General features: G+C 40.1%; 6 protein-coding genes across 17 annotated transcripts; 2 read left to right on the top strand and 4 right to left on the bottom strand.

The window, feature by feature from the left end:
* Window positions 1-14,078: 14,078 nt before the first annotated feature.
* On the bottom strand, window positions 14,079-15,193 carry LOC147144092 (hepcidin-like). 2 transcript variants are annotated; one of them, XM_086038874.1, is made up of 5 exons: window positions 15,036-15,190; window positions 14,842-14,900; window positions 14,601-14,755; window positions 14,443-14,511; window positions 14,079-14,367 (listed from the first exon to the last, which is right to left on the bottom strand). In XM_086038874.1, the coding sequence occupies exons 3-5, from the start codon at window positions 14,688-14,690 to the stop codon at window positions 14,260-14,262; spliced, it is 267 nt and encodes an 88-aa protein (XP_085895000.1). In that variant the 5' UTR covers window positions 14,691-14,755; window positions 14,842-14,900; window positions 15,036-15,190; the 3' UTR covers window positions 14,079-14,259. The 2 variants fall into 2 exon arrangements, with proteins under 2 accessions (XP_085895000.1, XP_085895001.1); XM_086038875.1 differs by having other exon boundaries at window positions 14,601-14,741; window positions 14,842-15,193.
* Window positions 15,194-17,254: 2,061 nt separating this feature from the next.
* LOC147144093 (hepcidin-like) lies at window positions 17,255-18,680 on the bottom strand. Its single transcript, XM_086038876.1, has 3 exons — window positions 18,146-18,680; window positions 17,984-18,061; window positions 17,255-17,879 (listed from the first exon to the last, which is right to left on the bottom strand). Exons 1-3 carry the CDS (start codon window positions 18,230-18,232, stop codon window positions 17,784-17,786), a joined length of 261 nt encoding a protein of 86 aa, XP_085895002.1. The 5' UTR covers window positions 18,233-18,680; the 3' UTR covers window positions 17,255-17,783.
* A 4,166-nt stretch (window positions 18,681-22,846) lies between these two features.
* Window positions 22,847-24,201, bottom strand: LOC147144094 (hepcidin-like). The gene is made up of 3 exons (XM_086039276.1): window positions 24,035-24,201; window positions 23,883-23,951; window positions 22,847-23,015 (listed from the first exon to the last, which is right to left on the bottom strand). The coding sequence occupies exons 1-3, from the start codon at window positions 24,119-24,121 to the stop codon at window positions 22,911-22,913; spliced, it is 261 nt and encodes an 86-aa protein (XP_085895402.1). The 5' UTR covers window positions 24,122-24,201; the 3' UTR covers window positions 22,847-22,910.
* A 2,425-nt stretch (window positions 24,202-26,626) lies between these two features.
* Window positions 26,627-27,285, bottom strand: LOC147144095 (hepcidin-like). The gene is made up of 3 exons (XM_086039277.1): window positions 27,138-27,285; window positions 26,993-27,061; window positions 26,627-26,917 (listed from the first exon to the last, which is right to left on the bottom strand). Exons 1-3 carry the CDS (start codon window positions 27,222-27,224, stop codon window positions 26,816-26,818), a joined length of 258 nt encoding a protein of 85 aa, XP_085895403.1. The 5' UTR covers window positions 27,225-27,285; the 3' UTR covers window positions 26,627-26,815.
* Window positions 27,286-44,710: 17,425 nt separating this feature from the next.
* Window positions 44,711-183,821, top strand: LOC147144096 (plectin-like). Of its 6 annotated transcripts, none has more exons than XM_086038252.1 (36): window positions 44,711-45,107; window positions 48,331-48,564; window positions 144,625-144,686; window positions 149,033-149,047; window positions 149,577-149,669; window positions 150,991-151,068; window positions 151,165-151,257; window positions 152,035-152,201; window positions 153,493-153,608; window positions 155,197-155,300; window positions 156,595-156,714; window positions 156,846-156,941; window positions 157,031-157,158; window positions 159,128-159,221; window positions 159,352-159,506; window positions 159,606-159,915; window positions 160,008-160,085; window positions 160,241-160,402; window positions 160,545-160,649; window positions 160,750-160,845; window positions 161,538-161,663; window positions 161,740-161,892; window positions 161,977-162,131; window positions 162,266-162,392; window positions 163,673-163,856; window positions 164,528-164,685; window positions 165,604-165,782; window positions 165,885-166,023; window positions 166,217-166,573; window positions 166,671-166,754; window positions 168,426-168,533; window positions 168,618-168,716; window positions 170,962-174,315; window positions 175,023-182,236; window positions 182,563-182,679; window positions 182,844-183,821. In XM_086038252.1, the coding sequence occupies exons 2-34, from the start codon at window positions 48,375-48,377 to the stop codon at window positions 181,176-181,178; spliced, it is 13,641 nt and encodes a 4,546-aa protein (XP_085894378.1). In that variant the 5' UTR covers window positions 44,711-45,107; window positions 48,331-48,374; the 3' UTR covers window positions 181,179-182,236; window positions 182,563-182,679; window positions 182,844-183,821. The 6 variants fall into 6 exon arrangements, with proteins under 6 accessions (XP_085894378.1, XP_085894373.1, XP_085894374.1 ...); XM_086038247.1 differs by lacking the exons at window positions 44,711-45,107; window positions 48,331-48,564 and adding exons at window positions 122,275-125,609; window positions 150,231-150,266 and having other exon boundaries at window positions 151,165-151,269; XM_086038248.1 differs by lacking the exons at window positions 44,711-45,107; window positions 48,331-48,564 and adding an exon at window positions 122,275-125,609 and having other exon boundaries at window positions 151,165-151,269.
* Window positions 183,822-187,497: 3,676 nt separating this feature from the next.
* On the top strand, window positions 187,498-231,141 carry macf1b (microtubule actin crosslinking factor 1b). 6 transcript variants are annotated; one of them, XM_086038260.1, is made up of 40 exons: window positions 187,498-187,650; window positions 188,865-188,976; window positions 202,801-202,857; window positions 202,955-203,125; window positions 203,918-204,084; window positions 204,168-204,327; window positions 204,408-204,492; window positions 205,025-205,269; window positions 205,788-205,907; window positions 206,016-206,123; window positions 206,203-206,421; window positions 211,377-211,580; window positions 211,865-212,096; window positions 212,887-213,113; window positions 213,198-213,320; window positions 213,399-213,500; window positions 213,620-213,721; window positions 214,064-214,228; window positions 216,203-216,358; window positions 216,607-216,804; window positions 220,401-220,529; window positions 220,611-220,781; window positions 220,867-221,022; window positions 222,235-222,441; window positions 222,761-222,880; window positions 222,952-223,121; window positions 223,202-223,361; window positions 223,743-223,937; window positions 225,279-225,404; window positions 225,621-225,764; window positions 225,895-226,083; window positions 226,204-226,318; window positions 226,427-226,617; window positions 226,751-226,913; window positions 227,336-227,490; window positions 227,583-227,657; window positions 227,766-227,883; window positions 228,937-229,082; window positions 229,232-229,352; window positions 229,495-231,141. In XM_086038260.1, exons 2-40 carry the CDS (start codon window positions 188,938-188,940, stop codon window positions 229,521-229,523), a joined length of 5,760 nt encoding a protein of 1,919 aa, XP_085894386.1. In that variant the 5' UTR covers window positions 187,498-187,650; window positions 188,865-188,937; the 3' UTR covers window positions 229,524-231,141. The 6 variants fall into 6 exon arrangements, with proteins under 6 accessions (XP_085894386.1, XP_085894381.1, XP_085894382.1 ...); XM_086038255.1 differs by lacking the exons at window positions 187,498-187,650; window positions 188,865-188,976 and adding exons at window positions 198,878-199,476; window positions 201,903-202,597; XM_086038256.1 differs by lacking the exons at window positions 187,498-187,650; window positions 188,865-188,976 and adding exons at window positions 198,878-199,476; window positions 201,903-202,597 and having other exon boundaries at window positions 226,427-226,593.
* The last annotated feature ends 4,450 nt before the right edge of the window (window positions 231,142-235,591 follow it).

Below are 235,591 nucleotides of genomic sequence, written 5' to 3' on the forward strand. Positions count from 1 at the left end.
CTTTGAATCACTTTTAAAGTGTTAATGCATTCTCACCATGATAAATGACACAGCAGCATATAGTGGTGCCTTGTATGTCTTGATACCTAAGTGACCTAATTTAGGAGATTTTCCCAAATCGTTTGGCCGTTTTTTTTTTCATTTTTGCTTTAACTTGTGAGCGCAAACTTTTTCAACGAGCACTTAGAAAAAAGGGTACTGTCATTTTTGTGATGTAACCTGTAGTATTCACAATTCAACCCCTTGTTACAAGTAAGCCTTGCTTTTGTATTGTTATATATAACTCCTAGAGCTGGGCACTTGACCCTTTTTTGCAGGGTCGCGACCCTCCACCCTTGACCTGAGTGCCCTTCCGGCCGCGCCCCTGCGGCCATATTCATAAACATTGTCGGCCGACGCCCCATTACGCCCCCCCCCCCCCCCCCCAAAAAAAGTGTCCGTGATTGACGCCGCCGCGGGACAGATGCTAACGGCAGAAGCTTTTTAAGGATTGTGGACACGCTTCAAAATGCGCCACTGGTACTTTACTACTTACCCAACTGCGTGTGCTTACTTCCATTGCGAGCCCCGGGGTTGGTTTTGTCTTATTGTGTAATTATTTGGGTCCAACAGGCGGCCAGAAGTCGCATTCAACAAGTTATTTATTTTCCACACTTCCCTTCGTTCACGGCCTTCAAAATAAATAAAAGCATACCAGCAAACCACTATACACAGCAGGTTTGCTACGGCGTATTTCCGGAAGTAGAAGACGCCAGAAGAAGTGCATGAACTCCACCTTGATTTGGCAGTGCCATACTTGAGTGCTGCGCGTAGCTTAATATACTCCCGGACAAAAGTTGTTTTGAAACAGTTAAGTTCCAAGTTTGGGGGCATCGCTTCAAAAAGACAGCGACAACAATTGATATTGTACTTGCTACAACCACAAAGGGACCGAGATGACTAGACTATGCATTTAATTTCATTGCCAAACTAGTTTGCTTAGTTTGCAGCAACAATGAGCTGCGTGCTTCATCCTCTCTCTCCTCTCCGTGTTGGAAACTGTATGTCATCGCAACATGTGACATAATGGACCGATCAGAGCAGTAACAATTCCTGATGGGTGCGTGGCATGTGTTGCAGACCTGTCGCCAACAGCATCATGTGCCGGTCACGTGAATCAATGCGGCAGTTGTCGCTCGCGCCGACGCGGGAGTATAAAGAAGCCTAAAAAGAAGCCTTTCACTGAGTAGGCTGAGATGAAATTTGGCTGCCTCACGACCACGTCAAACGCATGAGGGCCGATTAGTGGGACGGACTAAAATCCACTTCCGGCCATGCTTAGTCCAGCCATTTTTTTTTATTTGTCGCCCCCAATGCACCCGTGCGTGGCATGTGTTGCAGACCTGTCGCCAACAGCACCATGTGTCGGTCACGTGAATCAATGCGGCAGTTGTCGCTCGCGCCGACGCGGGAGTAGAAAGAAGCCTAAAAAGAAGCCTTTCACTGAGTAGGCTGAGATGAAATTTGGCTGACTCACGACCACGTCAAACGCATGTGGGCCGATTAGCGGGACAGACTAAAATCCACTTCCGGCCATGCTTAGTCCAGCCATTTTTTTTTCATTTGTCGCCCCCAATCCACCCGTCCCAAATATGGGCATCCGGCCGGGCCGGAGTGTCCGACCGGTCCGGCCCAGGGACGGACTGCCCAGCTCTGATAACTCCTAACCTTTACCACGAAAAATGGAGGTCATTTGAATACGTCCCCCTTAAACAGGCATTTAAACTTCAATTATCAAAAACAAAACACTTGTCTCCCCCGAGAAACAAGTTGTAGCGCACATCTTTGCCTGCACTTAATGAAATGACTGAGAATATTTATTGAACACCTTGGAAATAAAATATTTAATATCTCCAACTACTCACTGCGCATACCAGTGGTTGGGAAACACTGCCTTAAGCAAAGGAGATTTCAACAGAAATGGTGAAGAAACACAAGTATACAGATAATATAACAATACTATAACAATACTCACAGGGAAATATTCTTTATCCTCTACAAAGAACGACAAATATTACTGCTGAGGAGTTGTGACGTCTCATTTGTTTTCATGTATACCCCTATGTCTGTATTATACTGCCCCCAGTTCGCCAAGTAGGTGCACACACAATGCAACACAATGTCCACATCCAGGGGTGTCAAATTCATTTTTGTCGTGGGCCACATCGTAGTTAGTGTTTTCTTCAGAGGGCCGTTATAACTGTGAATTTAAATAAATGTATAATCGCCTCATATCACATATCCATCTACTTTCAACACCGCTTATCCTGTTCAGCAAATCAATAACAGATTTTGAAATCAGAGGCCTGCAAAATCTGTTTGTTCAAATTTTATTAGATTTATATGAAAAGGGGGATTGGTAGAAAAAATGCTTACAGAATATCAACGTTTTAAAAAGTGAAAACAATTTGCAATTTGGGTATTTTGGCAAGAAACATGAAGTCGATGCACATGATTTGCTTTGGCGGGCCACATAAATTATGTGGCGGGCCAGATCTGGAACCTGGCCCTTACAGCTCTAAGTGTTACGAAATGCGCTATATAAATACAATTGTATTGTATTGTATTGTATTGAGTTTGACACGTGTAATTGAATTGAAGCAGAAAGTATGGCAAATGCTATTTAATACTTTACTTTTTGGAATTAGTTTGTTTGTTTTTAATAAGGTATATATTATAGAGTGATATTTTTGGGCATTTACAAAATGTTTTGTTTTAGGGGACTGTAAAAAGATTAATGGCACTTCCATTCATTTCAATGGGAAAAGAAATGTGTCTTTTGTGTTACATCAAACAATTAAAGTTGTATCTCAAGGCACCACTGTAGGTGAAAATCTGCAACCTTCATGTTGATGGACAACAACCCTCCAATTGGTATCAAACAGCCCACATGGTGGCTTTCATGGAAACTTGGGTTACCCAATTTTTAATGTAGCTTTAGTAACTAAGGATTTGACTACCAGGACTATGACATCACTATAAAGTCATATAAAAGTAAAAAAAAAAATACCAAACAACATTTTTGCAGGCAAACATAATTTGTTCTGACTGTGAGTCATTTGACATTGGCTGTAAAAAAAAAAGAGAAAAAGAAAAGGAAGCATGCTTCATGGCCCAGCAGAAACTCTTGCTGGTGGAAAATTTTCATTTAGCTCTCTGCCAAGGTCCCCTCAAAAAAAGCAAAAATAAAGGAACTGAAAATTAAATGAGGCTATAAAAATATACTGAGTTTAATTATCGGTAAAATAGGAAAATGACTTGAGTTCTACTCCACTCTGTTTTTCTTTCTTTACAGTTTTGTTCCTCACTATCCATCCATTTTTTATACAGCTTGTCCTCATCAGGGTCACGGGTGAGCTGGAGCCTATCCCAGATGACTTTGGGCAAGAGGCGGGGTACACCAGTGCTCGCCTGTCAATCTCAGGTCACACAGACAAACGATCATTCACATGAATATGGACAATTTGGAGTGTTCAATTAACCTAATAGGCATGTCTTGGGAATTTGGAAGAAAGCCGTAGTACCCAGATAAAATCCATGCATGGGGATGACATGCAAACTGCACACAGGAAAGCCGAAGCCAAGATTTGAATCTCGATCGTTGTACTGTGGGGCAGATGTCCCAACCACTCAGAGCTCACTGTGCTGCCCTGAGCCTCAATATTACACTACACAATTACTAGATTTTTTTTCCCAAGTACTGCATCACACAAGCAAACAACAAATGTTGCAGAAAAAGAAGATTGTTTCACATGTAATAGTAACATTTAAAGACATCTGCTGCCTGTTTTAGGTTGATAAAAGCGATTCCCAGATGTCACATACTGGGCCACACTATAACTCCTCTAAAGTGGGTAAACCCTAAGGGCTTATGAAGAAAAATTGCACTGAAGTGGATGCGATAAACACAAGACCACCACTAAAGCACACATTACATATAGTTAACAGCAGAGCTGGGCATTCGCTCTATGTGACGGACCGGTCCGTCTATCCGTCACCGATGGATGCCCGTTTTGCTGACGGTTAACGAATGACGGGAAAAATATTAAAATAGATTAAGCATAGACGGAACCCCCTTTATTTAGTCCGCCATTCGTCTGCAGTCCGTCATTATTCCATTTTTCGCGGCAAGGCTTCGATGGCCACGGCGAGTGCGGGGAGGAAAATAATGAGTTATTGTTGCTTGGGGGAAAGATTTGAGTGAGGGACCAGGCTGGGAACAGGCTTCCAAAGCGCAGTGAGTCACTATTTCTGTTCAAATATCGTCCAGTGGGGGGGGTGTTTAAAGTGTAGTTGGACTCGCCGACGGACGGCCGTTTAAAATTAGGCAGAGCGACCTATAGACGGGTACTATTATCCACACACCCCCAGAATAAAAAGGCGAATGACGGACGATGGAAGGGTAACCCACGCTGCAGACGGATGGCGAATAACGGACGCTTAATTTTTGGAAAAATACCCAGCTCTGGTTAACAGTATGAAGAAAAATTAATGGGCTTCAAATAAGCAACTGACAAATGCATCCTTTATGAAAAGGATTACTTTACTGCCACTGTTGTACTTTGACATTGCTTTGCGCATTCATTAGAAATGGGACACTTGATAAGCGGGTTTGTAATCATCCACACATCAGAGGGAATAGTCCTCTCTTTGTAAACCACATCTGTGAACTGTGTGTGTTTGCGTGTGTGCGCGTGCGTGTGTGTTTGTGTTTCAGTGTTTGCTCTAAATGTGGTTAGTTGGCTGAGATTCAAACACTCTTTTAATCTGACTGGGAGAGTTTTCATTAGTTGTTGAGTCCTTTTATTAAAGTCTGGTTCAAAGGCCCAACAAGTGCAACCACTAGCAGGAAATAACCCAGTGGGCTCTGCAGTGATGGCAATCTATGCTTTACAACAAGTTACTAGTGGCGTCACGCTTCGAAGACAGTGAAGGCATACGAAAATGGGGAGCTGCACTCTACTTTGCCACGCTGTGTATCCTACAGTAAGGTTGAAGTTGGGGCACAAGTGACAACATGTGTTCCAATAGCAATTAAATTTGCACTGGATGTTACATGTTTTTATAATTTACTGTCATAATGAATCAACTCTTGGCCTTTGAGTTGAAGGAAATCTGGAATCACATTGGTCGGCCACGGGGTTTGGCCAAAACATATGTTGGAATACTAAAAAAAAAATAAAAAAATAAAAAATACCATAATGAATACAATTGCCACATCATTTTGTGTAAACGGTTCAATGTTTTTTTAATCACCCAACTCCAAAGTGTCATATAAGTCTACTCTGAATGTCCTAATATGGTATTACTAGCTGTAACTCCCAAAATAAAACAAATGTTTTTCAATAAAAATAAATTGTCCTTGACCGTTTTCTACTTTAGTGTAGTTTTTTTTGTTTATTTTGTATTTGTATTTGTATTTGTGTTTGGGTTTTCTTTCAAACTGAAAATGACGACAAAGGAAAAATGAAGAATGATTATGGAGTTGGAGTGGAAATACAGAATTCTCTCATGAAAAAAACACCCACGCCCCCATACATCGAGTCGCGTGATGCATACTGAAAACACGGAAACAACACAACTCAGCAAAACACAAAAGTCACCACTACGACACAAATAAACAAATTCGTTTACAGTATTACAATTTTTTTACGAAGTATTTTGAAGTAAATTTAGACAGTGAAATCTGATTTACACCGAAATTCGGTTACATCGCCAGCGTAGGAACGTAACTCTTTCATAAATGGAGGACTCCCTGTATTGACAAAATTGTGCAGCTAAAGTGATGGAAAATCATTCAAGAGTGCAGGTCTCAAACTCGCAGCCTGGGGTCATCTGCGATCCACAGGAAGATATTTTCTGGCCCTGTACTTGACATCATAATTGAATGTTTGTGTGCCCCTCATCTTCTTTGCTGTATCATTGCCCAGGGCGTTTGTGTGTTTTTTCTTTTTTTCATTTCACGTTTAAGCTTTAAGTAGATAATGAATGGATGGATGAAATGTAATTCATAAGTGACACCAAGTGTACGCAAAAGACATCGCGTCACCCAGTCCAAGTAGTGTCTTTTTCAAAACCTGCCATGAAGCGAAAGGTTGGCGATGAGAACAACCAATTTCAAGAAAAACAGTAGACAGAATGTTTTTTGTTGAGCAGAGTAGCACCCTGACATGTCCTGAATGCACAGAGAAAGTTGCGGTGCTCTAGAAATCAGATGTCAGTACTCCCCCAGACATGCTGAGGAACATGCAAAGTACCAGGGAGATAAGAGAGAGGACTTGGTCACCAATGTTGTTCACATTCTGAAGAACCGTTAATGTTCCGAACCGTTATTAATAGTGATGAAGAAGATTGGATTAGTTGTACTTTTTTTAAAATACCAAAGTACAGAGGCTATACGGGATGCAAAGTACTCATTAGCAAGTAAAATGAAATGAGACAGTCCTCAAAAATTCTGGGACAAAGTTTTATGGCCTAATGAGACCAAGATTACCCCTTACTGAAGTAAGGGAAAGCAAAAAGCTTCAGGAAAGAAATGATTTTCAACAGCGTACATCCTGCAGCCGCCACCCCTTCCTGCTCCGGTGCCACATGATCTGTGGCTGCCACCAGTCTCTATTCCGGAAGCGCACGTCCAGCGGCCGCTCCAGATCCTGCTCTGGCCGCGCAGGCCCTGTGGCTGCCCTCCAAGCCTGGTATGGTGGTGCAAGCCCTGCAGCCGCCAGTCTCTTTTCCGGTGGCGCACATCCTGTGACCGCCACCTGACCCTGCTTTTGCGGCGCAAGCCCTGCATCCGCCACACGAGACAACACCTGCGGCCATCCTTCCATCAAGTGTGGCCTCACGAATGGCTATTTGAAGACCTGTGTGCTCGCCGTTTGGGCCACCTGCAGGAATCGCCCTCCCTTTTCATGTCTCCCTCCTGTAGCCGGTCCCCTATATTGTCCCCTCAACCCTCCTTCCGAACGACCCAGGGGAACGTTCCTGGGTCTCAAGGTCCCTCATCCGTTCCCTCTTCTACCGGGAGTTCCCTCACAAGCCAGGTAGGGCACCAGGTGGTGGCCCTTGCGGCGAGGGTACTGTTGTGACTGATTGTGACTGTGTTTTGGGTTGGATCATTGATGTCAGTTGTGATAGTCCTTTATTCTGTCATCTTTATTTTGTCATATAGGATTGGGAATGGCCTGATGTCTCTTAATATTTAAGATAAACCTGCTCAATGGTTTGTTGTCAGAACATCAATCTGTCTTCCATGCCTTCTGCATCCAGCTCTGCTCTCTATGGTTACTTGATATTTTTATATTTTGTTTTCCGCATTCAACCTTGCTTTCTGTTGTCATGTCATCATGTCATGTCATGTCATCTTCCAAACCGCTTATCCTATATAGGGTCGCGGGAAGTTGCTGGAGCCTATCCCAGCCGTCAATGGGCGAAGGCAGACTACACCCCGAACTGGTCGCCAGCCAGTCACAGGGCACACATAGACACTGTCACTGAGCGGGAATCGATCCCACGCTGCCCGCACACAACTCAGGCGTGTGTACCACTACACTATCAGCGGACTGCTTTCTGTTGTTACATTGTATTTTTGTTTATGAAGACTTCCATGTCATGTCTGCTTCTGGGTCCAACTTCTGCTCCTCATGTGACAAAAGGATACAATTCAATTGTGAGACTTATTCACTAGGGTGGCAGAGTGGTTGACTGGTTAGCATGTCCGCCTCACAGTACAGAGGCCGTGGGTTTGAATATGGTCCCGGCCTCCCTGTGTGGAGTTTGCATGTTCTCCCCGTGCCTGTGTGGGTTTTCTCCGGGTACTCCAGTTTGCTCCCACATTCCAAAAACATGCATGGTAGATTAATTGGTCACTCTAAATTTCCCCTAAGTTTGATTATGAGTGTGAATATTTGTTTGTCTCTGTGCGCACTCCGATTGGCTGGCAACCAGTTCAGGGTGTCCCCCGCCAACTGCGCGAAGACAGCTGGGATAGGCTCCAGCACGACCGCAACCCTTGCGGGGATGGGCAGATTAGATAATGGATGGATGGACTTATTCTCTTTAATTTTTATCATATTTTTCTAACCCTAAGGACAAAGAATGATAAAATTACATATCTTCCTTTTTCTGAAAATAATACTTATGTATATTGTCGCCGTCCTGTGAAAAACACTTTTTTTCAATTTTTTAAAAATTTTCTTATTTTGACCTGTATGGTGTTTCCGCGTTACAGACATCGCATTAAAGTGCAAATTATTTTTTTTCCTCAAAAAAATGAAAAACGATTATGAAGTTGGTGTTCTTCACAGGACAGCGGCCATACGTAATATCCTGAATTGTGTTTTCACAATTTACATGACAACCAAGTTTCTCCACTCATGACAAGTCTGCTAGGTTGGCCGATTTTAGTACTACACGGAAGCACTGTCATGTGAAAGCCTGGCTGATTTTTGCATACATGGAAGCACTGCCATGTCAAAGTCAAAGATAAGCAGAGATGCAACGTTAGCATATTGTCGCTGTCCTGTGAAAAACACTCATGTCCAATTTTGGGGAAAAAAAAAGTTCATGTTAATGCAATGTCTGTAACGCGGAAACACCATTCACGAAAAAATAAGAAAATTGAACAAAAGGGACAGTGTTTTTCACAGGAGAGCGGCGATATATTAGCTGTCAATGTTATGGGTTTTATTTTCTGACAACTGCACCATACTCGAATGTTCAAAGAGCTGTTTACTCTCACTCCCTGGCACTGTTTTAAGTAGCAAAAATAATACCTAAATTATTTTATAGTACTTTTGCTCACCTAAACATGTATAGTTTTCTTACAAACTCAAAATATGCTAGATGTACCCTAAATACAGTATGAGGAGCTCTTGTCTTATTTTCTTCTCTTGATGCCAAACGGAAAACATTTTCAGTCAACAGCAGAAATCATGGACTTGGCCTCACACTTTTCCAATAATTTTGGAGCTTGGTAACAACAGGTGCATTGGGGACATGGATTTTTATAACCATCTATGTAGCAGCAGGCGTTTCTCACCAAACTGGTATAGTTTTATTCCCCAAGGGTGCAATACGTTCTTGGCCCATGTTGCTCTGAAATTTGGGTTCCAAATACAACACATTAGCCATTGTACTTGTTCCCATGAGGGAAATTGAGCCTCTATGTCCTTCCACACAGGATGTGACATGTGAGTGCTTTATGATCTGAGCTGAATCATGCACACATTAAAAAGCATTACGGGCTGGGCATATATTCCCTCATAGTGGTACTTTCAGAGCCATGGGCACACGTATTATATTGGGCTCCAAATCCAGCTGGTGTGGACAAATCCACAAGTTTTCTTTTTCCCCCTCCTGACTCTTTGGCAATCCCACTCCATTCATTCAATTTTATGTGTGCCGAGTAGCCGTGTTACTACCGGTTTCCAGGGAGAAATAATCGAAAACAGGTCTTATTAAAGTATATTAAGACCAGTTGAAGAGGATATAATTTGCTCACTAAGGGCCAGGAAAGGATGTATTTGCACCATGGCTGACACTTGTGGCTTCTTGAAGTGGGCATTGCATAGGTTCTCGGGGGGTTGTTTATTCAAGCCAAGTGTTGCATTTTGGGTAGGCAGATTTTAGTGGGTATGAGTACAGTGGGGGGCAAAGCGGGGGGCTCATTGTTTCGGAATGTTTGGCCTCCCACCATTCATTCTGAGCCAGTTTATGCAGAGCAACAAATCAGAAACAATGTTTGCCTTCACTTGGAGGGTGCGAGGAGGAAATAACCAACAAAGTACAAAACAGGAAGTATCTCAAGTGGGTGGAAGTAGAGCTTAGACGCCAGGGTATTGTCGCTAAATTTCTGGGATTGAATCTCTGGTTTTCCAGAAAAGTCATCATCCACAGCACAGCGTTTGTTGGTCAGTGTGTGGGTTGTATAAGTATGTTTAATCAACTCTGCTGTCGAGAAGTTTTGACCTCAGGTTAGTGGCATTGATTGTGTCTCTACGTAGGAGTGCATGGAGGCGGATGGCTCACAGCTTTTATTGCTGAGTGTGATCTGCGGTGGAGTCCCTGGTTCACACTAAGCTTTCGCCTGGTGCTGGTTTAGATGATTAACTGAACAAGAGTCATGACTCACATGTTGGTTAAGAGTCTGTTGCAAGTGTCGTCAAGGACAACACTAACCTAAATCAATTCCAACGGTCTATTTCAGGAAGTCAGCTATTGATTCATTACTGGTTGTCAGAAGAAAAACTGTAAACATGCTCACAATTCAAATTGAGGTGTTTGACAGATATCGTGTTGCAATAGGGTATGGTGTGTTTTGTATATTCTATTTGATATATGGTGATTTGTGGCACATATCACTGTGGATTATGTAATTTGTGGACGGTCCCTAACACAGACGATAAAAATACCGCGTCTATCACCGTTAATGCATAACTGCACCGCGATCTTTTGACAGTTTCCAAAATTTTCATACACATGCTACAGACGTAATGTAGTCGCAAATGTAGCTATGAAATAGAGTATGAGTGTGTAAGAACTGAATGTTAAGCGAATATCTATGTGCTGACTTGTGAATTCTCTCTCTCTCGCTCTCTCTCTCTCTCTCTCTCTCTCTCTCTCTCTCTGTCCAATGTTAATGACAGAGTAGACAAAATGACAACACCACACAAATAATCCCAAAATTGGCAAACTCGGAGCAACAGGCTGCTGCAGCGCTGATGTTTGTTACAGTTTTTGCCTTGGATTCGTTGTCAGTGACTTGGACTTGACTTGCACTCGTAGTCATCGGCTTGCGACTTAACTTGGACTTGGAACCTTAAGACTTACACTTGACTTGTGGGTCAAAGATTTGAGACTTAATTTGGATTTGGCCTTAGAGACTTGTGTCCATCTCTGGGGCTGTGTACTGTCTCGATGCGTTGAACCGACCAGTTGAACCAGTTTCTTCCAATGCTGGCAGCCTTGTGCCAGGTGCTCTGTGTCTTCCATGGCAATGCACTATGTTGTCTGAGGTCACTCGCGATATTGTTTGTCCAGAGTCCAAATATAGTTTGGCAGCCATAATAGGGTTGAATCACAGGTAGTACTCCATCCATCCAATATCTATACCCCTTATCCTCACAAGGTCGCGGGCGAGCTGGAGCCTATCCCAGCTGTCTTCGGGCAGTAGGCGGGGGACACCCTGAATTGGTTGCCAGCTATTGATTTTGCCAGCCAGTGTGTTTGTATGTCTAGTCAAATGGGCATCACATAATGAAAAACGACTGAAGGATCTCAGTCACCTCTGAGTGCTGCATGAACATTAGCAAATGCACTAGCTTCTCAATTTATGGAGCAAGTTTACTGGCGGCAACAATGAACAGGCCTCTAATTGCTGCCTGGCTGCGTTCTGTTCTGTGAGCGCCCATGTGGTTATGAGTCAGTGTGTGCATGTGCGCGCGAATGCGTGTGTGTGTCTGTGTTATGAAGAAGCTGAATAAAAACCTCTCCATTTACTATCACCTTGTGTGGTTTGGCAGACATTCTGTTCTTACGGGGGCGGAAAACGTGCATCCGTCTGGGCGCGAGTCATGGCTGGCACACTGCTCAGCCCCCCGCATGGATACATGAGTGTAGTATTAGTGAGTCTGTTAGGCTCCAGTCTAGTAGTCTTTGTATATAGACATCGTACAATAGTGTTCGTCTTTATGCATACATGGACTTCTGTGTCTGTGAGGGTAAATGAAATTACACAGGCTTAAATAGCAACCACAGTGTTGCCATTGTTCAGCTTGTCACTTGCAATATGTTGACCTTTCTCTATATTGCTTCACCATTCTTAACGCCATCAGTCCATCTGTGTTTGTGTGTTTCCAAACCAATTCTGGTTCAAATTAACCAGACCACTCATTTGACCTTTGTGGTCTTTATAATTGTTGTGAACAATCCAGTCATACTCAAAGTAGCACAAAGGAACTCATACCATTGTGGTTAGAAGTCATGTGCCCCAGTGCTCTATTGGATAACTAGCAGAGCTAGCTAGCTGGAAAGCAAATTTGCCTCGCACATTTAAGTTTTATTTCTTCAAGGTTAGTGGATTGTCACACTGCTGGCAGCCAGTGTTATGTGCCTATGTGTTGACTGCGTGCGTGCTTTCCAGAAAAGTTGAATGGGTATGATTTTTTTTAACCTCTGAAAGGCTTGATCCAGAAAGTGAAAGAAAATAAATAAGTGGGAGAAGGATATAAAGTTTATAACCTTTATGCTATCTTTTCTTAAAGAGCAGGCCCACAAGTTGAAACACGGCATTCTGTTTAATATTGTGTTTGTGGAATATGAGTTAAGCCACAAAATCCACCCATCTCAGGGGGAGGCCATTTTGTCATTTCTGTCGACTGAAAATGACATCAATTTTTTTCAACTACCCAGGGCTAAAAAAATATCCTCTTTCACGAAGAAGTCAACCCAAACATATTTTTTTTCAAGAATATGTTCTATGCAAGCCCACTAGTTGAAACAAGGCATTCTGATAAATATTGCGTTTGTAGAGTATGAGTTAAGCAGCAAAATCTAGCCATCTCAGTGGTCGGCCAATTTTGTCACTCTGTCGACTGAAAATGACAACACAACTGGTCAGGGCTCAGGTAACGACCACTCAAGGTTGACTGGTTTTCTGAAGCTGAGCCGTGATTGGTCGTTACCTGAGCCCTGACCAGTTGTGATGTCACAAAAACAAACCCCAAGAAATCCAGAAAGCATTTTCTGTTTTGATAGCACACGCTTTGGCATTGACATAAACGTGAGCTTCATTAAAATCGGCTGTGAAGTGAGCAAGTAATGCACATGCCTTTGGGCTGCTTCTTATGTCCGTTGAAGCGTAGCATTCGGCATGACGTCATTATTTCTTCTTCGTGAGTTTCCTTGTAGACTTCTTCTGTCAAACAGTCATGTACGTCATTACATGAGTGCCACCCAATGTTCAGACGGAGACACCACAGTTGAATTAAACGGAAACTAAAGTACAAGATGACTAACTTGTGTTGCCATAACTGTAGTTAAATGGTAGGTATTCCTAAATGTTACTTTAGGCACTGCTGTATTCAGTTTAATTCTTAGCACTTCACTGTATTCCTTGAAAATAAATTGTACAACCACATATTTTGAATGGGACTTTTTCTTGCCATTCGATATTTGTGTTTCATTGTATTTATTTACTTATTTATTTTAGTTTGTTTTATTGTGTATTCTATACAAATTTAATGCAATTTAAGGAAAAAAAAATCTATATTGGCATATATATGCCAAGAAAAAGGTTATTATTTTTTTAACAATATATTTACAGTTACCAGACCAGAAGCTAATAGCAAAAATCTGCGTAATAATGACGTCAAATTTTTTGAAGTTATATGTCATGATTTTACCAGCCGACACACTTGGGAATAGATTTTACTTCATGTGGCCCCTGGGCTAAAATGAGTTTGGCACCTCTGTTCTAAATTGTCCCGAGGTGTGACTGTTGAGTGTGACTAATTGTTTTTCTGTGTGTGCCCTGTGCTACTGCCCGATGACAGTTGGGATAGCCTCCAGCACGCCCGCGACCCTCGTGAGGATAAGTAACGGAAGTAACAGAAGCAAAGAGCCGACAAAGACTTAAAAGGAAGCAGGGAACAAATGTTAAAATTCGATTTCACTCTTCACCAAATAACTTTATGCAGGGAACTAACTGCGTATCTTTATGCAGTCAGTAAAAATCACAAGCTGTTTCGTAAATTAACTCTAACCTTAACAATGAAAAAAGCTAAATATATTTGTATAAGCTTGTAAATTATGTTTTGCCATTCATGGTGCGTGTCTCCATGGGGTCACTATTGTCGAGTGGCGTCAGATTGAAGTCGGCCAGTGAACTTGAAATCCTTTTTTTTCCCCCCGACTTCACAACTGAAATCAGCCATGTTGATCTGACAAATGTCTGTTCTTCCAGCATCCTTTTCCTAATATAATGATCAAGTTAATGTGTATTTGTGCATTTTTATTGTCCACTCGAACAACACTTTTTTTTTACACTGTTTATTGATTTTGATTGTAGTACAGAGACATTTTGGAAGTTTTTTTTTTTCGTCCTAAGAGTCACACCACTGAGCATGTAAACATATTCATCTCTACCAAATGCAATTCCAAACAGACAGAACAAAAATTAACAGATTAATATTGTGACTGATGTGACAATGCAGATGGTTCTTAGAATCTCCATTCGCAGCATAAGCCGCAGAAATTCATACGACCACAGCAGTTACAGCAAAAGCGGCAAGGTCCACTGTGGCGTTTCTGCCTGTTGTTGCCCGCCACCTGTTTGAACACCACAAGCCTTGAGCACTGTTTTGCATTATCACTCATCTTGCAAGATGAATCAAGATATTATACCTTCCATTGGTCCACCGGGATCTCTGCAGATGTTTCATCTCTTGCTTCCACCGTGTGCTGGTCAGGATCCTATAATTTAAATATCCAGTATAAAAGAATGTCTTTAAAAAGAGCTGAATCTATTTCTAACAAGAAATGTATTTGATTCATATCCTTACCCTATTATCAATAGATAAGGTGCAACCCTCCTGAATAAAAAGAAGGGCAAGCATGATGATCACCGCAACAGACAAACTGAAGGTCTTCATCGTCTTTCAGAGAGTATGTGGTGTTGGTCGGTTGAGTTCAGTTCTTTAGCTCTGTTGAGTCAATTCTGTCAAAAGTAGCAAAGACTGCTATATATATATATATATATGTAGTTACCAAGGTGACTCTTTCATCATGCCTGGCAGTGTTTACCTGCTTCTAGAATGGACTTGGTGATTGGAACAAGAGAGGGGATTTTTCTGGTTTCTGTTCTGTGTGTGACACAAATGTAAATCCAATTTTAGCTGCCGACCGACTGGCTCACTCTCAGTAGTATGGTATATAGAATACGTATGAATATCATGTGATCAAAAGGTTTTGTGTGTGTGATGCAGGGAGGGCCGTACTTAAGACAACATTTACTAACAAAAAAAAACGACATAAACAAAGTCCTGAAGAATCCAAAAAGTAACAAATCAAAGTAACAAAGAAACTCTAGGAAACAAAACATAATACTATGAGAACCAAAACATGACAGCAACAAGAACCCAACAGGGATTGAACAAAAACTAGGAACTTAAATACAGGCATACTGACAAGACAACGAGAAACACCTGGACGAGGCATTCAAGGTAAGAGGGAGCTGATTGGCTAATACCAGGTAGTGGAATGTACACAGGTGGACACAACAATCATTAATGAGTCAGACACAGAAATATTGAGAAAAGAAAAACCCCAAAAAATCCTTGTTGCACTAAATCATCGGGTCAAGGAGAACGTATTAAGTGCTTCTTTTCTGCAGATGAATTTGACATCACTTTTCCAAAGTGATATCATTGCGCGATGGCGAGTATTGCAGAAAAGTCACTATCCTTAACCGTAAAATATCTGATTGATAATAAAATGAAAGAATTCTATGAATGAAAGGATAGCGATGTGACGTTTTTCTATTCAAAAACACATTGCCCAATTGCCCATTCTCTAGCTAATTACAGAAAGATGTTTATAATTTTTACACATATTTCATTTTTCTTTGAACATATATTGTTTGGTTTCATTATCATTGTGAACAAAAACTACATTTGATATTTTTAACTTTATATTATTGGCTGAATGGCATATACACTAATTGAAAAGCACTCATTTGCATTTTTGAAATGAAGTCAAATAGTCCGTCCATCCATTGTATGCACTGAAGTCAAGGGTCAGTTGAATTTTACGTAACCTGAGAGATTCCAGACAACTTGCGCAAGAACAAAAACTCCAGCAAGGTGAGACAAGGTAAAAGAAAGTACCAGTATTTCTCATGTACCTTACTGATGTACAGTAAATGACAGAGTAATCATGCTCAGGTTCCTGCTTTCCTCCTCCTTGTACTTATTTGGGTTTTCTCTGAATACTCCAGCTCCCTTCCAAATTCCTAAGATATCCATGTTAGGTTAATTGAAGGCAAAATAGATTGTCCATAGGAAAAACAACAGTGAATCTGAATGACTGTTTGTCTATATGTGCCTGTTGATGATCACTCCAGGGTAAACGTTTTGGAACGATCAGTATTCCAAAGAATATACTGCATTTTCCAATTTTCATGTCATCAAACAACAGGGCTGTCATTGGTCATGGTTGCTTCCACACTTACCAAACTGCAATACTCACAATAAACCTTTATTTATAATATTTTCAATTATATAATCAATCATAGTTCCTTCTGAGCCTGATGAGTTATGCTCTTTAAGATGACTGAATGTGCAAAGTTTACTGGTAGTTATACTTTTAGTTTATACTCAGTGGGAACCTGATGACTCATGACTGTCAACATCGCTTTCAACATCAAGTTTGCAACACTCTCTAAACTACCCAGCAGTCTGATGTGTTCTTTGGAATTGGAATTTCCTAAAAAATGATTTTGATCTTCTTTACTTTCCACACCAAACAATGCAATCTTTAAAATCTCCTTCGTCTCCTGAGTCTTTTTTGTTTTTTGTATTTATTTGCACACTGACACCAAAACATGTTCAATATCATAGAAATAGATTGTGCAGGTGAGATCAGAAAACCCAGATAGGGTTTGTAAGATTAATGTTACGTCATCATACATCAGCATAACAAACTCAGTACATTGAGGGTATACAAGAAAAAAACATTTTAGGAATATCAACATAAATTAAATAAAAGGTGTGTATGTGACGACAGTCCTGGAAGAAGCCTTACAAAGTTCAAGCCAGGACACTACCTACATTGTGTAAACTTGCATGTTTGGGATAGTGAGCCTTTTTAACACATTTGGTGAAAGTTAATGTCTGTCTCCTAAATCCATTTTTTTTTTTTATCTCATCACCGCAAGACGTTTTGAAACATTTGTTAATAACCAATTCAACATCTGTAACTTCAGTCTTTAGTTTTAGTCTTTTTAATCTTTAGAGTTTCTTTAATTCAAAATGGTGCTTTCGGCCAGTGTTGGTATATTTCCTGTGATTGATTTTTTGTTTCTCTCAGTTTTATATCATTATAGCAATTGTTTTCTTACCAAAGACACATCTGTGTTTCATACTGGTTCTACCTCAAATCTAAATGTAGTCTGCATTCTGCAAGAGCAAAACCCAAATATGAAACAAAGCAACAAACATTAGCTTTAGATATTTTTTTTAATAATCAATGTGATAGGACCCTGAAGGAAAATATAACACACTCTTGAGTCACAAACTGGATTCTAATACTTTTGCTGAAGTGAAAAAAATTAGTGGGTTCAAACTACTGTAAAATATGTTGTTTTCTAAATTGTGCATCAACTATAGTGTGTAAATGGCTGGGAATAAAAGAGGAAATTATGATATTTTCAGTCTACTGCAGAAATGCAAGCTTCCAATACTCACGGAGGGGAGTTTATATGCACTAACTAATTATCTGTTTAGATTAATATACTACAGACATAGCAAAAGACCATTAGCACCATGAATATGCAGGTAATTAAATTCACACAATTCCCAAATACACTGTCCAAATTGGTGATTTAATACTTCAATACACTGAAACATCAATAAACCAAACACAAAGTGTCATCATTATCATGGCACATGTTATGCTTCTTTCACAAAAAGGAAATGGTTAAGTCAAAAGGATATGAATTACTGGCATATTTGTTGGCACAAGACTGCTCAGAACCTGCAACACACTCCACAGACACCACTGGTGCAGCATCCACAGCAGAAGCGACATTTAATGCGACGCTTATGCCTGTTGGTATACGGCATCTGTGTAACCAAATGGAACAGACATGATCAAGATGTTCACTCCAGCATCATCTAGTACTTAACAAATAAGTTGGACAAGAATCCATCCAAGTTAGTTTGCAGACCTTCAAGGATTCCGCAGTGGTCTGATTGAAAGCAGTGACAGGACTGTCTCTGTCCATCACCTCCTCCAGCTCTTGTGTCTGTTAATAAATGAAGCACATTCAAAGTTTGAATCTCACCATTGAAATTGTTGTGTTCAATAAGTCAGTCATGATGTTACTCACTCCACCGACTAGGCTGGCCGAGTTCTCCTGAAGACAAATGAAGGCCACCAAAATGGCCACTGCAAGGGCAACACTGAGAGTCTTCATCCTTGACTTTTTCAAATTTGGCAAATACAAATGGATTTCTCCTGATCCTGTTGATTGTGTCTGACTAGAGTGCCAAGTGTACTGCTATTTATACTAATTTTGGCCCCAGTTGCTACATAATGTATGTCTTAATGTACTGACCTCATATCCAAGAAGAGATTGCATCGTTCTCTGAAGGATGGTGGAAAGTACACTGGGAATTTCTCACCTGATGTCAGTAGAACATTCATTATTTTGCGTGTTTATGAGTTCCCGCCTCCCAAGTCATTCACTAATTGTAAATAGCTCAAAGTGACTGAAACTCAAGGCCAGTGTGATAACCATTGGCCACCAACCAAACCTATATAAAAAAAAACAATTTTGAAATTGAATGAACGCTCAGATTTTAATTTTTGGGTTGACGATTATTAATTAACAGAACCACTTCTGAACACCCTTTTTAAAATCCTTTGTTTATTAAAGTAACAAAAAAAACGCTCAGATCTCTTTACAGTATTTACGTCATCACACTCTTTGTCAACGGTATGTTGTTCGGGCCGACATATTTACGTCATCGGTGACGTCGACTATGTCGACTAGCTGGGACAACCCTAATCAACAGACTGCTGGCCTTTGTTTGTCTTCAAAAGAATTTTGCCATCCCAGTCATTGAAGTGAGAAAAACTCAGAATGACTCACAACTAACAGTTTAGATGCTTATATTCTTACTGTGAACATGCTCAAATCATGTCATGTCATCTTCCAAACCGCTTATCCTATATAGGGTCGCGGGGATTTGCTGGAGCCTATCCCAGCCGTTAATGAGCGAAGGCAGACTACACCCCGAACTGGTCGCCAGCCAGTCGCAGGGCACACATAGACACTGTCACTGAGCGGGAATCGATCCCACGCTGCCCGCACACAACTCAGGCGTGTGTACCACTACACTATCAGCGGACTTGCTCAAATCATTTCAATTCAATTCAAGAACAGAACTGGAGGCAGAATCTGAAGCATACAGTACCTTGCAATCAGTGCATGAATTCAATGATAATCCTTACTCTACACTCTATTTGCAGTCCTTTAAGTCTTAAGTGGAAACGGATCCAAACTGCACAACATCATATGAGTAGCTCATTATTTTACTGAATGATCATATATCTGATGGAAGGTACAGGGTATCGAGGTTTTGATGGAGTGAATTCAGGCTTTAAACAGTCCAACTGAGTCATTAATGGTGGTGGGCTGATCAGACCGTCGTCATCATTCTGTCATTCTTTCAGGCAGGACCATACCGTTGTCGGCGACAGCCAATTGGCGTTTCGAGCAAACGTATTACATCACACTTAGGCACAGCACAAGAGGTCACAGCCAAATAATGTCTATGTCAGGGGTGGCCAAGTCCGGTCCTCAAGAGCCACAATCCAGCCTGTTTTAGGTTTATCCCTTCGGCAACACACCTGTTTCAAATCATTTGAATGGAATTTCAAATCATTTGAATGGAATTTCAAATCATTTGAATGGAATTTCAAATCATTGTGGCCAAGTCCGCCCTCAAGAGCCACAATCCAGCCTGTTTTAGGTTTATCCCTACGGCAACACACCTGTTTCAAATCATTTGAATGGAATTTCAAATCATTTGAATGGAATTTCAAATCATTTGAATGGAATTTCAAATCATTTGAATGGAATTTCAAATCATTTGAAACAGGTGTGTTGCCATCGGGATAAACCTAAAACAGGCTGGATTATTGGTCTTGAGGACCGGACTTGGCCACCCCTGGTCTATATGAAGGACCAGTTGTATTCCGACAGTTGTGTAGAAACCAGAGCTGGGCATTTTATTAAAATGTCTCTCTGTTTATCGCCTTCAGCCGGGGTACCCTCCTCTCTCCTTTTATCCGCCTTTTTGTCTTGCCGGAACAAACAGTACAAATAGTAATCGCTGATAGCATCTCCCTTTCTCTCTCTCTCAACTCCAACTCAACTACTTGAGGCGAACATCCACCCCAGACTGTGTCTCAGACGGGAGTTGTCCAGTCTGCTGGGCGATGTTGGTCAGATGGTGTGCAATGGGGTGCGTCAGCCCTGTTCCTCAGAATCCATATGCTAACTTTCACTCACTTCCACCCAGTCACCCTTACTTTACACACTATGAAGACTCTGGAACAACTGCTGCTACACCACCTCCGACCTCAGGTATGCACTTGACCCACTGTAGTTGCAGAATCGATGATGCCGTTCTGGACCTGCTGCACATGTCCCACTCTTACCCAGATGAAGGGAGCGGACCAGGGAGAATAATTTACTTTGATCTCTTGAGTGTGTTCAACACCATCTAGTCTGTCTAAGAACCAAACTGACAAGAATTGGCGTGGCCTTAGACTTTGTTCCAATTTGTTCCTACAGGGAATTGATTTCAAGACTTTTCAAAGCTTTTCCATTTTCCCATGTTGACCAGGAGTTGAACATCACATAAATGGCATGCAACTGCCCTTATGAGTTCGAACCAAATCTACATGATTCGGTAAATTATTATGCTTTTAAATGTTACCGTAATTTATTTAGAGAATTGAGACGATTTACAGTCATAAAACCTACTTACCATGTGTTAACATTTGTTTTGTTTAAACTTTTTTTTTTTTTTTTTTATGCAAATTTTTTTTAGATTCATGGATTCAATGCCTTTTAAGACTTTTTAAGGATCAACAGGCAACCTGTGTTCTGGAGTCGGCCGGATCTTTGTTTCTTTCTTTCCAAGGAATCCACACTTTCTCCACATCACTCTACATCATGTTGCAGGGAGCTGGAGCCTATTTCAGCCGACTTATGGCAAAAGGTAGACCACACCCTGCACAGGTGGCCATTCAATCACATGACACATATACAGTAGAGTCAGACACATTCACACTGTCACTGAGTGAGAATGGCGTTCCAAAAAAGTTTAAAGTGCATGGCCACTTCCCAGAGTAGAAGAACCCCAATTTAACAGTTTCAGAACAAGTAGAGAACTTTGAGATGAAGTTCCACCCAAACTACTATCTTTTGTAATTGTAAATATGAACATGGCACTCACATAAAGTTTTCAAGGGATGATGTGAATTAAGTCAAGTGCTGAGTTCTCCTGCTATTTTGTTTTGGTTTGTGTTTCCATGGTGTGTTTCATTTGTATCATTACTCGCCCAAAACAAGTCAAGAGCAAGCACATAGCCATCAACCAGTCACTGATCCCATCTGTCCTTGTTTGCACTTCAATTTATGTGTCTGTCCTCTCTTTTCTACATCATTTTGGGTCCCTACCAACTTTATTTTTAACAAATGGCCACATGTATGACAGGCTAATTGCTACTAAAGCCACCGTATGAAATATTCCCAGTGATTATCCAGTAACTGGCCTCTCAGAAACAACATCCAAGCCCACAACTAGCCTCATGTTTCGATTATCTCCTCCAAACCCAGTTATCATGTTGTTTCTCTGTACAAATAGTGGCCATGCAGTTCAGGTCGTGTTTGTAAGCCCATCCCTTTTATACGAGGTGCAACACGAGAGAGAGCAATCGACACAATACGAGGAACTTCGACAACACGTGTAATGCAAAAATAGCATCCATTTGGAGACCATAGTAATTAGACCATTGAATGTGTTTTTGGTAAAGTAGGAAACAAAGCAGGGGCTATTATACAGTAGCACACTGGGAACTGTGAGATCTTCTTTTGTGCGCTGACCATTTAAAGGGGAAATCAACACAGTCATATTTTTTTTCAAGAATATGTTCCCAGCAGGCCCACTAGTTGAAACAGGGCATTCTGATAAATATTGCGTTTGTGGAATATGAGTTAAGCTGCAAAATCCACCCGTTTTTAGCCATCTCAGGGGGCGGCCATTTTGTCATTTCTGTCGACTGAAAATGACATCACAACTACCCAGGGCTCAGGTAATGACCAATCACGGCTCAGCTTCAGAGAACAGGTCAGCCGTGATTGATCGTTACCTGAGCCCTGGGTATTTGTGATGTAATTTTCAGTCGACAGAAATGACAAAACGGCCGCCCCCAGAGATGGCTAAAAAACGAGTGGATTAACTCTTATATTTATATTTAACGCAATATTTATCAGAATGCCTTGTTTCAACTAGTGGGCTTGCATAGAACATATTCTTGAAAATGTTTGGGTTGACTTCCCATTTAAAGAAAAACATTCTACAATGTCATTCAGATTTGATTTTATGTTTGACAATGTATTTCAGAAATTTAAAGATCAGTGAGATGAGGATGCACATTGACCTGGCCCTGCATGCATGTGGATTTTGCATGGTTTCTAATTGCTTGTGTAAGTTTTGTCCTGGTATTTTGGCTTCCTCTTACATTCCAAAAACATGTATTTCAGGTTAATTGAAGAATATAAATTGGCCAAATGTCGATGTGAGTTTAAATGGTTGTTTGTCTACATATACAGTATATAAAGTCAGCTGAGACTGGCTCCAGATCACCCACAACCCAAATAAGGGAGACCACTACAGTATTTTATTTAAATTAGTGGATGTAGAGTGGTATGAACAAATCTATAATATGCCAAGTGGTCAGTAATGAATAAAACAACACATTTCTCAGTGGTGAAAAATCATTGATGAAGAACTATTTCTATATCTTAGTTTATTGTGATTAACACAGACTGATGACAGAAATAAAAATTCCAGGAATCACCAGTCACAGCAGAGACCACACCATGTAGATGAGCGACCACAGCAGCCACAGCACCAGCGGCAAGCTCTCTCACTGCGTTTATGTCTGGCATCATAGTCCATCTGTGTGCAAAGTAACAGAAATGAGCATGGGGGTTCAACATCACTCACTCACCTGGATATCAACCTACTGTAACTTTCATTCTTCTGATTGCAACTGAAATGTTTTCAAAACTGTAACATCTCTCGCTCCTACCACATCTGGTTACCGTACTATTTGTGAAATGCAGATTTGGTAGGAATGTTCTGACAAAACCGCCCTATTGAAACAGATTCTTAAAATCATGTCTTTATTCCAGAAAATAGCCAGGCACGGCTCTCGAAAAGGATGCCTGCTACTGCAAATTTGAATGTCTTCATCTTTCGAGTTTGTTTAGTTTTAATTGTTAAGTAAGCAGCAAAGTTCTTAACATTTTCTCTTGTGTAGTGTGTGAAACAAATACTGGCATTAAGTGTTAAGTTAAGTGTTTCCTAATCAATGGCAGCTTCTCTCTGTTGTTACAATGGACTTTGCATTACCTCCTCTCTTTCTCCATCCATTTCTCAGCAGGAATGCTAAGTACAGCATCTTATGCTTTTTATTTTATTTTTATTTATTTATTTTATTTTCGTTTTTTAAACAAAGAATTTTGACGACTTTAACGGTGAAATTCGACATACGCGGAAATTCCTGTTACATAACCAGTGTAGGAACGGAACTCGTTCGTAAAATGAGGACTCCCGGTATATTTATCCATCCATTACCTATACTGCTTATCCTCACAAAGGTCATGGGAGTTGCTGGAGCCTATCCCAGGCAGTAGGCGGGTGACCCCAAATATATATATATATATATATATATATATATATATATATATATATATATATATATATATATATATATATAGCTTTGAATGATCACCCATCCAATCAAAATCCACTGTATTATACCTTCCAATGGTCAGCTGGGATGTCAGCAGCTGCTTCATCTCTTGCTTTCACCATATGCTGGTCAGGATCCTATGATTTAAATATTCATTATAAAAGGATGTCTTTAAAAAGAGCCGGATCTAACAAGCAATGTATTTAAATCATATCCTTACCCTATTATCAATAGAGAAGGTGCAACCTTCCTGAATCAAAAGGAAGACAAGCATGGTCACTGCAACAGACAAACTGAAAGTCTTCATCGTCTTCCAGAGAGTATGTGGTGTTAGTCGATTGAGTTTCTTCAGCTCTGTTGAGTTAATCCTGTCAAATGTAGCAAAGACTACAATATTTATATATATATATATATAGTTACTATGTGACTCTTTCATCATGCTTGACAATATTTACCTACTCCTGGAATGGACTTTGCGTCCCTCCCCAATTGGTGACTTGAACAAGAGAGGGGATTTTTCATGTTATCTGTGCTGTCTATGGCACAAAGGTAAATCCAATTCCAGCTGCCTCCTAACTGGCATGCTCCCATGAGTATCATGTGATCAAAAGGTCCCCCCCCCACACAAAAATGTGTACAGTATTAGGTTAGCTAAGTAAATTACATATTTGTCAACCCCGGGGCGCACTAAATTTGAAGAAAGTTGTAATTTGCCTTTACATATCTGTATATAATCTTACACATTACACTTTATTTACGAATGGCAGCTGTCACGTAAACGGAAATTAGCGATGTACAGCATGCATGTTTGAAAAGGCTTTTCCACCTTTACAAATTATGCCAAAAGTGTACAACTTGACAGGTATGAAATTGTCCATGGATGTGAATATGTCAGTATTGTCTCCAAAAGGAGAGCCGAGTAGGTACGAGCATTCCACCCAGCATGGCTAAGGTGGTAGAGTGGCTCCCAACCAAAAAGTTGTGGGTTCATTCCTCAGCCATCCTGTGTGGAGTTTCTCCCCGTGCCTGCGTGGGTTTTCTCCAGATACTCCGGTTTCCTCAACCGTGCGGCCCGCAGGCCGGATTAGGCTCGCAAACGGGTGTAATCTGACCACAATCATATTTGGTAAAGTATAAAAAAAAAAAAAATACTGCCTGACTGAATATATAATAAGTTGATCTTTCTGTAGACCTATTAGTCATAATGATTGAATTCTTTATTTTTCGGCAATGCTCAGATGAGGAGAGCAAGTTATACTAGGAATTGTCCTGGATGTCTCTATTTTACACACAATCTTAAGTCTCCATTTGTGTTAAAAAATAAAATAAAAATAAATGAATAAACATTGCAACATACCATGCATATTCGTGTATGTCACAAATACAAACCCCCCAAAAAATCCAGAATGCATTTTCTGTTTTAATAGCGTCTGTGAGCTGGGCTGCTACCTATGACAGTTGAAGCGTAGCATTCGACATGACGTTATTATTTCTTCTTCGTGAGTTTCCTTGTAGACTTCTTCTGTCTTCAGTGCCACCCAATGTTCAGACGGAGACACCACAGTTGAATTAAATGGTAACTAAAGTACAAGATGACGAACTTGTGTTGCTAAAACTGCAGTTAAATGGTAGGTATTCCTAAATGTTACTTGAGGCACTGCTGTATTCAGTTTGATTCTCAGCACTTTACTGTATTCCTTGAAAACAAGTTGCATAGTTTGATTGGGACTTTTTCCTGCCACTTGATATTTGTGTTTCATTGTATTTATTTATTGATTTATTTTAGTTCATTTTATTGTGTGTTCTATACAAATTTAATGCAATTTAAGGGAAAATGCTTTATTGGCATGTATAGTCCACCAAAAAGGCGGTTATTTTCTTAACAATATATTTACAGGCGATCTCCGCTATTCATGGGGAACAGTGACCAGGCAAAGTGCAAATAGTGAAAATCTGCATAATAATGACCCCAATTTTTTTTAAGTTCTCCATCACGATTTTACCAGGCAGCACACTTAGGAATAGATTTTACTCCATGTGGCCCCTGGGCTAAAATGAGTTTGACACCTCTGTTCTAAACTGCCCCTAGGTGTGATTGTGAGTGTGACTGTTTGTTTGTCTCTGTGTGCCCTGCGATTAGCTGGCAACCAGTTCTGGGTGTACCCCGCCTACTGCCCGATGACAGCTGGGATAGGCTTCAGCACACCCACGACCCTCGTAAGGATAAGTGTGTCAACTAATGGATGGAAGAACGGAAACAAAAAGGCAAACAAGGCATGTAAAATCAAAAATACTAAATTAATAGAAGTCCGAAAAACCTGACACAACATAGCAAACCAAAAAAACGGGAATGGACTCACAAATGAGGACTGATAGGAACGGCAACGGAAGCAAAGAGCCGACAAAGACTTAAAAGGAAGCAGGGAACAAATGTTAAAATTCGATTTCACTCTTCACTAAATGACTTTATGCAGGGAACTAACTGCGTATCTTTATGCAGTCAGTAAAAATCACAAGCTGTTTTGTAAATTAACTCTAACCTTAACAAGAAAAAAAGCTAAATATATTTGTATAATCTTGTAAATTATGTTTTGCCATTCATGGTCTGTGTCTCCATGGAGTCGCCATTCTCGAGTGGCGTCAGATTGAAGTCGGTCAGTGAACTTGAGATCCTTTTTTTCTAACTTAACAACTGAAATCAGCCATGTTGATCCGACAAATGTCTGTTCTTCCAGCATCCTTTTACTAATATAATGATTCAGTTAATGTGTCATTTGTGCATTTTCACTGTCTACTCGAACAACACTTTTTTTTTTACACTGTTTATTGGTTTTGATTGTGGTACAGAGACGTTTCAGAAGTTGGTTTTTTTTTGTCCTAAGAGTCACACCACTGAGCATGTAAACATATTCATCTCTACCAAATGCAATTCCAAACAGACAGAACAAAAATTAACAGATTAATATTGTGACTGATGTGACAATGCAGATGGTTCTTAGAATCACCATTCGCAGCAGAAGGCGCAGAAATGCGTACGACCACAGCAGTTACAGCAAAAGCGGCAACCTCCACTGTGGCGTTTCTGCCTGTTGTTGCCCGCCACCTGTTTGAACAACACACGCCTTGAGCACTATTTTGCATTATCACTCATCCTGAGAGATAAATCAAAATAGTATACCTTCAATTGGTCCGCTGGTACCTCAGCAGCTCTTTCATCTCTTGCTTCCACCATATGCTGGTCAAGATCCTATTTAAATATCCACTATAAGAGGATGTCTTTAAAAAGAGCTGTATCTAACAAGAAATTTAATGTATATCCTTACCCCATTATCAATAGATAAGGTGCAACCCTCCTGAATAAAAAGGAAGGCAAGCATGATCACTGCAACAGACAAACTGAAGGTCTTCATCGTCTTCCAGAGAGTATGTGGTGTGTTGGTCGATTGAGTTCAGTTCTTTAACGCTGTTGAGTTAATGTGTATATATATATATATATATATATATATATATATATATATATATATATATATATATATATATATATATATATATATATATATATATATATAGTTACCAAGGTGACTCTTTCATCATGCCTGGCAGTATTTACCAGTGGGTAGTCCGTCCCGGGGGCGGGACAGTCCAACCTTCTGGCCCGGCCGGATGCCCATTTTTGGGGCGGGGAGTGACACATTTGAAAAAAGGGACGGACTAAGCAAGGGCGGAGGTGAATTTTAGTCCGGCCCACATGCGTGTGACATGGTCGCGAGGCATCCTAAGTTCATGTCAACCTACTCAGCGATACAGGCAAAGGACCAAAATTGCATCCGAACATTTCAAACGCACCACTAGTTATCCAACTGCGCAGCTGACTTTAAGGACATAGAGTCGCATTGTAAGTTGTCCTGCTACACTCGAAGATTACCATCAACCTTCTTCACAACATGACAACGGCTTTACCTTTACACCGTAATGCGTATGTAAACATGGCAGGAACATTGTTTCATAAAGTAGAATGCATACATATCCAGAATTTTGCTCAGCACATTCATGGTGGAAGTGGGAAGAAATCTAAATTAAAAAGTAGTGTTTAGAATTGTGGGAGGCACAGTGATCGACTGGTTAGCATGTCTGCTTCATAGTTCAGAGGTTGCGGGTTCGATCCCGGCTCCGGCCTCCCTGTGTGGAGTTTGCATGTTCTCACCGTGCCTGCGTGGGTTTTCTCCGGGTACTCTGGTTTCCTCCCACATTACAAAAACATGCATGGTAAGCAGAGCTGGGCAGTCCGTCCCTGGGCTGGACCGGTCGGACCTTCCGGGCCGGCCGGATGCCCATTTTTGGGGCGGAGGGGTGGGGGGTGACAAATTAAAAAAAATGGCTGGACTAAGCATGGCCGGAAGTGGATTTTAGACCGGCCCACTAATCCGGATATACGCCGTAGCAAATCTACTGCGTAGTGGTTTGCTGGCATGCTTTTATTTTGAAGGCTGGAAAGTGTGAAGGAGGGGAGTGTGGAAAATAAGTACCGGTAACTTGTTGAATGCTGCAGACTTGTCGTCTGTTGGACCCAAATAATTATACAATACGACAAAAACAACCCCATGGCTCGCAATGGAAGTAAGTACATGCAGCTGGGTTGTTGTGTCTTTCACAACTTAATAACTTGGCGAGGTCTCGGAGCTCAGCTTCTTTTTATTGCGTAAATGGCATTCATTCACAGACGAGTTGAATCACTGATAATACTTGAAATTATATCACTCCACGCATGTCGCGGTGCATTGTGGAAATCACAGGGCGAATAACTACGCCTGGAAAAGTAGGTCCAGTAAGTGGCGCGTTTGAAGCGTGTCCGCAGCGGGTTTGAATAGTAAGTTAGCCATCTAATTGTCTTTAAATAAACCTCTTCCGTTACCATCTCTCCCGCGAGGGTATCGTGCACGTTTTTTTTTGGGGTGGGGGTGGGGGGGGAATTGGAGGTTGGAACGGGACGGGGGCCGACAATGTTTATGAATATTGCTGCCGGAAGGGTACCCAGGTCAAGGGTGGAGGGTCGCGGCCAGACGGGCAAAAAAGGGTCAAGTGCCCAGCTCTGATGGTAAGTTGATTGGACACTCTAAATTGCCCCTAGGTGTGATTGTTAGTGTGTGTGATTGTTTGTCTTTGTGTGCCCTGCAATTGGCTGGGCAACCAGTTCGGGGTGTCTCCCGCCTACTGCCCGAAGACTGCTGGGATAGGCTCCAGCACGCGCGCGACCCTTGTGAGGATAAGCGGTATGGATAATGGATGTTTAGAATTGTGGCAAATTCATATATTTTTGTGTCGTGGTGCTTTTTAGATATGAATTGAATGAATAAGCCATCAACGTCAGTCTGCAAAGTGGTGTCAGAGACAATCACTGATTGGCTATCAGCCAGAAAATGCAAATCAGTGCATGAGATAGATGAATATGTAAAATGTTATACAATTTATTTCTATTATATTAACTGTAAAATTAACAATTAATAATTGTTCTATTTGTTTCCAATATGTTGTAATGAGCTCGTTCCCATGAGTATGAGTATCATGTTTAGTATATATAGTATGATAGATAGAATGCGTATGCGTATCATGTGATCAAAAGGTTCTGCATTTAATTGAGGTGCCAATAAAACAATAGATTAGTTAACATGGACACAATAATCTTGAAACTACAATGTTTAAAGCAGCGATACATAGAGACTTTTCTAGCATATAGTCTTTGGCATAGGTTAACCGGAAACCCGCCTCCAATGTAATATCCATCCATCCATCTCCTATACCAGGAGTGTCCAACTCTGGTTCTCGAGGGCACCTATCCAGCGTGTTTTAGATGTCTCCCTGCTCCTATGCACCTGATTCAAATTACCATCTCATCAGCAAACTCTTGAGAAGCATAATAACGATCTTGATCATTTGAATCAGGTGTGTTGGATGAGGGAGACATCCAAAACATGCTGGATAGGGGCCCTCGAGAACCAGAGTTGGACACTCCTGGTATAGAAGATGGATGGATGGATATTACATTGGAGGCGGGTTTCCGATTAACCTATGCCAAAGACTATATGCTAGAAAAGTCTCTATGTATCAATGTCTATCCTAAATAGATCGCTACTTTAAATGGTGTAGTTTCAAGATTACTGTCTCCATGTTAACTAATCTATTACTTTATTGGCTCCTCAATTAAATGCAGAACCGACAATAAGTATTTGATCAGTGATTGGTGAGCTAAATTGTCGAGCTAATCTATCTATCTTAGGTTTACAGAGCTAACATTCCTCATACAAATGGAAGGAAACAGTCTGTAGATGTTGTTGTCTCTTATATTGGAGTTTCAAACCATGCATGTTGTTGTTGTCTTTTTCTTGGTTTCATCAAAATGATCATTTTTCACAGTTTTCACAAACCATCCCACCCCTAGTTACGTTACTTAGCTGTACTTAAATGTTCACGATCACATATTTTTTACTGATCCCAAACCAACGCGTGTATCGCAAGCGAGGTTTCAGATACAGAGAAGCGACGTGTAAAGCATGGCATAGAGTAAGCGAAGTGTGGTGTTGTTTTTCAACCTTCGATAAAGTTAGTGCAAGGGGCCAGTTGTGTGATAAACATGTTGCATACTGTGGCAACACAAGTAATTTATACAAACATAAAACGATAGCACATCCCGAAAGCCTGGGTGAGCTTGAAGAAAGACAGGCTGCAGCATAGAAAGACCAGTCTCTTGCACCATCTGTTGTCCGGCAAAATACCCTTTGAGAGTTTACAAAAAGACTATCCAGGTACAAACGGTTACCTTTTCCAGTGCAGTGATATGAACAATGCCTGTATCGTGTCTGTTCCTGAGTCCTTAAAAATTATGACCTCAATGTAATTTTAACATGTCTCACACACACATGTAAAAAGGATAATAATAGTTGACGCAAAATTTACAGTATGTCTTGAATATGCATGTATTTTAAGGCGTCTTAAAGCTTGAATAAGAGATTAAGAGGAATATATATATATATATATATATATATATATATATATATATATATATATATATATATATATATATATATATATATATATATATATATATATACACATATATATATATATATATATATATATATACCACAACCCAATGTCGGATAATTCGTCTTGCTCATGACTCTGTCCCCAAGTGCTCGAATCTTCTTGACACTCCATGTTTATTCCCGTTTGCTCTCGTCTCATTTTTGACTTTTTCAAGTAGATTTGGTTTCTAGTCGTAGTCTCGTTTTTTTTTTTTGTTTTTTTTATATGAATGAAGTTAGACGTTGTTTTGTATTCGCTATGTGAGGTGCAAACCATGTGTTTTGCCATTCTTTTGTGGCCAACGTCATCAACAAAATAATCCATTAATTCAAATCAACACTTCACATCAACAAATTACGCTGACTGGGCTGAATGAAATAAAACCCCTCTTTTTTCTTATTTTCTTGTTTCCCTGTCTAAAAAGGCAAACTGTTAAAATGTAGATTTCAAACTATAGACAAGATGACTTGTCAAGGCATGCAGTTCAAGTCGAGTCAGATATCAAAAACAAGTCAAGTCATTCCCAAGTTGTTGGCAAGCAAGTCACAAGTTCTAAAAATAGCAACTCGAGTCTGACTCGAGTCAAATCATATGACTTGAGTCCTCCATCTTTGCTATTGGCACTTCAATGTATGCGTCTGTTCTCTCTTCCCTGTCCTTTATGTATGAAATGACGATTGATGTATGACAGCCTAGTTGCTACCAAAGCCACAGAATAAAATATTCCCAGTACTTGTCTAGTATTTTTGTCTCCCAGAAATACCCAGGCCTACATGAGGCCGCATGTTTTGATTATCGCCTCCTAACCTTAGGATATTGTCTATTTGTACAGATAGTTGTAATGCAGACATCAAAAAATGCAAATTTAAATTTGCTTTCAATTGTTAGGGATTTAACATGGGCTGCCACAAGATATCATGACAAAACACTGGGAGCTTGGCCCAAAACGTGCAAGATAGAAATAGCATCCAATGGGAGGACAATAGTCCAATAAATATTTTCACTTGCAAATATAGGAAGCAGCACCTATAGCACACACGTTTGTCAGTGCCGTCTTCTGCACAGGGTCAAAGGCCAGAGGCAATGTGCTTCAGAGCAGTTACTGAGTTGGTTAAGTTGCAGGTGGCTGTGGTGTGGGAGTTTCCCCGCCAAAAAAACAAGAGAACTGAGGCCTTGGCCCAAAAACAGGAGCACATGTTGTCAATCACCCATCCAAAATGAACAATCCAATACAGTAAATAAAGAGGGACAGACTCTCCCGCAGGTGAGCTGAATCCTATCCCAGGAAGAGGCAGGGATTTTTTTTCTCTCTCTGGGCTAAAAAGGGTCTGTGAACACAATTTGTAAATATATTTTAGAATATCAAATAAAATGCTAGAGGGGCTTTACTGGGGCTATAAAGATTTGTGATGGGGCTATAGCCCCCACTAGGCCCGGTGCAGTGCCATCCCTGGGAATAAGCATCCTACACCCTGCACTAAGGATGCTATTGATCCGCAGGACACACATGAACAAAGAACCAATCACTCTCACATTCACGACTATCACCAATTTAGAGTCTTCAGTTGACATACCATGCCTTTTTTGGGTATGTAGGAGGAAGCCAAAGTTCAGGAGAAAACGCACACAAGCACAGTAACTCCATACAGGAGGGCCTGGGCAGAGATTAAAAGCCAAAACCTTTCAACTGTGAGGCAGATGTGCTAACCATGCACCACTGTGGTGTCCATACCACAGATATAATGTAATATTATTGAATCTCAATTTCCTTGGAAACTAAAGTGAAGCTAAGCTTTAGTCGGCTGAAATTCTCAATGCCCACCCTTTATTCCAGACTGGTGGTCAAAGTGATGCACACTTGAGATCACCGCTGATTTAGCCAGACAGTTTTACACCCAGTTCTTTTACCATGAACAAGCATTTACACGATGGGGGACAAATTATATATTTTGTCAAATGGAATTTGGGAATTGCCCTGCCGACCCAAAACAGTGTGGAGTCACAGTAAATTAGTGTTTGCTGCTCAGCGAAAAGTGTACATTTTGCCAGAGCACCGCTGGCTTCAGACCAATAGGGAACCCACTATACCGCACTGTGGAAGAGAGTGAGCCACAGGAGATACTGAACCAGTGGCGAAAGGAAGCCTACTGTCAGCGAGAGTCTGCAAAATCCAGACTTCACCCTCTGACAACTTGGAAATATCCATTTTAATAAGGTGGAAAAGTGGATTTGGCCAGACATCCTCATTCCTCCCATGGAAACTCATCTGTCCTGGTGTGAGGCGACACCCTCAGTGACTTTTAACTAAAGGGTTGAGTGTAGACTGCTGTGGACCAGTACGTCCCACAAAATGAATCTGCAATTTGGTCCTCCGGTTTCTTTGAAAATGACTTAACTTGAAGTACACTTGAGGGCTTCTTTGAAAACTCCAGGTTGTTTGCGAGCGCTATAAATCAGCTGTTTATCCCCTCATGTTTGTTTGAATTTTGTATGACAGGTCATTCCATGTTAAATCTCCTGTTTCTTCCCTTGGGACTAAATGTTAGAGTAAATCTGCAAACCATAATTGGAAGAGAACTATGGGAAGATTGTTGACAACACATTCATCCAATATGCTCATGTATTGAGGCCAGATCTTATCTGCAAGAGCACTGAACTATTGGCATACAATATCACCATGATGCTACTAAAACAAATACTGTTTTAAGGTTAAGCTGATTGGAAGGGGCACCTTACCTTCCAGCTGAGCACCCTGCAAATGGTCAATCAATATCTTTTGGAAACACGTGTTGTTTTACGTAACAGAGGTATTTCCTGAATTTCGTAATGTCGTCAAAAGTCAACAAATATGTTCTGAGAAACTGTAGCATTTAAGTCCGTTTTAAATCAAATGCTTAAAAACATGTATTTGGTGTGATTCTACTCTTTAATTTTGTTTTCCAAATTATTATTTAACCATGAATCACAAACGCTTTGGTCCAATATCGGTTAACTTGATTTTAAATGTTTTTTGAAGGATCCGTTTAAGGAAGCCACTGCCTTTTTTATGATTTGGATTATAATGGGGTCTTATTTGAAACACATGGATGCCGTAATATTCAGCAGCTGCGCCACTCTGCCTCTGGGGCATTCTTTGTTCGGCATGGAGGAGGGAAAAAAGGGGGAAAGGAAAAAGAACAACTTCCACATGCTAACATTTACACAGTGATTTCTTTTAATTGCACTCTACTTTTTAATTTACCCAGGACTAATGCTTTTAAAAGTGGGACTGGAGGTATTTTATTGAAGTCATGCCTAACGCCGGACCAAATGTTCCTGATTGCTGTGGCCTTTTAGCCTGGCTCTTTTCTACCTGACAACCGGTGTTATCCCCTTCGTTCACTTTGTCAAACATGCCATACTGTATTTGGAATCGGAATGGCAAATGGAAAGACGGACTAGTTGAACTTCCTCCAGGCCCCTTCTTCAAAGAATTCTGATAAATGTACGGTCCTCCTACTCTATCAGGGAAATGGCAATGTCAAAAGGTTTCAAAGTGGGGTTGAACTGGAAACACTGAAGGTAGAAGTTGCTTTTTAACGGGTCAGAAAAGAATGTTGAGCGGATCCTAATCCAAGCAGCCAGAGGGTCGGCGTAATATTTACTTAAACACTTCCAGTCATTATAAAGCAACTGTCAAAGCAATGAAAGTACATGCAGGGTTTAGCAGCTTAAAGATTTTAGGCCCTTGCGGCATCTAATGATGCAGACTGGGCAGACAAACAACTCAGTATTGATGTTTAATTAGAAGTGACTTTTTTTTCTTATCTCTCTGATCAAACACTAAACCGTATATCTTTATATAGACACATTCAAAAGAAACCAAACTGGGATTTATATTCAAAGTCAGGAGTCAAAATGTCATGTCATCTTCCAAACCGCTTATCCTATACAGGGTCGCGGGGAGTTGCTGGAGCCTATCCCAGCCGTCAATGGGCGAAGGCAGACAACACCCTGAACTGGTCACCAGCCAGTCGCAGGGCACACACAGACACTGTCACTGAGCGGGAATCGATCCCACGCTGCCCGCACACAACTCAGGCGTGTGTACCACTACACTATCAGTGGACGAGTCAAAATGTATGCATCTTAAATCTTCTGTTTAATCAAAGGATAGGATAGACACCTTTATGACTCCTGGTGAACAAATTCTATTCTAATTTTCCAACCAAGTTTGGGAATTGCAATTGAAAACTTTAGGAAGCATTTATTCCTAAATGCCATTGTTCTAAAGAACACTCATGTGGACAGTATACGCTTTGTATGTTCCATTTTGTTGACTTTGTTCACACAAGCTGAGGATCAAACAGTCTCAGAATTTCAACCAAATAGTCATATTCGAATGTCATCAAAATAATGAAATTTCTTCTTGGAAGTTATGGTCACGTTGTAGTTATATTCATGCTGGTTACAATCTGGAGAGAACAACAAAGCTACATTTTTATTTTACAGGTTTATCAATTATTTTCTTAGCCATATTGGTCAAGACCCAAATGCAACTATGATCGGTAAAATGCAGAGCAAAAATGTTGTGTGCTATATGTACCTGTCAATAAAGCTGATTCTTCTTCTTCTACAATAATAAATGCATTTCCAAGAAGACATGAGCTTGTACACTGTATGGCTGAAGTTACTTGTTCTTTGGAATTCATTGCCTTTGACTTTTAAGGAAAAGAAACGGGTACCTTATTGAAAACAATGCTAATGGTTCCATACAGAACATGTGATGAACATTAAAATGATTTACATCATTTTCACAACGCTGTAATCACAGCAACACCACACACCAAACAGTTTTGGATAAAATTAAACATTGTTGTGTTTAGTGGTGGGAGTCTTGGAATGTGGAGCCAAATAATAAAAATAAGTGGGTGGAGGCAAAGAAATTCTCATTTGAGAACTGAGGTCTAAAAATTGAACCAAAACAGTCTCTACAATTGTACACATGGGACACTTAAACAAGACAAAAAGAATGATCACAATGAATGAATAAAATGAACTGAGAGAGATACTTAGTTAGCTAGTTAGCATTTGCAAATAACGAATGTCACAGGTGTAAGAATACACGAGTTATGAGCAAGAACACTAAAATTCCTTTAGTAGCACCCTGGTGCAGTGTTGAGGTGCTTTGTTCAAGAGCACCTATTTCAATTCCTTCATTCACTCATCAAATGCAAGTTGATAGAATTAAAGGTTTCGTTTGGGCGTTCTGGTTCCCCCCCACATTCAAAAACACATAAGGTTAATTTCCAACCAGTTCAAATTACCAAAATACTGACACAAGATCTGGATTTGGTCCCTGGGTGATACACGGTTGCTGCCCACTGCTCTTTCAGGGCTACATGCAATGAATGACATTGTGTTGTACATGTGACAAATCCTTTACCCTCGCCTTTCTTTAATCTGGGCCCACACCACATGGCCAAGATGGTATAACAAATGAATAAGGACCATGTAGCATTCCAAACTTCGAAAACAATCCATTCCAGGATGCTAATGAAACTGTCGTCATCACAAAATCCTTATTTACTATATAGGAAATGTTTTTAGTGCATTTTCACTGTCGTCAAGTGTGTAATAAAAACTGTTAGAGCAAATAAGGGAGAGGGAGATTACATGTGTGTCCTGGAAGGTGGGAATTTTAACAGTACTTAATAAAAACAGCTGATTTTGCTGTGTACATTCCATTCATTAATTACTGATGTTGACCTGTGAAATATTTTGCATTTGTATGAACAGTGTCATAAAGTTCCCAGGACCAAACCAGCTAAAATAAATAAATAAATAAATAAATAAATAAATCGATTTTTAAAACTAATGTTATGGTCCATAACAGTAAAGACACATAGAAATAAATACAATAATCTCATGGTAGTCCGATGTAAATGTAATTTGAACAATAAGATTTCTTAAACATATATGGGAAAACTGAAACCACGATAATGGCTTAAATTTTGCCAGAACTTAGTTGATAGAACCCATTGATAAAGCTAAAGGTGGTGACCCACTGAAATACCCTTCTTGCATAACAGTAAAGACAAAAGTAAATAAAGGTAAAGCCATAAACATCTTAATGAAGGGCAACGCATGTACTGTATGTTATGTAACTCACATGGATCAGTTAATTTAATTTCAACGCTTTAAATAACTAATAACAATAATACATTTAATTTAAATGCACTTTAATTTAAATACACTTTACATTTGGGCGCCAAATCTCAAAGGGCACAGACCAGGTAACAATAAAAGTAATACAATCAAATAATATCTTAAAAAGTGGGGCGTGGGAGTGTAATCAATAAAAGAGTTAATAGTCAAAATTGCATAAAATCAGACAGGAAAAGCTTTTTTTTTTAAAAAGGAAGGTCTTAAAGGTGAAGTCAACCCAAACATATTTTTTTTCAAAAATATGTTGAATGCAAGCCCACTAGTTAATACAAGACATTCAGATTAATATTGTGTTTGTGGAATAAGAGTTAATCCACCCGTTTTTAGCCATCTCTGGGTGCGGCCATTTTGTCACTTCTGTCGACCAATTACATCACAACTGTTCAGGGCTCAGGGAACGACCAACCTTATTTATATTATTGCAGGTTAATCCCAGGGACCCTAAGCAAGGTTTTCATGGTAAATAGGCTTTTCTACCTTTGGTACTCAAAGCGCTTCGCACTGTACCTCATCTACCTACTGATGATGCAGCATCAGTAGCAGCTGGGGGTTCAGTATCTCGCTTCAGGATACTTCGACATGGTCACAATGGCCCTTAAAAACGTAAAAATTGCTGAGAAAAGCCCTAAAGGCCCCCTGAACCAACCCCCCCACAAGCCCCATGCATTAAAATGGATCTCTTCATCATTCAGAAACAGTAAAGTTAGAAATTAAAAATGAGATTAATGCGATGGAGAAAAAAAAACAACATTTATACATAATCACATATTGCAACCAATTTTCTTTATTTTAAAATGCTTGGGGGAAAAATGAACATGTCAAAGTTCTTAGAGTTTGGCCATAGGCTTTTGGTTCTATATAAACAAAATAGTGCTCGTTCCCTCAATATTGCTCTTTGAATTCCTCTCAATCGCTACAAGTATAACATGGAGTTAGTAGCAGTAGGAGGTTGCTAAACATCAGTGGCTGCTATTTTCTGATGAATCGCTGCTCTGAATAAGCGCAAACACCTGATTAGAGGGGTTAAATGAAAAAGTGAGTGTTTATGATCCCAGTTACCACCTTTGCTGTTGTGCCGACTTTAATTATGTCGTTTCACCCACTGCTCTTCAAAGACTCCAGTTACACCACATACACACACAGATTTCCAACAACTATTCAAATAGATAACAGCAACAAATAACTGATGTAAAACTCACACTTAGATGTCTCATCCAACAGGATGAGACACAACTCTGCATGCAATATTCATCAACACCACTAAAAGTTTCCTTTCAAGGGCATATGATGCTGTCTCACATAATCAAATAACCTGTGGTTTAAAAAAAAAATCATGTCACCATGATTGTCATCATTTTCGTTAATCACCATTCATTTTCAGTTTCACAAGAGCCCACAACATCAAACATAAGTATTTTGAGCGCTTCCCAAGTAATTGAAACAATATGAGGCGTATCTACGCTCACTGTTACTGAACCATCACAGCATTCTGGAGATATGATGATAAGGATGTGAAGTTGCTTTTTCCCCCACTCTTTTCACCCCACTGGTTCTGAAGCTTGCTCAATCCTAAAATGCAACAGCAGCACTCTCTTGTGGAGGCATATATTCACTGATCAGTGACTGGGAGTGACAAAGGCCCATAACCACTTGGTAAAGCTGAGATGAAGACTTGTGTTTTCCTGAAATGATTTTTGATTTTATTTCAAATAAACACTTCTTAAACTGAGTGCAGCAGAAATCTTTCTGACCACTCCAGGGATGGCTCCAGATTTTTTATTTCTCTTCCCGGGCTAAGGGAAGGCTTGACCGACACACAGGGGGCTTAAGTTGACAATTAATATCTACATTTTAGAATATCAAATATATATGTATATATTATATATATATCCCTTGATTTTTCTCTCCCATTATTTTCTTGAATTTTTATACCCTTAACATGAATAAGAGGATTGATTTTCTTAGGCAAATACTTTATTCGAGCAAAGTCAACCCAAACATATTATTTTTTTAAGAATATGCTCCATGCAAGCCCAATAGTTGAAACAAGGCATTCTGATAAATATTGCTTTTGCGGAATAAGAGTTAATCCACCTGTTTTTCGTCATCACTGGGGTCGGCCATTTTGTCACTTCTTTCAACTGAAAATGATATCACAGTTGCTCAGGGCTCACATAACAACCAATCACAGCTCACCTGTTTTCTGAAACCGAGCCATGATTGGTCGTTATTTGAGCCCTCAGCGCATCTGTGATGTCATTTTCAGTCGACAGAAGTAATAAAATGGCCGACCCTTGAGATGGTAAAAAATGGATGGATTTTACAACTTTTTTTAAACAATATATATATTACGTTTCAGCACAATGACAAAAACAAAACAAAAACCCTCTTATGTACTTGGCATCCTAATTACCAAAAGTTGCAACACATATACCCGAACATTCATATAAACAATTTACATACACACTTGTACAGTTTTCAATTTCCATGATTACAATGGATAGCCTATATGATGGAATAATAATAATAATAATGGTAATAATAATATTGATAATAACAACAACATAATCACAAATTGTACTTCATGTAAATCATAAATCATAAAAAAATGAACAAAAACTATACATACATACACACACATATATATATATATATATATATATATATATATATATATATATATATATATATATATATATATATATATATATATATATATATATATATGCAAGTTGTTTAACTTGAATGTATATATATATATATATATATTTATTTAGATATCGTATTTTCGGACTATAAGTCGCATAACATCAGCACTAACAAGCCATGAAAATTACTTCTATATCATTTCATATGTTATTGTAACCAACAAAGAAACGTAAAGAAACATAAGATACATCCTAAAAGCTATTGAAATGCATGAATAATTTAATTGGTTAAAGTCAACTGTTTTGTTCAACTAACAGGCCTTGCCAGTTGAGGAAGCCAGCTTATCCAAACAGCTAAACAATCACAAACTCCACTGACTCTAGGTGTGCAGCAAAGTTGCCTGTTTATATTGTGAAACTGCACAAGACACAGAAAATACTATCAATCTATGCATTACATACACATTGTATTTTCATCGACATGAACAAGATGAGCCTATGCCAACGATTAGCGATCACGATTAGCATTAGCAATAGCGATTAGTATGTTCAGTCAACAACACAGTACAATCAGCCACAATTCAGCTCCTATATAAATGTTGCATGGTCATTACCGGTATACACAATTGTCTAAGTTACTCACAGACGATGGTTGAATAAGAACGAACCACAAACAAGCAGTTGCCTGCCTCTGGGTGGGGTATTGCATCATGCAGCCACACACATAAGGAGGAGCACACTCAGCAGAGAGGAAAGGAAGATATAATTACGACCGAATAAATAGATACTTTTGGAGACTTGGGAACATTCTACATGGTATGTAGAATAAAAGACTTATTTAAGCGATCTACAATCATTTTGGTGAGTTTAAAGTTATCTTACCGTAATTTTCTTGTATGCCTCATGTAGCATCGTAGCTCAGTGGAAGTGATGTGTACTAAGCGCACAATTTCCTCCCAAAATGCGACTCACACTTCAGTGCAACTTATATATGTTTTTTTCCACCTTTATTATGCATTTTATGGCTGGTGCGACTTGTACTCCGGAGCTACTTATAGTCTGGAAAATACTATATATATATATATTAAAACAGACTTCATGGAGTCTCTCACAAACCCCGATGAACATCGACAGTGCTGGATGAAGACTGACCCCAAGAGGTCGACATGGGAACTGCAGCATTTTTGATCAATCAAAATTACCTTGAAATGAAACATAGTTGAATGTATGTTTGTGTATTGCTTACTTTGTGTACCCTGCTAACTTTGCATTGATGAATCTGCTTCTCTATGGTAATAATCATTTTCCTTGTCCAGTTTATGAGTGTAGATATAGGCTTGAACTCATATCTTTGACTCCTAAACTTTCGACGCATTCAGAATGAGATGTTTCCCAGCTGAAGTATGACAGTTGATGCCAGTTACAAATTGTGAAATGCACAAAGGTATTAAACAGGACAATTTAATAGACTCAAATCTAACTTTATTGTCATGAATTGAAGCTCACCTGAAACCTGAGCTGGAAGTGGGGGGTGGACACCTCAACTCCCTCCCCTTTTTCTTAAGGAAATAAAAAGATCTGGCCTTTGACTCTCTATCTCTGAACTTCGAGCTCTTTCTGAACTTCGAGCTTCCCAGAAAAGTTCTCTGAACTTCGAGCTCTCTGAACTTCACGCTCTCTAAAAAAAACAAGACCCCCCCCCTCTCAAAAGAAAATCTTTTGGCTGTATTTTTGCTGGCGCGTCGACGCACCCGAAAATCACCCGCGGTAGACCAGCACAAAGCTGAAAACTGGAATCCTCCAAAACTCCGTCGCCACACACGTGGTAGACGCGCCGAACTCCGGCGGGGCAGCAAGCGCTGAAGCAACACGCCAGTGTTGCCCCCTTTTTGGAGCCCGAAACCGCGCAGCGGCCAGACTCCATGAGAACCCAACCAAGCTTTGGTCCCACTCCCAGCAGCCTTCTTCTATTTTTCCACTTTTTGGTTGTTCTTCCATCTGCAAATGAATGAAGGTCCTTCCCCTCTTCGCTCATCAAGTGAGCTTCAGCAAACGTAAGTGATCACTCTGTAGCCACCAGGGCTTTTCAGTGGGTGCATACAAATTAGGTAGTGAACGCTAGCAAACTTTGTGCATTTCATAAGGTCATCCAGCTGGCTCTATTGTTGTCCTTACGCTCACCTATCAGACGTCCCCTTTTCCCTTACCTCCTATTTAATTTCGATATTTGTTTTCTTATTTTGCCTTCATTTATTTAGGCTTGCTATATTGTAGTGTTTTCTTGTCTATTCCACTAGAATAGTTCATAAACATTGTCCATATACAGAAGTTAAGCGTGAATTGTGTGATTTAATGAGGTTTTTCGTCAAATTCCCCTCTAAATCAAAATAAAACTTTGACGTGGTGCCCCCAGAGGAGGGCAGGAGTAATGCAGGCATTGCTCCCGGCCGCTACAAACTATTGACACTCTTACGAGTGACCTCCATTTTCGCTACATTTGTGCCAATTTAGTTACCAACTCTGATTAAATTAAATTATTTGTCTTTCATATTAATTCATAGTTAATTTGCCTTTATTTTAGACCCAAATATTTATGTATAACAAATCCGAGATTGTTTGTTTGATTGTACATATCAATTAATTGCTTGTGTTTGGTATGAAAAAATACATGGGAAGAGGATCTTGAAAAAATAATTACATATTAAATACCAATTACAATATTGAGGGGGAAAAAAATCACATTTAGACTATTTTTGTTTAACCATTCAGATCTTTTCTATCTTTCATTCAGCATATTATATTCTTATTTTCATGATATCCACGGTTACGCAGACATTCAAGTTAAACAACTTGCATGAGTTTGTGTTTAAGCATGTGTGAGTGGTGCAATACAGTAGCAGTGCTTATAGGGCCTGCATCCAAACAGCTGGTACACATCTGTTTCTGCGTCTACTGCTGCGGCCTGTGGCTCATGGAGCGAGGTGAACTGGCATGCGGTGTCTGGGTCTGCACCATTAATGGTGAGGTAGGATGCATGAATGCGGTTTATGGTGAGAGACTACTCCTATGGGTAAACTGTGTCAGGTTTTGCACTGGAGTTGCATGTGTGAACATGACTGTGCGTGTGGGTGTGCATCTTGAAAATGCTGCATGCCTGTGTGTCTGTGGGTTGGCGGTTTGTAATAATCAAATTGTTGAGCTACTTAAAGTTGTTAATAAGCCCTCCATCATGGCTCACATCACCAGCGTGGCACTTCCATTGGCTGCCCAAAGTCTTCCACTGCAGTATGTTCCAAAAGTGACTCATTGCAGAGTTTCCAGTCTTCCCATTTATCATTTGTGCCACTCCTATAATCAGGGGTCACCAACTCCGGCCCTCTGCAGAAGCGTGATAATGATTCTGATCATATGAATCAGGTGCGTTGAAGGAGGGAGACATCTAAAACATGCAGGATAGGAGTCCTCAAGGACCAGAGTCGGTGACCCCTGTAACGTAACATTAGCCACGGCCTTCCAGAGTTTCATCATTACTCATTTTTATTTTACAGCTACTACGGTAGCTTCTTCCAATTGATTTCAAAAGCCTGCTCTCAACCTTGTACTCATTTTTCAACTTTCTTGTGTGATGAAGACATGCTTGCACTGGAGGGCAGTGTTGGTCAAGTAACCTATTGTAGATTTTGCAGTCACTGTCTTCTGAAGTGAAGTTTAAGTACCTTGTAATTTGGACAATCAATACAGTGAAGTTAAATGGACGTCACTAGATTATGGAAAGGGGGTCAAACTCCAAGAGATTCACAGGATGCGAGCAGCCAGAGTGCACAAGCACAAAATTTCACTCAAAACTAACAAATAATATATAATTCTTTGAGCAAGAGGAAATGTACATTCTTTTTTTCTTAAAAATCTTCCCTGCCGCTTTGATATATTATTATCTATGTTGCGTGATTGAGGTAAATCTCTGGCGCCGACCGGAAATAACGTGCATGGAGGAAATCTCCTGAAAGTTTATTAAAAATAACATTCAAACCTGAATAAAAAAACAAAAGGGCTTTGGTAATTTTGAGTATAAAATTAATTCATTAATTATATCAATTCAATCCATCAATAACTTCTAAAAATAATATGTCAATGTGGTGCCAGCTTGATGAGCATCGATGTGTACCAGTCCAGTACATCCCCCCACCCCCACTCACACACACACACATATATATATATATATATATATATATATATATATATATATATATATATATATATATATATATATATATATATATATATATATATATATATATATATATATATATATAATATTTTAGTATAGGAGTCAAATTTTAAGTCAATTTTTGATATGTGTCACTTTAGATTTAGGCCTCTGGCACAAAATTAAATCAAGACGGCTTTATCACATTGACCTTCCCTATACCTGAACGCAGGTCACAGTGCTTCTCAATGATTTTACGTTACGCCACCCCCCCCCCACCCACACACACACAGGAAGACAAAAACATTCGGCGCCCCCGACTCTCCGCCGCCACTATAAGTAGTATAATTGGTCTCTAAAATTACTCATGAGCATTACATTGTGCCCTTATTAACATTGAATTAAAAATAAAAAAATATAGATCAAGTTACAACAAAGAATAACATTATGAACATGTTTTTGGTCAGTCACAGAAAAAAAATTCAGGTGCATGGTGCACCCTCCACTATTTGGGGGTCACACTGTAAGAATAACGGAGTCTTTTTTTTGCTGTAAAATGCCGAAGCAGGTAAGATTTCCACACAACGGTACTTAGCTTCAAATTCATTTTTAGGACTATAGGTCAACGAATGAATCCTGCAGCTATTCGCAGCAGCTGCGCGCGCACGCACGCACGCACACGTGTAGCGCCGCGCCTGGTCTCATGCACACAACCAACCAATGGAGTTCAATGCACTCGATCGGCGTATCAGTCCATGGCTTGCCGTGTCCCACGAGACTGTCTGCTTTCATTTCACCTCCGCAGTGGAGAAAGCGACACAGAGAATGTTACAGCTTTACTGTGCCAGTTACAATCAGAGGCATGGACGAATACGAAGCCTCGAATGTTTCTTGGCGTCGTAGGTTATTGTGTGATGAGGAAGGACGACAATGACATGAGTGGAGACAGCCCTCTTTTTGTCTTTCCAGTGTGCCACCGTATGGAGGAGGCGCTGGTTCACCGTGACTGGAACACATGCTGAGTGAAACGCACACTTTTGAGTTTTAAGGTTTCTGCGACGAGTGTCGCCCATAACCTGCGGATAATTTGGAAGGAAATGCGCCCATGGCTCTTTGGCAAACGTTGCTGAGCCAGCAGTAAAAGTAGCAAGGTAAGACGACGCATGACACGCCCTCGGTGGAATAATGCAAGGAGGGTGAAGGAATACATTGTGTTATTGATGACTGATCGGAAGAAAAATGTAAGTAGATGAGCCTCCTGAGCGTTATGCCGCGTATTGTTCGTGTGATGAGGACTCCGCAGGTGCACCATGTATAGTAGATGTAATATAATCCTTATCTCCCTCATTGGAAATTAGACATACTGTACTATTATTTTGTAGCAACAACCCAAAAACAGCAACAGCAGATACAGATGGTCAACATAAACTATAGTGGCAGATTAGCTTGACGTGTTGTACACCACTGTAAACAATACCCACTATTATAATGTTTGTTTGTGTAAATTAATAGGCGACCTCTCTCTGACAGTGTCATTTGTCAATGATTTTTTTTTTTTTTTGTACAACGGGTCTTATTGTATCTCATTAGACTCTTAAGTTATTATAATGTTGGCCAGACTGTGTATTTACTGCATTTAGCATGTAATACAGATCACACTCACACATGCATGTCCAATAAGAACATAAATTAACCAAAGTAGAGACCACTAAACCTTTGTATGGACATACCCACTAATGATGGATAGACTGATTTTTCTATCTTACTGGATGAAGGTGCCAGAATTCCACATCCATGCTGTTGATTACAATAGGATACTCTGCCATTTTCCCTTTGTGGTTTGCTGTTTTAATGTACAGTATTTCTATTCTTTCCTACTGAAACATAAGACCAGTAGAGAGAGAGCAGACTTTGTTCTTCCTACGCCCTCCCAACAATCTCCTGTTTCAAAGTCATTTCGAGCCTTTACACTTGTCATATCATATCCAAGATCAACTGGGCTTGTTCAGCAACTTTGTACACATGGTGGGATGTTGACACAGTAATTATACCATGCATCCTTGTTTTGAATGATACACACTGTTATGACATAATCTATCATTGATATTCTTGTTGAATTTAATAGAAGAACACTGTAAGACGTCACTGACAGTAGTAGTCACAATTATGAGTGGTTTGACCCTGTCATAGTATTATTTGATCGTGACATTGAAACATTAAAACTACAACAGGGTTGGCCCCTTCCTAAGGAGCAATATGAAATACTTTTGATAGTGCCCACCCAGCAAAAATTGGTTGAAAAGACGTAGAAAAGACGTCACTCGTGTCCGTTGAAAAAACGTCCGAACTTGGTTGAAAAGTGAAAGGTGAAAAGACGTCATTTAGATGTCATTGAAAAGACGTCTTTAATAAGACATCCTTTTTCAGTCTAAATTTGGTTGAAAAGTGACAAACAGATCCGGGCAGTCCGTCCTAGGGCCGGACCGGACACATTTGGGGAAAGAAAAGGGCTCGACAGCAGAAGTGGATTTTAGTCCGGCCCATTAATCGGCTCTCATGCGTGTGACATGGTCACAAGACAGCCAATCTAAACCTACTCGGTGATATGCACATGTTAACATGGCGAGGAGGTCATTGTTTGTTGTGCGGTGCTCAGTCGTGGTTTCATAAAGTATAATGCATGTGTTTAGAATTGTGGCAAATTCATATATTTTGTGTCATGGTCCTTTTTACATATGAATTGAATGTATAAAACACCAACGTCAGTCTGTGTCAGTGACAATCATTCTGATTGGCTGCCAGCCAGGAAGTCCATCCCCACTCAAAATGGTTCGCGGGAGTGACATATATTTTAAATATCTTTAATAAATGCCAATTTCAATAGCAAAAAAAATTACACTTTCGAGACGACAGTTTGTGAACATCATGCAGCATTAAAAGCAATGCAACTTTATTTATACAGCACATTTCACAACAGCTGCAACTGTAACAAAGAACTTTACAATAATACAACAACAAAGGCGGCTAAACACAACCCAAATTTAAACGACTATTTTTGGGCTAAATTTGGACCGTGTTGGAGGGGCTATAACACAACCCAGTTTTCAACGACTATTTTTGGAATAAATTCGGACACATTTGGATGGCCCAAACACAGCCCAATTTTCAACGACTATTTTTGGACTCATTTGGACCACATTGGACGGGCTAAACACAACACAATTATCAACAACTATTTTTGGACTAAATTTGGACCACATTGGACGGGCTATAACACAACCCAGTTTTCAACAACTATTTTTGGACTAAATTTGGACCACATTGGATGGGCTAAAACAATAGCCAATTTTCAATGACTATTTTTGGACCAAAGTTGGACCACAATGAAGGGGATAAACAAAACCCAATTATTAACAACTATTTTTGGATTAATTTGGGACCACATTGATCGGGCTAAACACTACCCAAATTTAAATGACTATTTTCGGGCTAAATTTGGACACATTTGAATGACCCAAACACAGCCCAATTTTCAACAACTATTTCTGGGCTAAATCAAGTCTAAGACGTACCGAATAGATTTAGCCCAAAATCCAACGTCCAGAAGACGTCTGGTGCTGGGTGGGTGGCTTGTTATCAGTTAGAAAGAAACCTAAACTCCTAAACACATTGAAAAGCACAACATTTGTTTAAGACCCATTTTATTCATGCTTACAGAAGGTTATGTTAATCCAAAGAAATACAATTTAAATTGAAAGACAGTGTTCTCTAAACTTAACCACCTAGGTCAAGATTGCATGTAGGACACTTTTTTTGTCTTCCAGTTATTTACTGTGTCATCAAACAATATTGAGAAATGCAAAACAGGATAAGTTAAGCCATGGTGCAAATAATGTTGCTTTTGTCACCTCAGACACTATTTATGCCTTGTGACACCCATTAACTGGTTAATATTTAACCCAAAGCCTCAGGCTAGGGACTGAGAAAAATGTATAACCATGCCCCTAATGAGACGCTCCAAACAGTAATAGTAAAAACAACAAAAAAGGCAACAACAATAACATCAGTTAGTTTTTGATAGGACAGTAATATACAATGGCCTTTATAATAATAATAAACAAAATCAAACTTAATAAAAAAGTTGTAACATAAGGATTATTTAAATATAATTTTCAGAATGTTTCTAAATTACACGCATACAGTTCCTTCTGTAATTTGATTGAGAGAAGCTGTGTTTATTTACACGGCAATATTTGATTTCATTTTGGTAATGTTTGTTACTGTGTTATCCTGCTGGACCTGTTACAAATAACGACATGTGTACTGTTTTGGACCTTGACGTGGGTCCGTGCTTCCTGCCTGTGCTTTATGCAGCAGTGTCAACTTTCCTTTCCTTTGATCGTTCCTGTTGGGTGGTGATGGCAACCTCAAAAGAGAGACACAGGGATCGTATCCTGCTGGAGGAGAGGAATAGAGAAGGGGGCAGTGCCCCCTGTCCAGGTGACACGCTCCCCTGGAACTTGTCCAAACATCAATGGGCCAAACGCTCCAAGTCAGCCCCGGGGGAAGTACTGGATCCAGCTGAGAGGGCCGTAATCCGCATCGCAGGTAAACTCACTTTAAAAACTCTGATGTCCGTAGACATAATTAGTCCTCACGGCTGCAGCAATCAATTACAACTACATGCCAGAAATGTTGCACCTGATTTTAGTGTGCGATATGTAAATATTATTTGAAGTAAACTCACAATGTAATTTAAATATCACTTTTTACTAGAATAGAGCACATAACTCTGCATCTGTATGTAAAGTGTGTTTCATGTTACTCGTGTGGGGGACTTGGTGAAATTTGAGTGTGATCAAGGGACAATACATACTGTAGTAGTGTACATAAGTGTTGAAGTTGTTGCAAATTTCAAATACAATACTATACAATGCAATTTTATTTATATAGCGCATTTCATAACAGCTAGAGCTGTAACAAAGCACTTTACAAACAAGACAATAAATAGAACAAAAACAATAAAAGGCTGTGATACATGTATTAATAAAGGTAGACATAAATAATATATAAATATAAATAAAATATAAATAATGAAGCCAATAAATTGACATTAAAACAATATATACAATTGACACCGGAAAAGAGCCAAAAATTTCAGGGGGGATTGAATTGTTTACAACTGTTTGAGTACCAGCCAAGATAGCATTTAGCTGCCAACACAACCAACCACCTTTGCCCACCGACGGAGCCAACCGGGGCACATCACGAGAATATTTAAGATGCAAATCAGGGATACTGCCACGATTGGCTGGGAAAAGCTATGTTTAATCCCACTACAAGGGCGCAAACGCCCCGTTAGGCCCAATTCTACGTGTGCAGTCTAGAAAAATACGAAAAGAAAGAAAACCCCACACATGCGCTCAGTTAGTTTATGCTTTGCGTTAGACTTGTGCTGTGCACGACAATAGGGCCCTAAATCTTTAAGTACATAAAGTGATATCGGTGGGTCGGGGGAAAAAAAGAGCATCAACCACTGACTAAAATCCACTTCTGCCACTCTCTTTTGAGAACCACACCAAATTATGTGCATCCCTGGTGATATTACATGACACTTTTGTCAAATGGTTTATGAAAAAAAACGTCATTCACTGCTAGAATAACTAGCTACACTCTCTAAAGATGCTTTCATAGTTTTCCTTATTGTAATGCTTGAATAAATCAGGAAGATTAGGGGATACATTGTGGTCATCAACAAGTAAATGTTCCCAGTTGTTTCTCTGTTGCAAATAAGGGTAGAAGAAAATAGAACTGTACCATTAAATTAATTCATCTCTCATCCATAAACAGCAGTTCTTAAACTGTAACGTGACAAGATAATTGGCAATTTATTTAAATTTGTGGGGGTAATTCCCTGCCTTCTAGGCCTACTCTGCTTTTTTTGCACTCCAATGTGCTGCTTTAAATGTCACGTTTCAAAGGAATAATTTACCTTGTGAGTTAGTGATACAAAAAAAGTAAGTATTGTTTAGACTTACAGCACAAGGTTCATTTTTCCCCAACAGACATACGCTCATAATAGGAAACACATTTTAACATTAGCACAGCAAGAATGTAAGAGACTGTATCAAAGTTTGAGGTGCAGTCTTTCTTGCACTGCACAAACAATATGCTTGGTCCGTGTCCAAACCAACTGCAGTGCTGGAAAAACATTACTTATTCATGTTAAGGGATAGAAGGGACATTTGTGTTACATACTGTTGAAGTGCGCATGTGTTAGATACATTTACATGGCAAGCGAGGATCTAAAAAAACAAACAAAACAAAAAAAAACAAGAAAGAAAATGAATTGAAAGTATATGTGCTATTTATCAGATTCGCTTATCTCATTGAAATGTGTAGTCAGCATGTAGACTTGACACAGCGTATCAACCCACAGAAAGGTTATCTGTTTTAGTTTAAAATAACTTACTTTAATCTCCACGATCCGGTACCCTAGCCAATGGCAAAACCCAGGATATTTTTTCCCTCTTTGGTCCCATTTTAAATCCATCCCTGTTATGTTGTACTAGCCTCATGGTAGCTTAATATTTTCTTAATATTCTCTTAATATTTTACTGTAAATAACAATGTGTTAAAGTAGGTTTAAGGTTTCTTTTTTTCTGTGTTGTTTGAAACTTTAAAGACTACATTTGTTCTACTACAACCTGTGTGCCACTAATGAAAGGTCTGGCACTTCTTGCCCAGGTACCAAATATTGCCACTATTATCCCTCATACCTCAGGCATGATACGATGAAGCATGTTTATTAAGTTTGTCGTTTTAGCACAGAGCAGTCTATTTCAATGGGGACTGGAGATCTAAATAGTGAATAAAAAGATCTCTGTGAATAAACATACATTGCTTAGGATAGAGAAAAAACACATTTGTCTAGAAGTCCATGACATTTATTCATCAATACAGACTTTCTGTTTTTTATTCATCTTCAAATGAAGAAGTTGCAATTTCCAGAATATCAAGCTCTGTGTTGAAGCTACTGTGATCTAGACAGCAGTGAACTATTTGACCAATAGGTGGCACTTTATGTCTAAGGGACACGGCTGAAAGCTTTCCTCCTAAAGACCACCACTTCCTCTGGAAAATGTGCCTCATTTTCCACACTCACTTCAAATAGCATTGAACACATAGAGTACTCATTGTATTGCTGGTGTTACAGTGCACTAAGACAATATGATTTATGGCTAGTGACGTAGTCAAGCAGACAGAATGTCTTTATTTCATCTGTTCTTTACAACCATGACATTTCCACTTCCCCTTTATTTCATCAACCCGTTTCTGAGATAGGCCATCAGAGAAATTGGTTGTAATAAATGAAATCTAGGGTGGGCACACATCCAAGTTGCAACACATAAATGGTTGCGGGGGAAAAAAAGTGCCATCTTATTTATTTATTTATTTCAACAGTGATCAGTAGTCATGGGGAATTCCTAAAGAGAATGGGATGGCTTGTTCCGTTTTTTGCATGTGTCTAGTGTCAATTGGGTGGTTTGATTAGAGACGAGCAATATAGTAGTACAAAGTATCCATCCATCCATCCATTATCTATACCGCTTATCCTCACAAGGGTCGGGGGCGTGCCGGAGCCTATCCCAGCTGTCTTCGGGCAGTAGGCCAAATTGGTTGCCAACCAATTGCAGAGACAAACATCCGCACTCACAATCACACCTAGGGACAATTTAGAGAGTCCAAGCAACTTACAGTGCATGTTTTTAGAATGTGGGAGGGAGCCGGAGTTCCCGGAGAAAACCCACGCAGGCACGGGGAGAACATGCAAACTCCACACAGGGAGGCCGGAGCCGGGATCGAACCCACGACCTCTGAACTGTGAGGCGGACGTGCTAACCAATCGACCACCATGCCTAGTACAAAGTATTTATGAAATATTCTGATCTGAACATTTTTTATTTACATCTGCCCCACAGGTCTGAGGTTGGTAGTTTGGCCTTCCTGTGTGACTTGCATGTTCTCCTCGCGCTTGCATGATTTTTCGTACATTTTTGTACTCCGGTACCCTCCCACATTCCAAAAACAAGCAATGCATGTTGCTGTTTGGTAATTGAATAGTGTATTTTGTCTTTTGATGCGAATTTGAAGTGTGAATGGTTGTTTGTCTATACAGTCTGTGCCCTGCGATTGGCTAGCGACCAGTTAAGTGTTTACAGCCACACCTTGTCTTAAGTCAACTGTGATTGGCTTCAGCTCACCCGTGACCCTAGTGGGGAACGGAATAAACTATACAGAAAATTGGATGGATGCATTTTTTTGGGGGGGGGGATATTTTTTTGACAGTGTTTTAAAATAATAACGTCTTGCAGGCAGCATACTACCATCCAATGATGTTGATGTATGACTTCCGCTATAGATGGGATAGTGTTGCCTAAAGATCAGGTTGACACATGTGTGTCTGTCTCAAGCTATCATGAAGCCCAAATGCTGGGTTTAAAAAAAAAAGTGCTATTGGATTATACACTCTACAGCAGACCAGGATATTATACTGCACAGTCCTTGACCGACTCTCACAAGGTTGTTATTTAGTTGAAATAAAACAGCTAGACTGGGTGCTTTAATTTAAAATGAGTGCTTTTATTTTGAAAGTGTCTTCCTGCATGCCGCCAAAGGAAGTAATGTAGGGATGTTTTGTGTGTTTGTATGTATGTGCATGTTCGTGGGGTCCATACATGAGCAAGAGGAGTGTGTCTGAAAACAGTAACATATGTCCTTATGTTAGCAAGATTCTTATTTCCTGCAAGGTGAAAGGAAGTGAGGAATTTCCCATGAGACTCTGAACTTGGAAAGGCTGTTCAATCAGTTCATGGTTGCTGCTCAAGATATCAGCACAGTTTGAAAATAAGGAAAAATGAATGACCTCTGAAGATATATTTTTGTATGTTGATTAAATACTGACCTGTTTTCAGGTCCTAGGTGAGGGACCAGACCCTATGATGATTGACAAAAATTGATCCAGTTTTCTTTGACTGGACACAGGTCACCAGGGCCCCCCTCTGGAGCCAGGCCTGGAAGTGGGGCTCGTTGACGAGCGCCTGGTGCCCGGCCGGGCTCAGCCCGAAAAGGCAGGATGGGTCACCTTTCCCATGGGCTCACCACCTGCGCGAGGGGCCAAAGGGGTCGGGTGCTCTGTGAGCTGGGCGGCGGCAAAAGGCGGGGACCTTAGCGGTTGGATCCGCGGGTACAGACACTAGCTCTTGGGACATGGGAATGTCACCTCTCTGGCAGGGGAGGAGCCCGAGCTGGTGTGTGAGGCTGAGAAGTTTGTTTGTTTGTTTGTTTTATTGAACATATACAGTAAACAGATAACAGAGAAAAAAACAATAGTAGGAGGATTTACGGTTTAAGAGAAAAACAAAACAAAAGAAAAAGAAAAAACGAAGTTTACATGCTTATTGCCCCTGTAAATTGGGGGTTCACCCCGGTGGACGAGAGAGTAGCTCCCTCCGCCTTAGGGTGACTGTTGTCTGTGCCTATGCTGCTGACCTCGACTTGGGACGTTGTGGGTCGGTGGGGAGAATACTTTGAAGACCTCCTCAATTCCACTGACACGCCTTCCATTGAGGAAGCAGAGCTTGGAGACTCCGAGGTGGGCTCTCCTATCTGTGGGGTTGAAGTAACCGAGGTGGTTAATAAGCTCCTCAGTGGCAAAGCCCCGGGGGTAGATAAGATCTGCCCGGAGTTCCTAAAGGCTCTGGATGTCGGGGGACAGTGCCTCTGGATTGGCAGTGGTCACCCTTTTTAAGAAGGGGGACCGGAGGGTGTGTTTCAGTTAGAGAGGAATCACACTCCTCAGCCTCCCTGGTAAGGGCTATTCAGGGGTGCTGAAGAGGAAGGTCCAAGTCAAAACTCGGATTCAGGAGGAGCAATGTGGTTTCCGTCCCAGCCGTGGAACGGTGCACCAGCTCTCCACCCTTGGCAGCTTCCTCGAAGGTGCATGGGGGTTCACCCAACCAATCTACATGTGTTTAGTCGACTTGAAACAGGCGTTCTACCGTGTCTGTCGGGGAGTTCTGTGGGGGGTTAGTATGGAGTATCGAGCCCCCCGATACGGGCTGTTCGGTCCCTGTATCACAGATGTCAGAGTTTGGTCAGCATTGCTGGCAGTTAGTCGGATTTGTTTCAAGTGAGGGTTGGACTCCGCCAAGGCTGTCCTTTGTTACAGATTCTGTTCATAACTTATGGACAGAATTTCTAGGTGCAGCCGAGGCGTTGAGGCGGTCCGTTTTGGTGACCTCAGTATTCTCTCCAACTCTCATTGAAGCGATTCGCAGGCGAGTGTGAAGCGGTTGGGATGAAAATCAGCACCTCCAAATCTGAGACAATAGTCCTCAGTCAGAAAAGGGTGGAGTGCCCTCTCCAGGTTGGGGATGAGATTCTGCCCCAAGTGGAGGAGTTCAAGTATCTTGGGGACCCTGTTCACGACTGAGGGCAGGATGGAACGGGCGATCTCGGTCTGGTGAAGAAGGAGCTGAGCCAAAAGGCGAAGCTCTCGAGTTACCGGTTGATCTACGTTTCTACCCTCACCTATGGTCATGAGCTGTGGGTCGTGACCGAAAGAACAAGATCACAGATACAAGTGGCCGAAATGGGTTCCCTCTGCAGGGTGTCTGGGTTATTCCTTAGGGATAGGGTGAGAAGCCCAGTCATCCGGGAGGGACACAGAGGAGCCGCTGCTCCTCTGCGTTGAGCCAGATGAGGTGGCTCGGGCATCTGATTAGGATGCCTCCTGGACGCCTCCCTGGTTGGATGTTCCGGGCATGTCCCACCAGCAGGAGTCCCCAAGGACGAACCAGGACACGCTGGAGAGACTATGTCCCCCGGCTGGTCTGGGAACGCCTTGGGATCCCTCCGGAAGAGCTGGAAGTCATGGTTGGGGAGAGGGAAGTATGTGCTTCCCTGCTGAAGCAGCTGCCTCCACGACCCGACCTCCGATAAGCGGCAGATAATGGATGGATGGATGGATGGATGGATGAATGGATTAAATACAGATATTGTAATGTGTAAATAGGTAATTGTGATATGACTGTTTATCATTTTGTTTAAAATTGTTATTTCCTAATTGTAACGGAATACTGTAATCCCCCAACATCAATACCATAAGCCTTACGAAACCACAAGATGCCCCTGTCTGAATAGGAGAGTCATACAGTAATTGGTGTCCAGGAAGTTGAAATGTTGAAATGCAAGATATGTTTGCAAAACATTTTGCTGTAATAAGAAATTTGTTTGCAAAAAAGCAGTGGTTGACAAAACAGGTCAATTACTTTACGCGAAGAAAAAAAAGGATTTTAATTTGCGAGCAAGTTGGGCTCAGTGTTGAGCCCTGAGTTTGATTTGACAATTCTGAGTAAATTTGGACTCTTTTGACATATTTAAAACATATAAACGTGGTGTATCACGCACATTTTGTTTTTGCAATAAAACATCTGAAAATAAACAATTGCACATAAAATTTGGGGATATGGAGTAGAAAAAAAAAGAAAATAACACAGAAAAAGTAAAGTGCATATAAACTTCAATATTTATTTACTCTTATAATTTTTAATAAGAATAAAAAAAAATGCAGGTTTTGCAAATCATTCTGTTTTTATTTGTTTCACACAATATCCCAACCTCTGGAATTGGGCTTTGTACAAGGATTACAGTAGATTGAATACTTACTGTATGCGCAGATACTGTACAACAGTGCACTGTAGCCCGACAAAGATGTCGGGCTACAGTGCACTGTTTGAGTTGGATAGTTTAACACCTTCCGGAAAGAAAACCTTCCTCAGCCTGGTGGTACTGCTTTGGATGGTAGCCTCCTACCCGAGGGAAGGTGATTGAAGAGGGTGGGTGTGGAGTGGGTTGCGTCCTTAATGCTGAGATCCCTCTTTCTGCATCTGCTACTAAAGATGCACTACACTATTCTGAGCATCCTTTGAAGAGCCTTTCAACAGCTGCTGTACCACACTGTGATGCCGGTGACTGCACACCTTCTTCAGTAGACAAGAAGTGTTTAGGCTCCAGGTGAGGTCCTCTGAATGGGATACCCCAAGGTACTTGTAGCTGGAGACTACTTGTACTGCTGCTCCTCCAATGTTCAGGTGGGCGAGGGCGTGTCTGTTCTCCCTGAAGTCCACCACCGACTCCTTGGTCTTCTTCACAATGATGCAATGGTTGTTATCTTTGCGCCAGTCCACCAGATTGTCTATCTCCTGTCTGTACTCAGACACCAATATAGTTATCCATCCATCCATTATCCAAACCGACTCGCGGGGATAATGGAGCCTATCCCAGCCGTCTTCATGCAGTAGGCGGCGTACACCCTGAACTGGTTGCCAGCCAATTGCAGTATAGCTATTATTATTATATTTATTAGACTATAAATAAACACCACAATATAGCAACATTGTTATCGGATTCCTTTGTTAAGGTTGTACACGATGCCTTTATTTTGTTAAGTACAGTGCTGATGTCCATTGTCATTTGTTACCTACTGTAGCTTTGCGGCCTAACGAGCCAGAAAAAAAAAACCTCAATTATGTGAGCAAAGTAAATTGCAAAACAGCAAAAATGCAGTTCTTGAATCTATTGTTCCGTCCTGAGCATGCTAAACTGTACTCTGTAATACCAAGAGCCATCCATAGTCAAGGCCTTTCCAAAATTTTAAAGGAGTAGAAGAATACTATCGACTCAAATTACACACAAAGCGGCAGTCAACGTTTGAACTGACAGTGCGTCATCCAGGAAAGAGTCCTGGTTGGTGCAAAGTTAGACTGTCAACAAGTGAGGCTGCAAGGATTTCCTTGCAACCCCACTGTAAGACTATAAAAGGCACACCCATGTAAATGTCTTTCACATAGTGCAGTGGTTCCCAAACTTTTTTTGCAGGTCCCCGCTTTTTGGTATGAACCCCTTGGAACCCCCTCAAATAACCTTTTTAGGAAATGAACTTTGCACATGGTGCTGTTCCACTAAAAGATTGTAGGTGGCAGTGATGCATTTTTAAAATAGAATGTCAAATACATTTGTAATTACATGTGTAATTACATGTGTAATTAGGAAGAATATGGAGAAAATTGGTCTTTAGTTCCAATCAAACAAAAAAGGGATTTACATTTTTTTAAAATGCAAACAAAACATGATTTGCAAACAAAAATAATGGATTTGTAATTTAAAAAAAGATTTGCAATCAAGACCAACATTTCCAAAACTTTAAAAAGTGTTGGTTTTGTGTACGAAAGAAAAGAAAAACACTCATATATATCACATATTCGGTTGCAAGTTTTAAAATTTTGATGGCAAGTTCCGAAATTTTGTTTGCAAGCTTTGAAGTTTTGTTTTCAAATCTACTTCAGTCTTCTCAGCAGGCCCTCCGCTGAACCAATGTTAGAACCCTTTTCATTGATTGGTCAACCAAAATTTAAAAACGTGCAACCAATAATTTTGAATATGCAAACAAGATGTATAATTTCATGAGAACAATGTTTTTTTTTTTTTTATTTGTGATGATACCAACACTTTTTAAAGTTTTGTTGGTATTGGTCATTTGCAAATCTTTTTTAATTTTGAAAAATGTTTAAATTTCAAATCCATTTTTTGTTTATACATTACTCTCCATTCATATGTTCATGTATTTTTCCAGTGCAAAGGGCTTCTTGCATAAAAATTACTAATCAAGGGCTACTGAAACCAACATTAAGTGCAATAACTCATTTTGTGATTTTTTTTAATTTGACAAAAATTAACTCACACAAAATTGTAATATTATTAAGTTGCTATGTTTGTCTTGCATGTCATTCTAAATCCGCAAAAAATAAATTATGAGGACTAATCTCGTAGTATACGTCCGTATAAGTACTTTGTACATACAAAAGCAGCAAAGCCATGTACTGTATATATACAGAATGTATGTATTTTTGTGGGGAAACCAAATCATTCTACAGAAAAGGCAGATAAACCTCCAATAAACCAATCTTAAGTGAAATCCACAATATAAAAGTACCCTATTTACCCTGTTTTTGTAACACTTATTTACTTTAAAGGACTTTAAACACACTTAAAAATACAAACACATTGACCCACATAATATACAGAATTGAGAGAGGACAAGAGCAATTGATGACGAAAACATTTTGCACAAGCCTTGGACTGATTCTTCTGCGTTCACTTCCCAGAAGTGTTGAACAGATGGACATCAAGCCAAACTCTGAGTCAGATGATTTAATGACTTCCTGAACTATCATCAACAAATGACAAAGACTGAAACTGTAAAGAGCACAAAATAATATACAGTAATATAATAAACCGAATATGAGAATGTAAAATATAAACAGGGATATAAACGTCTACTAAATAGCTTTGCATAACATCAACAGTCTAGCTCAGGGATGGGCAACTGGCGACCTTGCGGCCCTCGCCTACAGTCAGAGTGGCCCTTGATTAATTAGTGGAAATAAAAACGTTGACTGTTGCGAACCTTTGCAACATGAAATACCAGTGTTGACCACAGGTTGGCAGACATCGCTCCAGCGCCTCAAACGCAGAGGCTGTAATTGTAAAAAAGGCCTCCATATCACCGATCTTGACTGAAAAGGGCAGGATGCTTCCGAACCAGACATGGAAGTCGGACCAGAGCAAAAAATAACAGTTGGCCACTCAACCTCTCTTGGACTCTCTGCGATGTGAACTGTGCTAGGCTATTAAAACTTGCCTTTTTGTCATACATATGGTTATGAAGTACACAGTCCTGTGCGCCGCACCAGTAATGCAAATGTGAAATTGTGGCCCCCTCCGTCATTTAAGTTGTCCATCCCTGGCCCAGCTAAAGTAAATCATTTTTTTCCATTTCATGCCCTAAAGTGTACTTTATAAAAATGAACGAGTAGTGCGAGTACACGTTTAAAAGTAGAGGCGGACCGGCCTATAGACGGGTACTATTTTTTTTAATGACGGAATGATACCCTCGCTGTTGACTGATGACGGACACTCAATTTTTAGTAAAATGCCCAGCTCTGGACTTGTGTAATGTACACGTGTAATTACGTATTCAGTTATTCAAGTGAAAGAATTACTGTAGTTCATTCCACATTCATTGTGGCCAATGTGGCCAATGAATGTGGAATGAATTATTAACCTTATGAGGTTAATAATGAGGATTAGAATGTTTTTCTTTTTGCTCAGTTAAATGTTCCAACCACTGTTCTGGCTTGGCAGAGCTCCACATCACCTTATTCAGTTTATGGCAGTGTTCACTCAGAACCAATTAGTCAAAAGCATTAGTATGTTTGTGTAGTAGCATTTTTTGATACAGCTTTTGAATCTGAGCTATTGGTTGTGCCAGTGTACCTGATAATGTTTCTGCTAAGACTATACTGACAACTATGACATTCCAGTTGAGTTGAAGTGTTACCAGTAAGGGCAGTGCTTGAGCTCTGCTTCTACTACTGTGCAAGCACAAGCAGTGAGTGAGTGCCTGCCCTTCCAGTCAGTGTATCTTTAAAAGGAGGGGCTGGACATTTAGACTCGTTTTTGTGTGTGTGTGTGTGTGTGTTTGAGGTGTGGGGGGTGTGTGTGAAGCTTGGTCGCGGAATGAAGTTGGCAGCTGTGGAGGGTTCACACACTGTTGAGAGAGGTGATTGAGGACAGCATAGACTTTCTCACAAACTCCAAAAAGCTCTGACGCGAACTAATTCAAAGTAAGAGGAAAAAGTAGACTTGGAGGAGAAGGAGGGAAGAGGGTGAGCTTGCTGGCATGGCCGTGTATGAACCCGCCTACCTGCCTCCGGACGCTGAGGAGCAGGACTTCATCCAGGCTTATGAAAGCGTCAGAGAGAAGTATAAAGGTGAGAGCCTGTCCGACGGCATCTTATGCATGACTACATAATGTGATGGAAGACACATTTTAATGAGTTTGCGTGAGTCCTGATATATATTTGTAGACTTGCAGTGCAGCTATTGATTATTGATTAGTACATATGTTCTCTGTCACTCTTGTGTGTTGAGGGTTACAAAAGTCCACCATGTTTCACAGAAGTGCTACACGTTGATGTGTGGCTGTAGCAATAAGCCTGCACTGTTCACCTCTGATCGTGATGAGGCTATCAGATGGAAGATTAGGACTGAATGCTTTTCTGACTCTTTTCCTGCACAGACATGGCGTCATCTGAACCTGTTACAGAACCTACATTATTTTACGTTTTGTATTTTGTCACCCTCGGTGCACCCAAAGGCACCTGCTTTTGTATCCTTGACACTTTGGAAAACGATCCGTTAGTTTGCCTTGGAGAAGAGCGAAATAGTTACAGTACATGTGTATATACAATTTGGCCTTGATAGGTGAGGTAAATTCACTCCACCTACGCCAGCACAGTTTGACTTTTACCTCTTTTTGATGAAATACTCTGATGGGAAGGTTACAAAGAGTAGGCACATAAAATGGTTTGACTCAGTGGATGTTGAAGTCCTTGGTTTTGGTTTAGCTACTCTTTATACAAAATCAAGAGCGGGCAAGCACTTTGATAAAGATTGACCAGTTTGTTTAATCACTTTCAGTTTTTTTTTCTTGTTGTCTACATGATACTCATTTTTAATGGCAGCCTATTTTTGGTATTATTTGGTCTTGATTAATCTAGTTGAATCTAGGATGTCTTTTGTCATCAATAAATTTCACTCAAATTTGAACAAAATAGTATGCAGAGTGAGAGTATGTTGATTGACCATCAAAATGATAAGATCATTCATTTTTTCAATTAGTTGATGATTGTGGGCTACAGGAACTGACTCAACGACTTTCAAGAGGAGAGAGCAGGGGAAAGACATTTCTGCAATAAAAGTTGTTCCAAGCATTCATAGCTATTAACATGAATCAGTGTTCTGTTTGTTGTGCTGGTTCTTTACAAGGTTATGGGAAGCAGAAGCTCGCTCTGTGGCAGTTGTTTATGTTTCACACGTTCCACTCTGTTCACTGCTAGACACCATCAGTGTTGCATTAAGTTTCTGGATGCACTCCTTATTAAGGCACAATGATGACAAGTCACCTTTCATCTTTCACTTTGTGTTTCTTTCATCAGACTTCATCAAAGCCCTTCTGTTTTTCCAGCAGAAATCTGTGATTTTTTTTGGATGTTTCTTGAAAAGTCTTACCAGGACCACAGCCTTTTTAGGACATAAAAAGCAAAGTGAAACGTATAAATAAACTTGCTGCTAGCTGAAAATTTTATTTACTCACTGCAGCATTTACTCAAATGAAGGCTCTGACCTATTGATTAAATTTGGATGGTGCCTTTTTGAGACCGACTGTGGGAATGCCCAAATTATGTTAAGGCCTAGATAGACCAAAACGACGTTGGCCAATAGTGACAGACGCTTACCCCCTGTGGCGTCCGGCCGGCTGTCGGCACGCTGTAAAAATACACCTCAACGACAGACAGCGATACTAACCATTAAAGTACCTTGTGCGGACGTGTGAGATGTAATACCCTTCCATACCATCAGTGGCGGTAGTCACTATTTCTCATTGTTAGAAAAATCCAACCGGAAAGCTGTTGTACGGGGGCGGATTATAAAAACGTAAACAATGCATTCAGCTATATTCTTCGCTCACTATGAACTCCTACGCGAAGTTAATCATCATGTTCTTGACACAGTATTGCAAAATACTTACATTGTCAACCCTCGCTCTTGTACTTGTAAGAAGATTAAGGCAGCGAAGGCGTGCTCACTGTTTGTCCGCATTTGTCACTTCCCGTTGGTGCTCCGAGCACTGATTTGCTAGCTAACAGCCTATCACAGTGACCAAATGTCATGAGTGGCGACGCCGATTCAACATGCATAAACGCCTCCCAGACGCTTACTGACGAGTTATGACACTACGACGGTGGTCACTACACCAATCAGATGGCGCATTCAGACACCACGATGCTTCATGACCTCCGATGTTGGTTTGGTCTATTTAGGCCTTTATAGTCATAATTATTTATTGAATACATAATGATGGCCACCCTTTTAATCAAGTTGATTGCTTGATTATCATGTCTTCACGCAAAAGACACAAAACGGAGTCCTTTGTGTCACTCTCAAGTAGTTTGCAGCCTAAAAAAGTACAGTGTGCGGTCAACCATGGGGAGTTGAGCTATATCCCCGCCACAATTTTTACTCAACTTAATATGACATTGGTATCGAATCAGGAGCTCAGAACATTCAACAAGAGATTCTTTCCTCCCTTTACTATGATTATAATTATTGTTTTTTTTTTAATTAACAGTGAGCAGAGATGGAAAATCCAGAAGTAAATAAGTGTGTTTACCTGCCAGGTGAATAGAAGCACCTGTGCCTAAAGCCAAACTGTGGCAGGGTTTTTACTTTCTGGATCTGGATTTCCAATCTCTGACAGTGAACCGATTAATCAACATTTATTGGTCCCCTTAGTCGACCAAGGAAACAGTGAACACCCCGTCTAAAAATATCATCCAAGCTTTTTTATGATATAGTCATAGTGAGTGAGTATGTGACTTCTAATATTACTCGCTGGTCATCGCCTGCCCTAAATTGCAGTGGTATGGATGGAAGGGTCCTGGCTGTCCTCCCGCTGACTTCCTAGGCAACGTGTACTAGCAGCAGCTGAAGCCAATGTTCCATGGCCACCGAAGGGGGATTACCCTGTTCTGATGGGCGGATTGCTGATGGAGAACAACCATGGCTGGCATCCCTATTTTGCCAAAGCGGGTGTTCTAAATGGCCCTTTCCCTTGGTATGCAAGGCTTGAAATAATCCCAATATAGCTAGGGACATTTTCAATCATTCAATTAGCCTGTTATTTTTGGCAAGCTTGGGTGTTTACTGTAGTAATTTCATTTTCTTATTGGCTGTACATACTTATACAAATGACATTCCAGAAATATGATACATTTGAACTGCAAATCATCTACAGTGGATGTAAATTGTCTACACACCTGTTTAAAAGCCATTTTTTAAAATTAAAACATATCTGTTTTTGTGGAATATAAAAAATTAGACCAATCATAAATCATTTCAAAACATTGTTCATCATTAATGTGACCTATTACCCGTGCAACTTGATAACCTGAACAAAGTTGCCCTTAACTCCTTCACTGCCATTGACAAATTTACTCGTCTTTTCACAGTCCACCCATTCAATCCCAGGAACGTAGTTATATTCTTTTCAATTTTTTTTCAAATGTTAGGGTAAAAGAGGGTCTGAAAATGTCTGGCAGTGATGAGTTAAAAGTTCACATGTTGCCATGCTTTTTTTTGATAGTCTTTTCAAGCAGCACATGCCATATTCTTTTGACTCGCTTGCAACACCAAATGGGCATTAGTGGATGCGCTCTAGAGTGGTTCAGATCCTATTTAGCTGGCAGGACTTTTTCTGTTAGCCTAGGTTCCTCTGAGTCCCGCTCTGCCACTCTATCGTATGGTGTTCCACAGGGTTCTATTCTGGGGTCATTGCTGTTCTCATGGTATTTGTTGCCCCTGGGTTCTATCCTTAGAAAACACGGAATCTCCTTCCACTGCTACGTGGACGACTGTCAAATCTATATCCCGCTAAGCAAAAAAGAGGCTTTCTCCTTAAGACCACTTCTGTCCTGCCTAGAGGACTTAAAAGACTGGATGTCACTAAATTTCCGAAATTTCAGTGAAAAGAAAACATCAGGAATGACCTCCCATTGGTTGTTAGGCAAGCCCCCTCTTTGTCCATTTTTAAAACCCAGTTGAAGACACATTTCTTTTCTCTGGCTTTTGATCAGAGGTGAATTTTTCGGCTCTTTTCCGGTGTCAATTGTTTATAGTGTTTTATGTCAATTTATTGGCTTTATTTATTTATATTTTATTTATATATTATTGATGTCTATATTTATTAATACATGTACCACGGCCTTTAATCATTTTTGTTTTATTTATTGTATTGTAAAGTGCTTTGTTACAGCCATAGCTTTTATGAAATGCGCTATATAAATAACATTGTATTGTATTGTATTGTATTATACGATCTCGCTGAGCTTCTACAGCATCAGAGGTCAGAGGGAGCTCTTTGGTATCAGTCAGAAGAAGTGTATAAAAGAATTTCCAAGGCATCCATTATACCATTGAGCACAGTAACGACATTCATCATCAATTGCAGAAAATGTGCCACAACACTGACATTTCTAAGAACTTGACATCCTTCCAAAATGTTGAAAAGGCAAGGAGAAAACTGGTCAGGGAGGCTGCCAATCGTCTGACAGCAAGGTTTAAGAAATTTCGGAAAAATACTCTTGAAATCTCCCATGCGTCTGGGAAAATGCATTATGCTCAAATGAAACCAAGGTTGATTTGTTTTTTGCTATAATTCTAAAAGGTATGTTTGGCACAAACAACACTGCTCATCACCAAAAGAACACCATCCCTACAGTGAAGCATGGTGGTGTCAACAACCTGCTCTTGGGTTTGTTTTTCTTCAGATGGAACTGAGGCTTTAGTTGAGGTGGAAGGGATTATGAACACTGTCAAATATCAATTGCTGTTAGCACAAAACCTTCAAGCTTCAGATGAACTTTGGGGTAAATTGGAGTCACTTTTAATGGTGAATGGTGTGTGCTAACTTCCATTGAACATGAGCATGTGATTGATTAATTCTGAACAAAACAAAATCCCCAGTGATAAGTAGGTGAGCACACTTGTGCAACTACATTATCTCAGTTGTTTATTTTGACCTTCTCTCTCAAAAATATTTTTCCCCATTCGTACAGGTTATAGGTCACATTAAATGAAGTTCTGATATAATTATATTTGAGCTTGGTCTCATTTTTATATCACAAAAACCTGGTGTTTGGATATAATATGTCACTTTAATTGATTTACTCTAAAATAGTTGATATTCGCATACAAGCATGTGTATGCATATATGTGCATGAATAATAGTAGTTATTTAAAAATTAGCGCCGCGTGGGTCCTTATAGTTCTGCTTTTCCCATCAGTCAGTGTATTGTAGATGATTTTCAGCATCCTGAGGGTTGATGTTATGTGACATCCTCTCTTCAACCTCACTTGTCTTTGAGCAGGGGTCGGCAACCCACGACTCCGGAATATGATCCAGCCAAATAATTTTTTTTTCAGAGTTTTTAAGTTATTATAAATTCTTTCCGTGTTTTGGTTTTCGACCCTGGTTTCCTCATTTTTGGTTTTGGGCAAGAATTGTTTTTTCTGGTGCCCCTAATTGTGATGCCACAATATTCATGTGATCATATTATCGCAGGAATAAAAGTGCCTTGATATCATTGTGGTCTTGTCTCAGTATAAAATACTGAGCCATTGTGCTTAAAATCAAGTTTTGGGTCGGCTTCAGGCACGGCGCTGCTTATCTCTCCACATCCTTGTTACAGCATATGTTCAAGTGGTGGAGTCCTGGTTCACTCCCAACCACCTTCAACATCCCTTGGCCACGCAGCTGTTGCAAGACTCAACCGTGCCTCTGCTCAATGAAGCCGAATAGTCTACTGTAATCTATTTGCTTGCATGGTATAATCAATTAACAATTAAATATACATAATTTGCAGAAATTTCAACAATCAGTCAGTTCCCCTCTTGAGGATGATGAGGTGCCACACCTGAAGTCTAAATGGAATAATTGCATGTCATTTGTAGATATATATTCCATGTAAAATTCATTTTGAAGTCTGAACGAAACAGGGCTGTGTGTACTGTACATGCATATTGTCGCTGTCCTGTGAAAAACACATATGTCTAATTTTGGAAAATGTTTTAATTTTCACAATGCGATGTCTGTAACGTGGAAACACCATTCACGTAAAAATAGGAAAATTGAAGTAAAAGCACACGTTTTTCACAGGACAGCGACGATATAGAGCTAGATCTATCCAACAATAAAAGACACCCTCTGTGAGATGAAGTCAGTTATGTGGCATGAAAACCAGAAAATAATTTGTCATAGAACAGTTCAGCAGCAGCAGAAGTAGAGCTCCACTTCGAGCTTCATGTTCAGTTGGCCACAATGCATGTGGTTAAAGGTTTTTAGCTTCCTATGTGTTTTCGTGCTGCGTCAGAAGTGTGTAGCCAAAATGCGATGCCCATGTTATGTTTTACATTTATCTCTTTCTTGACGTAAGCATCCTGTTGCCTTGCATTGATCAGCACTGGCATACAGCTTCGGGAAAAGATTACTGTGGGGTATGATAACACCACTGTAATGGAGTCCTTCAAGGCCTTTTATGGGAGTGAGCATATTCCAAAGGGATGCTTCCCCAAGATGACATCCTTCCTGTTAGACATGTACTGTAACTGTAATATGGCGGAGAGCAAGCTGCTTTCCTCTTTGAAGGAAACAAAACAAAACAGCTAGTGTTTTTGGTCAAACTGCATGCACACAGTTCCACTTCATTGGCTAATTACCTTTCCCTGGCCGGTTAGGATTTCTAAAATTAGGTAGGGCAGTTTATTACTTCACTGCTTGAATTTCTTGACTTGTATAGTTACTTTCAATAATGTGATATCGATATTACCGATTTTTGTCAAACTACTGCTAGACACACGAAATGCAATAAATCAGCATTGACATTATGATCTGCAGTGTCTGTTGCCGTGAACAGAACAGGGGGAAAAAGCATATAAAAATTTGAAAAAAAAAGTTACATCAACTCGTCACCCATCAATCTCATCTCTCAAATGATCATTTAACTGGCATTCATGCATCTGTATCTTTGACTTTACATAAACCATTCTTTAGTCCTTCTTTCTTCAATTACTAGGATGTCTTTATTGTCAGTTTTTTTAACCACACAACATGTGTTCAACCTGTTTATTAAATCACATGCTAATTTGGCTGGTTTCTTCTATTACTTAAAGTGCCATATGTTCCACTGCATTTGAACTTTTTTATGAAGTGGCACTCTGTTGAAAGGAGCAGTGGAAATAGTTCTTCACTGCCAAGGGGAATTAAGAAGGCCTTTGGATGTATTATTATCATTATTATTATTGTATAATGAAAATCATTCTGACACCTGATTTAATGCTTATTGTTGTGTGCACTGCTGTTTGATAGAGAGCATGAGTAGGCTGTCTTGTCTTGTTCCTTTTCAACCGTTGCCTGACACTGAAAGGCTTTGACTTTATTGGTGGCCAGTGGTATTCAGAGCAACTGGAGCCGGTGTGACAGTCACCAACCACAAAGTCCAGGAATGTCTCGCCAGGTCACCCTTCACAGCTGACACTCGGGTGAATTCACCTCGTGCTTGCTTCCTCTTCCATTCTCTCTCTCTCTCTCTCTCTCTCTCTCTCTCTCTCTCTCTCTCTCTCTCTCTCTCTCTCTCTCTCTCTCTCTCTCTCTCTCTCTCTCTCTCTCTCAATCTCTATCTCTCTCTATCTCTCTCTATCTCTCTCTATCTCTCTCTATCTCTCTCTATCTCTCTCTATCTCTCTCTATCTCTCTCTCTCTCTCTCTCTCTCTCTCTCTCTCTCTCGCATACGCACGCACACACTCACAGTCTGACAGCCGAAAGTTCTCGCAACTTTATACCCGCTCACACACAGCCTTGGGAATTACAAACCAAGGCTTGAAATAAGTGGTTTTGCGTTGCAATTTGCGAGTAAAAATTTGCAATTTTGACCTCATTAAAACACACTGAATAGCAAGGCTGAAAATCACTTTTTTTCCCCAAAAACTAAACTGGAGAATCTGTCCCAAAGAGCTTTGCTGGGCTGGACGAACAACACACATCTTAACATGCTGCATTGCGCTTGCGTCACTCATGTGCAGGAGCTACTTTTACACGGGACAGTCCAAAACGCATGATGTAAAAAAGCTTGACATTGTTTAGTGACAGAAACCGACGATCAATCATTCTCAAAATTCACATCCACATTTGTACTTATGCCCATTTCAGCCTCTGAAAATAGCAAAACAATCGCCACATATTTTGGATTTATCAGCATTCAGCTTTATACTTCTCATAAACGTTCATTATCGAAAAAGAGCTTAATAATGTCGCTTAATGTTAGAAAATTAGAACCAATTGCCGCCAAAATTCATGTTCACGTCAATAGCTATGCCCATGCCAATCTGAAAATATCAAAACAATTGCTCCAATATTTTGGATTTCATGGATGTTGTTTTCCCTTCCATAAAAAAAAAAAAAGCTTAATGTCACTTGATGTCAGAAAACTACGACTTATCACTACCAAAATGCATGTTCACATCTCTACTTATGCCCACATAAATTTCTGAAAACATCAAACCGATCGCACCGGTATTTGAGATTTCATGGACATTAGTCTTCCTCTCCATCGACAGACTCAGGCTTAATGCTGCAAGAGGAAAATGCTTATCCATCCATCCATTATCTATACCGCTTCTCCTCACAAGGGTCGCGGGGCGTGCTGGAGCCTATCCCAGCTGTCTTTGGGCAGTAGGCAGGGGACACCCTGAATTGGTTGCCAGCCAATCGCAGGGCACACAAAGACAAACATCCGCACTCACAATCACACCTAGGGGTAATTTAGACAGTCCAATGAACTTACCGTGCATGTTTTTGGAATGTGGGAGGAAACCGGAGTACCCGGAGAAAACCCACGCAGGCACGGGGAGAACATGCAAACTCCACACAGGGAGGCCGGAGCCGGGATCGAACTCACAACCTCTGAACTGTTAGGCGGACGTGCTAACCAGTCGACCACCGTGCCGCCAGGAAAATGCTTAATGCCTATAAAATACAAAATACTTTGTTGATTGCTTTACTATTTTCAGAGGGTGAAGTGGGCATAATGTGAGATGTGCATGTGAATTTTGTTGGCGATTGGTCCTAGTTTTCTACCATTAAGCCACGTTAAGCGTTTTAGAGTATAAGCGGTTCGGATAATGGATGGATGGACTGTGCCCTTTTACGCCATACCCTAGCGAGGAACAAGCTTCGGCTGGCTTTTAGTGTGGCTAAACACGTTGAGGACTGAAAAGTGCTGTCACAAATAAATCTTTTTAGAATTGATGATCCTGTCGATTATTGCATCTACTGTATTACTCGAGTCAACAGTCCAGAGTTTTAATTTTAACTTTTGAGAGCTGCACAATTGCTGTTCTCAAAATTACATTACTGTAGATCCCATCTTCATTTCTTTAAAAAAATAAATACATTTAGCATTGCTTCTAAAATAAAGTCACTGATTCGCAAAACTGCTCCTCAAAGAAAAAAAGTTATTTCGAGCCTTGCAAAAACACTGGAATTGGTGCCTCACACACTCCAAGCAGATCCCTTTATCTCTTTTGAACCAGGGATACCAAAGAAGGAGGAGGCGTGTTGACTCAGAATACCTTTCACAGTAATTCTGTCCAGCTCTGACAGAAGATGTGGTTAGTTAAAAACTGCCCTAAATGGCAGGTCTGACTCCATGAGCTACACACTGCTCGGTTACATAAAAGGTATGAATAAAATCGTCTGCAATAATAAATGGCTGTTAAACTAAACAGAGCCTCCTGCATGTTCGTGTTTCTGTCGACATTGAGGTCCCTGAGGGGTGTGGCTGCTCTCCATCAGAGCACAGGTCAAAAGGCAAACCCTGGAAAAAAAACAATCCCATTTGTTTGTCTTATCTCAAAGCTCCAATCACTGCTAATTTGGGCTTTCCTGTAACATTGGAGCTACCCTTTATAACATTGGAGCTACCCTTTACAATTACATCAGGATAACACACTACTGTGTGGTTATGTTTGTCCTCTAGCTACCTTTCAAACAGTCATATATATCTTAGATGTGTGTATCAAGTGTGTGGAATTAATCTTGTGTATGTTGATGTTGCTATATGATGCCGAGGCTTGATGTGTAGCAGAACCAATGAAAGCTTACATTGGTGGAATGCCTTTGTATTCTGTCTTTGACCTTTGCGTTCTTATCATGAATTCATGGTTGAAGGTGTGGACCAATTATTCTGAACATACTGGGACATCTGAGCTATGTAGTTGGTTGATCAGTATTTTGGTTTTGTTAAGGTTTGTCATTAAAACATTGTCAGGATAATGCATTTGGGTATATATGTTTATTGAAAAAAAAAAAGAAGCTGAGTCTGATTTGCAGTGGTGGGTATACGGCTGCTTGCTGGAGTGTGTGCATGTGCATCTGCTTGTGCTTGTGGGGGGTAGGGCGGGGGTTTGGGGATTGATTTTCAGTAATTACAACCACAACAAAATGATGTGAATGTGTATTTCAAGAGCATACTTACAAAATAGATCATTTAAATTATAACACTTACCAAATAACATAGCACTGTCCTGTGAAAAACATTTATGTCCATTTTTATTTACCAAAAAAATGTTTACATTAATGGGCTTTCCACTTTACTGACATCTCACTAATGTGAAAATTAAAATAAATAAAATAAAATAAAATTGGACATGCATGTTTTTCACAGGACAGTGACGACATAATGAATTAAAACATTTAACATTTCGAAGCAACCCCAGTGTATATTTACCCCTGCCGAACAAACATACGGTAGATACCTGGCGGGTGTTTCAAACAAAAATGGGAATCCATCAGTGAAAGACTGAGAAGGTCCATCGGTACGGTCGTAGTGATGATTTCCGTGATGGATGAAAACCCACTATCGTCGATGCTTAGTCCTTTTTTAATGTTTCCAGTCATTCGTCAGCAAAACGGGCCTCTGTCAGTGACGGATTGAAGGAACTTCTGTCAGTACTGACAGAATGCCCACCTCAGCAAATAAGCATAAAAATAGTACAAAAACAGCAAGAAAAAGAACACTGTAAAGTAGAGTCGTAAGCTGCCGCAGTGTGTTTATGAATCCCACTAGACTTTCTAGGCATGGCATTACTCACTGCAATATGATTGGCTGCTGCATCACTGGAGCGCAGGCTATGCATGTCCTCACTGTCCTTCGTAGAACTAGAATTTGATTCACAAAATGTGCAACCTGCCGCAAATTTGCAATGCTGTTGTAGGGACTTGTCCACTACCACTTTGTCCACAACACTTTTGATCACTGATTTTAGTTCAATTCTGACTTCTTGCACTTTGTGAAAAAATGAAAAACAACAGAATGCTCATCAGAATAAAGTAACAAGAATTGATATTTAAACTCTTAAATCATACTTGTTCAAACCAAAATCGCCAAAGTACAAGACAGGCTCATTGAAAGATTGTTTGCTTCTTCCTCCTGATCAGTGACAACTGTCACCTCAGGAAACCCCTAATTTAACCTGTCTGGCCACCACCGCCAATTCGGATTAGGGCAAACAAATCAAACACCGCCCCTTAGTGGTTGGAGGAATAACAAAAACATGCAAAGCAAAACATGGGGCTCCTACAGCTGTTTAGGCTAGCATTAGTGGTACTGAACACTGCTTTGCTTCATTTATAAATGACAAAAAATGAATAAATAAGGAAAAAAAAAGAGTTCACATTCACAGAGCGAGGGCTTACAGGTAGCGCGAAAATCTATGACGGCCAAAATTCCCTTGTGGTCGCCCGCCTCATATAATTGTATATGTGGCGAAACACTGGCCCTCTAATGTCTCACATCTCACCTTAAGAACGATTTGCCGTGGTAAAAGATGGTGGTGCAGAAACTCTAGCCCATGTACACATCATGAGAAAAGTAAAATCAATGGAAGCAAATATACAGGAAACGGGATTAGGAAGTCTTCTCATGTAACAATGACAGTATACAGAGTTGTTGATTTCATGCTCGTCAGCAGTTTATTTAGGGAGCAATGGCAAAACAAGATGGGAGAAGGATCATCTGATAGGCCCTATTGCTTTGCTGTACTTCAGTGCCATTCTTGTTGCGCACACGGAGTGACTGGCACTCCATTATTTTTACTCTGCAACCCTGTGCAAGTTTCCAGATATATTTCGTAGAATATTACTACAATAAATAAAGGCTTTGCTCTTTTTTTTTTCCCACTTTGTCGTTTTGCCACCGAACTTCTTCATGGGTATCAGTTGTTGACATAGGCCGGACACTGTTTAGTTTGAGGGATGAACACAAGGCACTAAAGTTTCATTTTCCATTCAGCTGTTGAGTTTGTACAGTCATACAAGCACTGCCAGCTCCATGCAGGTTCTTCCCTCAAAGGTTCCTGTTTGTCATCACTTGGCAAAGTCAGTGTTTCCAGTGTGAGCGAACAGCCCTGACTGGATCGTTGCCCACCTACCACCAGTTTTGAGAATTAAAATGACAAAAAATTACTCGAATCAGATGGTATAAAACAATTAACACGTGCAGGTTTTGACATTGCAGAACCTTTAATAGCATTTTGAAATAGACTGCTCTTTGAAGAGTATGCAGTTATATTTAGATGAAAATGACAGCATCTTTACACATTTTCAACTCTAATGCCAGTTTGTATAGCATGAGTGAGGCATCTTTTTTCATTTGTTTTGTTGGAAATTATTCAGATGTTTAACATTTGACTAGGGTAATCTTTTATTAGATAAATATTGTATTAACTCACACCAAAATCTCACCACTTTGTCACTTTGTATGAAGAAAATCACCTCCTTGTACTGTAAAGGATTTTAAATCAGCAATGTGTAGGGGCGGGCCTACGGGGAAGATGGGGATATCCGGGCCGGTCGGGGCCACCGGCCACGAGAGGAAAAGAAAAAGGAAAAGAAGAGTATCGTTAACAGAAGGACAAGGATCTCTTAGTACAGCGTTACCTCGTGTGATTATGGAAAATAATAATCACAGTTATTTTTATTTAGATTGAAATAACGATTAGTCATTGATTTCAAAACTTTGTATTTTTTTTACTACTACTAAAGGTCAACTACTCAAAATGATCATCATAGCCTCATGCCTATTCAATCCTGCACATTGAACACTTTTTTCTTGGACATTCTGTTCTTTTTGTCAAGTACAAAATTACCTTATAAATATAATTTTTCAAGCCTCTTGCATTTTCATTCTACTACATCTATAGCTTTGATGACTTGTATCTTTGCATAAGCCTTGAATAAGCATCACCCTTATACCTTTATCATCCATCTATTATATCATAAATTATTTTCACAAGTCTTGGGACTTACTAGGCTAACCTGGTTTATATTTTGTGCTGTGTCTTGTGGAAATGTGTTTTGGTACGACAAAAAAAAGTCCTTGGATTTTGAGAAAAGGAACATTCCTTGAATCCTTGAAAATGCTACTTTATGCATAACTCGAAAGGACGAGAAAATACATTAGTAAGATACATAATAGCAATTGGAAAAAACAAAAGCAAATTATTATAATTATTTCATTTTAAAATATATTTAATCTTAAATAATGAGTCAAAAACAATTATGGAAAATTCATATTAACTGGTCAATTTAAAGATTAAATAAACATCATTTTAAACATAATGTGCCTAAGGTTGGGTGAATCACAATGCACACATTTCATATTACCGTATTTTCCAGACTATAAGTTGCAGTTTTTTTTCATAGTTTCATAGTTTGGTGCGACTTATACTCTGCAGTGACTTATGTGTGAAATTATTACCACATTATATTGTATCTCTTTCCTTTTCAACGTCAGCAAACAATACACCAAATAACCACAGGAGGGCGTTCTAAGGCTGCATATAAACCTACATTACATATTGATTTTACAACGGGCAGAATAACATGTATAGTGTATATCATTTCACATTTTATTGTAACCCACATAAAGAAACATAAAGACATCCTAAAAGCTATTAAAATGCATGAATAATTTAAACGGTTAAAATCTAACATTTTGATAAATAAGGAATTAAAATAGTATGATAAAGACAATTTGACTGTCTATCAATATAGATCTATACAAAATAGTGTACTGTTGCTTTAAGACACTAGCTGGGGTCTTGCATCAGCCACACGTACGGAGCTGAGAGCGGGGAAGAGAACAAAGAGATAATTACGACCGAATACATAAGTACTTTTGGAGACTTGGAAACATTCTACATGGTCGAGGGTAAAAAAAACAAACAAAAAAAAAAACGTATTTAATCGATCTACAACCGTTTTGGTGAGTTTGAAGTTACCGTAACTTTCTTGTATGCTACATGTGTGAATGTTAGCTAAATATATGGGCCATTCTACTGAATTGGTTCAAATACAGAGTTGCAAAATGTGTAAATTTTGTATTTTATTTCAGAAAAACTTACCATACCTAAGGGGCACAAATATAGTAAGAGTACAGTCAATTTTCAAATAGTATTTTCTAGCTTTTCCCTAATATCTTGCCTGTCCCTAAAATGTGCCACTACCGAAACACACAATTACAGAAGAACAAAAATAATTTTACTAGCCCATTCATATTTTTTTCCATTCCCCCCTCTTCAGAGTATTTTTATAAATGAATATATATGGTTTTGACATCAAAACCAATCCAAATTAATTTTTAACAGAATTTAATGACTTTTTCCGAAATAAATCCATATTTATATGCTATTTTTCATTGTAAAATGCAGAAAGTTGATCTAATTGACTTCAAAAGTCATCATTAATTAAAACAAACATACCCTTAAACAATCAATATCAACATTTTTTATTTTTGTTAAAACATCAGTTTTTTCGGTAGTGACTGCAACATTTCAGTAGTGACCATATTGTTGCTGCTGTTGCAGTAATACTTTGTGTGAGGGTAGCATTGTAATCACTTAACTAGTTTTGCTATACTTTAAATTTTAACGTGTATTATAACTAATAAAACATTATTTTTTCCATTTTCTACTGATTTGTGCTGTACTCAGGGTCGTGGGGGGTTGGAGTTGATTGCAGCTGACTTAGGGGAAAAAGCAGGGTACACGCTGGACCGGTCACCTGTCCATCACAGGGCTCTTCATCATTGAAAAACTGTGGTTTCATCTTCAAGAGGAAAATTTAATTGGAATGACAAACATTTTTGTAACATACATTTCCTTGTATGTATGTTCCCTCCCTCTCTGTTTTTTGAGAGACATCCGGTGGTCTGGTCTTTTCCTCCATGCTCTTCTGACTTTCCTTTGCTCTCTGTTGGAGAATTCATTGGTAGACTTCAGCTTTCCTTCTTCCTTCCATCTCTTATTTCTTTCTCTTTCCTTTATTAAATATTCTTTGTATTTCACTGGGTCATTGTAACCCTTCGCCTGTACTCTGTCTCTGCTAGGCCTTTTGGCATTTTGGTGTTTTTCCCTTCAAATTAAGATAAAATATGAAATTGAATATTTGTTAAAATCATAGAGATCTATGTATGACATATGTATCTATGTATTACATTATTTAAAACTTACTTTATTCAAAAATAAACGTCATATTGTCACGAATCAATGACTTGGACAGGACCTGCCGGGCCGGGATCCAGCAGCGCTCCTACGGTCAATAACCTTCCTAGTCAACGAGGTACTGGACGCCACGGCGACGCACATTCAGGAACCTGCGCACCGTGAAGGCAGAGTGGCCACCGATCACCAGCGGAGGAGGAGGGGGAGGCAAAGGGGGGGACAGTGAGGACGACGAAACGGGCTTGACCTGGGATACATGAAAGGTGGGATGGACACGCAGAGTGGCCGGGAGCTTGAGACGCACCGCAGACTGGTTCACCACTGCCGCGACCTCAAAAGGCCCAATGAAGTGGGGGGAAAGCTTCCTCGACTTGGCCTTGAGCGGCAGGTTCTTGGAGCTGAGCCACACCCTCTGCCCAACAGAGTAGGAAGGGGCAGGGATGCAGCGGCGATTGGCCTGTTTCTGAGAACCGGTAGAGGAGCGGAACAAAGCGGAATGGACCTGCCTCCAGACCTTGTGGCACTTGCGGACATGGAACAGCTAGATCGCTCTCCTGCGAAGAGAATAGAGGTGGTTGGTAGCCCAAGGAGCACTGGAACGGAGACATGCCTAACGAAGAGCTCTGTAGAGAGTTATAGGCGTACTCGACCCACACAAGTTGGGAGCTCCATGAGGACGGGTGTGATTGAGACATGTAGCGGAGGGCAGCCTCTAACTGCTGGTTGGTGCGCTCACATTGTCCATTAGTCTGTGGATGGAAGCCAGACGACAGACTGACACCGATCCCAAGGTCTGCACAAAAACACTTCCTGACCCGCGAGGTAAACTGAGGGCCACTGTCAGAGACTATGTCAACGGGAATGCCATCCTGGCGGAAAACATGTTGAACAAGGAGGTCAGCAGTCTCTTTGGCAGAAGGGAGCACCAGGAAGTGTGCCGCCTTAGAGAATCTATCCACTATGGTAAGAATGACTGTGTTACCTTTAGAGGGTGGTAGTCCAGTAGCGAAGTCCAGAGCGTTGTTTGACCATGGCCACTTGGAGATGGGAAGTGGCCGAAGTAAGCCAGAACTGGGTTTAGACCAAGACTTGTTCTGAGCGCAGACTGAGCAAGCTGATACAAAAGACTGTGTCCTCCTCCATAGTGGGCCACCAGAAGCACTGCCTAAGGAAGGCTAGTGTGCGGCGAATCCCTGGATGGCAGGCAAGTCTAGAAGAGTGCCCCCACTGCAGCACCTGAGAACGGACGGAGTCCAGGACAAACAAGGAGTTTGCAGGGCAACCCCCAGGAACAGGGTGGTTCCCCAGGGCACGTTTGACCACCTCCTTGACTTCAAGGGTGAGAGAAGCTACCAGGCAGGTGGGCGGCAAGACTGGTCCGGGACCGGTATAGGGCTCGTCCACCGCAAACAGGCGAGACAGTGCGTCGTGCTTGGTGTTCTTCGACGCCCTGGACGATAGGTAAGAGTAAACATGAAGCGGTCAAAGAACAATGCCCACCTGTCTTGGCGGAAACGCGGAGCGGATGTACTGGAGGTTCTTAGGATCAGTCCAAACAACAAATGGGTGTTCTGTTCCTTCAAGGAAGTGCCTCCATTCCTCCAGTGCCATCTTAACTGCCAGGAGTTCCCTATCGCCGACACTGTAATTCCTTTCTGCCTGTGAAAGTCTGTGGGAATAAAAGGCACAAGGGTGGACCTTATCATCCTACGAGGACCGCTGGGACAGCACAGCGCCAACCCCCACCTAGGATGCATCCACCTCAACAATAAATTGCCTACAGGGTGGGCCAAGACAGGTGCGGAAGAAAACCATTTTTTCAATCTCTCAAAAGCAAGGCTGGCCTCCACAGACCAGCGAAATGGTACGGAGGTGGAAGTGAGGCTGGAGAGGGGGGCCGCTACCTGACTGTAGTTTCTAATAAAGCGCCAGTAGAAGTTGGCAAAGCCAAGGAACCGTTGCAACTTTTTGCGCGTCGACGGACTGGGTCATTCTGCAACTGCTTTCACCTTGGCCGGGTCCATCTGGAGCCGTCCTTCGGCAATGACATAGCCTAGGAAGTGTGTTTGCGACACATGGAATTCACACTTCTCAGTTTTAACATAAAGCTTGTTCTCAAACAGGCGTTGGAGGACCTGGCGTACACGTCTTTCATGTTCTCATGATTCATGAACTCGAGTAAACCAAAATGTCATCTAGATAAACAAAAACGAATCTTCCAATCATGTCACGCAAGACATAGTTGACCAGGGCCTGGAAGACAGCAGGGGCATTAGTGAAGCCGAAAGGCCTGACTAAGTACTCATAGTGGCCCATTGGGGTGTTGAAGGCCCTCTTCCATTCATCGCGGTCCCGAATGCGGACTAGATGATAGGCCTGACGTAGATCAAGCTTCGTCAAAATCGTGGCTCCATGAAGTGGGGAGAAAGCAGAGTCGATAAGGGGCAAAGGGTATTTGTTCTTAATTGTACTCTCATTGAGGCCTCTGTAGTCCACGCATGGCCGGAGTGTCTTGTCTTTCTTGTCGATGAAAAAGGGAAAAAGAAGCCGGCCCCTACAGGAGACAAAGAAGGCCGAATGATGCCATTCTCGAGGGATTCGTTGATATAGGCCTCCATGGCCGCACGCTCAGGTCGCGAGATGTTAAAAAGTCGACCTCTGGGAAGCGGTGCACCGGGTTGAAGGTCTATGGCGCAGTCATACGGCCTGTGAGGTGGCAAAGAAGTGGCACGATGTTTACTGAATACCTGGGCAAGGTCGTGGTAGGCTACTGGAACACAGGATAAATCAATAGGTTCTGTCTGACTGTGGCCAACAGGGGGCATAGGGGCGGACATTAAACAGTTCCTATGGCAGGAATCGCTCCATGAAGTGATCCTGGCCACGGTCCAAACTATAGTGGGGTTATGGGTCCTGAGCCAAGGCGTGCCCAACACGACCTGAACCTGTAAACAATCAAAAACATGAAAACAAACAAGTTCTTGGTGGTTGCCTGAAAGCTTCTTGTGAATAAACTCAGACTTGAAATTAACACGGGAAATAATCCGTCCGTTGAGGGCAGTGGCCTTCTTGGTGACGACCAGTCTCTGTAGGGGAATTCCCATTTGCTCCGCAACGTTGCGTTCAATCAGGTACTCGTCAGCTCCGGAGTCAGTGAGGGCTGAGACTGGGAAAGAGAAGTTATTCTAACTGAGAGTGATAGGGATTTTGAAAAGGGTAGAAACAGAGGAGATCGGTTCATGACTCACCTGATCTTTTAGCGAAAGGGCTGGGCAGGTTGCAATCTGATGGCCGGAGTTTCCACAATACAAACACAAATTCGACTTCCGTTTTCATGTCTTCTCTGCCCTTGAGAGGCCAGCATGTCCCAACTGCATGGGTTCCGCGCTTCCTTCGGGTGGCGCAACAGTAGCGGTTGGAGGAGTTAATGCAACGTTGGCACCCCACTGTGTGACCGCCATGCGAGTGGGCGGGCCCTGATATCGGGATCTGCGCTCTCTTGCCATTCACGGAGGCGACAGTCAAGTCTGATAGCGAGATTGATTAATTGGTCGAGAGAGCGGGAATCATCCCGAGAAGACAATTCATCTTTGAGGGAGTCGCTAGGTGCATCTCGGAATATCTCATGGAGTACCTCCTCATTAAAGTGACTCTCCGCAGCAAGTGTTCGAAATGCTACAGTGAATTCGGCGACGCTGCGGGAGCCCTGAGGTAGTGACATGAGGCGCTTGGCAGCTTCTCTCCCACGGACTGGATGGTCAAATATCTTCTTCATTTCATCGGTAAAGGCGGAAAAAGAGGCGCAAGCCGGCGACTGACGGTCCCATTCGGCAGTGGCCCACGCCAGCGCTGAACCCCGGAGGCAGCCAATGAGGTGAGCCATTTTGGCTCGTTCGGTGGCATATGACAGGGGCTGTTGTTCGAAAACTAGCAAACTTTGTAGAAAGGTACGGCAAGCTCCGAGATCTCCGTCGTATGGGGTAGGTGCCGGCACAAACGGTTCTCTAACTGCGTGAGGGGAGGGTGCGGTGGTCTGCTTCCCAGAACCGCTTAAGTAGGCGCTGCTTTAATTGAAGGAATGGATCATAGCTGCTGCCAATCCCCATATACCAACTCCCGGATGCGCACGCACACACATGCACGCGGGCGCACGCATACATACACACACACACACACACACACCTCAGGGCGCTGAGGCAGCGGCCCTGACAATTAAAATCAAAAGTGCTCATTTTATTGCCGAAATGAGCTGTTTGGTAGTGACGGTCCTTAAAACCACATCCTGATTTTCAGACTTTGGAGGGCACATAACTTAATAATGCCAACTAATTACTCGCCATGTGCCCAGTGATGAACATGAAGGTAATGTCTCTTATTGGTGAAATTTCTGGGGATGTGGCTAAAGCCAAGCCCTGCCTACAGACAAATACTCTTTGCGTTTCGGTAGTAACATGAAAAGTTGGGACAGTTTTACATAAAAATTTCTAATTTGAAAAAAATCTACAATATCAATGTAAATTTTTCACCATACATTTAAAAGCAACCAAAATGTTCGATTAAAGTAAAGAATTATTTAAATTGGCAAAAATCCTCTACATTTTTTTTTTCATGAATTGAAATTTAGGAGTTAAAGATTGCTACGGCCACCTCCCAATAGGAAGTGACATGTAAAAGATGACTTTTTATACATTCAGTTTAATAGTATCTCAATTAATGCCTTGTGGTAAAATAGATTATAACAAGATATTACTAAATATACAAGCTCTGAACACTTTATTTTTTTTTAAAATTTGATTGTCATTGTGGGACAGCAATTTCAACCAATTTGGTAGAATGGCTCATATACTAATTAGAAGATATTTCATAAAATAAAAAAAAAATGTTTTGTCTCAGCTGCATCTGTAACAACGCAGTTTTCCCAACACGACTTAAAAGGTTAAATTCTAGAAGGATTCCCATTGATTCTAATTAGGTGAAACATTATAGTTCTTTCACCTCCATCATTTTTCTTATTTGTCAGCTTTTATAGATTGTTAGAAAGCCCACACTGTTTAGATATTTGTGGTTATTCACTTATTAACATTGATTGGATTGCTGGAGTGGGCGGCACGGGGGTCGACTGGTTAGCACGTCCGCCTCACAGTTCAGAGGTCGTGGGTTCGATCCCGGCTCCGGCCTCCCTGTGTGGAGTTTGTATGTCCTTCCTGTGCCTGCGTGGGTTTTCTCTGGGTACTCCGGTTTCCTCCCACATTCCAAAAACATGCATGGTAAGTTGATTGGACTGTCTAAATTGCCCTTAGGTGTGATTGTGAGTGCGGATGTTTGTCTTTGTGTGCCCTGCGATTGGCTGGCAACCATTTCAGGGTCTCCCCCACCTATAATAAAAGCCCCGGTGTTGTGTGTCAGACTACTGGAAGAATTGCCCAAACCAGACCTGTCTATTCAGTTTGCCAGCCAGTGGAATTCCATCGATTGGCATAACTTTTGTATTTTTGACTAAAACAGAAGGGTGTGTCTTGGATGAAAACACAGATTCGGGCTTATTAGTGTCCAGGGCTCTGAGCCACTACATTGGGCCAGTTTTGTCTGGATGGTCACTCCAAAGCTACCCTTCTTATGAAGTCACTGAAGTGTCAAATTGGTTATTAGACACCCCTCATAAAAAGCAGAAATCTTCAAAGGCAGTTATTGATCATCTGTTGAGAACAAGTGACTATTACAGAGCTCTTATACTATGAACACCCCTTGCAAAAATTATAGAATCAACTATCTCGGACGCCTCACAGTTCAGAGGTCGCGGGTTCGATCCCGGCTCCGGCCTCCCTGTGTGGAGTTTGCATGTTCTCCCCGTGCCTGCGTGGGTTTTCTCCGGGCACTCCGGTTTCCTCCCACATTCCAAAAACATGCATGGTAAGTTGATTGGATACTCTAAATTGGCCCTAGGTGTGATTGTGAGTGCGGATGTTTGTCTCTGTGTGCCCTGCGATTGGCTGGCAACCAGTTCAGGGTGTCCCCCGCCTACTGCCCAAAGACAGCTGGGATAGGCTCCAGCACGCCCCGCGACCCTTGTGAGGAGAAGCGGTACAGATAATGGATGGATGGAACTATCTCGGAGGATGTTCATTCAGTTGTTTAAATTTTTAGACAAAAAGCAGATCACAGACATGCCACAAGACTAAAGTCACTTCAAATGGCAACTTTCTGGCTTTCAGAAACACTAAAATCAAGAAAAAAAATAAATGTAGTCAGTCACAGTAACATGTTTAAATCAAGCAGAGACAAGTTATGGAATTACTTGTTGCATGTCAGGGATGCATGTTAACTGCTTTTTTCCCCACAGATACAATAACTCATAACTCCCTGCTTCTCCAAACTGATGCCGACACCGATAAAAGGGGACAAAAAATAAATAAATCCTGCTTCCTACTAATGTTGGATGTCATAAAAAAGTGGCCAGCGACAATGCAGTTTTGCAACTTTCTGAACACTTGTCACTTCAGATGGTGAGGCGATGAGCGATCTCAAAAGCTCTGATGCGTATCAGTACCTATTAATAAAATTGGACACATTTTAAATGGTAAATGGTCTTTCACCTGTATAGCGCTTTTCCAACTATAAAGGTAAGAGGTTGGACGCAGTCCTATTTAACTTTAAGCAGATGATGTAAGACCCAGCCAAACCCTTCATGTTATATTGACCTCAAATTATGTGCTCCAAAATAACAAAGGAAAACCTGTTGCATAACAGAAACAGTATCAATGAACATAGAGATAAAAATATTGAATCGTTTAACATTGTATTATGCTAAGACATTGCCTTTATATGTCTTTCTTTAAAGCGGAAGTCAACCCAAACATATTTTTTTCAAAATATGTTCTATGCAAACCCACTAGGCCCACTTGTTGAATTAAGGCATTCTGATAAATATTGCGTTTGTGTGGTAAGAGTTAATCCACCCATTTTAGCCACCTCAGGCCATTTTGTCACTTCTGTCGACTCAAAATGACATCACAACTGCTCAGAGGTAAGCCACCGACCAATCACAGCTCACCTGTTTTCTGAAACTGTGTCATGATTGGTCTTTATCTGAATCCTGAGAATCTGTAATATCATTTTCAGTCGATAGAAATGACAAAATGGCCGCCCCCTGAGATGGCTGAAAAGGGGTGGATTTTGCTGCTTAACTCATATTATGCAAATACAATATTAATCAGAATGCCGTGTTTCAACTAGTGGGCCTGCTGGGAACATAATCTTGAAAAAAAAAATGTTTGGGTTGATTTCCACTTTTAGGAAGGTTTTCACAGTTGTTGCTCTATGGCTAGATGCATTATCATCTTGAAAAATAATTTCATGTGTCGTGGTTGCGTGTTAGAGGACTCAAATGCAGGGAGGAAGGAGAAGCAGGGAGTACTGAAGAATATGTTTATCAACAAAAAAACTGCATAAACAAAGTCCCAAAGAATCCAAAACTCAAAGTAACAAAGAACCACTAGGAAACAAAACACAACACTATGAAAACAAAATATGACAGCGACAACGATCCGACAAGGCCTGAATAAAAACTAGAAACTTAAATACAGCCATACTGACGAGACTGATGAGAAACACCTGTACGAGACACACAAGGTAGGAGGGAGCTGATTGGCTAACACTAGGGTTTAGTTTTTCATAAAGCCAGAAAGTTGCCATTTAAACTGATACTTTTGTGTCATGGTTGTGATCTACTTTTTTCTCTACACATATAAACAACTGAATGAACATCCTCTGAGATTGGTGATTCCATATTTTTTGCCGGGGGTTGTATTTCCACGTGGAGAACCTTCGTATTTAATATATCATTACTCCTTCAAATCGACCAAGAGTCAGGAAGGAACTTTCATTTTATTGGAATTTTCAGATGCTCAGTCTGGGCATACAGATTAAAGATTCAATCTCCATTCCGATGTGACTGCAGAAACAAAACATTTCCAAACCAAAGCATGGTCCAGAAGGAGACTGATTCACCTTTCCAGTCAAAGTCAGTGGCAATATGATCCTGACAAGATTCTGTCATATGAGTTGTGTTCAAATGTTTTTTTTCCCCCCTTCCCGGTCTGCCGAGAAGACAATTGGAAATGTTTAATATTGACAATCAGAAATTATCAAGGACAAAATCAAGGACATCCGAGGCAAAGACTATGATTCTAACCTTGAATGGAATGATAGCCAATCATGAAGCAAGCTGACAAAAGAAGGAGGAAGCATAACATACAAACATTGTTGCCTCTCAGAAGCCAGTCTGGATGTGATACTTAATTGCACAACATCTTTGTTTTGGGGGACAAGCGATTTTGTTGGCTTAATCTTTAAAGGGGGGGAGGTTACAATTAAAAAAAAACAAAAAAAACAAACAGTGTCACATTTGTTAATACCATTCTTATGACCTGACAAGTATATCAATAAAATGATGCATATCACATGCATATCGCATGCATGGAGACACTCTCAGTGTGGAAAAAGTCACAGTCATCCATATGTGTGACTAAAGTATTGTCACTTTTGTTGGCTGGAGTTGCAAAAGACAACGGAAGGGCTAAGAATGGGTAGCCTCATTAAATACAGAATAATGGTGATAACTAGGGTTGGGCACCGAGAATTGAGTGGAACCGGGATTATCATTCGGGTTCTCTCGGAATTGTTCAGATTTGAAAATGTTGGTACTAAATTTCTATGCTTAGTTCGGCGCTCGTAAGCACGAACGACCAGGATCGATAAGGACCAATAGGAAATGTGTGTATGCGACGCCCAGCCTCTCCCCACGATTGACGCGCTTGGGCCGCAGCGGCTACTCTGGACGTGTGCCGGGCCCTTCCTGCCGATCTCCCCGGCAGCGGTGCTCGCTGGACCCCTAAATCAGAATCATGTAAGCACGTTTAATGCCAACATTGAGCCAACAAGTTAAACGGGAACTAAAACAGAGAGTCAACACATAAATGCAAATGTCCTGCTAATGTTTATCTTATAGCATACATAGCATATACATACATACATATATACGTATGCTGTATGTATATATCTATGTAACCATAAACTGCTTACATTAGGTACATTTTTCTTGCTTGCCTCTCAAATTCAGCTTCATGTTTGTCAAATACCGATATATATTTTTCTTTCTAAAGAAAAACACCACTAGGTTAGCCCACCAATCAGTGTTAAGTAGCATGCTATAAGTACCGTAACTGATGCATTATTGCATTTTCTTGAGGTTCCAAAAAACATAAAGCTCTTGTGAAAAATTAATTTAACAGTTAAAAATAGCTTTTTGATGAACTCATAGTAAAATTCATAAACAGTAAAAAGTTTATGAAATTAAAGAGAGAAGTTCTTATGAATGTATCCCCCCAAAATAACTCTAATTTTTTTTTTTTTAAATAATCAGAATCGGGAATCATTAGTAACTGGTATCGAATCGAAGAACCAGAACCGGAATCATCCAAATTCAAATGATGCCCAACCCTGATGACAGCTGGCGAATTAAATATGTCCGCAGACCTAATGCAAAGTATCTATCATCACCTCCGATCCATTGTATAAAACTACAATAATGATGACAATAATAACAATGCGGTCAATGAATGGATTTCGACAATGATTCAGAGGGGTTTGATACACACTGCTATCATACTTATGTCTGACATCCATGCATATGTTCACGGTTCTTAGAATCTGTCTGCCTGTGTCCTGATCAATTTTTTTGTTAAATCTTATCTTCTTTGCAGTTGTTAACCTTACACAAACAAATATGGCTTCTAATGTGAACGCATGCATCCGTGAAGTGACACACATGCAGACATATCGAGTGACAGGCATGCGCACAGAACCCAACATCACGTGGCAGTGTTTATGCAAGTATGCAAGTAGTAGGTCTGAATTCTTTTCAAGGATTTTGTGTTTGAACTGACAAGTCTGTGCATGAATTAATCAGTTCTATAGCATCTTCTTTGCTTTTCATGCCTGTCTGTTTTGTCGAACAATTGTGACGCTTTTCGCCTTTTGACGATGTATAGGTCGGGTGAGCGCGATCTGAGCATTCATACTTAAGTCACATTGGATATACTGTATATCCAATTTATATCTACATAAGAAAGAGGCCTCAGTCAAATTTGAAAAAAATAAATAAATAAAAATTGTACTATTCACATTGACATGAAAAACAGACAGGCTGCATGACAAATGAGGCTCCACAAAATCAGAATTGACTTGCATTATGAACACAGCCTTATTTATAGTTTTACCTTTGTTATTGTGTTTTAGCCATGAAATGAAAGAATGTCCGGATACTATTATCAAGTGATTCAACTTAATCATATCAAACGGCAAAGTAATCCATAAAAAACACACATTTATAATTCCTCTTTGCTAAAAAAGGCAAAGAAGTGAAAGAGATTTGAGAAGAATCTGGCAAATTCTTTTGGGATAAAGTCTTTATAGCGGCTTTGTGTTAGGAAAAAATAGAGAGGAGATTCCCCACATAGGCCCTAACAAATAAACTCTGCCAATGCATTATGTAGCCTGTCAGTATCCTGCCTTAAGTCTGTGCTCACAGGTAACTCAAGGTCATTTTGAGCTTGCATGATAAAATATCTGCCCCTTGTAACTATTTCTCCAACTGTGTAAGGAAACTCTACAGCTCCCTGTATTCCATTTGTGATAAAATGTTATTGTATTGTATTGTACAAACACTGTCATGATAATTACTATATCAATGGTTCAATAGATAAAATGGACACAATCGTTTTTTTTCCCCAAAAGTTAGTTTTGCATCAGGTCTCTACATAGCGTAAGTCACTAATCATCGCCTCCACAGCAGCGTAAAAAACTATACTTCTCTCATTAGCGTTATCACGAAAACGAAGGGAAGACACGGAAAAAGGTGGCCATGCTAATTGCTAAGCTATTGAAAGGCACTTGCAAAACAGCGAAGTAAGTGCTTTTGTGATAGAGTTCACGGTCTTTCTAGAAATTTGTTAGTGCGGAGAGTAACTAACTTTGAACAGCAAAATACTACATAACTTAATGGGCCCTATTTTCGTTGCAGGCGCAAGTCTAGCACAAAGCACATGAGTGGCGTTTTCTTTCTTTTGGTGTTTTGCTAGATTTATATATTTTGAGTTCTGATTGTTAATTTTGAAGCTTGAGATCAGGTGAATGTAATTGAATAGACTTGCATTCTTTACTACTGTTGAAAACAGAGTAGGTGAAGGCCAATTAATCCATGGACACAGTAATTTGAATGAATTATAGAAAACTAAACAGAAAGCCAGTTGTACAATTTTAATTTATAGTATCATCATTATTAATTTAGCTCTTGGGAGTGCCATTCTGACTGGAGATTTGTTAAATCTTATACTAATTTGTTTTATTGTTATCTGTTTTATTCATTGTTTTGATTCATTTGATGTTTTGATTCATTTATTATTTTTTTATTAATTAAAAATATGTTTACCCTTGATTTGATACTGTGATATAAAGCATTACCATGAAAGGATGCAATTGATACCGTAATATGATCTTTGGGCCATATCACCCAGCCCTAGTTTGCATTATAGTAAAATGTGTTTATGATGTTTATAATTGTGTTTCTGCTAGCTACATAGAGTAATAGGGTCAAAATATTATAGTAAAATATTAGGAATGGCGACCACTGTGAAAGTGTCAACCAAAGGCATATTGGATTTCATTACATACATCATATAGTACATGTACCTAATTCTGTGGCCTGTGGGGTTATCTTTCTTTGTTTGGTTAAATGAGTCTCATTCTTAAAATGACTCCAGGCATATGGGTGTGTTCCTTCCCTGCGGTGCTAAAACTGTTAAACAAATGAACATGTGCTCCATAGATACGTACTTCCTGAAACTCCTTCCAATTGGTTTGGTGGAGGATGTGTGGGAGGGGGAAAAGGGAGGAGCTTTGCGTCACGTCTGTAAACACACATTGTGACTGGGAATGAGTGTGTGTTGAAATACCAAAATAAAGAATTCCAGTCAGAAGACCTGCTGTATTCTTGCTAAATTGAAGTAGATATTAGCCCAACAGAGACAGAAAAGAATCCAGACAAGCCTTTAATGCTTTTTCAACTCTTAGGCCAAACAGGAAGCGCCTAAAGCTACAGTACGTCATCAATATATTCCATTTATTCATCACAAAAGAGAACAGCTGCCATGGACTACTCAAGATCAATCCAACATGAAATTACTTCTCTGAAAGGTATTTTCCACATTTTTGATGTGCACAGCATCTATTTAGAGCAAAAGTTGTCCCTATTGTGAATAGTGCGAAGGAAAGACATTTGAGGCAGGCATTGTTTGAAAAGAAGCAGAAGGGAGAGTATTTCCCAGCAAAGATTTTAACTCAGTTGTCACTATTAACATTAGCTACACACTAACATTAGTCAACATATTTGATGACCTTGTGGTACCTTTGTAAAGCGGACATGGAAATCTTTTTTATGTGCATGTTTTGTGAACATGTCTTTCATGTACATAGGTTGTATCGGTTCAAGCACTCAAACCTCAAATTTGTCATGCAAAGTTTCCATGCAAAACTGCATCACCAACATCTCTTTTCTTAGATCAAAAGTCTTTGGCAGTCACTCCTCTTGACTACTACAAACCAAAAAGTGATAGGAATGTTTAACTCGTTATGGGTCCCCAGCCCACCCGTAGGGGCGATGGCGTTGTGGCCGCGGGAGATTCACTACATACTGAACAACTTCAAAGCATTCCTGGGCATGTTGTATATGGTTAGAAAACTGAGTTTCCGCGGATTTGAATGATACCAAACATTATAAGATACAATCATATCTGCAGGCTCGGTGAGCATTTTAGTCAAAACAATCGCTAACACACAGAAAATATGCAACTCACCATATTTCATCCTCAAATGTCAGACACAATTTTGTAATCCATCATCAATGACCATATTACGTCGACAAGGGTCCAGTAAAAGTATTCCAGTAATATAGTTAGTCCACAACAAGCCTGACATCCATAAAGCCATGTTATTAGCTTGCTGCAACCGTTACAGGTTGCTATCAGATACATATACATATAACATATGTACATATTTTCCATCCTAGATTGAGTTACCTTCGACGACGACGACGTTTCAAAACGTAGGCTGGACCTTAGTTTGATTGATATCTTACTTGATACAATAAACAAATGTTTCCCATGTCAGAGTTCAACAAGAGCCAATGAACATATTCCATGCGTAAATAGTACCACCCCTGCATATGGATGATTCGTCAGTTATGTTTGCAGTCACAACCAAACTTGCCAAGATGGTGATTGACGCATTCAACGGCCAATGAAATTCTTCAAAAAAAAACACGGGAACCTTTTGAACAAAAACAAACACCGTGCGTAACACACACTTTCAAAGCCGCTGCCAGCGAGGTCAAGCCGTGCGCCAGAGCGCACGTCATACCGCGTCACCTTCTTAGCAGCCTTTTCCCCTACATATGTGAATATAGTTGCAATTATGATTGCAATGGGATTCAAACGGCACACTTTTGGTTCGCTTGGACATCCTCTTAGTAAAAGTTGTGTAAAATGCTAATTTTCTGTCGTATTATTGTCAAATTTGAAATGGAATTGGAGGAGCCTTTGAGCTGTAATCCTCTTGTGTTATTTTAGTCCACCACCTAATACAAAATTTTCCTAGCAGATTTTTGGAAAAGAAAAAAAATAGGCGGACATAAAATTCGCCTTCTTTTAAGTATTCAAACTTCCATAATTCAGTGACAGTAGCACTTAAAAAGATTCTGGCAATTGAGGAGAAAAATTCAAAGTGATATCTTCAAAAAGAGACCAAAACTATGCTGATACTCCAAATGGTTCAAGTACAGCTTCAGTTTTACTTTGGGTGCACCTTTTTAGGCGGTAAAATTACCAGCAAGGGGTTTTAACCACGTGCCACGGTGGTCAACTGGTTAGCATGTCCGCCTCATAGTGCAGAGGTAGCAGGTTCAAATCCAGCCCCAGCTTTCCTGTCTGGGGTTTGCATGTTTTCCCCGTGCTTGTGTGGGTTTTCTTCGGGTACTCTGGTTTTCTCCCACATTAAAAAAAAAATGCATGGTAGTTTAATTAGACACTCTTGCCCCTAGGTGTGATTGTCAGTGAGAATGTTTGTTTGTCTCTATGTGCCCTGCGATTGGCTGGCAACCGGCCCCACCTACTGCCCGAAAACAGCTGGGAAAGGCTCCAGCATGCCCGCGACCCTTGTGAGGAGTAGTGGTGTAGATAATGAATGGATGGATGGATGTTTAACCACTAAAGAAACATAATGGATAGAGAGAGACTGCAGCCAACAACTTTGCTTTTTTTTTTTAGCTAATTTGTGTATCTTTAAAAATAATTACTAAGATCGCCTCTGGTTACTTCTTTTCTTTGTGTCAGGTTTCACATTTTCCTCTCAGAACTGTCTTAAATATGGGCTCTTTTATTGTGATTAATATGTGACATCTTAAAGGGAAGGTGGGAGATGGCCATGTTTTCACTAACAAGTTCATTTTATATATTTTTTGATCAGGAAAAGGAAACGAGTTGTCATTTTCTATTTTATCAATAAATTTGGGAGAAATTAGGAAATAAATGACTCCATGAATAACGCCTCCTGTTGATGAGGAGAATGGCCACGCCCCCTACCATTCTATCCTTGTTCGGTCGGAGATCACTGGAGGAACCGATTACAAACTCTCCATTGGAAATCATTGTACTTTCATTGCTTAGAACGTCCAAAACAGTGATCAACTGGCACCAAAATGTATGTGGAAATCCTTACTAATGACCACTTCAACATATCAAAAGGATTAACCTCTCCGTGGCCGATCTATATGAGAATGAGGAAATGTGGAAGTGTGCAGAGCTACATAGATTTAGGCTGGGACGAGCGCACACTGCTTCTTTTCTTGAAAAAAAAAAACACTGCTTCTTCACTGGTCACAGTTAGGACGGGCGAGGCATTTAACATCAGTCAGGATATTTACAGAGGCTGAAGTCGGAATAAGTGGACGTGCACATTTATTTGGATGAGGGATGCCCCCAGTTTTTCTACCGACAACACGCCGTCCAATGGAACGTAACAGCCGAAATGGTTTCGCTCCAATGCGGCCACACTCGGTTGTGGAGTCGGATGCGCACGTTCAAGATGCTCCTGGTGTTCGATGAGGTCTTACCTCACTCTGACGCCGCTTCACTCTCGCAGCTGCAAGCGGTGTCGGACAACGCACGCGACTGCTTGGGAGGCACCCCCGTGACATGACAGTACGCAGGCTCATGATCACCTCCACATGCTGTGCAGACAGTAAGGAGCTAATGGTGTTGCCTTTTGTTTTAACGGCCTGAAGCTAGTTGTTGCTATTAGCGGTACCGTTATTCTACTGTTAGCCAGGGAGGGAAGAGGGGGTGGGGAAATAAAGATCCATGCTTGCCTGATTGCTTGCCCACTGCCAGTCGCCATCTGCCTCCCGAGAGTTGGCGCGAGTTTAGCGTCGCTAAATGTCCGAAATATAACCAGTCGGAGTTCGTGTGGGCATTCATGCTCTTGTCCGCTTGAGCTTGTGAAAGTGAATGAGCAATAGCCACGGTATTTTTGTGGAGGTGATCATGATGAGGTCACGTTTTATGTCACTAAATCCAAACTATTGTGCAGAACACCTTTATACTTTCACAGGTTGAAGTGGACAAGAGTGGTACTGTGTGCATATAGTGTGCATTTGCATTTTGAATGCGATCGGTCGCTGTTTTAGACAACAGAACTGACAAAGAGAGCAATATTACCACGCTTGGCTCCCTCCCGGGATGTAGACTGCTGAGACCGAAAACATAACATAAGCCACGCCCCAAAAGGGGGCGGTGCAATTTGTCGTAAATCTAATCACAAAAAAAGAACTTAAATCACGAGTCTTTTGGGGAGCACTTTAGTACTGATGTGATTTTTACATGCAAACCTATTATATATGTCAATGTTAAGATCACCCAAGTGTCACTTTAATCTGATGAATCTGTCTATGCATCCATACCATATATGTGTTCTGTATGTGTTAATTAACTTAAAACAGACTATTTTATAGCATACCTGTATCTAATATTATAACAGCTTATGACATTGTTACATGACTGTCAAAAACACATTAGTTACTGAGATTAGAATACATTGTGTCAGACAGAGCCGTATGACATGCTGAATCCAAGATGGAAACTTGAAGCCATTAATGCAGTTTGGAAGTATTCATTTGACTCTTTCCATAAATTATAATCTCAAATGTAAAATTATGAATATAAAGTTGGATTGTTGAACAAATAAATGGTAAAAGCTTAGTGATCAGGCAAACATTCATCATTAGACTTTACATGATGAGTATATTTGGGGCTGATCATAGATCAACGACTTTAAATAAACTGCTCCGTTCTGATCACAAGTTGGAGCAACATTGTATGTCAATTTATTTATTATTTATTTATTTATTTACTACACTGTTCACTGAGCATCAACAAAAGCTTTCTAATAAATGTTTGCCAATGGTTGACAATCTTTACCTTGCCCCAAGGAAGGAAAGTCATTTAACTAGCAATATAGCTGCTTTCAAAACATGAAAACATGCAATTTAAAAGAGATAGGATTTAGGTGTCAAAACTCCTGCATGGCAGAATGAAGTTGGACACTGTCGCTATACTGTATTGATGGTTCATATGGGACTTAACAGTTACATAACTGTATATCTTTATTTACTTCACAAAGATAATGTACACAACTTTAAAACTGGATAATTATGGACAACTGAGTTATGCTCTCCAAAATATGCATTACAGGGGGCGGACGGGTGAATCAATGATCATGCTCATGGTCTGTTGTTTTCTGTAAACATATTTTTGCAGTGTAATTCAAACGCAGAAGATCCTGACTACTGTACATAGACTTTGCCCAACATTGAGTGGTGTTTCCGAGCACAATACTCACACAAGAAGAGCACTGAGTATGCTGTAACGAGATGGCCATTACGTGTGTTGGAGTGCCGTCGGTGCCTCTAATACCACTTAGATCAATTCTCAAACAATGATAGTTTGGATATTTCAGTCATTTGAGGCTCTATACAGTATTTGCAGTATCACACCAGAAAGAACAGCGGTGGTCTTGATCAGCACATGAAGACAAGGAGCACACACGGAGCGCACAAGGAGCAGAGCGGCATCTCCGTGACAGGTAGCGCCAAAATCTCTAAGTGGCAGCCAAAATTCATTTGGGGCAGCCCGTCACAGGTAAATATATATCTGGAAAACACTGCAACTGTAATGTAGTAATTCACGGATACAATCAAGGACGTCATTGATTGGATCAACGAATTAAGACAATTTAGCCAAAATGTGACCGATCCGATCTAGCCAGATCGGTGGATATTCAAATCCAGCGTTAGAAATCTGATGCAGAGAAAAGGCAGTCTTAGAAATTAAAATTCAAACTCGGATGGCACAGATTGCAGTTCGTGCCAATGCAACATACTGTCTGTCATACTGACTGATGGACGGACGGACTTAACAGGCATACTGATAAAGTGATGATTACAATTCGGTTTGTCACCAAAAATGATGGACTGAAGAATGACGGACATGTACCCTGGCCAATGATTGTACCCTGGCCAATGACGGTCGACGAATGACGGACCAGCAAAATGTAGTAAAATGCCCACCTCTGATTCGTAAGACATACTCTTGTCAATGACTTACTTTGGTAAAGAGTTATGAGCTGACATCCGGCTCCATCCTTCTTTTGTTGTTTGTATGTTCTCTCTGTGTTTGCATGGATTTTCTTTTGGTACTCCGGTTTCCTCTGACATTACAAAAACATTCATGTTAGGTAGTTGAAGATTCTAAATTGTATTTAGGTGTGAATGTGAACGTGAGGTTGTTTGTCTATACGTGCCCTGAGATTGATTGACTGGCAATCAGTCCAGATTGTACTCTGCCTCTCAGTCAAAATTAGCTGGGGTAGGTTCTGCTCACAAAGGACCCTTAATGATTTGGAAGATAAACTGTTGTGCAAATTGGTGGATGGATGAAAGGACGGATGGACGGATGGAAGAGGGAATAGAAGTGAGATCTTGCTCATTTCAGGACTTAAGCCTACTGAGCACAAACAATATTTTTCGACAAATGTATGTCATTAACATCAAATTGTAGAGAGTTTCCCAATCTGCAGGTCTCTATAGAGTAATTAAACACTCAATGTTTGTCATTCTACCTCATTTTCCCAGTTTCTGTGCCACTGTAAAAACTTTCAGGTATTGACCCGTTTGACCGTCTTCCAGTTTAGAAAGAGCACTGACGTCGACTCAGTTTCCTCTTGTCATACATTAACCCTGCTCGACTTCCTGGTCAGGAAAGCTGTACAGAGCTAATAACAACATTTTACACTCTTGGTCATCTCCAGTGGGATGCTGCAAGGTTACCAACCAACAATAGTGTCATGTGTTGCGTAGATGAAATTATCCCCTGCCTTCCTCTTATTGTCTCCCCGATGTCTGAGGAATGTCCTCAATATCCTTTGAGGCATTATTGCATGTAGGTGAGGGTTAAACCTTGGGAGCTTCTGTCATGCTACATCCATCTGCAATGATGAACTGTGCCTCTAGCAGACTGACTGGTCACCAGTTTGCTGATGAGAGAGAAGTGTGTTTGCGTTCAGGGTAGTGTCAGTGCTTGTGTTTATCTGCCAGCACTTTGCCTTGTGTGTTGCCTAATGTCCCATTTTACAGTGATGTGGCGAGGCGATACTGAATGTGTGAGGCAAAAGTCAGGAGGGCATCTGCATAACATCAGATTTTTAAATGCAGGTACCTGCGTTAGTTTGGATGTTTTTCAGTGTGACTGTTCACAGTGTCTTAACTAGGAATGTTTGATAACACTTTTTAACAGACTGTTATCCGTACAAGTACTCAACTTTTGAGTACTCACCACTACCAACACCAAGTAACCAGTACCACTAGTACTTTTGATACATAAAATGACAGTCACTCTGCATTACACGATTTAAATTTGAAATAAAAACACAAACAACTCACTCTGATTTATGATTTATTTGTAATGAATTAACAAAAGTGCAAAGTAAAACTTAAAACGACCTGAGTTTTAGCCTTTGTTCAAAATAAATTGAAGTACCAAATTATAGAGTTTCTCAACTCAACTTTATTTATAGCGCACTTTAAAACAACCACCGCTTCATACAAAATGCTATACATGGAGCAAAAATGAGTCATACAACAAAGAGAGTTAAAACAATAAATTAATAATACAAAAACAATAAAACACCACAAAACAACACTCAATCTTGAACTGACAGTTTGAGCAGACCTCAGGTATTCAGAATAATAACTAAATGCTGCTTCACTTTGTTTGGTTCTGGTAACCCACAATAGACCTGCCCCAGATGACCTGAGTGATCTGGATGCTTCATAGGGTACTGATACATCTTGCATGTATTTTGCTCCAAGACCATTTAGAGCAGCTCCGGTCCTTGAGGGCCCCTGTCCTACCTGTTCTTTGTCACTCCCTTCTCCACCGATGCTTTTAAGTGCCTGTTAAAATTCAGGTAGGAGTTAATAATTAAACCACAATTTCTGTCTTGATGTGTAGTTTTCAGTGACATAGACTTAAAGCGGAAATCAACCCAAACATATTTTTTTATAAGAATATGTTCCCAGCAGGTCCACTAGTTGAAACACGGCGTTCTGATTAATATTGCGTTTGTGGAATATGAGTTAAGCAGCAAAATCCACCTGTTTTTAAACCAGACACACATTTACAATCACAATTAATATCAATAAATTTTAAACATATCAGAAAGCAAAAGATGATTTTTCCAACTTGCGGGCAGCAAAACCTTTATTATAATACAGTGGTACCTCTACTTATGAACGTCTCTTCATACGAAATTTTCAAGTTACTTAACGCCTCAACAGGAAAATATTGCCTCTTGTCACGAAAGAAATTTCAAGATACGAAAGGTAAAAATACAGCATGGGCTGCCACTCGCAGCTCCGGAGTTTACTGAACGCAACATACTCATAGCTGCTCTGCCATTGGCTAGCCTAGCATCTTCCTGGCATCCCATTGGCTAAGAGGGACCTCTGCCGTATGTGTCTATGTGTGTAGATAGACAGGTAGATAGATAGATTTGTCTATGCAGCGTCCTCGTCATTCACCTCTCGGGCCATGAGGTGTTCCGATAGTTTTACATGAATTAGAAATGAGGAAAAGAAAAAATAAGAGAAAATCGTTTTTTTTTGTGTCCATACAAACAAAGTAAGAATGTCAGCAATAATTGCTCAGAACAAGAATAGCCAGACTCCTAGTCAAACAACCGAAGAACAAATTTTCTAAATTTCAATGAAAAGAAAACAGGAGTTATGGTGTTCGGTCCCAGTGGCTCGTCTACATACCAACTTGTTGACCTGGGCCCCCTTGGCTTCATATCTAAAGCCAACAGTCCCGGGGCTTGGGTTTTAAAATGGACAGTGATCTTAAATTGGACCAGCAAATCAGCGCTGTTGTAAAGTCAAGTCAAGCTTCTTTCACCTTAGACAGCTGGCTAAGGTAAACCCCCTCCTTTCCCATCAGCACTTAGAAACAGTCATCCATGCCTTTGTTACATCCCGGCTAGATTACTGGAATGCACTTTATTTTGGAGTCAGCCAGTCCTCCCTCAAACGTCCCCAGTTGGTCCAAAATGTTGCTGCCCGCCTACTAACTGGAGCTCGGAAGATGGAGCATATAACACCAATTCTGGCCTCCCTTCACTGGCTCCCAGTGCATTTCATGGTTCGATTTAAGATTCTCCTATTCGTCTAAAAAAATCATTAAATGGCCTCGCCCCGGTGTACCTTTCTGAGCTCCTCCACTCCTATGCTCCTTCCCGCAGCCTCAGGTCTGCGGACCAGGCGCTGCTCGGGGTGCCGAGGACCAAGCGGAGCCTCAGAGAGGATCGAGCCTTTTCGGCCGCTGGTCCTTTCCTTTGGAGTGACCTCCCATTGGATGTTAGGCAAGGCTCCTCTCTGTCTATTTTTAAAACCTGGTTGAAGACACATTTCTATTCTCTGGCTTTTGATCAGACTTGAAATTTTCAGCTCTTTTCCGGTGTCAATTGTACATAGTGTTTTATGTTAATTCATGTTAATTTATTGCTTAACACTTGTGTATTATGGCCTTTTTATTGTGTATTATTTATTATTTATTGTTTTGTAAAGTGCGTTGTTACAGCTCTAGCTGTTATGAAATGCCCTGTATAAATAAAATTGTATTGTATTGTATTAACTCAACTTATTATTTACTTATTTATTTATTTTTTGCGCTATATAAATAAAATTGTTTTGTATTGTATTGTATTAATTAACTCAACATATTATTTATTTACTTATTTTTATTTTTTTTAATATATATATTATCTATTATATTGTCACTGTCCTGTGAAAAACACTTGTGTCCACTTTTTTCAATTTTCTTGAATGGTGTTTCCGCATAACAGACATCGCATTAATGTGATTTTCTTTCTTTTTTACTCGATTGTACATAAGTGTTTTTCACAAGACATGACGATATATTATTAATTGATTTAATTGTCTGCTTTTCCCTCCCTTCTAATTTACCCGGCAAGAGTTGAATAAGGGGATTTATTTTAAATGTATTTATAATTTATAAAAATAATAATTTATAATTTATTTTTTCCACCTAAAGCATTGGTTTGCACAGTGTTTAATTTCATTCATGGGATTAACTATGACTATGTTTTCATGCAGTCAATTACCCTTTTTAACACGAGGACAAAAGCAGTCATTTTGACTGTTTTCAAACTTTGATGTATTGTTACTGCACTGTAAAAAAAAAAAAAAATCAATTATGTTATTGTAACTTAAATGTGTATTGTGTTTCAACACATCAATAAATGTTTTCAATTGTTAACATATATCCATGTGTTCAAAGGCAGAAAACTATTTTAAGTGAGTTGCCCAAACAAAGGGTAAAATTAGAAAACGTCAACTTGATCTAATTAATGTACAAAGTTTAACAGTAGAAGACGCGGACTGTTTAAGGGAAAAGTAAGTACAGAACTCTGGTAGAAGATGATAACAACTACGCCAATATTAGTTGAGTGGAAAAAGAATGGCAAAATAAATAAACCACATTCCTCTATGGTACATTTTGGCTACCGGTTTGGTAACGGACTAGTCGGTCTCTATCCGCGAATATATCGCTATCCGGAAGCGACGCAGCCGGCCCTTGAGTGACGTCTGCCCTGTGTTCCCCCGACGGTCAGCGGCCGAAGCAGGAACAGGTGAGTAAAAATAATTATTTCTTCCTATTTTGTATTTCTTCATAATCTGTTTCCAATGTGGCAATATAACGAAGTGATGCTCCAGGCAACGCTGCCATCATTTTGGGGGTGAAAATCCTCCTAGTGTTGTGGCTATATTGTCCTCTGACTCGCTAACAAGAACAGCTATTTGTTTCGTTTAAAACAGAGTATTTCTGTCGTGGTACCGTGAGTTACACACACATAAATGTCTCTTTTTGTTGTTAGGTTGAAATTGCTGTCCCACAATGACAATGAAATTAAAAAAAAACAATGAAGTGTTCAGACCTTGCATATTTACTAATATCTTGTTATAATCTATTTTACCACAAGGCATTAATTGAGATACTATTAAACTGAATGTATAAAAAGTCATCTTGTATGTGTCACTTCCTATTGGAAGGTGGCTGTCCTAATCTCTAACTCCTGAATTTCAATTCATGAAAAAAAAAAAAATGTAGATTTTTGCCAATTTACAAAATACTTTACTTAATAGAACATTTTGGTTGCTTTTAAATGTATGGTGAAAGATTTACATTGATATTGTAGATTTTTTTTCAACATAGAAGTTTTTATGTAAAAAAAATCCTGTCCCAACTTTTCATGTCACTACCGAAACGCAGAGTATTTGTCTGTAGGCAGGGCTTGGTTTTAGCCCCCCCCAAAAAACCCTCGTGGGTGATTGTTTTCCATATGTTGTCATTATACACAGGTTATTTTAAAGATACAGTGAAGTGTAATGATTAGGTGTAAGTATGGATTAATATATTTTTGACAAAAGCCAGTAGGCGTAACTGTTGATCATAGTGACTTTTTTATGTTACAGTGAAATGACAGTGAATAGTGAAGACAATGTAAGTACTGTGAAAATATTTTAGTGGGCTGAGCTGATGTTGACATTGATCGTTTTTCTTGTTCTCTTTCTATACAGGTTATTTTAAAGCTGCTGTTTAGTTTGAAGATCCAGTATAAGTGTAAGTATTTGTGAATATATTTTTGACAAAAGCCAGTAGGCATATTGTTGACAAAGTAATTCATTTTTGTTGTTTATTATGTTACAGTGAAGTGCTAGTGAAGTGTGAAGACACAATTTAAGTACTGTGAATATATTTATGAGAAAAGCCAGGTGGCTGAAATGATGTTGACAAGTGATCGTTTTCCTTATGTTCTCTTTATAAAGGTTATTTTAGAGCTACAGTTTGAAGTGAAGATGTAGCAGAAGTGTTAAAGGCTTCGTGAGTACATTTCTGAGAAAAGCCAATAAGCTGATCTGATGGTGACAGTGATTTCATTATTGTTTCTATTTAATTTTCATAATATGTGAATATTTATAATCTTATTTATGTTATGTACTATTTGAGGTACTTAATTTCTGTGTATTTTAATCTAATATTTTGTTTAATTTTGTATTTTTGCTGTTTTTAATATTGTGCATATTTTTCCAATGTTACTTGAACAATTTGTATTTGAAAAAAGTTTTGTTTTAAATGAAAATGCGATCTTTTGTGAAATTGCATATATCCTGTTTGTACGTGCAGAGGTATTGCCAACTGGAATAAAAAGCACACTTTGTTTTAACTTAAGCGGTTACGTTTATTTTTCGCCATGAACACGTATGTTCTCCTAACATATAGCTGTAAGTAGTGCAAATAGAAAAAGTAGAATTTTGTGTCCTAGTGACAAACCTCTGTCATTTTACTTAACTCAAGGGCATTAGCTCAACAACTATCCAACATAAGTTACTATGTCGTCAGAGGCCAACATGCTGTGTTCCTCTAACAGAAGGTTGTTTGTTAAAAAGCATTTCAACTTAGTCAGATGTGTTTAAAAACATACACACTGGCATTAATATGAAGAAGTAACACTAGTTTGCACAACACGTGTTCAGTGGCAAGAAGTCATACTGTTATATTGTAACAATTTGTATTTATTCTAACAAGTAATTTACCACGTATAACATTATTACTTCATTTGATTAAACATAGACTGGTATGTGTGAAGAACTTTTCTCAACAAAGACTTTTATGTTGAACGACCTCATTTTTTTTTTTACAGTGTGTATGTATGGATATAAGATGATGGTTTGACGGTTGTACTTGCACTGGGACCGCGCCGCTGGGTTTCTATAGCAACCAGTGGTTGCATTGAGAAACGCTGCTGGTCACCATGATCGATTTAAAATAAATGAATAAAATCTTATAGAGTAGATGAGGCGTTACATCTGCTTCAAAATATTTACGAGTCTGACGATGAATTGTTCGAATGACCCACAGCGAGTCATAGTAAAAAAATTCCCCCGGCGCCGGCTCCTCGAGGAGCAGCGTTTCGCTTATTATAAAATCCTGTTAGATGTGATAGTCATGACGTTGTGGGTAGTGCATATCAGACAGTCAAATTAAATAAAAATAATGAGCTTATGTGATGCTTGTTGACATAATTCCGGGGTCAGTCGAGTTTTTTTGCGTGCCATACTTCGGATTTACCTCCTCTTCGTCGAAGTGAAGTGCAGTAAAGCCGTTTGTGACATGCGTCTCCTTTCCTTCGGCCCCAAACCAGCTTTATTTTATAACAACTGACACGCATGCAGCGTGAGAGCCACACGGAACAATATAGGCACTCCACCAATTGTTTTCATTCATTTATATGACATAATTTACATTAAATGCTCACAACAGAATTTTAATAAACAAAATACCTTTATTAGACACTCAAGCAGTGAGTAATAATCATTTTAGTCGATGACGTCATTCCTAGAGCGCACCAGAGTGTATTCCATCAAATTGGCGGGTCTCGTACTTCCTGTAGTGTCAAAATACTGGTACTCCTAGAATAAAAAAATTGGGGGGGGGGGGGGGGGGGCACTTAGAAATGTCCTAGTTTTTGAAAGATAAGCACTGACTTTTTCTAATTTAGATAACATTAAATAAGGTCTAGTAAAGGTGTAGTAAGGTCTAAATATGGGAGTGATCTGGAGTCTTGATTGATGAGAGTTTAAGTTGGAAAAGCCATATTCACCTTGTTATTAATAAAATATCCAAATCTATTAGCGTTATCTGTGAATTACATAGTATGAAATAATTAATCGGGACTGCCTTCAAACTCTTTATTATAGTAGATTTTATGCATATCTTGTATTGTAATATCATATGGGGAGGTACATGTCCTCCCCACTTTTATAAGGATTTTATCCTGCAAAATGATTTTGCAACCTCAACACAAGATATGCAAATCAGTGACATCTCCCAATGTGCTGCATGGAGCCCTATCAATCTTCCATAAGGTACAGGGGGACCCAGCTATGGAATACATATATTCAAATCTCAGCTCAGTCAACCTCACTAAATAATCTTAAATCCAAGAATAGTCAGTCAAGTCAAACCCAACAAACCTCATACACCACCTATTGGCATCATATCGTCATTGAGATATGAACGGTCAAGACATTAATATGGCTATTAGGAAGATATCAGCCATGTGAATTTGCCACGCTTGTGTTGCACGTAAAGCTCAGTTCAACCAATCATATACCCGCTTCCACGTTTGGCATTGATCGATAGCTAATGCCAGCCACTGACAATCATCTTGCAGAGGGAGGGTGGGAACGAAGGTCACACTCAAATCAAGTGTGCTATGCACACAGGTGAGCAATCCACTTCCGTGTTAGCGAGAGTTGCAAAACACAGCCATGCGCTGTCAAGTACAGTGTGGGTTTTTTAACATTACGTGACCATATTTCAGGTGTATCAATGGATAAAATATTGGAGCTCGTTGTAAAAATAGTTGAGCAGTCTCCTCACCTGTTCATTCAATTGAATGGGAATAAGTCTGGCCTTTCAATATATCCACACTTTTATCATGAAGCCAGCTAGACATAATTTTACTATACAATGCAATGTATCACAATTGCCTACTTCCAAAATGTACCATGTGTAAGGGATACTTTCCACAGAAACCTCACAGTACCGTATATACATTTATGATGAATCCAAGATTATGGTCATGGCCAGTCAGTGAACTGTAAAAGAAGCTTCACTCACGAGCGTGGCATATCAATGGATTTCACAACCGGCATATGTCAAATAAAGACAAATGATCACAAGCTAGAAGCCGCTCAGTCACGAGACCTTACCCAGTGGAGCATGGAAACTGTTAATTGAATCAAAACCTGCAATATGGTGTTTCACTTTCAAGGGGCGCTAGTCCTCAGTTCAACTTCTGGGAAAATACTTGCACCGCTAGATTTGAGAGGGACGCCCTCATTTAAATGTCGCTCCACCCAGAGTGTGTACAAGCATCATGAAGGTGCTTAATAACTGATACAGTTAAGTTGATGGGAGAGTGCATAGTAGCGTGCACATTTTGACTTTTGCACCCGGTAGACTATGCCCCTAACTGATTAATTCCTTTCTCACTTCAGTTGAGCTCAACTGTAAGTGTGCGCAGCATGAAAACCTCCCTTACAAATGGTGCCACTTGTGTGGCAGGAACAAATTGTTGCCTTATTGGGATCCTCGGCCTCGCTTCACAGTGATTACGACAGTCCGTGAAAATATTATATGAAACTGGTCCAAGTTGTAAAAAGGATTGGGGAACACTGCCCCTAGAAAACTGCGCCAAATCAGCTGATTGCACAGTCCCACAGAGGAAATTATGTCCCTGTTCTAATGTTAGCTTACTCTTTCTGCTCCATCCTTGTTCAAAGCCAAAGACTCCACTTCAAAGTCTCCACTTCAATTGGCTTTGTTGCTGTATGTTTGCAGCCTGCGGTGCTTGGTACATAGACACAAACAATAGTCAGGACCAGTTCAGTTCATACTCAGACCGCCTGTGCTGAAACCACACCCTCAACTGTCAGTCCATCCATCCATTATCTGAACCGCTTATCCTCATAGGGGTCACCGGCATGCTGGAGCCTATCCCAGCTGACTTTGGGCAGTAGGCGGGGTACACCCTGAACGGGTTGCCAGCCAATCGGAGGGCACACAAAGACAAACAACCATTCACACCCACAACCATACCTAGGGAAAATTTTGAGTGTCCAATTAACCTACCATGCATGTTTTTGGAATGTGGGAGGAAACCAGAGTACCCGGAGAAAACCCACGCAGGCATGGGGAGAACGAAGTCCGGGGTCAAATTCAGAACCTGCGACCTCTGCACTGTGAAGTGGATGTGCTAACCAGTCTACCCCCGTGCCGCCCAACTGTCAGTCAAATATTATTATTACGACTTGAAAAATTGATGCTATATTGTCTTTTGCACACACATTTCAGCCACAAAAATATATTGCCTTAAAACCTCCTTTGGCTGGAATATATTCGACCAGTTCATCCTTGTGGGGCTTGCCGTGTTCACAAGCTATCTGGTGCGCCTCTCAGCTGGCAGATGGGCAGCGAGCTTGTCTGCGTCGTCAATTTCTCACTTTGGAATGTAAATGACATCACCAAGCTGTATTATAAATTGTGGTATTCAAGGAAGACATTGTCGAATTGCACTTAAAATTTCGAAATGGATGTTCAGATAAAATAGGGTCTGCCTTTCCAAAGAAATTATTTAGAAATGAAGGAGTAGATTGACAAGTCTGTTATATTCCCACTTCCATTTAGTTACCAGCTTTTAACAGCACTACCGCAATATCTCACAGTAGCATAGAATTGTTATTCTATAGCTATTTTATAGCTAATAGTATAAAATGTCTTATATGCATGGTTTGCCATATGACATAACAGCAAGAAGATACATGTTATTATTAGTGCCTGTCAATGAGAAGATTTTTTTTTATGTTTCACATCTATGTGAACAATGTGCGGTCAGCACTTTTTCTGGTTATCTTACCTGACTTGTTGCAACCTCACCAAATGTGACTCGGAAAAACAGAAAGGGTGCCAAAACTTTTTGTTCGACAGAGGCTGAAGTAAATTCAGGGATTTGTGTTGGACTTCTGAATGAGAGGTTAAGAAGAAATTGTCAAGGTACTCTGATATCTATGTGCTGGGTTAATGTGTGTGGTGCTTTGCTGCAATTTAAGGAGAAGGATAAATCATTAACCTCCTGTATAGACATATCCATCTAAACACCTGCCTCACAGTTCAGCTTTTACACCACCACGTCAAATATCTCAACTGCAGCGTGTCCGTATTGAGGATGTATTTGTCTCGGAATTTAGCACATTTACCTGAGACCTATTCATCATTTACCAGACAATGAACTAAATTGTATTTACTTTCCCATACAAGTATTACAAGTACCTTCCTAGCCTGCACAAACTGTAAATTATAATATGTAACATTTTTGCCTTCTCAAGTCTCAGATTAAATAGAATGATTTGATGTATGAATAATCTGCATCTAAATGCAACACCTCTTTCCCCCTCTTCTGCATTCCGTGTACTTTTTTTCCACATTTTTGTCAACGATTCGATTCAAGTGAAAACCTAAAGGTAAACTTCATCAAGGGAATATTAACATGTTTTAAATTATTTTACTTGACATTTCATGCCACGATTCTGTAGGACCTGGAGCTCACAGCTTCTTTTCAGACACTTTATCGCATATCTGTACACAAGCTTTACACCCAACTAGAGGCATTATAATGGAGGGTGGCTCTGAGCAGTGTGGGTGGGGGTGTGAGAGACTCCCATTCTGTTCGACGAAGCATGCTTGAAAGAGAAAAGGAAAGATCGTCGAGAGTGAAAGTCAGTGTTCTCGGGACAAAGCCATTAACTGTGAGGGAGAGTATTTGAGATTTGGAATTTCCGTGCATTTCTCAAGTATTTTTGAGATCTTGTTCCCCATGTCGTCTTTCTACTCGAGCAAAGGTAAGACACGCTCTTGTAAGTAAATGCACAGAGGTGCAAATGCAAACAAAGACAGGTGACAAAGCCAAGTGGTAAAGTGATACAGGTGGAAAGCATATAGAGAGAATTTCTGTGATGTAGGAGGGACTGTGCATGGGGGACATTGTATCACCTCTCGTGTATGTAGGGATTTTTGTTCAGTCTTTGCCACTTTTACCTCACAAGCTAACTATTCCTGCATCTAAGACGGTAGCCCTCTTGTAGCCCTTCGGTCATGCCGAAGAGTGTAATTATATTGTAAAGTTGTTACATTGTATATTGTAAAGATGTTGAAAGTTTAATAAATAAAATTGAATTCAACTGCTTTCCGGAATTCTCACATATTTTGGATCTGTTACTTCAGTTCAGTGTCGTCATTTGGACTAAAAATGTCAAAAGGGACACATCTAATAGAAATGAGTCACGCAGTAGATATATGTAACACGTTATTTTGCATCAGATTATTTTTTTAATTTTGCCACTAGATCCAATATCCTGTATTTATCTGTATCCTTCCAGGCACAAATAAACTATATTTCACTGTAGTCAGGATTGTTGCATGCAGTGGCCAAGAAGTGCAACAAGTCAACTGATTGACCCCCCCACCCCCCCTTTTTTTTTTAAATTAATTTTTTTAACACAACACACAAAATATTCAGCCCGGAGGCCAATTTTCTTTCCAATGTGTTCATGTTTTATACATGCATTTCACAAAAAAGTACTCATGGAACCAATTCATCAAGAATCCTTTAATACAAATTAAGGGAGCGAAATATCAGGATGAAGGAACGCGCAGCTTTATCACACTCGTGTGACAGTTTTGGGGGGTGCAGCACCTTGCACTTTGGCAGTACTCAGGAAGCAGTGTCACCGTCCCAATTTGTAAACCAGATTTTTGCGATTTAAACCTGTGACCCTGTGTACTTTTTCTTTCAGTAGAGTTTAGTTTATTTTTGTCATGGCATTACACTTGAGCTCCTCACAAAGATGGTACCCCGATGAGTGATATTTTTCACTCTCACTGTGGTCTTTTTGCTGTCACTTTTTGGAATAAGGGGCTAAAGTTCTCACTGATCCTCCATCAGGCCACACAATGATTTAATGACCTACCACAGAGGGAGAAGAATTAGTACACAGGTTGCGGTTGTGTGAGGCTGTGACAAACAGCCTCTTTGCAGGTTAGACAGTTGGTAGGTACATGTTCGATGTAGCAAGTAGATGCTGTATGTAGGACACAGACTATTGATATAACAATGACGATATGCACGCACTTTTACTTTTTAGTATTTTGCCATATTCATTCACAAGTACAACTGTGTATATATATTATTATTGTGGCTGTAATTTGGATTCAAGACCTGTGCTGTATGTATCATCAGATGTAAGTTGTTTCAAATAGACTGAACTTGTCATAGTTAAAAAGGGGACATATTGGGAAAAAACCCCAACACTTTTGCTTGAATACAAATTGTTGGTTTTCTGGGGTGCCTGCCCATCCATCAGGTCTGACATTAAACAGCAAAGTGCATCTTTTTTTCCCAGTGACCAAAATAAAACTCTTAGCAAGATGTTCTGAATTTTCCCGAATTGTGACAAGCTAGCGAGGAGTGGTATCAAACCCAAGAGGTAAGCAGAGCTGCAGTGCTGGCACAGGTTAACTTTAGCTAACATTCTTTCTCAGACCAGGCCTATACTCAAATGTTTTGAAAGTTGTCTGGTAGGAGCAGCGGTGGGAATTTGTTTTGCAGTTTGTCCGCTGCTAACACCACATACACGGATCTGCTCACTAAGTGCTAAGTGTAATTCAGTGTCTTTGTGATGAGGTAATGCCTTCACAAATAAAAATGTCTGTCTTTCTGCTGGTACGCAGTTGATTTTGTCTTCAGGGCTCTGGGAAGAAGTAGCCGCTCTTATAGTCGCCTTGTTTTGTTTTGCATTGTCTTCCACTTGTCTGTCACCTGTGACAGGCAGACATGTTGAGCTATGGCCAAATTTTATGAGACAGCCAAATGGAGTGATTTTCAGGTTAAGGCTGAATGTTAAATGTGCTGTAATTTTTTATCTTTTGTGTCTTTTGATCTCAGATTGTCAGTCAATCACAACACAGATAGTTTAGGGTCAAATGGAACCTATCCCAGCTGACTTTGGGCAAGAGTGCACAGGGAACCGTATCAATCAATTCTAAGCAATATTAACTTTGTCAACATAGTTATGTTTATATAACGTGGTTATTACTGAATAGATTTGGAATGGATTTGTGAGCCTGTTAACTGATTGACCATGGAATATCCTATGACAAGAACCTGCGATATTTTTTACCTCTATTGCAGGACTTGGGCAAGCCTGGTGATGCGTCTATGATGTAACAATGATACGTTGTTAAAATGGGGTGCTACCTGGATTCAGCCCAGATTGGCGTCTATTTGAAATGGAAACCATGTCCTTACATAATGATTGAAGTTGACTGATTGGAGTTGAGACAATTTTCTTCAGCACCATTTTCCTCCTGGCTTGCAAGATGGAAAGTGTGACGTCACGTGGTCACGTGGTCACATGGGCTATACGGCCAATCACGATCATTTAAATACATATTTTTCCACACACTATTTAGTGTTGGCATTGTCATTATTCCTGCACTGTCAACACTACATTTTGTTGCTATAACACACTACTGGGTGTGGAACATTTAATACTTGACCATAGAACACTAACGTTAAAATTAGTAACACCATCACTAACATCGGGTACATTTAACCCGATGTAATATCCCAGATAAAATACAGTTTTCATCAATTTATGTAAAAGTACAATACTGTATGCCAAATTGGAAGTTGTCTTCTTTTCCCGATTTCCCAATACAAAATATCACATTAAATAAATTGTGTGGCTCAGCCGACGTTAGAGTAAATGTTAATGTGTGGATGCATATTGACACTTTGTCTGTGTTAAAATTAACACCATATGGTGTTGAATTAACACCCGCAGATTAGCAGTGTATAAATCCAGTTTCCAATATCCATGCATTTGCGGGAGGTTTGACCTTTTCAGAGGTCTGCATTTACTGGAGTCATATGGCAGTCACATCTAAGCCCAGTCCCGTTTCCATTATGCATAACAAATAATATTTTGCTTCTCACTACTAAATTACCTCCATTCTCTTCTGTTTGTGTACACACTGAAAGTCCAGATCTGGTAATGTTGACTTTTGTCCACCCAATATCGTTGTAAATCTTTCCACCTAATCTCCTGGCCTTCACTTTCCAGTTGAGATCTTATACACCTGCAGACATATTAACGCCTCTTGAGTAAGACTCACCGATAAGCTTTAAATCAGCTTGTAAAATCCAAAAGAAAATAACGTTTCTGACCAATGAACAGACAGAGGGAATGTGTGTCCAACGAAAAAATAAACAGTTTTTCAAGATGTTATATTGGCTTTAGATTGACTTGATTTCCTCATGCAATCAGTCTATAGGCTGCTAAACTATTTTTCATTACGTCAATCAAAAACCATCAAATCTTTCCATGGCCTACCAGCTATTCAATTTTTTCCCATCAGGTTAGCAGGTCTTATTTTAGTTTGAGTGTGAAATTTCCCAGGTCAGCAATGTCATAATATGATAGGTTAACACTGTGTCTGTTGCAGCACAGAAAGGCTAGAAGTCATACACATAGGAAACTGGACTATCACTAATATGTGGAATGTCCGATACAGTAGCAAAGCAACGTGGGTGGTGAGTGTCAGGAATGAAGTGGCACGCCCTAGCACAGAGCAGCTATAGATCAGAATTTTTCAAATTTGTCATTCAACCCATTTGTGTCTTTCATTTGTGTGCCTGTGAATGCTGTTTACCAAAATGCATTTAACACATTTGAGATTATTTAGATTGAATTGCAGCTCACATTTCTAATAATGTTATATGTGTATACTATTTATCAGTTGTATAACCCTTTTGATGATTATGCCATTTACTGAGAGACCCTAACACCTTCACAATAGATAAAATGGTGACATTTTATTGTTGTCCAGTAGATGGTGATATTACTCAGCTATGGAGAGCTCCTCGATGATTCACATATGCCAACTTGTAATCCTTCCCCTGGACAATATTGCCATTTTCTCTTCTCACAACTAAAGACTCAAATGTTTGTCATAGCACAGCCATTTGTAATTTGCCCATGACAATGTGACATATGAAAGATGGATTTCTCCAGATTTAACATTATATATATATATATATATATATATATATATATATATATATATATATATATATATATATATATATATATATATATATATATATATATATATATATATATATATATACGTCACTTAGTCCACCTTTGCTTATTAACACGTCTTAAATAAATGCTGTGATGTACATTTTGTACATTGTTTTTTTTCATGTATTGTTCACAAGTAGAAGTGACTCAAATACATTCTCTTTGTGTTTCCTTTTCAGGTAAGTGGCCATTCTTCAGTTGATTCTTTGTGAAGATGTAATTGTGAACGTCTGAAGCTGTCAAGGCCAATAAGTACTCTCACAACATTTACTCAAACACACAGACACACACATACCATTATTGCAACATATATATCTTAAAGGGATGAAAGATAAATGTACAGTATATGTGCATAGGCCTGCTGTATGTTTTGATAGAACTCGGTCAACTCTTCTCAAGAGTTGGTTCAAAAACCTCCCTTTTCCTGGTCAACATATTCTTTCGAAGTTCATCTGGAATGTTTTGCATCCAGCTGAGTACATCTGTAGTGAGGTTTTAACACCTCTGTGTAGCCAAGCCCCCATCATGGAGCAGGTCACTCCATTTCTTTCCTATATAGATCAAGTGTGAGGTGTGTCATGGAAAAAAAAGACCTGCAGCAGTATGAGAGCATAATTTAGCCCACTGATTTTCTTTAATGAAAAATGTCTTTAAACTATGTCAGAAAATACAATCATCCACTAAAGAGATTCTAATTAAGGTGGAGAAAGGTGCATTTTGCTGAGCTTTACTCAAAACTGCCACAACAAGAATAAAAGTAACTCTAATTATTTTATTATGTGCACTAGTGCAGTTTCAGCAAACACATATTGTGCAAATCACTGTGACACATCAACTATGCAGTTGATGTTTACCTATACGATGTGCTGTAATTATACACATACTCTATTCCACTGCCTTATCATTTGTGTAAGACTGCAATGTGTTGTGATTTATGTGTCAGTCCCTGAGCAACAATAATTACTCCCAGTCTTTCCTTCCATAGTTTTTGGGGTACAAGGTAGAGCTCTGTTGTGATACTCTTCTTTTAACATCACCCAAAGCGTTTATTTCAGGAAGAAGGCCTCTGCTTTGCATTTGGAAAGATGTACATAAATCTTATACAATATGGTAACTCTCCATAATTTGCATTATTGTTGGCAAAGTGAGGGTGTTCCTAAGTTTGTTGTTTGCAGTACAAAAAAGTTGCAGATTCTCAAGTCGCGCTCCCAGTTTAACTGAGCAACCTGAGAAGTTGTTTTGGCCCCACCAGTGCAACACCTTCTCTCGGACAAACTGGTGTCCTATTTTTTCTGTCACCCCTCACTGCATGAATTAAGCTTCAGCCGTATTGTTCAATGTGTTTTCAAATGGTAAGGGAAGGGAAGCTGCCTATTGTTTGCACTGCTATTATCTTTTTATGGCTGGAGGTTTCAGAGGTGCATGTCACAGTGGAAACAGGATATGGAGTCAACCAGCCGAACTGATAAGAAATGTCCTGGCGTAAGCCCACTAACAGTATGTGTGTTTATGCATGTACATATCTTATCTATAGTCATGAACCACAACATTATACAACAACATTGGATACTCCTGCACAAGAGAGATCAATAATAAAAAAAAAACATTTGGAGACAATATGGGATATTATCTAGCTGAATGCGATTATTATTGGAAACACCTCTCATTAAGATGCAATACAGTTCTTCTGTACAATGGCAAACTACAACCACATTAATAAACAGTTTGTTCAATGAATATCTATTTCACTGTGTCACTCAAAACATGAGCATTAGAATATGTTTGATACGTATCGTTGTAGTGGATCTCATGAGATAGTGTACCTCATGCTTCCAGTGATGTTAGATAGGTGCATAGTAGCACCTGAAGGTGTATAGTAAGAGCCATAGCACAGTCAGGGTTCTGCATTAACAGTGACCTGGTGGCCCGTGGGCCACTACGTGACTGATTCGGCCGACCCGAAGTTCACTTGCACTGGCCTGGCTACTCCAGTACAAATTCCATTAATAAATAAGATTAAAATCAACATGTTTTTGATATTTGGAATTTTATCCACTTAAATTGATCAATCGTCGTGGATCTTTTTACTTCGCTGCGCATGTTTTTTGTTTCATCAGGTTAAATCCTTCCATAAGGAATGGCTTGAACAAGGCACTAAAGTCTAGAATATGTCAAATGTGAAATATTCAGGTCGAGTTAATACTGCAAAAAAAACTAACAACAAAATGTGAAATAAGCATAGAAACGTATCATACTAACTGAATATATGAATATATTGTTGTGGACACCCACAACATGGTGGCCCGACGGGGCCACCTCCCAAAAATGCTTAATGTAGGACTGTCAGCTGTCAGTGCAGCAGAAACCCATATTGAAAATTCTATATATTATAAAACATGTGATATATAAGACATTATTAACAAACATAAATAGTAATGCAAGAAAATAAGTCCAATCATAAATCAGTGCATTCGGAGGGACAATGCACTGATAATGTTGTTTGCTCTGCTGAGACAGTGTGAGGTGCAAATGTCCGTCACAGAGGGGAGGGGGCAGCTTTTACTACTCTCTGTAGCCTCTCTCTGTCTGTCATTGGTACAGCTGCCGTGCCATATTGCAATGAAATATGTCATCCAGTATGTATGCCCTGGATTGGTTGCCAGTAAGTCACAGGGCACCTTCAAAAAAATATGTTTTTCCATAGTAACACTTGCCTTTAATCTGATTTGTGACAAACATCAACTGTTGTGAATGTCATTTATGTTTCTCTAATTAGTGTAGATGCAGCTAAACGTGAGAGTACTGCAAGAACAAGTAAAAACCTGCAACTACTGGTATTTTTTGTACTTCTTTACAATTGATATTTGGATGTCTCTGAGTAGAGACACCCTAGCTTGCACGTGTCTTGCATGGGCGTGGCAATGTCTGCTAGTGTCTTATTACAGTGGAAAAACAGGATTTAGGATGAGAAATGAAACCCATTTTGATGCCACAATAGTTCTCCAGTGACTGTTTCTGTTTAATGACAGACAATTTTGTCATGACGGTTTATTGAAGTTCCTGATGATGGTGAGTCACCCCTGTCTGTAACTTGACTCCAAAGCCGCAGAATAATGGGGCTTTTCTTCCCTCAGCCACGCACACACACACACACACACGCACAGCAAGTTTTCTGCAAGTCTTTTGTGAAAGTAACAGCCCATGCAATCATTTTTCCCTCCGTTCAGAGGAGAGAAAGAATGCATTGGATTCATTCTCTCCAGATGGAGGAGTTTTATGGGAGTTGGCATGATAAATCACTTCTGTACGTGCATGTGTATGTGTGCGAGTACAGTGTGTCGACCAGAGGAGGCACCCGCATTGTGATAATGTCTAATTCATTTCACACCAATCTTCAGGATCCAGATCCAAAAATAACATGTAGGCTCTCTGGTTCCAATGCAAATCCTCACATTGTGCCATGTGGTCAGGAAGGCCAATGTGTGGATCCTGTGACAAGTTTTGTTGTGTGATTGTTGGTTACCCGTAGCAACTGCATGGCCACGTTCCCCTCAGACCTTAACGATGCACAGCTCTTTTGCCTAAACTTTGGGTTGCTACAGCAACCAAAGGCCACACCCTAACGCTGACTCACCCTGCAAAAATGATTTTGTTTCACGTTTTCCTTTTGTATACAGTTTACAGTGCTGAACAAATGTTTGAGACCACCACAGCAATGTACTGTTACGCCACAGTTGCTTTGGTAATTACCAAAGTGATTTTGTATTGTAGTTCTGTAATGGTTAAGGTCTTAAACCCAAATTTATATTTTGAATGATAAACCAGAGAGATTTTTTTTAGATTTCCAGTAACATTCTTTGGGCCGTTTCACTATATAAATAATTGTAAACAATTATTTTGATTGATTCAGCCTCAACTCATTTACATTTACAAACTTGTTAGTTAACTCTTCTTGGTAGCATTATTCTGCACACTACAACACATGGAAACAGGAGTTCAGAACATTCAAGACTGTTACATAATGCATAACTTTAAAAATAATATCTTAGCCTACAATATTAATTGATTAACTGTTGGTTATTTCCATCGTAATTACAAAAAAAAGTTGTCACGTGCCTTCCTCCATCCTTTTATATGCAAAACTTTTGTTTTACATGAGCATTCTTTTTTTTGCTTTTCTGGTCCTGTCCAATGAGATTGGAGATCATTTTTCCATATTTTGATTTAATGCATGATAGTAATACAAGTATTTTTTTTATGTTAAATGTTGATATATCTGTGAACTAACTGCTTGCAGATGTGGAAAAATATTTTAACAGTGAAGTGAACACATTTAAATGCAGGAAAGAAAAATGCCATTGCTGTTATAGTCAATCCATTTTAAATTCTATAGTTTTAAAACTTTGTCATTGTTATTTGGACCATTTCTCCCATCTACCATTTGACTATTATGTCTGCCAGTAGATCTATGTGGGACATGGCACTTGGTATCCCAGGCAGCAGGGAGAATGTGTCCAAGCTGGCAAGGCCTCAAATTTACGGTGTAGACGTTCCCCTGCTTTTTCGCGACAGACAAGAAAAGATTTCGTTGTTCTTTTCTCAGTAACACCCTCCCTTGCTTCCCTCCACTCTCATTCCTTCTCTCTTTTGCACCCAAATTGTTGATGCCATGTTGGTGCTGGGCTCTCACAGGGGTAAAATGTAGAAGTGACAGCATAACTGTGCTGTAAAAGTTGGTTTTGTTCTGAGGGGTTTATAAGCACCATGAACAAAGGGGATCCACTCGGTGACAGATTCTGGCTCAGTCCCAAAAAAGGTAAGTCCCGTGTTTCTAAAAAATAAAAAATAAAATGGCTCTATAGCCTCACTGACACTAAGTGATGATGCACTGCACATGAGTTGCCACTTTAACGTTTCGGAGTACCAAAGGGTTGAACTAAGCATTTCTTGTGGCACAGTTGTGACGAGTCTCTGTCTGCTAAACATGGGATTAGACCTCCTGCATGGCAATTCTTGGCTGCTATTCGTTTTGGGGCCGTTTGCAATTTTTATCTTGTGTTTGATTCCTGGTGCTTGTTTGCTGCAGTGTTTCATGGTCTGTCTTGAGCAGAGATCTCAAACTTACCCTGTTTACCACCAAACATTTAACAAACATGACTTTTTTTTGTAATACTGCTTTGTGCAGAAACAGAAAAAAATGGTAAAACTGCTGTACTTCTTACATTGCATTTCTTTGGAACAGTTGCAGGGCAAATAGTTGAGCATCACTAATTGAGTACATTTTCCACAGTTGATGGTGTTAACGTGCCAAATCTGTTTCATTGTTATCCTTGCTTGGCCGCTTCAGGAAGAGATAGGAGGATTTAGAGTCTTTCTGGGTTCCTCTGCTTATTTTGGTGACTGTAGTCATAAATCTGTGACCTCACTCATTTCCACTCTGGAAAAGGTAAAGCCTCTGTGATCCAGTACTAGAGAATTTGAACATGCACACACCAACTGTCATTTTTTATGCCCGATACATTAGGGATTTCTATGTATATGTATGCTTGAATTTGTATAACAAACGCCAAGAAACCTGACCCCCACCCAAAAAAAAAGGCTCCTCTATGGCGATGCCTGCACATTTCTGATTGCTTGGATGATCTTCTCGTATCAAGACTGTTTAGCAGAACATTGCTTTTCCAACACAGATTTTCATGAAGCAAGACTGTTGAACCGAGGGGACAAGACAGCTAGAAAAGTGTTTAAATAACCTTTATTTAACATGTACCTTTATTGCATTTTCATTTTCCTATGCCTCACAACTATAACCAGACCACTGTTTTACAGTAGTCTCTTGCCTCCATTGTGTGGTTCAACATACAATATGTCTCTTTCTTTGTGTCATGAGTTGGAATTAAGTGAAACAGTTTTGATTATATTCAGATAAAGTTGCCTTCCCGCTATCAATTAAATGAATCCTAGTGACACTGAGATCACAGGGATCAGCCAATCTCTGAATCTTTGTCTTTGTTGTATTTCAAATTGTATGTTAAGTAGAATAGGCTTTCTGTTGACACTGAACAGGACAAGTAATAGAGTAAATTGAATAAAGGAATCTTTATTTTTACCTTCAGGTTGTTTTGCCTGCAGATGAAAATGGAAATTTAAAAAAGTGGGAAAACAATTGTCTCCTCATTGCATTTCTTCACACATTAACAATAACATTGGATAAGACTGTTTTAGTAAAAAAAAAAAAAGACCCCTGTCAATGCTACTTTTATAGTGAACTCCTGCAGATTTGTGAGTTAGTATTTACAAAATTACCTACGGTACTGTTGAGGTGTTTTTTTTTTCCGTTGAACCTGACTAGCAACTGTTTGCTAAAAATAGAATAAAATGCTTGTGTAAAAAAATATAAAAATAAATATGACAAATAGATAAGGGTAATGCTTCAATGTGTACAACGACGCAAGGCATTAAAGGTGTGAATGTAACAGAATGAAAATGCAAGAGCCTTGAACTACACATGATATACTATATAAAACGATAGAGAGCTCAAAAAATAAAGTGTTTAACATGCAGGGATGAATGGGCATGAGGCTGTGATAATAGTTTGGAGAAGTTGAGTTTCAGTAGTTCAATAAATACTAAGTTTTGAAATCAATGAATAATGGTTTTAAATGGTTTTAAACATGATCTCAATTAAAATAATTTTGATTATGATTATTTTTCCATACTTGTCCAACCCTAACGAGCAGGGTAGTAAACTTATCAAGGTGATTCAGAAAAAGGTCCAGATCGATATTGACGGAAGTTAACACATTTTCAGTCGACAGAAGACAAAATGGCTGGCCCCAGAGATGGCTAAAAACGAGTGGATTAACACTTATTCCACAAATGCAATATTTATCAGAATGCCTTGTTTCAACTAGTGGGATTGCATAGAACATATTCTTGAAAAAAATATGTTTGCATTGACTTCCACTTTAAACATTGCAAAGACTGAGAACTTTATACAGACAGTATTATTCAGTTGTGGAGGTAGTGTTAATTGTATTTAACCATTTCAGTTTTCCAGATGTTTTTTTGGGGGTGCGGCTAAAACAAGGTCCATTGACGCACTGGAGTCCAACAAGAGTACAGCTTCTGCCACTAAATAAGAACTTGAGCGCCGTCGTTCACATCAGCTGTTATCTGACAGAATTGCTAGTTACGTCGTTAAAAGAACTTGGCCCGTTTCTATCAGTACATTTATTAATTTACAAAACAGATCAGTTTCGTTATTTAAATTCTCAAGTCTTATGTGTTTGTTGTATTCGGGCTACTGAAAAGCCTTGTAGATGTATAAATAGTAAGAAGTGCTGAAATGTCTGTCGTGTAGTGTGAGCCACAGACTGATGAACATGTGCTGCCGTTTACTAAACATTTAAATTTCCTCGAAGCGTGATGTGGATCCATACAACGACACAACACTAAGAGAGGAGGTAACTCTGCAGATGACCCCGTTGCCTGTTCATCGGCCGATAGCCCCCGTATGGTTAAGAGCTAGCTCGTGGCTAACGCCTCCTGTCGTGGAAATGGAAAGCTCCGCGGCAACCTAGTGGGATATATTCCAGCCATAGGAGTCTTCAAGCAGATGTATTTTTGCAGCTCAAAAATGTGTGGGCTAAAGAAAGATGCTAGATATATTGCTGGTATTTCATTGACAGTAGACTGCTGAACAGAGTTCAACACATTCAGCGGACATGCCCACAGCTTCTGTGACCAGAAAACAAGAGCTTTATTTACTGACAAATTTACAAGACAAATTTATTTTCACCTTACAGAGACTTTGAGTACTCAACCAAAGATAAAAGGTTGTCGGAAATATTGTGTTTTGTGTGGGTGTGTATGTGATATACATGTGATATACATATACATATATATATATATATATATATATATATATATATATATATATATATATATATATATATATAAATATATAAATATATAAATATATGTGTGTGTGTGTGGGTGTGTGCGTGTGTGTGTATGTGAGAGTATATGCATACAAGCCTCCTCATTCAACATTCTCTAAGTTTAGAAGCTTCCTGGGGTGGAGGTGTTGGAACTTTATCATGCCTTAGCTCTGTCAAGGGGCACAGCTGTCCCTCGTGGGGGGTCAAACTCCTAACTATAACCTGTCAAGTGACAAGCTGGTCCAATCAAAATAGGATTATCATGCAAAGAAAAATGATAACTCTTGCATTGCAATCATTTGGCATATTGGCAAAAGCCGCCAGTTATGTTTTGAGCTGCTCTTCATCAGCTGAGCTGAGACTTAGTAGCATTTGGGTGCTAGACCCAAACTGAAACATTAACAGGCATTAATAGCTATTTTTTCCTTATTATATAAGAATTGTTGGTCATGGTTTAGTTTCACTGCATCTTATTGTCATGGATTTGAAAGGAGTTTGCTGATATTTACTGACCTTACTTGGCTTTGATATCAAAATCGAAGCTACTTGTGTTGCACAAATCCAGCCAGTTGCCAGCTAACATTATTTTGTCATGACAAGTCTATTCCAAGACTTGTGGAGGTCTAAAACATTCTTGTAGATGCGCGCAATTAAGCAGGAATCTTTGCGTTATTAATATTGATCTGCAAGTTGCCCATGTGTTGTTGCATACACTTATATTTTAAAGACTCCTACAGCAGAAATGTACTGGGATGTTTAGTATCTACTTTGTGAACTCTGATATTTGTCTCTGAGAGCCCCAGTGTCTGGTTATGCAAATGTTCTCACATGAGAGAGCTCTTGGCATGAATTTCATTTTACTATTGGAATATTAATTCTGATTATTTGCATATTTTTGCAATTGGATTAGAATATGGATGCATTTAGTACGTGTAGTAGTTTTACATAACTACAGCCATTACTTTGTTTTTTTATCATTCTAAGTTAGTCAATGAAAAACACAAAGCCAAATACACACCCTGCACAAGGTGAGAATGAGAATCCCTTTGTTTGTAGTCTCCTCCTCCCAGTTTAGGAAAGAATTATTAACCCAGCAATCACGAGGGATGTTTTGAAACATATTTACCGAAGGTAGGGTACATACCTGCATGGGCCATCCTCTTTCCTGCTGAGTATGGAGTGGATTGTAGTGTGGTCCTGCGTTTAAAGGCATTTTAAATGTGAGGCTCCTTAAATGTATCAAGCAATCTTCATTTCAGTATGAACAAAAGACCACCCATTTCCACTCATTCCTACACAAACTAAAAATGAACAAATGTCGGAACACTTGACTATTACACTTAAGGGTACAAAAAAATAAAAAGAAGATGAGGAGTTTGAGCTTTAATACCCACCACCCACCAAGCTATTGGACTTTGTTTGTGCAATATTATTCATTCAGGTTTACATTTGTGAGGTCAGTGATCACTGTTGTTGGATTTGAGGCAGAGTCTGCTGACTCGCCATCTCTGTTCTAGTTCATCTCAAAGGTGATTGATGCTATTGAGGTCAGGGCTTTGTGCAGGTCAGTGAAGTAGTTTCACACTCAGCTCATCCAACCATGCTTCGATGGACTAGCTTTGTGTACTGCCATTCTTGAACAAAAGCGCCCTTGTTTAAGAGTTGTCTCCTCTACTTCTTTTTAGACTGTATAACGATCTGATTGGCATGACAGGATCGGCCGATATTTTGCAATGTATGCTAGGGCTATGCAATTAATAGAATTTATGATTTGGATTATTACACGCCACGATTACAAATTGGCATAATCGTAAAAAAACTATTATTAATACTAATTTTGAGTTGTTTTGCGGCATGCGCACATGAGTTACTCCCCTGCGCCGCCCAAACTAGCTAGCCAACTAGACAGCCAGCACGCAGTCACACTGCACACGCTCCTACTCAACGTTTGAGTAATAGACCTAAAAATGGCACAAGACCCGCCACAGGAACGTCTTGTAAACAAGCAAGCCAAGTCGAAATTGCTTATTTGCTTATATTTTTGGTTTGCCGTGGAAGACGGCGAGCAAAGACGTATAAAGTGCAAGTTGTCGCTGCATCCACCGGCAACACAACCAATCTATTCAACCATCGTTTGGTTTATGATGATGTTATGATACACCAAAGCAAGAAAACACAGAGTTAGATTTGGCGTCGTCTGCAACGTAAATCCCAGTCGTAGAAACACTGTATACAGCAACCCCCACCCATCAACATCGGAGAGACACAAAAGATAACAGAATCTAATGGCCAGACAAGGCTTCCAAAAGTTTAGGGCACAGACTCCACTTCGCAATCGGCACGAGGGATTTATTTTAAATTACATATCTTGTGCAAATATACGCTACTTTTACTAGCACAAAAATAGAAACCATGCTAAACATTATTATTGTGACTTAAGTTACATTTCTTGTGTAGTCTATAATATGAAGTCAAATCTTTTGTGTTCAATTCTGTTTAAAATTCCTTCAAATGCAATTTGCAAACATATTAGTGGTCATTATATTGTAATACAGTTTATATATGGCCTACTGTAGTTTAGAAGTATTGTATAGATTATGTATTAGTATGTAACAGTCAACATTTAAATTAGTTTGACTTAATCAGCATATTACATTTATAATTTATCAGAAGCAAATTACTTTAACTTTGTGTACTATGTGTAAATATTACTTTAAAAACAAAACAAAAAAGGCTCCAGACAAAGGTCTAAATGTATAGATGAATAGCATGTCTGTTATTCTGTCAAAATTAGCATTTTACTCCAAGCAGTTTACTACTTTGGCAATTTATAAGCGCATAGCAAGTTAACTTGTTTGTTTGTACAAGGAAACCATACTTTAATTTATACATTTGCACATTTAATAAATGTTGTTGGGTCCAAAACGAACTTAAATTATTATAGTGTTTATTATAGTGTTTAAACCTGTTCTTGTTTTGTAGCAAAACAATAAATAAGTGTTTGAATAATCGTGATTTCAATTATTACCAAAATAATCGTGATAAATATTTTTCTCATAATCGAGCAGCCCTAGTATATGCAAATCCTTGTTGTTGTTGTTGTTTTTTGCTGTTTATAAGGCTGACGAAAAATAAATAAAAAGTGAATCCCTGGTGACTGTGTGGGAGAGGCAGTCAAAAAAGGATTCAAAGAATTGTGTAGCAAATTGCCCAAGAGAGCAAGTCATCTTTTAAATGACAGCGTGACGTCAGACACGTTTCCTGGTGTCAAAATGAACCGATGAATGACTAATTAACAGAAAAACGAAAGACACCGAATGAGAATTGCCCTCTGTTGTTATGAGAACCAATTAAGTTACGAATCTGAAGTTCCACATTATATACAGTCGGGCCCCACATGCTCGCGGTTTGTCAGCTAGGGATTCGGACATTCACAGATATTTTTTTTTTCAATATATTTGTTTTTTTAATTCTTTTACATTTTTTGCGGGGGCTGTTTTTCCCCTCCATTTTCCATATATAGACTGTAAATTGTCATAATTGTTATTATATTTTTAAAAATATTTTAGGGGGCTTTACATTCCCCCCCCACAATCCATTACAATGGGCATCAGTTATACGCGGATTAAAACTATTTGTGGGCTGGGCTGGTCCCTATCCCACACGAATGGCGGGAGTCAACTGTACAGGAAATAAGTTTTTTAAATAAATACTAAAAATAATACTAAATAATAAAAACTCCATCTTCTAATTGGATCGGTGATCTTTTTTTTTTTTTAACTCTGTGATGGGCCCCAAACCCTGATGATGTAAAGCCTGCTTCTATTCTACTTTTGTCTACAGTATATAGTTCATTTCTGGCCTTACTCAAACACATGCTGTGTGATTTTAAAAAAAAAGTGAAAATTTGACTGTATGCTAACAGTGTCACATTTTATTGTTGCAATTGGTCTTCGGGCTAAATGGCAGTATTGTTGGTCCAGCTGTCTTATAACATCAGTTTATAAATGTCAGCTACACTGCTGCAGCCAAAGAGGTTATGTGACTCTCTTACAACTAGCTCGTTTGACTGTTACCATGCTAAATGTAATTGAACAAAAAAAGGGTGACAAATAGCTTTCCACTAGCTGGATGGATGTGTAACTGTGTGTGTGGTTTCGAACACCCGGGAGGAATGTATCTTTTCATAGCCGCCCACTAAAATTGCGCAACTGTGTTTCATACAGCCATCTTACTCTCTAGTCTGTTCTTTTCCTGAGTTCATAACTACTATAGATTGATGTGCTCCTCTGTAGTCCTTGAACAGTGAACAGTTCACCTTTGCTTTTAACTGGACTCTGGCCATGAGAGGTCACCCCTTGACACAGAGAGACGAACGGGAGACAGATGCGCAGGGGGGAGAAGTGATCTAGGGATAGGAATAGGGAATCTGATATCATGTCTATGAGTGCTGAAAAGGTTGACTGTAATGCAAAGTTCTTTTTATAGTGACGCAAGAGTTATCAGCTCATTTGAAGTATGCCGTTCTAATGTTAGCCAGCAATAAACCTTTGAGGTGCAATACCAGGTTGCATCATTTTAATGATCTGTGAAAGACACATGCAGTTCTTCTTTAAAATATACTACAAATGAATATTAGGTTAATCATTTCTGTCTTTATCCTTGCGGGAACAGAAATGCTAGGATTGAAATATAAACAGTTCACACTGAATTCATTAGTCTTTATTTCACTCATTCCAGAATTGTGAAAATTACACCTTCAATGTAGAGTGATATCTGATCTGGAAATTTGTAAAACTAGATACCTTGCTGTTGGTAACCTACATGCATGAATAACGAGTGGCTCCAGGCTGGGATGGATGTATGCCATCTGGTTCTTCTCGCTTTCTTCAAGTGTATCTGAGTTTAGAAAAGCCCATTCACTGAGCTGGTGTGTGTGACACACCGAAGGGCGTGTGTCAGCCAGCAACGGTGTTAGTTTAAAAGTGTGTGTGTGGGGGTGTGTGTGTGTGTGTGTGTGTGTGTGTGCACGCGCGTGCGTGTGTGGACATTACAGGAGGTGTGTACTTTGGTGTGTGAGTGGGCGTTTCCATAGAAGTCACAGTGCCACAGAACATGTGCTCAGACACACTTCATTGGCGTGTTGCTCCATTCATTTGGCTTTTCAGCTCTTTCTTGCTGTTAATCGGTTTATTGCATATAGTTTTCTTCACTTCCTTTTCGTTGCCGTTATATTTACTTGACTGAGAACTTTTTTCCATGCGTCTTTTTTTCCAGAAGGAATTGAGAGGGAAGGGAGGAGGAGCCCAACTAAGTGTGTGTTCACTCTTTTTCTCTTCCACACACTCACATGCACTCTCTCTCTTCCATTCTGTCATTGCCATCCCAGCAGAAGGAGCAACACTTTATGCTGTGAGACGACATAATTTCAATTTTGTTTGAATGACATTTGAACGGATTATTCTTTTTCTTCTACAACACCCGAAGGATCAACGAGAACACAAGTGTGAGAAAGTAAGGGGGCATATTACACAGATTTTTTCTCTTTCATTTACCTCTAATTGAATTGAAGCACGTCTTTTGCTGGTGGATTTTTTTTTTCCTCACAGTAAGACGTGTGGTCTGTTGAGTCTTACTTTCTTCTTCTTTGAGATAGTGTAGATATAAATCAAAATGGTTGCGGGAATGCTTATGCCGCTGCGGGACCTGAGGGCAATCTACGAGGTTCTCTTTCGAGATGGTGTCATGGTGGCCAAAAAGGACAAGAGACCTCAGACCAAGCATCCTGAGGTACAAGGAGTGTGCAACCTACAAGTAATCCGTGCTATGGGATCACTTAAATCTAGAGGCTTTGTGAAGGAAACATTTGCCTGGAGACATTTCTATTGGTACCTTACCAATGAGGGTATTGTTTACCTGCGTGACTACCTCCGCCTGCCGCTTGAAATTGTTCCTGCCTCCTTGCAAAGATTTAAGAAATCAGCATCCACTCTGGCCATGGCTCAGCAAGCTGCAAGGGTCCAATCTGTTGAAGGTCCTACATCTTATGTGCCCAAACCAGGGTTTAGCGGTGAATCTGAAAGCCAAGAAGCAAAGGCAGAGCGTCAAAACTACCGCCATCGGATGATGGGCCCCAGAGAAAAAGAGGGCTACTCTGACAGGACCCCCAGATTCAGGGGCCGTCCACCGACTGCAGAACCTGCTGGGCCTAAACAAATGGATGACCTGACTCAATTGTTGTTTACAAAGGGGAACAACTCTCCGGGTGAAGCAATGTCGATGGACCGCTCACATCAGAAGGCTGATGTGAGCAATGAGAAGGCGACATCTCAGGAGAGAGAAGTATCTGAAGTTCAAAATGAGAAGCAATTGAGTTTGTTCTCTACTTCAAAAACACCTTGGAAAAAGGATGTGACAAAGCCCTCTCTGATGGCAGGATCCTCCAAAGCAGCCCCACAGCTTAATATATCTCCTGTTGCCGTGGCTACAGATGCTACACCTCCAGGAATTAAACGCGGGCCCTCTAGTCCTAAAGCAGACACGGACAAGCTGAAAATTGCAGATGCGAATGCTTATAAAATTATTAACACTAATTCATCTGGCTCAGCGCCTCCTGAAACAGAGATCAAAAAGGCGGTCAACAGGGAGGCTGTTGCACAGGTTAAATCTTACATGGCGGCCACTGCTGTACCAGCAACTGATAAGGTAAATGCTTTGACCTCTCAGGCTTCTGCCCAGGGAACTAGCACTTTTGTGACAGAAACTGTCCCAGCCCCCCATGTCATAACCAAAGCCACAAATAGTGATGTCAAGGAAAAAATGAAGGTGAATATTGAACTCACCACAACTGAAATAGCAGCTAATAAAGTAAAGAAGAATAAAATGAGTAAAGCAGCTTCTCAGGAAACATCCAAACTCCTAACCAGTACTGATATTCCTGTTATGAAATGTGCCAATAAAGATGCAGTGGAAGAACAGCTGAAAGGAGAAATTATTAAAAAGGAATCAGCCAAAAATACTGGTTCAAAGAAACAAGCTGAAACTAAACAGATTAACAAAGTGGCTAAAATAACATCAAACGTAGCCATCAATCAGGAGACAACCAGCTCTCAACCAGTGATATCCGCGGATGCAGAAGAAAAAAATACAATTAAAGATACTCCGAATCTCATTGACTCTGTGACTTCAGTGACTCTCCCTGCAAAGTCTCAAATTGAAGAAATGTGTGAGAATACACAAGTGGAGTCCTCACTAACTGAAGTTAGACCAACCCCTTCCACAGTGATGGTTAGTAATGCGAAGGCAAAACCAAAGAAAGACAAAACTGCACCAAAAGAGAAGAAAACTGAGGTAAACCAAAGTCATGGTGTCAAGAAAGAAGAGTCATTGGCGCCTGAAGAAGCGTGTGAAAGCCTTGCACAAGTCTCTGTGTCTTTGGAAAAAGGCACTTCTCCTGGGCTCAGTCAAACTTTTGTGCCCACTGAACTAGCTATTGAAAACAAACAGGTGGTTGCAGGAAGCTCTAAATCCAAGCGAAAGAAAAAGAAATCTCAAGCAGAGAAAGCCAAGGGTAGTGAGGGTACACCTGAGACAAAGGTAGAAGACAAAAATGTGAAGTCCCATGACAAAGACCATGCCCTTGAAACAAGCACACTGCTCAAGGGACCATATCCTACACAGACAAATAAGCCTGAGCAAAAATTAAATAACGATAGGGAGCGAGCAATTGATGCCTCTAAACAAATGGCAGTGACACCAGTGGGGAAAACCCCTAAACAAACAAAGGCTATTTCTGAAAAGTCACCCTTGTCATCTGGCCAGAGCGCCACATTGCCCCCAGTGGCTCATGCAGAAGTTACACAAATTAAATGTATTCTGCCTGACATGGACTCGGAGATATGTGAGGAAACCACTGCTGTTAAATTGAAAACAGTAGCAGAGCCATTACAAGAACATGCCCGACTTGTCAAAAAACATGGAACATTGCTGCAAAGTTTGAATGGCAAACAACTAGTTGAGACTCAAGTGGCTTCAACCATAAGTGTGGAAGCAGAAACACTGCTATCCACTGAAAGGCCACCTTTGCCCGGGGACATGGTTAAAGACAGCCCTGTTGTGACCTCTGAACTGAAAAAACATAATGTTTCTGCAAAAACGACTCCTGGAAAAATGTGCAGTGAGGAAACCAGACAGGCGGCAGCTGCGCTCTCTCAGGCCCCAGCAGACAAAGGGGAGGTGGAGCCAGAACCGCTCTTTGCAGAAAAAACTAAGCAGGAGGTTCCGAAAGCAAAAACATCCTCCGCTGTTAGGGAAGCACCCAAAGCCAGAGAATTAGCGTCAGCAGAGCCAGTGGTAACAGCGGAGGCAGCTGTAGCTCAGGCACGGGCCAACCCCCTTGTCAGGCAAGAGGAGCCTCCCATAGTTGCACAACATTCAGCCACTCCGTCAGCAGAGCGCGGCACAGCAAATAAGCTCTCTGTGTCGGAGGCCTTAAAGCAGGAGGAAGAGAAGAAGAGGGACTTGCAGGAGGACACACCCTCTGCCACTGCAGCACCCGCAAGTGCCCGATCTCACCTGGGGGACACCCTTTTGTCTGCAAGCCCAGAAACAGACGAGGGCAACATGAAGAGGAAAGTTGTAGTGGTTGAAGAGATAGTTGAGGTGAAGCAGCTTGTTAGTCCTCAGGCAACTGGGGCGCAGGCAAGTCCACAAGCTGTGCAACCTGAGGCCGAAGAAGAAGAAGAGTTGGACTTGGATGTTTTGGAAGAGATTGCCATAGAGAGGGCACTTCTGTCAGGGGCGCCGGGTGCCAGGGTGCATGGAGCTTCTCCTGAGGCAGACTGGGACCACTCACTGGAGGAGCCAGAGGACAAGACATGGCCGAACTTCATAGAAGGTTTGTGTACCAATTACTCTACTTCCTGTATCTTTCCCCATTGCATTCAGTCTTGCACATTGATTTCTAGTGGATTTAAAGTAACACAATGCTCCAGTGATTACTTTGAGATTAGTTAAAGTGCAATCTGTTGGGTTTTTTTTATTTTAAAATGGATTAGTATATGGAATATTACAAAGCAGAAAGTCCAATTAGCTGTCTCTTTTTATGAATAGATACTGTGACAAATCCATTCAGCTGTGCATGGGATTTAATTATCGGTGTGTAATGATAGATTGTCTGTTACACTGTTAGAAATACCAGGAGTGTTTTCTAGTCACTGTTAATTATCACATAGAAGTGATTCACTTCAGTATACATAATCAAAGCTTGAAAAAAAAATGTGTATAAAAAATCAAATTAAGAATCTATCTAAAGAATCCCCGAGTTTCCCCTCTGCACCACAGGCAATTAATTACACAAATGAAATTCATACTTATAGTTTAGGTGGTTAATTGTGGTTCTGCTGCAGGATAACAAGCTGATCTGCAAATGAGTGAAACTCATCCTCTTTGGGGCCACTTTTTACATATTTGCCAAATGAGATTATACAGACTTGAGGTCACTCAAGCAAGGTGGGGCTGTCAGCTGAGATTTAGCCTCGCCTGGTCCCCGTAGAGATAGTTGTGATCCGTGGCCAGATTGAAGTGAAGGAGGTGTGGTACTTTTGGGAGCCTTTCTCATCCTGTCACCGGCAATAATACTTCCTCGCTGTTAAGATATGTTCATGACACTAACGTGTGCTGTGGCTGTGTCTGAGTTGTCCTGTCAGCCTATTTATCAGAGAGAAGTTTGATGACATTCCATTATGCAATAGCATGTGTAGGAATTTGGAAGTAGGCATGCAATGTGATAAGAGCTCTGAATGGTTGCCTCCTTTTTTCGGATTCCTGAAAATAGTTACCCAACTGGTTTTATGCTTAACAGCTGGGTCAAACTTGAATATTGACACTTAATTGTGTTCTTGTGACTCAGATTACACGGAGATGAAAAGTGAAGTGCATGTAAGAATCCAGCTCACGTGACAGTGTAGAGCCCTCTAAGGGTGCACACAGTGCTTGACATGGGCGTTGTCTGGTGTGGGTGTGAGTAATAGAGTGAGGGAGCAGCTTGCTCATAGCTCTCCAGTTGTATTTGTTTGGTTCAACACGTGACACAAGATCTGGATCTAATTAGCAGACATAATTCAATCTGTGGAGAAAAGGTATCAACTCAAAGCAAAGTATCACAATGCATGCAATTCGTCATAAACTGAACAATGCCTCCTAATCCAACATAGTTCAGAGACTCTTCTTACTTTGATGAATCTATTTAAAATACTTTATCTTTGTGGTTTTGGTAGTTGACAGTTTTACATGTGAAGAGGTGAGATAAGGCTCAAAAGTTTCAATCAGTTAAGTCTAAGTGTCAGTTTTTGGTGTTCCACTGCTGACATCTGCTGTCCATTCACAACCATTGTTGTCTTTGACTGCTAATGTCAACAAGTTTAGACAGGCGGTGCTCGGCTAGCAGTGTCCTTCTGATTTGACCTTAGCTGAGTGTTATACACAGGTTGTCATTGAAGCTATTTTTAGTACTGTGATTATTTGTGGTTCGTTTTTTACATACTTACCTGCCTGCGGATAACAATAATACCGGATGCATGTGCACTTTGCTGCAGTATAATTTACTTTTCTTTACACAAAATTACTTTTGTGTTATGTGCCATTGATGTATTATCAAAAGTGTGAGAGGGTATAATGTTCTGTTTGTAGCTGTGTAGAGAACTTCCACTGAATGGTGAGTGTTGCGCTAACACTGTGCACATTCCACATTGGAATCTAGCAGACATGCTTTGAGAAAGTGTTTCAACTCTGCCCACGCATGGCACAAGTGACAATTGGACTTGAAGACAACACGGACGTGCTACTGATGTCCTCCTTGTTCTCAACTGAACTATTGCCCAATGCATACTTGTGTAACCGCTTCAATGAACAATTACAACAAATTGCAGCTCAGTGCCTTTCATTGTGGTAATGTACGAGTCACAGAAAATGCAGGAACACGTACTAGGGCATATAATGTACAGTTTGCAAAGATGCCAATGGTTGATACGCTGATGACCACTGAAATGAAAACATGGGTCAACAATTTTTTACACATTTAATCACAGATGTGATTAAAACGTAAACGTTTACTTATTACTTTTTATTTACATTGATTCTGAATCGTAAAAACTGAATAGTTTTTTCCTCAAGCACATCAGGTTTTCATAATAATAATATAGCAAATTTAGCATATAATTAAAATTTGCTTTTAAGCAGTGTAATCATTAAAAAATATTTTGAAAGTGAAGTTATTTCATACGGAGCCCCCCACGGGGCATCACGTCAATATTTGAGATTGTGTTATAACACAATATTTTGCAATATAATGCAATGATTATTGGGAAATTTCCGAAAAGTATTGCGTTATGACGCATTTCTGTTGTGTTTTATTGCAAAACATATGCGTTATAACGCAATAAATTTTTCCATTTTTATTGCTTCATTTCGCAATAAAATAATTGTTGCAATGTTATTTTAGGAGGAGAACGAAAGACTTCCACTTCAGGGTCGTAGGTTTAAGTGTACGGCGGCACTGGCATAAGCATGAATGACAGTTTGGAGAAATTTTTACGCTCTAGGGATGTTCCAGACAAGAACATATTTTGCATGCAAAGGGAAAAGGTATGTACTAAATGTAAACAGTTATCGTAGTTAACATAACAAAATTGCTACCCACCTTATTCCTACGCCGCATGAGGCCCATACATACCTATCCCGTTGCATACAAAGTATGTCCTTGTCTGGGACATCTCTAGAGCGTAAAAATCTCTCCAAACCGTCATTCATGTTTATATAACGCAATGCTAGTACGACATTTCGCAATATTTATTGCATTATATTGCAAAGTATTGCGTTATAACGCAATCTTAAATATCCCAGTCTCCTGGCAGGCTCCGTAATTTCAAACTGTTTTTGTTTTATTAGTTTATTGATTATCCATCCATCATCTATACCGCTTATCCTCACAAGGGTCGCGGGGCGTGCTGGAGCCTATCCCAGCTGTCTTCGGGCAGTAGGCGGGGGACACCCTGAACTGGTTGCCAGCCAATCGCAGGGCACACAGAGACAAACATCCGCACTCACAATCACACCTAGGGGCAATTTAGAGAGTCTAATCAACTTACCATGCATGTTTTTGGAATGTGGGAGGAAACCGGAGTACCCGGAGGAAACCCACGGAGGCACGGGGAGAACATGCAAACTCCACACAGGGAGGCCGGAGCTGGGATCGAACCCACGACCTCTGAACTGTGAGGCGGACGTGCTAGTTTATTGATTATTTGTCTGGGAAATGTATGTTTGACACTACAGTAACATGATTTAAACACAATAGTAATAAAAATAAATAATAATAGCAATTTTGCCATTTTTATTTATTCTGCATTTTTTAAGGGATCCAGAATGCTTAGATGACAAAATCTAATGGGCAAGAACAATTATAGACTATAAATGTATCGCTATGTGTGTATATAGATATGGTGGTTACTCTAATGCAGGGGTCATCGGACGTGGTGTTGTGTTTGTGAATTCAGGTACCACTGTAGCTCTCAGGTCGATGATCCCCGTTGCTCTAATGTAATGCATTAGCTATAAAAAAAATCTACAGATGTACAAAAATGTGTTCTTTCAGGGCTACAGTAACTCATCTGTAGCTCATCTGGAACTGCTGGGTTACCATTTGAGTCCCATTGCAGACGAAAAAAATTAAAGGTCTCTTCTGCTTCCTGTCTGTTGCTGAGGTGCCCCTGAGCAAAGCAAGATGCTGCAGCAATAGAACTGTTACGTCAGTATCAGCTAAACCCAGGGAATGCAAATCAATAACATGTGGAAATAATTGTGGGTTCAGTGAAAAATACTTATGACATTAGTCATGTCCCAGGGTAACGTCAAAGGCTACTTTAGTTGTATGCATGTCTAAATGAGACTTTTTCTTTTACATGAAGATTGATTGATTGAGATAAAGACATTCTCATTATTCTGTTGGATGAAATCCTCCTTGGTATGCTTGTCTCTTTACCCTTTGACATTGGGTGTCGATGGAAACATATTTCCATATGGACACATGCTTAAAATACATTACTACAGTTCTGTGTTTTACCGTGAATGCTATGTGCATGAGGCGAACAGGGAGGATCATGAAATACATTTCCCACATTTCCTTGTAAAGCCCCCACATAGTTTCTCCATGTAGGTGTTTTCACAATGGACATCATGCAAAGTAACTCCATTTCAAGTCTGCTCCCAAATCACTGGGTTGAATTGCTCTTAACATTGCAGAGAAATGAGACGCGTTGACAACCCTGTAATTCATCATGTCTTGTCCATTTAACAAAGCAAACTATATTTAGAGATTGTGTGTGCATTGCTGTTATCCCAGAAGGACACCAGATGCGCTGTGGATGCTGAACTATTTTGCGGTGAAAACCATGAGTTTAAATTGTAATTGGTAACCCGAGTTATTCATTTGTGATTTGAAATGACAATTTCTGTTCGTACCTGGGAACACAATCCTTTTGTATTGGTACATTTGTTTTTGTTGCCAAAATGTTGGCACTGCAACTGCTCACAAATTCACATCGACACATGAGGCACCCTGTGCGTGTCTGCCCGTAAATAGAGCTAGCTAGGTTCAGATGGTTGTCCAGCTGTGTTTTCATGGGATTAATGTCTTTTATCATCGTTGGAAGTACGTGATGACGAGCCATCTGATTGCGTCTCCAAGGGCGGATTTGCCAAATGTCCCGCCAGAGTGCTTCCATCAGTTTCTAACTGTGACACTATGCGATCATCTGGCTGTGTTGGATATTAATAGCCCCCAGTCAGCCCCAACCCTTTCTGCCTGAACATCCAGCCCTCTTAGCCCCTCGCCCCTGCCCTTTTCCCCAGGCTTGGGGTCGTCCCTCCTCCCCTGGCCACAGAAGAGCAGGCTGACGGATCCAAGCAGCAGGCGCAGCCTGTCAAAATTCAACACAAGGGAGAAGAAACAAGGCAGTTCAGAGCAAACAAACAGCAGCCTCTCCTGTCCTGTTCATCCCCTCCTCAGTCTTATTCAGTTCTCGTGTTCACCGTCCTCGTCTTCCCGTTCTCCTCTGTATCGTCTCTTAGATGAAGATCATACCTGGTAGGTTACCAGATTGGGGTTGCTGTGGTGTCTATGTGTCTAGTCTTGTCTCTCTGTTTTGACTGTTTGTCGAGTTAGGAGCTGTCAGAATTTGTTTGGCAAACACAAAGTGGAAGTCTTGTGATCCCGGTCCTCCCTCACATATTAACACGAACACACTCCACGAGATACTCTCCATACCGTGCGTACAGTATATGCGTGTTCACATTGCACTAACAGCAACTGGCAGCTACTGCCTCACGCATTCCATGTCACATTTAACGGGTTGAATTAAGATTGGCTGCCCTTCTGCTTTATTTCATTTGATAGTGTGGCAATGGAGGGCACTGGGCCAAAGCCGCCGCCCACCAGCCTAACCTGCTCTCCTTGCTACTTTTAGGAACTGTTTGTTGCCAACAAAAACAAGTATGGGCAACTTTAAAAGTATGTACATTATTCCAAATCATTTAGTTTATTGCGATATGCTGGACAGACAGACAGCGTTTGCCTTCATTAAGTTATTCAAACAAGCTTCGTCTCATCTCTTATCTCATCTTTTTTTATTATGGTGAAGATAACATGAGGAACTAGAGGTGTGTGCAACCCATTACGTGAACCAGATAAACCGATCCACTTCACTTTGTTTAATAATATACCTTACGTTATTAGGGTGTTGTCATGCAGGGTTATCACGGTTCAATGTTGTGTTTTCTCTGACTCCGTTCGCCGGAATGTCACACAGGAAGAAAATGGGAAGAAAATGGCCAACCCATCATATGGTCGATATTACAAGTCTCAATGGTGTGTCAGAAAAAAACTGCAACAGCTGCAACTGAAATAGACGTGAATGTGGTTCAATAGAGATAACAACTAAACCTAGATTTAGGTCATTACTGTTCAGAATACATTGACAGAGAAGGGTTGGGCACGTGTGCCATTTGTCACCAAGATCTTGAGACAGCTGAATAAATAGGAGGAAAAGTAATGTTTTTCCGTGGGCGTTTTCAGCGTGGAGAAAACAGCAGGGATTCTTGCACCTTAAAAAAAAGTGCCACACCCATGTCATCACACTGTTCTTTGACCCCCTCCCCCAACCATGAAGGCCCCACCTGTCACCACGAACCAGGGGTACCCTAATCCGCTCTGTTCCAAGAAATGCCTGCAAGCCTCTTCAGTCCTAGCTTGGTACACTTAGTGACTGTCATTGTATTTTGAAGATTGAGAAAAGACAAACAGTTGCAGATGCAAGTTGCAGTAAAATGACTCAAAATAAATTGTTTAAATGCAAAAGCATTACATTTTTTTTCTTCTAAATTGCTGAACATTTGATTCAGTATACTATATATGAAATTTCTGAAGGACAATTTATTTTGTTTTTTTGTTAGATTCCTTTCTGACACCTAATCAATTTCAGAATGTCATATTGTGCCTGTAAGATCTAATGCTCATGTCTGCTGTTAATTGCAGTTGCAAATAATGATCTGTCATTGTGATAATGGGGAGCTGACTTGATTGGTTTCGTGTTGCAGAGGCATGTGTGACACTGGTAGGATCCCAACAGAACACAGAGTGGCCCGCCGTTTTACAGCAGGGTTGCAGATGACAGCTTTCCAACAACCGTGCCTCCCAAACCGGTTTTGTCACGTTTGCTCACCACTATAAAGCTGTCTGTCTGCCTGTGTCTGAGAAACATGCAGCGGCATTAAAATTATTTTCAAAATAACTACCTGCAGTTAAAATAGTAGAAAGGTGACTGTAAATAACAAAAAGACTAAACTCCCACATACGACAACATACAGTTGATTGATTCACTGCACGCCCGCGACCCTTGTGAGGATAAGCGGTATAGATAATGGTTGGATGTATATGTATATATGTGTATATATATATATATATGTGTATACAGTAGTCACACAGATGGATGGGCATGGTACCCAATACAGTGTTCTCTCTTTTACAGGGATTCATTCTGCATGGTGACAGCTCTGCCTCTTATGTAAACTATCTTTTATTGCAGTTATGAGCGAGTAATACCAAACCTTTGGGATTTTGTTTCCTCATCCTCAGCACTACTTCAAGCCAGTGTGCTGTGTTGTGTTGTGCATGTGAATGTGAGAACATGGACATTAACATTCTTCCGTGACCAAGGTGGACCGACGCCACGTAAAAGGGAGTGAACAGAGCGGCCTCTGCTGTCCGCTGGAGCAGCGAGTGTGTGCACACAGATGAATAAGTACCACAGGAGTTGTTCAGTTTGGTACAATTTAGCTCATCGTAGTACAATTTGGGTGTGTATGTATGATGGCAATATTTCCGTCAGCTGTGTAAATATAGTGATATCCGATCAGAGCGACACGGTGTAACCCACTGAATAATTTAACAGAGTGGAATGTGACACTGTAAACAAAGGAGCCCATGAGAAAAGGTGTGTCTTGGGTTCTGCCTCATTCCATTCCAATTTTTTTTCTGAAATGACAATCCTCTGTCCACCGATTAATGGACTGTGGTGTGTCTAGCTAGCAGATCAGATACGCTAACTTCACAGTTTAGCTCACCAGAATCTGTTCAAACATGAACTAAGTCACTTGCAACACGCATATCGTGACTTACTCCCATCTCTGAGACTAACACCAAGTCCCCATCCTCCAGTTATGTACCACCATGTAAGGTTAAATTGATGACTTGCTTCTGAGCAATTAGTATGTAGCCAGTTTTATATTTTTGCAGTTTCGCAGCATTTTGGGGGCCGTAGCTATTGCTGTATTGATGATATGTAGCGATTAAACCTAATCAGTCAGTGTTCAGTGTCTCCATTGGCCCAACTTACTCTACTAATACCAATATCAAACAAAAATACATTGTACATTATTATACATGGATGCATAGTAGGCTACACGTGTATCAACTATTATTTTTTCACTTTTTATATTTGAAATTAGAATTACTAAATTATTTTTAACTGTCTTTTATTTTTAAATTGGGTGATATATAAATTCACATTGCTCTTCGATTTCTTTCGTAAGCATATGTAAATGGTAAATGAAGGGAAGCGCCAAATAAAATCTTACCTAAGGTGCCAAGTTGGGCAGGGCCAGGCTGGGAAGAACGTAACACATATGGTAAAATGTTGAGGAGTTGGTTATACCACTTGTGAAACCAGCCCCCACACCCTTTTAGAGTACTAAAACATGTTCCATAGAATACACAGTGACATCACATCTGTATGTACAGGCAGTCATTTAAATGAAATGGTCAATTTTTTGACTTTTGAGCAAATCAGTAGTTACAGTCCAGAACACAGCTGATATACACCAAAGTAAATAACATTTGCATTGCACCTTTGGAAGTTGTGCCGCAGTCCATTGTCTCAAGTGAGCAATTTGTTATTTTACAGAGCCCCAATTTTGACTCCCCTCCATGTCAGCAAGACTGATCATATGGAAGTCATTGAGTTATTCAGAGGAATTTTTATAATACCACCCCCTGCATGACTTGTTTTAAAGTAGTCAGTAGAGTTTTGAATTAGTCATATTTCATTTTATTTAGCATCATTACGTTTTGTGTTGTTCTACAAAAATCAGACGCATGGCAAACAAACCTTTATCTATTTTCAGCATACTGGGAATTTCCATCAAAATGCTCTTTTGTTGCCTGGCTTTGTAAAAATGTGGTTATATCACAGTCATGATAGTGCTCGGAAGAACGCATTTGCCACGTTTGCTAATTCATTGAAGGTGATCGTGAGAAACATGAGCTTAGACAGTCCTTTACAGCCATAGTTCAGCAGTCACTGTCTTGTGAGACATGAACTCAGCATATTTAGATGACTTTCCCGTTCAAGTATGACCTTGGAGTTTCTCAACTGTGCCCCATCATAAATTGTCATCGTAAAGTTGACTTGTGACATAGGACCTGATTTACAAAAGGCTTATCCATGCAAAAATGATCTAAGGACTGACTTGGAGCCAGTCACAAAGAGTCACACAATATAACCTATGACGTATTCCGTCCGTCAAGTGGCTCATATCAGCTCACTGGGACAACTGGTGCTGGCCTCTCCCAAAGCAGTTTTCCAGGTCTGCTTTCCAAGTTTTAAATGCAATGTAAAGCAGGGTGGGCACATACATACAATTGCACTGCACTCGAGGTGAGTTAAATCAAGCGAAACATGGCATTTATGCACTTGCGGCCTTCTCCAAAACTATCGCAGGGACCAGTTTATTTTTCTCTAACTCAGTAATATTACTTTGAACTTCATTTTGTGCTTGTGGTGCCCTCACAAATGTTCCATGGTGAGAGTCATCAGATCTACCTAAAGTGCATAAGCTCTCTTGTAAACACTTCAGTCTTCACTACTTTTTCACCTGTTGCTAAGTAAATCATGCGCAACACTCCCACTAATAGTGTGCACAATCTGTTAGAGTGAATGCAAAATATAGCGCCCTCTATTCGGGATCTTAGTAAATCAGGCTCTACTATACTATTTGTGATTATTACTCATGACAGGAACAGAACTTGGACAGAACATGCGGTGATTAATGTAACATTAATTCCATAAATGAGAGTTGTGCAGCTTGCTGGTTATACATCCCAATACGATTACAATTCTTCTGATGATGTTCTGTCTATCGGACAAACTACAACAAGTGGACAGCATTGGTGGGACAACAGTTTCAACATGAGTAATCCAGTCCAAACAAGATATGTCGCAGAGAAAGGAAATGCTGCAATGTAATCATACAATGAATAATATATCTCATCATGAATGTAATGGTAATAATTTAAGGATGAGGAAACAACTGAATGAAGTTGGTTGGTTGTTGCTGTACTGTCGCCATCTAGTGGTCAAAATATATTTCTCTTTACTGGGAGTAAACTTTTTTTTGCTTCTGAAAAGTATTATTTTACTTTTCATGGCAAACGTGTCGGACATGAAACCATCTGTGACAAAGAATACGGTAATGATTTGCAATCATGGCTGTACTGTTAAGTGGTGCTGCAAGTATACAGTCGCCATAGAAACATTTGTCAAGTTCCCCCTTTTTCAATGAAATGCCATATTATTGGTCAAGGTTGTGCAGTAGTCTTTTCTTTTCATCAACAGATTACACATTTCGGCTAAGTAATATTTTTGGCACATTTTATTTCCATATTAATTCGCTATATCTATCTACATTTATTTAGTCTTGAAATACATCCCTCAGGAATATTTTTTTTCCTCTTGATTAAGGCAGTTTAACAGAAGTCTTTTAGAAGAACAAATCTTTTTGACAGCCTAATGCTGGTGCAGTTTCATTGGATACAAGTTTGGTAGTTGTAACACATTAGTTAAAGAAATGTCCAAAAATACCATTTAAAAAGAGGAAATGTCAGCAAGACTATTTGTACTTGTCTTACAGAAGTTGGGTAATACAAAAAGTGGGAACTGAGTGAGGAAAAACTACTGCTAATATAGACTTTAAATTCCTTCAAAAAACTTCCTCAACTTCAATTCAAATCGGATGGAAACATTAGATACTCTTATTTACTTTCAGGCTTGATGAAGAGATATTTGATGCTCTGACCTGCAGAGGGAGACACTCAATGCTGTTTTAAAGCCAGTACAAGCACACCACCCTCAGCTCTGTACACCACCCGGTTGCATGTCTATCCAAGCTAAATAGATCAGTTTTAACGACTGGCCTGATGGCCACTGTGACGCTTGGTGGCTTTCCAGGCCTCTACAGCTCAGAGCTGAGCTATTTTAAAACTCAGCTGTTGTGTCTAATCCAGAGGCTTGTTGAGTTGATACGTTTTTCAGATGGCTAGTTACACTGAATTTGGGCATCTCAATCAGATGTCTGCCATCAGGGTGGAGTGTGAAGTGGAAGATAATGGTCCAGTGTCAGCAAATAGGTGGATTTGGTAAAACAACTTGCATATTTGATTTAACTGGATTGATGCAGATATACTTAAATATATGTATGTACTCTGCAGGTTCATTGTATAGGCCATTATGACAATAATGTATTCATATTTAAGAAAAATGTAATTATATTTGCAATGCAGTCCAAGACAGAAGCCACCACTAGTGTTGTCGTTTTGATAACCATTTTTAAAAGCGGTCATTTTGAATTATAAAAAGGAGAAAAGCAATTTGCACGGTCGTACATGAAGCCTTTTTGGGTGGTGGCCTGAGCCATGTTGGGGAGGCTCTGCCAGAACCAGCACTGGCTTTATATATTATAAATATAGTATAAAATCCAACTAAATATTTAATATTTGACATTTTTCTTTCTCTCTATTGAAGGATTTAACCTGATGTGCAAGAAAATGTGTGCAGCGTGGTTAAAAAAAATCAATGATGATTGATCAATTTAAGTGGAATTAACTCAAAATATTTGATATGTGAAAAGCAAGCAGGTATTAATTTCATTGTACTTATTTATGCAATGTGTCACGTTGTGGCCCTGAGCCAAATGGGCCACTGATAATGGAGAACCTCGGCTTTGTCAAAATTACATTTTAGATGAGGGGCACATGGACAAGGAAGGAAGGAAGGAAGTTTTGAGAGAATATGACTAAAGTTGTGGAGTTATTTCCATCACTAGAACTGTTTACCAAACTGATGCTTGTTTTACGATCAAAAGGCGTGTTATGCAGAGGACTGCAGGGTTACCATCTGGTATGTAATGTGATTGATGTGCTAGCTATCTGGTCCTGCCTTTCTTTTTCCAAAATTCTCCTCCCCTTCTTAGAAAGATAACTCTGTAATGTAACCCTTAGGGTGTGTTTAGGTCACTCCTACTTTTATCAACATTCCTTTTCTATGGCTAAGGTGTGGTGGGCCAGATAATGCAATATTATGTACGCTCTCACCTGAATGGACCAGTGAAGACTTGCCGTTATGGAAGAAATATGAGCCTAGTAATAGATGTAACATAAATCGACGCCAGTGTTCTGCAGCCCTCACAAAGAATCTTTTCGGAAAACTTCAAATGGGTTCAGCATTAACATACGCCATCCATCCTAAAATTTGCCTTCTTTTGTCCATGTAATTTGTTCAGGAATCAACATCGACCTACTGTAAATATAGGTTATGTTTCCCATAATGGTAGCAAGAATGCAATGTATATTTATTGCTACATAGCTTTGGAATATCCTTAAAGGGAAGTCAACCCAAACATATTTTTTTCAGGAATATGTTCTATGGAAACAAGGCATTCTGATAAATATTGCGTTTGTGGAATAAGAGTTAATTTCCCATTTTTAGCCCTCTCCGGGGGTGGCCATTTTATCACTTCTGTCGACTGAAAATGACATCGCAACTGCATTATTAATCAGAATGCTGTGTTTCAACTAGTGGGCCTGCTGGGAACATATTGTTGAAAGAAAATACAGGTTGATTTCTTTTTAATCGGTGCATTGGTTATTGGTGTTCGTTTGAGCACACATACATTTAAACCTTAATAGTAATTTCAAACAGCTAAGATGATAAATTCAACAAGATGCTCAGTGTGGCCAACCTCTACTTAACATGCTATGCAGCCATGGCCAGCAACCAGACTTCAGTGAAAAACCACTGGTGTGTTTTCTATAACTTTACAAGTCCAAATTCAAATGGCATGATTAAATGACAGTGTCCTCATCTGTGGACTGTGTGTAGAAAACATAGTCGCATTCAGGCCAACAACAGCAACTGTTAAAAAGAGCACTATTTGTCATGGGAGTCACATACTACTGAGGTAAATCATTTTTTATTTGAAAACCTGAACTAATTCAAATTGGACTGAACTGAAGGATGTTGTTTGGATCAATTCCATTGATGAAAACAAATCAGGAGACCAGTATTGATCCTACAGTCTATAGAGTAAAATGTTTGTGGAGGTCAACATATAGTCAAATAAATAATAAAATGCATGTAAGTCATAAAATAAATTGTCATGCGATATAATTTGTGATGTAGCAAAAACCCTATATCGTTCTTAAAATTTCCCCAAGCTCTGACTGCTTGTATAAGATCGGGGTGTTCCATCTGGTTTTAATGAAGCAGGACGAGGGAGTCGAGTAGAAGGCATTTTGAGACCTTAATGATACGTCTCCTTTGTGGAGGAAAGAGGTCATGACGACAGTGTTCCACAGTTGCTGTATCTTTGTCGGCTGCGATTTGGTAGAGTAGCTCTACTTTTTACTGTATGCTCCACTGATGGAACCTTGGTAGTATCGAGGTATACCGTGTATGGTTTCTTTTCATGCAGCTTCAATAGGTCCAATTTCACTAGAGAGGACCAATGCTGGTCCAAGCCCAGATAAATGGGAGGGTTGTGCCAGGAAGTAAAACCTGAGCCATTGGAACATGACTTGCTGGGAACGACCCCTGATGTGAGAAGCTCAAAGACGAAACTCCACTGTCAAAGCCAACTTGGAGCTCTGTAGTCAACGTCTTCTCACAAGCATTTAGTTGAATATCCTCTCAAAATCCAAGCATTATTTTGTTCCCATTCTCATGTCCAGCAAAATGAGTACTGGTGTGCACCAGAAACCTTTTACACAAATACAATACTTTGCTATAAACACTATAATTTGCCACACTTTCAAAACAGTATTTTGGAGAGTTTATTCATTAATCATTACGTTCAGCATGACTAATTGAGAATAAATGGCGCTTCTGCTGATTTTAACCAAGTAACTGACAAAATCTTGCCTCGGTTGCTTCAAGACACAATCAGTAATTCTACACAATCTACCTAATTCCTAATGAACAATTCATCATACATGCCCATTCCCTGTAAAAAAAAAAAATAGTTGTCATTAAAAGTTTCTATTTACAAAATTGTTGTAGTTACATATTAGGTCAAACAGAAAGGTGTGTCCTGTTTGTAATGTGTGATCAGGAAGGTAATCATCATGTTTCATGGTGATCCCATTCATTTAAACATGGTATAACCACATAAGCAATGTCAGACGCAATGCTATATGACTCTTAAATCCGTATGAAAAGTAAATCATGATCATTTTTCCTTTTTTGGGCTCCAAATTGCCCACCCATGCACCACTCCTGAATTCCTAAGCTTGCCTAGACATTCAATGGAACTACAAGGGTGTGTCTCTTGATCTTAAAAACGTAGCTCAAAATGAGCTAACACAGCCCCACCCAAGCAGACTCACACTGACAAATGCAGCGCCTTCATGTTCGTACAGGTTGGGTTTAATACTTTGCACCTTTGAAAAATGGCTTTGGTTGTCTCAGAGGCTGATGTCAGAAAAGGTGGGGAAGTGTGATACATCTTTATATAAAGTCAGCTCACTGCTAAAAAAATTAAACAAATGGGATTAAACAGCAGGAGAAAACACCCTGCCTTCCAGTCTAGCTGTCATAACTACTGTATATAGAGAACTGTTATATTCATAAAACAACTCAAAAGTCATTGATAGGGATGTTCGATAGCACTTTTTTCAGAACAATACCAGTTCGAGTATTCACTCGAGTACTCATCAATACAAATACCACAAGTACTTATAATACATACAATTTCAATGAACGCAATGACAAATAATTGTAAACAGAGAACTTTCTGTCTTTCTGACGAACATGTTGATTCACCGCTATGTCCAACGGCCGCATTGTCGCACCAAGTACTGGCAAGGAAAACTATTTGATTAAGTATCGGTGGCAGGTATCAGTATCCTTCGCGAGGACCAATGCCTAGTCTCGGTACTCACCCATCCCTAGTCATCATAAGTCTTTGTTCTTTATAGTAGTACAGTACAATAAAGCAAATTCTCTGCATTCTTTTTCCCACTAATCACTGGTGTGTCACTGCACCTCCAAGGCAAAACCAATGGTTCACAGGAAATAATAAAGACGTGTTTGGAATTAAAGTCCACAACACAGGAAATGGGTAATTAGTCTGAGCTGTTTTGCTGATCACCTCTTTAAGCTGTTGGCTGTTTTGCTGATCACCTCTTAAAGCTGTTGGCCACAGCAAGTCAATCGTATTATTTCAAGTGAAAAGACCAGGCAAAATTCAATTTGATTGAGTGACAAGGGTATTGCTCTTTTAAAATGGAACGATTGTGTCTCCGGCGGCACGGTGGTCGACTGGTTAGCACGTCCGCCTCACAGTTCAGAGGTCGTGGGTTCGATCCTGGCTCCGGCCTCCCTGTGTGGAGTTTGCATGTTCTCCCCGTGCCTGTGTGGGTTTTCTCCGGGTACTCCGGTTTCCTCCCACATTACAAAAACATGCATGGTAAGTTGATTGGACTGTCTAAATTGCCCCTAGGTGTGATTGTGAGTGCGGATGTTTGTATCTGTGTGCCCTGCGATTGGCTGGCAACCAATTCAGGGTGTCCCCCGCCTACTGCCCAAAGACAGCTGGGATAGGCTCCAGCACGCCCGCGACCCTTGTGAGGATAAGCGGTATGGATAATGAATGAATGAATGAACGATTGTGTCTCCATTGGCCTCCCAGGCTTTCTCGTAGAACCCTTCCTACCTCAACACTTATCACCACATTTCTGAGAAATGTTCGACAAAAGTAATGTTTAATACGCTGAAAGCGGGATTAGATTGTGTGTGGGTGTGTGTGTTTTAGGCAGTGAATGACTTACTGTGTTCTTTTTGGGTAGAAATGTGATAAGTCACTTCAGTTCAATATCAGTCCATGAGTGTGACTTGTGCACAATCAAAAGCGAAACTGAAAGTGTGCTTCTGCTTCCCTACCAATGTAGCCAGTAACACTAGGACTACGAGAGCAGTCATTTTGACTGTTTTTAAACACTGATGTGTTATTACTCTGCGTATATAGATAGAAGATGCTCCTGGCCTCTTGACTTTTCCTAATTCTGATGGTGCAATTTTCTGGTATTAAACAACAGGGCTGGGTATTTTCCTAAAAATTGGACGTCCGTTATTTATCATTCGTCTGTAGCGTGGGTACCCTTCTGTCGTTAGTCATTCGCCTTTTTTCCCGTCGGGGAAAAATAGTACCCGTCTATAGGTAGGTCCGCCTCAAATTTTAGAGACGGGAACTATTTTTTCACCCCGGAAAAAAAGGCGAATGACGGACAACGGAAGGTTACCCACGCTGCAGACGGATGACGAATAACGGATGCTCAATTTTTAGTAAAATGCCCAGCTCTGTTAATACCATTGATGAACCGTGTGCGAAGGTGGTTTATATGTGTTGAATCATTTAAAGTGGAAGTCAACCCAAACATATTTTTTTCAATAATATGTTCCCAGCAGGCCCACTAGTTGAAACACGGCATTCTGATTAATTTTGCGTTCGTGGGATATAAGTTAAGCAGCAAAATGCACTCATTTTAGTCTTATCTCTGCCAACTGAAAATGACATCACAACTGCTCACAACGACCAATCACGGCTGACCAGAGATGGCTAAAAAAGAGTGAATTAACAATTATTCCACAAACGCAATATTTATCAGAATGCCCTGTTTCAACTAGTGGGCTTGCATAGAACACATTCTTGGAGAAAAAAAATGTTTGTAACATGCTTTTATGATTGGGCATATGCTACATGCATAGTGTTGATACTTGATGGTCTTTGTCTTTACTGCTTTGCTGACATCTTGTGGCATCTATATATAATTACAAACTCATTTTAAGGAGTCAATTATTCGGGTCATGGCTTGGTCCTTATTGCCTGTGAATACCAGGGGTTATCTGTGTACAAATATGCAGCATTGTGCTTTCTGACTTAGCAAGAGGGTGTGTGTGATATTTTTCACAAATGGGATGATTAAGTGATAGTACACGCTTGTTACCACACTTCTCCCGCCTCCCTCCTCTTCTGGCTTAGGGTGTGTTTCGAGCCCTACCCACAATGTCCTCCACTAAATACACACTCGGAACGACACATAGGAAGACAGGCCTGGACTTTATAGCCCACAGGCACCATTTACTATGAAAGAGACTGGGTGAGCGGAGAAAAGGGATAGGAAAAACACACAAGGAGGATAAAGAAGGGGAAAACTGAACCCAGTCAGGGAGTGGGGAGGTTCAGAAGCAAGAGGAGAAATTGGTGGATTTTTCAAGTAGTGAGAGAACCAGTGCCACAAGACTGCTGGGACAAAGCAAAGGACAGATAGAGCCAAGATCAAGATCATATTGGCAACTCATCGCCAATGGTATTTTGAAGTTAGGCATATTACTTGTGTGAAGCAGACTTGAGAGAAAATGGCCTCTTCACATCAACGGTACAGGAATTTTTCATCTGACAGCATGGGCAGAGAGAGGATGCCCTCAGATGAAATCTATTACCAGGGCATGTTGAAGGCTATGGACACCAGGAAAGGTACAAGTATGAGAAGTTGGAATTGGTCAGTCATACCTTGTTGTGCAGCATCCTTCCATTTGTCTTTATAGCTCACTTACCAGTTGAATTTTCATCTCCAAACCAAATACTTTAAGATTATTTGACTATATTTATGGACAATATGATTCATACATTTTAATTCAATAAGACTAAGCATGATATGCAAAGTGGGTTACTTATGTGATATATGCGTACCTCGTGCCATGCAGTAGTGAAATCTTGTAGATTGTAGACGTTGCTACTGTTGACTTTTCTCTTGTGTCACACTCAGTACTGATGTCAAATGTCAGCATGCAACAGGGGAAATAGTGTGAGGTAACACAGTGGGGGAAGAATGCATTGACCACATTTGCCAAGGAGAAAGTCATGTCGAAAGCGTTTTTTAGGAAAGAGTGTTAGTGTTAGTCTGTGGCACAAATCTAGTTGGCAAACTGCCCTGTTGTCAGACAGAAAGAGATCACAGTGGTTCAATTAAGTTCAAGTCCAAAAAAAATTCCCAGGAGTGCCATTCAAGTGGTGTCCACCTCTTCCAAGTTCTATAATGTATTAGTAGGATTATTGTAAGGAAATTAATGTAGCATTTGGGCATCTACTTTGGAGGGATTGTATTTCTACCCTTTGCTTACCCGTTACTGGGTGTGTCACCATGCTGTGGATGTCACTCTCTTTAAACTGATAAGATAAATGACTTTATTGATGGCCATAGGTCACTCTAGTACAATATGGGACATGCTGTGTGAGTCAATAATTATGTGTAGAAGAGTCACAAGTTGCATGGAGTAGAAGAAATTCCTCAGTCTGTCCCTAATTCAAGCTTTACACTTCACTTTGACATTCTAGTGAGCAGTATCCTTTGTAGCTTGAATGGTTCAGAGTAGACACAATAATACACGTCGTTGTAACACACCTTGTGGTTTTCACCCGTTCTCTCAAAGAGACACAACAGGAGGTGGGTAAATGCAGGTACTGTAGTTGCATTAATGGGTGTGTTCCCTATCTGGGTCTTGCTGTGTCTTGTTGGATAAGTTCTTGCTGCACTAGGCACTCTGTGCCGTGTCTCGTCATATATAGAGACAGTATGCTAACGTTTGAGACGGATTGGGACATTTCCTTGTAGATACAAGCTCTTTGAGACAATGGGGCAAATCTACCTTTAATACATGTACACTGATGCATTCTGACTCAGATGCAGTCATACAATGGTGTTTTACACCTACATTATGTTTGTCCCGAAATGAAACGCACCTACTAACTTAGCAACCACACCTTTTTGTTCACTTTATCCATATGAACACATTTAAGGTATTAACCGCTACTATCGCTCTGTATGCATTGTATTTAGCTGTAAGATTTCAAGGGACACAATGGCCCTACAGAATTGTTTTTCCATCTTGCAGCTCTACAGGAAATTTACATTAATACACCGGAAATGCCATATTCTGATGTTTAATTGTGGTTTCCGTATTTTGCAGATGAACGAGATCGAGTACAGAAAAAGACCTTCACAAAATGGGTGAACAAGCACTTGATTAAGGTAATGGCCATTCTTCAAACCGTCTTGCGATAATCACTGTATGCAGAAAACATACACTAGTCCTCCACTTTCACCGATCCCTATGAAGAATGTTGAAGAAAGTCGTTGGTAGTATTGCTATTATTTTGTCTTAAGAGCACCATGGAAATGGGGGGAGCACCAACAAAATAATAAAATAACGTTGTAGTCTTCAACATCTTTCTGCACTAATTTTCTGTCGACTACATGATGCAAAGCTAAGTGTTAAATGAGTGTCGACAGTGAGTGGTGAAGTTAATGAATTTACCCTTAAGCATTAAAAGCACAAACTGCAATCACAGCAAATAGTTGGGCATGTTTCATTTTTGTTGGCAAGAATTGAGTGATCACATTAATGTATACGGAGGAAAAAAGCATAAAAATATATGGTCAAAACATATATACATCTATTGATTAATAACTAAGAAATAGAAATAACTTGATAAAATAAAAGCACAATTAATATTTTTATGTATTAAATATTAGTGATTCATTAGTATTATGAACAGTTGCCTAGTTTTGATAAAACTGTAGCATAGCAGTATTCTGTTAATGTATTTGGGGTCACCATTTTTGGATGACCGTAACCACCATCCCTTGCTTCATCAAAATAAATTGATTGTGTTATTTTCAAAGTCAAAAATAATCACGTACAGTTGGCTATCCCTCTTGGGTCCATTTTAGAAATACCGTAGAAATATCTCTGCCCACTCTCTATTTGTACACAATAGGTGGTTAGTTGTCTCTCATCTTTGTTTACATCACTAACACCGCAAATATAATAATAGAGAGGCTTGCCAGAAGCCCAGTCATTCATCAACTCAGAATATGTATGAACCATTCATCCACTTTCACCTTCCACTCTTTTTATTCTCAATCTGAAGCCTGAAAGCCACTTGATGAATGGCTAATCCATGAGTGTAAACAGTCCGCGGGGGCCCTATGAAGTTTCTCTTGAGTGAAATATTTGCTTCAGTAACACAAACCCCTCCCTCATAGTCGTGAAAATATATCAAATTTTGTCTCTTGTCTTCCTAAACACTACAAATGACAGTCATATATTTGTAGCCTTAAGGCATTAAGTGCTATACTGTATCGTTATTTGCGCATTTTCTTCACTGGATCCATTCGGCTCCCTTAGAAAAGATAGGGAATGAGGTTGGGGTGGACGGCGGGGTGTGGCGGGGTTGGCAGCACAGAATAATGTTTTCCTTTCCATGTGAGTGCAGCACTTATTGTGCCACGACCACATACACACTTATTCACATGTTCTTATTTCACTTACTGTTTGTGTTCACTGCAAACTTTGGCGTGTGACTCATAGACATCTGGATCATCTTAGTTGCCTCTGAGAAGTCAAATTTGGGTGTCAGCCCAATGCTTATGGTTGTTGAGGACAACAGTAGTACATGGGCTACGGAAGTTTTAGTTGGGCACTTGCATTTTGACACACTGTAGCATGCACATTTCCTCTGAGCTTCAAGTGTAAACATCATTGCTCCATTAGTTGTACCTACTAGCAGAGGTGGGCAATTTGCAAAATGTTGCCGGTCCATCATTTGTCATTCGTCAGCAGCCTGGACACCCCTCCATCATCATCAGTCCATCATCTTTTCAAGCTGAACCAAGCTGCAATCGACAGTCGGTCAGTCCGTCATATTATTAACCGCGCTTCCGTCATCACTTCAGTCATTAAATTTCACCGATCCGCCAATCTGTCTATCGTCAATCCAGCAACGTTGCTGCCCCACTCCTCCCAAAAAAAACTCGTCATAGTCCAACAGATGAAAAATCAAATGTTATGAAAATGGTAATGGTATATAGTGCAATATATATCGGTGTACAGAGCTGGGCATTTTATTAAAAATTGAGCGCCCGTTATTCATCATCCGTCTGCAGCATGGGTACCCTTCCGTCATCCGTCATTCACCTTTGTTTGCGGGTGGAAACATTTTTTACCCATCTATAGACCGGTCCGCCTCTAATTTTAAATGGCCGTCCATCGGCGAGTCCAAGTAAACTTTCACTAGCAACCACCCCCTCCCGCCACCCAGTTCTGTCATTGTATCTACATTATACGGTGTCTACCTAAAGAGCTTTACACGCACATACACTCACATACATTTCACCTACACTTATTATAAATCTATTGAACTGTTAAGTTCAGTGGAGCACGCTGGTGGCTGCCTGAGACTGTTTTAACTCCTAAAACGCCAAAACGTTTTGAAGTTCAAAATAGCTTAACCTCAACCAGAATCCCGCTTCGCATTGTGGGCAAGAGTAGAATCCAATCCAAGTTGCTCGCACTACTACTCTTGTCTATAAATGTGAGTTGTTGTCTTCTTCTTCATTAGGTCGGATTATAGTATAGCTCTTTGGCGCATACCACCACCTATTGTACAGGAGGTGGAAAGGATTTCCATATACAGTATAGTCAATGGAAGCAACCCTGCTGTATTCAGCCCCGCAAACAAACTCACGAGGCAGGCGTAGCGTCTTTCTATCAGTCGTCAGTAAAACGGGCGCCCGTCAGTGACGGACTGAGAGGTCCGTCTTTACTGGTGACGATTACACCGACGGACAAAAACCCACTTCCGTCAGTGCTTAGTACGAAATTTTTTCAAAGTTTCCTATCATTCATCATTAATCAGCAAAACGGGCGTCCATCAGGGCCTCACCTTCTGATGGAATGCCCTCCTCTTCCTACTTCCTATTTGTAACATTTTTTTTTTTTTATCAGGAGTTGTTCAGGTAACTAGTTTAGCGCTCCCAAATTACAGTTGAGATGAAGTTGGAACTGCATCTTAAGACAAGTCATTTAGTCATTCTGAAATTACCTTCAGTTTGTGTCTATTGTATATCAACTTAATTAATTTGGTAAAATAAGTTGTTGAGGACACCTTAATTAAACAGCTTCAGTACTACAGTAGTAAATAATGTATTACAAAGTCTGACATTTCTAAATAGAGTATGTTTCTTAACTGGATTTTCCCTGTTGATTATGTCATCATCTGATATCATAAATGCCTTATAGTTGCAAGAATTACAAACACTTAACACTTGAATACAAGTATTTCTTATTAACATCAGTAAAAGTGACTGGATATATATTTTTACATGCAAGTAGTATGTAATACATCACTGCCATGTTCATTTGAGTCATAAGGAGTGAAGACAGCGATTAAAATCTTCCAATGAACATAAAACCCCAAAGGTAAATATCTATTTAGTCAAGAGACTATTGGTAACATGAGATGGCTTTAATTAAACAAAACATGGGGAAAATGATACATTAAATTCCCCCCATGGATGAGAAGGACTCACATTTGGACAGGAATGTGTTAACAGTATGGAATGCTGTGCTAACGATGAACTGACAAAGTGATTGATAGTGATAATTAAATGGTGGACTACAGGACATACTATAGTATGGGTGTGGTAGGGCTCTTTAGGGACACAGAGTGGAGTATTCCTTGCTCAGTCAATGAGTTGTAGAGGATTACGTAAGGTTATGTTTACTTAATGTCAAATGCAGGGCACATTAACTGCTTGATGACAGAGTAGTTGGTGACAGGTTTGAGGGCCCGTCAATCTTCTTTTGGAATTGTTTTTTACCCCCAGAGCAAAACCGTTATATTTGGCTTTTAGGGTAATTTGTATTGTAGAACCACATCTGATCATGTGGAATCCACATACGCCATTCATCACAATGTTATTAAAAGGTGCTGATATGCAAGTAAATAAGCGAAGCAGTGACAACTTTCTAAACAGGACAAATTGGAAATTAAAATTAGCATAATACATGTACAACTTTGTGAGTCAATGTTACTCTGAGAATTAATTTTAAATCATTAAAGATGAAATATGCATTCCTTGGACTATAGTTGCATTACTTGCATAATAATAAATATCGTATTATCCAAGTCTCTCTAGGAAGCAGTTAAAGTGTGTCAACAGTGAACCCTGGTGGCCACTTTGTGGCTTAATCTGGTTGTAGATTTATGATCAGGGTGGTTTCAATTCTTGCCAAAATGAATCATGCGCTGTTCAAACTTGTAAGGGCAATTTTGTTTCATTCCATTTAGGGGCTGAGGTTTCTTTTGCTACAAGACCAAACAAAACCGTTCTTTAGTAATATTTAGTCTTTGACTACGCTAATCAAAATGTCTCCTTCTCTTTACCTTCTGTTATCATGCTTACCACTAAATCGTCTATTCTTCATTCAGTAGATCATACTGCACCTTGCACTTGCAATTTTTATTTTTCCAGCTCTAACGTGTTTCCATTCCTTTTGTACATTACTCATCTGTTTTAATCTCTCTGTTTAGCCCTGGAGAGCAGAGGTAGGTACCAGCATGTTCTAGTTTAGCTCTTCTCAACATGTGTGGACTGGAAGGATGGCTGGTACAGTACTTGCATTGTGACAGCCCCCACATTTACCGTGTGTGCCCTATTTTCACATTGCTCACCTTCCGACTTGTCTGAACACTGGTGAAATGGGAATTACAACTGCACCTCCATCACTTACTCAGTAACCACAGTTTTTCAGTTTCTTTGCCATCTTTAAATCTTCATTCATGTGATTAAGTTGATTTTGGTTTTGGCCAATCTGGGTTAACTCACAGATTCCTCACATTTTATTCTGCATCTTTAGGAAGGCTCAGACTTGAGTTGCTTTCGGCAGTACATTCTTGATTTATGTACAATATAATTGAACTGACAGATAAGACAGCTGAAGGGGAATTCTTCTCGAACAAACTCAGACGCCAATTCCAGTTAGTTTAAATTAGCTAATACAACTGTTGTACAATCCTCCTCAAGATATACTAGTGTAACCATCGCTTATATATTTTGTCGTGTTTCTTCTGGCAGGCTCAGCGTCATCATGTGTCAGATCTGTATGAGGACCTTCGAGATGGACATAACCTGATCTCATTGCTGGAGGTCCTCTCTGGAGAAAAATTGGTCAGTATTGCTGTATGTCTCAAAAATTTGATTTGAAGAAACAAATGCTCTTTTTATTTTTATCATGATATTCCTGTTATATTTTGTCATCGATATAGTGCACTACTTGGCTCTATGATAGAGGCAGTGTTGATTTAGTGTCAACTGGTGGCCTTAAGCAACCACATGACCTCTGAAATAGAAGATCGCTGCACAAAATTATTCTGCTCAATGCAAAACTGGTATTGAAACCGAGTTTATTTTCTCTCATCTAACATGAATCTATAATTGTGTTTTAAAACATTTGATTTATTTGATAATGAAAAGATTACCCTTAATTCAAGGAAACGTGGTCAAATGCCCATCCCTGCTAATATTAGACACTTTTTTTGTCAGTGGTCAGAAGTGAACATGATCTTGAACTTAAACTTTGGCCTTTGTTTATGATGGCCTGTTCCATCCAGAGCTCGGCTCCTGTTCTCCCTCTTCTCCTTCACCTCCTGTTTGCATCCCTTTAACCTTTCTCTGTGTGAACTGATCACTGCCATCTGGCTCTCTTTGCATTGCTCCTCTTGGAGCTAGCTGAGGGAAAGAAACGTTCTCAGGAGAGTTCAATTGGTGAGTTGGTTTATAAACTGGCTTGTCATATTCCACACTTCCCCCATCATTTACATGTGTCTTCCCAGAGATTTGGTTAGAGACAATAATTTGATCTCCTACTCAACTTTTTATGTTTTATTATACTTTTACCATCAATAGGTTTGCTTAATCTACTGGATTTAGCTGTTGCTTTCTTATATATTATTTGGGCTTTTGGGGGGGGAGGGCGGTGGGTTGTAAATAATGTACATTTTCATCGTAGCTAAAAACTAGAGTCATACAATACTGTGCCATGAGGTTACCTTTAAATTATTCCTTTGTTTGGTTTGGTTTGTTGGTAGAATATTCCTCCACATTAGAAGAAAAAACAGAAAACAACCTAAAAATAAAGTGCCAAGTTTTACCATGACCTCACCACATCCACAAGAAATAAAATAACAAGACCATAGTTCTCTTCAACCTTCATAGAATGGCACTCTAATCACTTGGATTGGTTATATCTGTAATGTTCCAACAAATGACTATTTTATTATGTGATAATGACTGCTGTGAAAAGGTTAATAAAACAACCAAACTTCGGCACAACTGCGCTTATTTTTTGATGGAAACATGAGAATTTTGGTTCAACATTATTTTGTTATTCTAATTTCAAGTGACATCCACATTTCCTTTTAGTTATCCCCTTTAATCCAGTCATAGCTTTTAAATAGCATGCTTAAATTATATTCTTTGTTCTCTTCAGCCCAGAGAGAAAGGCCGCATGAGATTCCACAAACTGCAGAATGTACAAATAGCACTGGACTTCCTCAAGCACCGGCAGGTAAAATATATAATATTTAAGTAAAAATTGAAATTGTTTGCCCATGACTGTATTTTCTGATCAAACTACTGCTTTTTGTCAATTTTTTTTCTCTAGGTCAAGCTTGTTAACATCAGAAATGATGACATCGCAGACGGGAACCCCAAGTTGACTCTTGGGTTAATATGGACCATCATCCTTCACTTCCAGGTCTCCTCCGCTGTCAGTGTTGTGTTTTATCATTTTATCGCTCCATCCCTCCATCTCTGGGATCTGCACCTGTCATTTCCCTCTTCCCAACTCTTTGGAACCAATCAGAATGGACTGCACCCTGCCATGCTGCTCGCAGAGAATATTCTGTATTTCCATAATAAATTCTTACCACAATCTGAGAAGTCACCATAACATACTAACGCAGAGAGGGTGTGTGAGTATGAGTCACTCTGCCTGACTCCCAAGGGTAAGGTGTGCCAAGACCACATCCCATATATACAGGCCTCTTCCTGCTCTGTATGCCAAAAGCAAAAGCAGAAATCCTTAAAGATTCCAGAGTTAAAAAAAAAACTCTGCTATGGCATATTGCTGTATCAAACGTTACAGAAAAGAATGATTTGTTCATTACCATTGGAATAATTCAGGGCAGCTCTGGCTTAAATGTTATATTGGATGGGGGTCTAATGAATTGCCATGCAACATTCTCAAGATTGAATTCTTAAAATGATTCACGTTTAGACCTTATAGACAACTGTATCGATTCCGTAGTAGCATTCTGCACAACGAACTTCAACACATTTAATTATGATGTATATTCTACTTTTGGTTATAGTTACATTGGAAGTAAATATTTTTACCCTGGGTTTCCTATATTGATTCTGTTCAAACTTTGGGTATCAACTAATGATTAATTTTTTTTCCACATTTCCTGAAATTGTTTATCTTGGTCATTTTTTCAGTGTGTAACTACACAATTCATATGTACTATTTTAGATCTCAGATATTCAGGTCAACGGCCAATCTGAAGATATGACGGCCAAGGAGAAGCTCCTTCTCTGGTCTCAGAGGATGACGGATGGCTACCAAGGCCTCCGATGTGACAACTTCAGCACCAGCTGGAGGGATGGGAAACTCTTCAATGCCGTTATACATAAACACTAGTAAGTCTGCTCACTTTTTTGCTTTCAATGCTTTAAGGTTCGAGCTTGTCCATCATCCATAATTTAATTCAGAAAAACACTGGAAAAGGTTTGGGACTTGGACACACGCTCAAATATAATATTGATGTAAAATTGTTTGCCACAGTTTCAAGAAAAATACTAAACGCGGGTGGCGGGGTGGGGTGGGGGGGCGATCGAGTACGACTTATGATCAGACATCTTCGATTTGTCTCATTAACAATATTAGCCATGCATGGTAACACTAAAAATGATTAATTGTATAATGCATGTGATAGTGATTTATTTGGAATTTTCCATTATCATTGAAGAGATGCACATAAAAATATTGCCATGGTTCTCAAATGAACTTTCCTGACCCACCGACCTCATGGATGAACTTGGAAGACTTACGGCACATCTGGGCAAAGTTTATCATTGATATGTGTACATATTGTATTTCTTTTAATATAAGTGAATACACTTTTTCATTGGTTTCCAATTTGTATATCCTAATTACAACAACATAACAATACCAGGTCTGAACAATGAAAGCTTACTAAAACAGTACAATTTACCGTTTTATAAAACAACATTAAATTAATATATGACACAATTGAGTTGCATTGCCCATTCGAAAAATTAATTGCCCACCTCTGAGTTGCAGTATTAGTACCTTGTGATCAGCTAGCTTTGCATGATTCTCTAAAGGTAGCCATCCAATGTCCACTGCACCACGGACTGCTTTCACATATGGACATATTTTGATGGACCATCAGAACCGCGGCACAGCGACACAGAGATAACTGTCTTGCTGGCGACCCTCCTGCAATGCGTTCAGCCACTACCTTACAGCGAATGTACAGTTCAATGTAACTGTTCGCGGGAAGCCAGCCACCACAACGGTTGTTCATACCCCTCTATGCAACGCGCAACAAGGGTCAATATCAATATAAAAGCAAACCAAGCAATGCTGCACATGGACTTAGTTAGCTTTGTTTTTATTTTGAAGTTGGCCCTTGGAGACAATCGTTGTGGTGGCTGACTTGACTTTGAATTGAGGCTAGACTCACCTATTCTAAGTGCCCAAAAGTGCTTTGTCAGACTTGACCTGGAGCGTAGTATTCAATTTATAGTCCTCATGCGCACCAGCGCACCACTTATGTGCACTCCTGTATATATATTTTTATAAACCCCCAGTATGTATACAGTATACACCCCCCCCCCCACACACACACACATATTTGACCCCTGAGGATTATTTTCAATGGTTATTTCCTCCATGTTCCCCTAGTCCCAGGCTAATTGACATGGGCAAAGTGTATCATCAGACCAACCTGCAGAACCTTGAACAGGCCTTCAACGTGGCTGAGAAAGACCTGGGTGTGACACGTCTTCTGGATCCTGAAGGTATGAATGACTTACATTTTTTTTTTAATTTCTAAAATCATACACAGTTATGATTATTTTCTTGTATAGTACCAGAAACTACTTGGTGCATTTTCTAGTCGTAGAGTTTATTGGAAAAGGTACACAATGTTAAAGCGGAAGTCAACACAAACATATTTTTTTTCAAGAATATGTTCCCAGCAGGTCCAATAGTTGAAACACTGCATTCTGATTAATTTTGTGTTTGTGGAATATAGGTTTTGTGGAATCACAACTGCTCACAGCGACCAACCACGGCTCCGATTCAGAAAACAGGTCAGCCGTGATTGGTCGTTGTGAGCAGTTGTGATGTCATTTTCAGTCGACAGAAGACAAAATGGCCGCCCACAGAGATGGCTAAAAACGAGTGCTGCTTAACTTATATTCCACAAACGCAAAATTAACCACAATGCCGTGTTTCAACAAGTGGGCCTGCTGGGAACATATTCTTGCAAAAAAAATGTTTGGGTTGACTTCGACTTTAAACAATGTATCATATTTACTGGGGGGAAAGCCTCCACAGCAACACACTGCATTTTTGCCACTGTCAACCCCACAAACATTGAGTAATAATTACAATATGTTACCGGAATTTCCGGACTACAAAACACACTTGACTAAAAGCCGCAACTGCTAAATTTAGCCAGAAAAACACATTTGTACACACACTGGCCGCTTCCTATTAATAGCAGTGGGTCTCCACATTCTAACACAGGATATATGCATATATAGACGTTACACAGATGGATTTAAAAAAAAAAATATATATATATATATATATATTTACCTTAAACACCGTTAATATTTTTTTTTTACCAAACAAACACAGCTAGTTACACACGAGCATCTCAGAATCTCTCAGTCTATCTCTTGTTGCCACGCAAGGGCAATTCACCGATGAGCTTCGCCACGCAACAGTGCAGCATTCGTAAACCAGTTTGTTACATGTTGGAGTGACGCATGGGATGCACAGACATATATAATAAGTTGATGAGGGGATGTCACTCATGGCCGGACTTGCTGTCCTATCATTAGTAGTCGGTTGCCAAACAAACAACAGAGAGATGGGGGTTGCCCTGATGAGATAGCTGTATTTATGGCACTCCTTCCCTATGCTCATTAAACTCAACAGTATGCATATTTTCGCTCAACTATGTACTCTTTTATCTATATTCACTCCTACATCGCCGCGTACTGCTATGCACACACAACACTTCTGTATTCGTCTCTCACAGTTGGCGTGCGCACTCCAACCACAAATGTCTGACGAGTAATCAGTATGAGAGCGGACTCAGACAGTTACATTGGTCAGATGTGACGAGACTATGGGTAAATCTATCGATGGCTTGAGGCTCGTCATGAAAAATGCATGTACAAACTGTGTCACATTAAAAGCCGCAGTGTTCAAAAAGTGGGCTAAAAGTAGTGGCTTACACTCTGGAAAATACAGTATTTTTGCAACAAGTCTTACTTAATGCATTTAATCTGGAAACATTTGTTTACCAAATTGTGTTATTGTAATATGTGTAATATGGAGTCACTTGTAATGCAATTTACCTTGTTCTTTCAGATGTTGATGTTGCCCACCCTGATGAAAAATCCATCATCACTTACGTGTCTTCTTTGTATGATGTCATGCCTCGGGCTACTGCACACGACAGCATGAGAGCTAACGTGAGTGAAACATAAAACATGAATTTGTCTGTCATAGTGCAAATCTAGCCATATACTGTCAGTTTACTTGTACAATGTATCATTTGAACGTAAGCAATTACAGAATATTACTGAACAGTATTATGCTCTACATCTATATGTATTACACTACTTCTGCATTGATGAGTTTCCTTGGTGAAGTCGCACAGAGGAATCTCAGCAGAATGTTTTAAAGTTGCCGAAATGTTGTTGCCCTGAGAAAAGATATCACATTAGAGATTCTAGCTGATAAAATATTAACGAAATGTTCATAATGATACCTTATAATACTGTGTTACAGCATAATGTTAGACTTGCCATATGGGCCTGGCAGGTTTGCGCATGTGAAAACAGGTGCATACGCGTTTGCACTGATCTACTGAACGTGTGCAACTAGAATTGCGTCTGCAAAACGTGATGAATTGCATTACGTTACGCATTGTGCCTATATGCAATGCATGTGCAATAAGGTTTATCAAACCTGAGCTTGCGCTGGCTGATTTTGCGTAAGGCAGGTTCACATTAGCTGTAAAGCATTGACAATATAGCGCAAGCAATTGAGAGGCTGTAGGGAGAACTTCTTCACTGGCGACAACAACTATCGCGACATATTGTCTATTCAGCAGTGCAATTTTTGAGCTACTGAAAGATCTAAGGGCTGACTTCAAACCAGTCACAGTCAGGAATCATGCCATATCACCTATGACTAAACACTTTTTAACTGCATTTACATGGCTTTGCATGGGTCTATTTTGAGCAGATTAAATTAGCACAGAATAGTCTTGTGACATTTGTTTTAAAAGAGAATTGTAAGTCTTGTGAAGTTCAGAATTGGAAGACGTTCATGCAGAAACTGGATTATAAATGTTTCCTTTGGTAATTTCATATCCATTATTCATTCTAAAAGTTGACTGCACTTGACAGGAATAATGTATAATTGATCATTCATGTATTTGAAAGCACAGGGAAATTCATCCTGTATTCATAGTGTATAATCTGACAAAGCAATAACATACCCACATCTGTTTCCCTCCCGTTATTTTTCCACTCTCCGTTTCCCACTTTCCACCACCACTGTTCCCACCATTGACCCCGCCCCCTCTTCCCAATTTGTCCCTCTGCACAATACCTGGATTGTTGGTGGTGCCTAATTAAGTTTACTGTGGCGTGTGAGTGATCGAAAATGGTGAATCAGGAGAAGAAAAGGTCCCCTGTTGTTGCCTGCTGTTGTTGAACTGAACTGTTGTTGCTAACCGTTTTGCTGTGTTGGCTTCAGGAGTTGGAGCTGCGCTGGCGGGAGTACTATGAGCTTGTAACTATTCTGCTCCAGTGGATCCGCCACCATGTCATGGTTTTTGAGGAGAGGAGGTTCCCAGCCAGTTATGAGGAGATAGAGGTGAGACCATTTGCAAATGCTACACTGATGTTGTTCTGCAGTCTGTTGTTTTGCCTTTTTAATCGGTGTGTGTAATTCATGTTTTAAAAAACACTCATGGTTTGTATCCTTAATGTTTTTTTTTGCTTTAGCTTCTTTGGCGCCAATTCATGAAGTTCAAGGAGACAGAACTGCCACCAAAAGAATCAGATAAGAACCGCTCCAAACACATCTACCAAACCTTTGAGGCAAGCTACCCTCCATTCTTATTCATTCTTTGTATTTGCACGTACCCTTTTGTACCAAACAATAACTCATATTCTGTACTTTCACACAGAGTGCAGTGCATGCTGGACAGGTGAAGGTCCCTCCCGGCTACCATCCTATTGATGTGGAGAAAGAATGGGGTCGTCTTCATGTTTCCATGTTGGAGAGAGAACGGCTGCTGAGGACTGAGTTTGAGAGGTCAGCTGACAGATATTTGATCATACAAATCTTTATTTTGTTTGAAACAAATGTTTCAATGTACTGTACCTCTCAATTGGGCTGGGTGATACGGACACAATTTCATATCTCAATATATTCACGCCAGAAAAGCAAACTATCGATACAAAAAGTATGTGGAAAGAGACGTTTTTAATTAGAAATTACAGACAGTCATGAACATTAACACATTTTCAATTCGAATTTACTGGCATATTCATCAACAAAGTCAGCAATAAATAAAAAGTAATCCAATTAACATTGTACTGCAACTTGTCTTTAATGATTAATAACAATGTTATGCTACCACAGAATTGTTTGTTTCCTGTGTGTACGTAGCTGCGATGTGAACTATGCGAGGCTAAAACATGTCTGTAGCCCCCAAGGACCACGTGAATAGCCCACGGGACTCTTCTAAAAATAGGTCACCAGTATATCCCGTATAATACCCAGTATAATCTATCATAATCGTAGTCTGAAAATATTAGAACAAAACTCGCAATACTTAGGCTTATATTAACGTTGTAAGAGTTGCCTCATTCATACGCATATTCATGAGACCACGCTTACAGCCATATGACGTTACTGTAATCCAAAATATTGCGAGTTTCGTTCATTAATTTTCAGACTATGACAAGAATAACCATTTATTGTGTGTACATACAGTAACGGTTTTTGTACATTAAAATACTTGTTTCTGTACGAGGCAACTAGGAGAGGCAACCTTTCGACGTGAATTGAATAAAAAATATTGCGAGTTTCATTCTAATATTTTCAGCGTATGATTAGAACATGCATACATGTGCACATACATTTGGGTGACAATCGGTCGCGGTTTTCGTATATTATCCAACCACAATGGAACGGCTGCACACACACTGGCTGGCTGCTTTGGCCAGTCACTCCTGCAATAAATGTATTTTCTTTTTTTTTTCTCGAAGGATGAACATGAAATCTGACATGAGTAGGAGTGCCATCTAAATTATAGCAATCCTTGAGAATGCCATAGAGCCTTTTTATAGCACAATAGACCAGGAAACAAGTTCAAAATGAACAGTACAGTGTTACTGCACGGAACACGACGCAGTCATTACGTGAGCGGGTCAAAAATGTCCTATATCGCGGTGTACAGGATATGCCATTATTTTGCTACTTAATCGGCTTAAGCCTTTTTTTCAGGGAATCAGATGCAATTAATATTTGCACATTCGATGTTTATACACACTGCCGAATAGAATGAAGTTAAATGAATTTTGAGTGGCATGTTGCTTTAGATATGTTAGCGTCCAGGAATTGGACCATTTTGATGAGTGCATGATGACTCACATAAATAATAACATATGTATGAAGGTCTCAGTGGAATTCCTCTATAATAGTGTAGAGCAAAAATGTATAGTTAGTGGACTTGCTGGAAAATGATGGAATAGACTAATGGTAGTAAATAAAAAAATCACAATCATGGTGGTGGCAAGACAAACAAGGAATAACTTGTACAAGGACAAGACAGTATTAAGTACCAATCCTTACCATAGTACATTGCAAGATAGGTTTTTGTACTTTTCTTCCAAAATCGACTTTTATAGCTTGACACAATATGATGTGCCATGGTAGATTTTGTATGTCCTCACACAAACATAGCGTCATGACTGAGAAAGGGGATGGTTTGTGTCACGAGATTGTCCAGTCATCTTGTCAGTCCAATAGTCTTATTTATGCTTCTCAGAAGTGGAAAGTAGACATTGTTGTCAGTCACACTCTCTTCTGCTACACTGTTGAGTATTTTGTTATGTTTATCGTGATGTTAATCTGAAGAGGTGAGATCATGGCATTTGTGAGCGAGCCTTATAAACTGGAGTACCTGCTGCAGCACAAATTCATGTAAGTATAGTGATTGATTTGTGAGCTTTTCAAATTTTGTTTTTTTTCTCGTTTTTAATTTTTTTTAATCCAGACTCGAGAGGCTACACAGGATTTCAAGCAAAATCCAGATGGAGTCAGGAAGATATGATGAGCACCTAAATCACCTTGAGACCTTGCTCCAGACGGTGAGTCCCAAGACTATGAAAAATTGTGCTGAAAATGTCAAAATGTCAGTCTCAACATAACATTTGTAAATGCCATGTACAGTACAGGATAGTACTTGACACTGACTTTAAAATTGTGTTTTTCTATTAGGACATCCGCCTCCTGAACGCGGGGAAACCAGCTCAGCACACTGCAGAAGTTGATCGCGAACTGGACAGGGCCGATAACGTTGTTCGTCTGCTCTTCAATGACGTACAGACGCTCAAGGATGGGCGCCACCCTCAGGCTGAACAGATGTACCGCAGGTGGGTTCTACATGAACTCTACTTACTGCATTTAGCAGGAAGCAACATTTTGATCACTAAATAGCCTTCATGTGTATATATGATCCTCTTTCTGTACAGGGTCTACAGCCTACACGAGCGCCTAGTAAACGTGCGCAGCGACTACAACCTTCGCTTGAAGTCTTCCCAGATTGCCTTGACCCAAACATCCCAGAAGACTACCATGAAGGCACGACCAGAGTTGGATGACGTGACCTTGCGCTATGTCCAAGATCTTCTTGCCTGGGTGGAGGAGAATCAACGGCGTATTGACGGAGCTGAGTGGGGTTCGGATCTGCCTTCTGTGGAGTCACAGCTGGGCAGCCACAGAGGCCTGCACCAGACAGTGGAAGACTTCAGGTCAAAGATTGAACGTGCAAAGGCTGACGAGGTAGTCATCTTTCTACTGTCCTAGTCTTCTTATTTAGGTGAACCTTCATGAAGTATTTTTCATACCTCCTTTTCATCCCTGATGGTTTTCAGAACCAGCTATCCCCTGCCAGCAAAGGCACATACAGAGAGTACTTGGGTAAACTAGATCTTCAGTATGGCAAACTCCTGGTAAATATGCTTATAAAAATGCATGAACATGACAGTGATATTTGTATAATAATATTGCATGTCCACCAATTGGTACATGCCTTTAACATGTTTACATTAATTGGTTTATATAAATTGGTATAAGCTCATCTTTTCAATATTCTTTCTCCTCTCAGAACTCGTCCAAGTCCCGCTTGCGCAACTTGGATTCACTGCATGCATTTGTCAGCGCAGCAACCAAGGAGCTCATGTGGTTAAATGACAAAGAGGAGGAGGAGGTCAACTTTGACTGGAGTGACCGAAACACCAACATGGCAGCAAAGAAAGACAATTACTCGGTGTGTTTCCAAAGTAGACCTCCTCTTGTGGTCTTTCATTCAGCTTTTGAGAGTTCTTTTTGATTAATGTTCATATCATTAAAGTGATGTCATATTTTGTATTTTAATGCTTTCAATGTTCCCTTTTATTCTTATCCTTCAGGCTCTTATGCGAGAGTTGGAGAATAGGGAGAAAAAAGTAAATGATATCCAGACCACAGGAGACAAATTTGTCAAGGATGGCCATCCAGGCAGGAAGACAGTGGAGGTGATTACAGCAAAACGTTTGTTTTGACAGGGACACTGGCAAAAGTGTGCTTTTGACTTGTACTACCTTGCTGTGGTCATATCTGCTTGCTCTCTACCAGGCCTTCACGGGTGCTCTGCAGACTCAGTGGAGCTGGATTCTTCAACTGTGTTGCTGTATTGAGGCTCATCTTAAAGAGAACACAGCTTACTACCAGGTATCAGTGATTTAACAATGACTTCAAATGGCCATTTTTACTGAAATTTTATGCAAACGCTATCGCTGAACCAAAATGGTGAACGGCGAAGCTAATCATTACACCACAGCATATCATTGTGAGTTGCGCAGGGAATGAAATCAGATCAGTCTTGGTGCTTTCTATTTGCTCTGATCTTGGATTTTGAAATAATTGCTGCAATATTGTCAGTCCTGCTTAATGTGCCTTAACCATTCAGATACATAACTTACATATTGTGTTTAGTGATGCTAACTATCGTTTATTGTTTGTTGTGGAGGTATACTTCATTTTATGTTACAATAACAATGTGTTCTCAGTCACATTCATGGCAAGGAGGACATGTGAGAACTGTTGCCACTAAATTTAAATGCCCAAGGGAACTATCTTCATTCGTGTATTACAGCAGACCATTGAATTCCACATTTATTGGGATAATATACCTTCTGTCTGTTGGCAACATTATGATGGTAACAGAGCAATCAGATACAAACGTCCAGCTATGGCATGTCATCACTGTCAGATAATATGTTATTAAACAAGAAAACATACTGTATGTTCATGCACAAAGCTGTGACTGTGGAAAAACAAACAAATGGTGAAAAAAAAACAGCACATCGGTGTGACTGGATAATGGGTGACTGAAGTGGAATAATTTTGTCCTCCCGTTACAGTTCTTTGCCGATGTGAAAGAGGCTCAGGACAAGATGAAAAAAATGCAGGAGACCATGAATAAGAAGTACAATTGTGATCGTTCCACCACAGCCACACGCCTGGAGGATCTGCTGCAGGATACTGTGGTAGGGATAATTGCTCACACATAACTTATGGACAGTGCAGTTGTAGTCACCTGCTTTCAATCTTCCATGTCAACAGGAAGAGCGAGAACAGTTGAATGAATTCAAGACACACGTGAATGGCCTTAACAAAAGGGCTCGCTCCATCATTCAGCTGAAACCACGTAACCCCACCACGTCCATCAAAGGCAAACTGCCCATTCAGGCCGTCTGTGACTTCAAACAACAAGAGGTGTGGATTGCTTGCAATGTGCAAAATGATTACATGGAATAACCAAAGCACCACTGTAGGGTTACATTCTACATTCTTTCACAGATTACTGTTCACAAAGGAGACGAGTGTGCGCTCCTCAACAACTCCCAGCCTTTCAAATGGAAGGTTCTGAGTCGCTCTGGACATGAGGCAACTGTTCCTTCTGTTTGCTTCTTGGTCCCCCCAGTAAACAAGGACGCCATGGACAGTGTGTCCAGGTGAGAACCCCAAAAAGTACAAATGATAGATTTTATGATTCCATCTAGTTTATTAAAGCTCAAGTCTAATAGTATCCAAGGCTATGGTATCTGCAATAATGTAACAATCGCTGTTCCCGATCTGCTACTCCCAGTCTGGAAACAGGTCATCAGCAGATGGTGTCCATGTGGCAGACGTTGTATATCAACATGAAGAGTTTGCTATCTTGGCAGTACCTGATGAGAGACTTTACACAGATTCGCTCCTGGAACATCACCATGGTGTGTGTTGACACATTTCTTATCAAATTTATCTTGGCTTCGAGCTGATAGCCGATCTTTTATTTCATTGTTTAAGTTGTGTCATTTAAAATTACATTTAAATGAAATGAAACGGGCGGCACGGTGGTCGACTGGTTAGCACGTCCACCTCACAGTTCAGAGGTCGTGGGTTCGATCCCGGCTACGGCCTCCCTGTGTGGAGTTTGCATGTTCTCCCCGTGCCTGCGTGGGTTTTCTCCGGCCACTCCGGTTTCCTCCCACATTCCAAAAACATGCATGGTAAGTTGATTGGATACTCTAAATTGGCCCTGGGTGTGATTGTGAGTGCGGATGTTTGTCTCTGTGTGCCCTGCGATTGGCTGGCAACCAGTTCAGGGTGTCCCCCGCCTACTGCCCAAAGACAGCTGGGATAGGCTCCAGCACGCCCCGCGACCCTTGTGAGGAGAAGCGGTACAGATAATGGATGGATGGATGGATGAAACGATATATGAGATCATAGTTCTGCTAGCATTTTTAGAATATTCATATTAGTGGAGTTGTCAGAGGCTTAAGTTTGTGGTCTCACAAGGCGGCCATTATGGCATTTCTGTCGACTGAAAATGACATCACAACTACCCAGGGTTCAGGGAACGACCAATCACAGCTCGCCTGTTTTCTAAAGCTGAGCCGTGATTGGTCGTTACCTGAGACCTGGGTAGTCGTGATGTCATTTTCAGTCGACAGAAGTGACAAAATGGCCGCCCCCAAAGATGGCTAAGTGGATTAACTCTTATCCCACAAACGCAATATTTTTCAGAATGCCTTGTTTCAACTATGGACTTGCATAGAACATATTGTTGAAAATCACGTCCGCCTCACAGTTCAGAGGTCGTGCGTTCGATCCCGGCCCCGGCCCCGGCCTCACTGTGTGGAGTTTGCATGTTCTTCCCGTGCCTGCGTGGGTTTTCTCCGGGTACTCCGGTTTCCTCCCACATTCCAAAAACATGCATGGTAGGTTGATTGGACTCTCTAAATTGCCCCTAGGTGTGATTGTGAGTGCGGATGTTTGTCTCTGTGTGCCCTGCGATTGGCTGGCAACCAATTCACGGTGTCCCCCGCCTACTGCCCGAAGGCAGCTGGGATAGGCTCCAGCACGCCCGCGACCCTTGTGAGGATAAGCGGTATAGATAATGGATGGATGGATATTCTTGAAAATGTTTGGGTTGATTTTCCCTTTTTAATTAACAATGTTTTAAATTTGAACTCCACTACTCCTCCCTATTTTCTTCTATCATTCCCAGTTAAAGTCAATGAAACCAGAAGAATATAGACAAATGATGAGGAACCTGGAGATCCACTACCAGGACTTCATGCGTGACAGCCAGGACTCTCAGCTCTTTGGCCCTGATGACCGCCTACACATAGAGGGAGACTACACCAAGTCCACCCAGCACTTTGACAGCCTGCTTCGCTCTATGGAGAAAGGTAAAAATCTTGCAACGTCGGTCTTTGATGAAAGGGGAAAATGATATCTATTGTCGTATATAGAGCATACATGTTATGTTCTTAATTCATATTCCAGGGCGAATGGTTGTTAGGCTCGTAGGTGAGTGATGTAAAGTCATGCACACGCTTCCAAGCTTTAGAGTAGACAAGGAGATGTTTGTGTGAGATGTAGATGTAGGTGAGTGACTGCATGGTGTTTTCCACTGAAAAGTCTGCACAAAGTACAGCCTGTAATTCTGGCTTTATCAGTCACATCACTGAACGGAAATAAAACAGGCAGTATGCTTGTACACCTTCATAATCTAATGAAATCCAAGAGTTGTATCAATATTTAAAGGTATTTCCATTATTATCAATTGGTATTGGTCCTCAGTACAGGTGAGTGCATATCGTCGCTGTCCTGTGAAAAACACCATTTTTTTTCAATTTTCTTAATTTTAAGTGAATAGTGTTTCCCCGTTACAGACATCGCATTAACATGAAAATTTAAATTTAAATTTAAAAAATCCCAAATTGGACAAGTGTTTTTCACGGGACAGTGACGATATGCTGTGAACATGAATCGCATGTGCTCTTATTCTAATGAACTATTTAGGCTGAATACATTATTTTGTGTTCACACATAATGAAATGTAAACTCTTATTCATAGGTCAACAAAATGAGTCTCTGTGTAAGAACTATATCTCAGAGCTCAAGGACCTGCGACTGCGAATTGAGGACTTTGAAGCCCAGACTGTGGCTCGCATACGCAAACCAATGGAAAAGGAACCTCTGAAAGAATGTGTTCAAAAGACCGTAAACCAGCAGGTATGCTTCACTCTTTTGCTTCTTTCACACAAATGTTCCCACAAAATGTGTGCATCACAGCCTCAAAAATAGATGCAACATGAATCGGCCTGTGCCTTTTATACAGAACCTATGACAGTGGAATATTGCCACTACTGTACATTTTGTCGCTAGACATTTTACAATCAGATATTTACACAGTCATTGCCAAAGTTTGTTGTGACGGAATGAAATACTTGTACATCAATTAGAAGTGAGTCTGGTTCCGCATAGTGCAGTGCCCTTATCCACCTCTGTTAGGGATCTGATTCTACCTCAGAAGGCAAAAAACACAGAGGTCAATTCCGTCCCCCTGTTCTGTGTTGTTGCCGTGGAAACAAAACAATGACACAAATAATTGAGATAGGAGAGAGGAGCGAGATTGAAGTCTCCACTGACCAGTGTGAGGGCGTCAGGGTTATGAAATCATAATCTCGCAATTACCACATGCATGACTTCACTTACGTTGACTGCAAGCTGAGTTTGAAAGCAAGCAAACAAACAAATGTAGTTTTCTGACAGCAGATAGTTTGTCTATTGGCAAGTAGCACACATAAAATTATTGGTTCAATTCTTCTGTCCCATTTAGTCGTCTTGCTTGCTTCACTAAACTTCATTTTAGAGCCTTATTTCCTCTGGGACGCATTCGTCAGACGCAGTAACAAACAGCGATACTATACGCCAAAGAATGCCACGGCCAAAAACTGTGAAAACAGTCCACAACGGGTCATGACACGCAATGAACATTAAATGACAAAAATGGGTGGAAAAGTACAAATTAATGCTAAAATTAGCTGAACTGATGTAACAAATTTCCAACTCACAGGCTCCTCTTTCATCTCCCATCTCCACAATAAATTTTTTCTGCTTAACCAAAATGATTGACCGTTTGTTTTACAGAAAGTGCAAGTAGAGCTTGAGGGTCTCAAGAAGGACCTTGATAAGATGTCAGTGAAGGCCCAAGAAATCTTGAAGTCCCCACAGGAGTCTACTTCTAGTCCTGTGCTGCGATCTGAGCTAGACCTCACCGTGCAGAAGATGGATCACACATACATGCTCTCCTCCATTTATATAGAGAAGTGAGACCTCAAAAGATTGTACACAGTATTAAGAGAAGAAGCTCAGCTCTTATTGCTTGCACGGTGGTGTACTTTCTACTGATTCACTGTCTCTTGCACCAGGCTCAAGAATGTGGAAATGGTCATTCGTAACAGTCTGGGTGCTGAGGGTGTACTCAAGCAGTATGAGGACTGCCTGCGTGAAGTCCACACTGTACCCAGTGACATCCAGACCGTTGAGACGTACCGTACAAAGCTTAAGGTAATCAGGAAATATGAAAAAAATGTCACATTATAGATTATATATGAATGAACAACAGACAGACAGACAACAAATATTTCAAACTTTGCCCAATGTATCTCTTCACCCAGCTATTTAGAGTGCGCACTTTGATCATTTAACCTAATCATTGTCAAGATTTTATTTTGTGATAATTTTGATTTCAAAAATGCAGAAAATGCGAGCTGAAGCTGAGGCTGAACAACCAGTGTTTGATTCCCTCGAAGAAGAACTCAAGAAAGCCTCGACTGTGACTGACAAGATGAGTCGCGTGCACAGTGAGCGCGATGCTGAGCTGGACCACTATCGGCAGCTCCAGTCCAGCATTCAGGACCGGTGGAAGGCCATCTTCACGCAGATTGACCTTCGCCAGAGAGAGCTTGAGCAGCTCGGCCGGCAGCTGGGCTACTACCGTGACAGTTATGATTGGCTGATAACTTGGATAGCAGACGCCAAGCAAAGGCAAGAAAGGATCCAGACTGTACCCATCACTGACAGCAAAACACTGAAAGAGCAACTGGCCTTGGAAAGGGTCAGTAATGTACTTTGATTTTACAAGGAGACAAATGCAATGTCTTCACATAAAGCGAAAAAGTTCAATTTCATTTTTATCCTGCTTTCCAAAACAGAAATTACTGGAGGAGATTGAGAAGAACAAAGGCAAAGTCGATGAGTGTCAAAAATATGCTAAAGCATACATTGACACAATCAAGGTGAGCATTAAACAACCCGACACTCCAAAAAGAGTTAGGTTAAAAATAACACAATTTTAGGTAAAAAATGGACCAATCCACACATTGGGTGAATTTAATTCACCTTCTTGCGTTGTTTTGCAACAAAACAAAACTACTCATTTTTGCGGTTATTTTTGCAGAAAACAACCCAGAAAGTTGGGCCAAATTTACCCAAGTAGTGGATTGTCCTTTTTTGACCCAAAATTGTGTTATTTTTAACCCGACTGTAGCTCTCTTGGTTTTACATGCGGTCGCCAATCCAAAATGCCAGAGAACAAACAGAATTAAGGCAGATAATGCTGATAGACTTTGTTACAGTGTATCATATGAGTTCCTATCTGGCTTCTATGTACAGGATATGGATGGCATCAGACAAATCTAATAGAGTGTAAATGCATTTCTGCGGATGTCATGGCACCACTGTAGCATCTTATTTGAGTCTGGCATCTTACTTTTGACATTCTTGCAGGAAAAAGTCACTATAAACTACAGTATGTTTTGTAAATGTTTGGGTGGGAAGGGCAACAGGCAACACTGAGCTATTTCGTAGTATATTTGCCTCACAAGTCTGACTTTTGGGGTTTGAATCTCGCCTCCAGCTTTCCTGTGTGATGTTTGAATGTTCTCCCTGTGCTTCTGGTACGCCAGCAATCTCCCACATTCTAAATTCCCAAAAAACATGCATGTTAGGTTAATTGAAGACTCTAAATTGTTCATTAGTTTAAATCTGCCCTTATTTGTCTGTATGTGGCCTGTGATTGACTGGTGCCAAGTTCAGGGTGCACCCTGTTTCTCACCCAAAGCTGGGATAGGCTCCAGCTCATCCTGACACTATTATACTAAAAGGGTAAGCGGTATAGAAAATTGATTGTTGATGGATGGATCCTGTGACGGAAAAATCACTTAAAGGTCATTAAAACGAATTGTGATTTAGTAATTTGATGCATCATCAATACTGGCCTGGTATTTACTTGGTATCTCACAACGATACTACTGACCCTTGTCCTCTCTCAGCCGAGAAGGAGGAAAATCAAAATGTCTGGCCTCGTCATTGACTTCAAAGTGTCACCTGCTAAATGATCTCTGCAAGCAGCCAATCATATTGCAGCTGCTTACAAGTCCCCACAAAAGAAAAACTCATTACCGGTGACGGAAAGTTTTAGCGGTAATTGAAACCTTGAGTTTTTAAAACCATGGTAAACTCTCAAAAGGCGGATTGACCCATCCATACTTAAGACAGTTATATAGTATAGTATGTGTAGGTTGCAAAGGAGCGAGTAGGTTTAATGACGTAACCAAATTTACTTAGCTGTGCAGTGATAGGTCAAGAAGCTGAAGATGGATCTCAGTTCTCTTTATAGAAAAACAGCAACTCGGCATGAAGAGAAATGAGATGAGCCCTAAAGCCTACATAGTATCCCCCAGAATGCTTGTGGCATTTTCAAGTTGACAGAAGAGCACAGTGTTTCATTTTTCTGACAGCTGGCCACTCATTGTGTGGTGTAACACTTAAGGCATCTGATACTGTGACTTCCCACAATTTAAAACATTTGAAACCAAGATACCACAACATTTACAATACCATTGCATCCTTAATACATGCCTATTTATTCACTAACCTACAGTGTATGTTTTTTTTTTCCCCAAAAGGACTATGAACTCCAGTTGGTTGCCTATAAAGCTCAAGTGGAGCCTCTTGCTTCTTCTCCTTTAAAGAAAACCAAACTGGATTCTGCATCTGATAACATCATTCAGGAGGTATGGTTCTTCAAATCCAAGTAACAAATGTATTACAGTAGCACTTATCAAATCCTTACTCATACGACTCTTCTTCCATACCAGTATGTAACACTGAGGACCCGATACAGTGAACTGATGACTCTAACCAGTCAGTACATCAAGTTTATCACTGATGCACAGCAACGCCTGGAGAATGAGGAGGTGCGTGGTTCCAAGCTGGGAATCCCCCAAAAACTCAAATTTAACAAGATGTTAACCAACAAACTAATCAACCAAACAAACAATATTTTTATCTTCCCATCCCCACACTCATGTAATGTCTGAGTGTTTCATACTGATGCTAATGCTACAATCTTACAATCACAAACACACACACACACCATGGATATACAGTGTTTGATAGAAACAACACAGCTATTTTTAAATCTAGGACAAAGTCAAACAAGATTAAATTATATGGGGGGGTTAAGATGGGTGAAGTATGTACTGTATGTTTTTTTAATGTTAAGTTCACAGTTTCTTCAGCTTATGTAGTGTTCTATTGGTCAGGGGTTCTTTCTTTCACCATAGTTTCTTTTTATTTATTTATTTATTTATTTATTTACTTTTATCCCCGGTCATTTTCAGAAAGGTAAAATCTATTTCCTGCTTTCTTGGGTTTTCTTTGTCAAATTCACACGTTTGGGTTTTTACATTCTTTTCTTTCCCTAACGGTGTGTTTGTTTGCTTCTCTTAACTGCCTGCCAGTGGTTTGCCCTGATGAATGCTTGAACTTGTTTGAGCATTAAACAGGTAAATATTTAGTGGTGAATGTTCTTTCAGGTTCTTTCTTTTTGGTTTTCTTGCATTTTTCACAATACATTGCATTATTTCGACATCTTTGGTGACTGGTGTGATCAAATACAGTAAATTCTGTCAGTTATTATAGTTAAGGGGTTACACGTCTTAAACTCAATATTAAGGTTTCCTAACAGAGAAAAGTCGATAGTTAATTGTGAGAAAACTCCAAAAATTAAAATGTATATACATACTTAACCCATTAAGGACGGGAGCGCATAACCGCATTTCCAACACTAGAGCCGGGAGCGCTGTTGCATCTTTCTACTCTTACAGCCGGGAGAGCGTATACGTATTTTTCTATTTATTATTTAATTCTCTGTCTCTTAACCAATGAAATGCATCAGAATAGGCATGTGACGATGTCGTGAGTTGTCGGAGGATATCCAGAATTTTTTCGAGCAGTAATGGTGGACGCCGTCGATCGGGGGAGCTCTAAAATGAATAACGGCAATGATATAGACAATGCGATTGTGGACTTTGAACCAGTAGAACCAGTCGAACGTGATATATGGTTAAGATATATGTTCGTAGATGATGACAAATGTCGATGTCTTTGTAACAGAATAGAGGATGGTAATCACCACTCAATTTTTCTTTTCTTTTTTATTAAACGTAGTGCTTCTCTTGCACTGACACTTTATTTTTACCTCTTTGATTGAAATAGTAAAGATGAATAAACTCGAGTCTGTGTGAAAGCCATGTCTAAGCTCTCAAATTCTTTTGGAATTATGTTTCTGTCTGCTACAGGGGCTGAGATATTAATTATTCTGTAGGTGTTGAATTTCTGGGAACACTTCAGGTTTTCAAGGATAATTCCAAAGACAACCTTAGGTTTTGGGGAGCTGTTGAGCCAGGTGCTTTAGGTCTTAACGGGTGGGTTAATATAACAGCATGTGAAGCTTACTTATTAAAGTTGAGGGGGCTTTATACTTAACCTTGGTGTCCTGACTAACAGTGGAGTTTTCTGAAGCCTCTTCTCTTTGACTTTGACTTTGTTTCATTTTATTTTGTGGTATACTGTGATTTAAAGAACCCAATTTTTAAAAATTTGGTGTGCCAACAACGGACTACATGTATATATGATTTGGTGTGGTAGATCGATACTGTGAATTACATTAAAATACATTTTGTAAATTTCACAACTCGATAATATCCCCAAATGTATGATTGTGGTATTGTGTTATATAATTGTGATACTTTATTGTAGAAAGAGTAGCAGTCCAATTAGACTTGCATGCAATGTGATTTTCTTATAGTGAAATATGTCCATTCCATTCATTAACTCATAACATCATCTATTTTCACTGCATTGCCTTGTCATGAATTAATTTCATTGCATCGTGAATTTAACCTCGCTTAAATGTAAATCTATTTTGCATCTGACATTGATCTTTGACTTGTTCTATTAGCTAACTTTTAACATTAACATTACACTGGTAATACATTACATTGCATTGCTCTTACCCCAGTGTGTTTATGTTGTGATTACCATTGTAATTACAATTTTAAACCCGCACTGTTTAGAGCTGGTGAATGTAAATTGTTACCTTCCACATGTCATGCTTAATTATAATCTTTTCTTTACCATTTGCTTCCACTAATGCAGAAAGCTGCAAAGAAACTCAAAGCAGAAGAACAGAAAAAAATGGCAGAGATGCAGGCTGAGTTAGACAAACAGAAGCAGTTAGCAGAAGCACATGCAAAGGCCATTGCCAAGGCAGAAAAAGAGGCGCAAGAGTTGAAACTCAAAATGCAGGAAGAAGTTAGCAGGAGAGAAATTGCTGCTGTAGATGCAGAAAAACAAAAGCACAATGTCCAACTGGAACTTCATGAGCTAAAAAACCTTTCAGAGCAGCAGATCAAAGACAAAACTCAGCAAGTGGATGATGCTCTTCAAAGCAGAATAAAAATTGAAGAGGAAATACGCCTTGTAAGAATCCAGCTTGAGACAACAGTGAAACAAAAAACCACTGCTGAGTCAGAGCTAAAGCAACTTCGTGACAGAGCAGCTGAAGCTGAGAAATTGAGGAAGGCTGCCCAAGAAGAAGCAGAAAAGTTACGCAAACAAGTCCATGAAGAAACCCAGAAAAAGCGTATGGCAGAGGAGGAACTCAAATTAAAATTTGAAGCAGAAAAGGAAGCAGCAAGGCAAAAGCAAAAAGCACTGGATGACCTTGAAATGCTGAAAATGCAGGCAGAAGAAGCAGAAAGGCAAGTGAAGCAAGCAGAAATTGAAAAGGAAAGACAAATCAAGGTTGCTCATGAAGTGGCACAGAAGAGTGCCGCCGTTGAGCTCCAGAGCAAACACTTGTCCTTTGTGGAAAAGACCTCAAAGTTGGAAGAGTCTCTCAAACAGGAGCATGGTGCTGTCCTTCAACTGCAACAAGAAGCATCACACCTTAAGAAACAACACGAAGATGCAGAATTGGCTAGGGAAGAGGCCGAAAGGGAACTTGAGAAATGGAGGCAAAAAGCTAATGAGGCTCTCCGTCTAAGGCTCCAGGCTGAGGAAGAAGCTCACAAAAAGAACCTTGCACAAGAAGAAGCTGAGAAACAGAAGGATGAGGCAGAGCGTGAGGCCAAAAAAAGAGCTAAAGCTGAAGAATCAGCTCTAAAGCAGAGAGATATGGCTGAGAATGAGCTTGAAAGGCAAAGGAAGCTAGCCGAGAGCACGGCAGAGCAGAAGCTCACTGCAGAACAGGAGCTGATTCGTCTCAGGGCAGACTTTGACAACGCAGAACAACAACGATCTCTGCTAGAAGACGAGCTTTACCGTCTGAAGAATGAGGTCATCGCAGCTCAACAACAAAGGAAACAACTAGAGGATGAACTAGCCAAAGTGAGGAGTGAAATGGATGTACTCCTTCAGCTTAAGTCAAAGGCAGAAAAGGAGACCATGTCAAACACAGAGAAGAGCAAACAGCTTCTTGAGGCAGAGGCCGCCAAAATGAGGGACCTGGCTGAAGAGGCAGGCAAGCTTAGAGCCATTGCAGAGGAGGCTAAGCATCAAAGACAAGTTGCAGAGGAAGAAGCAGCTCGTCAGAGAGCAGAAGCTGAGAGGATTCTCAAAGAGAAGCTAGCCGCCATCAGCGATGCCACCCGTTTGAAAACAGAGGCAGAAATTGCGCTGAAAGAAAAAGAAGCAGAAAATGAGAGACTGCGTAGACAAGCTGAAGATGAGTCTTACCAGAGGAAAGCACTAGAAGACCAAGCCAATCAACACAAGCAAGCAATTGAGGAAAAGATAATCCAACTGAAAAAGTCATCTGAAGCTGAAATGGATAGGCAAAAAGCTATAGTGGATGACACACTCAAACAGAGGCGAATTGTTGAAGAAGAGATCAGAATCCTTAAGCTAAACTTTGAGAAAGCATCATCTGGAAAACTAGATCTGGAACTGGAGTTAAATAAGCTGAAAAATATTGCAGAGGAAACGCAGCAAAGCCGGCTCCAAGCAGAGGAGGAAGCTGAAAAACTAAGAAAACTTGCCCTTGAGGAGGAAAAGAGAAGAAGGGAAGCAGAGGATAAAGTTAAGAAGATCACTGCTGCAGAGGAAGAGGCAGCTCGGCAACGTAAGGCAGCCCAGGATGAACTTGAGCGTTTGAAAAAAAAGGCAGAAGAAGCCAGGAAGCAGAAAGAAGAGGCTGATAAAGAAGCAGAAAAACAGGTTGTGGCAGCTCAACAAGCTGCTCTGAAATGCAGTGCAGCGGAACAGCAAGCACAGAGTGTTCTCGCTCAACAGAAGGAGGATAGTATCATGCAGAAGAAGCTTAAAGAAGAGTATGAGAAAGCCAAAATGCTTGCCAAAGCAGCTGAGGCTGCAAAGGATAAGGCAGAAAGGGAAGCAGCACTGCTCCGTCAGCAAGCGGAGGAAGCAGAGCGGCAAAAAGTGGCTGCTGAATTGGAAGCCACAAACCAAGCCAAAGCTCAGGAGGATGCTGAGAGACTCAGGAAAGAAGCTGAATTAGAAGCTGCTAAACTTGCCCAAGCTGAAGCCGCAGCACTGAAGCAGAAGCAACAAGCGGATGCTGAAATGGCAAAGCACAAAAAACTGGCAGAGCAAACATTGAAGCAAAAGTTCATAGTGGAACAAGAGCTCACAAAGGTCAAACTTCAGCTTAATGAGACCGATAATCAAAAGACTATCCTTGATACAGAACTGCAGCGCTTAAAGGATGAGGTTGATGATGCTGTCAGTCAAAAAGCCCAGGTTGAAGATGAACTGTTGAAAGTAAAAGTTCAGATGGAAGAGCTGCTCAAGCTTAAAATGAAAATTGAGGAGGAAAATCAGCGCCTCATCAAGAAAGACAAAGACAACACTCGGAAATTCCTTGCAGACGAAGCTGAAAACATGAAAAAGCTTGCTGAGGATGCTGCGAGACTTAGTGTAGAAGCACAAGAGGCCGCTCGCTTAAGGCACATTGCTGAAGAAGACCTGAATCAGCAACGAGCTCTCGCAGACAAAATGCTCAAAGAGAAGATGCAGGCCATTCAGGAAGCATCGAAGTTCAGAGCAGAGGCAGAGATGCTCCAGAGGCAGAAGGACTTGGCTCAAGAGCAGGCACAAAAGTTGCTTGAGGACAAACAGCTCATGCAACAACGTCTGGAAGAGGAAACTGAGGAATATCAGAAGTCACTGGAAGCAGAAAGAAAAAGGCAATTGGAGATCATAGCAGAGGCAGAAAAGCTCAAACTCCAAGTTTCTCAGCTCAGTGAAGCCCAGGCCAAAGCGGAAGAAGAAGCAAAAAAATTCAAAAAACAAGCTGATACAATCGCATCCCGTCTTCATCAAACTGAAATTGCCACCAAAGAAAAAATGACTGTTGTTGAAAAATTGGAAGTTGAGAGACAAAATAACAGCAAAGAAGCCAATGATTTACGCAAAGCTATCACAGCGCTTGAGAACGAGAAGGCTAGACTGAAAAAAGAAGCTGAAGAACTTCAAAATATGTCTAAAGAGGTATTGTGTCAAAAATGGCATAACAAAGCAGTTTATGCCATTGTTAACCCTTCTCTGAAAACTAACCCAGTTTTTCTTCCAATTTCCCTTTTTGTTTGATTAAACTAACCATGTATCTTTGATTTTTAGTTTCACTTTAATCTTATTTTTGCAGTGCACTGTGCTCATGCACATCCCACCCTGAATGCTTCATGCCATGGAATGTTTTTCGAGAGCATTTCGTAATTTGTTTGTTTAGAAAAAAATAGTATAAAAACTATATCCTAATTAAAATCATCTAGGGTGTCTAAGCAAGAATGTGAAAAGTAATAATGTATCAGTTTTGCAGAAATATCATTTTCATTTTAGTATATAATTAGCTAGAGAAAACTAATTTCTTTGATTCGAATAAAAACACTCACGGGTACTTCATAAGAATAAATGCGGTACCGTATTCATGTACTGTTGACTAGAGATGTTGGTTTCTTTCAGTTGCAAAACAAGTTGCTTGATAAACTTTTCATCAAAAGTTTCATTCATGACAACAAAATAGACAGAAATCAATCCACATAATTGTATATACAATAATGTATCATGCATCAGCAGATTGCACTGTATGGTGTTTGGTGTGGTGTATTGTGACACAAAGACTGGTGTGAAGAATGTATATGCAGCCCAGCACAAACTTGTACTTACTTGCTTTTTTCTGATGTTGTTTTTCCTGCCAGATGGCTGATGCACAGCAGAAACAAATTGAGCACGAGAAGACAATGCTCCAGCAAACATTCCTTACAGAAAAGGAAATGCTGTTGAAAAAGGAGAAGCTCATTGAAGATGAGAAAAAGAGATTGGAGAGCCAATTTGAAGAAGAAGTCAAAAAGGCACAAGCTCTGAAAGATGAACAAGAACGCCAAAGACTAAAGATGGAGGAAGAGAAGAAGAAATTGCAGGCTACCATGGATGCAGCTCTTAATAAACAGAAAGAGGCTGAAAAGGAGATGATAAACAAGCAAAAAGAAATGCAGGAACTGGAAAGGAAGAGACTGGAACAGGAAAGAATCCTGGAAGAAGAGAACCAGAAACTGCGGGAGAAACTGCAGCAGATGGAGACAGCAAAAAAAGACACTGTTCAGACTGTAAAAGTTCCAGTTACTTTGGTTGACAATGTTCTCAATGGGCAAAATGCCAGTGACGCAGTAGACAGCATGAGGAAGAAAGCTGATCCCTTAGCTTTTGATGGTATTCGTGAAAAAGTCCCAGCAAGCAGACTTCACGAGTTAGGTCTTATACCAAAGAAAGATTTTGATAAGCTCAAAAATGGTAAAACTACAGTGCAGGAGCTTGGTGAGACGGAAAACCTCAAAACCATTCTTAAAGGAAAGAACAGCATTGCTGGTATTTTGACACCATCTAATAAAATGTTGTCAATCTACCAAGCATCCCAAGAGAAGAAGATTACTCCAGGCACAGCCATGGTACTTCTTGAAGCCCAGGCTGCAACTGGTTACATGCTAGATCCAATTAATAATAAAAAGCTTTCTGTTAATGAGGCAGTCAAGGAAGGCTTAATTGGTCCAGAGCTGCATAATAAAATGCTTTTAGCAGAGAGGGCTGTAATTGGTTACAAAGATCCATATACAGGGGGCAAAATATCTGTCTTTGAATCTTTGAAGAAGGGTCTGATAGAACATGATCATGCTATCAGAGTCCTTGAAGCTCAGATTGCAACAGGGGGGATCATTGATCCTGTCAATAGTCACCGTGTGCCCAATGAAGTAGCCTATAAACAGCGACTATATGATCCAGAAATGAATAAGACTATGGAAAACCCCTCAGATGATACAAAAGGTTACTTTGATCCAAGCACCCAGGAACCACTGACATATTCTGAATTAATGATGAGATGTTCACCTGACCCTGAAACTGGCTTGCTTCTTTTGCCAATCACAGATAAAGCTGCACAATGCTCAAGTATGTACACAGAGGAAGAAACCAAGGATGTGTTCAGTAAAACAACTGTGTCTGTTCCATTTGGAAGATTCAAAGGAAAGAATGTTACCATTTGGGAAATAATAAATTCAGAGTACTTCACTGAAGAGCAAAAGAAAGATCTTCTCCGTCAGTACAAGACAGGCAAGATCACAATAGAAAAAATCCTTAGGATTGTAATCACTGTGGCAGAAGAGAAAGACAAAAAGAATGAAATTAACTTCAGTGGTCTTCGCGCACCAGTACCTGCATCTGAGCTCCTTGAATCCAAAATTATTGATAAAGACTTGTACAACAAATTGCAAAAGGGTAATAAAACTGTCAAAGAGGTATCTGAAATGGAACCTGTCCACATAGCTCTTAAGGGCACAAATTGCATTGCGGGTATAGTTACTGAGTCATCAAAAGAGCCGATGTCGTTTTATAAGGCAATGAAGAAGGACATATTGAGAGCTGGTCTTGGCTTAAATATGCTTGAAGCTCAAGCAGCAACAGGCTATGTGGTTGACCCTGTTGAAAATAAGAAGTACACTGTTGATGAAGCTGTAAAAGCAGGTGTTGTTGGTCCTGAACTGCATGACAAACTCCTAAGCGCAGAGAGAGCAGTTACAGGTTACAAAGATCCATACACTGGAAAGACCGTGTCTCTGTTTCAAGCAATGAAAAAAGATCTAATTCCCAAAGAGCACGGAATCAGACTGCTAGATGCCCAAATGACCACTGGTGGCATCATTGATCCAGTCAACAGCCATCGTGTTCCCCATGATGTTGCCTGCAAGCGAAATTATTTTGATGATGAAACGAAATGGCTTCTAAGCCAAGCAAAAGACAAAGTACAATGCTTCTATGACCCCAATGTAAAAGAAAATGCCACATACGCGCAACTCTTCCAGAGATGTTTAACTGATGAAAAGACTGGTCTGCAACTTTTCTTTCTCACTAATGAAGCCATCAATGCAAAGGAAGAGCCAGCACTTAATGAAGCCCAGACAAAAGAGGCTATGACTCAGGAAACTATAGAACTTGATTCTGGGCCATTCAAGGGCAGGAAAATTACCATTTGGGAACTTATCAACTCTGAGTATGTAACTGAGGCACAAAGACTTGAGCTGCTCAGACAATTTAGATCTGGAAAGATAACAATTGAAAAGATGCTCAAGATTGTAATCACATTCATAGATGAAGAGGAGGCAAAGAAACAGGAACAGCTAAGCTTCAAGGGTCTCAGATCGCCCGTTCCAGCAGACTGTCTTTATGACTCCAAAATAATTGACCAAAAAACACTTGATCTTCTTCAACATGGCAAAACAACACCTAAAAAGGTTAGTGAGAATCCCAATGTGAAGAAGTACCTCCAGGGCTCAGATAGTATTTCTGGCATTTTCTTAGAGCCAACAAAAGAGAAATTAAGCATTTATCAGGCTATGAAGAAAAATCTCATCAGACACGACACAGGTCTTTCTCTTCTGGAGGCTCAGGCTGCCACCGGGTTCATTGTAGATCCTGCAAAAAAACAGTTTTTGACAGTAGATGAAGCCGTAAAATCAGGCCTTGTAGGACCGGAGCTACATGAAAAATTGCTCTCTGCAGAAAAAGCTGTCACGGGGTATAAAGACCCATTTACAGGCAACAAAATAGGCCTCTTTGAAGCTATGCAAAAGGATCTAATTTTGAAAGACCAAGCCATGCCATTCCTTGAGGCACAAATGGTCACTGGAGGAATAATTGACCCTGTAAACAGTCTTCGTGTCCCAATGGATGTTGCTTTTGAAAAGAACATTTTCAGTCAGGAAATAGCTAACACTCTCTATGAGCCATCTGATGACAACAAGGTTTTCACAGACCCAGAAACTGATGAAAATGTAACATATAGACAGCTTAAAGACAAGTGCAAAAGAGACCCAGATACAGGCATGTGCATCCTCACACTCTCAAAGCCTCAGTCTCCTACAGTTGTGGAGAAGACATATCTCTTCACAGAGGAACAAACACAAAGTGACCTGGCCAATACCCAAATTGACATTCCTATTGAGGGTGTTGCTGAAAAACCCACAAACCTCTGGGATATCATGAACTCAAATTTGATTCCAGAACAGCAGAGGCAGAGGCTTATTGATGAATATCGTTCTGGAAACATGACTAAAGAGCGAATGATCATAATTATTATTGAAATCATGGAGCAGAGAGAGATCATCCGAAATGAGAGTCCTCTTTCATGTAAGACAATGAGGAGACATGTTACTATCGAGGAGCTGCACAATGCCCGCATCATTGACTTGGAAACATACAACCTTCTTAAACAGGGGAAAAGAGATATCCGTGACATAATGGAGATGAATAGTGTAAAACAGTATTTATATGGCACTGGCTGTGTTGCTGGGGTCCAAACTGACTCAAGCTCAAAGATTAGTATCTATCAAGCAATGAACAGGGGATTTCTTAAACCAGAAATTGGCCTTAGCCTCTTGGAAGCACAGGCAGCAACAGGATTCATTGTTGATCCAGTAAAAAACGAGACACTTACTGTTGATGAAGCCGTCCGTAAGGGTGTTGTAGGCCCTGAGATCCATGATAAACTACTTTCTGCTGAGAGAGCAGTTACAGGATACAAAGACCCATACAGTGGAAAGGTCATATCTCTTTTCCAGGCCATGAAAAAAGATCTTGTAAAGGAGGATTATGCTCTGAAAATGTTAGAGGCACAATGTGCCACAGGAGGAATTATTGATCCTGAATTCCAGTTCCACCTACCCATAGACATTGCTATGCAAAGAGGTTATATCAACAAGGATACCAATGAGAGATTGACAGATGGCGTTAAAGGTTTCATTGACCCTGTCACTGATGAGAACGTGTCGTATGCACAGCTACTTAAGAGATGCAAATTAGAAGGCGGATTGCGTCTCCTCTCCCTAGGAGACAAGAGACTGATGTTCAAGGGCCTTAGAAAACAAATTACAATGGAAGAACTTCTCCTTTCACAAATTATTGACCAAAAAACTGTCACAGAACTAAATGAAGGCCTTGTTTCAGTGGAGGAGGTCAGTAATAGGTTATCAAAATACCTTGAGGGCACAAGTTGCATAGCAGGTGTGTTCATAGAGAACACAAAGGAACGTCTATCAATTTACCAAGCCATGAAGAAGAACATGATCAGGCCAGGTACAGCCTTCGAACTTCTTGAGGCCCAGGCAGCCACAGGCTATGTTATTGACCCAATTAAAAACCTCAAGCTGACTGTTAATGAAGCAGTGAAAATGGGAATTGTTGGAACTGAATTCAAAGACAAACTTCTCTCTGCGGAACGTGCAGTGACAGGATATAGAGATCCATATTCAGGCAAGACAATATCACTCTTCCAGGCTATGCAACAGGGACTCATCCTAAAAGATCATGGTATCCGTCTCTTGGAGGCTCAGATAGCTACTGGTGGAATAATTGACCCTGAGGAAAGTCACCGATTGCCAGTTGAGATGGCCTATGAACGTGGCTTCTTTGATGAGGAAATGAATGAAATACTGACAGACCCATCTGATGACACCAAAGGCTTCTTTGACCCCAACACTGAAGAGAACCTAACATACCTGCAACTCATGGAGAGATGCATTACTGATCCTGACACTGGCCTGGTTCTCCTTCTCCTTAAACAAAAGAAGCGGGAGAGAAAGACTTCCTCAAAATCCTCTGTTCGTAAACGAAGAGTGATTATTGTTGACCCAGATACAGGCAAGGAAATGACAGTGTATGAGGCCTACAGGAAGGGACTCATTGACCACCAGACCTACTTGGAGCTCGCTGAACAAGAATGTGAATGGGAAGAAATCACAATGACATCCTCTGATGGTACAGTCAAATCCATTATTATAGACAGGAAGTCAGGGAGACAGTATGATGTTGATGATGCTCTTGCCCGTGGCCTCATTGACCAAAATGCTCTTGAAACATATCGATCTGGAAACCTGTCCATCACAGAGTTTGCTGACATGCTTTCCGGAAACATGGGAGGCTTTCGGTCTCGCTCATCTTCATTTGGCTCCACCACTTGTTCTGATTTCTCCTCTCCTATGAGCCCAATACCTTCCATAAAACAACCTGCAGTTATATGGAATGATCCAACAGAACAGACTGGCCCTATAGCTGGAATCCTGGACATAGACACATTGGAGAAGGTATCAATAACTGAGGCCATCCGCAGAAACTTGGTTGACAATATTACGGGCCAGAGATTGTTGGAGGCCCAAGCATGTACTGGAGGCATAATTGACCCTTCAAGTGGGGAGAGATTTTCAGTCGCCAATGCTGCAGAAAAAGGTCTCATTGACAAAGTCATGATTGATCGTCTTAATCTGGCTCAAAAAGCATTCAATGGATTTGAAGACCCCAGAACAAAAGAAAGGATGTCTGCCTCCCAAGCTCTAAAGAAGGGCTGGTTATATTATGAAGCTGGGCAGCGATTCCTTGAGGTACAATATCTGACAGGTGGACTCGTTGAGCCTGATGTTGAGGGAAGAGTCTCACTGGATGAATCAATCAAGAAGGGTACAATAGATGCCCGCACAGCCCAAAAACTAAGAGATGTCAATTCCTACTCAAGGTACCTAACATGTCCAAAAACTAAACTCAAAATCTCTTTTAGAGATGCTATGGACAGAAGCATGGTAGAGGAAGGTTCTAGTCTTAGACTTCTGGAGGCCTCCTCACAGTCCAGCAAAGGCCTCTATAGTCCCTACAATGCCAGTGGCTCTGGATCTGCATATGGTTCACGGACAGGTTCAAGGACAGGTTCCCGATCTGGATCCAGGAGAGGCAGTATTGATGCAGGCTCTAGCTTCAGTGTAAACTACTCATCCTCTTCTTTCACATCCTCCTCCACTGGCTACAGCCGCAAATTTTGATTGGCCATACCAGCCTCTAACCACTTTATAATTTGGCATATTCAACATAGGAATCAACAGTACCAGTATATCTTATAAGTTCATTTCTTTCAGAAAAAAATAAAAGCAAAGAAATTATCCATCCATCCATCCATTATCTGTACCGCTTCTCCTCACAAGGGTCGCGGGGCGTGCTGGAGCCTATCCCAGCTGTCTTTGGGCAGTAGGCGGGGGACACCCTGAACTGGTTGCCAGCCAATCGCAGGGCACACAGAGACAAACATCCAAAGAAATTATAATTTATTTATTTTTCCCGCCTTGTTCAAATCAAGCCTTACCTTGACTAGTCATTGTTTCTAAAGAACCATGTCTAAAGTGTATTCCTATATGAAAATAAGGAAAACAAAGCATTGCTACAAATATAAAGATATATTTTTGTAGTATGAATAAACAACTCAGCATATTCAGCATGAAATTTCTGCTTTTTCAAAGTGGCTCCATAGCTCTTATTTTATGGCTAAAAATGTAAGAAGTTCTATATTTTTGTTTTCTGAACTAATGCTGCTTGTTTGTCAAACTGAAATATTTTTTCCTGTATCCCTTGTTTTATTTGAAAGTCAATACAATGTTTATTTTGTATCTTTTTTGACACTACTAAATAAGATGCATAGTTACGATGTTTTGACAAAATCTAGATATGTATCTAATGCATAGGTTTAAATCTTTGTTTAGGGACTAAACAAATGTTGTGTTTTGTTGATTCTAACATTGGATTGTGTAACTGCAGTATCAAACACACACTAAAATGAAAAAACACCAGAATACAACAGTGAGATTTACTGTCAGAATTAAAGTTTTGAAAAAAAAAATATATATATATACTGTATATATGCAGTGCTTTCATATGAGTCTTTGTGATAATTTGTACTTGATATAAAATGGACTTGCTTGCATGCTTTTTGTTCACTATACACCCTACACATCTTGGATTCTTCATAATCATCCTTCCTTGCAAACACTAAGATGATGTCAGACTTCATCCTACACGTGATGCAGACCTGCCTTTTATTAATTTTGTCGTAAGTTGTCTTGCTTTCCCATGTTTTCTTTTGTTGTTTGTGTTGTGTTCCTCAAATTCATTATATTCATTCATTTTTATTGTTACAGCAAGCAATACAATATCAAGTTGATACATTTAACTCATTCACTGCCAGAGATTTTCAGAACCTTTTTTACCCTAATGTTTGAACAAAATTGAAAAAAAGTATAAATAATTTCCTGCAATTGAATAGCTGGACTGTGAAAAGACAATTAAATTCATCAATGGCAGTGAATGAGTTGAGAATAGTTTAATTTTAACATTCCATTACTGTTAAACTACATTTCTCTTCTTTTTTTTTAACAGCTCCCTCAGTCCATAAGAATTCCTCCACTGAGCACGGATTCACAGATGGCCCCAGTTTATGACTCCAACAAACTAGATGGATTTTTCAAACAGTACGAACATCACATAGGAGCACAGGTACAGTGAATTTCTAGAAATTGGTCATTTCAGTTTTATTATGATTTCTTTGAATTATTTAATTTCAAAGTTTGGCCATAACTTCATTGTTTGTTTAGCTTGAGTTTCATTTAGAATTTTGTTTGTTTTTCTTTTGTTTGTCTGTTTGTTGTTGTTTTTTGTAGCTTTGCCGTCATTTTTTTTGTGTATTTCGCAACTGAAGAGAGCTGAGACAGACTCAACCTGACACCACTTCCTCGGCTTGCTTGTACTGGAACCTTCATCAAGGATGCCAGAATATCACCCCTCATCCGCCAAATACTTTTCATTTCTTAAATTGTGTTTTATATTAAAAAAAAAAAAAAAACAGCAACATGAAGCTTTAATATTTTTGCTACACCCATATTAGTCATACGTTTTCTGTTACACAAGTCTTTGAAATATATCAATCATTGTTGTTTTTGTTAAAGGGCCTATATCATGCTAAATCAACTCAGGTTTTAGGTAATGCTAATTTCTGACAAAAAACACCCCCAAAGTGGTGTTTTACTTTACTCACCCATCTCTGAGCATTCATGCTCATTCCTACTCTCGAAGCGCCAGCTCTGTCCAATTCAAGTAAATGATTGGGTCCTCAGTCTTATACGTGTAAGATTGGGTTAGGCACCGCAGACTAAACACACGCCCACTTTTTCAGAGCCAGCAGGACACCTGACAAATGTATCCAGAAAAGATGCGCTATGAGCGGCCACTTCAGCCAGGCACTGGCCTCCCCGGCCACTTTTTCGAAATTTTTTTAAGTCCACCACCAGACGGGAAACCCAACAAGCGCATCAGGGAAAGACCCGCTATGAGTGCCCTGTGTGGCCGAGGAGCCGGCAACTTCATTATTATTTACTGTATATGCCTATAGTCAACTGTGGAAAGCTTAAAATAGCATGATAGAGACCCTTTAAATCTTTTATTTTGTTGGAGCAACAATGATGCTTTTTTTTTTTTTTTTTTTTTTTTTTGCTACGGTAATATTAGGGGGGTATGGATATTCAATATCAATCATATAAAAGGAGTTTGCTTTTTCGGAAAAGATTTTGCTTTGTATCATGTTTTTTTTGGACTGTTGAATGTTCTTGACGTAAAATATGTAAATAAATGTTTTGAGATGACCTTTTGTCATTTTATATCAACATGATCTAAAACATCTGATATTTATATTTTCAGTATTGGTTCATTTATTTATATACTGTAGTCACTACAAAAAAACATCTAATAAATGCATACAAATGCACACAATTTACTAAGCATAGGACATACACTGGCCAAGTGTAAAGCTGTAGTGAATTAACCACAAGGGGGCAGTGTTTCCATAAGTGGACCATATTTAACAGCGTCTGACTTTTTAAAGTCTCCTTGAGGAAAGTTGTGGTGGCCCTGTCAGAAGTGGACCGACTCCGTATATTCGTGATATTATTATTTCATATTTAGCCTCTTTATACAGTATAAATGCACTCATGGCGTGTGTATACCAACGTCACTAAAATCATGACATTATAATTGCCCAAATTAATAGGAATGCTTTTCAAAGCTAAATTTAATTACCAAATTGTTAAAATATTTACTCTGCATTGACAGTCCAACAATGCACTACATGAAACGTATGTAGTTTTTTTTAATCATGGCAGCGGTCCCGTACATTTTTTGTGCCATGGACCATTTTAATGAGAAAGCATATATTACATATGGATTGGCTTAAGAACAAATGATTACAAATTTTACTCACCATTAGCTACACTTTAATGAGCCCGGTCTTATACCGTATCCTGACAAAAGTTGCGACAGTAACGACACATTGCCGCAAAGTGTCGTTTGCATGTCCTAAATCTTCTATGATGAATAAAGTTCTCGTTAGCACACAGTTGTTGTCCACATATTATGAGCCTTAATATTCTGGTGATAAAGTGTTACTTTGAATTGCTGCCCTTGTTTTTGTATTCCACTGCCGCTGGTATGAATAGATTAAGGAAGCGGCAATCAGGCAGGCTGAAGCAAGCAACATGATGCTTGTCCTGTTGTCCCTTTAGCCAGTCGAGCATGTGAAGATCGTGCTTATAATTTACGGCATCAAACATCTTGTTTTAGTTACATTTTTCGGTGATAAAAGTAATCTGGTCTGAAACAAAAATACACTTTTGCCATTTTTGACAACCGTGACTTGGAAATTCTTACTGGCCCACTCGGGCCAGCTAGTGCCTGAACGTCAGTAGTGGACGACTGTGTACTGGCCAAGGGCCATCCGGTCACAGTTAATGTCAAATCCTGTTTAATATCCTATCAAACTGACTGCCCACTATTGTATGTGGTTTGGATTTTTCTGAAGGCTAGTGACACCCACATATTTTTTTGTTCACTTTTTTTATTTGCTCTGGTCTGCCAGTTTTATTTACCAATGAAATATTTGTAGTAGGACATGAATGTTAATGTTGGTATTGTGAATTTGCATACATGCATATTTTGCTCTGTGTGTTAACATTAGCCAGTAACACCAATCGAGAAGACTTCAAGCAAAGGCAACGAGGAGTTTATGTCAATTAGTTCTTCACACAACTTTCATGAATTCTCAAGTTTGAATTGTTCCATCTCAGAACTTTCTGCAAGCAGTGAGGTAAGCATGTACTTGTAGACAATCGGATAGCATCAAGCCACTTATTCGTCATACACCGTGTGTATTTGAAATGTACTACAAGGATGGTTCATGTGTTGTTTCAGGATATAGGAGGTGATTTGTTTGAATCAACAACACCCACATCACAGGACCAACAATGCTGGTATGCTTAGAGCTGGGACAAACAAGCAAATGATGAAGACTTTAATGCATTCTTGAAAGAGAAATCCTAGTGTTAATTAACTAAAATGTAAACACTACTCACACTTTTGCACACCTCCAACAATTCAGTGTTTCATTACATTCATATAAATGATCCACAACTTGCTGTGCTCCAACAAGGAGTTGAAATGTCAAAATTCACGACAGTGGCATGATCTATGATGTGGCAAATACATTTCCTGATTTAATTAGATTTGGTATTTAAACTAAGGGTGTTCCGATCAGGGTTTTATGCTGCTGATTCCGATATTGATCATCCATGAGTGAGATTCCCGGGTTCCGACAATGACCACATGGATTAGCTCCACATTTTTGTATTTTAGAGCTGTTAACTAACGATTATTTTATGAAATTCCATTAATCTTACATTTTACATTTACATTAATTGATAAATTGATAAATCAGATTTAAAAAAGTAAGTAAAACAATTCAAGACGTCTATGTGGATGAGTGGGCCGCACACCTGACTTTGGACATGGAGGTTTTGGTTTCAATTCCTGTGCTAGGACAATCTCAGAAATAAAGTTTCCAGCACACCCGCGACTTGTGAGGATTAGCAGCTTGGATAATGGATGGATAGAAATTCAATCAAAATTTCCATCCATTTATTATACAAAAAGAGGACATTGTTTCAAATTGACAGTGCAGAAAATGCACAAACGTACATTATGATTCAGTTACTTGTTTGGTCTGTTATTGTGCAGTGTTACGGAAATGCGCAGAGAATGCACTCTGCATACAGGTTCGTCTCTAGTTGGCTGCAGACTGCAAAGAGCGAGCTGCGGTTGATCGTCAATGAAAATCACCTACCTTTCCACGGAAATCGGCCGATCACGATCAGTGGCCAATTGAGCGGAGTACCACTAATTTAAACAATGCTCAATGAATAGGACTTTGCCATTGCAAGGCTTCAAAGTTCTCAGAAGGAAGTTGCCACTGATCTTAGCATGTCATCAGCAGGTTGCAACAGTGATGCAGAGAGGTTGAAAGAGTCACAGACAGGTATACAAGTGGATGTCCTTGGAAATGTTCATGGATCAAACACAGATCCTCCTAGTTAGCCAACAGTGGCTTATGCTAGACGGGCTGAAATGTGCTGTTAGACATTCAGGTTAATCCTAAAATTTCGCACAAAAAGTTGAATATCTTCAACCATTCACGAGTGTCTGGAACAACACAATTATAAAACAACACATAAATATGGTTCCCTTAAAACAATCATTGATTAGCAGTAGCCTAACAGTCGGTTAGAATAGAATAGAATAGAATGACATTGACATGGCCAAATATTACCTTATACCATACCTATGTACTTCAACATCTTGGTCTTTCTTTTCCTTTGGGCCTATGTACTCAAAAAATGGTGGCTTTGTAGCATGCTGATAAGAAACATCTACCTCACATCTGGGGCCACCTCACATCAATAGCAGACACAATTTACAGAATAGATACAAGTGCTGCTGGGTTCTAACTTTTCTCAGGCCACCAGATGTGCAAAAAGATTTTTGCAACGCATAAAATATATACTGTAAAAATGGAAGTGGTGTGGCAATCAGCATACATTCTGGAACAATGGCTGTCATGTACTGATGGGATTCTTCATGGCGTTCATGGTCTGTCAAGTCAGACGAAACAGGGACATATGGAGTTAAATAAAGCTCATGGCACATCTCCAGAGTCAGCGTCAGTCCACGCCACCACACACAGCAATCATTCATTCATTCATTTTGGAATGGGGCCACATGAAAAACTGGAACACAAGCCGAGGGCCAAGCCAAAATGCTAACCTCAGCATTTTCTAAATTATGTTTACTGTATTTAGAAGAAGCTTATTATCTTCTTTCAATAAATTGCTACATGTGAAGATACGTACGGTATGTAGATTCTGTGCATCGGCGCAGTTCCATCGCGGAGGCGGGACAAGCAGCTGTCAGTCATGTCAACGGAGGCAGGACAAGCAGTCGTGTAGTCATCAGCGTTATGTGCATGCATGTGCGTTGTTCACAAGTTCAGAAAAGGCAAACAAAAAGTGTCTAAAGAGTCTATGGACCCGCTCCTGGATGGTGGGGAGAGGGCAGCACGGACTGTCAATTCTCCAAAAAGAACTTGAGGTAACGAAGTTATTTAATGACACCACGCTTGCTAATCAGCTACTAGCTTTGCAGTTATCAATAAAAACGTAGCATGAGTTGAAATGCTACGTATACTTTCCAATACAGCATTTCCCCATTTGTTCAAGTCACTTTTTGAATACTGTGTCCACCAGGATACCGTTTGTTTGTGCGCGCCGCATCCAGTCGCTCGTCATGAGTAGGATGGCACTGTCTTCCTATTGGTCAATGCCGAAGAACCAATCGAAGGACAACGTAGGACATGTCACACTATGCGGCAATGAATACAAATTCTGACATGCCAGAATTTCACCGTGGTGGTCGTGAAGCGTCCTAGACGCCAAACGACCAATCGTTGATTATGTCACACTACACGGGCTACGATGCGTCAACACAACTCAAAATCGGCTACGAGCACCTATGTTTGAATGTCGGCCCAAAATCGGGCTATAGCCTAATCGTGTACTCTGACATCGGCTTGAGGTTTGGGTGGAATACAATGGGTTCTTCAAAAAAAAAAAAAGATCAGAACCATACAAACTAAGGTGACAAATATGATTAAGAAGGAATATGTTGTATGTATATGTAGGGGATTTCTTTTTTGAAATGGGGCAAAGCAACAATGCAATCATTCAGGAACTTTTAGCAAATGGTTAAGAATGGGGTCCACTATCATAAGATAGGTGCAAGACACTTCTAAATTGCTTGAAAAAAAAAAAAACCTATGGGAGGTGGTCATCCTTGCTAAAGAATGAGAAACAAAGTATTAAGGAAGGTTACCTCTTACAATTTTCTTTTTAAAATCAATTCATTTTGAATTTATTTTCTTTTTTGACTTGGCTGCTTTAATCAGAATTGTGTTTTCTTAGAATTGTTTAAACATATTATTTTATTAGTCAGAAGTGCCAATAATTGTGGTCAGAATTGAACAATTCATGAACCTGTTCCATCACCATAGTCACCCTACTGACAAAGTGTGTGTCCAAATTTGCTTAACGTAATTTGTGCGTATGCAGAAGAAATGTACACATTTCTTTTAGCTATGTTAATGAAATCAAGCTCATATGTTTGTCATTTACATTGAAGATAAACAACAAATGAAGATCATTTTCTGAAGCTTGCCTATTCTTTGTCAGTAAGGTTGGTTAATGAGTATAATAATAACCACTGCTACTTAATAGTGTCAATATTACAAACTGTTGTTTTTATCTTAGGAGGGACGTGGAGGATTTAAGCCAATGGCAGTGTGAGTTCAGGGGTCAAATCAGAGCACTGAGACAATGGCTGATGTGCATGGAGATGAGGCTGCACCCCTTTAACATCAGGGTCAGTTTTTATTTTTGTTCTTATTGTTGTCCTTGTACTCCTATCTGCCACACTTCTTTTCATCCCATCTCCTCATCCCATTTTCATCTTTGCCAGCACCAGGGGCGTAGCCAGAAGATTTTCAGTGGGGTGGCCAAGGTGATAAAAAATCTCACTGAGAGGTGGCCATCAGCGCGCACATGTACATGTGGGTTTATGTCCAGAAGGCAACTTCAAAATAAACCTTACACTACCAAATAATACATGAATATCAAGACTTCGGTAGGCTTTTATTTTGAAGTTGTTCCTGTCAGCGTGTCGAAGTGTAACGGTGTAACGACTTGACTAGTGTTCCAGACTATGTTCGGAGCATTTATATTGCTGTCACAAACTGTTGCTACAGACACCAACAACACAAAATCATCCTGAAATAATGTTAAAATGCTAATTAAGGGTGCTAAACAAAGGAATTAATTATGCTGACACTGTATTGTACAGCGCCTGTTGCCAGCGTTTAGTGGTGGCTCCAGTGCTAGCGGCTAGCAGACTTTGATGCTGACAGTCTGACGCAGTGTCCATTCCTACTTATCACTTTTTAACAAACCAGGCTTACTCAAGTGTGTTGTTTGAGCCGGCAAAATTGCTACTTTGGTTCTGACGTCACTTTGTCTCATAGACCGAAATCTATGGGGAGAGATTTGTCGAAAATCTCACTAATGTTTCTGGAGAGGAAAATAGTGTGCTGCTAAGCACAGTTTAAACTTAATAAAATCTAAAAATGAAAACCAGTTGTTCATTCATTAAGTGGTAATGTGTTTTTTTGTCTTCCGCATTCATAATTGTTGTTAACCCCCCCAAAATTTTTTTTTATAATTTTTATATCCGATTATCCATTATTTGACAGATTTGACAGACATATTCAATAGTTGCAGCCCTACTCGTAACCCTCTCCATAACTGAGAAGTCATTGGATTTCACAGTGATTGTCAACCGGTGACTGTGGCACATTAGTGTGCTGTGAGAGATCATCAGGTGTGCTGTGGGAAATCATCCAATGCCAATTATTTTGGCAAAAAATATATATTTCCTAATTAACCACGTATAGTAACAGGCAAAACAATAAAATGTTCTTCCACTAGATGACAGACGGACATAATAACCCTGTATAGCCACTTTTTGTGAATCGTTTTGCTAAGTGGTGTGCCGTGAGATTTTTCCAGATGTGAAATATGTGCCTTGGCTCAATAAAGTTTGAGAAACGCTGGTTTATCATACCATCTACAGGCAGGGTTTCATGAAAAAAATGCACACATGTTCAGAGCCTTGCCCAACACACTCATAATACAAGTAGATAATTACTAGATAATGACATTTCACTTGTCCTTGCTTTGGTTTTGTGTATCTCATAGTCCTCTTATATCTCATGTACTGATTTATTATCTAACACCCAATCAGAGTGATCAATTGTCACCGAGGGCCAACACTTTTGCATACCGTGATTGGCCATTCATTCAAATCATATCTAAAAGGCACAATGAAACAAAAATCTTAATTTTTCACAATTCTGAATGTTACTTTTTACTTTCCTGCTTGTCTTATGAATGTGTTGAGAAAGATATGTCGTATGAAGTATATGTGTGCATTTAATTTCAAGAGAATAAGAATAAGAAGGCCTTTATTGATCCCACAGTGGGGACATTTTCAGTTTTACAGCAGCAAAGATATAGGTCACACAGGGACGGTGGCATAATGTAGCCATTAATGTATAACATTAACAGCAAACATTCAGGATCAAACCTATGTAAATATACGCAGTAACTATGTGTATATACACATGTATATACACACCAACATACATCCACATAAAAAGTATGAAGGAACACTCATTTTGGCCTGTACATAGTACAGAGGAAAAATACACTTGCTAAAGTAAGTGACAGTGCTGCAGTGAAATGTAAGGAACAGCATTGGATAAAAATAAAACTAGACTAACAGTAGTGGGGAATGTTGAGTATTGCACGATATAAGCTCAGGTGCAGGACTGCAGAATTGCACTAATGTCCGCCAGTTTGTAGAGACTACACAATGTTCTTGTTAAAGAGTCTGAGAGCAGCAGGCAAGAAAGAGCGGCGTAATCTCTCCTTTGCACAGCGAGGGTGTAACAGTCTGTCAATGAAGGAGCTGTGGAGTGGTGTTAGGGTGCCCTGGGGTGGGCCGGGTTGTCCAGCATTGATGACAGCTTGGCCATCATCCTCCTGTCCCCCACCGAGTCCACAGAGTCCAGGGTGCAGCCCAGGACAGAGCAGGCCTTCCTGACCAGTTTGTCCAGCCGCTTCTTGTCCCGGGCCGAGACGCCGCCTGCCCAGGTGACCACTCCCTGGAAAATGACCGATGCAACCACCGAGTCATAAAAGTTCCTGAGGAGTGTCCCCTGAATCCCAAAAGACCTCAGTCTCCTGAGTAGGAAGAGTCTGCTCTGACTCTTCCTATCGAGGGCGTCCGTGTTGTCGCTCCAGTCCAGTTTATTGTTCATATGAACATCCAGGTACTTATAAGTTGAGACTCTCTCAACATCTGTTCCCCGGATATTCACTGGTGCAGGTGCAGAGTGATGGCGCCTACCGAAATCCACCACCATTTCTTTGGATTTCCCCGCATTGATCAGGATGCGGTTCTGCTGACAGCAGTCCACAAAACCCTGATTAAGTTCTCTGTACTCCCGATCATCTCCGCCTGTGATGAGGCCGACAATCGCAGAGTCGTCAGAGAACTTCTGCAGGTGACAGGTAGGGGTGCTGTAGTTGAAGTCCGAGGTGTAGAGGGTGAACAGGAAGGGAGCCAAGACAGTTCCCTGCGAGGCCCCTGTGGTACAGAGGAGCACATCAGACATCGATCCCCGCATGTCACGCGGCTGTAACACGGCTGATCTGATTAACAGGGTGGAGCAAGTCAATGGCAGATCGGAATAGATCACGTCACATACCTGTATAAACAGGTGACCAGAGGTCTTCATGCGGAACGATTTCAATCCGAATGACAAAAAAGTCACCATGTAAACCCGGCTAATTACTATCTCAGCCATGTTGTTGGTGAGAAAGTATCATTTTCAATGAAGTTGTCAGTGAGAATGAAACATACTTTCCTAAAGGCAGATGCTTATAGAGTCTGTATTCAGGTTGGTTTTCAATGTGTTCTTTAAATATTGTCGTGTCAGGTGATAAACACTTAATGTCCATTTTTTTTCATTTTTCTTATTTTCATGTGAATGGGGTTTCCGCGTTAGACATCAGAGTAATGTGAAAATGTAAAAAATGTCCAGTATTGGACATACGTGTGTTTCACAGGATAGCGACGATATACAGTTAATATAAGTGAATTGTGGAAGACTATCAAGGGATCTAAGAATACTGTATCAAAATAAAATCAAAATAAGGACATATTTTATCATATTGATAAAATCAAAATATGTCAAAATGACCGGAAAGTCACATGTCACATGACATCAACATTTTACCCTAGATGTGGGGTGGCCAGAGAGGGAGCAGGGGTGGTCCTGTCCAAACTTGGGAAATGTAGCAGCGGTGGTTTTTATTTTATTTGGTACTAGTTAGTTTATTGTCACAAGAACCACTACAAATGCGAAATGAATTGTAAAATTGATTTGAATATTTTTATGAAGGCAGTTTCTTTTTGTAGTTAATTTATTTTTATTTGTAATAAATTAGGCGGCACGGTGGTCGACTGGTTAGCACGTCCGCCTCACAGTTCAGAGGTCGTGGGTTCGATCCCGGCTCCGGCCTCCCTGTGTGGAGTTTGCATGTTCTCCCCGTGCCTGCGTGGGTTTTCCCCGGGCACTCCGGTTTCCTCCCACATTCCAAAAACATGCATGGTAAGTTGATTGGATACTCTAAATTGGCCCTAGGTGTGATTGTGAGTGCGGATGTTTGTCTCTGTGTGCCCTGCGATTGGCTGGCAACCAATTCAGGGTGTCCCCCGCCTACTGCCCGAAGACAGCTGGGATAGGCTCCAGCACGCCCCGCGACCCTTGTGAGGAGAAGCGGTACAGATAATGGATGGATGGATGTAATAAATTAGAGAAAAAAAAACATTTTCCACATTGTCATTATGTGTTGTGTGTTGAATTTTGAGGAAAAAATGAATTTATTCCGTTTTGGTCTGAGGCTGTAACATAACGAAATGTGGAAAAAGTTAATGGAGTGAATAATTTCCGGATGCACTGTAAAGTGTGGACGGTTGTCTGTCACATTGACTTCAGCCCAGGACGTCCTGAACAGAAAATAGATGGGTATTTTCTTTTCTTCTTTCTTTTAAAACTTCCTGCGATGGAAACCTGAATTTCTACTCCTGCAGGGAAACTTCTTTAGACCACATGGGGGCAGAGGTGCGGGGGAATCAGGCTTTTTGTGCTTGGTCTGGGCAGCCAGGCTACACAAGTGTTCTCACAGGAGGCCCTCTGCTCACATGAATGAACACAGTGAAAAGACGTTAAATTCTCTGGGGATGACAAGGAAAGGGCGTCGCAAAAATAAGAAAGGAGGGAGGATCATTGCAGTAAATGTGCTCGTATCCGACTGTTTTATTGATCACAACTGTCACTTGAATGTTTATATCAAGTAGGTTTATTGTGCCACATGGAATGACAGGCCCCATGGCAGAAAAAAAACAAAAAACGGTTAACATAAATTAAAGTCATTCATACTTATTCATACTTACAATACTTAATTTAAATGTGTAAAAGTTTTTAAAAATATTTTATTTTTGGGGGGGGATGTCTAGCAAAAAATATTGTCTGAAGTGAATTGCCCTAATTGTGTAATTAGTAATATACTGTATTAGCGGTGAGGGATATTCAATGTTTCTAATTCCTAGAGGGTTTGCAGTATAAGTGAGAAAGAATAACATAAGACATAGATAAATTGTCATCATTTGGGGTGATTAAATCATGTCATGTTATGTGACATCTGTATGTTTCAAAATAAACCACTTCTCTGCCTTAAACATTTTAGGTGGCAGCATACTATCCCCAGAGTGTGTTAAATATGCAGCTGGCTCTGTAATGCCTTTGTCATACTACATCCGGTTAAAGACCTTTGTCATGGTAATGTTGTTAGTCTGCTGCTCAGATTTTCTTTTCTTTTTTTTTTTTTATGTTTTCAATTTGGACATTTGGGACTCGTTAGTCATCTGCATGAATGACGACCCAGATACAGACCTTTGTACATTACACAAGAGAGGGTGTCACATCTGCACCTGTACAGAATGAACTATGCCATAATAGACAAATCGATAGATGGACAGATGGATAGATGGCTATAGCCTCCCTGGTAAGGTCTATTCAGGGGTGCTGGAGATGAGGGTCCATCAGGAAGTCGAATCTCAGATTCAGTGTGGTTTTCGTTCCGGCTGTGGAACAGTGGACCAGCTCTGCACCCTAGGAGATTTTTGTTTCATCAATCAATACATTTTTCACATGCTTTTGTTTTTCTTTTTTTAACCAAACCCAGCTGGGCCTTCTTATTCTTCTTGCTATTGAGTGGTTTGCATCTTTTATGTTAATGACCTTCACTCTTGCTTTCTGTAACAGGGCTCCAGACTACCTTTATTTATTTTGTATTTTTTTGCTATGACCACAGTGGCCCCTGAAACCTGAAATTTTCACTATACAGTACTTACTTATACTGTGAATGGGCGGAAGTGTGGAGCAGAAATTTGTCCGCAATAGAAAATAATCAAGTTTAAATAAAAATAATTACAATCATAAATTTGCAAATCTATTGGTCACACATGCGCGAGTAGATGAAAAATTCAGTTGCACTTATATTTAAGGGGAAAGTCTGTTTTTTAACAGTTCCCAAAATGTTCTGTCTTGCCATCAAATACTTTTTTTTTTCTCGGTTTCGTTCTACCCATTCGACATCCGTCAAACCAATGCTTTATTTCTGATTTAGGAAATTCCAACTGGCTGTTGTTGCTAGGCCAATATTTGTGCAACAGCTCTGATTGTTTTCCTTCTTCTCTCAGGTTTACAGTGGCTTGCCTTTAGTGTTTAGTGTAAATGCAGTGAATGGGCATATGAACTTGGTTTCACTAAAAATGTCAACACAATGTCCTTCACTATAGAAAACCATTAAATGACAACACAGACTTTAAAGGACTTGTATAGTCTATTGAGCTTTATGGACTTTAAATCAGTTGATGCCCTGCAGTTAAACGACATTATGGGTTACTCTAAAGTCTACCATTCCGTAATATTTTATTAGCAGACAGCTAGGATAGTTATTGCAATTAGACATAAGACTGTTGGGTGAGTCTTGGCTGGGAAATACACACTTAAAATAGTTGCACTATAATGAGGGGGGTCAACACATATCCCAAACACAGTTTGGGGTAGTCCATAGGGAACAAATTGGCAGAAACCAGAGCAATCTCCTTCTCTGTTGTGGGACTTGAACACAGTCCAGTCCAGCTACTGCCACCCTATGTTGCATGCCATACAAAAGCTTGAGTCATTCAAGACAATAGGATGAAATTTTTCACAGTGATCAATAGAGCCTTCAAATTCAGATTCTTTCAGCTTGGCTTGTTGTAACTGGCTTTGTTGTTGTTTTTTTCTTAAATCGGGGTTACACATTCATACCGGCACTAATGTAAATTATGGTGGTAGTACAATGTTACCTCACTAAATTTTGTCGAAAAGACTTAAACACTGCGGCTAGCCCATTGTGTTTAGGGCCAAAATTTATTTTATGTCATCATGCCAACCATTGAGAAACTTAAGTATAAGCACAGTCTGTCTTAAAACTCTCTGGTTTCCCTCAGCATATGGCACATCCACAACAGGTCTCGTGTACACACAAATTAGAAAAAAGGCTAAACATGGGCTCAATGTGTTCTGCGCACTTACAAAAAAATATATATATATACATGCAGTATATATATATATAGTATATATATATATATATATATATATATATATATATATATATATATATATATATATATATATATATATATATATATATATATATATATATATATGAAAAAAAAACAACCAGAATCCTATGGTGGCAAAAGCAACGTCTCCGATTGTTGGAGCTAGTTGTTTCCATGACCACCTTAAGGTGCAATGTTTTATGGCAGATATGTCCAAAGCCCGGCCCGGGGGCCAAATGCAGCTCGCGTTCAAATTTCCACTGGCCCGCAGCCTCTGCCTTAAAACGAATAATGTATGCCCCGTCAGTACTGTTGACCACAGTAGAAAATACACATGTAAAAAAAGCTACTCTATATTTCACCATAAGAAGGCACCAGACCTGTGGCCGTGCTCTCTGGTGCTTTCGGAAATACGCTCCGAGCATGTGCCGGCTCTCGGAACACTTTCAAAGTTGTATTAGGTGTGAACCCGTCGCTGCATGACCTTTGTGTGGCCCTTTCCACCGCATTTTTAAAATAGTGACTGTAGCGAAGAAAACGAACGTTGACAGAAAGGGCCGTTGCTTCCAGGACAAGTCGAAGTTGGTATATTTTTTTCATTGAAATACAAAACAACCGTGTCTGCCTCGTTCGCTAAGAAATTGACTGGTAACACCGTGAACAATTAAAGCAACTGGAAGCTGAATGGAGGCCCCCACACAGTTTCACCTCACCAAATCTGGCCCTCTTTGCAAAATGTTTGGACACCCCTGGTTTATGGGATGGTACAATTGGTGCCAGGAGTAACAGTCTATTGACATGGCCGAGGAGAGTACAGAAGGAAGGTTGCATTCAGTATTGTCCCCAACGACACTGGATCGCAGAAGTCGACCCTGAAAAGTTCAACTCTCAGAAAGAGTTTCTTATCGAGTGCCGTAGCATGACCGGCGAGTTTCACTAACATACTTTTCACAAAATATATCACCAGTTCATATAGAGAAATCTATTTTCATTGCATAAGGGTGGTCTTGTCCTCAGTGAAAAGGGGTTTCTTTTCCTTGAAGATGGTAAATGTTGATTCACCCCCCAATCCCTCTTGCTCAGCATGTCAAATATATTTATTTCCATAGAACCTTGAGTCTTTCTTACACAGGGTGTCAAGTCCTTTAGCCCTGGGTGTAAAACAATCAAATATAGAGCCTATGATATGGTTTATCCCCAACTTTAATTTCCAGGCAGTCTGACACGGCCCAGAAAACCCAAATGGGAAGTACAATCGCCTTTCATTCAGTTTTCTTTGAGGCAACCAGTTAGGTGATAAATGAGTGTGCGTGAAAATGGTCTCTGGTTTGACCTGAAGAATGAACCCCCTTTTTTATATCTCATGAAAAGGGCTAATTACCATGTTCTGGGGAGGGCTCATTGAGGTCTTAATTGAATTTAAAGAAAGTGGCAGGCCTAATTTAAGAGTGCAGGGGAGTGGCCAAACAATCATGTACAATTATTCTTTGTTTTTAAGTCTTCGTCTTTCGTCCAATGAGAACCTATTTGGGTAACTGCTTTTCTTTTATTATTTGACTTACCAGTATTTTTCTAATACATATCCTATGTTGAGGGTCAAGGATTTCATTTAAAAGTTCAATACTTGAAATCACGAAATGAAATAAAAGGACTGTACTTCAATTGCAGCCAAATTGTCCATTATATCTGATGTGTGAGTTTCCGTACGATGCACACTAGTACGGTGTGTTTGTAGTTTGTGAGGAACTCTTCTTCAGCTGTAGCCAGGGGCTCAATAACATCGCCCCACAGGGGTAATTCATGCCATTTCATGTGACAGACATTGGCTGTTGTCTTTTTTTTTTTGTCTACCTCAGAATTTTGTTCAGAGTTTTCTAAATACGATGCATTAAATAGGGTCACATTATTAATATAACTAATCTGATTTGAGTCCCCTTGTTTATGAAAAAGTTAGATTTGCTTTAAACTGAATGTTAAATTGGCGTTAACAAACTAACATTGAACTCATTGACCTTGTGGATTAGGTAGGAAAAAAAGTGAAGCCGCATGCGTGTCTGTTAATTGGAATTGCTAAGTAGGATAGAGTGTGGGTGTGTGCACGGTATAAGTGTGCATGCGTTAGTTGAATCAGTTGATTTGGTTCATTATTTGGCTGGCTGGAGAAAAACAGAGGAAACAAAATAAAGGGGGCACAATTTAGGGCATACAGACTTCTGGGAAGTGACTAGTGTGTATGCTTCTTGTGTGACAGAACTCAATTTCATATTTTTTGTGAGAATGTTAGTTTTTAATTTATACATGAAATAAAAGCGCCCTGTGATTTGCTTACATTACAACATCCAATAATGTTAACATGAATTGTTGCAGTAAAATTGGATTGGTAGTTCCCAGAAAAATATTGTGTCATTTCGTAGCGAGACATGATATAATTTCACAATGGGGCTCCTTCCTTTGATTTTCAAGGACAAAAGCCGAGAAAATACTCATGTTGTTGGGATCTATGTTGTGGTCTTTATTTCTGAGCAAGGATTACAATGACTGGAAGTAAGATAAAAAGTAATCTGAGATGTTTCACAGTAATTATTCGCCTTTCTTGCTCCCGAGGAGACTGCTGAACTGGTTGAATGGGGAATGAGCAGCGCAAGGGGGTTGGGACGTTGTATGAGTGGGTGGGTATCAGAGTGGGTGTGGGTCTCTTCTTTTGTAGCCTGCACTTCTCTCCCTCGCCACCAAAAGGGAAAATGGGCTGAGGCAGCTGTCACTTAACATGTGAATGTTTTGAGGGCGGCCCGGGGGCCTTTAGAAATCTCTTTTTTTTTCTTTGCCCCACCCTCCAAGACACAGCAGCATGGAGTTTTTAAGCTGCATTCAGATCCAGAGGATGGGCTTTATCGGGTGAAATGGGGGAGGGTGTGAGGGGAAAACCAATGGAAAGGTAAAAGGGGAAAAGGGGACACTTTGCCATCTAGCTGCCTGGTACAGGAGCAACCTGAGCAGCATCAGAGCTGGTGAGAATGACATCGTCTTGTTGTTAAATGGATCTGTCCGAGTCTGACCCCCATGTATAAGCTGCTCTTGGCAGAGAACTGTGGGAGTTCAACTGAGTCGTTGGAATACATTGTCTCCATCTAGGCGCACTATCCCATCAGCGGCGTGAACAAGGAAGGAATTCCTCTATCACAGCTCCCACAACAAAGAAGAAAGGGAGAGGAGCAGAGCCGGTGGGAGGAGAAGTGAGCTGAGGGGAGGGGTGGACTGTGAAGGGAAAGGAGGAGGACATTGTTTCCCTGTGACTGTGGGCAACGGAAAAGCATGAGTTATCAGGACATGTGCGTTGATGTGTTTGGAAAGTGGGTTTGTAGGTGAGCATGTGTAAATGAGTTGAACTGATTGAGTGTGTATTCAAGAGAGCATGGATGTTTTTGTGTGCACAGCCTTCAGTTTGGGATTTTGGAACTGGGAGGCCACTCAAAGGATGCTCAGACAAAGCTTTTTTTCTTTCCTCTTTGAATGCTGAATGGGGACTGGCTGGATTCCTTTACTCATGCTGTTGGTCCCTGGCATAGGGTAAGTGTAGTTCACCTAATCTCAAACTGCCAAAACTCGAAGTATCAGACTAAAATGTGTGTTTGGATGTTGCTAGCCAGTGGTTGAATCCACATTAAAAAGAAGGACTAGGGACTGACTGGGTTTTGGATATATTTTATCATATAGCATTCACTTTTGGACAGACTGAAAAATTCCTGCAAAAAAAAAGATTTTCTAAAAATGTGTTATACTTGGGCCTTAATCAGTCCTGATTAACATTTGAACATTGTTGATTCATTAGATAAGCGTTCTATTGATAACTTTGGACTTATTTTGTTATATGAGCCTTGGGGGTGACTGCATTGCTCTATATTGTATCATGAGTACACAAGTCTGGTCCTCAAGATGCCCTATCCAGCCTCCTCCAACAAACCGGATTCAAATGATGAGCTCATCAGAAAGCTCTGAGAAGACTAGTAGTTACAATCCTGATCATTCGAATCAGGTGTGTTGGAAGAGAGAGACATCTAAAATAGGCTGGATAGGGGATTTCAAGGACCTCTGCTCTGTATACACATTTAAGGACCACTACAATGATTACTATTTTAATACCTCACTGAACAGCGAATCTACTTAAAACAACATAGTGCTCTGCTGCTGTGATTTATGATTATTACTCTGCTGTTAATTACAAACTCCCCCCAAAAAATGAGTGTGTGTGTGTGTGTTTACAATATACTGTACATACTGTATATACATACAGAAATATAAATACATACACATGTATAAAATTTATTATTATTAAACATTGTTATTATTATTGTTATTATAAATCAACTAATGTTTTATTAATTGTGTTGATTTTGATTATTTGTTTTATTTTAATTCAAATTACATTATTTATTTATACCAAAGGATAATATTTTTTATTTCATAAATTAAACTGAGTGCAGTGATTTACCAGAAATAACTGTTGAGAGCAAAGAATATTAAGGAGACCTCTAAGCTGGTTAAGTAATGAGATGGTTAGGTCATCACAAGATGAATTAAATGGATCAGTGGTCGTATTTTGGCTGCAAGGTCACAGACAGTGACACAGACTTAGTTGCATAGCATATGTAGGAGCAAGGGTGGCTTGATTATAATGTACTGTAAGTCAGGACAATGAAAGGCAACATCATTCTAATTTAACCTCATGCAACAGACCTAAAAAAAAAAAGATAAACTTGGGCATAGGTTGACTGTTGTACATATTGCTATACTGTATATTGATAAACCTGCTCATACAGCTTAATGAATGGTTTTCTAAGATCACTGTGGAGCCAAACTGCTAATTTAGCAAATGGATACATATAACAATAAAAGACAGCACGCCCTTGCTCTTGAATTGTTAACCTATGTGGACATGGCCAAATTTTGTGCCCCACTGGTGGGCAGTGATATGACCTAACTGGGTAATCATTGATCTAGATGTTGGGGCTTTGTCTGGGACCACTCTCTGATCGGACTTAGTACTCCCCTGTGGATTTCTTGACAGCATCAGCTGCCTGGTGAGACATACAGTACATGGGATGTAATTACTAATGCACATGAGGGCATCATATTTTGACTCTCATTTAGTTAAAAGCTATGTCTCTAGAATGTAAGTGGTTTCAAATTTATGAGAAAAATGAGATTCAAATTCAATACCATAATTAATGATTACTTAATTTCCATGGCTACAGATTCTTTGGACCCCAAAAGTATTAAAAGCATGCATACTTACCGGTACTTAAGTATGAACTACAGACTTCCAAACAGTTAATTCCCATTTCTGTTTAATTAGCCAACCATATATTTGTCTATTTGTTGATGAAACTACCATCTTACCGACCCACTTTGGTCAGAAAATTAAGGTGACCTTGAGAGTTCTGATTTGGGACAGCCTTGGAGAAAGGACACTCCTGCACCGGGGACCTTTCATGTGATCACCTGTTGGGCTCACCTTAGCTCCTCTAGATTCACCTTTAACCACTCTTAAAAACAATGAGGCATAGCACTGGGAGGAAACTAACAGTGGTATTTCTTATGGTCCTCTTGTACGTCATAAATTGGGTCAAAAATATGTTTAAGCTGTTAAGAATAGTTAGACAATCATTTTAACAGAAGTGGGTCCTTTAGACTTGGCAGAGTGAATGAGTTGGATCATTGCCGCTGGTTCGTCATGCCGACAGTGGAATCCTTGACAAGCCTGTCACGTAGATTTGTAAGCCCAGAATATTTAAGATGTGTGATAGAGCATGTGTTTATGTGGTGTAAATGAAAACAAAGGCACAGCAAACATCAGAGCCAAGTGTCTCACTAGGGTTCCCTCAGGCCAAGAGAGGAGTGATGCAGAGAGCCAGTTTCATTTCAGCTGTGGCATGTAGTGCTGTGAAAAAAAAAACTGTGTATTTTTGCATGATGATTCATTTGTCTTATTTTAGGTAGCTAACGGAGAATCTACATGCATGGCCGAGGGCTCTTACCTCAATTATTTCCTCATTAGCCTCCGGGCTGAAGGATTATGGGTAACCTCATAAGCCGACCTAGCTGCCTGGGCCAAAAGTCCAAGCATGTGCGATCGGATGAGGACTTCCTGAAAGAGTGCTACCAACGGAGGAAAGAGTGGCAGCCTTCGCAACATGGGCAGGATAAGAACAAGGACAGTGTGGAGGAGGCAGCAAAGGAGGCACAAGAACTTCATCACATGAGGGAAGAAGGAGCACATACACCAATTTCGGACAAACCTCTCCACAGCTCCCCTGCCTCCACAATCAGGAGTACCAGTACTTTGGATAATGCCTGGCAGAGCACCCCGTCTCCTATAAAAACATCACGCAATGGGACACTGACAAGAAGAACCATGCCTCCAGAGTTTTCAAGATCTCCCTTGGCTTGCCCTGACAAGACTGCTGCAGAGAGAAGGAGTAGTTTTCAGAGAAGAGACTCTAGAGAAGGGAGTCCCTGGTCCTGGAAGACTGTGGCGTCACGGGAAGTGACGGAAGTGACTGAGGTGACAGAAACTATCGTGACTGAGATCGTGGAAGTGACAGAGTATCCAACAGGAGATAAGGGAGGGGACCCCATAATCACAAGAACTGTTCGAGTCCTCAATGGAGTTGCCCAGGAACTTGCTGAGGTTGATACAAAAAAAACTTTTAACCCTATTAAATCACATAATTCCATCCATTTCATCCCTTTGTTTTCTAAATTAACATTCTGTCTTTTTAAGCAATGCTTGGTCTCAATGAATATCATTGGTCTGATGTCCAAAAAGTGCATCTACCAACAACTGTAATATAAAAAAAAAAAAAAAATGATGCAACCTTGTTCACTTCACAGCTCCAAGGTGATGGACACTCAAGCTCTGATCAAGATTCCTGTGTGGATAAATGGAAGGTATGTTTTACCGTTTCACAATAACAAAACTGATCAGATTTTGCCTTCCATTCAATTACTTGAATTGATGTAGCCAATATTATGCAACGTCTTAAAGGAAACCAAGTCTACATTGGCTCTGCGAAACATATCCACCGATTCTGAGACGTTCCTTCAAAGCCTGGAAACCTTGCTGACATGGGTGTGTGAAATAGAGGAGCTCACAGCAAATCAGAAGCCTCCATCTTCAGAGGTCAAAGTGGTGAAAGCACAGCTTCAAGAACAAAAGGTTTGTTTCTTATCACGTCATTTCACACTCCATAATCATATCAAATTGCCTACAGTAGGGAAATACACCAAAATAGTTATGCTACACAAAGGTGTAGCAAGGTCAGACCCATTATGGAAAAAAAAAAGCTCTGTTCAGGGGTGCGTATGCAGAGTTTGTGTCGACAATGACCTCTTATATATTTCACTTGCCGTTTCCTAGGGAATTAACCAAACATTTCACACCTTTCCACCTATGCTATTGTGAGCTCTGCCGATGAGGTCAACCCTACCTGGCACTAAAAAATACCTTGACACATGAGAAATGCACACTGATACAAAGATAGTAAAAGAAAAAAAACAAACAAGATCAGGCTTTTGAACATGAGTGAAATATCTCTGGCGTCGGGCGGAATCTTTGCACATCCAAAATCATCAGTTTTCAGGTGACCCAAAATGGTGTTTCTTTGACCATTAACATTGTATTTGGCAAAGAGTGAGAGCCATTTACAACACTTAAGATTGGTCAGTACTTTGTAAAAATAACACCCACATATGTGGACTGACCAACAGATTTGTGATAAAATGTAAATTGACCGATTTGTAACATAGGAGGTTTCTGATGACGCCAGTGGGCTAGCCTCAGAGGAAGGGCCCCTTGGACCCCCCATTACTCCATATGTATGATTAAATAAATGTCAATAGTGACATTTCTATGTTTACATTTGCCAAATATTGTTGACACAGCAAATCTTTCTTGACACTTTTGGTATATTCATAAAGCATCAACGAAGCATAATAATGTATGTTTTAGCTCCTGCAGCGCCTCCTAGCAGACCGACGGAAAAGTATGCATACGATGATGTTGGAGGGTCCTCGGCTAGTGGAGGCCCACCCAGGCGAGGAGGGGGATCGGGCTAGGGTCAAGCTCTCTGCTCTCAAACAGAAGTGGGAGTCCATACAGTGGGAGGCGGATCAAAGGTCACTTTTGACAGGCAATGTCACACTTCAACACACACACTTCAACACTTCTTATTTATTGTTTAGCTACATTCTTTTTGTAGAAGGGACAGTCTGGAGGGCATTCTACCTAGGGCCCAACTCTTCCAGGATGGCGTAGACAATTTGCAGCAGTGGCTCTTATCTGTTGAGCAGGCCCTTGGTGAACTACGCAATGCTGAAAGAGTGATGCTGAATCTTTCAGAAGCCACAGTGAGGGCTAAGGTTGGAAATGTAGACTTCTTCTACATGCTCTATTTTTCATTTGGAGAAGTAGTACTTGACATGCAGTCATTTCTTTTCAGGCATTCGCTGATGAGATTCAGGCTAAAACTGCTGAGCTTGCAAAAGTTCAAAAAACAGGTCATGAGCTCGTGGAAGTGATATCAGGTAATAATAATTAACGCCCACCCAAAATCATTGGGATTTGATGATGTTTGCTGAAAAGGTGGCATTTTACAGAAATCTCATGTTTTTTGTGTTTTACATTCCAAAAATAACAGAACAAAGTTAAAATCTGCAACCAATGCACACCACTTCATTTTCCCTACACTTTAAGCCCCAAATCACACATTGTAGACATTCACACATTCATATATTGTATGCACTTTAAGTAATTTAAAAGTCAGCATGCTTATCAGTAGCGATACGACCAAACAAACAAGGCATGTTTTACGCCAGACCTAATAAAGGTCTCCTCAAAAATATTTGACCCCTATTTCAAATACCCACCGCTCTCTGCTGTTCGTTAAATACAGTATATACCCCCATTCAACCATCAGCAAAACTACAGTAATTCATTTAAGAGATTTCTAGCAAATGTCTTTATTAGTCACAGCCACAGCATTGATTGTCTCACATGAAAATTCCAAACTAATGTATTTTTATTACCTAATGACTGTTGGTGTGATTGTAATTTCAGAGGACGAGGAACACCAGGTGCAGGAGAAATTAGATGGCCTTCGTATCCGATGCTCCGTGTTAAATCTGAGTAGTCTGGATGTACTCCAAAGGCTGGAGCAGGCTCTTGAAGCCTCTAATCGCTGTACATCCAGCCAGGAGGATCTCCACCTGTGGCTGGGCCGCATTGAGAGAGAACTCTTGGGAGCAGCAGGGGCACAGACACATGCTGGAGATGCAATGCTATGTGCAGCTGAAAGACAGCGGGTAACGTCACGAGTTAACAAGTGTTAACCTAAATGTCCTAGTTAGCTTGCTACAGTATGTTTGACTTTGATTTTAACAAGTATGGCTGTTATTAAATTGAGCCCATCACGTATGACTTAAAGCAGTAACGTAAGCTAATAGCCAGATAAGTGCTGTATATCAAATCCAGCATTACATTTTGTGAGACAAGACAATGCATTCTCAATTCAGTGTTAGCTCAGTAGCTCTAACGTACTACAATTATTTAGGAGAGTCAGACTGGCATTATACTAATTTGGCTTGAGGGTTTGTTACTTTTATAAATAGGCTATTCATCTTACTGCTTGAGTTGTAGTGATTATTTTATTTTCATACTTTTCACTATACTGTAGGGCTACATACTTTTATGCACTGCAATAATGTTACCTTAGTGTATATATATATATATATATATATATATATATATATATATATATATATATATATATATATATATATTTTATTTTATTTTTTTTTCCCCTCCCAATATGTTTTTATAGCTGGAACAGGCTGTCGTGAAAGAGGTGGCTTGGTTTAAGGACGCAGCACTAAGGCTTGAAAAGATGAAATCTGTTCACCTGGATCCAGATGTCATATCAGAACAACTCAATGAGCAGAAGGTTGTGAGCAATGAACAATACATTGAATTTGTACCGTGTGGGATTTGTTTTCAATGTGCAATGTGCAACTAACAAATCTGCAAGTCAGTTGTTTTGTTTCCTGAATAGATTTTGGCAGTGGAGATTCTTCAACACAGGTTCAACATTGAGAAAATGGTCAAAATAGCTGAAATCTTGCAAACATACAGCGAGGAGAGTGAAGCACTGAATCTGCAGGTAATCTCTTTATTAAATGTGATACTTTCAATGAAAAATGTGTTGTTGTTTTAAACTCTCCTTTTATCTCTCTATGCAGACCCCATTAGATGCTTTACAGGAACAATGTGCCACCACGTCAGCTACTAATTCCCATGGCGTTCTGCAGCTTGAGCATGCTCACTCAATTCTTGTTCAATTCTCAGAGGGCCTTGCTGAGGTTTCACCCTGGCTAGAAGAAACACAAACCCTTGTTGGCCAGCTCTCCCTCAGCACAATTAGCTTTGAATCATTCCGTGAACAACAAGACCTTTTACAGGTAAAGGGAGCCATCTTCTCCACATCACTTCATCATCATTTGGTTCTCTTTAACAAAGAAATCATTTATACCTTACATTCTGAAAGTATTGTACGTATGTTATGTAGAACTAAGTTTCCTGTTATCTAAATTTCAAGGGCCCGATTTCCTAAGATCCCAAATGGTGGGCATTAAATTGTTTGTTCACAAGCCAAAATATGTGCATATTTTTAATTAAACCAACATATAGAACAATATCTTAATTGATTTTAATGCTCAAATGCATAAAACATCCACTTTTCAAAAAAACACACACACATACTGTGATCCCCCCCACCCGTGCAAAGGGCTCTCTTCCACAGACATTCCCATTCAAAGATGGCACAAAACTGTTGCTTATCTAAAAATCTCTGTTTGTCATATATAGGCACCACAATATTGGTAAATCAGTTTTGCCCATTATCAATGGCAGTCTAAGCAAAAAGGAGGCTTTCTCCTTAAGGCCACTTTTGTCCTGTCTGGAGGAAATCAAGGCCTTGACGACACTGAATTTCTTCAATTTCAATGAAAAGAAAGCGGACCTTGTGGTGTTTGGTGCCAGTGGCCCTTGTACACCCCACTCTGTTGACCTGGGCCCCCTGGTGTCTTAGTTTAAGACAACAGTCTCAAACATGGGTTTCAAATTGGACAGTGATTTTAAATTGGACGGGCAAATTGGTGCTGTTGTAAAATACAGCTTTCTTCATCTAAGGCAAATGACAAAGGTAAAGGCTTTCCTTTCTCAACAGCACTTAAAAACAGTAATACATGTAATCAGTAATCCACGTTACATCTCTGTTGCATCATTATTGTAATGCATTTTATTTTGGAGTCAGCCAGCCCTCCCTCAAGTATCTTCAGTTGGTCCAAAATGCTCCAAAACTCAAATTCTGGTCTGCCTTCATTGGCTCCCTGTACATTTTAGCATTCATTTTAATATAAGTTAAATTTTTTTCAAATCTTTAAATGATGGCGGTACCGAGGACTAAACAGAGGCTCAAAAGGGATTGACCATTTTTCCGGTGCCGGTCCTTCCTTTTTCCATTAAATGTTATAGGCAAGCCCTCTCTCTGTCCACTTTTAAAACTCATTTGAAGACACATTTTTATTCCCTGGCTTTTGACTCAGTATGAGACGTGGCATTGTTCTAGTGAAGGCATGTCCAGCTCCGGTCCTCGAGGGCTGCTGTCTTGCCTGTTTATACCCATTAAGGCCGGGAGCGCATAACCGCGTTTCTACCACTAGAGCCAGGTGAGCTGTTGTGTCTTTGTACCTGTAGCGAAAATGGGGGTCACTCGTAAGAGTGTAAATAGTTGAACGGCCAAGAGTGATGCCTGCATTACTCCTGCCCGCCTCTAGGGGTACCACGTCAAAGTTTTAGGGTATTTAGAGGGGAATTTGACGAAAAACCTCATTAAATCAGTCATAAAATGTGAAGGCGCTACAATAAAATAAGTTGTGAGCTCTTGGAATAAAATAGAGGTTAATACTAGGGATTTGCGCAACTAGTCGTTTAACCATTTAACCGTCTACGATTTATTAAACGTTTAGTATTTTACTAGTCGGTTAAACGCTGCATTATCACGCATCTTGTTCCTCACGTCTCTCTGCCTCTGTAAACAGGCCAAGCACCAAGAGAGAGAATTGCTCCTCTCCGCCCTGCCCACACGCACACATAGTAGGGGGCGGGGACACTATGTTTGGGGAGGAAAAGAGATGTCAAAGCTCCCACGAAAAACAACATCACCGTTTGGCAGTATTTTGACGCAGCAGATGACAACAAGGTCTTCTGTAGGCTTTGTAAGCATAAACCCGCTTACAACCACTCTCCTGGAGCGATGAGAAACCACATGTGCGGCGCGCAGCCTCGGGCTCCTGCCGCAAGCTGCGTAGCAACGATAGCACCTCGTCCCGGCCGGCAAGCGTGGGCAGCGGCGGTGGCGACTCTGGGCGGGGCGGGCCCTTCCCACAGATCTCCACAGCTACAGCGGCCGCTGGGACATCGCAGTGGCAGCAGTCGCCCTTCGCAGGGTCGGTAATCCGGGCCGGCCCAGCCGGCTCATTCGGCTCATTCGACGCGGCCTCGATGCAGCTCATGACCCAAAGTCACAATCGGCTAAATACGTCTAATTGCAATATTGAGCCAACAAGTTCAACACACAAATGCACATATCTAGCTAATATTTAGCTTATATCATGCGTAGCAGCAGCTACTGTACATACAGATACATCAGGTACCATATGATTACACAAATTGCTTGGATGAGATAGACTTTCCTTGCTTGCCCTTAAAATGCAGCGTTGTTTGTCATATATTTTCTTTAGATGAGTGTAAGGATGACTAGAGTCAAGTCGGTGGACTTTATGAAATGCACAAAGTTTGCTAGCATTCACTACCAATTTGTATGCACCCACTGTGAAAAGCTTCGGCGAGACACAAAGTAGTCACTTACGTTTGCTGAAGCTCACTTGATGAGCGAAGAGGGGAAGGACCTTCACTCATTTGCAGATGGAAGAACAACCAAAAAAGGGGAAAGTAGAAGAAGGCTGCTTGGAGCGGGACCAAACCTTGGTTGGGTTCTCATGGAGTCCGGCCACTTGCACAGTGTCAGGCTCCAAAAGGCGGCAACACTGGCGTGTTGCTTCAGCTTTTGCTGCCCCGCCGGAGTTCGGCGCTTCTACCACGTGTGTGGTGACAGAGGTTCGGAGGACCCCAGTTTTCATCTTTGTGCAGGTTAGGGCTGCTATGATTAGTCGACTAATCACAACGACGTCAACGATCAAAATCGTCGACAATTAATTTCAATCGTCTATGCGTCGTTTATTTATATATTTATTTATTTGGCACATTATTTTTCTTTCCAGACTGCCGCGTCTCGCTCTTCTCCCGCTGGCTGTTTTCTTATCTGCAACGCACATGCGCAGTGGTGGTAATCCGGGTGATGTAAACAGAAGCATTGTGGGTAAAGTAGTGTAAGCCTTACACTGTAAGGGCTAATTCGTGTTGGCAACAGAGACCGAAAGTTACGGTGCATTTCAACAAAATTACTCAAGACAATGCAAACGTGCCTTTCATGGCAGCACGATGGGCATGCCCAATCAATTAAAAAAAGGAAGCAAGTTATGGCTTATGCCTGATTTCATATCTGACATAGGCACAGTTGTGTCTAGAAGCTAGCTGCAGTTAGCATACACATGTTACGGTGTGTTAGATGTAACGCTCCTATTTGGTACGCTAACACGTCGTAGCATCTTCTATGGATTGGAGTCCTCCAAACCTTCGTCGCCACACATGGTAGATGCGCCAAACTCCGGCGGGGCAGCAAAAGCTGAAGCAACACACCAGTGTTGCCGCCTTTTGGAGCCTGACACTGTGCAAGTGGCCGGACTCCATGAGAACCCAACCACGCTTTGGTCCCATTCCAAGTTGAGGAGGCTCCAAAAAGTCTGTTTTAAGCCCGTTCGAATCCACATCTGTTGTCTGGAGAGGGTTCCAGGTGACGAAGAGTGGCTCCTTATCAGGAGTTTGTGTCTTCTTGAGTACTTTCATGTCTTTGTAAAATCCAATTGCCGGGGTCCCCTGGTGATTCAATTGTTTTCAAGTGAGGTTGTAGCAGACTTGATGGCATCTGACTGAATCTTGTCTCCAGCCCTGGAGATGTGGTCCACATGGAGGCATCTTCACTACATACCCAAAGCCTGGAGAGCATATACGTCATTTTCAGTTTTTTTTTAACCAATTAAATGCATCAGTATATACATGTGATGGTGTCGTGAGCCCACGGAGGATGTTTTGGAATTCTTTTGAGTCATAATGGCGAACGCCGTCGAGCACGGGTCCTCTGAAACGAGTAACATTAGTGATATAGACGATGCGCTTGCGGACTTTTAAACAGTAGAACCAGTTGAACGTAACGAAGATATATGTTTGTAGACAATGGCAATATCGACGTCTTTGTAACAGAATAGAGGATGGTAATTATCACTTGATTCTTTAAATTAAAAATAGTGCTTCTCTTGCACTGACACTTTATTTTTACATCTTCGATGAAAACAGTAAAGATGAATAAACTCGGGCCTGTGTGAAAGCCACATGTCTAAGCTCTCAAATTCTTTTGGAATGATGTTTCTATCTGCTACAGGGGCTGAGATATTAATTATTTTTGTAGGTGTTGAATTACTGAGAAAACTTCAGGTTTTCAAGGGTAATTCCAAAGACGACCATAGGTTCTGGAGAGAGCTATTGAGCCAGGCGCTTTAGGCTTTAGTGCGTTAAATCTGTTCTTCCTCTGCAACACACCTCATTCAAATGATCAGCTCATCAGCAAAGTCAAGGCAAATTTGTTGTTCACCGTTTGTTCAACTGTTGCTGAATGTTTTTTTTTTTTTAAAGAGATTTAATAACAAAAATGCTTGCAATATCTCAACGTAATTAAAACTGAAGATTTTAGCAACGAACATGAAGTACATTACAGTATTTACTTTAGCAGGCCCCTTGGCCTTGTGTTTGACACCTGTGCCTTAGATCGTTATTTCTTTAGAGTCAATATGTCATGCTAATTTTTGTTCATGGCATTTCAAAAATGTTTGTACAAGGGACAACAAACATCTGTTCTATTTAGCCTGCGCCTCCTCGTCCTTGTTATGTACAACCTATTTAAAGAGCCATTACAATTCGTCTCAGGTTCAAATCGCATTGTGCGAGATAAAATTATCTACCGGCATAATACTTCTCCCAGCACTTGCAAGAAGAAGTGTACAGAAATTTTGCGCATTTGGCAGACACAATCCAAGGTGTGCCCAGTCAGCAGATCAGCTTCTGTTTCCGTCAACAATCAAGTTTGCGCCCGTTTACACACGCAAACATTTTGCAAATTGGGCCTAAAGCGTTTAAACTCTATGATGTTTAACTGTAATTCTTTTCCCCCAATGCTAAGGGTCTGAGAGAGTCAATAGCTGAACATCGGCCTTTGATCTCACGATTATGCTCCTTGGCAAAACGCCTGTCAGAGCTAAATCCAATACAGGGTGAGGAATTTTGTCGCAAAGCTACTGAGGCTGAGGAGCGACACAAAGCCATCAGAGACCGTGTCAGGGAGACCGCCATCCTACTTGAAGAGTCCTTACCTAGATTCACTCAAGTAAGGTTACACCAAGTGCAAATTAAGAGCATTCAAATGCAATAATGAATTAATAAAAAAATAGATGGCTAACACAGTAACACAATAAACAAAATGGCATGAGGTAGTTTGAATGACGGAAGAATTGCTATTTTATTATGTACATATTTTCCACAAAATGTAATATGAATAAACCATATAGTTCAGCATTTTATTTGCATAAAAAAATCACAGCAAAAACTGAAGTGTTACATTGACAGTATTTTTTTGTTGAGATAATAATGCAACCGTTCTTGTTACTGCAGCTGAATGAGAGGATGGTTCTTCTGAGAGAAAGTCTTGACCGCCTGCGCAGTCGTATCCAGGCTCCAACACCTCTTCAGTGCCTGACCGTGAGGATTCAAGAGCAGCTGCATGACAACAAGCTCATGCTCACTGAACTGTCCAAGTTGGAGCTCAGCCTCACAAATGTCAAGACACAGGCAGAAGACTTGCTAACTAACACACAGGCGGCAGGGGTTACGTCCATCGGCACAGGTGATAAATATTGCCAGAATGTAACTTTTTTCCAAATAGAGATGTTGCCCTAATCCATTTTACATACATCTGTTCAAATTAATACTCTACATCAGGGGTGCCCATTACGTCGATCGCGATCGACCGGTCGATCGCAAAGGCATTGTGGGTAGATCGCCAGCCTATCATCCGTCCTCACTACTGTATTGCTACGTTCATGCTATGTTCACACTAACTGCATTGGCAGTGTTTCAGCTGTCGCGTTTGAATTGGAGTCAATGTCGTTCGCGCGGGCGGGCGCGGGCGGGCGCGGGCGGGCGCGGTTGCGTGCGGTGTGGCGCGAATGATGCGTTTGGAGCGGTGGGACGCAGAGCGAAGCACCGTAAATCCGCCCAAAAATGCTTACTTGTTTTATACGCGCCGAATGGAGCGAATGGGCGGATTGTTGTTGTTGCATATCTGCTTGAGGCTGGCTATCAGCAGCTACTGTCTGGACTATGCGTCCCTGGCTGATTCCATTCAGAGCAAGTCATCAGAGTAAGGTAATTACAAAACATTTTTTGTTGTTGTATTGTGCTGTATAGTTTGATGCAGTCATGCAAGGTACACCAGCATATACGGTACATACAAAAATAATTCTCAATATATTTATAAATAATGTGTTTTGCATTTTTAGTAGGCGGTAGATCATTTTGGCTCGGTCATGTCATAAGTAGCTCTCAGGCTGAAAAAGTGTGGGCACCCCTGCTCTACATTTATTGTGTCAGTGCTGCTTCTCACCAAGATATTTGCTCCATCCTTACAATGCTAGCAATCCAGGAGCAAGTCTCGACTCTTTCCGAACTTTTGGGTGAGACCCATCGTCAGGTTCAAGAAAGGGAAAGCTGGTTGCTCAAACTACTGGATCTGTCCATGAAGTTTTGGAGTGATGTCGCTGATGTCACAGCAGCTCTAAATAATGCTCAGCAAGCAGTTTTGGATCTTAATGCAAGCCAGACGGACCCTGAAACAATCCGCCAGAGTTTAGAGACCATGCAGGTTAGCTTGGGAAATCTTAAGCCTCACATTGTAATAAAATACGAAGTTTGACATAATTATCCTCGTTCTGTTGACACCCAACAGACTCTCAGGGAGGATATTGACACTTTACAAGGAGATCTAGACACGCTTGGTGTTCTTGGAATGGATCTGATGTCAGCGTGTGGGGACACAGACAAACCAGATGTCACAAAAAACCTGGATGAAGTAATCATTACATTGAAATGAATCATTTGTGATGTTATGAGATGTAATGAGAATAACAACGTGTTTGACCTTTTTAAGCTTTATTGCCTGTGGAACAATTTGAGTAAACTGTGGAGTGAATGCCACGAGAAGCTGGAGGAGTCCTTGCAAATGGCCTTAAATTATCAAGATACTATGCAGGTTTGTATGCGAATATTAGTCTTTTGTGTTGAATGGAAGAGCAAGTCCTAAATATTTAATGTTCATTTGTGCATCTTGTTCATTGTGGAATTTAATCAGATTATTGTGTTATATTTTAGGGACTTTTTGAGTGGTTGAAATCTGCAGAACTGAGGTCAACTGAAGAGTTCATGGTTGGAACTGACCTGGAGTCAGTCAGAGAGCAGCTGCGTGAACTCAAGGTAAGGATTCCCTAAGAGATCACCACTATGGTTACCATAGGAGTTCCTCCATATATTCCCTTGAAAAAAATATTTTGGTTATGCTATTATAGCATTCATATACAGTGAAACCCTGTATACCGGCGGTTTTTTTTTGGGGGGGGGTGCTTATTGGGAGTACATCCCCACTCATTCAAGATATTTTTTAGTAAAAAATAAAAATCTTGCCCATGGATAGCAAAAATCTGTCAATTATTTTACAAATGTTTGCTATTCATGGTCAAGCCCAGTCCCTATTGTTCGGGAATAGCAGGTCTCCACTGCATATCCCTAGTTGATTAATCCTCTATTTGTTTTCCTCAGGAATTTAAGCAAGAACTGTACCAGAAGAAGATTGAAATAGAAAGCCAAAACCATCGCTTTGTGTGTCGATTGTCTCCAGGCTCAGAGCGTCCATGCTCAGTCTCACCCCTGTGCGACTTTCGACTGCGTTGGGACAGTCTGGAGTCAGAGACCGTCAGCAGACATGTGAGCATATGACTATATGCATCCATCCATCCATTATTTATACCGCTCATCTTCACATGGATCGCGGAGAGTGCTGGAACCTATCCCAGCTGTCTTCTGGCAGTAGGCGGGGGACACCCCGAATTGGTTGCCAGCCAATCGCAGGGCACACAGAGACGAACAAAAATCCGCACACACAATCACACTTAGGGGCAATTTAGAGTGTCCAATCAATTTACCATGCATGTTTTGGAATGTGGGAGGAAACCGGAGAACTCGGAGAAAACCCACGCAGGCGCGGGGAGAACATCCAAACTTATTATTTTATAGTGAACAAGGGGTAGGACTCGACAAGTTTTTTTACTTCTTCCTATCCCCTTGAACATATAAACTTTACTGAATTAAGATAAGTACTGCCCGCTTTATTTTGATTTTTTGTTTTGGATTTTTGTTTCCTTCGTGTTTTTCATGTTGTTTATATGTTCAATAAAATCAAATCATATATATATATATATATATATATATATATATATATATATATATATATATATATATATATATATATATATATATATATATATATATATATATACGGCCCGAATATAAGACGTTTTTTTTTGCATTGAAATTAGACTGAAAAAGTGGGGGTCGTTTTACATTCGAGGTCTAGAGATTATACCCATTCACGACGCTTGATGACGCCAGATATCATTGAAGCGAATGCTGAATTTGACTCCGCAGGCCAAAGCCTGTCACGTGAGGATGACGTGGTATGGGAGGGGCCAGAGGATGGGGTTAAGGACAGCGACACTGAACACAGCGAGGCAGATAATTGTTTGTGAGGAGTAATGTTCTGTCATGATAGATTTCAGCTACTCTCAAATTAAACCAGTTTGCATTATTTTATTGCAATGTTTTTCCTTCTTGAGATTTGTTTCAAGACCACAGTTACAGTTACACTTCACTTTCATGGTTAATGCAGTTATTGCAATTTTGTTGTTTGATCACAATAGATTGGTTTTTTTACATTTCAAAAACCAGAAGCCATTCTTTTACGAATGTGATTGCACTTGTATATTAAGATTTGAATGAGGCAAAATAACATGCCCTTTCGCTCAAATATATTGTTATAATCAGTTGTTTCAGATGTACTGCAATTATTTTCTGTATAAAAATTAATTTGGTGTTCAAAAAACCTTTTTCAAACTTGAGTCTTGAAAAAGAGGGGGTCGTCTTATAATCAGGGCCGTCTTATATTCGGGCCAATACGGTATATATATGTATGTGTATAGATATGTATGTATGTGTATAGATATGTATGTATGTGTGTATATATATATATATATATATATATATATATATATATATATATATATATATATATATATATATATATATATATATATATATATATATATATGGCAGCACGGTGGTCGACTGGTTAGCACGTCCACCTCACAGTTCAGAGGTCGTGGGTTCCATCCCGGCCCTGGCCTCCCTGTGTGGAGTTTGCATGTTCTCCCGTGCCTCCGTGGGTTTTCTCCGGGAACTCCGGTTTCCTCCCACATTCCAAAAACATGCATGGTAAGTTGATGGAACTCTCTAAATTGCCCCTAAAGTGTGTAAAGTGTGATTGTGAGTGCGGTTGTTTGTTTGTCTCTGTGTGCCCTGCGATTGGCTGGCAACCAATTCAGGGTGTCCCCCGTTTACTGCCCGAAGACAGCTGGGATAGGCTCCAGCACGCCCCGCGACCCTTGTGAGGATAAGCGGTATAGATAATGGATGGATGGATGGGATATATATATATATATATATATGTATATATATATGTATGTATATATATGTATACATACATATGTATATATATAAATATGTATATCTATATACATACATATATAAAAATATATATAAATATATATGTAAGTATGTACAGTATGTATGCATTAATACATTTGAAATTATTATGCAGTTCAAGTCTTACTTTTCTGTTTGCAGCATCAACTGGAGTGTGCTCTACTGGGTCTGGGGCAGTTCCAAAACACACTGGATGAATTGCACACATGGCTTGTCCATACTGCTGAACAATTGCAGGGCAAAAAAACAATCAGCATCGACCTGCAGGCTTGTGAAATAGAGCTGGCCAAACACAAGGTTGGTGATGAGAGAATAAACAGACAGTAAATACTGAAAATGCCCGTAAAACAAAGTCTCTGAGGCACATCTCTCCATCTAGAAACAGTAAAACTGTATCTCCCAGCCTTCAATGATAAACAGAAACATACCTGTATGTACTGTATCCTAAAAAAATTTGGTTTTAACAACCACATTGCTACACCAACAGACAAAACAAATGAATTTGCTTATGAAATTAAATATGGAATCTCTCCCTTTTCTTAAAGGTCTTGCGTAATGATGTTATGTCTCATGTTCGCACAATGGAGTCCCTGAACCAGGCAGGCAAGGAGTTGCTGGAGGTTGGGTCCGGGGACTGCGCACATGGTCTTCAGTCTCGACTGGACCAACTCAGTGAAAGCTGGGAGTTTGTTCGTTGTGAAACTGAACGCTATCAGCTGGAGTTAGAGAACAGGCTCAGTCAGGTAAGGCTCTTCCCTTGCACACTAAGTGTACAATGATGCAGTGCCGTTTGTAAAGCATCTCACAAGGAAAATAACAGCAACATATTGTCCCATTTAGCTTACAACAATATTTTTCAATTTAAAGATATTTTAAATTGTTAAATCCAAACATTAAATGTTGAACCCCAATATCAAATGTTTAATCTAAAAGTTAAATCTAAATACAAATGATGAATCTATATGTGAATGTTAAGTCTTCATGTTTTGCGTTTTGCATTTAAATAATGTGCACATTCAGAATTTCCATAACCGAAATCTTAAAGTAAGAGCTTGAGGAGGTAAGTGGGTTAAGTGTTAAAGAATGATTAAAAAAGCACCTTATTTGGGGAAATAGACTCTTGGACATAGATGGCTACCTGTAAAAGAAAAAGTACTCATTCAAATACTTACTCAAGTGAAAGTAAGACTAGACCAAGCTCGGCTCAGAAGACCCCTATAATGAAATATATACAAATGATGAATCTATATGTGAATGTTAAGTCTTCATGTTTTGCGTTTTGCATTTAAATAATGTGCACATTCAGAATTTCCATAACCGAAATCTTAAGGTAAGAGCTTGAGGAGGTAAGTGGGTTAAGTGTTAAAGAATGATTAAAAAAGCACCTTATTTGGGGAAATAGACTCTTGGACATAGATGACTACATGTAAAAGAAAAAGTACTCATTCAAATACTTACTCAAGTGAAAGTAAGACTAGACCAAGGTCGGCTCAGAAGACCCCTATAATGAAATATATGGACCTCGTTTTCCCTTGCTCAAATGCGGGTCACCCCTCTGGAGCCAGGCCTGGAGGTAGGGCTCGTTGGCGAGCGCCTGATGGTTGAGCCTGCACCCATGGGCTCTCTACCAGTGGGTGGGACCAAATGGGTCGGGTGCCCTGTGAGCTGGGCGGCGGAAAAGGCACGGACCTTGGCGGTCCGATCCCCGGCTATAGAGACTAGCTCTAGCGTCTCAGCCTGAAAAGGGTGGAGTGCCCTCTCCAGGTCGTGGATGAGATTTTGCCGCAAGTGGAAGAGTTCAAGTATCTTGGGTTCTTGTTTATGAGTGAGGGTAGGATGGAATGGGAGATCGACAGGCGGATCAATGAAGCATCCGCTGTGGTGCGGACTCTGTATCGGTCTGTCGTGCGTTTCCTCCGCACGGTGTCCAGGCTCTCCCTTGGAGATAGAGTGAGAAGTTCGATCATCCGGGAGGGACTCAGAGTCGAGCCGCTGCTCCTCTATGTTGAGAGGAGCCATTTGAGGTGGCTCGGGCCTCTGATTAGGATGCCTCCTGGACGCCTCCCTGGTGAGGTTTTCCAGGCATGTCCCACCGGCAGAAGGCCCAGAAGATGGCCCAGAACACGCTGGAGAGACTAAGTCTCCCTTTTGGCCTGGGAACGAACGTCTTGGGGTACCGCCGCAAGAACTGGAAGACGTGGCTGGGGAGAGGGAACTCTGGGCTTCCCTGCTGAAGTTGCTACCCAACCTCAGATAAGCGGCAGATGATGGATGGATGGAGGAAAAGTAAAAAAGTACAGGCTCTGAAATGTACTTTGTGAGTAAAAGTAAAACGTTTTTTTGCCAGATATTTGCTCCTTATGCCATGTAAATGGAAGTCTGTTAAATTTCAAAGGTCTGAAAGATCTAATATATATGAATGTCTTTATATTAGCCATCAGGTTAACCAAAAACCAATATGGCAATTACACATTTACAGCGGTACCTCTACTTACGAACGTCTCCTCATACGAAATTTTCAAGTTACGAAACGCTTCAACAGGAAAATATTGCCTCTTGTTACGAAAGAAATTCAGGAGACGAAAGGTAAAAAACAGTATGGGCTGCTACTCGCAGTTCCAGATTTTCCTGAACGCAACATACTCATCGCTGCTCTGCCATTGGCTATTACAAAACAACTTCCTGGCATCCCATTGGCTAAGAGGGACCTCTACCTTATGTGTCTATGTGTGTAGATAGAAAGGTAGATAGATATATATGTGATAGATATGTCTGTGCAGCGTCCTCGTCATTCGCCCCCTCGGGCCATGGGGTGTTCCGATAGTTTTACGTGAATTAGAAACGAGGAAAAGACAAAAGAAGAAAATCGGGTTTTTTTGTCCATACAAACAAAGCAAGAGATAATAGAAAAGTATGAAAAAGGGATGCGTTTGGTTGATCTTGCCTTTGAATATGACTGTAATGTATCGACAGTCGCCACATTATTAAATCAGTTCTTCACAAACGCCAGGAAAAAAACACTTCTGAGCGAGAACATGAACCAAAGAGGGCAAAAAGCGATGATGTCTGATCAATATTTATGTCTGAATATTGGGGGGCTTGGAACGGATTAGGGCATTTACATGGAAAATGCGTCTCTACTTACAACATTTTCTACTTAAGAAATTTCTTCCAGAAACAATTAATTTCGTAAGTAGAGGTACCACTGTACAGACATTGTATAATCAGTTCAAATGCCCCGATCTGGCCATGGGACCAGCTAGAGAGGATCAGCCCTACAGACAGGGCCAGCCAGGGAGGAGACCAGCCCACATTATGTTTAGATTTTGAAGACAGTATAAATGTGAGGGCCGCATGTTAGACCATGCCCCTTTTCTGCCCTCGCCTGTCTCGGGTGAGAGCATTCGCGCGGATGGAAAATCTGCCCAGATCTGGTCATTGCATGATTCCTGAACTTCAGAGATGGAAAAGAAAACAGACGAGAAAATTCAATCGACTTGTGCGACTCTTTATTTACATTGGATACCTTCTTGAAAGAAAAAACGAACACTAATTGAGTAAGTAGTTGTTTTGTAAATTGCTAATTGGGCTTATGCCTTCGAGACCTGCAAAACATTCCAACAGGTCGTCACTTAACACACCATGCAGGTCCCACCTCTTGAAATCATGTTTTTATTTATGAACTGTTTGTTCATCCAAACAGTATTAAACAAACATCATTAACCAGGGCCAAGCTAACAAAAGGGTAATCGTTTAGCTTTACCTCGATATGTTTTCTCAAATAAGGCCATGGCTGGGCATCAGCCCGCTGCTGTCTTGCTGGCGCTGGTTCATTCTGAGTCAAGCCCATATCATTGACAGTTTCAACGTCGACACACTCCACGTCATCGATCATTTTACTTCTTCTCACCTTCCAATTAAAATATATTGTTTAGCGGCTAGCATAGCATCTTCTCGCGTGTTGTTATACCTTGAGATAGAGCAAGGAGCTAGGAAGTGCGGGACCGGGTGTAACCCTTCATATGATTGCCGTAGCCACGAACATTGGTCTAATTTATTTTTTTCATTGTCATACATCATGTAAGACAAAAATCACGACCCTGTTTTGAAAATGTATCGAGTAAAAAATAAAGATACAGCTATTTAAATGTAAAGGATAAAAGTAAAAAGTATTCTAAAAATTAAATACTCAGTGAATTACTGGGAAGTTCTCAGTGAAGTACTGGAAAAACTACTCAAGTAAGGAAGTATTTGTACTTCGTTACTTCCCATCTCTGGTTGCCAATTACGTATATGTCTGTGCACTTTTACTCAAGTGAAATGCAGTCATGTTTTGCAGGTGCAAGATATTACAATGGAGATTCAGGACCTCCTACAGTGGCTGGACAACACAGACATCCGCTTGCCATCTTCCAAATACATGTGGGGAATGCCAGAATCAACCACCGAGAGGCTTAATGCTCATTTGGTGAGAGACACAAACACAACTCTTATTTGACGTAGCTCAAAGTTCACCTCCTATTTCCTTTGTTCTGCACACCCGCAACAGGAGCTGTGCAATGAGATGGAGTCGAAGCTTCACACCTACACAGATGTGAAAAATGCAATTCAAAGAATGCTGGAAAGCAGCAATGTTGTGCCGGGATCGAGTACAGAACACAGCATGTCGATCTTAGAACAAAGGTGGTCTTCTGTGTACAACAAAGTTCAAGAGCGAAAGGTTTCTCAACTCATCAGTTTGTTTTCTGTTCTAAATGCTTTATCCATTAAATCATATACTATAAGTGTGTATTGCTATTTTTTAGGTAAAGCTTACAAAAGGCTTGAGTCTGGCCAAGGAATTCCACAGTGACATCCAGGACCTTCTCACCAAGATGTCCAAGTGTAAGGAGTCTGCTGGACTCCTCCCAGCTCCCAGCTTTGTTCTGGAAACAGTTTACAACCAACTGCAGGATCATAGGGTAGGTCATTATTCACATATATATATATATATATATATATATATATATATATATATATATATATATATATATATATATATATATATATATATATATATATATATATATATATATATATATTTAATTCAAATTCTTTAACAAATTAATCGCAACATTTTCCATAATTAATCATGATTAAGCGTATTTTTCAACGACAATTTTTAAGAAACTTGGAACCGATATTTGCTTGACTAAAATCTTGGAATTAATGTAGAAAAAAAATAAAAGTATATTTTGATTCAAAGACTGTTCTCGTAGCTTTCTTTGATCTTTGAATATAATTATTTTCCTCTAAAATACAACTGTTGAACGATACACCAAAGACATACAACTAATATGGTATTTGAATTTGGCTGTGCAAAGTGTGCAAATTATTTTGGATTTCTCCAATGAGCTGTCAAGCAACTTTGTAAGGTAAAACTATGTAAAAGTCTGTCTTTGCGACAGTGACTCTCCTCTAAGTTTGGCTGCACAGTGAGCAGAGCTCAGCTGCTACAGGAAGTAAATAAAACTGAGTTAACTGAGTTAATTTTTTTGTGTGCGTTATTGAATTTGAATTAATCTCCATAGTTAATGCTTTAACTTTGACAGCTCTAATATATATGTATATATTAGGGCTATGAAACGATTACAAATTTTAATCGAATTTAATCGCGTTAATCACAGCTTACAAAATAATTAATCGTAATTAATTGCAATTCGAACTATCTTCAAAATACGCCATATTTTTCTGTAAATTCTTGTTGTAATGGAAAGATAAATGACACAGGACGGATATATACATTCAACATACTGTTCATATGTAATTTTTTTTTTATTATAACAATATATCCACAAGATAAAAATTAACATTTTTAAATTAAAATTAACATTCTTTCTGTAGTAGACAGTATTTTTATTCACTACAAAAACAAAAACCCAAAGGGCCTCAGAAAAGGGACAGAATTATTTCAAATGTGTGCAAACAAAGTGTGTGTGTGGGGGGGTATGCGTGTGTGTGTTTGTGTGTAATGTACACATTTATATGTGGCCCTTGTAATCTTAGAGTGTATGTTTTTCGAGTGGTCCCTTAAGTGCACACGAATGTGACTGTATCCACGTATATATCATTATTTAATTTCAGCATGACATAATGTAATACCTGTTTTTTCCCTAATTTGGGTATCTGTCCAGACACTGGTGGATGAAGTGAATGGTTATGGGGAGAAGAAGACCACAGTGGAGAGTGCTGGCAGTAGACTTGCTGAGTTTAGCAAGAAAGAGGAGTGTGATGTCATTCATAACCTCATCATGACTGTCCAGGATCACTACAAAAAACTACAGCAATGTATTTCAGAGAGAGGCATCATGCTGGAGGAGGTCAAAAAGAATGCCAAACAGGTATAGGGTTTTCTGCATTTACTATCACCATCCATGTGAATCTTTGAATCAGAGGTGCCCAAGTCCGGACCTCAAGAGCCCCTATCCAGCCTGTTTTAAGTGTATCCCTATTGCAACACACCTGATTCAAATGATCAGCTCATCAGCAAGGTTTGCTAATAATGATCCTGATGATTTGAACAGGTATGCTGCCGTAGGGATACACCTAAAACAGGCTGAATAGGGGTTCTTGAGGACCAGATTTAGGCACCCCTGGTTTAAATTAACTGGAAAACATGAAATAATGTTTCAACTAACAGTCACCTTTACTCTATTTTAGTTTAATGAATCTTGGCGCCTCCTGGTGGATTGGATGTTTGAGGTAGAAGAAACCTTAGACAACCATAAAGAGATTGCACCGTCCCATGAGGAGATTAAACAACAACTAACTGAGCAGAAGGTGCAGTCCGCGTTTAACAACAAAGTTTTTATCATTTGTGCATATTCACTTATCCCAATCATTTTCTTTAGGAGTTCCAGAAAGTGCTGAGATCCAAGAGGCCCATGTATGAGGCGACACTAAAGAGTGGCCGCAAACTTTATGAGAGAGCTCAGAGTAGCAATGACCAACAGCACCTGGAAAACCTCCTGGCTGAATTGAAAGACACGTGGGACACCATCAGTGGAAAATCTATGGAGAGGTATCGAGATCTGTTGTTGTTGGCAGGAGAACATTTATTCCGACAGAGTTTAAAAGTTGCTTATTGTTTTCCTCTTGCAGACAACACAAACTGGAGGAAGCTTTGCTGTTCTCAGGAAGGTTCACAGATGCTCTTCAAGCACTGAACGACTGGCTTTATAGAGCCGAGCCACACTTAGCTGAGGATGTTCCTCTCAGTGGTGACAAGGACATGGTCAACAATCTGATAGATAAACATAAAGTAAGGCACCAAAACAGAATTTTTACATTACTATGTCAAGTTCCATGTTCTGCAAGACATACTGCATTTTTAACTGTATCACATGCCCAAGAATCTTCTTTTTTCTTTTGTTGCCCTGCTGATCACCACATTTCATTCTGTTCTTTCTGTCTCTTTAAAACTGTGAGAAGTGATTTGGAGCTAATGTGCTGTCAGCTTTCCTCATTTTCTTCCCAACCGTGCTGAGAGCTTTCTAAAACTATTGGAACTATTAGTCGACACTTTCATTCAGATAACAATGCCCTCTCCAAAATGATTTTATTTTATATTGCACATGCTTTGCATGTACAGTTTCTTAATGTCACAATTGTACAAGTTCTCACCATTGTTCTTCTCACATAGGCATTTCAAAAGGAGCTGGGTAAGCGAGCAGGGTGCATCAAGACCCTGAAGCGCTCTGTAAAGGACTTGACCAGGAGCAGCACGGCTGATTCACACTGGCTGCAGGAGCAAATGGATGAACTGGAGGGCCGCTGGGAGGTGGTGTGCAAGCTGTCAGTCGGCAAACAAGACAGACTTGAAGCTGCACTTCGGCAGGTAGTTCACACATACTATTTAGTAGGGGTGTAACAGTACACGTGGGTGTATTAATACGTTTCGGTATGGCATGTTCGGTTCGGTCCACTTGCGTTCGGTTCGGTCCTCTTATTAGCAGCGCGAGTTACAGCGCTACTGACTGTTGCACGCGGGAGAGGAGGGTAGCGGCACAAAAGAGAGAGCCAGAAAAGAGCCAGAGCTCAAAGGTGCCCGTACACTGCGGTCTCCTGTTTGGGAACATTCTGGCTTTCCTGTTAAAATCGCCGATGGGGAAAGGTACGTGGAGGAGTCCCAAAGTTGTGTGCCTACATTGCTACATGAGATTGGCGGCTATGTTGTACGTAGACTGAATGTTTCTTAAACGAGGGAGCAAAAACGTCAAACTTAAATAGCGAGATTTATCATATTGTAGTGTCTTCCAGGAACACGCTGTCAGACGTAGTTTAATTATCACGTTTTTTATTAATCCAAGTACAACTGCTCGCGCTCTTCTTTCTCCGCTGCTCCACTCGCTTGCCGTACGATGCATTCATGAACCTCGGAAACATAACAACTCAGCAACACACAGATAACCCAATTCGTTACAATATGCTGTTGAACATTCAAAGATTTCAATGCCTATAAGTATAAAATTTCATAAACACTTTTTAAAGTTACTGTATTTTTTTCATTATAAAAAGTTTTAATAATAGCAATAATTGTAACTTTTATTGTATGTATTATTTTTATCACAAAAAGTGTATACATGTACTGCAATGACAACTTGTCTTTAACTTGAATACTTAGATGTGTCAAAGGCTATTGCTGCTGAGTGTTTAAAGATTGCAGTGTTTTAATAATTTACCAAATTAAGAGACCTTTATTGTTAGTGTATTTTTTTATTCTGGTGTAATTGCTTAGAATATCACCCGAATGGTTTGCTTTTATTTATTTTTTTACCAAAAATGTACCATTTACTTGTCATCTTTTCAAAATAAACTTTTTTTTTTTTAATCTGGTTTTGTACCAAAAATATACCGAACCGAAGTTTCCAAAAAACCGAACCGAACCAAAATGTGATTTAGCGTACCGTTACACCCCTACTATGTAGTAACATGTGGACCACAGACTTGATACTGAAATTTGTTTCACTAAATAAGTTGAACTGTATTGTCCAGTTTCCTTGCAACACAACAAATCAATCATAACAAAGACAGAGTCCCCACATTTACTTATTTTTTAATAAATGAAATTGAAAAAGTAATTAGGTTTTATATGGATGTGTTATAGCTGATTGACAATTTTCTGTTTACTTAAAAAAAGTTGATAGTAACTCTTGTATTGTATCTTTGTTCTCATGAGGCTGAGAAATTTGATGGCCTTGTCCACTCGTTCATGGAACGTCTCACTGAGGTGGAGAGGCTTTTTAAATACGGAGTCATACCAGAAGAAGAGGAAAGTTTGCTTGCCTTCCACAAAGAGAATGAGGTAAGCACCATTTGCGCTTGTATGCAGTAAATACTTGAATGTCAAATGTGGAGGGAGGTCAGACCCATAGAACAAGTCTGATTAGGATTTAGTGACATGCTCGAGGGCAGTCAGTCTGGCAATGTGGCTATTCATCACCCATGATTGTATTAGGTCATTGAATGTTTGATTACATGAATGAAATGCTGACTAAAGCTTTTGCTTCCTTTTCCACAGGAGACAATGTTTAGCTTAAAATCTCAGTCAGCAGAGTTAGAGAATATCCAGTGTCTGGGTGAAAAGATCCTCTCATCTTGTCACCCAGACTCAATTATAACCCTCAAGTCTTGGATGGGTGTCACCAAGAACCGCTATGAGGAGGTGAGCGATTTTGTGACATCATCATGAAAAATGACCAATTCTTTCTTCAGACAAAGGTGTCAGTAAGGTCAATTAAATGTACAGTACAGTTTTCATCATCAGAGAATCATCTTGTGATTTTCTGAGATAGGTTCTGACATGGGCCCAGCAACAAGGCTTGAGGATCCAGACCGGTTTGGCCTTACTGGAAGAAGAGAGAGAGGCAGTCCAGAGGCTCTTGGAATGGATATCTTCAGCACAAGAAGCTCTCAGTATCAGAGATGAAGAGCCTGTGCCTGAAAATGCAGAGCAGAACCAAGAACTTATTGAGCAGCACTCTGTATGTTTTTTCCATCATGTAAAATGTTTCACTTTAGAAGGATGCCTACTCAGATCATCAGATTCCAGTGTAACCTTTACCACACATCAGCACTTTACTAAATGTGATGTCCTCCTGCAGGTATTCATGGAGGAGCTAAATAAGAAGCTGCCAGAAGTTGAACATTCAACAAAATCTTGCAAACACAAGAGAGTTTCTAAGCATCAGGTTTCCCCCAGAAAATGGCCAGTCACAAGTAAGGACACCATTGTTAATATAGATGCCCATAAAGCAATATAAACTGGTTGTGTTTAGTGTTTACTTGATTGAACTGATATTAGACTTCCACACTGTGTCTACCCAGAGAGGCGGAGCTCTCTGAGGTTTGCGCCACCAGCACCACTCCCCCTGGAGCACCTTGACCCCCAGACCCCACAGCTCAGTCAGCTGGTCAGCCAGTGGCAGAAACTTTGGCTCCTGGCGCTAGCAAGACAAAAACATCTTGAACAACACCGGCAAAAACTCAAAGAGGTTATTGTGTTTTCAAGATGTCATGTCAGTATGAAACAAGTACACTGTTAGAAGAGTCCAACATGTATGACTATGCACCCATTGTAATGATTTTTTATCAATTGTTTTGATGTCATGAGAAACCAAGCCCTACGTTTTTTCTTTTTCTTGAATACAGATAGAAGAGTTTGCCAACTTTGACTTTAATATTTGGCGAAAACGCTACAATCAGTGGATAAGCCATTTGAAGTCTCGCATTCTAGATATATTCCGCAACATTGACCGGGATCAGGATGGACGCATCAGCCAGAAAGAGTTCATCGACTATGTCCTGGCTTCTAGTAAGACCCATTGGCTCTTGCCTTTTGTTGTTTTGTGTAAATGTGAAAAGAATTACCTGATTTGAATGACAAATGACAAGTAATTGTTATGCAGTTTAAAGCACAAATAGCATAAAAAAAAGTGTGTCTGTTTATGATAAAAAAATATCCTTCGAAAGGCGCTCTAGATCCAGTGCAGAAAAGGACGTACCGATTTTTCAAATTAAATGCAACAATTTTTAGAAACCATTGTCAACGACCTCATGTCAGTATGTTTTTTCTGTACTCTGAGTATTATGTTGTATTGTAGTTCTCTTATTTCCCTGTATCAACTGACCAATGATGCATATCCTACAGTATATCCTATCCAAATCCTAGGGAGCTTATCACACAAGATACTTCACAGTTCTGTCATAACTCTGAACAATTCCCCTTCATTGCAGAATTCCCCACCAACTCGCTGGAGATGAATGCAGTGGCAAACATCTTTGACATGAACAGTGACGGTTTCATTGATTACTACGAATTTGTGAGCGCGCTGCACCCCAGCAGAGATCCTTACAGGAAAACTCTGGATGCGGATCAAATCAATGAAGAGGTACAAACAATGCGTACAAGCGATACAATTACTTACCGTGACTCAAATGGACTCAAATGGTTCTACGGACTTTTCTAAATTTCTTTTTGCAGGTGAGCCGTCAGGTATCACAATGTAATTGTCCCAAGAGGTTTCAAGTGGAGCAGATCAGTGCCAGCAGATACAGAGTGAGTGATCGTTTTACCTTTACATTTGCTTCTTTGATCATCTATTTTTACTTAACAAGCAATATTTTGAACAGCCAATTGTCATTGCAAAGTTTTAATTATGTGCAGTTTGGAGATTCCCAACAGTTGCGGATGGTTCGGATGTTGCGGAGCACACTGATGGTCAGAGTGGGAGGAGGCTGGACTGCTCTAGATGAGTTTCTGGTGAAGAATGATCCCTGCAGAGGTAAGGTTACTGCAAACTGGACTTGCCTTAATAGCATTTTTACTTCAAGGCCAGAATGTGTCAATAAACATAACAAATGTATTTATAAAGATAAACAAATATGGAAGGATAAGCAAGTCATTAATTCAAATGGCAATAGTATGAGAATATTTTGTGAAAATAAAGAAAAAAGTAGAATATCCTGGAAAAGCTCGAGTCCTGGAAAATTATTTTTCCCGCCCTCTGCCTGTCTCTGACTTGTGGGTGAATGCAAACGGGTTAAACAGACATGTATGTCTGTTTTCAGCTGTCTTCAATGGGCAACATTAACTGTAGAGCTTTTCTGCTTCTAGCCGGCAGAGCGTGACGCTATCAACCAATCAAATCACATATTTAACTTAGAACAGTTCTGCAGCCCAGTGTTTCCATATAACTTTGTTGTGAGATTTACTGACTTTTCAGACCCAGTTAAGGGTTTATTCTCTCCAAAGAAGCGGAAAAAACTAGTAACAGTTCAAGATTGTTGTTGTAGCGCTGTAAATATCGAGGTTTTTGTCCCTCTCCCTGTCTCCTCTATTGAGTGACAGAGAGATGAAATACATTTCTAGTTTCAGTAGAGAGGCAGTGGCCATGACGATGGCTTCAAGATGAGCGACGGGTAACGGTAGTTTACTGGACCACTTTTTCAGTATGGCAGCCCATACTGTATTTTTACCTTTCGTATCTTGAAATTTCTTTCGTAACAAGAGGCAATATTTTCCTGTTGAGGTGTTTCGTAACTTGAAAATTTCGTAATTAGAGACGTTCGTAAGTAGAGGTACCGCTGTGTTATTCTGTTGGACCATAATTCAAAAGCAACGCTGATTGACATTAGCTGAGTTTAAGTCAAATTTGTTTATCATTACCTTTGTCTTTTTCTATTTCAGTGACTATTGGGGAATTATTTACCTAAAGGGTAACAACAAATTGGTCTAGAGTGCACATGCCAACATCAGACTGTTATTTGATGAATGGCTGTTACAAAATAAAATAAACACTTTTACAGCGTTCTAAAAACTGCTCTTTTGCCCACAGTAAAAGGTCGGACCAACCTGAAGATCAAGGAGAAGTACTTGTCTCCCACAGCGAGCACCTCGAAAGGTTTGACTGTCAGCAGGTCCAACTCAAGCCTCAGTCTCTACAGCAGTGCCTCTGCCCCCACTAGCCCCATGACACGCAAGGCAAGCTATTACTTACTCAAACCTTTGTCACCTTTGGTTTGTAAAAGTCCACTCCCTTGCATGTTAAATAATCAAATGGCATTGACATTTACCATTGTAGATTATTTTACCAATGACACCTGACTACAAACTGTTTTTTTGCTTTTTAGGCTTTACTGCGCCGAAGTTTTTCAGGCGACCGTTGCATTCGTCCTCGAAGTTCCATTGCAGCATTGGGATCTGAACTCCTGTTTGTCACAACAGAGGGGCACAACTCTCTATCACCATCAGGTCAGGCAATCACCGCAGTTACTGTACCGGTATATGAAGTGTCAAGTTGTTATGTCATGCAGTTTATTGTTCACATCATGATTGTGTACAGTGTATTTTTTTTACACACGAACTCACTTTGTTTTCATTCTTTACCCTCCAGAAGAAGCTGAGAGGCTGCTTCCCACATGATTGCCTCTGCCTCCACGCTCTATGTGTGCACTGAACCCAAACAGCCTTATGGCCCTGAACGATGGACACAATGATAAGTAGGAGTGTTGGGATCGAAGGGCTCTAAAAACAAACACAAAACACTGAGCCTGAAGAGAAACTACACAAAGTCAAGATACAGAAAGATCTGCACCTTTGTCTGTGGGAAGTAAAGACACTGAAACTGTCCTTTCAAGTGTAAATTTCATACAGAGTAGTTTTGTAAAGGTTTTGCATGGAAACAAAATGCATGGTAGCCTTATGAGCAGTATTTTCCCCCTTCTTCTGATTTTAATATTATCAGAATCAGAAAGTGTCAACTGCTATGTAGTAATTGTCTGTTTAACTTAATAGTGGACATCAATGCTTGGCCATGAACATTTTTATAGTATGGGACTGACATTAAAAAAAAAAAAAAAAAAGAGTATGTTTCACTTTGTGTTGCCCACTGAGTATCCAAAAACACAACATACCAAAACCACTACGAGTATGCGAGGCTACTGTATGCTGGTCCTCACTTGTAAAATGTGAATTGTTTTTTGCTGCGAAGATGATATTGTTGGCAGGGCCACACCTTTAAAACTTTTACGGTTTCTGATGCCGTGCGTTTAAGTGATCATGCCTTGTTTTAATGCTCACCCGTTTTAGAATAGTTTAATCATTGGAAACTGTATCCAGCAATGCAATGACGTTTTGACAAGCTGATTATTTTGTAAGGATTGATTTTGATGTATTTTTATGGAACATTACTGTGAACATATAGCTCTATTTCCTTTTTACTGCAGTAAGGGTTTCTGCTTTTTCTTTTATTTTATTCATGTATTAAGCACTTTCTGTGTCTGACTACTTTACAGTTGGATTTATAAGCAAGAAACGTAATTGTTATGAGATATATGTTCAAATCTGAAACTAATGTTTTTGTATATATTCATAAAGTAATCTGTCTTTTCCAACAATACAGACTTTAGGGTTTACAGTATTTGCTTCTGCTTTCCAGCCTGCATCCTGTACCAAAAGTGTGTCTTGCTGCTTGTTTTTCTTTCTGTAATGTGGAATGTCTGTGGAACGCCACAACAACACAATTGCACCCACTGCTTGATTGTTCGATCCCGAATGTGGTACATGAGAGATACCACGCAACCCTAGTGTGACATGAAATAAAATTTCCCTTTCGAAAATTTTCAGTTCACTACAATGAAACAAACTGGTCAGTGTTAACACTATACCTCTTTGCTTCCTTTGGAAAAACTCAGCATAAACACGCCATTTTTGTTCTTGTTTTTCAGATCTGACATTACAGATATCCGCATTTGGTCTATGCAGTTGAACGGATTCATTCAATATTTTTACAACATACAATACTCCTTTCTATCCTAATGTACTTTTGGCCTCAATTTGTTTGTATTGGGATATGGGTTATACTGTGGGCAAAAAAACCCAGATTTCATCTCAATTACAGTACTATGCACCCTTAACTTAATCTACTGTAAATGTTTCTTTACCCAGCACTCATTACGATGTCCAGTTTTGGCGACCTCTTGATTTAGGTCACTAATCATTTTCTGTGTACATGTACCAATAAATCCAATTTGATACAAAATTCAAATATTGGTTGTGATTATTACCTTAGTATGGTTCTACCAAACAAGCACTAAGCAAGCCATTTTCTGAGTTTGGTGGATTTGATTTGCAAATATGTATTTTTGTTTGTTTTTGTTTTTTGCCATTACTTACCATGTTTGCCCTCACATGTAGTAGTACTTGCACTAGTAGCCGTAGTGGAGTTGATGGCTATAATAGAGCAGAAGTAGCGGTGCTGCTATGTGAAAATGTAAGTTATACATGCATACATAGACCTCTGTTGTGTGTTATATAATGATCAAGTCTCAGTGGCAGAAATTTGATCTGTGGATCCTCATCTCAATTTGCTTTCTTTCTGTCAAAAAAAACTAATCTTTCCACAAGCATGCAGAGTTGTAAACACAGTCATACTGCTTTAAACACAGAGGCCAGCAGTTTTCAGAAATAAAGCAGAGTATTGTTCCCTAAATGTACTGACCATGACCCTAGATCACAACAACACCCTGCTGTTAGGTTTTATCAAAGCAAGTATATGCTAGCTAGCCTGTGACCTCTTTGGCTCATGCACACTGTTTGGTATGATGAATTGGAAAGCTTTACTAGGTTATTCCTTAAAAATCCCTCAAGAGAAAGTTCACAATCTGTTATTTACAGTATTTACATACAACCACTTGCAGGAAAAATACACGTTAGTAAAGATTTTTATGATGATCATTCATTAGGAAGTTCAGGTAAAATACAGTAGGCCTTGCTATGTTGCCACAGTTTGAAGAATTGATACCTTCCTCAAGGGCTTGGAAAGCAAACTGGCATCTTTACAGCAAAAAGCCCCACTTTTTATATTTTGGAATTAAATCACACTCTCCAAAGCCTGCCATTACACACTGAACTGATGTCACATCCTTGAATGGAAGTCCCTAACATCACTTTTACTTTTATGGTATGGCACAACAATTATTTTTGTTGTAGGTTAGGTTCAAACAATTTATTTTTATTACATTCTTTCTGATACTGTACTTTATTCTGCTCCATCCATCCTTGCTCTCTTCTTTCTTACCTCCCTCTACACTTGTTCCCTTCCTCCACTCAGACATATTTCCTCTGACTTTGGTTCCCAGGCTGGACCGCTGGCTCAGCCCTCAATAGTCACAAGACAACACCCAGAGATCCAGATTAGTAAAACACTGGAGTCAAAGTGAATAATGCATACTCCACTGAAGCATCAAAAGGCCACCACTGATTTGCTGCGCAGTGTCTTTATAGCCGCATACTTTCCTCCATGGTGTTAAACCTTCCACTCGAGCTGACTCAGCATTTCCATTTCCATAGGCAGGTAGGTAGTATTTGATGTCATTTGCAATGATTATAAAATAATATAAAATAAATGCAAAAAATAATGATGAACTACAAAATATGTATATTATATATACTGTATTAATATTATTACTATCATCATCACCAGATCTTAGTTGGTAAATAATTGTGCAACTATTGTGATTCGAAGTTTATAATTATATTAAAATTTATATTCCTTTCCACATGATTACAAAATCGCAATGTATGTAATTTTCTAAGTACTGTGGGTTGCTGTGGCCTCTGCTACTATACAGTATAGTGGCAGGGCATGGTTACTATCATCAGGAGTCATTAGTTTTTGTGTGTGTGTGTGTATAAATATATATATATATATATATATATATATATATATATATATATATATATATATATATATATATATATATATATATATATATATATATATATATATATATATATATATATATATATATATATTAGGGCTGTCAATTTAGCGCGTTATTTTCGAAGTTAATCCAACCCCCTTTTGACGCTGCCAAATTTTTGATCGCGTGATTAAGGTTACCATAGCAACCAGCGGATTTTAGAATGTCGGCGCTAAATTTCGATTCCTGGTTAGCCTCGCGGAAGAACTATGAACAAAGTACGACCGATTAAAAAAAAAAAATGTGTGCGCGCTAAGCGCGCAGCCTCGGGCTCCTGCCGCCGGAGATGCGTAGCAATAGCATGTTACCTCGCCCCCACTCGCGCTCTGGTCCTCGCTTCGTGGAGTGTGGGCAGCGGCTGCGGCGGCGATTCTGGGCGGGCCAATTCCCACAGGTCTCCACAGCTGCGCGGCCGCTGGGACACCGCGGTGACAGCAGTCGCCCTACACGGGGTCGGTCATCCTGCCCGGGCCGGCCGACGCCTAGCCATAGAATGACGCGATGCGGCCCAAAGTCCGAATCGGCTAAGTACGTCTAATTGCAACATTGAACCAACAAGTTCAACACACAAATGCACATATCCAGCTAAAATGTGGCTTAGATCATACGTAGCTGCAGCATATACATAAATACTGTACATACAGATACATCCTATGGTTACGTAGACTGCTTAGATTGCCCTTAAAATGCAGCGTTGTTTGTCAAATATATTTTCTCTATAAAGCAAGACAAGGTTAGCCAATCAATTGGTGCTCAGTTGCATGCCTTAAATAACAGCTGAAAGCCGCGTATGTGCGTGAGTATATGAGGGGCTGTTCGCGTGAGTTGAATCCAATGCTTGTTTTTCAATTGAAGAAAAAGTCAACCCAAACTTTTTTTTTTCAAGAATATGTTCTATGCAGGCCCCCTAGTTCAAACAAGGCATTCTGATTAATATTGTGTTTGTGGAATATGAGTTAAGTCGTAAAAATCATCCATTTTTTACCATCTCAGGGGTCGGCCATTTTATTATTTCTGTCGACTGAAAATGACATCACAGATGTGCTGAGGGCTCAAATAACGACCAATCATTGCTCAGCTGTGATTGATAGTTCCGTGAGCCCTGTGCAACTGTGATATCATTTTCAGTTGAAAGATGTGACATGGCCGCCCCCGGTGTTGACTAAAAACAGGTGGATTAACTCTTATTACACAAATGCAATACTTATCAGAATGCCTTGTTTCAACTAGTGGACTTGCATGGAGCATATTCTTAAAAAATAATATGTTTGGGTTGACTTCGAAGAAGAAAATCAATCCTCTTATTCATGTTAAGGGTATTACAATTCAAGAAAAATAATGGGACAGAAAAATCAAGGGATTGTTTTACAATAAATAAAATATGCGATTAACTATCAGTTAACTATGAAAAAATTAGATTAACTACGATTAAAAAATTAATCACTTGACAGCACTAATATATATATATATATATATATATATATATATATATATATATATAAATATATATATATATATATATATATATATATATATATATATATATATATATATATATATATATATATATATATTTAAACGTCCGCTGATAGTGTAGTGGTACACACGCCTGAGTTGTGTGCGGGCAGCGTGGGATCAATTCCCGCTCAGTGACAGTGTCTATGTGTGCCCTGCGACTGGCTGGCGACCAGTTCGGGGTGTAGTCTGCCTTCGCCCATTGACGGCTGGGATAGGCTCCAGCAACTCACCGCGACCCTATATAGGATAAGCGGTTTGGAAGATGACATATATATATATATATATATATATATATATATATATATATATATATATATATATATATGACTTTTTTTTCCCTTCTCATGAGTGCTAATCCAAGATGGCGGTGTGCAAGGTTACGGCGGCGTCTATGGCCTAATCCCAATACCCACACAATTGTACTCTACGGACGTCACTGAAGTGTACACGCAGACGTAGTGCACGGAGTGTTCGAGGGCGCAGGTTACAAGTGTAAAAAAATTGCAGAATTGGGACTCTGCGTGTGCACTTCAGCGAGGACCATTGGGTGCAAGTGTGAGTATTGGGATTGGGCCACAAATACACAAATGATAAACTTTGTAATAATTCGATATTTATACTTTGAAGAGACATTTTTTCGGCACGGGTGCAGGAATTATTAATTATTTTAAGAAAAAGTCATTAGAATATTAGAATAGAAAATTTGAATATCACATATTTAATAATGAGGTTTTATTAAGGGGAGTCATAAGGTCAATGTTTTCCTGAAATACTGATCTTGTCTCAGTTTAGTACTTACTCAATGTGAATTTAGGCTTGTATAGTTGGAACACAAAGATGACGTACCGGTATTTGCCGGGAACCATGGCTTATTCTGTTGTATGAATGACAACAGATGGATACACATGTTGGTTGTACATTTTGCCATTCAAATGAAGAGAAGTTATTTGCTATGCCTGCCTGCCTTTATATGCTACTGGCATAGATAGAGAATCAATACGAATTTTAAATAATAATGATAGTAATTAAAAATAATGCTGTGAATATACACTTTCACATTTAACTACAATAAAAGTTTAAGTCAACACATACCGAACCAAAAACCGTGAACACAAAACTGTGAATCGGACCAAACTGTGGCTTTTGTGAACCATCCATCCATCCATTTTCCAAATCGCTTATCCGATTTTGTGAAAATACAATTTTTTC

This window comes from Filicampus tigris, chromosome 8 (genome assembly GCF_054856515.1).
Source record: "Filicampus tigris isolate MCC_2025a chromosome 8, RoL_Ftig_1.0, whole genome shotgun sequence".
Taxonomy (NCBI): domain Eukaryota; kingdom Metazoa; phylum Chordata; class Actinopteri; order Syngnathiformes; family Syngnathidae; genus Filicampus; species Filicampus tigris.

What these genes read in the sequence shown, in the direction of transcription:
- LOC147144092 (XM_086038875.1), bottom strand. Translation starts at nt 14,690, where the DNA reads ATGAAGACCTTCAGTTTGTCTGTTGCGGTGATCATCATGCTTGCCCTT. An exon ending in CCTTATCTATTGATAATAGG is followed by an intron (nt 14,512 to 14,600) that starts GTAAGGATATGA and finishes TTTAAATTATAG; the next exon opens with GATCCTGACCAGCACACGGT. An exon ending in TCCCGGTGGACCAATGGAAG is followed by an intron (nt 14,368 to 14,442) that starts GTATAATATCTT and finishes GTGTTCAAACAG; the next exon opens with GTGGCGGGCAACAACAGGCA.
- LOC147144093 (XM_086038876.1), bottom strand. Translation starts at nt 18,232, where the DNA reads ATGAAGACTCTCAGTGTTGCCCTTGCAGTGGCCATTTTGGTGGCCTTC. An exon ending in CGGCCAGCCTAGTCGGTGGA is followed by an intron (nt 18,062 to 18,145) that starts GTGAGTAACATC and finishes ATTTATTAACAG; the next exon opens with ACACAAGAGCTGGAGGAGGT. An exon ending in CCACTGCGGAATCCTTGAAG is followed by an intron (nt 17,880 to 17,983) that starts GTCTGCAAACTA and finishes TTGGTTACACAG; the next exon opens with ATGCCGTATACCAACAGGCA.
- LOC147144094 (XM_086039276.1), bottom strand. Translation starts at nt 24,121, where the DNA reads ATGAAGACTTTCAGTTTGTCTGTTGCAGTGACCATGCTTGTCTTCCTT. An exon ending in CCTTCTCTATTGATAATAGG is followed by an intron (nt 23,952 to 24,034) that starts GTAAGGATATGA and finishes TTTAAATCATAG; the next exon opens with GATCCTGACCAGCATATGGT. An exon ending in TCCCAGCTGACCATTGGAAG is followed by an intron (nt 23,016 to 23,882) that starts GTATAATACAGT and finishes CTTTGCACACAG; the next exon opens with ATGGACTATGATGCCAGACA.
- LOC147144095 (XM_086039277.1), bottom strand. Translation starts at nt 27,224, where the DNA reads ATGAAGACCTTCAGTTTGTCTGTTGCAGTGATCATGCTTGCCTTCCTT. An exon ending in CCTTATCTATTGATAATGGG is followed by an intron (nt 27,062 to 27,137) that starts GTAAGGATATAC and finishes ATATTTAAATAG; the next exon opens with GATCTTGACCAGCATATGGT. An exon ending in TACCAGCGGACCAATTGAAG is followed by an intron (nt 26,918 to 26,992) that starts GTATACTATTTT and finishes TTGTTCAAACAG; the next exon opens with GTGGCGGGCAACAACAGGCA.
- LOC147144096 (XM_086038247.1), top strand. Translation starts at nt 122,387, where the DNA reads ATGGTTGCGGGAATGCTTATGCCGCTGCGGGACCTGAGGGCAATCTAC. An exon ending in TCCTCTCTGGAGAAAAATTG is followed by an intron (nt 149,670 to 150,230) that starts GTCAGTATTGCT and finishes TCTTGGAGCTAG; the next exon opens with CTGAGGGAAAGAAACGTTCT. An exon ending in CTGAGGACTGAGTTTGAGAG is followed by an intron (nt 157,159 to 159,127) that starts GTCAGCTGACAG and finishes TTTTTAATCCAG; the next exon opens with ACTCGAGAGGCTACACAGGA.
- macf1b (XM_086038255.1), top strand. Translation starts at nt 201,983, where the DNA reads ATGGGTAACCTCATAAGCCGACCTAGCTGCCTGGGCCAAAAGTCCAAG. An exon ending in TCACAAAAAACCTGGATGAA is followed by an intron (nt 213,321 to 213,398) that starts GTAATCATTACA and finishes GACCTTTTTAAG; the next exon opens with CTTTATTGCCTGTGGAACAA. An exon ending in TAGAGCTGGCCAAACACAAG is followed by an intron (nt 216,359 to 216,606) that starts GTTGGTGATGAG and finishes CTTTTCTTAAAG; the next exon opens with GTCTTGCGTAATGATGTTAT.